Genomic DNA, 266,114 nt, shown 5'->3' with positions numbered 1-266,114 from the left:
CACACAATCCTCTCTCTCTCTCTCTCTCTCTCTCTCTCTCTCTCTCTCTCTCTCTCGCATGCAGGTGTATACGTGCTCTGCGCTCTCGAATCAATCGCGTCCCCTCGCATCACTTAACAATGTCACCAGCGGCCGTTGCGCGGAGTATAAAAAGAAAGAAGAAGCGCGCGCTATAGGCTACAGTTGTAAATCGATGCCTCCCAGCAGCAGCAGCAGCGGCGACAGCGTATATATAGCGGCGTAATCAACCGATCGGCGAGTATATATCCCGCGCCATAGACGTATACGCGGGGAATATAACGGCAGCGGCGGCTCATCGTTGCCGGCAAGAGAGAGATAGATATACTCAGCTGTATAGGTAGCTCTCATCGTTATATGGATCCGTAGAGTACACGCCGCTCTCTCTCTCTCTCTCTGCAGGCGTGTACGCAGTGGAATCGACAGCCGCCGCGTTGCCGGGCAACCAGACAGTCTGACTGTCGCGTCTGCCGATCTTTCTCTCCCCGCGAGAGAGAGAGAGAGAGAGAGAGAGAGACGCTTTACTGCGGGGGTGAAGGACCCAGGGTTAGACACGGAGGGATAGAGAGAGGGATGCCGAGGGGAGGAAAGGTACCGGCGGAGCTGGAGGTGAAGGAGGAGGACGAGGAGGAAAACAGGTATATACGATCTAAATAGATGCGCGGGACGAATAGACTTTAGGGGTTGCTGCTAGCGGTAAATATGGCTGCTGTGTGCCCTCGGCTCCTCAAACGCGGCCTATATGTTCTATGGAAAAAAGTGATCTAGTATAAAAATTCCCTAACCAATCCAAAATACATCCCGATGAATAAATAGCCGAGCGCTGCACGCGGAACAGAGAAGCGCACCGGCCGGCGAGCTCTAACCCGCGCGGAGGAGTAAGAAGGGCTGCGACGGCGACACGTATACATAGCCCATGCGCGAATCTGACGCTAGCACTGCACCGGCTACAGGCGGTATAGTGGGGGTGATAGTGCGAGCTCTGCCGCGGGAGGAAGGGGGTAGAGAGAGAGAGAGAGAGAGAGAGAGAGAGAAAAGCGGCAGCAGCCGGGGCTGCAGCAGCGGCGCAGACGAGGCGAGGTCAGTTATCCGCCACGCCCGACGCGCGGACGTGTGCACGCTCTCTCTTTCTCTGCCGCATTGCACTTTCCGACTACGCCACTGCGTATCGCCGCATTGCCAATATATATTCTCTCTTTCCTACTACGCTATACTCCCTCTCTTGTTCTCGTCTTCGCTGTGGACGTTGTCTTTTATTTTGAGAGAGACTTGCCTTCTTCGCTGCGCCTCTTTACGTTGCCGTATAGACGCCGCCAGACGATGCTCTGCTTAAATTTTCTTTCACGTTTTCTCGCTTGAGCAAAAGAGAGAGAGAGAGAGAGAGGCTCTTTTGCACGGGCTTGCGCGACTGATTTTATTTTTTCATCCCGAAGCCGGACAGATTCTGCGCCGTTTCGAGGAGGCCTGATGCTTCGTTTTCCTTCTTTTCACGCTCTCCTCTCTTCCCTCGATGGAATTAAAAATTGCTCGCTAATCCTGGCCTGGATTTCTTTCCCTCTCTGCGTTCGCTGGCGCTTATAATACACGGATTTATGCAGAGAAGAGTGCATTTTTTCCTGCGGCAAAAAATTCTCTTTTGCAAGCGCGATAAAACACTTTGAGAATCGACAACGAGTGTCAGTATCATTGCGAAAATTCGCGGGACAAAAAGGTCGTTTCGCAAAGCCTCTCGTCGTGTTGAGAGTATTGTACAGAGACGTGGACGCTCGCAGGTGCCGGGTCAAGAAACTGCATCGGACACATGTCTGCCAACGCGGCTCTCTCGCTCTCGGCGTGACGCAACGCGCGATGCATTCTCAAACGCGTCTTCTCGGTTATATGTACTGCAACGACTAACGACGCTCGTTATACAATGCGATAATAGCAGCCGTATGCTCTAGCTCTCGATTTTAAACTTTTGCTCTCTACCTACACATGAAAGGCTAGTGCTCGGTTTCTCAGAGTAATGCTCACTTCCGGCTCTTCGATCGCGTAAAATCGATACCTCGAGAGTTGCCTGCTAGAAAGAAAAAAAGAGGGAGTGTGTGTGTGTGTGTGTGTGTTTGTGTATATATATATATATATATATATATACCGCTGCACCGCGGTTTATCCGTTAACTCGGGCTGATTATCGGATGATCCAGTTTGCGCGAAGAAAAAAAACACCCTCGCGGGTAATGACAAAGTAAACACAAACACACGCGCTTCTCCGTTCTTCGATTATCGGTATCGTTTCACGCTGGATTTTTTGCTTTCGCGCGCGTGCGCACCGCTTGTTTTCCAAGCGCATTAGCGGACGGATTCCGCGCAAAGTTTTTGCGAGAATCACGCTGAATTTAATCGGCGGAGCTCGATCGGAACTAGTCGATAAACGCCGGCTTACAAATCTCCAGACGGACCGTGTATATAGATGTCCCGTGCGAGAACACGACAAGAGAGAGAGAGAGAGAGAGGAGGAGCAAAAAGGAATCGTTAGTCCGTCTAGACTGAGGCGATTTATCGGCACGAATCTCTCGCTCTCTGCTCTCCGCAGAGCTTATAGCAGTAACAAAACCAAGAGACGAGTCGACCTCCTCTCCCGAAGGTTTATTTCGATCTATTGAGCCTTCGTAGCCAACTGTACCGATACACGAGTATAGTTTAACCGTTTCGCCGAAACTTCGCGCACGTCATCGGATGCGGAATCTCGATGAAAAATCGCGACGAGTAATTTATCAATTAAAAGTCTTTATTATATCCTCGCGATGAAGCGTCGCCGGGATAGCGGGCATAAAGCGCGTTTACGAGCGACTGCGCAGCGAAAACAAGCTCACCGCGTGTATGTGTATACATACAACACACGAAAAGAGAGAGAGAGAGAGCGGAGAGAACCACTGTCATTCGTCTCTCGCGAGCGTGGGTCATCGAATTTTTTCAAGGTTACCCGCGTAAGGCTTCGCGTGTCCAAAATAGTTTTGGAACCAATCCATCTTCGCTCTCTGCGCAGCTCGGCCTTTTCATAGAAAATTTCAATTTCAACGAAACGCCCATTGTTGTATCTTCCTTCATATATGTACGTATTTTCGAGGACGGTATAATTACGCGCTAATACCACTCGTGCGGCTGCTCTGCTTTCTGCTCGAGCTTCGGCTGTAATTTTCCAATTTCGAGGTAATCGCTCTCCGTCGGCTTATGCGCGCGATCCCACACGAGTGTATGCTATGCAACGCTGTTTCGAGTCGCTAAAGAATAAGCGAAAATTCGATATCAACGTCGTGTGCTCGAAGAGAGAAATGCTCATGAATACAAAAGCTCGGGCCGTGCGGAGAGTTACGAAATCGCTCTTCGAACCCGCGCATCCCGATAGCAAGGTCACCCCTCTCGAAAGAAAAATACGCGGCGGTAACCTCTGCTATATATCCTCTCGATGTTTCGCTCTCGTATATAATGCGAGATTTAATCGGCGATAAATAATCGCCAATTAAAAGCTATTCGTCCGCCGGCGTATCATCTCTCTCTCTCTCCCTCTCTCTTGTTTTATAAGGTTTCAATTTTACGCAGAGAGAAAGAGGAGAGAGAGAGAGAGAGAGAGAGAGACTATATATATACCGCATACAGAGCGACTCTCGGTGCATCATAACGCGCGAGCTTTTATTCCCCCGCGCTCGCGCGCAGTAAAAAGGGGCCGATCGTCGTGTCGGGTTATCCTTTTCTTCGCGGGCGGCGTCGTCTCGTAAAAAAGTCGTTACGAGGACGTTGCTCGAGCCGTATAACAAGGAGTAGTGCTCGCGCGCAAGCTGCCGCTGACGGTAAAGCTGCAGCTCTGCCGGCGGTCCTCTCTCTCGCTCTCTCTCTCTCTCTCCTGAACCGCGAGCTTTGTCTTCCTCCAGATTTTCCTCCCCGGCCCTTCCATTACATTCTTAATCTAAGCCCGTATCTCTGTGTGTGCAGAGAGCGGCCTTCGCTCCGTATATACTTCTGGTTTTTCTCGGCTTATACGCTCCCCGCGCGCGTTTTTTCTTATTTCGTTCGTTTTCGAGCCTCTCTTTCTCGGCGAACGACGAGTTATTGGCAGTGTACTGGCGGCTGACGATCGATGCCAATTTTCGCTCGGCCGCCTGCGTATGTGTCTGTGCGTGCACTGCAGTGGAGAGCGCGACGAGACGGAAAGAGAGAACGAGCTTCTCCGCGCTGAGGTTAGGTTGCTATATGGGTTTCGGGTTCCAGAGATAAAGTTCGCAGACGTTATTATGTGCCTCGGAATTCCGCTTTGGCTTATGCGTCTGTGTGTATATTGCCCTTTCATTTTTTTTTCCACTCTCACGATACACACACGCTTCGAAGCTAGTTTGCCTGCTTCGAATCGCCGGGCAATGAGTCGCGCTGTTTTTCACGCGCCGAGTCTCTCGTAAACACGTTGACGTTGTTCTCTTACACGAGCGCGACGACGACCAAGAGGTCTCTTATCAAAAATGCATACATTATGCCCGCGGATAGAGAGAAGAGAGAGAGAGAGAGAGGGGGAAAAGCTGGTCGACACCCACACGCCGAGAGCACACTATACACTCCTGAAGCTCTCACTTAGGCTAAGTAATACCCGAGCGAGAGGGAAGACACACAATCGACTCGACACTCGAGCGCTGTACGTATATGGCATACAAGCGCGAACAATGCGACGCGTCTTAATTTTCACTGCGCGACCGAGCTGGCGCCGGACTATATGCGTGGAAAGTTCTTCGATCGGTGCGCAATATATCAAGAGCTTCTCTATATTTTTTTTAGCGTACGATGATCAAACGCTCGTAGATATAGTCAAAGCACGCATCGTAAAATATAACGATCCCCTATCTCGGCCCATTAGAGGCCGCTGATGCGGAGCAGACAAATTAATCCTCGATCGCTTATATGTACTCTATAAAGCCATCGCGTACGCACCGAGAGGACACCAATACACTCTCTCGGCGTATGCAAAGTGGCCGCGGAGTTTTTGCACACTTACGCGTACACACAACCAGGGCCTATATTTCCTCCTTGGCAGCGCTGCACACACGCGGATTACTTAGTCTCGCAGCAACGAGATAATGAGGGGACAGAGCCGCACTCTGTTTTCATGCATAACGCGAGTGTACGTATAATACTGCAATCTCGCGCGTATGCGCTGTATACTCCACGTAATACTGATGCAGAGCTGCGCGCACCTGGTCCTCCTGCAGCCGGCGTAATCGCGCTTACTAGTCGCGTCGTTGCCGAGCTCTGCCTCGCGTATACTTGGCCCTCTTTTATATTCCCGAGCGAGCGAGCTGCCCTTATCGCGGTCGCAACGCCCATCGGCCGCCGCCGCTGCTTCTTTGCGGTTCTGCAGTGTACTCGCTCTCTTTGGACGCGGCTTTGTTGGCTTTCCCGCCGCGGCGCGAAAGAGATGCTTTACGACGTGTCTGCGGGCAAGCGTGACGAGGTGACGAGCTGCGCGGATTGAAAATTAAGCCCCGGCTAACGCGCTTTGTAAATATTTTTGTACTGAAACGTGGCTCGTTCTGAGTTTTATTTATTTACTCGAAATATTACGCATTATACGGGCGAGCCTTATGTTGAGAGTGATGTGCGTGTAAAAGCCTGGGAGTAGAAACTTTTGAAAGTGCAAAGTTGTAGAAATCTCGGCGCGCCTGTTTCAGAAACTCTCTCCTAGGTAAAAACAAAATTGAGCAAAGAGCTGTCAAACTTTAAGCTGTTTCATCTCGGACGTGTGTTCCGTCTCCGCCGACAAGGCACGCCAGTCTTACCAGTCCGGGGTTTATCTACTTGCGCGTAGGCAACAACTTCGCTCGCAACTTTAGACTCGCTTTCCTCTCTAATTTTCCATAATAATCTTCAAAGAGATATGGCATATCGTACAAGCATAGAATCCAGGTGATCCCCCAGCAGCAACAGCAGCGCACATACCAACGGCCCATACGCTGACACAATATCCTATCCTTACTCGGTCGGAATGAAACATTCACGCGGCCGACTCGCGGAATAGACCTCCGTTTCCCTAAGTCCGATGCCTTGCAGCAGCAACGCTCATGCATTCGCTATGAGAGCTTAAATTTTTTGTAGAATCAACCGACCGCGACGTCGCCGCGGCGACAGATTCCGCGCATCGCGATGCATTATACCCGCCCCTTCGAGTCGACAATCGAAGCGCATTCGTCTTTAATGGGCGCACATATCGCATCCAGAGCGCTATTATACGGCCGCCGACGGAATAGGCGAGTGAATCTCGTCTGCAGGCGGTGACAGTGTATACGAGGCCGGCCGGCCAGCTGCGGATACCGCGAAACCCGCACCGTTTAATTCCCGTCTCGTGTAATTCCGCTGAACCCCTTCTTCTTCTTCTTCTTCTTCTTTGCACGGCTATCGCGAGCGAGTCTCTCAAGTGCCGATGCAGCGGATTCTTTTGGCCGTTTTTTAAGCTTTTACGCGCGTCTGCTTTATCGAGTTTATTATGCTGTAAACGCTGAAAGTACGCTCGGCGACGGAGGCATTTACAGAATTGAACTTTTTGCTCGCGTTGCTTTTATACTGAAATTCGATTGAAGGGTGTCGTTTGCCTTTTATACTCCGCATTCAAAAATCCATATCTACATCAGCGTTACATGAGCCGGCTTCCGCGATCGATTCGTCATCCGGCCAAGTCCTCGTTAATATTCATCGCCGTGTATTTCGCTCCCGGCGGTCATTAAAAAAAAAAGGGCCTCGCGTAGCACACACGTAGAGCGAAAACATTTTTAATATCGGGCCTCTCGTGTATTCTTACGCTCTCGTCGCGCATCTCATTAGACGAACAATAAAGTGCACGCGCTCGCGCACAAAAGCCGCGTCGGAGAGCAGCAGCAGCATCAGCCACGAGAAAGTATTATACGAAGGTACTTAGAACTCGTTAAAATTGCAGCGGAACGCGCTAGGCCGCAAGCTCTCCCCGTCTGCATCAGCTGCCCTCGAGAACTCGTGATTTCCATTTGGCTGCAGTGCTCGCGCGCTGTACTCCAATAAAATCGCGCAATTTTATCTATTCTGCACTCGCGACTTTAATTCGAATCTGCATATTCGACTGGTGCTGGAAAAAGAACTTTCTTCTGGCGCGAGCCGGTGTAATGCGAGTATAATCGATTGTCTCTATGCTCGCGATAAAGGAATCCGGATTCGAATCTCGCGTAATTTTTCCGAAGGCTTTTCTTCTCTCGGAGCACGTTTCCGCGCTGTACGAGTTCTTCCAATGGAGTATAGTACGGCGAGCCCGCGAGGATACACCCTTCGCGATAAAAGTAATATTTCATCGCGCTGCATCCAATTCATCGAAAATTCCGATAAACCGCAAACACAGCGGCTTTCAATTTTCTCCCAAAGTGCAGCGCGGCGCACTGCCTCTGGAATAAAAAAGAAACTCGCGAGCGACTGTTTTCTCAGCGGCCGGAATGATCAATACTCGGCGGCACGCGCTCGCTCTATATATGTATACACACGAATGTGCTGCAGCGCCTTTTGCAGCGAGGTGAGCTTCGCCGAAGCGTCGCGATTATATGCGTTTCTTCGCACTCGAGAATCTTCCGGGAGTTATCGGTTCTTTATCGTCTATCGCTGCACACACACACACACACACACACACACACACGAGCTTCCCGCATTCCTCGACAGAATAAGTACTTACACACAGAGACTCTCCCGTAGCCGAGAGACCAATCGATCGCTGCGTTGTGTCTCTAACGCGAGAGGTTTTCCCGCTTTCCCGTCAGAGCTGCAGCATCGGAGATGCACGCCAGAGATTGAATTATGTACGCCCTCGGGTTTGTCCTCTCTGCGGCGGCGCTATATGGTATAGATATGCCATGCCTGTGGGTGTGCTGCTTTTATGCGTCCTACGAGAATGCTCGCCTGCGTTATTTTTTTTTTTTTTTTTTTTTTTTTTGGCAGCTCGTATGAATTTGATTCTTCCCGTCTCGGTGGGCGTGGTTTTCGAAAGGCTCGATCTTATCCGAATTTCGTTGCGCGAGTTGAAAAAGTTATACGCTTGGAATTTGAATCGCTGTATGCTTTTGTCGGCGCTCATTGTACGCATCGCGCGCTGTTATCGTCATCGGATATAAAACTCCGTCGGCGATCGAGAAAAATCGAAATGAAAATACAAATCCGCCAACGTACAAGCCTGATGACTGCAAGCGAATCTGGACTAATCTGCCTCGCGCGCGGTGTAGATAAAGTGCCAGAGTTCTCAGCTCGCAGCTATACGCCGCCGACAACGGGTGAAGGACCCGGCTTCTCTCTCTCTCTCTCTCTCTCTCTCTCTCTCTCTTTCTCCGCACCGCTTCGTTCTTATATACCTCCCCGACGACGACGTCTTTGTCCCCTTATTTCGCCGACTCCCTCCCGCGATTTCCATCTCTCTCCCCACCTCGCACATTGCGAGCTTCTTCGATCCTCCTCTTTTTCGCCGCCGTCGTCGTCGTCGTCGTCGTCGTCGTTGTCTTCTCTCTGTGTTCTGCTCTTTGCCTTTTTCTCGCCTACTTGCCTTCTCGGCAAAGCAGCAGCAGCAGCAGCAGCAGCAGCAGCAGTGGCTCTTTGTTTAAACCCGCCTGAATGTTTCGCCCTGTGCATAAGAGGAGATGCCTGCCTGCCTGCCTGCGCGTCTCGCTCGGTCTCTTTTTCGCACTTGCGGCGATTTTTTCCCTCCTTGCAGACCGTTATTTGCCTTTCGACTCTGTGTGTGCAGCAGCGGCGGCAGCCTCAGGTGTCTCGTTTTTTCCTCCCGAGCGTTGAGGGCGTCTCTTTGCCTCAGCCTTGTGTGGAAGAGACCGAGCGAGTTTGTACTGGTCGCCTAATTTCATTCCCTCGGAACTCGCCTCGTCATTTCGCCCGTCCGTTTACCTCCCCCAGCTAGCTCTCTCGTATAATGTAATCGCGCCGCGGCAAATAAACTGTCGTTTGCATCTAATTACGCTCGCTCCGGCCGCCGTATCTCTCCCTTGGGTCCTAGGAAACGTTCGCGTTTACTATCGCGACGCTCTCATTTTTCCTCGTCCCTCTATCTCTCTCTTACGCGCGCCACACATACGTCATCCGCGTTTGGCTTTTTCGGCGATGCCCACCTGGCACGCTTCTCTCGCTCTTTTATTCATCCTCCGCGTCGCCCCTCGTTCGGCCTTTGTCTCTCTTTCTCTCTCTCTCTCTCACTCCGAATCGAACCTCTCTCTCTCTCGCTCTCATACGGCACACCTCCTTCCTTTCATTCTACGGCTCGTCGCTGCTGCCGGCGAAGGACATTTTTTTCACTCCCGCGCGCGTGTGTGTGCCGATTTTTTTCCTCCTCTCTCTCTCTCTCTCGCCATGTCCCTGCTTCTCGCTCTTTTGTCGCACTGTAATTTCAGGAGAAAGAGTAGAGAGACAGCGCCTTGTGTCGCCCGGACATTTTATCGTCCGAGTCGGAGGCGTTTAATTAGCGCGAGGAGAAGTATACGCGCTGGCTCTCCCGCGCGCTGCTGCGCGGCAGGACGTTATGAATAAATATATTCTCCTTCAGGTGTATTATACGATTATCGTTCTCTGCCAGCCGAAGAAGACGATTCTGGTCTGAGAGTTGTGTGTGTGTGTGTGTGTCGGTATTTTAATTTCGACCGCTTGTATGTCGGGACGCTTATTAATTAGGACGAGGCCATCAACTACGAATTGTATAAATTCAATACAGTCTTTGGAATCCCCCCTTACTTTGTAGTAACTTGTTCGCTTTTGGCTGATAATTAAAAGCGAAGAATATACGAACCTCATTGTCACCCAGACCATAAAATTATAGAAAAAAAAGAGAAAGAATAAAGCAATGCGTAATGCTATAATCACGACTATAGTATACAGCCAAGCCAGCAGCTGTTTTATGGTTAATAAATGCTCTACGTTACACGACGGTCCGTGTATAAGGTGCGAGCGAGCACAAGAGCAGTACCAGCTACAGCTACCGTGTTCCATATTAAGAATGCCAAGGGTTCAAGTACAAATGCTTATTACATAAATACTCGACGATTCGATCTCGGCGTTAAACGAGGTCGACGACCTCTCTCTCTCTCTCTCTCTCTCCGCCTTGTATCCCTTCGAAAATTATCATTGCCACGACGGAGTTAATGATCTAGCCATCTTATTGCTATTCGCTCGAGGTATAAGCATAAGAGACTCGCAGCGGTTATATATACTTTACCGACGAGACTACTCCGCTGATCTTATTAGCAGGACGTGCCGCATCGGAATAATAAAGCCGACCTTTTCCGTCGCGTCCTTAAATGCGATTTTCATTCGCGCGAGAGTTTTCAGCTCTCCTCGCCGACGGCGTTAATTGACTGAGAAGCTGACTTTTATTCCGCTCGCTGTAATTGACGGGCGTACAATTATGCGACGAGCTTTTATTCTGCGAGAGGCGTTGCCCTGTTATAACAAAGTTTACCGATCGCCCATAAACAATAGGCGTCTTCACCGCGAATAAAGCACGTGATCCGCGCATACCACCCAGTATCGGCAATTTTCCTCGGAAGCCGCATTGACCCCGCTTACCCTCGCCTAATAACATACACTTTTCCAAAACCGACCACCCGATTGATCCATCCTCTCGTGCATAATCCGATCGATATGTACGCGGGGCTGCATATAATTAAAATCGATCCAAAGAGGCAGCTCCGCGAACAAAGCGGGAGAGGCATCATCTCACTACAATTTGGCAAATCGTCAGTTCGCCGCCGCAAATACCAGGCTTCGGAAGGGCATCATCGGGGAGAGGGAGAAAAAATCAGAGAGTACGGGGGGAAGTTCGCTTCGTACGCGCTTTAATTTCCTCGCCAGGTGCCGGTGTATATATAGTGTATGCCGCCGCGCGACCTTTATGCCGCAGCTGAGCGAACGGATGCCCGCTAACGTATCGCTAATTGAATCTCGCCGTCGACGGGATATATCCGAGAGAGAGAGTATGTGTGTGTGTACACACCGGCACGTGAATATTCATGCTGGTGCTCGGCTCATCGACTTCAATGACTCCGAAACACGAATGAGTCGTTACCCTCCAAGCTTGTGTGTACCTATCCCCCTATTTTTTTATCTTTCCTTCTTTTTTAAGAAAAAAGACTCTAATAGGCGTCATTATCGTGGGGGCTAATTTCAAGAGAGTAGGGGGAGAGAGATATTTGCGCGACCTTGGAGAAATATTTCTCTCTCTCTCTCTCTCTCTCTCTCTCTCTCTCTCTCTCTCTCTCTCTCTCTCTCTTTTCCTCGTTGCCGACGAGCCAGTTGCAAATGGTGCGGGTTCGGTTATTTTTAAAATGCCCTCTTCTCCTCTCTTCGAAGTGAACTGCTGGAGAAGTCGTTTTCTCGCTCTCGCGGCGTATTCGAGATTTCCCTACGAATTATGTTTACATCCGTGTATGGTAAAATTCCTAAAGTTCAATTTTTCGTTCTCGCAGGTGAAGCTCACTGGCCGCAGAGGACGTCGACCCCTTCCGCGTGTGAGTAGACGATTTTCACACCTCGCTCCATATTTCCTTGGCTTTATACTCTCCACTACAGCCGAGAACACACACGGACGGAGATATCCTCCGAGAGAAACAAAGCAAATCCCACAAATCCTCGAACGCGCAGTAAAAGAAACAACGGCGCATAGCCATATGCTCGCGGGTTGCAATGGCAAGAAGTGCCTGCAATACCGCCGCACGAGAAAAAGATCAATCATAGCGCGCGAACTCTTTCGCTGCCACTCGGTACACGTGTCGATGAGCAGTCCTGCGATTATCGGCGAATGCGCGCATCCTCCAGAAACAAGACAAAGGATTTCTTTGTCCCTCTCTCTCTCTCTCTCTCTCACTCTCACTGGTCGCTGTGCCGAAGTGTTGCTCTCTCTCTCTCTCTCTCTCTCTCACTCTCTCTCTCGCGCGCGCGCGTTATGTATATAGCAGTGAAATCTCGCAGCAGCCGGCGGTCCTATTAGCAGACGCTCAAGGAGAATGAACTTGCCTTTTATTGCGCTACTCGGAACGCGCTCGCGTTCGTTCATTCGCCTTTGACGTATGGCTGCGCCAGCAGCAGCAGCAGCAGCAGCCCCGCAGCGACAACTTTAATAACCGAGAGAGAGAGAGAGAGAGAGAGAGAGACGGTTTACGCTTGCTACTGGACACGCCGAGAGTCAAATCGCCGCGTATATAGCTGTCTCGGTTAACGTCTGCCCTTTAATCCGCAGTGCGGGCATAGACCCGCGACGTTAACGCGATTTCGTTGTTATTCCGCTCCGAGCATTTGCATATCGATGCCCGATGAGCTATATTTCGACTTTTTGCCTACACACGCGCGCGTTCTTTTCCAGCGCGCAGCTGCTCCCGGAAAGAGGGAGAGCGAAGCTCGCATGAGGGTAGATTATCGGCAGGGATCTGAATTAATTTTCCTCCGAACGATCGGAATCCTGGAAAAAAGGGATCGGCTTTATTGAAATTTAACGTCCGACGCCGCGGTCCCCGCGTGCACGTGTCGTGTGCTTCCCGTAAACGGCTAGTGCGTGTGTGTACAAAGCAAAACCGACGATTTTTATCTACACTCTCTCTCTCTCTCTCTCTCTCTCTCTCTCTCTCTCTCTCTCTCTCTCTCTCTCTCGGACGAGAATGTCGGGAATTTCGTTATAGCGCATAAAGAAGGCTCTCTCGCGTTTTGTTTCTTTATGCATTGCCGTATAGCGTTTTTCCAGCGCGTCGACGATAAATCTTGCATCTGCGCGCGGATTGCGAAACGCCGGCTGATTGATACTTTTCGGCGGAGAAATGAAGACAGAGAGAATTGCGACACGTCGCGCAACAACGCGAGGTTTGTCTATAGCCCGATGACGTTCGTCTGATTTATTTATAGATATACATTAAATATACGTACCCACTCGTGTGTGTGTGTATGTGTGTGTGTGTGTGTGTGTGTGTGTGCTTTACAGCTGAATTGATTCGTTGCTTTGTAGAGCTTTTATTTGACAACATAAGTATATTTGGATGCAGACAAGAGAGGAGAGCTCGTAAACAAAGGACCCCCTCTTCGCGTTAAAGAAAACGCCCGATTTGCGCCAAATGACGTGTACACTGGGATTCCGAGGAAAAAAGTCGTTGAGCGCGCTACGCAAGAATGGAAAATAATCCAGCCCGCAGCTCGTAAAAACGCCAACTCGCGTCATTATTATTGCTCCGATCAAGCGCTATATACACGCCCTTCATTACCCGCGTTTCTACTCACCGACTTGTCAGTATACCCCTATGAGTGTGCCCCGGAATCAGATTTTTCTCCGACGAATTTGTTTATCGATCGCCGCAGCGGCAGCTGTCGCCGTTTCATATCAGCTGTATACAATATATTTAACCGAGAGCCTTTGAAAAATCAATCGTTCCATACCGATCTCCTCTATAATATACACTGCAGAGAGTATCGCGTTCGCCGTATCTTATCTCGCTCTCGATTATTGACAAACGTCCAAGCGGCGTGAATCACACACAGCCAGTCGAAATTCCTGAAAGCCCGTGTAAAAAGTAATCTTGCAAAATTCTCCCCAAAATTCCTTTTCTTTCGTCTGCTCCATTTTCCTCCTAAAACTCTCCCTCGCGCGCGCACATCCAGAGCCACTCGCGGGCTTCCGGTCGGCTGAAATGCACAAACACGCGCGCACATGCATCAGAGACAGGGCAGAGCGCGCGATCCGGTTCGTGGAGTCTCGTGCGGAATCGGCGGCGCGGTGTATCCCTACTCCGCCGGTGTCGCAGAGAGACAGTCTGCACACTGCGGCGTTAGCGGCAGCTCAGTAGTAGTACGAGTCGCGAACGGTACGGCCGTCGCCCTCTAGAGAGAGAGAGAGAGAAACGGAGAGAGGGAAAGAGAGAGAGAGAGAGAGAGCGAGGAGAAGGGAGAGCCGAGCTCTCGACGGTTTCGCGCAACGGACGGCCGATCGGCCAGTTCCTCGCCGGCTCTTCGCGGATGCGGTCGTAGCAGCAGCAGCTCCTCTTCCTTCGGGCTTTTATCCGTCTTCTCTTTCTCTTTCGACACGGCTCTCTCTCTCTCTCTCTCTCTCTCTCTATCTCGGGACTTTTTCCCGAGTGCGAGAAGCTTCGACGGCCTTGAGCGATTTTTCCTTTTTCGGAGAATCGCCGGGGCCTTTTTCGAAATGCCGAAGCCGCCGCCGGTGACGTGTTGCGAGAATTCGCCATTTTTTTTCCTGGCGCGGCACACATCCGGTCTTTCTTCTCGTCGAGAGTCTCGCCGGCCTCTTCGTTCGGCAGAGAATTCCAAAAGGTCGATTCGTTTCGGAGTGTCGCGAGGCGGTCTTTGATAATTTCATCCAATTAACTCGGCGCACGTGTCGAAAGAGAAAGAAACGAAGCCATGAGTGAAACATACGCGAGAACATTCGCCGGAGATATAGACACTGATAAGGCGCGCAAGAGCTGCTAAAGTTTTTATCGTGTGATACGAGCATCAAGAGAAAGAGAGAAGAAGAAAAAGTTCTGGTGGTGAAGACACACACGCACACGCACATCTGACGAAGCTGTTGTGGACGAGGAAACGATAGGAGAGAGCGAGAGAGAACTTGCTATCGGACCGGCGAAAAAGATGGCTCCTAACCTCCAACTCGCCGACGGTTTGGAACACGTGCTCGGCTCTCTGCTCCCGGTGTACAACGTATCGTACGTACAAGGTAACGTTGCCGCTGTCGCTTTTTTCATTTTTTCATTTTTTTCCTCATTTCTTTCCGAGCGAGTCTCTATGGCTGGCTGACTCGCTCGTTTCTTCGATGTGCAGAGGATGGGAGTACATTTTTGAGATGCTCTTTTGCTTGCCAGGCGTGATTTTTTTTTCGTTCGCTTCTGCGATCTGTGTGCATGCTCTGTTGAATTATATTCGTAAGAATTTTTACCAAGTGTAGTCGGAAAAAAGCCTCGGGAAAAAAAGTATGACGCGCGAGAGAGAGAGAAAGCGCGATAAACGCGTTTCTTCTTTTTACTCACAGTCCGTCGTGTCTCTCTCGCTTCTCTCTCTCTCTCTCGCTTCTCTCTCTCTCTCTCTCTCTCGTTCGGATAACGGAATGCTCTCTCCGAATGGCCCGTGTCTCTCTTACACACACGCACACATGCGAAATTCTCTCGAAGCTTCCAACAACTCGCCTCCCGGGTTTTTCCCAGCACCGACGTAGCTCCGAGACTTTACTGTTAATTGTGATTCTGCACTTTTCGAGCTATACTCGCTCTCCGCGGGATCATATACGATAAACCGAGAGGAAATCGCGACGGATGTCAAGTTCAGCTCCCATCGCGTAAAGCCACTCGCGGATCCGTCTTCTTGTCCTCGATCTATAGGTGTACGTAGAGCCGGCTGTACATATACGTACATCGACTCGAAAAGCGATACGCAACCCCGGCGCGCCGGAGAGAGAAGTGCCACGACCGGCCGCCGCTGTTGTGGTGGGGGAAATGGCAGGGGCGTAATAGACCATCGCTGCTATAATACACACAGCTATTATTATTCGGCAAACCTGCGCCGATTTGTTTACCGTCTATACGTGTGCAGCGACGAATAAACGATACGAGAGAGATAGATATCGAACGCTGCGCTGAACGATGAATTCTTAAGAGAGCCGAGGGCGGGAGAATTAAACACTCGTGCAATTGGCGATTACGTCCCTATTTCCCCTCCTGCGGCCGAGAGAGAAAGAGAGCTGTCCGCCGCAGAGAAACGTGATGTAATGATCCTCGCAACGAGTCTCAATTGTACCATCTGTCGCCGCGCGTTCATGCCGAAGACACGCCGAAGCCGGTCTTCTTCTCTCTGTCTCTCTCGCGAAAAATTCCATCGAGCCGCTGTAATGTATGCAAGAAATTTTCCGTGTGTACTTTTTTCGAGAGATAATATGCGTCGAGGACCTTTTTTCTATACAGATCCGCTGCGAGACAATGGCCGCAACGTAATATTCGTCCTTTCTCCGCGGCCGCAATAAAAACGGTGTATACGTATATAGGGGGCGTCGATTATGGCCAAAGTGTCGATATCTACACGGTTTCGCGATTACGCCAGCAGTAGTAGCAGCAGGCCGGCTGGAACACCTTTCCAAGTATCGAGAAAGTGGGTTACTTCCGCCGCGCGTTGAAAAAATTGCGCAATCCCGCGCGCGCGTGTGTGTATATATATGAAACGAGAGCTGCCCTCTGCGCGCGGGACTTTTATATATAGCAAATTGGAAAAATCAGCTTTATTGCGCGGCCGCGCAGGTGCTGCGGGAGAGGATTTTCAGGTCATCGACGACGGGAGAAGACAATTATTTCGCGGGGAATTTTATCGCTGAGCCGGTAAAACGATTTCGCAGGCAATTTCGCGCGGACGATCCTTTATCTCTTGAAATGACGAAACTCCTGCGTCAACTTCATTAACTCGGGATCGGCTGGTCAATATTTCTTGTGTGTCCCTCATCGTCGCGCTGCCGCGTGTGACGGCAAAAAACTTAATAGGTCTCGGAACTCGAAAATAAAAGTAATTCGCTCTGCCTCGTCATTGGACGACACACACATACGACGTGTATTGTGTCTTATATGCGGGAGGGTCGCAAAAAATAGTCGTTAAATTCAAAATCGAAAAGCTGTATAAATCGAGAGGGGCAGAGCTTCTGTTCGCATCAGTCTCGAAAAGATAAATCGGTTCCTTTTTTACCCGGCCGATTTCTGCAAAGCTCCAGAGCGCGACGTGAGAAAATTACCTCCGCCGTGTGCATTATTAACACTTTCGCAAGAAGAAGTCGCGCGTCATTACCAGCCGATGGGCCGGTCGTAAGAAGGTCGGCTCTTTTTTTACCGATACTGCAAAAAATCGGCGCCGATTGTTCGGTCACATTCGTACCTGCGCATAAATAAATTTCAGCGTATACGATCAGGACGATAAGCCTTCCGAGTACGAGTGAAATTGTTCGCAGTGGCGCGTACAGCTCGATTAATAAACGTCAGAGTTTTCTTTCTCATCGCGCGCAGAAGGCCGCCTCTAGCGCAATATATAATACTCGTACCTCGGCAGCGCAGACAGCGAAGAAGCCGACGGCGTGAAGATGCACTCGCGCGATAAGTCCGCGCCGCTAAGTAGCTCTTAATAGAAAATTCATTTCTATTAAGCCGAAAGCACGTGATATATCTCCAAGTGTTTCCCATCGCCTTATCTCCTTGCCGCACTCGGAATTTCAAACTCGAGAGAGAAAGAGATGAGATGGATCGAGATCGTCCGTGTGCTCTTTTCTCTTTCTCTCTTGCGAATGTAAAATAAAAAAGCCATCAACGTCGTCGCCTTTCCACACAGCTCTTGAGAGGCATTTTCCATCCTTAACGAGGCCACGCGCGCACTCAATAGCTCCATCCACGGAGGAGAGTCGTCGTCGTACGTCTCCACTCGAGGGTCCTTTCGCTCAGGAGGGAGGCGCACTGCACTCGGTCTTGCGCGCCGGCAAGGCCTTGACCCGGAAAGCGCGATGCGTCTCGCGATAGATTTCCCTCTCGCTCGCGCGGAATTTTAACGCCGCTATACTCCAATTATAGGCGCCGGTGTACCGATCCTCGCGCGCGCCTACTTTTTAAACATAGTCTCGGTGTACGAATGGAGCAATCGTTTTTCTCCCACTTTCTCGGCGTGTCGCAACGGCTGCTTTTTAATCGAAGCCTCGATTGTCTTGGAGGAAAAAAAATGAAGGAAAATTCTTTTTGTCGCGATCATGTGCGACGGCTTTAATGACGGTGCGTGCATAACGAGCGCGATACAAAAAGCGCCGCGCGTTGCACAACGCGGCTTCTTCGCTGCTGCAGTAGTCTCGCGCGCGTGTGTGTGTGTATATTTAGAAATGTTCTGTCCTCTCACGAAGGATTCTAAATGAAATATCGCCTCGAAATTACGAGTCGCGAGCAGCGACTAGCCCAATTAGAAAGGACCGAGAGAAAATTCGTTCCAATTTCCATCGTAGAGAGATAGAGACACGCGCTCGCGACTTTTCCCCGCAAGAGACCATAATAAACTCGAACGGTGAAACAAGCTCTCGTCGTGTGCGACGACGACGACGACGACGACGACGAGTTGAGAGTCCACTTCTGCTCGTGTGTCGAGAGATAAGAGCCGCTCTTTTTTCCTCGTCGTGAAATTTTCGCTATATGCGCTTCGAGGAACATAGCGTGCCTGCATGTATATAGGTGTATGAGTAAACTGAAAATTGTGTTGCCAGTTTATATGCAAAATTCATTCGCAGCATGTACGTATAATTTGTCCATCCGATGCACGTACATTCGTAGTTAAAAAGAAGCAGATCTCGTCTTCGCGAAGGGCTGCTGTGGAAAAGTAGGCTATATACACACACACACTCGTCGCGTCAGACACGCCCCGGTGCTTACAGAGGCTCACGTGGGTCGAAATGAAAAATAGGTCCTCTGATTGATGCCTCCCGCGAGCGGCAAGTGTAAAGTCGGATAAATCGTCGATTTTTCGCTCCCGGAATATGTAATTCAATTCATTTGGGACTAACGGGCTGGTGGGTAAGCTTATCTCGAATCGGCGAGACTGTACATTTTTTTTCACCTCCCCCCTCGGATTATCGCGATGGGCGCATCGCTATATGCTGCACCATCTGATCGTATGCGTGAATTACCTGGATTCTCCCGACGGCCGATTCGGATTCCGCCGAGTTTGCAAGCTCAACAGACTAATCAGCTAAATTAGAGAAAATCGCGCTCGGGGAGGAGTGAGGAGAAGTGTAGGCCAATTTCCTGATTAAAATTGAATTAAGCTCAATTAGGTAAAAGCGTTGCGTGTGTCGCGCCCTCCCCTCTCCTCGAGTCGGATTCCCGCGTTGTTTAATTTCTATGAAATATGTATGTGTATCCGACTAGCCGCGCTGTTATTTTTACACGCGACACTCGCTATGTACCGATCGATACAGATGCGTCGTCGGCGAGTGTATACGCGATAGGATCGGCTATACAAGGATCGTCCGAAAAATCGCATCCTGATAGCGCAATGTCAACGGGGCTAGCCGGCGGTTTTATTTAATCACGGCGTGTGCGTGTATACGTGTCTGCAGCTCTCCGGCGCGGTCTGTTGCTAGGCGCGCGTTCCCCCTCTACGTAACACTCTCTCTCTCTCTCTCTCTCTCTCTCTCTCTCTCTCTCTCGCCGGCTGCTGGGCCCTGTGCGCGCGTGTACAAGCAGCCGGCTACTACGTGTGTGCCCCGCCTCTGTCTGCCGTCGTCGTCGTCGTCGTCGTACGCCCTCGACCTCTCTCTCTCTCTCTTTCTCTCACTCTTCTTTCCCGTACCCTCTCCAGAACGAGAACGAGTCTTCCATTTCGTACATTAACGCCGAGGAGAGCACGTTGCCGCGATCTGCTCCGGTTCTTATACGAGTACATTCTCGCCGCGGCAGAGGATCGGCTCGCGCACCGCCGGATTTTCCCTTCTCCGTCCGGTTTCTATACACTCGCGCGGCTTTTGCACCGCGTCGTCGCGCTATCGCGGGAGGCTCGAGTGACTTCAGATAATACACGCGCTTATTACATGCAACAGCGGAAAGAGACCGTGTGTGAACTGTCTGCACATGTGTGATTGTGTGGAAGAAGAGGTGAAGCAGCAGCAGCGGATAAGCCGAGCGACAGTCGAGAGAGAAGAGACTTTGCGGTTACGAGAATGCGGTAAAGGATTCTATAAATAAAAATTATACCCCGCTCCGGGCAGACCAATAATTTCTTATGCGTCTGCAGCTTATCTCTCCCGCGGCTCAAGTGAATTCTCCGTTGAAGAAAGTTCTCGCGATCTTGACTTTTAGTCCCACTGCTGCAGTTCACGAACGGAGAGCAGCATCATTTTTCCACGTGCGCCGTCGATTCAGCGCGCGCGTCTGTGTAGCATATGAAAAGGAGCGAAAATCACGTGCTCGCGCGCGGGACCGTTTGCTTTTGCGCCGGGCCTCTCGCCCCTTTGTGTCCGACCCTCCGCAACGCGCAACCCCTCGTCGTCTGCGCCGTACGCCCCTTTTCTTCTCTCGTCTCCGCGCGCATATGAAACGCGCCACTACCGCCGCGCTGCTGTGCGAGTTCCAACGCGATCTTCCTCCAAGGTCGTCGTCATCGGGGAAAAAGGAGGAGAGAGAGCCGATGGGTTCATTCGCCCCGAGATCCTTTTGTCTGCGACGGGGCTTTTTTAAACGGCCGAGAAGAGAGCGAGAGGGAAAGAGAACACGTTTCTACTTGCGCGAGAGAGCTCGATTACTGTACGGGCCTGCATCATCATTAGTGTGTGCGCAATAAAGTGCGCTGGATCGGCTCGGATTTCGGCATGAGTTTCGGCACGATCGATCCCCATATGCAGTGGTTTCGGCGTTCAGCGCAGATTTTTCGTTCGATGACTTTCAGAAGGCAATCATCGTGGCCAGGAATTTATTTATCGTCGCGCGGACGCGACCCGATCCGGCATGTGTAATATAATTTGAACAATTGCGATACAGCGCGAGGCAGGCATCGCACCTAAAGTAGCAACAATTACACAGTAGCTTTTCACTTCGACGGCACTTATCTTTCGCGCGTCACGCATTCCTCTTGCAGAGCGAATTCCCTGAAACGCGCTCGCGCCTCGATCATAACGGAGCAGCAGCAGTAGCATCTTTCGCTGTACACACAATTCCGAACGATCGGCGATGTTTGCTGAGAGACGATTCCCCCGATCGACTCTCGGGAAAAAGCACGGAGAGCAGGTTGCTCTAATAGCTCGACAGAGACATAGCAACCGGACTTTGCTCCTCGGAATGCGACTCGTCTGGAATTTCCACGCTCTCTCAGTCTAACCGGCATTTTGTTTACGGCAGCTGCAAAGTAATCCGCGTAGAAGAAGACTGTATGCACGTCCACTCCCACAAGTGGAACCCTCGGGGCGCGGTGATTGCGCGCTTTTGTTTCTCCTCGTTTTTCGGAGCTGCTGCCACTGCTTCCGGCCGACCGAGCGCCAGGAATTCTCTCGTGGCTTTTTCCCTCGCTCGATAAGACACTGGGACTCTCCTGTTGCTTCTCTCTCGCTCGGCGGGAAGGGATTACGGTTCACGTTACGGAAGTACTCCATGGGAGTAGGATCGTAGTTTTTAATTGGATATGGCTTGATTAGCCGCTTGCGCTCGCGCGCATTTGCGGGGTTTCGCGGCTGGCTGCTCACTCGCATCGAGGCTTCGCTTTAGCAGACCGTCGTTTAGCATAATCTGGATCGACTGCTGCGTGGCTTTTGAGAAAAGAATACCCTCCTGTAGCTCACCGAAATCACATTTCTCGAGCTTCAAGCCGCCGGTAATTAAGTGTATACGATTCACAGAAGTCTTCAATTGATTCCGTCTCTCTCTCTCGTAGACGGAGAGCTCATAGACTCGGTCCATTCGTTTTGATTAACTTTCATCAAACGGACGTGATCCCGGCGCCCGCAGATTCTCCCGGTGTTCTCGAGTCCTTTAAAACTCGTCGAAAGCTCTGCTCTCTCTCTCTCTCTCTCTCGCAACAAAGCCAACGGAAATGGTATGCGACGATGACGTCAGCCCCTGGCGAGACCGAACGCTTCGGTTTCTTCTCTTTTTTTTCTACCTTCCATCTTGGCTTTTGATCTTCCATCGTGTGTAGCTCCTTTTTTTAATTCTTTTTGTCGCGGATAAATCCCGGGGGGTTCGGTTCCTCTCTCTCTCTCTCTTTCTCTCTGCCAGACGAGTTTTATTGTCAGCCGAGAGGATTTTGGGAAAATACGCGGCTTAACAAGCCTTTTTAGAGACACTAAATCTTCGCCTCGAGGTTTATTAAATTCGAGAGAGTTATACGTTTTCCATAAATTTTACTGCTAATAGGATCTAACGTTTCCAGCCAGGCTTGATTGCTCGAGCAATTAAAAAACTCGAGCGTTAAAAGGAATCCTCGCCGGAAAAAAAATGAAAGAAGCAGCCGTAAACCCTGATCCCAGGACAATACGATCCCATCACGCTGCTTTCCCCGAAATCTCGAGTTCGCGCTACGCGGGGTATTCCGCAAATCCTCTTAAAAATTCAGGCGAACCCCGACATCATCATCATCATCATCAGCTCGCCCTTTGTGCCGGCGTCTGTTCTCTCCTCCCACGCACAGCCGAACCAACCGCATGGATGGCCCACTTCAAGTCGTTTCCGTCTAGTGCCTGGCCGTGTGTTGGTTAGACATCCCTCTTTATCGCAATCCGTCTGCGGCTGCAGCGACTCTGTGTGTGTGTGTGTGTGTGTGTCCCTCTCGATCCTGTGGCATACCATACAGCTCGTTTCTCCCCTCTTTTATCCCCCACCAGCAGCAGAACGGCGGCAATCGCTCGCTCGCGAGGGCTTCCCCTCGTGTCTCTCACTTAGCGCTCGCGCGCGCGCGTCTGGCCTTGAAGCCGGTTTCGCAGAGACGTCCTTGAAATTCGTGAGATCGGAGAACAATCAGCCAGTGGCGTAAGCGCCGTCGTCTCGCTCTCTTTCCTTCCTTTTCTGCGCGGATATACGCTAGCATAGGCCTTAGGAGCGCTTTGCTTGCTTACCCTCCGTATCCTGCATCAGCCGGTGTATGTGCGCGTACGTGTGACGTCTTTTCGACCCCGCGAACAAAAGATTCTTTTTTTTTCTCCCCTCGTCTGCCGCCGCGAGGAGTCGCGCTTACGTGCCTTTTTAAAAGGGGATGCGTTCGTCGTTGCTGTCGTTATCGGTTCGATATAGAGAGCCGAGCAAGAAACGATTACGGATTCCGAAAAACAAACAGAGCGAGGAAATTTTTCGGCCATTGTCATTGAAATTCGCGAAGACGCGTATCAACGCACTCCGCGGCCTTGGGCGGCGTGTATCCACCTCGAGCGTCGCGATTTGAATGTAAACGAGCGTGACGAGCGAGCTTCTGTCGAATAAATATTGGTACATTTGCTTAAATTTTTTCCTTTCTGCAGCACGCTTCACCAGCTCTTTTTCGGCTGACTCGTGTAATCGTTGTTTTTTTTTCACTCCAATGTCGCGCATTCTTTTGAGTAACGTCGCTTGACATTCAGCCACACGCGAGAGTACATAGAAGGGCGTTGACCGCGCAGACGACGGGTTTCGTTGAGATAAGAGACCTTGACCTTGCCTTTGAAGGGTCGTCGCTGCGCTTTTCCCAAACATTCAATCCGTTCTCGTCGAACCTAATTGTCGACTAAACCCGATAATTATAATTACGCTCAGCCTTGGAAGTATCTACTTTTCCTCCGGCTCGTGTACATGTCGTCTCATTTCATCGATACACATAACTCCTGCCCCTCATCCATCACATCGGCCGACTGCATCAACCTGCCAAATTTGCCGTTACGTCACGAGCACAGAGAGAGAGTGAGCGACTCCATAAACTTGAGTCGCCTGGTCCGTGAACTTAGCGGCGGTCCCGGCAGGAGGTGAACTATTATTAGAGCCGCGTGTATATTCCTCTCGGCAACGGATTCGAGCCTCCCTCGACGCGTACATCGCTGTGTGTATAGCGGAATGCGAGAAGAGAGAAAAAACGCCGGAGAGAAATTCAGCGAATAACGCTGGGCCAGAAATAAACGATCGAAAAAACGAGCCGATGAATTTCTCTCTCTCTCTCTCTCCGTGTAACACGTGTGCAAGTCTATTTTTTGCTCGGTCGGCCTCGCCCCGTGTGTGCTTTCATTTATAGCCGCCGCGGCAGGAGAAAGCGAACAATGACCAGCTACAGAAAGGTGAAAATCGGCTAGTCATATAGGCGAGAAAGAGAGAGTTTCGCTATTTGCGGAAGGCCCTTAACTCTTCTATACTCTTGGTGACCCTCTTTTTTGTTCTTCACCCCTCTCGACCTTTCTGCGCACACCCCATTCTCTCTCTTCTTTCACCCTACTCTCTTTCTTTCGATGCTGCTCTTCCCCCGTTCGTTGCGGTTCTCTCTTTTCGCCGAATACTCCGAGTCAGCTGCATACATCCTGCTCTGCTGCAGTGCGCTGCCTCTTCGACACACTGCACCGGACGCTAAATATAGAAAGCCCGCTTGATTTCCTGCCAATTTCGAAGCCGGCCCTTATTCCCTCTCTCGCTCGTGTATTGTTTGATGACCCGCTTATCGAGAGACAGAGAGAGAGAGAGAGTTGCGTGTATTTGCAACTGTCGTCGCGCTGGTTATGCACTGCGTGGAACGAAGCACTCTTGCTTAAGCCGATCAGCCGAATATCCCCGTGTCGAAGGGATTAATCGACAGGTCCACTCGAGCGAAATTTACATCGGGGAATTTCCATTCGAGAGTAGGATTAATTTTTTTCGTCGGCGGAAACTATTTTCTTTCTCGTCAAGCTTGCACGCTGAGGAAAAAAGGTTCGACGCGTGCACTTATCGACGTATGCTTGGCGAACGCGCGGTGAGTCATACAGGTCGCTTGATTCATCTGCCGACGAGATTATAAGCTTTTCGGCAAAGCGTTGCGTCACTCGCGTGAAACCTATCCTCTGCAAATTCCTCGAAAACTCCTCGAGAGGAGTTTATCAATCAGTGTAGAGAACATCGATGAGTCTGCCGTATAGATACAGCCGCCTACGTCCGCGCACGCACTTCCTGCCCCGTCGTCGCATAGTTTCGCAACGACGACGACGGCGTATAACACCTACGCGAAAGCCTGTGACGTTAACAAGAGAGTCGGAGGATGGGCTTTCAGGTATAGAGTATCATACACATAGCTAGTGAAAGTCGAAGCGAGATTTACGTCGGAGGTGGAAAATTGAAAAAAAGAAATAAAAAAAAAGGGGAGAAATTAATCGTGGCGTGACGCACGAGTGCGAGCAAGAGAGAACAGGCCAGCGGGGTACGCGGAAAACTTTTAGCTTGATTGTCGGCCTTTCTTTCTTGCCGGCATTCAGCGGCCGCCGCCACTTCCAGGGCGAATGCTTATTTTGAAGAATTCCTTTGTCGCGATTTTCACTTTATGTGTACGCGGAAACGTCTGCTTTCATCGCGGCGGCGGCGACGTTTTCTTTTGACGGAGCTTGGTGTATTTTTATTGACCGTCAAAAGGCTGATTGAAGCGCGTTATTGTTGAAATTAAAAGCTTTTAAGAGCTTTCATTGTTGCCCCCAACGCGCTGTTGCCTTCTCAGCTTTGACGCAACGGTTCTATTTTCAATTAGAGGACTGATCGTAGAAAAAAAATTGTCGAATCGCTTCGCGTTTAAAAATATTAACGTAACAGCAGGCATCGATTGAAGCCCCACATACTTCTCCAGTGAGCAATAAACCGGCCGCAAACCTTTGAGAGTTCACGAGCTTCCAACATCAAAAGGCAAAAAAAAATCTGATCTATTTTTGTCCTATTTCTATACAACCATACGCTGGGCACGCGCGGTTCTTCAAAGGCTCATTGATACCCGTCACTCTCTCGTTCTGCAAGAAACGAACTTGCAAATCTCGGTAATCCTGCCTCGTGCCACCTCAAGGACACTCCGCCTACACGAAAGCATCGCAAATCGATAATCCGTCCTTTTTGCGCGAGGAAATCCCGATGGAAATCAGTCTGTGCTGCGGCGACTAGCCCCCGGTCAATCGACCCCGTCTCGAGCCGTAGACCGACCTCTCACGTGTGCCACGACTAAATGGTCGGCTTTTCCTGATGGATTTTGCGGGATTCGTGCTTCGCTTCCAGCTCGAGAGATTCAACGATGGGATTCTGACAGGTGTTTTCAATGATCCTCGGATGATAGCGTGTCAGATAAGGCGAAAGAGGATGCTGGGTATAAATCGAGACTTTATTAATGCTCGTTTTGCAACAGCCGACTAGTAAAAAAAACACGTGATGGTGACCGAGCAGTTTAATAAAAGTGACGTTCGCAGCTGATAATTAAAAGCCCGATTACTCTTTCACTTTCCATCTTTGCTTTCCTTCTTCGATCATTAATTCTTCGCAATAACACGTCAATTAAGAGGTAAAAATCGATCCGACACAGTGCATATACGAAAGAGTCTGCAATATAGTGCCTTGTTTTCGTCCTTCGTTTTTCCCTCTCTCTCTCTCTCTCTCTCTCTCTCTCTCTCTCTCTCTCTCTCTCTCTCTCTCTCTCTCTCTCTCTCGGCATCGACGTGAAAAGGCTGCGAAGGCGAGATTTCATTAGCAAGACATAAAGTGAGGCATTATAACCGAGAGCTCGTTTACAAACGGACGGAAGTCGTTCTTTGTTATTACCACCTACGTTCAATGACTGTACTTGACATTCCAGACGTCATGTATACGCCGTACAGCACGAGCTCTCTTGGCGCAACTGAATATTAAATGCCGACTTCGTTCTTGCCTTTCATTTTCGCAAATTACCCCAGGAGAGAAATCGCTCGAATCTCGTGTATTAAAATTGCCTCCGACGAATGCCCAGTCACTCGGATTCTAAAGAAATTTTACTCTTACGAAAATTCGAGCCCGATAATACCAGCGCAAACTAGAAAAAAATTATTCATTCTCCGCGTGTAACGGACTGTGTCGAGGGACGAGTTGGGTGTACACACACGCGCCTTTTTCCTCTTCTATCTCTCTTTCTCTGCGCGCGGCGACGACGAGCGCCATGTCGATCTTATCGATGACTACGCAACTCGCAAAATATTCAAACACGTTTCAGCTCGCGCACGAGCACACATAGGCGCAAACGTATGCGCGCGTGTACGTATAACACTTTGTCGGTCGCCGCCGGCTCGTCGCTTTTCATTATCAGCAAAAATCGACAAGGCCATGAGCGCGCGCGGCGCTGCCGGCTAATCAGGTCGGCGAATTTGCGAAATTCCCAGTTGTTTCTGGGCCGCCTCTTTTTTCAGTCGAGCGCTTTATCTTTTTACGCTTCTGCCTGCGCTTGTATAGTCGAGTGAGGATTTTTTCCTTTACTTTGTACTGGGTATTTATTATGTGTTTTTCACCGTGCGAGATGCGTTGCTGCGAATACGTTTAGTTCTGCTTATCCGAGGATTAATTATTTACTCGAAATGTAAAATTTCAATCACAGGCTGGTTCTCTCGACTCCTCGTTAACGCAACAGCCTCATCATTATAACATAGTAATGGAAATTCGGATTATCGAATAATTTCAAAAGAATTGGACATTCGAGATTTTCGAATCCGCTCTGCGCGCCGTCGCGTCATTATCTCTAATTACGCTGCGCTATCTTATCGCTCTCGGGTTATAATTATTACTCCCACTCCACGTCCTCGACGCGCATGTGCAACCGATTATACGCGTATATTACAAGAAACTTTTCGAGCATTTATCGGGCTTTACGAATAATTTTAACAGACAAATTGTGTAACCTCGGCTCTTTATTTCTTCGTTACGCGCTCGACACGCGCGCGAAACTCGAGCTGTTATTTCCCTCTCCTCCGGTACAACACAACTAGAGTCGTAAATCACGGCGCTGGAGAGTGCCATATTTTCATTTGCAAAAGTCTGTATTAACTCGTGCACACGCGTATATCTGGGTAGGGGAAGATTTCCTCCACATCTTAATGAAATCAGCTCTAGCTTCCCCGAAACGCTTTCTCGGAACGAAGGGATACGAGGCCTTGAGAGGAGGCGGAGTGGTCTGCTGCTATACCTGAAAAGTGCACTGCACCGGGAGGGTCTGTGTTTGCTGAGTGTATTTATACGTACCTCGTCTTTCCATGCTTTCAGTTGGCTCGTGACCTGCGGAGAGTAAGGACTGCTTGCCTTGGACCGACGCCTTGAGTAGAATTTTCCGTAAGTTGTGTTTGTGTACACTTATATCGTTGGGAAGAAGAAGAGGATGCTGCTGCAAGAACTTCTTTACGTACAGCCAGTTTGCAACTCGCGCTACTCCGGTACTTACGACTGTGCATTCGATAGTCAGGTACCTGAAGTAGCGCGCGCTGCGACTGGATTATCGCAATCGTCGAACGAAATACTACAAGTGAGGAGTATTGAAGAAGCCAAGAATTATTACGAGTACTGCCGGTGTTTTCAAGATTTACATTGGAGGCTGCATGTTAATTGTACTTCATCAGGTGCTCTGGTGATTTTGATACCCGGTGCCTGTTGGAGCGCAATTCATATGATTGTGCCTTGTCATACACGCTGCTGATACACACGCGGCAGTACACAACCTTCAGCATCGATGGCTATATAACCTTGCGAATGCATAGGTGATGTATCTAACGACTCGACACAATTTTGTCGGAACCGCGTTGTAAAAAAATCGTTTGAAACAAACGTTCAATCCAGAGTCCCGTCACACCTGACAAAGAGCGCTTTTTTCTCGCTTAGAAAAGAAGCCGGAAACGACAACAAAAACCGACGCGCGAAGAAAAGAGCGCCCCTTCGTGTTTTGTTCCACGTGTATACATACGTATACGCATACATCTCTGCCTCGTGTACATAAAACAAACGGCGATACATAGATCCTATTTTCAATTTTTTTTTTTTATTTCACCGACGCTCAAACTTTAGTGTGTACACCTGTATACACTTCAACACGTGTCGGAGACAGGCGAATATGACAGCGTGACACTTCGGATTGACGTGAAATTCGTTATTAATCGGTTTGAGAGAGACGCTTAAGAGCGTGCTTGCTTGATATTCGAAAGGGTTCGGTAATTCATCGAGCAAGTTCGGTCGGTGGATAAACGGCTTTCATGATGGTGCAGTTGATTGTGTACAGCTGGCCTGCTGCGTGGACTATAATAATTTAGACTTGTTGCAATTAATTTTCCGACGTGAAACAGATTAGTGCGCCAAGTCGAGTCGAACAGGGAACATAAACAAGGTGCTGTTGGGAATTATGTTTTAACTAGTTTTGTACCTTCTAAGTTCTCGAGCGTTATAGAACTTATTAATATGCATGTATTCATCAACGTCAGACAAATATATTTCCACGATGTTCTATCAATAAATTATATGCTTGTACAACATTCACTCCAACACGTTTAATTTGACAAATCTCGATCATCCAACTTCCTTCCTATATACTTATCTCACGACATCAAGAGTCTCAAGGCACGATTCTACAGCTCGACCACATCCACGCAGCCCACCCACTGCATTGGTATAGGTGCAGTGCAGAAGCAGCATACACCAGCCAGCGAGAGAGAAAGAGAGAGAGAGAGAGAGAGAGAGAGAGTAACGCGCGCACGTCGGCTAATGAGATAACAACATTACTCGGGGTCGTGTGGCGAGCAGTGCGACCAAGAGAGAGAGAGAGAGAGAGAGAGAGAGAAAAAGAGCTACGAGGTATATCACACGGGGGAGGACGTGGTTACATCGTGTATAACGCAATTACTCGGCTCTTTGCTCTCTCTCTCTCACACACACACTGCGGCGAAGCCCGAGTGCACCTGCAACGTGTAATAGTCCCGGGGCTTTTACAACTTTATTTTTAGAGAACTGAAAGGCCTTATTAGTCGATGAAAAGTCTATATGCGGCAGCGCACCGGTGTGTCTTAACGAGTGATGTACAGGCCGAGTTTTTATTAAAAAAGAAGAGAAAAAGAAGAAAAACTCTAAACAGCTCTATCGCTCGTAAAAATTCGTAACGTCGGCGTAAATCACGGCGAATATAAATTACTTATTATATCCCGGCCCTGCAGGAGTATTTTAGCCAAAGCTCGCTCGTCGTGTGCGCGCGCGAAAAGGTTGTTAATACGAGAAATGGTCTCACTTGCGTTTTACGCCTCTCTCGCTCCTCTGCTGCAACATATTCGACCGAAAGCGCATACACACGCGCGAGCGCGCGATTTTAACAACAGCCTTGTAAAGTATACGACGACTATAAAGATGTCAGGTGGGAAATGAATTTATCGTCAGTTCTCCATTCGTCCTTTTGAGCTCTGTCTATTGGGTAGAAACTGTAAAAAGCAGTGTCGGAATCCTTATTTCGCGGAGGAAAGTGTAAACGAAAAGAAAAAAAAACAAGTTTCTAATACATAGAGTGAACCTTTTTGACGAATAACAGCCTCTTTTCCACTCGCGCTACTTACTCACTTCTCGCATTACTTTTCCGAGTCGCTGTCGCCTTATCCGAGGGGCCGGTTTGTATTTCTGCTTATTTCAAATAAAGAGAGCCCGCGTCGACAGCCTCAAGCGCACATACGAAGATCCTATTACCCGTTTATCGTCTCCTTTGCATATAATTCAGATATAGAGGGAGAGCCGACCTGCGCGAGCGCGGCTATACACGACGAATTCGAGCCGATGTGTATGTGCGCAGTGTTGTTTCCTAAGGGTCCGTTAGTCACTCTCTCAGGAGAGATTTTTCATGCTTCTTTTTTCCTTACACTATATAAAGCGTATATGTCAAACTCGGCGGGCTTATTAAGCAGGCGCGCGAACGGAATTTTAAAATTTTCCTTTATACGCTTCAAGGGGCAACGTCCTTTTAGGAGAGTCGGGTCGAGTGACTCGCCGGACGCGGAAAGCCGACTGAAAATGTATATGTGGAAGTGACTTTCACAATGAGACCGGTGATGATTCATACTCGGTGTGAACTGAAAACTGTGTCGCGTGTACGCACACGCTTGAATGAAATAATTACTGGATATGTGCTGCTTTTTTTTTTCATTGTTGCCCACGCGCGAAGTGATCAGTGGCGTCCTTTTTTCTGCGACTCGACGGTATTCTAGACACGCGTGCAATCGTGAGAGATGATCAACGAGTAATTCAGCATGAAAAGTCATGAGATTTCGTAAGTGTAACGTATAAATCGTCGACGCAAGTCGAGAGACGTATGTTCGAGGCTGATATAGATTAATGATGATGATGGATCAGCGTTTGTAAATAATTGGCTAGTATTTAGCGCTACATTTTACTGAGAATGTTCGACTTCCAGTAACTTTGAACTCGGAGGAAATACTTAAGAACGTTCGAACTAAACGTTCACAGTTCAAATTTACTTTGTATAGGATGAGCTCGTTGCGCAATTCGGCCGAGATAAGGTATATCTGGTGAAAGTAAATGGATTCCATTCATCGTCTGTTCTTCGTATAATCTTGTTAGTTTTGACTACGTTATCTGATAGTGATTTTTTGTTAATGCTCGTGAGGGAAAGAAAAAAATCTTGAGAAATATTTTCGTTCTTCGCAAGGTCACTGATTACGAAACTCTCGTGTATACAGAAATGGTTGTGCGCGTACTTTTAGGGAAGTAACAGAGTAAACGATATGATACTTATTAAAAATTCTGGTTTATTATCATTCCATTTCCTAATTTATATGTATTTTTTTTTCATGTATATTTTATATTTTACAATATAATTTACATTCAACATTTGATGCGTAAATTATTTAAACGAGTTCTTCTGGCATTCATGATTTAAATAAAACGTGACGGACACTCAGTTGTTGAAACTACAATAGAGTACAAAATTTCTAAGAGTAAATGAAAAAAATCGTGGCTTATAAACTGAGACAAAGAAGGTTTCAATTAGTGAAGAATAGATTAATATAACGGGGGGTTTGTGGAATTGATCGCTGTCATCACTGCTATATCAGTGTTAACGTGGCTCCGCTTTGTCAACTATACAAATTCATTATTGTAGCAAATTACGTAAATATCTTTATCGGCTAAAAATATATTTAGTTACATGTGAAAAGTTGATAGTTTGTACTTAACGATCGTCTCTTCGTTGACAGATCATTCTGAATAATATTCTTCCAATCTTCAGACTGTACAACCTCGAAAAATAAAAAAATTACACTAAAAGTTCATCTCTCAGTCCATGTATAACATTTCACAATTTACAAAACGTCTAATAATAATAATGTACATTAATTTTTATAACGTGACAAAAGACACTAAATAAAACAAAACTACAATACCATGATTAACACAGTCGGTGGAAGGAAATCGATTATGTATATTGTACAAGTCGACGTGTGTTCGATGAGTGTATAAAGTGTGCTCCGAAAAAAAAATAGAAAATTCCTTTCCAAATCGGATGCAAATAGACAATCAATCCTGACTGTTAATGTTTCAGAATTACCGTTGCGACGTTTTACAACAAAACGAGTCAATAAATAGAGCTTCCTTTTAAGCAGCTGCATAAAATTAAAGTATACGATAAATTAACAGTTCTTATTCTTATCATTGTATAATATACACTTTCGTTCTGAAGCATTAACAGCGCTCTTTTTTTACGGGTTTCAATTTCGTCCTTTGCACCCGCGAAAATGAATCGGATAAAGAGTTAAAAAATATCCTCGAAACAAAAAAGAGATGGGCGCGCTCAAATGAAATTAAACGAAAATCAATGAATGTTTGCATTCAAACGTTCTTTCTTTCAGCAGGATATCACCTAATACTGTAAAATGGTAAAAAAAGTTGTATAATAAACTATTTAAAATATGCTCTCCGTTCTGTACACGATCCGTTTTGCAAACTTCAAATTCGACAACAACGCCCTAATACTCCCCGAGTGAAACTTTCAATTTGATTAAACGCGTTGATCGATACTTCAGCAACGCGAAGCTTGTATTCAGTTCCAGCGAACAATACAGCTCCATTGATTAAAACAATCGATCGCCCACGAGTTCCACTCTGGAATATTACGAGCAAGCATTCGTTAAATATTGCTTGGTATAGAAAACCGTGATTTTTCGTTTACTTTCAATATCACCCGAGCGAGTTCTCCCGTCAGATGACGCAAAAGATTCGCGATTTTCAAGTGAAACTGTATAAGCTATCAAAACAACAAAATAGTTCACTCGAACATGGCGAATCTCTCGCTCAACCCGCGCGCCGAGCGCAGTAATACAAGCTGCGCTCGTCCAGCGTGCGCGCGCGAGGGAGCGAAAAGACAGTAAAAAGAAGAAGAAGAAGAAGAAGTAGAAGCTACTACAGACCACACCTCCGCGATACCCTCGTCTCGGAAGCACGAGAATTAGCTCGAGGGGGTCTCTCGAGCGAAAAGAAGTTATACGCTGAACACGCTCCGATCCACGTATGCACGTACAATGTATCTATGTATAGTGTATATATATATAGTCTGTGTATGCATATATATAATGCAATATCCCGGGCGTGAAATCTGCTTGTCGCGGGCCGTTTACGGCTTCGCCGGGCGCTGCTGTCTGGCGGCGGGAGGACTTCAGCTCGAGGCAGAGGGCGTCTTGGGCGGCTGGAAAGGGCTCCACTTCAGGCACTCCGGATCGATCTCCTTGTAGACGGTACCCCGGCGCTTCACCCGCTCCTTGTAGTCGTCGATCACGTCCTGCGCGACAGAGAGAGAGGGAGGGATCATTTTTATTCCATCTGTACGCTGGCTTCGTACTTTCCTCTCTTTTGTACCGCCTTTTTTTTTCCTTCATTTCGTTACACATACATCCGAGGGAGTAGCTTTTAAATTTGATTTCAAAGCGGGGGGATAGAATATCAATGTGTGCATTATGCGCTTCGGAAAAAGTCTGCAGCGGCGAGATGATAAATTAGATAGATAAATTAGATAAAGACGCTGTGTAACGGGATTACGCGCGATGACGCAAATAACGTACCTGCTTCTTAAGTATGATATGCTTGCCCTTCCAGTACTTCATCATTCCTAAGGCTTGCAGCGTGCTCACGATGTCCGACGAGTCGATGGCCATCTCCTTGCTGATGTCTGGGGAGATAATATAATTCGATCGAGTTTATAACGAAATGACGAGCTCCTGTTGGAGAAAAGAAAGCGACTCACCTTTCACGGAAATCTCCTTGCCGCCGAAGTTGCAGAGGTACTGCAGCAGCACGTCCTTCCAGTAGCTCCTGTAGGAGATTAGTCCGAGGTCCGACAGCGGCTTTTCCGGCGAGCCTATTTTATTCTCGACCCTCGTGAGTAAGTAGCCTGTAAAGGGAGATTATCGAGCGGGTTAGACATTGAAAGGAGATGAAGAGCGCGAGATTAGTCCGCGCGGGGTTTTTCCTTTTTATTAAAATCCGCTCCGCTTCGCGATCGGGGGCTGTTCATTCATCGGCGCTTTCCAATCCCTCAACTCGCGTCAACCGATCTCGACTAGAGTGCAGTGAGAAGCGCATCGGCGGATGAATTAGCAGCCGCGGACTGATCAAGTGTCGACCGATCCTCCCTTTGATACAGTTCGATCTGTAGCCGTATACGTGCAGACAGACACAGAGCGGGAGTATGCACCTGAGGAGAGTTGAACGATCGTTCCGGCTCGTTCGGCCGACGTCCTCCGATGCTCTCTCCGACCGAGCATACGCGAGAAGGAACCGCAGACAGCCGAGGCCGATGGCTACTTACTTAATTGCCCGACGATGCGGCTTTTATACGGGCTGCTGTCTGCTTCTTTTTCCGCGGACAGCTCAGCACTTCTCGAAGCTGCGTTCTCAGGAGCTTTTTCGAAACGATCATTCACGATTCCAAATCACGGAACGATCGAGCAATAATTACTCTCGGATACTCGGTCAAGAATCGGCCGGCGCACCGGATCCTCTCCAGTCTCTCCGCAAGCACATGAAGCTCGGCTTTTATATACAGCATAGAGTAGCAGCAGCAGACGCTCCATTCTCCCTCGCTACGGTCCGGACTCTCGAGACTCGGCGGCGGCGGGGAGAGAGAGAGAGAGTACAGCAACCCCTGACCGATCCGGGCCCGCCGGTTCAACGACCTCTCCGCGCGCGAGCTTCCCTCTCTCGTGCAACGCCCCCGCCAGGGACGCGCCGCCGACTGAGGGAGGGTACAGCTCTCTGCGGATATGTGTGTCTGTGTGTGTGTGTGTGTGTGTAGAGGGAGGACGAGCTTGACGCTCCTCTCTGCCGTGCGCCTGCTTCCATGGCCAAATTAAACGAGCCGAAGGAAAAAATCGATGCCCATTAAACGCTGCATCGGTATGCTTAGTCCTAGCTCCGTCGAAACATTTCCGTACACATGCTATTTTTTTTTTTTTTCATCGGGATCCGATACACGCGAAGAAATTCGAGTTTTAACGAGCTCGCGCGCGCGGTTTCACTTTTCGCTTGAGAATTCGTTCGCGGGATACACTGGCACGAATATTAAATTGTTTGGTCGCTCGTCGAATTTATTCGAACACGCCGCGCAGTTAACCCCGGCTCGCTCGCACGAACTCGAATAAATATATTAACAACGCGATTTTCCGGGTAACCTCGTTAAATTGCGGCTTAAATAGAGCCGCGATTAAATTTAAAATCGCGATGCACATGATAATGCGCGCGTGCGCGCGCGCGGGATTTTTAAAGGGATAGCAGAAGCGGTGATGTCTGCGCTTTATCCGAACATAGATAAGTCAAATACACCGGTAGTTCGCAACCCGCATATAATAAATCACTCGGAGCAAATTACTCGCGCGCCGCTGCAGCTTGGAAGCGACTTCTTGCGCCGCGCGCGAGCGCGATGATTGCAATCTATTAGAGCCTCTCATTAACCGCGGCTCTGTACACACAGACGGGGCTGGCTCGATATTACCCCGTTTTTTGCGTAATCAACGCTTCGGCTTATATAAACCGCGTTAATTTCTGAAGATCCGCACAATAATCCATGGAAAAACAGCTCGCGGACGCAGCCACTCGAAGCAAAGCGTCGGAATTCCGCAGTCGCCGTGAGCGTAACAGCCCTCGAGCTCGCGGAGACAAAAGAAAGCCATCCATCCGTAACAAAGAGTTCGGCTTTTGAAAAGTATTCGCGGAGAGAATTTCCGGCTCCCTCGGTATCACGCACATACACATACACACTCTGAATGACGGAGGGACAGTCGTTCTCGGCCGATTACTTCGGCAAGGCCGAGCGCATTCATCGAGGATCGCGCGGCGTCGCGACGCTCATCCCCCACGGCAAATGCCAGTGACGACGACTGTCTGCGGCGGCTTTTCGCTCGAGTGCCGCCGCCGAAGTGTGTGCCAAATGGGGAAATTGAGGCTGGGGTAGGATGATTTTTTGATTTTCCATCGCGATGCAGTTCGCCGGAGTCGACGCGTCTGACTGCTTCTGCCGGTTTCTACTAGCTCGCGACTAAAAAGATCGGCGCGTTTACCAATTAGCGAAATTGGCTCGCGCTTTGGGCGCGATCGCGATGTTTTTAAGAGGCTGATTGAAATTGGCCGTGTCAGTGGAGTAGGCTATACAGGCGAAACCGTTCGAGCCCTCGCGTATAGTTTCGCTCGAAAAGTAAAATCGGAGGGGCGTAAAATCAAACGAAATTAACTCTCGTTCGAGGAAGCGCGCGATGAAGGGTCCTTTAATAAACCGTTGAGAAAATATTAAACGCCTGGAGCGCTGGTTTGCGGAGGAGCTCGTTAAAAAATTGATTGCGCCGCGGTAGCTCTGAATAATTCACGCGAAAATATATGCTCGTGGTAGAAGGAAAAATCGCAGAATCCTGTCGGCATTAGCGCGGATGGTGAAGGAGTTCGGCGAGGCGAACGGCGGCAGCACTCTAAGGAATTGAGCCCTTCGATAGGCCGGCGCAGTCTGCTGAAATATTCAATAATTCACGCGACGCCGCGCGTTTAATACATCGCTTCGCGCGGTATTCTACCCTGCGCGGCCCTTCCTATATATAGCTATGTATGCGCCATCGCGACCCAGGCAAAGGGATAAGCGCGGAAAAAGAGCGAGAGAGAGAGAGAGAGCGGAGGACGAAGTCCTATCCTCGCCGAGCATAAAGGAGAGTCTTGCGGCGTCGAGGTAAAAGCGAGACAGGGCGATCGTATAGCTGTATACACGGCTTTGGCCCTGCGCGCGGCGCAACCCTCGGCGCGAGGTCACGGGAGGTCATGCGATTGCTATCCCTACACGCTCTTTCCCTCTCTCGATCCAACACAGCGGAGCGCAGCTCTCTCTCTCTCTCTCTCTCTCTCTCTCTCTCTCTCTCTCTCTCTCTCTCTCTCTCTCTCTCTGGCTGCTGCGGGCCGATCGATGCGGCGAGACGCCGGGCGTCGCACTTTCCGCTAACTACTCCGGCACTCTCCAACCCCGCAGCTACGCGCGTACGTACGTGTGCACGCAGACGCGCACGCACCTGCTGCTGCGCGCTTTGATACTCTATCTCTCTCTCTCTCTCTCTCTCTCTCTCTCTCTGCGCGCGTGTGTGTCTGAGCTGCCTCGAGGAGCAGAATTCCGGGGATGAAAATCGGGGAAAAAACGCGAGCGCCCCGGAAGAGCGGGGCTGGATTTGAATAAGGCCGCGAGCACTATCGCCGCGATTATTACTACGCGCGCGTACTACGCGCGGCATCAATAAGAATGACGTCACAAGCGCGTGTACGGGCGAAAAGCTCGCGTTTTAATTATCGCAGGAAGAGAGAGAGAGAGAGAGAGAGAGAGAGAGAGAGCCCTTGTTCGGCCTATTTTACTCCCTCATCCGTGTACGCTCTACACTCTTTCTCTCGTTATACCCTATGCGGTGCGCGGAGAGGAGCTGACCTCGGGATATTTTTCCTTCCGAGTCAACTGTGCACAATAGCTTTCTCTCTTACTCCGTGAATAAATAAACGGCCGACTCTTTTATCTCGCTCTGACGACGCGGCGGCTGCGGCGGCAAAGGGCTGCTGCTGCTGCAGAGGCGGCGCGAGGAACTAGCATTAGCCCCAGAGCAAAGGAGGTGTGAATAGCGCGCGGGAGAGCAATTTACTTTTGTCAAGCGGGGTTTGATGTGCGCCGCGCGTTCTTAACCCACTTGCGCGACGAGCTTTTCAACGGGCCGTTATGTAGCGCGAGAGCTTTTTCGAGGGGAAACATTAACATTTCGAGTTCGTTCTTTCGGAATGAAGCTTTTCTCGCGCTCTGTTTTTCTGCCAAGCGGAAACTCGAGAACGCTAGCGAAATTATAGTAATCAACGCCACACGGCGGAGGAAGAGAGAGAGAGAGCACAATGAGACCAATCTCGCGAGCAACGCTCGCGCGCGCGGCATATAAGCGGATAGTTTTTTTTTCACACTCGGTTGATTTCCACATCGCCGCGAGGCTCGACACGCCGTTCTGATTATGCTTCTTTCACTTTTCTACAATATATACGTGTATCCACGATCGCGCTTACCAAAGTAAGTTATCCGAGTGTATGGGTTTTACACCGGCGATTAGCGAAATTCCTCATTCAGCGCGCTCCGGAATCGGTCGAACCTATTCCCGAGCCATTACAATAGCCGATAATTTCCAAATCGATTTCGCGCACGGTATAATAGAGCGAGAGTCTGTACCATTGGAATGTGTGCAGCGCGGCTAAAATTAGAAAATCTCGCGCTCGAGAGACAACGGCCCGTTATACAGAGGAGCGAATCGATTTTTCGCGCGAAAGCGAGAAACCGCATATACACGATACGATGCACTCGAGCGCCTGGATTTTAACCCTCTATATGCGGTGTACAGAGGAGGAGAGATATACTTAAAAATGAATAGCTCGCAGAGAGAATACGTATTTATACTTACTGAAGTCGATGAGCAGCCGACCGTAACCTTGCCGCTGATACGGCGGCAGAGTGAGTATGCAGGAGACGTTGTAGTTGTTATTGGAACTTTTTTCCTGGAACAGATTGAGAAGCGAAGAATATAAAAGCTGCTGGATATGGTTATACTTCGTGCCGATGCGCTCTACGCTTGCTTTTTAACGATTCGCCTGTATGCGTCTGTGTGCAGCGCACTATCTCGCGAGTATTGAATGCCTCTTACTTTACGGCTCGCTCGGGCGCGAGCTCTTGAGAGGGCTCGTTTTATTGTGTGTTGCGCTTTATTAGCCATAGTTGTATACGTGAATTATGACGCGCGCTCGCGGTAATGCTCGCCGTGATTCTCCGCGGGGAACGTCGCCCGTAACAACGGCTTTATTACTATACATCGGTACAAAATCTAATCGTTACACAATCGCTGCCGAAATTCCGGCAGAAAAATGACGAAATTCCGGAGCGAATAATTCTCCATAATGGCGAGCAATTTGAAATTATAATTCGCGCCGGGACGATTGCGCTTTAATTACACCGAGCGCCACGCGCAAAGTGCCCTCCTCCCCTCCGAAAAGCTAACGGATGACTCATCCCCTCGTGGCATGAGGATCCTTATCAGCGGCGCGATTTTTCGGATTCGAGTATACGCCTGGTTAAAACTCAGCCGCTCGCACTCTCTCTCTCTCGTTTTGCTCTTTTAATAAAAGGTTTGCTATTCGCGGCACACCCGGTATTTCCGGCGAGAGAGAGAGAGAGAGAGAGAGAGAGAGCAGCATCGACGTCGCGCGCGTGTGTGTGCCGGGAGAGAATGAGAGGAAGGTGGGGATCGGTTGAGAGCGAGAAGGAGAGCTAGAGAGAGAGAGAGAGAGAGAGAGAGAGAGAGAGAGAGAGAGAGCTGTTGCTAACTGCTCGAGTAGGGCAATGCCTGTGAAGGACAAACCGCCGAACTTTCGGCGAGCTTCTTTCTTTCCTCTATATATATACATGTATATTGTGTCTATACGCCTCGAATTCGGATTGTGCTCTATATTCTCGCAGCTTATTGTGAAAATTCGCGCGTATCGTATACACTCGCGGATGCTAGATTCAGAGACGCCGAGCGCGCGCGACGATGAGGCAATTTAAATTGTAATACGCTGTTATGCAAATCTCTAATTAGAATATATCCAATTTACATCCGCGCTGAATTTATTCATCCCCGGGCTCGTATTGTGCGTTATACTCGTCCTTTCTTCTCTCGCGATCTCTTTCTCGCCGCGCGCGCGCGCGCGCTGTGCAGACTGTACGTATATAGATAATCGCATCGACGCTTTATTACGTATTCATGCCCGCATTATCGGGGCTCTGTACATAGAATCCCCCTGATAATTAAGCGGATAGATCGCCGGCTCAATCAACGTATAGGAGAACGAAAGATACAGCGCATCCGTCGGCGATCGGTAAAGCTGAATAAGGGGCACCGGAGGTGCCGCCGTCCCTGGCCGAGTGCCGACGTTCGCTCATTTCGCTCGTGCAAAAGTCACGGCGGCGCATATTCGGGAGAATCTGGGGCCCGAGCGCGCGTGCTCGCTTCTGCTGCTGCAGACGTCCTTGGGCCGGCATGTATAGCGGGCCCCTCTCAGACACACACACACACGGCTCTCTGTCTCAGGGACGTCGTCACGGCTCACGCACACCGGGAATACCCCTTTCGCAGCTCTACTCCTATGGAGCGATGAATATTTTTCATTTTTTTCGTCATCGAGGATAGGAGAGCATTTTGGGTGTTGCGAGAGCGAGTTTTCGAAGCGGCTCCGGGATAAGGAAGATGTAAGTAGATTCCCGTTGTAAGGAGAGCGAGTTATTGAAAAGATAACTTAAAGATAGCATATTCGCGAGGCGTTGGGAAAGGCTAATTTGAATTTGTACAACCTTCGCTTCAACCTCGTTCGAAGAAATCCTTCTCGAAATAGTCAACTCTTCTGTCGCTCGATTTCAGGGCTTAATTTTCGAGGATCAAAAAAAAAAAAAAAATTCCATATCAGCGAGAGATAATTAACGCGGGCTGCGCTTCCCCGAACTGCACCGAAAAATTATCGACGATATAGCATCGCACACCGGAAGCTCCGGGCATACTCTCGGCATTGTCGTCCGCACGTGTGTCGCCGCCGCCGTCCGAATGCAAAATTGAGTCCTTCCAGCGCAAAACTCCTCGTTATATGGATATACCTCCTCGGCTCGCTCCGAGGACGAGTCGGCCGGATGACTGGCATTCTTTTGATTATTGTTATTATGGGCCTTTGAAAATTATACGAGGGGCAGCAGCAGCTTCGCTCGTTGTGGTTTCTTCTCTCTCTCTCTCTCTCTCTCTCTCTCTCTCTCTCTCTCTCTCAGCGCGCGGACTAGGAATTCGAGTTTTTTCCTCAGCCCCGGCCGACCTGCAGCAACACACTCGGCTCGCTTTTTGTCGCTGATTAGGCACGCGCGAGCAGCTCTCGCGATTTAATTATCCTTTTTGCTCGCTCGTAGTATTGTTTTGCGCGAATTCGAGTGCGAGGCACCGCCTGTATAATATAGCACGAATTAATTTCTCGTTTACGCGATCGCCGGGTTAATGGAGTGTAACGCTTGTATAATTGAATGGATTTTTGTGCCTCCTGCGATGTAATCAACAATTTTAAAGGGCGCGCGTGTGTACACAACGTTTAATTACCGTAACAAGCCAGGTCCGCCAAATTTCATCAAAAATATACTCTTGCGTACCTTCGTGATTACATTCGATCGGGATAATTGTACCGGTTCAATTATTCTCGTTAAATTAGTTTCACCCCCTCCGCGCGTACTTAATCATCGAGCTTTCCGATATTAAAAAAAAACATCCAAAGCCTCAGCTGCGCGTGTATAAGTCAATCGGAATTTGTTTTCGCGCCACGTGGCGATTAGCGAGTCGGAGTCGTCTCTCTCGGCAGCAGCAGCAGCAGCGTGTTGTGACTATAGTACGCGTGTGTGTCCCCGCGTCCTCGTGCACTCGTCTGTCGAAGCGAAAGAGAAACTGTGCAACAGGCCCAGTGACGCTTCGCAGAACCGAGCGCGAGACGACGATTTCACGCTCGATAACGAGCGATACGTCGCAGCAGCGAGACGAGCATGTAAATATTATATCGGACTCGACTTCTTCTTAATTCTTCTTCTCTTTTTCAAAGTTCGAGCGCGTTTCTCGCTAATCGCCGGATACACTGTCTTCTCCGGGCTCTATAAAAGTCGTATAAAATAAGCGGCGTATCTCTCTCTCTTTCGGCTTTTATTTCCATGGGCGTCACCGCTGCGACTATTTACGGCTCGTTATTTATGCTTATCTCGGATTAACAGCCTGTAAAACTCCTCAAAATTATGCAGCCTCTCCGCGGCCGTATCACCGGAGCATCGGATTAACGAGTATACACACGAATCCCCTCTTGTGAAAATAAAAGACCGCCGAAACTCCGACTCTCCGTTTCAGCAGCCTGTCTCCTTTGTGCGCGAACTTCTGCGGAGTGACTCGACGAGAGAAAAATCGGCCGCATATGCAGCGACTTACGTCAGAGCCGATACCTCCCACGTCGTCGTTCACCTCTGCAACACGTCGGTGTGCATCTCTTTCGGAGGCACAGATCACCGAGTTTTAAATATCGGGGGCCGTTACCAACCGCAACGAGGATTTTATCGAGGCTGACCCGAAAATCGCGGAATCGCCGGCGATAAATACGGCGAACTAGATGCAGGCGATATTTTCGGCGCTGCACCGCGGGGGTTATTGTTATTGGGAAAAACTTCGCGCCAACTACGTCACTCGCCACTTATAAACCCAGGAGTGCAATATATTTTCGTTGCAACCGCGCCGTTAATCGGCGCGCGGAACGAGACCGTGTCGGAATAATCAACGAGCTCCGTATTATCGGAGTCGCGCGCGCGTTATTATTCATCGGCTATCGCGCCCGAGAAATAGAATGTATCCGCGAATCGATGATATCACTCATTTCGAAAAATGGAACGAGCACACGCGCCGCCGCCGATATCTCTCTCGCTCGAGTATCCTTTTGTCGACGCGACTACGTCACCGACACATCGTGACGCGCTATCGCGTCGGCCGATCGATAATGTACCGAGCTCTGCTATTTCGTCATGCGAAAGAAGCCGCGTACACGGCTATTCTTAACCGAGTGCGACGTTTTGCAGAATTCAGCAGCTGTGACGTGTCGCGGAGCTTCGATGTATGTATTCTGGATTCGGATCGGATTGATTCGACGATTTTCAGGAGATTCCGTCAGGAGAAGGGAGAGATCGGGAGAGAAACGAGGCCAGAGCGGTTAATCGAGCATTAATGCTTTTTGACACGTGCCGTTTTCGAGCGGCCGCCGTTAGAGGGCGAGAATAAACGAAGCACACTGCGACGTTCAATGATACACACGAGCTGCAAGAGCTGGGATTTTTAATGCGGTGATTGATGACGCGACGTATGTAAAAATTAGCCTGATTTATCTCCTCTCGCGCGTAATTTTTGCATCTAGAGGACGATGATAGATGTCTTGTTGGAAAATTGTGCAAAGATTCGACGGAAACCGGAGCAACCGCTAGCGCACGTCCTTTCATTCACGCATCAGCCGGATAATAAGAGGAGAGAAATTTTCCGCGAATACAAACGAAATCATGGAAAAAAAGACACGAGTCCGTTACACTCTCCGAACAACAGCTCGGAGCGTCGTCTCCCTCGCGGCGCATTTCCCCAGTGACGCGAGAGCGAGATTGGAGTGCGTAGCGAAATAAAAAAAAAATCGGCGACTCTTCGGGAGGTGTACGGCCGGGCGTAGGTGCGAGGGCTGCAGCAGCCGAGCAAATAAAATTATACCCGACGCTGCTGCTGGCTTCGCTCGGGAGATGCCTAAATGCCCGCAGTCGCTCGAATTAGCGGATGGACGCGTCGACTCGTCGTCGTCATTGTCGCTTTGGATTGAGTTGAGAGAGAGAGAGAGAGAGAGAGAGAGAGAGAGAGAGGCGTCTGAGCACGAAAATCAATCGGTGACGCGCGCGTCGGTTCTATACCGGGTGAAACTGCCTCTGAATTTTTTATCAGTCTTGGTAAAAATAATACAAAAAGCCGAATACACTCGAAATAACAAAAGGAGAGCTACTCCGGCGCGTGCGTCCATATCCGTGCGCACGTGTCGCGATTAAAGCTCTTTTATCGTTGACCTCGCCGTCGGCGAACGGAGAGAATCGAGCATCGCTGCAGCTATAGTCGGCTGCACCTCGCCGGCAACGGTCACTTCTATATTTAGATCTGCACTCTACCTATATATACATACAGCACTCACGCACACGCACCGACGCGCTTTCTTCTCTCGCGTCGAACAAAGCACCGATGCAAGGTGCGAGAGATGGACCCACACCCACGCCTTTTTGCCATTTTCGCGAGGCTTTTTCGATTATCGCAATTTCGCCTTTGTGCAGCGCACGAGTCTGGAGAGGTAAACATCGCGAGCGAGCGACGCATCGCGAATGCTCAAGTGGCCGCCGTCGATGCTTTCTCGGATCTCGCACGAGCGGAAGAGAGGAAAGAAGCGTCGAGAATACCGAGGAGTCTTCGATTTGTCAGGTTATACTCCCTTGGATTTCTTCATCCCGTGCGTTTAGCCGTGCAATTTCGAAGGTGGAGTTATATACGAGCTAGCGCACACACGCAATTTCGTTTGCCCTCGCACGGAAAATCTACAAAGCCGAAGGAAAAATGCAGCGCGATTAGCTCGCAAAAATGTTATTATCCGAGCGCGCAGTGCTTCCGGGAACGGCAAATCGATCACTCGGAAAGGTATTCGAGTTACGGATATATATATATATATATATATATATATATATATATATATATATATATATATATATATATATAGGAGAGAGAAAGAGCCGGGCGTCCTTCGTGAAAAACCTCTCGCGACGGCTTTTCCTTAAAAGTCGCGCTCTCTCTCTCTCTCTCTCTCTCTTTGTATACTCGTCGCGTGGAATGCTCGCGAGAGCTTATTTTATCGACGCGAGGGAATATCGTCGTCGCTGAAGCGAATGAAATCGTATTGTGTGTCGAGCACAGCGGATTTGTTGTTTGTACAACGCTGATGCAGTGAATACAATGTCGTCTGTGAAAAACGTCCGTATACAGGCTGTCGAGCTAGCTCATCAGCGTTGCGGCTCTGAATAATGCACGGGTACTTTCCGATAATCGATCGCGAGCGCGCGCTCTATTCATAGTCGCTAATTGTGCCGACTGCCCTTCTGAGATTCGCTCGTGACTATAGGTACGAGCGAGCGCTCGTTATTATAACAGCGTATAATACCAGGCTGTATACGAGTTCCTCGCGGCAGAGAAAGAATTAGCGGCGTTAATTACGCAGAGAGAGAGATATGGACTAATCTGCGACGAGCTAGAATCAATTATACCTCCCTCTATACGCGTTATCTCGGCGCACGGCTGAAACCTGTGGAAAAAGAGCGCATTGATCTTGGAACAAAAGTTCCATATTATTCCTCGCTATCGCTCGATGAATATTTATATAAAACGCCATGCGTACGCACACTCCACCGCGACGGTAATTGGGCCCGTCGCTCGCGTGAAAAAAAAACGCCCGCGAGCAAACAAAAAAAAGCTGCCGACGAGAGACCAAACGGCAACCGAAAAAAATAGACAGCCCGCGAGTGAGAGAAACAAAGCGGGCGTCCCTACAATACACGCACGCGTACGTATGTAAGCTCCGGCGGCAAAAGGGTGCGCATTCGGCGGGATTCGGTCGTGTGAACAGGACTGTCTGGCATCGATCGTCGGCTGCCGGGAGCTTTAGGGGGGGATTTCGCGCAGACGAGAGAGACTACCCCAACCTCCTTGGTGGTATCGACGACCTCCGAGTGCGTTCCCCTCGGCGCGCGCGATGCTCGCCATACCGCCGGCTTTATCCTGCTGCTGGAGTTGATTCGAATTTCGCCGGCCGGCTTTTACTTTCCCTCTGCACACACACACCCGCTTTTATTGTTTAACATTTAATTCGAGAGCGAAAGTTGCGGGAGGGATTTATTTGCCGATGGTTTTAATTTTAATTTTAGCCCGTTAATTTTCCACTGGGTCATCATACGTACGCGGGCGTCGTTTTTACCTCGGTAAATAACCTCGAATTATCGACACACTTTCTCGCGTACAATAATCAGCGCAGCGAGTACATTATAAAGCCGTATAAGCAGAGCGCGCTCGATAACCTCACGAATCTCGTATTTGCACACACAGGCAATTTCGCGCACAATGCGTCCTTCTCTCATCCCGGCACATCCACCCCCGCCTCGCGAACTTCCCCGGTGTCTGCAGCAGCAGAGCGAGCGCGCTTGGGCATTTTTAAGGAAAATCTCCCCTATACAGCCCCAGACGTCGGCGGCGCCGCTTCTTTTTTCCGCGGAGTCGAATTTTTCCCGGCGTCTTATCCTGCGCGCGCGCGCGCTCATTCTTTATTCATCCGTGCTCTATACATATAGCAGTCGCGCGAGAAAATTCAGTCGAAGCCGTTCGCCTTTGTCAAGGGACTCGGAGTCGAGCGGCTGATTTAATACTAGAGAGTGAGGGGGAGGGGGGGGGGGAAGCGTCGAGGTCAAGTGTAGGGGGCGACGAGTGTCTGCAGCGCATACGACGACGAGGGTAGTGAAATGTTTAGCGATTTTCTTTATCTGGTATGGCTTTCCGGAAAAGGCCACCGGCTGGAGATTCGATTTTTGCATAATTACATGTTTAAGCCACCGCTCGCGATGGTATCGGCGGAACCGTTGCGCAACCCTTCTCTCTCGAGCGAAGCACGTAAGTCAATTTCGATCGATCCTAAAAAAAGCTGCAGGTTTTACGACGCGAAAATACCCCGCTGTAAAGATCGCATACGTTATACTTCACTGACGTCGATTTTAATAGATTCCCGCGATTAATCACCACTCGAGGACGCGTTAATTTCCCAGCAGCAGCGACAGCGTCTCATAATCGTCGAATCTACAGCTCTCGGCGCAAGCTCTCTTCGATCGCGAGCTTTCACCGCGTTGTCCTCTCGCGCGTATACGAGCAGTGTCATGCATTATTCACCCTCTCGTATATAAGCTCGCAATACGGCCTGCGTTAATCGGGGATGTTAGGCAAATGAGTGTGCGCGTGCTCCAGCAGAGCAACAGCGAGATAGAGAGAGAGAGAGAGAGAGAGAGAGACAAAAGCTGATACACGGGCAGATATCCCGCGAGCGCGCGAGATAGTCCTTTGCGCGCGTATAGCGATTTTCACGGTCTTCGACCCCTCGACCGCTCGGTTATATAGCATACGCGTATATATAGCTTACGCAGAGAAGAGAGAGAGAGAGAGAGAGAGACAGAGAGAGCCGGTGCAATATAACGCACACCCCCGTCGGCGAAAGCCAGCAGCGTCGCTTCGACGAGTCGCTGACGCGCGCAGCGAAGGCCAGAGGAGTATATAGCAGCAGAGCGGAGTCGATCGATCTTTCCGGGACGACGACGTCGCCGAGAGGTGTGCGTATATATATATATACACACACAGCGCCGGGTCCATGGCGGAGTTTGAATTTTCCCATGGTAACCGCCAGTGCTATATACACGGACAAACTGCGCGAGCGAGAGAGGGACTGTCTGCTGCTGCTGCTGCTGCTTCGTTTTTTTTCGCGGCTCCTCTTTCTTGCGCTCGTGGCTTTGCCTGTGTGAGTGCAGGCTGTTGGAGCTTCGCAAATGAGGTGATGATGGAGCTTTGATCGGTTCGATGAGATGCGGTAATCGAATTTTTCCGAGATGCCTCCGCCGAATAACTGAGGAGTGGGTAAACTGGGCTTTATCACCCCCGAGATCGAAGGTGGGGTGGGGGGGGACTAAAGCCTGGCGCATTTAATTCGAACGTTAAATACGCGGAGAGGGTCGAAGCTGGCACTATAAAACGAGATCACTTGGTCGAGCTTTTAATTTCTCTCCGCGGAAAAGCTGCAGCCTCGGAGGTCAACGACCCTCGTGTGCGGAAAAGGTCCGTATAGGAACCGACAAAAAGGAGCAACTCGCGGTGAGTTACGTAAGAGAAAAGGACGGAGCCTATAGCGTAAGAGGATACGCCCTCGCGGTCGGTTCACGACCACGCGTGCAGTCGCTGCATTCCGAGAGAGGCTCGTAGCGTCGGATGCCCCGACGCTTGCGATTCCATTCGATGGTGAGAGAGCTGCGAGCTTTGTTCGAGCTAAATGAAATATCCTTTGATCCCGACCGGCCTCCTTCCGACTTTTCGCTCGTTCCTCTACAATACTCGAGAGAAAGAGCAGAAGCTGCTGGGATGGACCGTCACTGAACGGCTTTTTGGAGAGAGAGAGAGAGAGAGAGAGAGAGAGAGAGGGAGAGAGAGATAATTGGAAAGCTCAGCTCGGCGCGGCTCTCGCACAGGAGGGTGCGCGCGAAGAGAGGGATTTCGTTATGCAGATTTTCTCCGGCGGCCGGGATTTGTTTCATCGTCCTCTGATTGGCATTATTCTTACTCGTTCCGCGACTAATTTCCGCAAACAAAAGAAGTAATCAACTCTTCCTCTTTCCCGGGTCGCGGCGTCCTTGGTAAAAATTAAATCCGCTAATCTCGTTTTCGCCGCGGTAAAAACTTAAGGGAAGAAACAAATTACCCCGCGTCTCGCTGCAGTAGCGTATACTCGGGCATATTAGAGCTCCGGAGAAATTATCAACTCGGCTTCCTCAAAGTGGAAGAGTCATTTGGAATTCCGGAAGAGGAAAATCGCACGCGTCGACGACGCGATCCTTTTCCGCTGTCGCGACAGGTTCAGTTGGAAGCCGGAGGATCAGGAAGGAGACGACGACGAAGAAAAAGAAGAAGAAGAAGAAGAAGCGGAGTCGGTGGCGGGGCAGGAGACGAGGGGAGGCCGAGCGGAGGAGAGCCGCCGACGTCCCCCGGGAAACGGATCCCGACCTCGGCTTTTCAGGGACGCGCCGCAGAGTATAACTCCGCGAGGGGAAAATGCAGCGCGTCGGAGCAGACGAGGAAAAACGAGAGGGAGTGAGGGAGGGAGGGCTCCTGGATGATAGATAGAAAAAGAGATTTAAGCTGCCGGGCTAGAGTTCGAAAGTTCGAAAGTTCATTTTCGCTCCGATCGCGCGATTTAAAAACGAAGCTGCGCTATGCACTGCGTCTGTGTAATTCTATAATCGCTCGTCCAAGCGGAAAAAAGCCGCAACGTGGTCGAGCTCCAACGCATGAAAGCCGGCCGGGCATAGCGCAGAGACTGCGCAGGCCGTCGCGCGCAGGCTGGGAAATAATAACGAGCCGGGCTCGTCGCCGCAGTGCGCGCGAGGAAAGTTCGTCGACCTCTCCGCGGCTTCTACTATACACACTAGTGCCGCTGCCGCTGCTGCTGCTGCTGCTGCTGCTGCTGCTGCTGGCGACGCCCTCCTCCCTCTGCAGCGCAGTCGGCGACCCCTCGCACAGCCCCGGCTTTCGGGGAGGCCAATCCTCCTCCTCGTCCTCCTCCTCCTCCTCCGCAGCGGTAGCGCAGCACCGCCATCCTGCAGCCGCCGCGGGGGTGGCGGCGGCGTCTAGCCAGGGTCGGGGTCGTTGAACGTCGATAAAGATTTCGACTCGACAATGCCGCAGGAAGCGAGGATTTTCCGCGCTCAGCTTCTCCTATTTCCGTTTTCAATTTTTTGTTTTGTTTCATGCTCGCGAGAAATTTTGCGATTCACGCGTGCGCTTATACGCTCGGCGAGAGTCTTGAGTTTGCTCCCGTTCTTTCACTGACAATGCGGGGTATTGTCGTAGACTCTGCTCCAGTTGCGTTAGCCGCAACGACGTTACCCAAGACTCGTCCTTATAACTCGTATACTAAAAATAGACGTTAGCGAATTTAAAAAGAAGCATCGTGACGCAATCCTCTGACGTACGCGCGCTTAACTTAATTTCGTTAAAATGAATTCCGCGCAATATTTTACGTTCATCGCGGGATGAATATTTAACGCTTATAATTAATACAGATCCGGGGAGCGAGCGTTCATTTCGATTTTAAAGAGCGCGAATTAATAAAGCATCGTTCCATTCATGTAACGCTGGCGCACTCTGGGGTATTTTAAATCAGGGCCGCGTTAAAAGTGAATGCTTTTTATTATGAACGACTCTGTGTGTGTGCGCGTTTATTTTTCGGCCGTTTTGTTTGTCTCTTGCGCTCTGCAGGCATACGATGATCGAAAAAGGGTCATTCGGCTCGTTCGGCTGTTTATTAAGTTAAAATACGCAAGAATCATTCGAAAAATCGAGTCATTACATATACGTTATCGATGACGATCGAGGCAGGTCGGCTTTAATACGTATAATATCGAGCGAAACTCTTTAAATTCATCGGAAACGCGTACAACGACGTTCGAGGAATTTCTCGCGGCCGAGAGAGCACTTGAACCTTGTCAGGAATGTTAATGAAAAGCCTCGCGCGCTGTATATATAACTGCCATTAAAAAAATCGCCAAATCGCAATGGCGATCCGTCATTACAGCGGCTTCCTTCTTTTTTGCCCGCATATATCGCGCATACGCGGCGTAGACACCTCTCTCTTTCTTTTACCCGCGCGAGTATCGACCTCTCACGTCGCTCGCGGCAAAAAGGCCTGCATAGCTGCTGCTGCGCGAGAGAAGCAGTCTTGTAATGGACTAAACGACGCCCGGGCATTAATGCCATTCACGAAGGGTTGCCGCCAAGTCGCGACACACGCGTTCCCGAGCCAAGAGTCAGAGAGAAAGATTCTATGGGCGTAATTACGTTTGAGAAAAGGCTTCCGAGCTATTTATTCCTGTGTATGTGGCTTGCTCGAGAGCTTTGATTATTATTTTACTGCGGATTGAATTTTCAAAGATTCTGAGTTTCAGCTCGCCGAGTATTTTCAGCGCAAATTCGAACTTTTTCCGTCGCAGCGAATCCAGTTTTGAAACTTGTTTCCCAACTTTATCTCCGGCAATAACTTGTGGGTAGGCTTTATACGTGCGCGCAAGCGCGAGAAACACGAGCAAAAAACGAGCGGCTCGCTCTCGGCTAAATTTTTAAACAACCACACACACACACACACACACACTGCGCTGAAAAATTTCCTTGGCCGAGCGCCGGCGCAGCGCGCACTGCGCTGAATTTTCGCCGCAGTGAGCCGTGTGCGCCGATTGGAATCGGCGCCAATGTACTGCGGTCTGACCTCTTATACGTGCGTTGCACTGCACCGCGAGAGAGATGTATACGCTTGCGTCGAAAGCTCCCCCCGAGCATGAATGGAATGGCTTATCGCAAGTATCCATCGTCTTTAGCTCGACGACGTTAGCGTAATCGCTAATCACCCGAGAGCGTATGCGGCTGTTTAGGTGGGAAAGTCGTCGCGAAACACTGGGGGAAAACCTGACGAGTTCAACCGCGCGCGGGGAATAATCGTTCGGAGAAGTGCTGTCTCAGGAGCTTATAGCGAGCAAGTTTAGCGATTTATCAGATTTAGAGACTGCGGCTTTCTTGCGGCAAGGTGATTAACTTGTGTTTGCGCCTCTCTCTCGCGCGCGAGAGCTGCTTGAATCTTAATTAAAATCATTGCTCGTTTTTGCGCGAGATACGCGGCCGCGATGAATTTTAAAAGCTGCGCGAGCGTTTAGGAATTTAAACAGCGTGTCGATTAATGTGTGCATAACTCGCACGGGTCGAAAGATTGATAACCTCGATGGATGTCTAACGAAGCAGTCGATGATAATTACTCATCGAATGCCTGTGTGCTATATACTGGAGATCGTGATTCGTTTAGCGATCGATCTATTTTCGAACGATTGCGATGATTGAATGTTTATAATTTAGTCCAGAAGTGTGCAAAAGAACGAGATATGATTCATACTGCACTTGATATCGTCGTCGACATCTGATCGATGGTTCTAAAAGTAGCGGGATTCTGACTTACCTTACTAAAATAACCGACTGTATGACAGCCTTCGGAATCATTGATTGTCATAACGTAGAAGAGGAAAGGCTCCACGTCATAATAGAGAGTCTTATGATCTAAGAAGAATTTTGCTAAAAGGCAAAGGTTTTGGCAGTACAGTTTGTATCGCCTCCCGTCCACTTCCCATACGCCTATCTTTTCCTTCCTGAAATTGAAAAACAAGCTGTTAAATGATCTTCTACGCGAAGACGCGATTCGATTGTCAATGTACGTACCTGTAAACCTCGTGACCTGGAGGATGCCTCCAAACGCATTTTTCTCGATGCCTTCTCAATACCTGCCGACTCTTCGCATACTTCAAACAGTATTCACATAAATAAAGCTTTGGAGCACGGCTGTACTCCTCGGGATATGGACTCTGGTACCAGACTTCCATCTCCCATTTACCCATTTCTACGCAACGGGTGCCTATGCCACCGTTTCTACCTTCGCCCTCGAATTCGAGCTCTTTCAAGTCTTTTTCCTGCGAAAAATTTCAAGAGTGATTCAAATTCAAATAACGAATTGAAAATAACAATAATAGAAATCTGACAGTGTCTTACAATTTTTTCACTAGCAGCTGCTTGAGCCTCTAAGAAAAGTTTGAGATCATAGTCTGACGTAAGACCCACAAGCGTCGGTTGTCGGTTTTTGTCGATTCCCTGCGTTTCTCCTCTACTGTCCGACTCGTTGCCGTCCGCAAGCGCTCCTTTGAATTTACTTCTCAGTTCTTTGATTTTTAATTGATAATTACGCTGCTCGTTCGTTTGGTAGCCACCTTTAGGCGACTTTTTTCCCATACTTATTATCACTCGCTTTCGTTCGTCATCTCGCTTTTTCCGTTCCTTATAGAATTCTCTGTAAAATTCAATACGATGGGTAATTTAAATATCAATCAATAGATTCAATAGAAAATTGAGGCCAAAAGCTGAGAAGATTCACTTACATGCAGCCTTGTGGGGAGGTATTATGGTACATGGGACAAGCTTCTAACGTAAAATGAACGTCAAATCTTCCTGAAAGATGACCTCGAGAATCACAGGCAGGTGCTAATGGGCATTCTCTCTCCTTTACAGAGCGCATCCTACTGCTGGAGCTTTGACCTTTAGTAGGAATACTTCCACTTGCCGACCTACTGAGACCCAATTGCCTGGACGACAGGCTTTGTGCGGGTCGTTTGCTAGGCGATTTTGAAATACTACGTTTACTATCCGCTAAAAATATGGAATATAGTTAGAACGAGCTAAACATCTTTTCGTAGACATTATTATGCTTCATATAATGACGCTACCTGCATCAGATTCAGAATCACTCGCAAGCGTTTTAATTGGGGGTGGCTGAGTTTTGCCTTTACGCGCTTGTAATTTCCGTTTCCCTTTTGCAGCTGGTTTACTCTGTTCCTCCTCAGCATTATCTTCCATATCTTTATCGGAGTCTGCATTTTCACTGTCATCTTCGCTTTTGATTGTATCTGAAATTATACAAGGTACATTGTTTACATGCGCTTCATTGCTCTTCAGTGAGTATATCTGCAAAAACTTATTTGATACTAACTTTGACGTTTGATACTTTTTTGAGGTTTTACTGTAGCTATTGAAGTGGCCGCTCTCTTTGTAGGAGTGTTTACAATTGGTGCAGGTCTGGAGGTAGATTGAGGTTCTTTCTTTTTTGGTTGAGGTTGAGGACTTGCTTCACTTTCTGAAGACTCCGATTCTGAACTACTATCTGACGATGATGAACCAGAACCACCAGATCCACCTGAACTTTTAGAACTTGCAGAACTCTCAGATTTTACTGGTTGTTTGGTCACTAAACCTAGAAAAAAATAAACTTGAACAATTTCGCACATGTTTTTCTATGCTTTTCTTGAAAAATTCAGCTTACTAGGTCTATTGGCAACTGGAGGACGAGATTTTTGTTCAGTTGGCTTTACTTTAGCTTGTTGAGGCTGAGATTGCGCAGCATTCACTGAATTACTCACAACTTTCTTGCTAGGTGGTTTTACAGGTACACCACTGTCACTTTCACTACTATTTTCAGGACTAAAAATACTTTTTTTCTTTAATTTTTTCTGCGCTGGTTCAGAGCTAGATTTGGCATTTTTATCTCCTGATTTAGCTGAAGATGTTATACTAGCTGCAATCAAATAAGAAACGTTATAATTTTAGTCACATGTACTTTAAAATATTTTTTTCTAAATTTATACACTTACCAGGAAATTTGTTCACTTTGTTGACTGGCTTCGATGACAAAGTATTTTTGTGCTGCGCAACAGGAGGAGTTGGCTTACTAGCAGGCTTTTGTTGTTTTACAACTGGAGCAACTGTAGCAGTAGCTTTTGGCTTTGCTGGTGGTTTCCGCTTCGCTGGTGGCTGCTTACCTTTCACCGGAGGTTCTTCAGACTCAGAGGAGTACACAACAGGCCTAGATTTTGGTGCAGCTTTCTCCTTGCCTTTAGCTTCCACAGGTGGTGGGTTTGTTTCATTTTTAGATTTGACATGGCGAGCAGCAGCTAAAGGTACTTTCTTTTTTACCCGATCAGAGTCTGATGCTTTTTGACTGGCTGCTGAACTACTCGAATTTTCAGAATCAGAGGAACTGGATTCACTTCCTGAGCTGGAAGAACTGCTGGATGAGGAGCCAGAGCTGCTTGAGGATGTCGACTCCGAGCTCGTGGTCTATTGAAAAACAGTTTACTTGTTACAATTTTCATAAATATAGAGTATATTGTCATTGTATTGCATTAGTTTTTGAAAAGATAACCTAGAAAAGTTGTTGGGGGCTACGTACTTTTCGTTTTGGAGTCATGTTTACTATGCTACCTACGGCGATGGTGAATACTTAGAACTATCATTATAATGTTATTTTCTTTACAATTCTTGATTTCACACATTTATGTCAAATAATTGACTAAATACTGACATATCTTGTACCAAACTATACCACATGAGCTTGGATCGGATCGTTGACAAATATGAAGCTTGTATGTCAAGCACAAAAACTTTACGATGCTGCCATCTGTCAGCGATCAAGTAGAGACTTTTCGCTATGGATAAAGTAGAACGTGTATAGAAGTGAAAAATAAACTGTTGTATACATGCAATTATAATTTGAAAAATGATATCTAAAGGTTATTAAGAAAAACATTGGTTTTTGTAAATAATTTTTTTTTATTTCCATTTCATTGTAGGTACAAATATAAGTTTATCATAGCCAGTAGAACACTAAATACATCATAATATTTGTGTATAATGGAAATAAATAAATCACTCAATATATGAACATAAGAATCTGTACTTGCTAATGCAATAAAATGTATGTTATATTTTAAAAACTGTATATTACATTTGGTTAAACTTTGGTAACCATAAACCACCAATGGTATTAACAACTAAATATTCTTCAACACATGTAACAAATATTAAAATAATCTAAGCAATCAATAATTATTATTGAATAAATTTAAAATTTATATAAAAAAATTCGACATGAATCTTTGGTTATTGTCAATTGCTAAAGCCGTTTGGATTTTTTTGTTGCCATCTCCATGTGTCTGCACCTATGGACAAATACATTGAATAAGTTTTTGATTAGAATTTTTGTAACAACAAATGAGTTATAAAAATACGGAAAAAAGAAAATTACACATATCGTCGATATTTTTAACTGCAACCCAGTCTAATAGTTGTTTGGCTAATTTGGCATCAGCATAACTTGATGCTATATCTCCTGGCCTTCGTTCTACTATTTTATATGGAATCTTTTTGCCAGATGCTTTTTCAAAGGCATTTATCACTTCAAGCACCGAATAACCATTGCCACTTCCTAAATTGATTGCCTGGAAACCAGTAGGATTTTTCGTTTTTTGATAAATCAATGCTTTCATGTGACCTGATGCTAAATCCATTATATGAATATAGTCTCTAACGCCTAAAACAAAGATGATAATTTCAGAAATTCATTATCTAATCATGTTTCCTGTAGATATAGCATGTCATATTCCGAATTTATTTACCAGTCCCATCTGGTGTATCATAGTCATTGCCATATACAGAAAGAAATTCTCTTTTTCCTACAGATACTTGAGCAATAAATGGCATTAAATTATTAGGAATTCCATTTGGATCTTCTCCAATTTCACCAGAGGGATGACCACCCACTGGATTGAAATATCTTAGTGATATGACAGACCAAGTCTAAAAATAAAAATTTCAATAGTTTTACTCAAGTGAATGATTAGATAAATCAAATCCATTTTTCAAGTTTGGTTGTTTATATGCGTACCTTATCAGAATTACAGAGATCTTTTAAAATTTCTTCCATCATAAATTTAGTTTTTCCATAAGGGTTTGTGCAGTCACCAGTTTTCATATCTTCAGTTAAAGGTAATTTTTCAGGTACACCATATACAGTAGCGCTGCTTGAATATATGAATCGTTTGACATTGTTTTCTCTCATGACTTCTAAGAGATTCAATGTACCACCAACATTTACTTTGTAATACTCTAGTGGTATTGTGCATGATTCACCAACAGCTTTCAAAGCAGCAAAATGTATGACACAAAAGAATTTGTACTAAAAGTAGAATATTTATCTTAAGTATTTAAATAATGTTAGTAATAATCAAATTATGAAGCGATAACTGAATAACCACATGAATACCTTTTTAAAAATATCAGATATAGCCTGCTTATTTGTTATGTCACAGTTAATAAATATCACTTGTTTATTAGTCAATTTTTCCACTCGTAAGATACATTCTGGCTTCTCACTTCCTTTTCCTGGAACATATGAAAAGTATTCAATGATGCAAGTAGAATATCTTAGCCAAAACTTCATTTGCAAAATTTTCTAGATGGTCTTACCTTGAAAGGCATTGCTAAGGTTATCAATAACCACCACCTGAAAGTCAGCGTTAAGAAGTTCCAAAACCGTATGTGAACCAATATAACCAGCACCTCCCGTCACCAGTATATTTCGTGTTTCATCTGCCATTGCTGCTGCTTTCTAAGCAATCATTCGCTACTCAATACTTAAGGTACCTAATAATCTACAAAATATCAGTTGGAATATATTTAGTGTTAGTAAAACAAGTGCTCAGGAAAAAAACAATTTTTAAATAGTGCTCAACAAGTAAATTCATAAATATTCCACGAAAAGTATGTTTTAATTACACGTCGTCTAAAAATAGCAAGGTTCAAACGTTACCATTCAATGTGTTAGTAGATAAGTACTAGAGTAAATTATTTTATGTAAACAAATATATGTTTAGAGAGAGTCCAGTAGAAACTAACCTCACTTGGCCAGGCGCCTCTGATCGACTGACTTTATCTCGGCATAAGGTCGACCACGGAGATATCGCATTTTGACGTGGCGTCATTACGTAAGATTTAACGTCAGCAAGTGCATTCAATCCGCCAATGATTTATATCCGTGAGCATTTTGCGCGTTAGCTTCCTGGTCAGGTAAATCCTGCGATATAGGTACGCGAAAGCTGTTGCGCGGCCACTCAGCTGATTGTCTATCGATTTGTCAATCTTCATGAGCGTAAACTTCCACATTGTTTACTGAAAAAACGAGGACTGTTGCAAAAGTAAAAGGTTTATCTTGCTTCGATAAAAATTAGCTAAGAGTTTTGTGTCGCACGTAATTGATTGTTATTGATAACCCTGTTTTTCTTCAGCCAATCCACATCGAGTTTATTTTATTCATCACGATGACTGTATATACCGATGACTCGATGAGTTTACGAACACAAAGTGATATTCACGGAGACAGAACGCGGAATCTTTGAATATTTAAACGAGCATGCCACACTCTTGTTTTATTGATCATAATTTCGGTTTTCCTAAATCACTTTTATCAAATATATTTTATTTTCGGGAGCTCAATTCGAAGTTCCCGCCGTTGCAATTATCGCTTTGAGAATTTCGAGATATATCGCTAGCCCATGGTTTCGAGATGATTTGAACCCTCCTATACTTGGATTCTGCAGAAAACGTAAACATAGTCTTTTTGATGAAAGAAAATGAACAAACGGTATTTATTTGCAGTTTTAATTGTTTAGTTTCCTGATTCATGTTTATCCACAAGTTAAATGCTTAGCATTGACAAATTTTTTGACACAATACCGCTAAAATCAGTTTTAGGGTTATGTCTATATATTTGATACTCTGATCTTGGAGTTTACAAAAGTTTTGTTACTTATTATTTATTTTCAATAATTTTTTTTCAGACTGATCGAAGAACCTACGAAGCACAGTAGGTGCGTGAAAAGAAAAAAAACGGCATGGGTGAGCAGGACAGATTGTGTTTAGTTGAGCAGGGGAGTCTCCCCTTTTTAAAAAAGGGCTACTATCACCCCTTTCCCCCATAAAAAAGGGTTGTTAGGCAGCACAACTTTTGACTGATCTTTTTTGGCTGTGTGCTGTGAAGTTTTTTCTGCAATCAACATTTTATAAAATCTGGAATAAACATCTGCAGAGGTGCAGTGTATATTTATTTCATGTGTAAAAAATATTTCAATAACATTTTGTGCGGATATATCTTCTATAAATACTTTCCATGTAAAAAAGTCCTGAGTGACAATATTTTTCCTGCTCTGTAGGCAAAACACGAAGGGCACACCCCTTTAGTCAAGGGATTTAGAATGCGATACAGGGGAACGGAGAGCCAAGGACCAACGGAGATGGAGATAGTAGGCCTGCGTCTCTCTCTGTTCACCCTGAGAGCAGCTCCACGGCAAGGGATCAGCCAATGGCAGCCTCTGGCTATATAGCATACAAGAGCAGAATCGGACTCCGTCTACAGGTCTCTGTTAGGAGAGTAGTTTAGTCACGCAGGGACTCCCACTGCCTCTACTTCGGTGCTCCGTCAGTATCTTTTAATCAGTTAAAGGGTGCATGTGGGGTTGGTTTATTACCAAAGTATTACTTTATTATAAATTACAATTCTTATCAAGAAAATACTGTGCAAGTTTCCTAAGTGCCTTTTCTTTTTATCAAATAGTGAGCCGCAAGCTTTCTTTGTTGAACAATTACCATCAGAAAACGCTACATCCAATATAAAAATATTGCCTAAGTTTCATCTTACCAAAAATGAATCCTTGTGTAAATGATGCTTGGAAAAAAGGCATTCAGATTAAAAAATTCATAGTCAATATATATGCTGTCGAGGGGGAAGGGTAGGGTGAGGGTAAAAAAGGGTAGACTGCTTCAGGCTTTACATTCCCCTTTCGTATGCTCAAAGCTAAAAGAGACCAATGGGTGGAGCTTCTTTTCCCTTCCATTTTGCATCTCAGGAGTTTCAAGTTAAAGTTCCATCAGTCCTTCCTGGTCCTTCCAGAGACACACACATACATTTTGATTTTCTGTATGGATTTTTTTTGACTTGTACAAAACATACACCATTCATACCTCGTTTATTTCGAGCTTTTTCTTTACTTACTAATTTGTCATTACTCATTGTATTTATCAGTGTTTTTTACTTTTAGCTTACAAGTTCAAGTGACGTGAAAGTGAAGTTGCAAGAGAAGAAAAATTTGAACCACGATGGTATCGCTATACAGAAAATTTAATTTAAAGATTGGTGAGTAATATAGCTGACATGTTTTCTTCAAAGTTTGAAATATTGAAATTTGAAACACAAAAATAATTATTTTTCATAATATTAGTGCAAAAATATGAAACGTTTGCATTAAAGTGTTAAGCAAATGTTCAATATGAATGTGTACTCAACTTTTATTTCACATTTTATCACGATTCAAATAAAAATGTTCAATACGTCATTAGAAATTATTGAGCAATTCCCTATCCTGTATTTTAAGCCAGTAAAAGACACCTTTAAATCATTTAATAAGAAGCGACGTCAATGACTTTGTTGAAAGCTAAAGTTGTAAATTAGTAAATATATAATATCGAATTTTATACTACAACTAATTTATACAAAGATTTATCGTTTTTTAAGCGCTTCATTGATTTTTACAAATATCTTATATGTAAAATTTTTGATTATAGATTTCCTCCTGTCATTAAAAATATTATCTGAAAATTGATTTTAAAGATCACTTACTGACAATCACAAAAGGCTTTTCTATTGCCGTAAGAAAGTAGTGTTCTGCCTTGCCGTACAGTAATCCGAAGGTTTACTCATTAGTCCATTGATGTCGCCACTTGTTACCTTCCCTCCACTCGACTTTTTTCGAATAAAACAAGTAATATTGAACAATCGCGTTGCTAATTCACACATCAGCGCAGTACTTACAAACTTTACAGCAAAAGCCACTTATACTTATGCCATAAACACATCACGTTTGCAACGAATAGCATAAACAATCGAGTATACTAAAAATCAGTAAAGCATCTCAACGAATTCCTCTCGAGCTATCCAGAACCTTTAGAAAAAATAACACCTCCGAAATCATTATTCGCGTGTATACGCACTCGATCCCTCCCACGTCAGCTGACGTCTCTTTCCCGGGCGCTTATCGTCTGGGTCGAATCACGCTGAAGGCGCGTCCCGGCGGCTTCAAAGCCTCGCGAAATTGCGGGCTTTGCGTTTGCTTTGCGTTTACGCGAAAAGTCGAGGGCCGACGAAATCCTCAAAGGGACGATAGATTCGAGAGGGACCGGGGAGAGAGAGAGAGAGAGAGAGAGAGAGGGAGAGAGTGACGTGTTTGCATTTTTATCCCCCTCGGCTTGACGTCAGACTTCTTCTTTGCGTCGGGAAATAAATCGAATAATTTTTGGGAAGGACGCTTATGATGTATTTATTAATCCTTTGTATAAAATGCATTATTTAATCGAGAAGAGAAATCCACGGAGTGGTAATTCAATATTTTGAATTTTGAACGCAATAACAAGCTTGATTGTCAAAAAAGTCATTATTCTATGAAAAAAAGGCGCGGACAAGTGCCTCGGGTAGGGGTTGCATTATTCAAATAATAGCTGGCGCGAAGAAAGACTATTTCTCGTCGCGCGCAGGCGATCGTCGACAAAAGAAGCTTTCGCGACTTTTTCGCGCAAGAGAGAGCAGAAAAATGAAAGGTTCTGAGCTGAGCGGGATAGGAAAGGGGCTCGGGGAAGAATGGACTTGACGGGGCGAAAATCATGAAGGCCGGAAGCGGAAACGAAGCAGCTCGCATTCGTGACGTCAGTCGCGCGCCCTCGCAAGAGCCTTTTCTCTCTCTCTCTCTCTCTCTCTCTCTCTCTCTCTCTCTTCTGTCCTGCCGAGCGACGTTTCTATACTTTTTCCATACATACTCGAATCTCGAATTTTACAAGTTTCGCGTGAAAAATATTCGATTCATTTCTCGACAACCCTACAACAGCGTCGTGCAGACGACACCGCCAACACAGATCGAAAAAGTATAGGAAGCTCGATCTTTGTTCCCCGGACAGTGCAGCATTGGTATTCCGCTGGCTCTCGCGCGACGCGTCTTCACCCTCGCATCCCTTCATGCATAACGCGGAAAGAGAATACGTGATTCGGCCGCCCTTTGCGCATCATCGCAGCACACAGCGTCTTCCGATGTCTCACGCTTCGACTAACTCTGTGTTCTCTGAGCTGGGATGACGGCGAGATTGCGCTCGCGCGAATTCGGCTTTGCTAGGAATACTGATTTTTCTCTCCGTAGAACGTAATCGGATTCTGTTTTCTCTTCGGAAAATAGCACTCGTATGCGGCGATGAAATTCAATGAAACGCTCGTAAAACAAGCGAATAAAGTCGATTGGAGAAGACTTGGCCATTGGAAATGAATGTATATTCAAAATTGCCCTCGGCGTATAAAGCTCGTCCCTCGATCGCTCGCGACTTTTATGTCTTTATATTCGCAGGCCGCCGAGTTTTCCGCGACGTAACGCCGAGCTTTACGACCAGACGTGTGTATATAGGCACGTGTAGAGCTGGCTGGGATAGCTAAAAACGTCGTAAAAGATCTCCGGCGTTGGTGGTACTTTGTATAAGGGCGGCTCTATGGAAAAGGGTGAGCTTTATAGCGCTGCTTTCACGACGGCGCGAAATTATCGAGTCTTGAATGTATTAGAGATTGTTTTTTCGCTCAAAAACAACGGAAAACGATTAAATATTTACCGCGCGAGAACAAAGAGCTCATCCTGGCTAATAATCTATTTATTCAATCCAGTCAAGCCGGTATATAGTAGTGCACAGCACATTCATCTCCCGAGGAATAACAGCTAGCGAGCCTGACAAGAGAGAAAAAAGCTGCAGTCACTGATCAGAGCTCCGCGTGTGTGTGTGTGTGTATGTGTGGGTTACACAATCAGGGGTGCATTTATACTTTGTTGATGGCGCTCGCTCTCTCTCTCTCTCTCTCTCTCTCTCTCTCTCTCTCCCACGATATCCGAAGCTCAACCCCTTCCTACCCCCGCCGCGCGTGATGGCGAAGGTGGTCCATCGCCCGGAGTGATTGATCGTCGCGACACCCCTTTCACGTTTTCGCGGATCAGTCACGCGCGCGATTTTCCCGCCGATTCGAATCATGTGTACCGTGTGTGGGTGGGGTATGTGGAATGATGGACTTTTTGCGCTTTGTGCGCGCTTTCTTATCGTTATAGGTAGTTGCCGTTGGTGATTAAAAATGAAGGGCTGAAAATGGGAATGACGAAGGGATTGTCGCTGTGACTCTACTGTCGGGTGTGACGTCTGCATATTTTTTCGACCGCGAGACGATAAGGCTCCTCGTTTATTCTGGCGGAATAACGTAATGGATTTAAATACACGCGCGCGACAAAGGGGACTTTTTGCAGCGACGAAAAGCTGCAGCAGCTCATACATCAGAGCCACACTTTTCTCGGGACGTAGAGCTGGCCGCTGCGTTAACTTTTATATCTTATCCATTAGAAGTTCCATTTGGGACCCTCGGCAGCTCGCGCCGGCGAGAGCTGTCATTTCCAACGTTGACGAGTTATATACGCGACGTCATTGATATCCTACACCGTCGAGCTGATGCCATAGCCTCCGTCGTCGTCGTTGTCGTCGTCTCCCAGTTTCGTCCCAGACCTATACACGTAGCTATAAGAAGAAAAAGGGGTGCAGAGTGGCTTTCTCGATCTATATAGCGTCGTTGGTCTATTAGCGAAACTTGCTTGCTCTCGCGCGCTCTTGTTCCGCCGGGCAGCTGTCCTGTGTGCGTACAGAGTCGGAGGGAAAATGAGGCTCTTACGCTGTACACCGTCTTTTCTGCGGCTGCGGAAGCTTCGACAAGTTTTATTTCGCTGTTGTCTTTTTTTTTTTCTCGTTGCTTCTCTTTTCTGTCGTCATAGCTCGCGTGGGAAGTGGATTTTTGGTCGGTGCGCAGGGATGTTGGTCGGGTTTAATTGAAAATCCAGGATGTGTATACTGGCTACCAAGTGCTGCCACCTCGACTAATACAGCTCCTGAAACAAAGCGCATACAATAAACAACCACGAGGCTATTCCAAATTCCATGCAAAACACCCCCAGCATATACCCAGCAAGCAATCTTCATTCCCTCGCCCTCTTCTCTCCCGCACTCGCTCAGTCAGTCAACACGCGAATACACACAACCAAGCCTGCTGATGGCAATAAGCTCAAGCGCATTCGTATATATAAATATCCTCTCCATCAGTCGCGCTCAGCATCTCCCTACCCACAATACATCAAGCGACTCTCTCTCTCTCTCTCTCTCTCTCTCTCGTTCTCTCGCGTACGAATATACTTAGGCCTGCGCGCGTATATCGATCGCCGGCACAATACTCGCCCTTATACACATCAGGCATCTCGGCTCTGGCGACACCGAAAATGCCTACGATTCCTTACATTAATTATATCGCCGCGCGCCCCTTTAAGCTACTGCGGCGTTACTCACACACATACGTGCGTGTATAATAGGAGGGAGTTTTCGAGTCTGCGGAAATCCGAAGAAACTTTTGCTCGGCCGTTATTTATTATCCGACGCCGGAAAAGCTACCTTTTGCCCGCGCGGCGTCGGTATAATTCTTTGATTGATGAAGCCGCTGCTTTTACGCGTTCAACATCTAAATAGTAAATTAACTTTTTTCCTTGTTTATCAGAGCGTGTGTGCGAGCGTTGTTGGAAGGGAGAGTTTCGGTCGGAGCGAAATTGGAAAGCGCGTGCGATTGAATATTTGAAAGAGACTATCGCTGAGTGGCTACTCCACGTCCCCGGGGAAGAGCTTCGATTATGCTTTCCGTTTACTTCCTTTCCTAAAACGCTTACTTCGTGGCTAATCTTTGTACGCGCTCGTTTTCGAATTTCCGATGAAGTCGGATAAATTATTGTACCAGGGCCGATTTTTAAAGCATTTCGAAATCCCCGCGGAGCATCTCGCCTGAATTTCCCTCTCCAACTCCACTCGACGGAGGCTCGTTCGATTGGCAGAATGTGTTTTTCCGCAGGCCCTCGACACACGTCGCATGAATAAAAAATATCCTTCAAACTCGAAGCGCTGCCTCTGAGCTCCTATCGGCCGATTGTTGTACACACTCGAATATTCGACGGACTCGTCTCTCTCACGAGTAGTCCTGCATAAGGTAGAGGGACGGAAGGTTGGAAGGAAGGAAAAGACTGACGCAGCTCGCGGGAATATCCAAAGAGGCCTCTTTCATTATTCAGTCCTCGATATACCGAGGTAAAAGCTGCCGGTAGAATTTCCCTCTTGAGAGGGAGAGAGCGAGATATTGCCCGGGCGATCCCCAATAATCGTACGTTTGAATCCGCGGCAGCCGCTTTTTATAGAAAATCGTAAAGCCGATGTATGTGAGCGAGCCGCTCGCGTACTTATTTCTTCAGGGAAGAGCCACCACGACGCTTGGAGAGAGATAAGATTAGGACTGTAAATATCAATTCGAACGATATCGGCTATACAGCGTTTCCAGCGCTTTAACTTTCCGCTTTGAAGATAGGTCGCGCGAAGGCACTTCTCATTTCCCTCAGCAGATTCTTCGTATAACTGCAGCCGAGTGAAGAGAATGCACGACAACATGATATGCTCGTGTTTGATTTGCTGGAAGAAAACGAGATTTCACTATCCAGCACACTCTCGCGAATCGGCATCGATATTCTCCGGCCACATCCCGGCCCGATGACTTGTGCATCGTCCAGAGGCATCATCCCAGCACACGCACTTTCGACTCGCTCTCTAACCCTAATATATTGGACGACGTCGTGCGCGGCACAGGACTAAATTCGACGGCTCTCGCGTTACGGGCCACAAAGCATCGGCTGACGCGTGAAGCATCGCTCGGCGCTTCCTTTTTTTTTTGCTATTATTTTGAAGGAGAGAAAATTCAGAGAAATTCCGGAAAGAACAGAGAGCCGAATATACATACGACCCCCGAATTCTCTGCAGCGGGCGGAAATCGATCGGTCGTCTATAGGCAAAGCCGAGAGAGCGGCCACTTCGGAGCCGCGCGTGTAATATGAAGATAAGATGTCCCCTGGCTCTCGCAGTAGCAGCCCTCGATCAGGGATTACCGGGTATAGCTCTCTGCGTCGTTGCCGCCCTCACCTCTCCCTCGGAATCGCGATTCAGCCGCACCACACACTGACACACAAGCTAGGCTAGATTACGTGCCGGATTCGTTTCCCTAAAATATGCAGCATGCGCGCGATACCTGTCACAGCGACTCTGTCCGGGGCTTTGATCAGAAGTCCCTTAATTTATGCCAGTGCGCTTCGTTTGGCACTTTTAGCTTTCTTTCTGCTTCGTCATGCCCTGAGCTTATAGACATGTTTATGTATGACTTAGAATTTTCTAATGTTTATACGTGCAGCGTTCGATGGCCGTATAAAACGAATGCGATTTACAGCGTCATCTTGACAAAAACGCGTTAAAAAAAAATCACCTCGCGCGGATGACGCGCAGCTCTCTCCCATGATTTTTTTAGAGCCGACTATATACGCTGCAGCTTCACGACCTTATGGCGCTCGCTGCTGGTGCCATGTTATTTTTGAGGGGTGACTCGAGGACCTTTTTTATGAACGCCTATGTGCGCGCGCGCGTATTACACTAGCGAGGCCCATTGTAATGGACGAGAGAAGCGTTACGAGCGCACTTTCATTTGGAATAACGCTTTTTCGCAAACACTCGCGCGCCTCGAGTTTATTTTTCCAGGGGTGCAGTGCGTTCTTAAAATTCACGCGATAAACAACTTCGAACACGTCGCGGAGTATAATAAAAAATAAGGAATCTGTGAGGCGCGATTTGTCAAGCGGCACCGAAAATTTTTATCGAACCGCATATAACGCGCGCGAATGCATGAATAATTTATAAAACCGGGAATCCGCGCGCGAGTGCCTTTTTATGTCACTCTCTCTCTCTCTCTCTCCCTCTCTCTCTCTCTCTCTCTCTCTCTCTCTCTCTCTCTCTATCCGGCCGATAAATTTTAATTCATATCCAAATCGTATGGAGTCACCCGCGTGCCACCCTCTTCCGTTATTTCCTTTTTTTTCTTCTCTCCTGTACTCGCACCCTCGCCTCCATATATTTTCTCTCCACGTCGAATCCGTCACGCGTTTCAGCCGCCCCATTTTTTACTCGCTTCGTGTAAAAGAAAGCCAGTCGGACGAGAGACTTTTACACGGGCGTCATAAGCCAGTTCACTTAATTTAAAGATCGCCGAGCGGAGGAAAATTTCGTTAGGGTGTGTTCGTCGCCATCGAGGAGGGTTGTCGGCTATAAGAGAGCTTTTATAATCCCAGCATTCCGCTTTACAGTTCATTTGCCTTGCGGTCTCGGTGGTTTATTCTCTCGGCACTGCTTTCGTCCCGCTTGATACGGGACGTCGAATGGAAACGGGTAATTTACATTTGCGGAGCAGGTCGAGCGCGATGAATTTTTCGATCGATTGGATTACACTCCCACAGTGTAAAAAGCAGTTTTGTTTTCTCGTCCACGAAAGACAAAGGCAAATTTTCATCGGCAACTCACCCCTTGGCAAATTGTCGATCTCGCGAGAGTGTGTACATTCAAGGGAACGAAGAAGAGAGAGAGAGAGAGAGAGAGAGAGGGAGACGGGGCGAGTAATCTGCGATTCAAAGAGAGCCATCCATCTTGCGACTTGCCAGGATTCGATCGTCGGCATTTGTTTGTGAAATCAGTCCCGCTGGACTCTCCGGCAGCTCTTGTTCTTTCTTCTCTCCGGCAGTTACACACGGCGGACGCGCTCGGCTTATCAGCGAGCAGCCGATCAATTATGCGCTACACTGTTTGCGAGTTTATTTGCGCGCTGTGCCGTGAAATTAGTCCGGATAGCCTCGATACTTCGGGGAATTTCGGAAGATCTTCCAGCCACTTTTTCGCGAGATCTCAGTCAAAGCAAACAGTAGAAAAACCGATCTCACCGTCGTTCCATTATGCCAACGACGCGAGCGAAATCCCGCAGGAAAATGCAAAGCGCCCGTATAACGCCGCTCCTAATGCTCCTAATAAGCTCGTTTATATTTATATTCAGCGCAGGCCGGCTTTTATAGTGTTCGGGGCTGTGGCGAGGCCGACGCGACAGGGGTGGACGTATTCCACTTTATTTTCCTCGGTCGCTCGCTTGCTTTCTCCGGGAGAGGCTTTGCCGAGGCTAAGTGGACGCGCGCGCTGAAAGAAGAGAGAGAAAAAGCGCGCTGCTCTGCAGGCTTTTGAGGAATACGATTTCCAGGCGCTTTGCCCCCACGTGCACGTCTCCGCCCCCGCGCGCGCGCGGCTTTTCTCCTATCTGCACGCGCGCGATGCTTATGTATTCGCTGAAAGCTCCTGCGTGGGGATTTATTTTTCTTTGGAAAATTTTCATGTAAACGTACTTTTTATAAATTTTAGGTATATTACAAACTTTGAAAAACGCTCGGCCGTTATAGAATACATCCAGTGCAAAAAGGGCGAGTATCTGGCGCGACTGCCTTATCCCATCGGGCGAACAAGAAGCGCGGGGGTAGCGCAGCGGTAGCGAATTCCTTCCTCAAATTTCTCGCTTTCTCTCTCTCTCTAGTGTGTGTGTGTGCGGCGGAGATCCGCGAGAGAGAGCCCATAAAGTGACCCCACGCCGCAGTTCAGCATCCCCAATGCCGAGTTCGCTTTCCCCCTTTGAGCGAGAGAGAAGTACAAGAACGGAGGACGGCGAATGACCGGAGAAAATTATTGCTCTCCTTATACATTCGTCGGAGAGAGGAAAGAGAAAGAGAGAGAGAGAGAGAGTCGAGATCGTCGTCCGGTCGGGCCACGCGGAATAATTCGATCCCAGCGAATTCGAGCGAAATCGAAGCCGACGCGTCCGAGGATGTGTAAGAGGAGGCTGGCTTTCGGAGATATATAATGCGGCCGTATGTATTCTCGACTGCTCTGCGTGTGGGTGGCTGTGGCTGTGGCTCGAGATGGATGAGCCGCGCGCATGGGAAAGTGGCTTTATTATTGTGTGCGCGAGGGAAAGTTTTTCTTTCGCTTACATTTATCGGGCAAGCATCGCCGATGTCCACTTGTTTTACCGTAGCTGTCTTACTCAGAGCAATCAATTAACCCTTTGCACGAGACAAGTATATATTTTTCAGCAAAAAGCTCCAAAAGCACACTGCGAACGCATAAACCAGATGGAAAGAGAGCGCAAAGAAAAATACATCAGAAACGTAGAAATGGGGGGTTTCGCAGGGTGCACAGACTCCTTTTGCCACTATGTAGCAGCGAGAGAGAGTCGCCAGCCAGGCGGAACGCGCTTTCCGTCGACGCGGGGGGCTGGACTCGCGTTTTTGCGATCGCATCAATGTGCGCTGCTGCTGCTCGTCTTTTTTTTTATTCTGCTTACGTTTTCGCGTCGAGTTGCAGCGTCGCAGAAAATGGGATGTTTAATCAAGTCTGCAGCCGAGACACACACGCGCGCGACGCGGGGAGGAGAGAAAAATTGACTCTGTGATGTTCGTGCGGGGCTTCGACGAGCGTAAAATACGATTTCGGGGAACAAAAGCTGGAATGATTGAGTAAAAAGTATCTTCTTTCATTTTTTTAGAAAATTAGCTTTCTATTCAGCCATCTCTCGTTTGATGAATAAAAAACGCTTATATATACATATACATCACGCACCTTATGTACAGAACAATATTAATTTACAAACAATTTTTATCTAAGTGGATAATATAAAAACGAAGATCAGGCAGCTTGGATCGCCCGAGTATTCTTCAAAGAGCTCTGGTATCTGAGAAATCTGTAGCCCTGGGTCAGCTGCGCGCTCAGGTTGACGCAGTGGCAGGCGAAGAGCAGCATATTTCTGGGCACGACTTTTACCGAGAATCTCAAAAATACCAGCGAATAGCATGTCAGAGCTGAAATGAAAAAAAAGAGAGATAAAATATGTATTCTTCTGAGAATTTTGCATCGATTTGATATTCAAATCGAGGCAGAGAGTAAACTCACCCAAGGTCATCTTTCCACTGATAAATTTCGGATCTTTCTGTATATCAGATATTGCTGCAATCGGTATCATCCAGTTGCAAAACGGCCCCCAGAAGTGCGTGCTGTGTTGAAACAATCGGAAATTATTCGGTTTATCGAGCATGCGTCTCGTTCGGTAAAAGAGATTGATTTGCAAATTTCGCTTTTGACTCAATTTGCATACACTGGTAATCAATGCTAATTAGTCTGCTTCGCAGTGCCACGCCTCCTTCGCGCTCCAAATATAAATATTCAAATCATACGCACCTCATGAAGTACTCCCTGGTCTCCGGCTTGGCCAGGATTTGTTTGATTCTGGTCGCCATAGCGCTGAGAGGCTAGGGTAACCAGAGCGAACGATGAATCTGCAAAATACGAATAGAAACGCTAATTTAAATGCACAGCGAGTGGAAAATCGAAACACTAAAACCGCTCGCTCCAAAGCTACTAACAAGTCCTCGAGCTACTCTACTCGAGATAACAATATTTTTCCAAGTCGATGGCACTATCGCGAAATTCATCGGAGAGCCGAGAATATGAGGCAAGTAGCGATCTCTCAGCACGTGCTGCGACTAGACGTTGCGCTATGCTCGCGAGCGATAAATTGTTATCTTCAACTATATCCCAGACGAAGCGAGAGACTCGGATTCTAAGTCAAGGTTAGCGTTTTCCGTCATGAAAATTGACGTCGGATCGTATTAAGGGAACACTCACTCTTCAAATAATAAAATGCAATCTTCTCTATCACATAATAATGAGCGGCTATAGCAACTCGCTCACTCACTCGGTGTGTTTTACACGTGTGCGGAGGAACTTGTGTCAGAAATAGCGTATATACTGTTCGATCGCCGAGGCGAAAACGAGTTTCGTGACCGAACGTGAACTCGAGGAAAGACTTATTATAAAACGTCGGCGCCGCTCGGCGGCGATTTTGAGACTGAGCTCGCGAGCGCGCGCGCGCTCGTACGATCCGGCTCTCAATGTTTTCCACATTCTCCGATTTGCATAACCTGACTTGCGTAAACATGTACGTATTATAGACGCGCTAGATCTTCTCGCGCGGCGCTGCGTAATCATTGACGTATTCCAGTGCGCTATTAGGAAAACCAGTTACGGGTCGTATAATTATAGCGAGTTTGTATTTTCCGATTTTCAATCGATCGTGAAAATATTTCGTTCGATCAGCCTATATTCAGCTATCCGTCGAATAAACTCTTCCACGGGAGAAAACGCTAATCGGCGTATAGAAACGAATCGATCAACGCCGCGTCTCGTTACACTCTATACTCGACGTCTTTGTTATCTCGCGCGCGGCGCCTCATATCTCCCGAAAATACACACATGTCTCCATCCGTCATGTCTCCCCGCGACGGATTTACATACAACAGTTTACGCGCATAATTTAGCTCGGACCCCTCCCGGGTAACTAAAACAACCCCCGCATCCGACTTTTTTACCCCGACACCACCAACGCGCGCGCGCGCGCGCATACACAATATAATAAATGCAGGCGGGTTATTATTTCGCGCGTATAATATTGATGGAGCCATGAATGCTGCACACGTATATGTATACACGCATGGTGTAGTAGAGAGGAGAGCGGGTACACATCAGCGATAAGATCGTGGGGGGTAGGACAGTTGCGTGGGGAGAGCGGAGGCTGCGCGCACGCGCGGAGAGACCGACGCGGGGTGGTATTATTGATCGGGCCGAGGGGTGGAGATGAACCCCTCCGGCCTTCAATCGCGTGCCGCGACTCGCCTGCGCCCTTACGGCCAGCCAGTCTACGGCGAGGAGCTATTTTTCAACGGGGAAGGCCTCCATTTTTAATCAATTTTCCTAGCGCGTTTTCCGCTGCGCGCGTGCCTGCGCTGTGTGTATCCTCCTCGGGAATGGACGGGTTGATTTTGATGCGCATCGACGACGATCGAGAGCCCTCGCTATTTCGCCGTTTACTCGATGAATATTTCAATTTAAATCGGGACTCTGAGAGAAAAGAAAAAAAAACGAAACCACATCGTTAGAAGTTTCCCCTCAAGCTTCGCCAGCTTTCCACGAATTTCCATAAAACCACAGCAACACACGTGACGAGAGAGAGTGTATACGCTCCTGAGCAGCATACATCCAGCGGAGCACCCCTGCATATGCATTTGCAGCTAGATCGCTTTTTCCCTTATTCGCAAAGCAAATCCTCGTCTCTCTCTCTCTCCTGCCCCCATAGGAGCGAAGAGAAGTCTCCCGGGCGCTCGAGCCACTCAACGGTATTGCCGCTATTTTCCCGTCCATGTTTATGCATGTACATGTGTGCGAGTCTCCGCGCATGTATAGGGACGAAGTGGCTTTTCTCGCAGACGAGAAGGATACATATGCATTCGTGGAATTTTTTCTCTTTGTTTACCCGCGATTTCACAGTGAAAAAGTTTGAAACGTGTCGCGTTCCCTAATTCCATTCCTCGCAATCGGATGATCGGCTCCGGGCGATATCCCGAAGTTCTGAAACGCTTCGGTGATCTTGGCCGTAAACGGCTTTGAAATTCCTGTTTGTATTCCGGAGAGTGTAGGCGAGCTCCTGTTTGATGTCTCGTCCCGCTGACGACTACTCCCTCGTCGTATATCTGAATGCGTCCTACGTCCGAAGTCGCGACCCCCTATAGCTCTCTCTCTCTCTCTCTCTCTTTCTGCTATGTAAACTTTTCCTTTGCGTTTATCTTTCGAGTCTCGGGCTACTTTATACGCTCGCTGTGTGTCACCACCTGGAAAGGGATGCTTTTAAAACCGCCGCGGCCTTATCTTTCGAATTGAAATGTTGGAGCACGCGGGTATTTCAATATTTTTTCGATTTCGCACGAATTAGCTTCGAATATATCTGGAATAAAACGTTTCTGCCGAACGAGCAATTTGAAAACCCAACAGGGCCATTTCTATACTACTAATATACCAGAGCTGCTGCTGCTGCTGCTGGAGGTCGAAAGTTGCGCGCGGAGAACGACGTGCCACTGCGGGAACAAAACGTCCCGACGTTTGCAGCGCGGTACAACGACGGCGTCGGCGTTTGTAAGGGGCTTTGTAGGAAAAGCTCGAGCAGCGATTCTCCTCAATGTTCGCTCTTATTGATTCGAATCTTCGCTACACGAGACTCATCCGCACCCTCGAGAGCCTCATTAAAAAATCCCCGCGTCGCACTCCAAAAGCGCGCGAGCGCTCTCCTCGAAAATGCAAATATCTCCAACGGCGGCAAGTCGCTCTCTTTATTTATGCACTCGCCGACGACGGAGTAATTGTTTCCATCGGCCCCTTGTGATGCCACCGCTGCCGCCGCCGCGGAGAATGAGGAATCTCTTCGACTTCCCTCTCGCGCGCGTCAACGAGCTCCGCGCAGTGTATACAGTAGCTCGTCGTCGTCTCGCGGAATTCTCTCTCTCTCTCTCTCTCTCTCTCTCTCTCTCTCTCTCTCTCTCTCTTTCGCGTCGACTTCTTTAATTGCCTCGGCAGAGCCGCCTTTGCATTAATTCGCTGCCGCTGTGTCGTTTGCGCGCGGAGGGTAATTGCCGCGAATGAAGAAGGGCTTTATTGCGCGGCAGAGAGGGAGAGAGAGAGAGAGAGAGAGAGAGTAGCGGCTCTTTACGAAGTGCAAACTGCGTAATATTCCTTATTACCGCCGTGGAGTGGCCGAGCAAAAACGCGGAGGATGTGCTCTTTTTTTATACTCTCTCCAAAGAGCGCACGGAGAGCAGATGGCGCCAGCTTGTTTTCCTTTCACGCTGACAAATATCCTGCCTGATTCTGGAAAACAGCGTCAGTTTTCCCTTTCACGCCGTAAAAATCCTTCCCTCTGTACATACAGCGTCATCTGGCTACATTCGCGCGCTCGCGCGTGCACTCAATTCCCGAGCACTTTGCAGCGGCGGGGCTTTGAAAATACGCGCGGAAATAAAAATAAGGCGCGTTGAGTGGTGTGGTCCGAACCAAGAGAGAGGTAGAGGCGTAAGGAAGACGAATCGAGCCTGCCTCGGGATTCCGTTTGTCCCGCGCGTTCCATTGTTGCTGGATTTTAGTGCGCGGCGAGACGCGATTTTTGCGCACAAGAGATAAAAAAGAGCCAAGTACTCCGCTTCGATGTAAATGAATTGATACGACCCGCGCACAGCCATGCAAAAGTCATACGTTCCCACCGTCGCGTCGATAAATCAGCGATTTCCATCTCATCGCGTCGCTGCTTTCCATACCGCGCCATCCTTTCTCCAAAAAGTGCATCTCGTGCCCCCCGACAAAGCCAGCGCCATTATTCCGGCCCATAAAGCGATTCGCCGAACGAACGACCGACCGTCTCGCCTGTGTACTTAGCATCCGATACATGTACGCGCGCGCGTGTGTATGTGTATGTAACGCCAATCGGGAGAAGAGCGCGGAAGTCGCGCGACGTGGATGTATCGTATATTTTCAGCATATACACACGCGCTTTGGATTTTGCCGGCGCGAACGTCTCGATTTCGCGCGAAAGTAATCATAATATGTATGAGAGCCGGATCGAGAGCAGTATAGTAGTAGTGGTAGTAGCATAGAGGTGCCGACGAGGGGAAGCGCAAAACGGCGCCCTCTCTCACTCCGAGCGTATAGAGCATATTGCTATAAGCAACGAGTGCCGAGAGAGAGATAGAGAGAGAGAGGGAAGAAGTAGTTTTCTCCTCGGAATTGCAACGAGCCGGTTTCTCGAGATGCCCGCGCGAGTTTACGTACATTTTTCTCGGAAGCCAGCAGAGGGGGCATAATTCATTAGGCGCACAAAGTCGGGTAATTGCATTTTTTTGATTATATTTTTCTCGCAAGCCGCATATTTGTTATTTACAGCATATCCTACCTACCGTAATTCAATAGCCATCCGAAAATCTCTCACCCTCGAATCAATCGATTTCAATTGCAAAATTCGAGTCCGCGCGAAGGAGAGCCGCTCGAGCAAACGCAATCTCAAAAAGCAATATCATTTAAAATAACACAGTCCGCGCCGTCGTTCCTCTCTCCGGAGAATTTCCAACGGCTTCACATATCTCCGGGATGGAAAAAGAACTCGTCCCTCTACACACACACACACACACACACACACATATATGAGAAAATTCGAAAAAACGCATCGCGCGCACCGCCCCCATACATATGGAGCTTTCGCTCTGTGCTCGGCGAGCGAATAATATCAGAGCTCGTCTCTCTCTCGCGTATTTTTACTTTGGCCTCGCTGAATTATTATACGATTCATGTTTCGAATTGACTCACAAAATACAAAAGCGGAAGGAGAGAAATGTTATTGTACCGGGGGATCAGCCAGCGCGCGAGCACACGTGGAAAGAGCCGCGGCCCGGCGGGATGGACGACGCGGGATACGTGTGTATAACGGCGTAAGAGGTGAAACCCATGTATTTTTGAGCTTTTTCGCCGGGATATTGCGTTGCGTGTGTGTATATACTCGGGGCTGCTGAGCTGCTCGGTTTTTAATATTTTTTCGTTACGTAAGAGCTTCTTCGAATTTCGCATATTAATTATAATCGTCGACTTTTTGCACTAGCATCGAGCCTAATATCATGCATTATTTATTTTTCGCGAAACTCCGTCCGATCGCGATCCCGGCAGTTTCGCAACGATCTTCTCTATTTGGAAAATCGACTTATGCTGCAGGCCACCGTCGTGTCGCAATTGTGCATACACCTGGACAAGCTTACGCTGTATTTTCTCAATCGAGTCTGAACAAATTCTTATAAGAGAATCGATAAAACCAAAAAGGTAGGTATCTCGACAGCCTCGAGATTGGCTCCGGAGGCATAAATACGGCGGCGAAGTGCAATAATCCCGGCTAATTTGACAGAGAGGAACGTCGGGAGCGAGAGAGCTTTGAGAGACGGGCCGTCGGAGCGCAAGCTCGCGCTGCCAACATTTAGGAATCCAATATCGAGAGTTAAGGGAGCGCGCAGATAGAGGCGAACGAGTCCGGCGCGCGGTAATTCGAGGCTACCACTCTTTCCGGTAAAGAGAGACGCGACGGCTCTCACGCGATGATTACGTATAGGAAAAGTTCGAATTTCAAAGGAGACACTGCAGCAGCTCCTTTTCAGCCAATTTAATTAGAGCGTGTTTGCCAAAGTATCGGGTTCCTCTCTCGTTAATGCGACTCGGCTGTTCTTCCACAAGGACACGCGCACGCGTTGTATATTGGAATTCTAAGGACAGTGGGAAATCAGTTGCCGTCAGTCGAAAATGTTCATTGCTTCCATCGGGAGCAGCGCACGCTCTCGTCCCTTGGAAATTTCTCTATTCCTGCTGCGCCCTGATGCGCGAGGAAGAAACTACCGGGAGAAAATACCTAAGAGCTTTTTGCAAAGGTCCTCCTCCCCGCTACGTACACGTCCCTCTATACGGGGAACCAATAAAAATGCCCGGCATTCTCCTTATCTAACGGCCCGTCTTTCATCTCTCGACGATCCTTCGTTTCTTATTCCCTCACTCTCTAGACTCCGAGGATCGTCCCCGCGCTGTACACAGGGCTAAGCAAATATTTGGCGAGGACCACCCGCGAGAGCTTTAAAACTGCCGGGCTACAAGCTCTTTTGTATCAATTCCGCCGCCGCTGCCGAGCTGTATTGTCCCCGACTCGAGAAGAGCAAACTTTATTTTGGCTAAAGCGTCAACATGTCTCACTCGAAAGCTCGTCTTCGGTCAACAGAGCCGCGAATTCCGAGTCGGTTGATTTTTTTTTTTCAACGCAGAGGGGGATTATCATTGATGTAGCTCGCGGAGTAATTGAGTTGCGCGCGGCTCTATTTGACTTTAATCTCTATCCCGAATAGTGAAGACGAAGCGTGACCGTGTTTGCGCAATCTCGAGTCTTCTATGAATAAACTATCCTCTCTCGGTGTACAAGCTTCCAGGAACTGACTCGAATAATACGACAATCGGGCGTCCTGTAGCTATCCGCGGGGAGAGAGGAAAAAAATAACCGCAGAGGTCCCCGGGGTGTAGTTGCGGTTTCGAAACTTTCTTCAAACTCGAGCGAGAAAATACGACGAGCCGCCACCGCATCCTCCGGTTTATTACTCACTCGGCCGCGCAGCTTTTCCACGGAATTCTCCCTCTCTCTCTCTCGGCGCACTGATTGATTCCTCGTTAATTAGAGGCGGAGAGCAGCGTGTTCTGTATGTGCATACAAGAGTAAAAAGGCTATACCGGCCGGTCGGACGACTCACTCCTTTTTTGCGTTTTATCCGATTGCCGTTCGCGCGCTTCTTTTAAATTGTTAATCCTTTTATTTTTTACATATTTTCGAGAGGACGATATGTTGATGCGCGACATTCCCTTCATTGGAATACTCGCCGGTGTAAAAAAGCTGGGGCAGCGCTTCCCGGTAAAAATATCAATCATTAAATTCCTCGGACTTTGTTTACGCACGGGGCGTATATTCCCCGCGGATTCCTTCAAAATTGGCCCTGCATAAAACCTCGGCTATACTCATCTCTCTCTCTCGCTCTCATTAACGAGCTAGTCGCCCCCTTCTCTAATGCATATTTTTCTCGTCGCCCCGTGCCGCGGTTTTAATTTCTCCGCGAGGCATTCCTCCGCAGCTTTTTCTCCACTAGAGTGGCTCATCTCTCTCGCGCGCGCGCGCAAGCTCATGATGAATATTCATGAGAAGGAGGCGGGAATCGATCCGAGAATCCTGCCCGGAATTCGATTTCTTCGGCCGAGAGAGCGTGTGTTGCGCGCGTTCCGCGAACTCTGCGAAAAAAGAGCGAAGCCAATGAAAATTCATCGGGCCTCGAGGGCGGCTTGTTCGTTTTCCTGCGGGAGAGAGAGAGAGAGAGAGAGAGGCTTACGACTTCATTTTCACCTTGGCCGAGCTGCGCAGCTTTTTCTGCCGAACAGACGGCTGATGGCCGATGCTTAGGAGGCGTAGTGGAACGGGTATGATGAGTGCGAGAGGGAAAATTGAATCGCGAGGTGGGAAATTTGACGTGGGCGCGCTGTGTTTACTAGGGTTTCTCCCGAGGATTTTCGGATGTATGGGATTATTATCCTCTTTTTCATATAGAGCCTAGGAGCGTTAGATTACGCAGCGTATTTCCTCCGAGAGCTGCGAGGGCTGTGTGCACAGCGATCGATTAGCATTCAAACGACGACTCCTCTTTCTTTCCTCCTCCTCCTCCTCGTCCGGCAGCGAGCAAATCCGCGAGCTTGCATTGCAAATCCGCGCACGTACTTGTCCCGGGCGCAATTAGCGACTTAACTCTCGGGCAGAATTTAAATTTTAATTGATTTATTTATCAACGCGCGCGAGTCCCTTGCACCGCTCTGGCGTCTCAATGTCGGATTCTTACTTTCGAAGAAACTCAAAGCTCCATCCGTTAATTTTCATCCTCCCCCCCCCACACACACACACGCACACAGACGGACATCTCGAATAATAATAATAATAAAAGACAGCAGCCGGAGATTCTTCTGGCGGCGCGTCGACGAGGAGAAATGCGAGAGAGGCTGCAGCGCCGCACATCTTAACGAGCGAATCGGCCGCGATTAAGTCGGGAAAAAACTATATTACCGGCGATTATGATTCCGCGAAGGAAACAATGCAAGCGGGCGGGAGAGAGAGAGAGAGAAAAAGGGAAAACACGCGCGCGCGCGCGCTCGCTTTCTTGCCGACGTTTCCGCGGAAAAAATACCGCGCTCGCGCGGGGGGATAGACAAACAGTCGAGAGAGTGCTTTTTTTCAGCTCTTGGCCTGCAGCACGCGACTGCTGGCCTACTTCGGAGTACAAGCGTCGGGGGATCGAGGAGTGAATATCCGAGCGTTTTTTCGCTCGATTTGAAAATCGAAGACACTCGCTGACCGACAATTAACGTCGCGTTTGCAGCCGAGGGAAAAAAGGGGAAGCAGCGGTGGTGGTAGTCGGGCGGGTAAACGAAGAAATCATTGAAACGAGACCTTGTTATATCCTCCACCTCTCTCTCCCTCACTGCCGGGAAGAACAATGCGCCGAGCTTCAAAGCGACACAAATTACATCTCGAAGCGGGAATTAAGTGAGCACGCTCGACTGCTCGGCAAGGGCTGTATTAGATCGAACTCGAGAAGCGCACGAGTCGAGAGAGGATCGGAGAAAGATTTTTGCAGCGGCGACCCCTTCTTCCTCTTCTTGCCTGGAAATAATCATTGCAGCGCCCGAGCGACTTACTCCCGAAACGCAATTAACTTCGAAAATACATTGTACACAGATCCCCGGCCGCGCACAAAGCGAACCCGTAATAAGCGCACTCCACTCGAGCGGTAATAATGTTATAACGCCGGGGTATATACTCCTGCTGCTGCTCTCTTTTTCGATGCGCGATCTCGGAAAGCTCGTTTCCTTTTTAATGAACAAACAGAGAGAGCGAGAGAGAGAGAGAGAGAGAGAGAGAGAGAGAGAGAGAGAGACGGCCCCGCCCCTCGCGGCAGTCAAATGCGAGATTATTGAATTCTTCCGAGAAAAGCAAGCAGTACAATAATAAGCGCGCGAGGGGCTTTTCGGAAAGTTTGAATAATCGCGGCGTGGAAAAAAGCCTTCAATGGCTCGCGAATTGAAAGCGCGCAGCTGCATCGGGCACTCGATCATCGGCTTTTTATTCCTCCTCTCTCTCTCTCTCTCTCTCTCTCTCGCGCGCACTCCTCATTCAATTCGCTAACGAGCGGCCTTGGTGATTAGCCGAGCGAAGAGGGATGGATTCCTTGCCTTCTCTCCCGGCATTCACCCTCTCATTACCGCTTGACCCCGGTAATTTCACGGAACAGTCGCTCTGAATTAGGCGGACGCTTGCTACGGCACGCGGACATACAGCGAGGGAAAAGTCCTCGATCGGCAGAAACTTTGTCGCGCGCGGGCTTGTGTATATAAGAGCTAGGAATTAACGAGCCACTATGTCCGAGAAACTTTATTCGCGAAAGAATCTCGAGTAATAATTTTGCAAAATGACGAAACAGCCTGCCCTTGCGCCGATCGGCGTTTTATTGCGATTTTCCGAATTACCGCGGTGTAACGAGACACGGGCGCAAGAAGAAAGAGCAGTAAAAGCAAACAAAGTCATCGCGAGCGAGCTACGGCGTTAATAAGAAAAACCGAGCGAGAGCGAGCGAAGAAGCGAGAAGTGAAAGAGGGCGGAGTAGGCGTGTGCTGCAGCGCTCGGCCTCGGCGTTATACGAGCGTTCCTCGTGACGTTTTTCGCACACTTGCTATAGCTGCGACGCGACCAGATGCGCGGAATATAATAAACCGCGTCCATAAAAGAGACGAAGAAGCGTCGCTGTATTATACGATTAATCGGAAATTTAATCCGAGATATTGTTCGTAATATACATCGGAGCGGAAAGAACCGGCGATATAATAGGGGGAAAAAAGCTATTCGAAAGTTCGCGCACATGTTTGATCAGGCGGATTAGCGCGCTGATCTCCGCTTCTCGCGATTACCGGCCGCTACGTGATCGGAAATCGACTCGGTTCAAATCTCCCTTCGTATATATACACGAGCCGTAACGAGGCGCTTATTTATTTACCGAGTCGCAACATCGTTATTATATCCGACTCGCAAAAAAACAAAAAAAAAAGAAAAAAAAACTAACATCGATATCAATTTTAGATCGCCGTCATCATCAACGAGCATCATCCTCTCCTCCCCATCAGTGGCGGAATCGTCCCCTCACGAGCGGGTAAGTCGAATCCTCGGTAATTAGACTCTCTCGCTATCGGACATCCCAGTAGCGCACACGCGCTCCCTAAACGCGTCGATATCACGTGTGCTTAGCGGATCCTACACGCAACGGAAGAGCCTGGCTGCCGGGATGTATACGTTCAACAAGAGGAGAGGACTGCTGCTGGCGAACGCTGATAACGCCTCTCGCTCTCGCTTCGTTATGTCTCGGGAGAGATAGAGAGCGGCGGCTTTTTTTGAGGCCGACTCTCGCCCGCGACAGTTTAATTAAAAGAAACCTCTCGTCTCTCTTTTATGACTGCTTCACTCGCGCGCGCGCGCGCGCGTGCGTGCGTGTGTGTGGATAACGAAAGCGGGCTGAGTTTGAGAGATAGCTGGTGCTATCGCCGACCGATCGCGGATGCGTTGCGTTGTCGGACGCGCGCGATGATCTCTTAAGCGGTGCTGGCGGTTCCCGCTTTCTAAAGTCTTTTTTATTGGGGATGAGAGTCACCGGGGGCTTATCGGCGATTTCGGCAGTTTTTCTCTCCCTTTCCGAGCTGGAATCGTTATTTTTCAGTCCGAAGATTTTTCCTATAAGTATAGTATCCCGGCCCATTTCGCGGCTTCGAGACAAACGATATCGCGAAAGTTCGCGATACACGTTCTATTCTTAAGAGAAAAGCTCGCAGTCGCTCATCATGTGTGTCCCGAATAAACGGCCGTCTCCCGCCGCGGCGGAGCTTCCAAGATTGCGAAAACTCGCGGCTCAACTCTCGTGAACATAATTTCTGTATTGTTTGCGCGCGAGAGCTGACCCCGCCATTATGGATTCTAGCGTCGCGTGTGCGCTGCTGTATATATACCATACGCTATAGCTCGGTATGTAGGATAACGTGAAGTATAACCGTAATAAACGAAATTACCGGACGCCGCGATTTACCGGCGGGGCTCAACTCGCTTTTTGCGAGTCAGCTCGCTCGCTGTTTTTCGATTTATACACCGCAAGCTCGGTACACGGCGATATTAATTTCATACCTACACACACTCGGACAACTTAATTCCGGGGGGCTGTGTATAGTCGAGGGGAGAAGAAATTGCGGGGTCGCGTATTCAAACGAGGAAAAAAGTGCAGCCACGCCCGAAGGTCACGGCAATTATGCAGTCGCTCGCGTATCAAACCAAGCGCGCTTTAAAGGCTTTCCGATAGCATCTAACACATGTGCGCGGCTCATTAGCATACGGAGGGTTACACACGAAGCGTGAGCCTTGAGCGGATGGAAATTATGCTCCGTTTCACGCGTTTTACCCGCGTAAGCTTCGACAGGTGAGTCGAGGGGGCAGCGACCGGCGCGAGATGAGTTCTCTATTGCCTATACGCTAATCGACCGCTTTAATAATGGCTCAATCGTTGTCGTGACAGTGTATCGGGATTAGAAGCGAAAAGGACGCTACGTGAAAATCCATCAATTTCGCCTTATAATTTTATTGGCGCTCAAGCTGAGCCGAAGATCCTAGCCGTTCTCTTCTTCTCTCTCTCTCTCTCTCTCTCTCTCTCTCTCTCTCCTCATCCTTATCCGAGTACACAATTCAAGTGTGAATTTCATGACGCCGGCGCCTTAGGCGACGTAGTGGCCCAGCAGAGCAGAGCGCAGAGCGTCGTATAGTCGATGACCATCAGTCCTGCGATTTCACCCTCGTAATCCGTTCTCAAGCAAAGTCTCGGTCTCTCCCTTTTTTTTACGAGTCGCTCGCGCGAAGATAGCGCGAGAGCGAGCGGCTTTTATTATAGATTGACCCGCCTCCCCCTCTCTCTCGTGTCCTTTCCCACCTTCTTCCGCCTTTTTCCCGCGCTCTCTTCTTTTTCCAGTTAAACCTCACTCCTCGTCGTCCCTTTGGACTCGCTCGCTTTCCCTCAGGATCATTTATCTCGATCGTTTGCATCGAGCGCGCAGGCTCTCTCTCTCTCTCTCTCTCTCTCTCTTTCCATACTTTTTCGACTTTATCGATTCTCTCGGCTGTGGCTGTTCATCGACATCTGCGGCTGATTGTATAAGAAATTAGCCAAGCTCGCCCTTCCTTCGCGCCGATTTGAATGAGTGATACGTGGGGAGAAGGTTTCTCGCGCGCGGAATAATTTTCTCCTTTTTCTTTCGACTCCAACGACGAAAAGTAATTAGAGGCCACAGTGTCCAAACAAAATTAGAGAGTCCCAGAGCCGGCGTTTGATTCGCGCGACGCGTATAACGCATCACAAAGCGAGAGCCGACGTCTACTGTGTGTGCGCGCGGTATACACGCCGGGGACGAGGAAAAAGGGGACGACGAAGAAAGGCGAGTAGGAGAGAAAAGGAAGACGAAGGGTCTGGAATCTGCGCTTCGCGAGTCTTTCCGCACACACACACACACACACACATACACAGACGGAGAGACACACAGAGAGACGAGGGTTTCGTGCAGTGGCAATCAATGCCGTTGAATTAACGCCTGGCTGGCCGTTTACGGGAAAGTAAGATTAAAAGAAGGAAGAAATGGACGCCAACTAGCGGCGGGCTATGGGGTAGTAGACGCGGGACTGCGCCTGGCAACATGCGGGGGTGGATAGATAGAGAGAGAGAGAGAGAGAGAGAGAATCTTGCTCTTATTTCCCTGCAGCGGCCGGCGTTTGTTCGGTATTTCCCATTCGATCCTTCCAGTTATTTCAGCGACAGAATTAAATGTCTAGTCTTTTTTCGCTCTGGACTCGTTTCCTGTCTTCTTTCGATCGCTCGTTTACTTACCCCCCTGTACAGCCGTCCCTCCCATATGAAAAATCATACTTCCCGCAAACTCTAAATCAAGATGATAATTTACAGAAACGACGAAAAGCTCCCCAGCACGATAGAAACGCCACGCGTCCCGAACTCCCAGGTCTCTTTAAAAAAGTGGCCGTCCCAATCGTTTTTCACACAGCGCGATCGAGAGGAAATCGGATTAGCCCTGAAAATAAAGAGGCCACCCTCGCATACGCGATCGCATCCTCGGCCTCCCGCGGCGCGTGATTGGTGGCGGCGATGCGTCATTTTTTTAAGTCTCGGCCTGCTCCCACCCGATAACGCGAACCCCTCGTCGAGTGGTCTTCATTTTTTTTTTCGCTCGACCCTCGAGGGATATAGACGAAGGCGCGCAACGTGATTGGTCGGCGCGAGTTTAAAAAAGGATTGCCCGGAGTGGGGGAGCGCTTTGCATGCGCACGCACCGACGCAACCCTTCGGGGGTTGTAAAGTCGAAGGTATAGTGGGGACCGGTCTTTCATTGGCTGCGAGGAGAGCACCCTTTAAAGGATGGCATGCAAATGCGCTGATTGGCAGAAGGTCGTCGTTTTAAAATGGTGGATGCGGAGGCCTCGCGTTCTACGCTCCTAGTACGCGGCATTTTCCTTTCGCAAAATTATTGTTGACACATGTCGACGAGCGCACAAAGTAAACGGAGCTTCGCTTCGAGTATGCGCCCTATATTCGCAGACGCTTTTCTCCTCGTGCGTGTGTGCGCGTGTGTGTATATAAGTGCAGCGACGGCCGCCTCGGCGCTTACGCCCGCTAATTCCAAGGGCCAAGCTGATTGCCGGCACGGACGAGCCAGTGCCATTGTTGCCATAGTTACGCGCGGCAAATGAGAAGCGCGCGGGAGAAAGAGTACACACAGCGAGAAGAGCGGAGAGAAAGGTTTTGGAGAAATAATGATCTCGCCGGGGAGAAAGGAGGAAAATTCGCGCACGCTTTGTTATGACGAGGATATCGGCAGTGATGTAAGGTAACTTTTTTGGGGAGTTAAGGTTTAGTCCAGGTTTGAAATAAACCGGCCAGTGAGTTAACAAATTCGAACGCGTAACCGACCAACTATCAAGACTCGGCTAACGAGAGCGTCGCGGTGGAAAATACGAAAGAGAAACGGAGAAGAAAACTCGAGGCGTGTGTACGTGTAGGTATAGGAGAGAGAAAGAGAGGCGAACGAAAGTTACAAGGGGGGTTGACCGTCGCTGCTGCTGCTGCTGCTGCTGGGGTGCTTAATGAAGCCAAATCCGTTTAGGATGAATGCCGGCTTGCGAAGGGACGAGGACGGTTCGTTAGGTGGTTTGCATTGAAACGATAACGCGCGTGTGCGCTCTCGCTTCTGCTCCTAATTCCTGTGGCGCAGCTGAGATAACGTTTACTCGAAAATTCTCTCTCGACCCCAACCAAGACCTTCCTTACTTCAAAGGCGATGTAGTATAGGGCTGTGTAACTCGCTTCTAATGCTTATCTATCATTCTATAAGCGCGTAACGTAGAACCAACGAAAAATTCCAACTACAAAACGATCGATTACGCTGTCGAAAAGGAGCGAGGTATATGCGTGCGCGCATCAATTTGGCTCCGTTAACTCCGAGATCGCGTGATTCGAGATCGCCTCCGGCGCGTCGACGTCGTGCTCGCGCATAAGTTTAACTCCCCTTATTCCCTGTAGCATAACCTTCAATTTTTTGCGCGATTACCATGCGCACACGCCCTCATTAGAATATCGAGGGGCAGACTCTTGGTTTTTTGCGAGCGCGCGAAAATATAACGTTCGCGCGCTCGCGAACTGTTAATCATCGGGGAGGGGTTGACTGCTACCGTCGTTTAGCGCTGTATTTTGGGAGGTGGGCTTTCGGATGCCTGATGACTGTGTGTTTTGCTCTCGCGGTAAACTGGTCATTTTCGGAGCGGTTTTTAATTCGATCGTAATGCGCGGTTTGTTTTAGGTTAATTGTTGCCTACACTCGTTCTTCATCTTTTTTGTCGTGTAGCAGGAGTGCAGATGTAAATGAGCCCCGTCGTATTTAAATGTCTTATTCCTTATACGAGCCTACAAGCTGGTATTGAAAAAACAGTGAAATTTTTCATGCCCGTATAAAGCCGCGCGAGAAAAATCCGAACGATGTAAACGGCATAACAATCGCGTGTATGCATAATTTAGCTATCTATTTGGACAGTGTAATTGTTGTAAACTCGTGTATTCGCGCAAGTTTTTTAATTAATTATATACAAGAAAATTATAATGGCTGTCTTCTTTTTCAGCTGCGTATGTACAAGGGGAATAATTCAAAGGAGCGCGAATCGAAGGTTATCAGAGCAGTGCAGTGAGAAATTCGTCTTGAAGACTAATGAAATCAAAGATATCCCGCACACGTATGTACAATTATACGGTAGTAGCGCGTTGAAAATCAGTTATATTCCAACAGCTCCGCCCGCAGAGTCTAGAGAGTGATAAAAGTCACTCAGCAAACAAATTCTAAACAATTATTCCATTAATCCTCTCTGCTCTCGCGCGCCTACGAGTATACGAGCATATATACATGAAATCATAAATCTCATTATTCCACGCCATCCATACATCCATCTCGGTACAATTAGCTTTCTACATATCGCGCGCAGGAGCAATGCTCGGCACGCCGCGGCGTCGGTCGTAAATTTTCCCGATGCGCCGTCGAGATACTGTACACCGAAAAATAATCCGCGAATCGAAATGGACACACCTACTATATACAACACGTCTTCATCCCGCGCACAGACAGAGTGATAAGCGTCACAGTCGGCCGCGCGCTTTTACGATAAAGTACACTACGTTTCTTAAACAGATGCATTCCGCGCTTGACCATTAAGGCCGTGCCGCGCGCGGAAGAGAATAAGTCTGCAGTTGTACATAATTAAGGCCTACGCTAGTGCTAATGAGAGGGACTACGGGAAGTTTTACGAGCGCAATTAACGTTCGCTTATTGCTGTTTACGCCGCTATCGGCCGATCTGGCCGCTTTCCGCGCGCGGGAAAAAGAGTTACATTTGTTTGGCCTTTGATCAGCGCTGCGTAGTGCGCGATTATGAGTATATGCGATGCGCGCGTAAAAGGGGGAGAGCCTAGTGTATGTGTATACTGCTTCGCTAGGAGGCTCGTGCGGTCAGCCGGCGTAAAATCGAGTGTCTCGAGATGTACGAGCTCTTTTTGTCGAAAATAAGTGCGGGTACGAACGACAAACTGCGTCGAGGAAGAAAGTAGGAGACGGTCTCTGTACCTCGAAAAGTTACACGAAAAAGTCGCAAATGGCAAACGCTTGTTTCTCAGAGGAGATTTCGCGGTTCTCTCTCTCTCTCTCTCTACATATATATTCTCAAGATGAAGACCGTTACACAATGCGAAACAATTCGCACACACAGCTCGTTAATCAAAGTCGCGCTCGCGCCTAAGGTGAGCCTCATTAACGCGCGCGTGCGTTCTCGTTACACACATCGCGCTATTAATGAGCGCGACGCCGCCGCCGCCGCCGCCACAGCGTGTGATTCATATTCATAGAGCACGCGAGAGTGCATTATGCGCTCTCCCAATGGATTATTCTCCGCGCGCTGCAACAATGAGCGATGCGATGCATGTACGGGGACTTTTTATTCCTTGTATGCGTATATAAGAGCCGGATCGGGAGAAATGAAGATTTCTGCTTCATCGTCGTTAATTAATTGGGATTGCACGCCGAATATTCAAACGCACGGAATTTAGGAGCTGCCGAGCGCGCATCAAGGTAAACGTTTTCAGCTCGCTTAGTATATAGGCCGCGGGGGTGGCTCCGCGTACGTACGCGTATACGGCCGTCTGGATGCTGTGCCGCCGCATCGATCCGATACATCACGGGGGCATTTACATCCCCTGCCGCTGCCGCTGCTGCTGTTGCTCTCCCCACCTCGACTGCCAGAGTGCGCAGTCGCGGGACTGTATGTGTGTATATATATACGTGCGTTTCGAGGTGGGAGAGAGAGAGAGCCGTACCCTTTGGTTGCGTACACACACTTGGAAGCGGAGGTGTTTGACTCCCGGGAAAATGAGATTGCGAATCGACCTTTTGGATATTACGCTTTGACGTCAATCCTTCTCTCTGAGCTTCTTACTGTACATGCGTGTTAGAGCCCTCTTGTATACATAATCAAGGCTCCGCGATGATGCGATCCATCTTGGTAGCTCGATATATTGGCGGTGCGACGAGGCAAACTCAGCTTTGATCGCCGACAGCTTAGAGATGTCGAGATTGCCAAACTTTTCCTTATTATACGGGGAAAATCCGTTTATTATGCATAGGCGATGTATGCGTTACCAATATATGTCGTTATAGCATGAGCGGCCCAAGCAGCAGGTTCAAAAACTGCTATTTTAGCATCGGTCACCCAGCGCTAAACGTATGCACTGGAGTCAGTCCAAAACTGTTCAAATAAGCCATGGACGTCACGCCCAACGCCACATATCGCACAAGTACACGCGTGTACAGTTATCTACATCTGTCTTCCTCGGCTCTCTTTCTTTTTCTCGGTGTACAGTCAGGCGGGGCACGTCGTCGTGCGCTTTACAGCATCATCTTTGGGCGGCTGGTGTGCCGCGAGAGATCAAACGGCCCGAGAGTTTTTCATTCTAATTACTCCACGCTTGGCAAATTACGAGATAGCATCGCGCTCGCGCACACAGCTATCTCTCCCTCTCTCGATCTCTGCGCAGTCGTTACAAAGGGCACTGTACACTGGCTTCTGACGCGCGCAGAGGAACGCCGGTGTGCTTTCTCTCTCTCTCTCTCTCTCTTTCTCTATCTGCTTCGCGACGTTAGAATTAATCGAATAGGAATTGACGAGCGTACGGTGGCCCGTTGTGGAAAACGGCGGAAGAAAAAAGTTTCGCTACCATTTTCCGGTTGTAAATTTGAGAAAACGCCGCCGCGTGTCTGCAGTGTATACGCGTGCGTTGAAGGGTGCAGACGCTCTTTGTCTCGAGGGTTCGTCCTCTAGCTTCGACGAGATAGAGGCTAATTCCAGGGCCGAACCCCCGAGGAATGCCGGATAGAGAACGGCGCGACTATTTTCTTCCGTCGTCGTCGTCCTCGCGGCTCCTCATCTCTTCCCTTTCGGCTTCCCGGCTACTTTGATGTTCCTAATTTGATTGAAGGAATTCAGGGAACGGCTCTGCTATGCTCTCTTCCAACTTCGTCTTTGTTGATTGCTGTTTTGTTCGGTAACGCGCGTTGCAGCGCTTTCTATTTTCCTCGCGTTCTTTTCTTCTCGCTCGCCGGGCTTTTCTTTCTTTTTCCTCGTCCCTTTTTTAGGCGATCTTGTGCAGTGTATATACCTACAGTAGACCCGAGGACGACGCTTTGATAGACAAAGCGCGAAACGCGCGTATACACTCGTGGATTTGTGCCCCGATAATTGATTGCGATTATTGGGAAATAGCTGCTCGTATAGACGAGAAAGGCGCTGCACGTCCAGACGTCAAAAGGTACGCGAGAGCCGTTCGGTTTAATAAAAGAAGCGATATCGAGGAGTTTCCGTGTCACGAAAGGAGCAATTTTTTCCGTGTAGGCCCCTCTCTCTCTCTTCAGAGCTCTCGGACGTATATACGCGAAAAATTAATCGGGAAAGCTCGACTTGACTTATCGATATCCAATATCCATTTTATCCGTCTTTTCGCGGCACCGAAAAACCGTCGGAGGACAGAGCGAGAAGGAAAAAATGTTTTCTCTCTCTCGCTCTTATCCTCGAGGAGACGGCGCGATAAGAAGAAGCTCGCGCATGGACCGAATAGAGAGAGAGAGAGAGAGAGAGAGAGAGAAAGATTCTGCCTAGACGGTCAGTATCTTATCGCGAAGCAGACGTCCGAAGCAGAATCCCCGAGACTGCTCGGTTCATACGTATATATACCTGCATTATATCTACGTATACGTCGGGGCAAAATATATCCGGCCAGATGCATGTACGCGCGCCGATATATACGTTACATATATATCGCGACTGCATTTACTCCGTGTCCGTGTGAGCGAGCGCGCGGATATGTGCAGGATACGGGGGCAGACGTGAGCGCGCCGCTGCACCTATGTATATACGTATATACCTATACAGAGAAAGGCATACGTGTCCGTATTATAGTTGGAGAGATATTGAACCGAGTTTCATGTTCTCTCCTCGCTCTTTTTGCTTCCTGCATGCTGCGAAGGACGTGTAACCTCTGCCCGGCGAATAATATTCGCGAAAGCTGCTCGCCGGCTTATTCTTATACCTATCCGGAATGCCAGCTGACTCGAAATTCCATTACTTCGCGCATAATCGGTCCTCCTGATAATTTGCCGCGATGAAAGTAATTCTATAGAATCGATGAATTTTTATGCGCTGCCTCGCGCACATCAAAAGCCGGCCTCGCATACACATGTATATATATATCGTTCCGAAAAGAATCATCGCGTATCGCGCGCGAGAATCAAAGGGAATTCTCGCGAAAAAATCTATTTGATTCAACGACGACATTTCCTCACTTCAAACGAGTTTTCTTTTATTCATCGTCGGCCATACGCAGACGCATATAGATAGGTGTAGTATATATACAGAGGGTCGCGACAGCAGTCCTAATCTCCAGCGCGCGCTAAGAGACGAGGTCGAGGTCTGATAAGGCGGCTCTGTAAGGATAACAATACACGCACATCGCCTGCAGCAGGACGAGCGCAATCGCATTACTAATGATTTTACTCGGGGCGACGTATACAACTGTACGAGAGCTAGAGAGTGTGTATGTCTGGAAAAAGGGCGAAGGGTCGCCGCGTCATATATCGGTATGATATAGAGGAGAGCGAGCGACGTGCAGTTGATCAGAGCCCGATTATCGATGATTTCGTTTGCCGCAAATGGAAAAGGCAGAGCCGGAGACTCTGCGAGTGTGTCTGTGTGCTGGAGATAAAAATACTATCGCTTTCCTCCCTCGCGTCTCGCGCGTCTTTATTCGCGCGTCTTTATTCGCGCGATGAGGAATCGTAAAAAGAGCTAAACGAATTTCCGGGAATAACGAGCCGCAGATTTTTTGATCGACGAGCTGTTATAATAATAATATTATTTACTCTGCACTAATTCCATCCGCACGCGTCCATATCCTCGAGAAGAAAGCGGGCGTTATCTCAGCCATCGGAGTTTCGACAGTATACGCGGACGGAGCAAAAAGAGCCGTCATTTATGCGGAGTCGCGTGACACGACACTGTTATATACGCTCTTATTCTCTCGGCGAGAGAGAGAGTGTCGTTCAACCCTCCCATATACAGCCGTCGGAAAAATCCCTCGCGGCGCTCGCTCAATCATACGCTATTTTTGTGTCGCCGCGACAAGCCTCCCCCGAAAGGCATCCCTTGCTTTCTCTACTCCTCTCGCTCGCTCGACATCTAATCGCTTCGTAAACGCCGCTACTCGGATTCCGAGCGAGAAAGGGTTCGCTGCTTTGGAGCCATCGATTCTTGTATACTCCAGCTCTGTCACGGAGCTACAGGATGAGAGAGAGAGAGAAAGACACCCCTTTGGTCTTGCCTTTCTTTTGTCCGGGCGATGAAGTCATGCGTTATCGCTTTCTGTGGCTTTTTTTTACTATACTTCTCTCTGGTGGATTAGTCACCGAGTGCGTGGGTGTGTATCGATGTAAAATGTTTGTAAAATTGATCGACCCGCAGTCCTAAATCAAACCGACACGGCCGTTCGGTTTTTCCAAATCTGTATGATTGGCCGCTCATAATTCGAAGGAAGCTCCAAGTCGAGTCAAAGTTTTTTCGCGCTCGGGGGGATGAACGACGGCGTCGGCCCTTTCTTGTCTCGTTGCGACGCGGGAGAAACAACGAGGGCCATTGTGCGTCTATCTATTCTGACAGGTGGAAATAGACGATCGACCCGACAATGATGGTCTTTTCGCGGGGGATTTGTCGCTGATATTTTTGCAGCGAGATTAATCATTATTGTTCGACGCTTCCTTTGTCTTTGTTTTTTTATACAGTTCGTAACGTTGCGATATTTCGTGTAATTAGCGGCGAGGAATAAACATCGCAGACGTACTATAGCTCGAGGCGCAAATTAGATATCGCGGTTTTATGCAATATAAAACTTTATTGGATGGTCATTACGGCGAAACAATTGCGCAATGCGCACACTTTCACTTTCCTTTATAAAGAGCTGCGACTTGACTATCGCACAATTCTTTATTAATAAGCACGACGGCCGTTGCGCAATGATTCTTATAACGAGTTTCCATGTAAAATATCAAATCAACCGCAATATCGCGCGCCGCAACCCTTCGAAATCGATTTCCAACGAGTCCTCTCCGGAGATTTCCCTAGAAAGAGAGAAAAAGAGCAGCCGAGAATGCAATGTTTCGGAATCACGCCCCGGAAATAAATATCTCCTGCAGCGAGCGGGTCGACGAAAGGTCGGGGATTATTTATAGGCTCGCGGTTGGCGTGCCGTGCATGGACAGTGGCTCATTCGCGCACTATGCGGAAACTGCTCTCACTCTCTCTCTCTCTCTCTCTCTCTCTCTCTCGAGCTATTTCTTAATATTCGCCCCTGAGGCCTCCATATCCCTCTCTCGATATTATCATTATTATTACATCGAGAGAGGTGTGCGTGCGCGCGAGAGTTTCCATGGCAACGTCGACTTTGGCACACTCGCTCTTGCGGTGCTTCGGACACCTTTTGAGGAGAGCGAACTTTTGGGGAGAAAAGTTTTCGCGCCCGCGCGCACCAGAAAGAGAGAGAGAGAGAGATGTCCTTTTTTGACAGGTTTCGCGGCGGCTTATGTGAGTATAACACAGCGGATGTGTGTGGGCTATGGATGGAGATTGATTGCCGCGAGGATATAACGCGGTTAGCCGCGTTGAGACGTAATTGTAAATGATCGCGGTAATTAATCCGATACGACCTTTTGCTTTCAACCGAGAGTAGCTATAGGTGGGGATTAGTTTTTAGTCGGCTGCGGAAATCGGTAATCGATTCGGAATAGTGACCAGGTAATAGTTTACCCAAACGCGCGATGCTTTCTTAACGAGATCGGCCAAGCAAGACGGTACGCGTTTGATGAACTTTCAAATCGTAAACCCCGAAACGCTTGTAAAATTTTCGATCGAGCCGTAAACTCGCCGTGGAAAATTAAAAAATCCACGGCGCGTTATTTTTCTCCCGAAGAAAAAAAAATGTTTTTTCACGAGAAAAAAGAATCGCGAAACGACTTGCGCGCGTCGTCGCTGTAACGCGAGTCCCAGCACAGCTTTTACGAGCCGCATATGTGACCGCCATCTCCTTTATCCCCCGCTTTATATTCCTGACGTCGTGTAGCCGGCTTTCCTTATCCTCTAGAAAACTCCGCGCTCTCTCTCTCTCTCTCTCTCTCTTTTTTCCCCGGCACGGCCCCTCGAATTCTTTCTTCGCAGCCACTGGGGAGTGATAGTCCGACATAACCTAACAAATTTCCAGAGCGCGCGCTCGCGACGAGTCCTGACAAGGGAGACAGCCTATACGCTCGGCTGCGCATTTAAATCCTCGTCCGGGCGCGTTTTTCGCGGAGCTCTCGTGTAAGCGTGTGTATGTGTGTGTGTGTGAGTGTGTGTAGCGCACGATCATCCTGGGAGCGATTCTTCCCACGCACAATTTACAGTTTCACATTTTATTCCCATCGCAGCTTACCACCGCACCACTACGAGGGGGCTGTTTTGTAGCTTCTTCTCTTCTTCTTCTCCGTCCCGCGGATAAACTCGTTTCGTGCGAGGGAGGACCAGGCGCGCGCGCGCGCGACTTTTCTCTCTCTCTCTCTCTCTCGGCTTTGCGCGCCTATATAGAGCTCGTTCTATCCCATTTTATACGCGCGAATATGAGGCGGCCTCGCATTTTTCCAGCTCTGTATCCGATGGTCGTTACTCGTGTACTTTTTGAAAATAACGTGTAAGAGCGAGCGGCTAATTGAATCAGCAGAGTCTAAAGTCGCAATTAGTTCGCGCTCGCGCGCTATTCCACATCAGTCGTCGGCGAGCGCGCGCCCCTCGTAAAAAAGCGTGGATCGGATATGCTCCGGAAGCCGGCGTCGGCGGCTTGTAACGGCCTCTGCAGCGACATGCTCTTTTTTCTCTCCCTCTCTCACCATCACGCTCATTACCATCCGGATCCCACCCACCTTATGCGATGCACCTGATACTGTATAGGAATTCAGATTTAGATTTTTTTCCCGTTCTATCAGTGTACGAGAGATCGCGATCTGACCTCGGGCAGAGTACAACGAGGGACAATGTCCGTTAAATTTTCAGTTATCGACGAAAACAAGCCACGTTGAACGGAACTAATTGAATCGTGCGGACAGACAGAAAAAAACAAACGAGAAGAAACGAGCGAGCTTGCCACCCACAGTTTTTTCCTGATTAATAATCCGGAACGTCTCGGTGCTCTCGGCAATGGTATGCTCGAATTAAGCGAGCTCCATAAAGACAAAGGCTCGGTTCATGCTTTCGGCGATTTTAATACATCCCAGTCATGTTTAGTGATTGAATTTCCAACGATCCTATAATCGTGAATAATTTGGCTTAACAGGCGAAAAATGCTACCATCATACTATACTCCGCCATACGGGCTCAATTAAAATTGTACGAAGAGCACATTTTTCTAAAGAGCATATTCATACGACTGTATTTAGAGACGAAAAAAATGCCTCCCGCAGGACCTCATCTTCCCGGTTGCCCGCTTTAATTGGATTATTCATCCTCTCTGATCGTTCCTGTTCGTTACTGTTCCAGACGATGCGACCGAGCCAGTGGAGCGTGGCCAGTCTACCCCGGCGCAGGAGGAAGAAGGAAGCAGATCCATTATAAAGCCGCCGGAGCATCGCGCCACGAGCTCTTCGTATTCAATCGCTCCAATTTCTAATCGATCGCCCGGATACGAGCTGCACAATCGGCCTCCCGCCGACGTCCAGCAGCTATTCCGGCAGCCGTGTAGAAGCCATCCGGTAAATTTCTTATTTCGTGATCCTTGCGTAACTGTTAATCCCTCTCTCTCTCTCTCTCTCTCTCTCTCTATTGGATTGTTAGCCGAGCTCCACTCGGCTATTAATTGTTCTCGGATTCATTAATAACAATGGCAAATTAATTGTGTATAGACGTCGGTGTGTAACGGTGCCGCTGGGGTAATTTGTTTACTGCCCTCGTAATGGTTAATGTGCCGACGAGCGAGCGAGCCGCTGCGGGTTAATTAATAATTTATGTATCTGCATTTTATTCATGAACGCCGGCGCGCGATACAAAAGGATGTATAGAAAAAAAGAGGAGAACTATTAAGGAGAGTAAATTGATTTTTTTTTCCAGCGTGACTGTACACTCCGCGAGCATCACAACGAGGCTAATTAGTTTACGACCCTGAGATATCATGCCTCAGTGTAAAAAAGCCTGGGTACGATTACTCTTTACGTTACACGTCCCGCGGGACACCTCTCACGTAATGTATACGTTCGATATTCAGGCTAGCTAAAAGGTGAGCGCGTAAAACGCGATACTTTCGGCAAACAGCATTACATTAGCGCGGCTCTCCTGTTCAAACATTCCCTCTCCGCCGATGCTCGCCGAAGTATATATGTATATTTGATAATACGCTATACACGAGCTGGTCTCGTGCCTCGCGAAGCTTCCTCCGCGGCGGGTCGTTATAACTTTCGCTTCTAAATTTATTGAAATCGAGCAAGTTTCCGAGCGGCGAGTATACAGCAGCGACGGCGCACGAGTTCATCGAACAAATGCGATAATGTTTGCACAAGCGGGTGCAATTATCCGAGGATGTACGAGGCGGCCGTAGCTTAAGTGCCTCGACGCACGGTATCCCGCCATTGTTTCTGCATTCTTGAATCCGAGCGTCTTCGTGAGTTCGGGAACTTTTAGTGTTATTGCCCGCTGATACCATTCGATCTTCTTATATGTACGTGTAGAATATCCGCGTAATTTACGTGTCGTACTTTCGTGCTGTATAACAAGTGTATAGCGTCATTGATCTCCGGTTAAAATCGAATCATACTCGACTCTCGATGTTGTAACATAAGATAAATAGTCGACGCTGGGACAGCGCCGGTGGTCGGCGGGAGAACCGCGAAGTCATGCTGACTGCCGGCGCTGTACGAACATGTGTACGAACACGCGTGGAAAGCCCTACTCGTTCGTATACAGTCGAGTAAACGATCGCCTCTGTTTTCTTTCATCGGCTTGATTGGATGATGCATACTGTACATTATAGTGCACATCTCCTCGGCGAAACTCGAAAAAATCGACTCGCGGCTACCGATTCGAAAACCTCTTACACCTCAATCATCCATCCGGACGCGTACACGCGCGGGGGGACCCCTGAGGCGCAGGGATTTCGCGCTTTGGGCAGCAGCGGCGGCATCGCTGCGCTTTTTGCGCCGGGCCGGCTTTAGTCACGGCTACGCCTGGGCACGTGACCACGCAGGCGGCAGCTCTCTCGACGAGCCGTTTTACAGGTGTTGTTCCTTTTTCTTCTCTCTCTCTCTCTCTCTCTCTCTCTCTCTCTCTCTCTCTCTCTTCGTTTTCTTCTATTCCTCGCTTTATCGGACGTTAAATCGTTTAGTCCTGGGAACGCAATCTGCACGCTCGAGCGGCGATCGTCGCCTCCGTCAACACTTTGTTGTGACGTAGCTCCATCGCCGTGTGTAATACGTTTGTATTTAAATAGCGCATTTTACGAGGATAAGCCACCGCGCGTTCTCGCAATAAGCGTAATACACTTTTAATTCGCAGCCTGATGCGACGTACAAAGAAAGCAAAAAATATCATCATAATTTTCATCCGCGTATTATCCATTAGTTTTGCGCTCGGAGAGGGAGAGAGAAAAGGCCGCGTATTATACAAGCCTAAAGACTGCTCAGGGAGATTCATAAAACTAGCATTTAAGCGAGCAACTCACTGTGTATGGCAATTACCCGCGGAGCCGAGTAGCCGATGCCCAAGGCGCTCACTCGGTGGCTGAGTACCTGCCAGGATGTAAGCGCCGGGGCTAATGTAGGCATCGCCGCTGCCGCCGAGAGAGAGAGAGAGAGAGAGAGAGAGAGAGAGAGAGAAGAGCCTCGAGACACTTGACGCTTAAATCACTTCATTACGGAATAACGTTAGACGCGGCAGCTGCCTTTCGCCCGTAATATGCAAAGCGAGGAAAAGATGGCTCGTTAACCCTGCGCCTTAATTAAATGCGCGCGGAGCCTGTAATTTTTTAATTTGCCGGACGCTCGACCGTTTTGTGTAATTTTTCACGTCACATAAGAATTCGAATCGTCCGCGACAGGGTTAGGTGTTATGGCTCGCCCGGAAAAAGCGAAAAATCAGATAAGCGCGTATAACGCCGCCAAGTGTGATCGGAGAGAAGAAGAAAAGAGGGCTGCAAGAATCGTTGGGGATGGGATTCGAGCTCGGCGAAGCGTGCCTCCAGATAAACCCTTCATCCGTTTCTTGCTCTCTCCCTCTCTCGCTTCCTTCCTTTTTTCGCGCGCTCTCTTCGTCATTCGGCCTTTAGCAATGGAGCGCGCTTTTTGATCGATATGTGCGCCGTATGAAAATATCGCGCCGCGAGAATTGATGGTCCGTTGTTCTGTACAGTCGCGCTGGGAAAACTTTGCGAAGTTGCGCCGATGATTTAGTGTGCCTGACCCGTTGTACCTATATATAGTCCTTATCGGGGTATAACGAGAGTCTTTTGGAAAACAGGGCCGACTATACGCTTTCGTAGAGTAAACAACGTTATTTATTTCCCGAATTAGGAAAGGCGATGGCTCAATTAACGCTGAATCATATAGAGAGCGCAATTGCGATTAGAATCCGCGTCCGTCGTTCACACGTCGATAATACGCTGCGACGACAAAGGAGTAGTCCGTCGGCGGCTCTCTTTCTGTCCCTCTCCTCGCTGCAGGACGCGTAAACATCGGTTTTATGCAGCGCGTTCATCTCTCGCCATCGGCCTTTAATTTCACGCTGCAGAATGCCTGCGCGCGCGAGCGCAAGCGGAGGCTCACCGCACCGCCGCCGCGGATTTATGGTTGTTTCTTTTTCTCTTCCTCCTTCTATCTCTCCGCTTCCATAGCGTTTCACTCGCTATCTCTCTCTCCTTCCTACTTATTTTTTAGCCCCTTTCTCTCGCTGCTGCCGCCGCTGCTCCTTTTCTTCGACTTTTATAGTAGCTTTTCAGTTTAATTACCGCGTTTTATTGTTTACTTAATGCTCATGCTCGTACTTATTATTTTCCCCTGATTATCACTTATGGTTAATAAGTCGTACCGCTGCTTTTACGATCTCCAAACACATTAAACTCCGATATTAGAGCGAGCGAGATCGTTTATCTTTTCGAGCTTGCTACATTAGAACTTGAAAGAATAACATTATTCAAATTATTTTATCCATCAAGAGCAAAAATATTGAAATACGTCGTGTTCGCAGGGCTACGAGAGCAGCATCCGGAAATCCAGGAATCGCTTCCATTACACACTCTTACCCTCGCGGAGGAAGAGGAGAAGGAAGCGACGGACGGAGCTTTTACTTCCACACTGGATCTGCAGCGATATCTCGCAGCCCGCTCTCTCTCTTTCTCTCTCTCTCTCTCTCTCTCTCTCTCTCTTGCGCCGTATTTCCTGGCGTTTCCCGGGCATCCCTCCTCGCTTCTGCGGCAGCAGCATCGGCGCGAGGATATATATCAAGCAGTTATTGCGCGGATGGTACGAAGACTCATAATTTCCCGGGCTTTGTTTTGTTTCTTCGAGCGCCGCGCCGAGAAGCCGGACGGCTGTGCAGGGAGAAGAGAAGGAAAGAGGGATGGAAACAAAGCGGCCGAAAGACGCTCGGAGAATAAGTGAAATGAGCAATGAGACTCCGAGTACAGAGCAGCGGAGAGAGAGAGAGAGAGAGAATTGATGTGTGGGAGAGAGCGTGAGGAATGGCGGCGAGAGATGCGCGCGGAGTGTTATAGGAGAATGTACGAATAGCACTTCGTTTTTGAAAAATAATCACTTGAATGTTAATGTTAAAGTGAAAGTCGAATATCATTCAAATCGATCGCGATATAAATTCCTCTGTAGCTCGGGCGCTGAATATTTAATCGGCCTCGCGTTGCGAAGTTTCACATAAATCGTCCTCTCTATACTATAACGCGTTTGCCAATCAGTCGACATCCGCTTGCGTAACGCGCGCCGCGGCTATTATAAACTCGCAAACAACATTTTTTAAATAACCACGAAGCGGAGAGGCCTTCCCTGAAAAGCGCGAATATAACGGAAAAAGAAGACGCACGCGTGCCCGTATCGATCGCTTCTGAGTAGGCCGCGGTTTCGCGAAAATCTAATGAATATCGAACGAGTCCGATGAAAAGCGTCGTTACGTCAGTCGGCCTCTCTCTCTCGTAATTAAAAGTTGTGCTATAGCAAAAAAGAGAACTCTCGGCGGCGGCGATAAAAATGCAAAGGACTTCCGGCGAACAATAAGGCATTAGAATCGTAATTAACCGCTCGGACGTCGCTGCTCGGAGATGCCCCTTTTTCTCTCTTCGTCAGCGGTGGCATGTATAACTGTGCACTAGCAGACGAGACGGCACGTACTGTGATAGCTTGCGAAAGAAATATTTCCTGGCCGATCAATCAATATTCAAGGTGCATGTTTAAACGACCGATTAATATAAGCGATCTTCAACGGTAGATATGCGAGCGCATATCCTTGCCGCGGGGAGGTCGCTTTTTCACGAGGTTTTGCAACCGATCGAGAGAGAGAGAGAGAGAGAGAGAGAGAGAGAGAGAGAGACTCTGACTCGGCGCGTTCGATATGCAACGCTCGTCGCAAGTATGAGCGCTGCAGTAATGACGTGGTCTGTCATGCGGTTTTCTCTTTCCAGAGCTCCGGCTCTTTTTCCACCCCGTTTGTGTGTCTGTGTGTAGACGTCGATATTCCTCTTCTTGCGCGATTGCTCATCTTCGTTTGTCTTTATTATGTATGCTGTATTTATGGCGCAGTGCGATAACGTCGTTCGCCTTTGTGGCAAAATAGAAATAAAAAATCGAACGCGTTGCTTTGAATTCAATTACGTAGAATCGTTGCATACAGGCTGCGAAACCTTGTAAACTCGCGAATCGTCCGAATAGCTCGAATTTCACGTGGTATGATTTGTCGCTGGAATGTCCTCTCCGTGTTCTGAAAATAGAACGCGCACGCGATAAATCGACGTCGGTTCGCGGAGCGAAAAGAATGTTTACCCGCGCGTCGACGTTTCTAATTCATCATTGGCCGTTTCATTGGAATAATAAATGCGATGCAGTAGCTGCAGCAGTGGCTGTGCACGAGTATTGGTTTTAAATTTATTTGAATGACGTGTGTTATATGAATACCGAGCAAAAGAAAAAAAGTGTAACTGTTTCGATATCGCGCTAGAATACCAGGCCATCGGAGATTTAATTTTCGATTCAATTAGCGGAACGCAAAATGTCGCGCCGTAATTTATCTGAGCTGGATTTCCACCTGCTGCAGCGCGGCCAAGATAATTCTTGGAAAAGTATCCGTCTCGCGTGCAAAAATAGCTCGGACTCATAGCGATGCTTTGACACTGATGCGAATCGCGAGGGCTATTGCGATTTGTTAATTTAATTCCGCAGTTCGCGGCGGATAAGCCATCGCGATAAGCCATCGCTCTAATTTTTACCTCGATTCCTTTTTTCGAGAGTCTCGCTTTGCTAATGCGCACATGTTTCGAACTCCGGATGACTAATGCGTAATCGCTGAAATTACCCGAGAGATAACGCGCCGTAATCTCACACGCTGATAGCGAAACGCCGCGCAAAGTGTGAAGTACACACTGTAAACTTTAAATAATTTTTGCGCGTTCACCTCCTGACTGTTGTACAGTTAATCGCGAGATAAGGCTTGTGTTCCGCTAAAAATTAACGTATACCTTACGTGATGCATCTGTGAGCTATAGGACCCTAAACATGCGCTCTCGGCCCGTGCGGCTCATCAGCATAATGGAAAAAAATTCAATTCGGACTCAACGGTCTGCAACGCGGCTGCACATAACGCTCGCGCGACGGTTAATTAAACCAAGTACACACAGTCGTTACTTTATCCGGCCACGGCAGCACGTGTCAAAGCAGAACCTAAGGAAAAATTACGAGGACGTTTTGCAAGCGCTTATGTATAGCGGCGGAAGACCAATTAAAAAAATTCCTAATAAACAAAGGCTCGCGCGGAGTTTACATGAAGAAACCGCGCATATCGCTCAGTTTTAATAGAACGAGAATATTTATTGCGGACTCGCATGCACATAGCGCGCGCAGGGATATAAGTTACGGACTCGGCGCAATTAGCCAAACGCTGATCGTTGGAAAAATTGAGATTTCTTTTTTTCTTCTGCTTCTTTACTGCTTCCTTATGCTTATATGAAAATCTTTGCGAGTCCATTATGCCGAGTCCGTGATGGATTACTGCTCGTCGGCGCTTAGTGTGTGATATATTCATTATTTCTTAATTTTCTTTATCATCCTTTTATATTGCGCGAGTGAGAGATACGCATCGCGCTATGTAACTCACCGCGGGCATACGTTCACCGGAGGAGGATTAACCGTAATGTTTTGTTGTATATCGTATCTGTTTGTTGGAATCACATATGAAAAGAAAAATGATTATAATTCTAAGAGAGATAACGCATTCTCTCGATAGAGCGCAGTACTAATTCCTCCGGCCGCGGGTAATTAAGGACGCGATATATGAATTAAACATAACAATGAAAACTCGACCATAATGCACTCTTAATAAAAAGCTTCTCTCTCTCGAACAATTAAGATCATAAACATTGAATTTTAATGGCTTGATCGCCTTTCCGATTGAGCGCAGCAGCGCGCGGTTTTAAGAAAGTCAAATGTACGCATCATTAATCCTCTCCGGGCTAATGCGCGCATTTTCACTTCGGTGTGCTATATTCACCTCAGTTCCGAATCGAGTCTTAAACTACTCCCGAATGCATAAAGCGCGCCTTGGCTCTGGAAGCTTTTCCCATCGCTGAACTTCCGCGAAACCTCAGCGAGTTTTTGTCGCGACGTATGACGCCGGAGAAAGTACAGTTGCGACGACTGGATTGTTTAGAGCGAAAGAAGAGGCCGACTGCGGCGCGCGGAAGCCGATCGGAGATGTATCGTCGAGAGATGCGCACTGCAGAGTTGCGTAATGCGAGAGGGTCGCAAAAACTAGTCGCGGCGGACGCCTATTAGAATATTGAATTAGAATATGGATGTAGGTGCCGTCCTGCGGCTTTTTGCGCGACTGCGTTGACGGATAGGCATTTAGAATTGAGAGAGGATGAATTTTTAATTCGTGCTAATATACTTTTAGGTATCCGTGTGGCGACTGATGTAACGAGCGGAGGCGTCATCGTTTCCTGTAGCGATTGGGTTATCGACGAGATCTCGACTCGGAAGGAGTATATAAGGTACGTACATGGATACGGTTTTTGAACTATGATTCAGTTTCTATACGCTTCGGTAATGTAAACAGATTAGCGCCTTAAAGCGATTTTTTAACATTCTTTTCGTTTTCAGGGATCTGCGTCACTGCGGCCGCCACGGCGCTACACTATCCTTTCCGAGAAAGTTTTAAGTCATGCGCTGGAAGAAGACACTCGGAGTATCTTATCGCGGGCTTACGAAAGGAATTCAAACATTCCTTTTTATCGGTGATTCAATATTAATTCTCGATAAAGCGTCAGCTCATATCCTCGACACTCAATTAGAGCGTGCGAGAGTCCATGTCGTAATAATGAAGAGGCGAATAGCTAGTAATTTATATTAGGCGCATACAGAAAAGAAAAAGAAGTTTCATACGCGGCAGATTCTCACGACCCGACGCGCCGCGTGTATAGCATATGTATTATAGCCAGTGCAGGAGCGGCCGGATCGAGAGGAGAGCATCAGACGCGATTATTATTCGTCGATCAATTCCCTGTAAAAGCTCGATGATTTAAAAGGAGATGCAGAAACTAGTTGAAACTCCCCCTCGGGTAATCACAGCGAGATCAATAAGCTTGCGTATATGGTGTGTGTGTGTGTGTATATAGAGGCGCTCGCTCGCTCGCTCCTCATCTCGCCGGGCCGAGTTTGCATGGCCACGTCCCTCGCGAGGTCCTTAATAAGCGGTTCGCCGCAGAACAATCCGATTAATTCGAGAGTGCCTCGTTCGACGCTATTCGGAGCTGGTGCGCGTCGTTCTCTCTCTCTCTCTCTCTCTCTCTCTACCTCCTTTTTTCTTTCTTTCTTCTTCCCGCTCGACCCTCTCTCTATATACGTATATACCCGCGGACTTAGGCACATAGGCATCGACGTATCACGGTAATCATAGTGTTTCTCGGAGCATTGCTCGGACGTGACTCGTGCGCGCCGCGCTCGTCTTTTTCCCCGGCGATGCTTTCTCTCTCGCCCTCGCTCTTACGCGTATACGTGCGCGATGCTGAATATGCTGCCTCGCTGCTCTCGACACGGAGGATATGATTGTTGCCACGGCTGCCGTATTAGATGATACTAATTTCAGCCGCGCGGCCTGACTAGGATTCTTATTAGGCTCGCAATTGCGGGGCGAATTTCGTCGAATGTAATGCACGCAGCGCATGTACGATTATTGGGAAATTCCTTGCTTGATAAGAGCGACTTTTGAATCCCGTAACAATCAGCCTCGTGAATAATTCAGGAGACCGCCTTTCGGGAAGAAGAAGAAAGAAGAAGAGCAGCGTCCAAATTATGCCAGCCCCGAAACTGCAGCAGCAGCAGCTCCGGGGCAGAGGTGCGTGTGCGACGTGTGCGTGCACGGGGGGCGCGTTCCGCGAAATTTATTATTGGAAACGCGTAGTGGGAGGATAATCCTCGGCTGCAATTATACACACACGTATATACACGGACGGAGTCGAGGCAGCGGCCGTCCGTTAGATTATCGGAAATCTCGTTGCGTGATCCGGTCGGAGCATGCACAGGGCACCGCCGCCGCCGCCGCCGCCGCCGCAAGTTTTTCATTATATTAGACGAGAGAAGAAGAAGAAGGCTTCTCGGGAGTTTCTCGGCAGAGGGAATCACTTCCAGCTGCAATTTTTGCCCCGACGAGCCGCTCCGGGAACGAGGCTGATACGCGGGAGGCTTGAGCGTGAGAATTAATTTTGACGGCTACTCTGGGTCTTTTTACTTCTGTCTTATTCGGCTCGGAAAGCGGAATTGTAGTCTATAACTGCATCAAAAGTGAAACGCCGCATAACAACGGGATATACACCCTGAGCTAACGACGATCCGGTCGGGTTTAGCGTGATTTTCGAGTTTCGCGCTTTTTGCGAATGCCGCCGCGGCGAGCCCCCTACGTGCATTTATTATGTCGCCGCACGTGAGAATGATGTTTTAAGCTGCTGCAGCTCCTATACAGTAATCTGAGAAGGTCCTCCGCATGTGTCGCGCGCACCTTATGCGTATGTACACATAAAAGATCGCATCTCGCGATGCGTCCCTTTGACGACACGCCGCCACTGTCGTCCGACTTTTTGGCGGTCCGTGAGTTTAGAGCTCGAGGTTTATTTTTTTATTCGCGCGTTAAAACGAGGCGCGTGTAAAGCACCCGCTGGAATGCGTCTCTTTTGCGCTGCGGTTCTCAAGGGGGGCAGATCGCCGGGACACACGTACGTGGGAACTGCTTTTTTTTTTTTGCATCTTGCGCAAGTGTCGCGCCACGGCGAGGATCATTAAGTCAACTGGATGAATTTTTGGGAATTAAGATACCTCGCGATTGTCGAGCTTGTTTACGCGGAGGGAAATTTAATATTTCCGAAAAACGTTCTCGGAAATAATATTCGTACGAATGAGTCTTTTGTTAGCTCGATTATATCCTCCGTGTACGAGCCCCTCTCGTGTCCAGGTGCATAATCGCAATTAGTACCAGTATCGGCCGGCGGAATCTTCGGCCGACGCGCGCGAGGGCCATTAGCATACGCGCGCGAATCTAGAAATAACCGGGGTAAATTAATTAAAGCGCGCTATAACCGCTCCACACGATGGCTATCTAAATAAGAAGTTGGCATGACTCTGCATAACGCTCGCGTATACGAGAGAGACTGTCAGATGGTAGATTCAGAGCCTGAATTGTGCGCCAGGCTGAACAATTAGCGAGCGCTGCACTGCAGAGAGCTTCTATTTATGTAGAAAACGATAACCTAGGCTCGAGAGCCTCGGAAGCTGGGCGCGTGCATCTGTCGCTGCTACTCAAGGCTCTTTATGGCGCGAATTTCTCTCCATATGAATCGCGGATTTTTTCTCTCTCGCTTTGTATCGCATTATCACGATTCGACTTCACGCTCTGATTTGCCCGCCGGCGAACTGCTGCACGTACAGTAGCGCTAACAAGATGAATCGTTTTGTTGAGATTTATCGAGATACAAGAGATACAAAAAAGTCGGGGGGATTTTTGCATCGCGCGCATTGTGAAGCGTAATTTATTTGGAATATCCTGCAGCCGTAAATTAGCGTCGACGGGTATAGCGTGTTTCCACTTTTTTCTCTTCTTCTTTTACGGCGCTTCATACAGATGCGACTACGGGATTTGAAAGTGTAATTGTAGCTCTACACACGATATATCGTATTGCGAGTTTGGTTAATAAACATGAGAAAATTATGACACTAATTACGATGATTTCGTAGTAGAATGAGCGCGCGCGCGAAATCAGCTCTTTATAGTCCTAATGGAGAACGTTCGTAGATCCGGATATGGCATTAACATTTACAACGGCGCGCGCAGCTGCATCGCATAGTGGTCAGCGAGTATCATCGCTATTCTAAGCCTCTCTCGTGGCTCTCCGCGACAATATCGCTCGTCGAGATCGGGATAAATAAAACATCTCCCTGTGTGTGCACTTTTCGCAAAAACCAAAGTACCCGCTCGCGGTTGGAGAAAAAAATCGAGCTAAGTGGACTCGCGGACGTTCTCACATACATTATATAGCCGCACTCGCGCGGCGTCTTCCAATAATTCGCCGTCTCTTTCTCTCTCTGGCTGTGCAAAAAAATCATCGCAATAGTATAGGCGCAAGCAAGGGTCAGTGAAGAAGCAGCGCAGTACGGCTCGAAATTAAATCACGTCGATGCCGATTAGCGTTGACAACGACGATTAAAGAGATCGGCTGGCTTAATGACCGGTCGCGCGAGTCCGATCATCGGCGGGCCTCAATTTCATTGATAATATTTAAATGCCGGCTATTAAAGCCCTGAACGCCGCTCCCTTCCTTTCTATGTAGCGCGTTGCGAATCGAGTAAGTTGCGCTTGACGAGTAAATAATTCGTGATGTTTCTTCTAGGAATTAAAATTCATCAGAGCCGCGGGTGGCAATTACACTATTCGTTATCTCATGAGAGAAAAGGCAATAAAGTGCGTAAAACCGCTCGTGCGCGCTCTTCCCAGGATTCAGAACTGGAATCGAGTCTCGAAAGACATCTTTTATTTATCCTCGCTCCCTATGTACTCGCTTCCTCAGCAGTCGTCCTCGCGCCGTTAATTAATGTAATGGATTATATTCAGCAATGCTCGAAGACTAATACATTAAATCGAGCGACGACATTTCAAAAACCACCTTCTCAGCTCTCGCCCGACAACAGTTTAGCCCACCGGATGGCCTCAAGCCTCTCTCTCTCTCTCGTAAACGATCGGCTTGGGCATCAGAGGCGTAGCATTTATCGGCCGGGCCCCGTCATTATTTCATCGAACTCTTTCATCGCCTCTCGATGCACGCGCGCGCTTATACGATCAGCTGCTGCTGCTGCTGCCGACAAGCCTTTCGCCGGAAGAGATTTTTTAAGCTTCTTCCTGCCGCCTGTCCGTCGCTTATTTATCATCGACGCGCGCGCGTACCGCGCAATTATACGTAAACGCTCTGTGTGTATACGCTGGTACGGATTAATTTTTCGCTGGTGAATTTCGGTAGGCTGCTCGGCGATATAACGCGAGTAAGCAGCGGCTGATCGATCGGGCTTTTGTCTTCGGCCGAAGACGAGTCGTTTGTTTACGGGGCGACGCGGTGATTTAGGACGGCGGATCGTTATCGGTGCAGCGCGATGCGTCATTATATCGCCGAGCGAGGAATCACGAGGTGAGGATCGATGAAGCCGAGGCGAGCGTAACAATTATGCAAGCTTCGCGAATTTTTCATGCATCCGACGAGGAGTTTCGTCGATTTTTCTCCGACGCTCGCGCGCTGTAATTTCGCGCTGCTGCACTTTGACCGCGATCGGCGAGAATTAATTTTAATCAATAATATCGAGATGCTATCGTGTGTGTACTAACGAGTGAACATATTCCTTGCAGGAAGCAGCAGAAAAAGGCAGATACATCCCGCCGGCGGCGGCACATCGAGACAGAGAACGAGTCAATAGCATATAAAGAATCAAAATGCAGAAAAGGATCGCCGCGGGAGAGAACGGCGGATCAGCTTTTTCCTCGGCGATTTGATGTAATCTAATTGGATATGAAATTAAGTCAACGAAATTCCGGCAAAAATGAGAGGGGGTCGAACGCTGGCTCGATTTGAAATTTATATTTTCCGCCGCTCTGTTCTCCGCACGTGTTTGTCATCTTTTTCCTCCTCTCGTACACGCACATACGCACACAGGAGAGAGATAGATGCGCGACGGCGCGCATAATTGCGCTACTGCATATAAGCGCGCTCCTCCCTTACTTTACGCGCTTTTTGCTCCGCCGGAGATGGATGTGGACGAGCGTGACGCGCGCGGCTTCTCTCTTTTCATGCATCAGGTGCGAGGGCTTATCACCGAACGAGCTCGCGGGGATTATCGGTATAATGCGCGTATAGTCGGGACTCGTTTTCTCTCTGTATGCGCAGCGTACACGCTTTGCTTTATTTAGCCTCGACGATTCTTTCCCACGCTGAAAAATTCATCGTTATCGGGACACGGCTCGCCTGTGTACATGGTAGCGAGGCAATGTCGGCGCAATTGCTCTTATACGTGCGTATATAGGCTTTGAGTCGCGTTTATCGACTATATTTTAAACATAAGCTCGTCCGAGCTCGATCGGTTTAATTGACTAGTGACATTTTGCGCGCTTCGCGCGAGCAACTGCTTCTATTTTTATGCTTTTTGGACATAAGTTTTGAGGTTATAATTTCTCAATTTAGAAATATTATTTTAATTAATATCAAATTAAAATTTATTAATTAATGTATCAATTGTTTTATTATTTATTCAATTTGCATTTATATCATAAATAACTTTGTAAAAATTAAATCAATTTTAATTCGTAAATATTTTCCAGATTTTGTATTTTCGCGCCCTTTTAAAAGCATCCAATCAAATCTCGTTTTAGTCGGCTTCACTTTTATCGTATCTCTTTTTTAAGAAGGGATGCTGTACGCACCGAAATAAAAAAGCAGTTCTATATTTTTATTACTGAAAATTTTTCACTCTCGTTCTCTATGCACAACGTCCATTTTCGGCGCATAGCGGGCTCGCATTCCTCGCGCGCTTGCACCGGATTTTCAAAGTTTCGCTCGACAACCGATGAAGACGAAGAGAAGACGAGTCCGGAGGAGAATTCGAGAAAGACAGATGACGAAAGCGAGTAAGCGAAAGAGAGAAAGGGATCCACCGAAGGAGGCAAACGACGCAAAAACTGGCGAGCATTGTCCGGCTCTCTCCGTATAGAGAGAACTCGCCGCCGGAGCAGCAACGTTGCATACCTACCGATCGCGCATAACAGCTGTGTGGCGGCCGGCGATTTGATTTTTAAATGCAAACAAATCTACATCGCGGCAAAAGCGCCGCCTGAATCCGGAATATCTCGCGGATATACTGTTTTTTTTCGCAATGATGCAACTACTTTTTACCGCTTCTTCGGCTTTGAGCTCACCGACGCCGAAAAAAAAAATATATATATAACGAGAAGTCGAAACGCGCACACTAAATTTCCCGTGAAATTGAGAATACCTATAAGCTCTCATGCAAAAACTCCACGAGAGACGACCTCGGCAGAGGGAATTGGCAATAAGGTACGTAGCGCGCGGCAGTAACATAATTAACTCCTGAATCGCGCGCGAGAAGGGTCAGAGTTCGACAGCGCCGCACAAAGATACTCCCTCGCCGGAGCGTAATTTGCCGCGTGACAGGACGAATGCAACTGCGGCAGCGGATCCTCTCTCTTCGCGGCGGCGAACACTACTCGCGCCCCCGTCAAAGCTCATAAGTTATATGGTAACCAAGAGAGAGAGAGAGAGAGAGAGAGAGAGAAGCGAGTGCTGTGTACGTACGTACGTGCGGGAGATGATGATACAGAGGAGAGCTGGATAAAGGTAACGAGAAAACGAGGACGAGATAGAGAGGGAGAGGGAGACGGGAGGTAATTGCCGCGGAATTAATGAGACGGCATAATTGCCACGATAATCGTCGATCGTTTTGTTACGAGGATCGCATATTATTAGATCGGATGTACAGGTATGCGCGGAAGGTCAGAAATGACAATTATACCGAAGGGCTAATTGTTCGCGGGCAGCCTCGTCGGAATGCCGCCTGACTGACGTGTGTTTAATCGTTGCGATGACAGACACGACATCGCTAGAACTGGATTGAAAGCTACAGTAGTGGGACTCGGAGGATTGAAACGTTTCTCGAAAAGCGTCATAGCGTGTACTATTTCACTGGGAAACAAGCGAGAACGACTTCCTCGTCCAGCCTACATCCCCGCAAGTAATCGTACAGCGGTGACGATTTAAAGCTCCCGCGGCTGCGCAGGTGCAGTTCGCGTCTGATTCGAAAACGAGGCCGCGCGCGCATACCTCGACGATTCGTCCTCCTCGATCTTCCTAGTCTGGGACACGTCGCTCGTAGCTTCTCCGGAGATGAGCGACTAAAAAGCCGCGCGGGACATTTAAATGACGTCGTCGCCGAAGCCGGAATAACTCAGCGGCCCGGCGTTTTTTCCTCGCGATGGTACAAGGCGTAGTGCGCTGGATCGGAGGAGTAAAAACTAGCGGAGAGGATGGTTTAGCATAAAATTGCTTCGAAAAGTTTGTATCCAATAATAAAATGATCTTACGATAGTTTTAAGTTCCTTTCTACGACACTGTATTCACTGTAACCTGTGTTGCTTCGAATGTGCACTTATACAATTCCAAAAGAAAAGTCGAGTTTCTCTGAGAACAGCAGCTGTAAATAAAGCCGAGGACGATCAGCAGACTCGGCGAAGCAAATTATTCCAATTATCACCTTTTCCAATTTTCTGCGTACACAGCGCTGCTCTAGTTTTTTACAGCCTCGAGCGAAGAAGACGAGACGAGTCGAGACGAGAGTGAACGAGCGAAGAAAGAAGGAAAGAGCCGGCCGCTCGGTGACATGTCGAGGAGGCTCGTTGGCGCGCGAGGCGGCGGGGGATGCTAATCAGATGCCGACAGTGTCGGCGAGATCAAAGCGAGCGCTGCACGCGCCACCGCGCGGCTCTATATTTGAATAAGATCCACGAGAGCGATGCCTCGCGGGCTTTTTCTCCTCTCCTCGCGACCATTCCACGGGATTCCTTCGCGCACGTGTGTGTGTGTGTGTGTGTGTGTCTGTGTACGTATACGTGCAGAAAGAAAGAAAGAGAGAAGTCGAGCGATCGATCGATCCTCGACGGGCTATTCTGATCCACTTACTCCGGCCTGTCTCTCTCTCTCTCTTTTTTCTCTCGGTGATTGTGTGGGTCGTTGGCTTGTTTCTTACTCTTTTTTTACGCTCCTTTTTTAGGCGCGCAGGATGCATTTGTCGCGAGAGGCTTTGATTTCCAGCGCCGCCGCTTATTCCTGTACACCGTCGTATTCGTTTCTTCCTCCACTGTTCTCTTGCGCTGCAGAAGTCGGTTTTTCGAAAATATCCGTTCTCGCTTCATCACACGGCGCAGTCGAGCGTTTTGTAAAATGCCACAAACCGCAAATTTAACGCCGATAAATAAAAAAAGGGCGAGAGCAGTGCCAAAAAGCCTAATCTCGGCGCATCTCTCTTTCTCTCGCGGCGTTTCGCAAAAAACCGTCAATCAGTCGGTGCTGCGGCAGTGGAAAAAACGAAAGCCGTGGAAGAGAGGAGGCATGTAACGAGGCGGCCCGAAAAATGCCTTCGATATGCAATAATAATAAAATTCAAAAATTATGACGTTTCTCTCTCTCTCTCTCTCTCTTCCTTTGCTTTTTGGCTATACACGCGTGCATCTCTCATACGCGCGTGCGAAATAAGCTCGCCTGGATAATATATTGCATAAGCGAAGGTGGACTGCGCGCGAGGGGAGGACGAGTATATGGGCGAAAGTTGCTTCGTTCCTTTTGTAAATTCCGAAGTTGAATGATACTACAAAGTTTCGTATTCCATCAAACGAATACATTTCCCTCGGCGCAAAACTGTACCGCGTTCCAAAAAGAGAGAGAGAGAGAGATACTCGCGCGCGCACGGGCATAAAGATGTTGTTTGAGGCGTTGGACACCTGTGCACTCTATAGCGCGCCGTTCTCTCTCGCACACGATAACAGACGCAGACACTCTCATACTTATGTAGATAGAGCACAGAGGGCAGTATATGCGTGCACCCTACATTAAGATGCGCCCGATGATAAGCTCGACTTTACGATCTCACGCTCCGGCGATTCATAGCCCGGCAATACGAACGACCGTCGTTTACCGGTCTTACAGCGCCGGTATACGGCTCGCACACATACACGCGAGCTCTTCATCTACGTCCTCGCGAGAGAGCGAGCCCTTCGATTTTATGACAAGTTCCTTAGCCTTTCACTTTTTATTTTCGCGCCTCCTTCCGAACGCTCCCTACACACACACACATATACGTATACGGCCTATGCTCGGCCTGATAAATGGTTTATGCTCTCTCTCTCTCTCTCTCTCTCGCGCGCGCGCTAGTCCCCGCGTGTCGGTGTGTGCAGCGCGATATCGATTGCCGCGTTAGGATTTCCGCCTTTTTTGCTGCTTCCTCCCGCGGTATAAGTATATATCGAGCGAGAGGGACTGCCAGCGCCGCTGAGCTTCCACCTTTGGACTTTGTTCTGCTTTGTTGGCCTATAAAGTTTTAGTGCCGCGGTATGGCGCGGAATGCGTCGATTCCTTGTTTATTGGATTGCGCGGCCATCAGCGACGCCGCGAGGCTTATATCCGCGGATTTACGAATCGTCTATGCAAAGTGATTAATCCGCAGAACAACAACGGGTGCGCGGGAGGAGGATCTTCTCACGGCGCGAAATGATTAATCCGCGCCAGCCCCGCCGCGGTAATTGACGTTTTATTCCTTCCGAATTGTATATCAAGCGGGAGAACGAGAAAGATGACACGTGTGCGAGAGAGAGAGAGAGAGAGCCGAGGCTACTCTCCGCGCGCGTATGCACTGCAGTGAGAGAGTCACTCGTAAAATCCCGCGAGCGCGTGTAAATCAAAGCCGCGCTGGCCGCTTGTAAATCACCGGGTAAGTACACACCGCTGGGATAATTTACGCAGCCGCTTCACCTTTAGCGCGGCTACCCTCGCTCCGTCCGTGTATATATCCGTGCGAGCAACTCTTTCTGCGCGGACTAAGTCGGATGCGCGCCTCGAGATTTCGCCTGTGTACCATAGTCTCTTTGAGATATTCTGCGTGTGTATAATAAACGTCGCTCAAGCGCAAGAGAATAGAGCTTGCAGCTGGATTCGGAGATTTCGAGGCCGCGATACACTCGCTCGAGCCGGTGGCGCTTTCTTTTCACGCGTCACCCTTGCTAATTATTACGTTCGGCAATTTTTGCGACTCGTAATAACAACCGTTTCAGCGAGTCCTCCGCGCGGCATCTGGAGCTACGAAAATAAGCGAACGTATCAATAACGATCTCTGGTATAAGCTTCGAACGGGGAGGTAGAGAAAAAACTTATCCGCATAAATTACCCCTTCTCTCGCAGAAATAGCCGTGCGTCAGCGAGAAAAATACACGGACTCGGGAGACTACCCTCTCTCTCTCTCTCTCTCTCTCTCTCTCTCTCTCTCTCTCTCTCTCTCTCGCGGTCGAATCAAAAAGACACACTGCAGCGTGCATAAAATCGGAGTTTGCATCGATCCCCGGCATACCTAAATCCGGTCAACTAAGGGGGCAAAAAAGCTGCTCTCGCGCATATGAAGACAAAAAACTAATTCATGCGAGCTTCTCCTGGAGAGAAATAAGGCAACGAGACCATTAACTCGTCCGCGCTCGCTCGCTCGATGTATTCATGCGCCGCGTTTACTCGTTATTTTTACATCGAGAGACGAGATCTCCGCTCGCAATAAATTCACTCGTGTACCTATACCTCGAGAAGTAAAGAAACACGATGATTTGCAGCTTTCCGATAATGCACGCGTATGCGATGAGTGTTAGATGAAAGAGAGAGATAGAGAAAATGCACTTTACGCGTGCGCCGTCCACACCACTCAGCCGTGAACAATATGCAGTCTTATATAAACTCGCTCACGCATAAAACAGCTCGATATTCCGCATTCGTATTCATGCTCCTTGGGCTCTTCAGTCAACCGGCCACATAAATAGTCGCGGCGGCCGCGAGTGATATAGAATAACGCTCTCGCGCTCGAATCCGAGAGAGAGAGGGACGTCCCGCTGCGTCGGCAGTGCATTATTTGCGATGCAATGCGCGCGATGCCTTATAAACGTCCCGCTGCAGCGTGCATATAAAGGCCCGTCGCGGCTATGCGAACTGAACTCTCTCACCCGCGTATGCATCGGCCCTTATTTATCGCCCTGCCTCTCTCTCTCTCTCTCTCGCGAGAGTTCGCGCCTCGAGTTCTCGCACTCGAGCGAGAGAGAGAGAGAGAGAGAGAGAGCCGAGTTGTGTCGCCGTTTTCAGAGATCAAGGGGTCACTGTGTTCTCTTTGCGGCCTGAGAATGGCTCTCGCGTGTACGCCGCGTGCGGCTTTCCGATATCCGCGCGAACAAAGGGTTGCGGATATGCTTTATTTTATTTATCGCCGGATAATAACGGTCGCATCGAGATTATTCTCGTGAATAACGGCGGCTCGCAAATGAATTAGCGGTTTAATTCTCCGGCGGCGCACGGTAGCAGTACTGCTACAGCAGAACACAAGTCTTCGCTGGCGGACGTGGCGCTAACGACTTTTCGATCGTTAGTTACCGAAACTACCAATACAATTATCGGCTCGAGAGAAATTTATTCCCTTAATCTCGCGCCTACGCTCGAGATTGCCTCTACGGGGGTGTATACTGTGCCTGGCGACCAATTCGGGAAAACCTATTCGACGCGATGTCTGTGTATTGTAACCAGCAAGCTGCTCTACTCCTTTTTTTTACGTCACCGAGCACTAATGGTCTACTATACCCCGGTACATTAAAGCCTGCAGCAGGATTGATTATTTTTATTTCCAAACGAGAGCTGCCGCTGGATCGTATTGTCCGGCGCAGATTAATAAAGTTTCTTCTCGGCTTTCGCCGCTCTCGCGCTTCTAAATAGTTGAAACTTCGATTAAAAACAAAAGCAATCCCGCGGACAATTGATAGAGAGAGAGAGAGAGAGAGAGAGAGAGAGGGAGAATGAGATGAAAGTTGATGTACAGCGTATACGGATCTCTCCCGAATTCCATCATGATCCAATAACGCGAGAATATCGCATCCATAATAATGGGCCGAGCCTATACACGTCGTCGGGAGACAATGATTTTTCCAGACCATCGACAATTAACTTTCAGCGGCTGCCCAGTCGATATGCCAAGAGAGAGAGAGAGAGAGAGAGAAGAGAAATCACGGTTTCCAGGACTGCTACGTGATCCCGGAGTTATCCGCGTGAAAACGTGCGCGCGAGCAAGGGTGTGGACCGCCTTCGACTTCCAGCGTTTGCAGAGCAAAGTCATTATATTTTCCCGGGGCGTCGCGGCGGAGCTTAATCAAGCCGCTAGCCGAGCGGAATCAGCAAGAACCCCATTAGTATAACCCCGTGCCCACTTCGTTACTTGCCGCTGCTGCTGCGCTGCCTGTCACCCCCTCCCGGAGATCTTCCAGCCGCTGCTGCTTCTCTTCGTTTTTCTCCTCCCTTATACTCGCTCGCTCGCTCTCCTGCTTTCCAGAGGTCGCCGGGACACGCTGCTCCGCGGGGACTCATTGTCCAACCTAATAAGCTCAACTTTTAATTGAATTTGCGAGCGGCTTGTGTATCAACTTTTAGCCGCGGCCGCAGCTCATCTCTGATTGGACATCTGCAGCCGCGGCGCGATCACTCACCTGGATGAGCTTTTTCGCAAATAAACTTTTACTCTCTACTTCCGACTTTTGTTTATACCGTATTACAGCGAGCGGGACTCGTTGGACTGAAATACCATTATCGCGCGAGTACATCAATCGCGAGGTGGGTCCGCGCTGCCGTTAATTGCATTGCGTTATTGGCTTAATTGCACTATTTATGCGCTCGATTCGATACTAGCGTCGAGAGTAGCAGTGGCGGCGGCGGCCCTTTAAAAAGCCACTTTATGATATCTCTCAGCGCGAGCACCGCCTATGCCGTGTAATTGATCCGCTGGCTGCCCCGGCAATTACGATTCCACGCCGGCATATACATTTTCGATCGCGAAATTTCCTCCTGCGCGGGCAATTAAGCCGGACGCCGCTAATCGTTACTTAATTCTTCGAATTTCCAGCCGGCGAGATGCAATCGCGGATTATTATCTGCTTAATTTCTAATTAGCCATATACTCACCCTCGATGTACACCGCGTTGTCCGACCATCTCGGCTGTTTCCACTGACACCTGCGAACACAAATAAAACCATCTCGCTTATAACGAACGTGTTTTCAGAAATAACAAACGCGTCATGTGCTCAATGACAAGCTCGGCTTGTGTATAACTCCTTCGCGCAACCTTAGAATCTCCTTGAGCGCCTATACTGTATATAATACCCCGCATCGCGATAATTTACTTATGGCGTGTCAGCGGCTCGATCACGCAGAAGAGTCGTCGCAGCGTCAATGCCGTCACATCCTGAGCGACGCGTGACACGCGAAGGATGTAGCTCGTATTTAGGCTAGGTAGGTGGTCGGTCACGCGCTGCAGGTGCTGTGTATAGTGCGCGTCCTTTGACGGGAGAGCTATGCTGCTGAGTATGCAGCGGAGCCGTCTATCGGCGGCGACTTTGACGCTTCCGCAGTGCGCGGATAAACTCTCGCTTTGGATATGGAGATGTGTGTGCATGGGAAGAGGCTTTGAATTGGCGGTCTTTGTGCTTGCGGAGATGATGCTTCATTAGCGAGGGGGATTATTACACGGAATAGTCGAAATTCCTCGAAAGCTGCTGTAATCGTCGAAAAAACAAAGCGTAGCTATGCAGGTCGCAATTAAAATGAGTGGAGAGAAGCCTGCGTCGTAGAATCCTCGCGTTTTCCCCCATCATCGACCATTCCATGAGTTGTAAGCTGTTATTATATCCCAACGCGATCGAACCTGAAAACAGATATCACACGGAAAGACGGTAGCCGCACGACTCATAAATTTCACATAGACCCGCTCGCGAATAATGTCCTCTCTCTCTCTCTCTGTCTAATGATCTTAGAAAGCGATATGATACCGCTTTATGTTTTCATCAAAGTTCAATTCCATACACATCTATATGACAGACGCCAGCTCTTACGCACACACATACATCCAGTGGCCATTTACGGGGATTTTCGCCCATTAGAAAGAGAGATAGAAGCAGAGCCGCGAGCATAATCAAGGTGAGTTTTTCCCCCGGCTCTATTCGAGCTCCAATTCTCACGCTGTCCCTCATGGACGCACTTCGCGCTCCTTCTCCCCGCGCTGATTGAAGCGTGCTCTGGAGTAGGGGCGAGAGCAGGTTTATAGAGCTAACGCTCGCGACGATGAATGTTTAAGACCGCGCGATCGGTGAGTTGCTTGTAGAAAAAAACGGCTCGTTATGCGGCCGATTGATGGGAATTGGTAATAACAATTAAGCGCAATTAAAAGGGGGACACACAATGCGCTGCGAATCAATCTCCGAGCGTGGACGGGATTTTCCAGTGTACGAGGCGAGTTATGATATGAGAAGCGTTTTATACATCCGCGACTTTTTTCGCTTATAAATCGCGAATCGCTGGGAGGTCGTTCGTTTTTATGGGCAGCGTGTTGCAAGTCCACGATTTCGTTAGCAATTATTTTCCTCGCTTATTATCATTCTTTTCCCGGGGAAAAAGAGGACACCTCCCGCGCGAGCATTACATCCTTCGTACTTACGCTTCTCTCATTTTTTCCCTCGCGCTTATATACATATATCTCGCGACTCTCCTCCTCGTTCTTCTTACCCGCCCCGCAGCGCCGGCGCTCCGCCAGTTTTTCCGCCCCTTCGCCGCTTCTCTCTCTCTCTCTCTCTCTCTCTCTCTCTCACCCCGCGCGCGCGTTGAGTGAAAAGTTTTGCTCGGGATATTACGCCCTCCCTCCGATGCCGGCGCTGCTGGTGCTTCTTCTTCTTTTTGCCGGGAATTCTATTTATCTCTGTCTGCTTCTCATACACTGTCGCTTCTTTCGAGAGATTTTTGTTTTTTTCTTTCTTTTTTTTTTTGCTCGGCACGACTTGTTTTCGGAGGAGATGAGAATTAAGAATCTTTGCATCGGGCGAGAAGTATATAGGCGATGTCGTTAGCCTCGCGCGCGTTTTCTTACGACTCGCCGAGGACGTATCTTCGAACTCTTTGTTTGCCATTCGCTATTGTCTGCACGGCGAGCGAAACTACGGCTCACGAAATATTATCTCGCCCCTACTCTTCTCTCGTTTCTCTCGTTCTTTATTTCTCTTTCTCGTCATTACGCGCAGTTCCTCTCTCTCTTCCCTGGCGTCTTATACGATTCCTCGCGGACGTCAAACTTTTCCGAGTTTATTCTCCGATTTTCACGACCATACCGCGCGCGTTTATTCACCAATAATCGAGATATGCTTCTCCTCTCCGCGCCAGTGTCTCTCGCTCGTTTGTATCGATTTTCGCCCAGTCGTTTCAAGGGGTTTACGGCTTTCGTAACTTCGTTAGGCGAGACCGACACATTTCTGCGAACGATCTAAATATACACCGACGAGAGACGAAAATACGCGACGATAAATTTCCAGACGAACGAGTTGCATCAACTGAGCGCGTCAGCCATGCTGGAAAATTCACGCGCCTCAGCGGCCGTTAAAAAACCTCCCCCGCATACGAGAAAAATATTCCTCTCCCCCACGTAGCAACAGCGGCGGGAAAAAGAGGACGAGCCCGGGGGGCTGATAAAAAAATCCGCCCATCGCCTCCCCATCTGCATACCGAGAGATGTATAGTATACACAGCGCGGCGTCGGTGCGCGGAGAGCCTCGCGCGCATAAATCGCGGCGCGAAGAGGGCGACGTCGCGGCGCTATCGACCAATCGTCGAGCCAGACCTGCGTACATCAGAAAACGCCGCCTATGGCCGGCGCTGCAGCGGCGCCCCGGCCATATTGTAAAATATGGATCGCGCGCTCGCGGAGGTGCGCCCCCCCCCTGCCCCTCACGAGAGGGAGAGAAAAGCTCCCACTACCGGCGCGCGGCGAGCTTTCGCATCCCTCCGCTGCTGTATACCCCTTGAGCGCTCGCTGCTGCCGCTGCAAGGGAATTTTCCAATTTTATGCTGCTGCGGCCGGGTAAGTACAAGTATGCGGGCTTTGAGGGATGCGGTTGCGGGTGATTGCTTGGCTGATTTTGGGCTTTGTTTGGTGAGCTTGTTTTACGTTCCAGCGAGTACTACGTAATTGCAAAATTTGTAAAAATCTAAAAAAAAATGGACAAGACCTTCTATCACCTCTGCAGCCATTCTATAGGTTCCGAGTAGACACGATTTGCGATGGGATTCAAGGCGGAATAAGCGCGATGAAGCCGGCAGACTGCGGAAGGGGATGTAACGCGAGTAGCTGCGCAGTGCGCGAGGAATAAGAAAGAGTAATAATAAAACTCCGAGATAGAGAGAGAGAGAGAGAGACAGAGAAACTTGCGCGCGCGAGGATGAAGGAATGAAGCAGAAAGGACGAGGCATTCGCGCCATTTTTCTCGCTCCGCGAAGAAAATTTACGGCGCCTGGCATCGATCCAGCGTCGTTATTTCGCCTTCAAAATAAATACCCGGCGCTGTATGCTCCTCGCGGACTATACAGAGGGAGAGAGATGGGCCGCAAGAGATACATGCCGATTCGTAAATATATTAGGTAAATTAATAAAGGGGACGATTTAAGTGATGCATCGCCCGGCGGCAGCGAGAAAGATTCTTATCGGCCTCTCTCGGCTTGTTTGATGGAGTGAATTTTTCTCGGGCATGTCACGACTATGACTTCATCGCGCTCGCGCGCGAGGCCCAGTTTTATTAAAACACTTCTCGTGTAAGTATCATGTGGCAGTGTTGGCAGCGCGTCAGGCCACTTTTGGAAAATATACGGGACTTTTTAAAATACAAATATTAAGCACACCGATAAGGATTGGTTGTATACATACGTTTTGAAATCGGAGATTAGGGCCACGAGATTATACATCCGTAGGTATTTTACACAGATGAGTCGAGGATAAGCCGCGAAAGTATTATCGTTGCAAAAGAGCTCTTGTAAATGCAGAGCCGCGCGTGCTGTTAACTACGCAGATAATGCGAATGGACACAGCAGCTCCAACTCTCTCCGCTGGGACATCTTTTTGCCGGGCCGAGTCTGCGTGAATGCGTTCACGTCTCGACGGCGCGGCGAGATCAAAAGACGCCCCCACTGGCGCTCCGCAAAAATGCCACCGTCCGCTCTCTCGTCTTCGTCGCTCTTCTACTATCCGTCGTTTGCCTAGATGGGCACGAAAAAACTCGCATTCTTATGGAAAACCCCGTATCGTTATTTTTTTTTTTTTTGTTTAAGGGAACGAATATATTTTTAACGACCATCTCACGTATAGAAAATAAATTCCCAAGTCTCAAAGCGCGGAAAACAAAGGAGCAGCCCGGGCAAAGCGTCTTGCAGCGGCAGCAGCAGCAGCACATATCAGAATTCAAAGGAAAAGTTGATCGGCCCCGCTGAAAAAGAGCGCAGGCAGCAGCGGGCGATAGGGCGTAGCTGGCAAGCGCGCAGTTTTATCAGAGCCGGCGCGGAAAACTCGTTTCGCGTTAACGTTACGCAAGCTGACCCAGGACGACGACGACGACGACGACGACGACGACGGCTTCTTTACGACCCCTACAGCACCGGCCGCCGCGTTATACACGCACCCACACCCCCGCTCTCCGTTATATATAACGTCCGTGTATGTATTCGCTGCACACGTGTGTGTGTGTGTGTGTGTGCGTGTATAGCGATGCTGAGCCCGGGAAAAAATTTCGCGACTTTTTTCTCTCTCCTTCCCTCCCATACACCTGTGCGTTAACGCGCGCACATCGCCGTAATTACGTATTATCTCGGGCCATACGTCCGCCGGGTCATGCGTACATGTGTGTAGAGAGAGAGAGAGAGAGAGAGAGAGCTGCGGCTTTGCAAGTGCAGCTGCGCGCGAGAGAGGAGGCAGGGGAATGTGTGTGTGCGTGTGGGTACGTGCTTTCTTATGGACTTTTTATGAGCGCGCCTGGCTGCCTCTGTGTGCGTCTTTATATTGGTGGCCGAGAGTAAAAAGAAATTTCGTATTACGCGGACGAGAGAGAGAGAGAGAGAGAGAGAGAGAGAAAGGCGAGCTTGTGCATGGGCATCAAAGGGCGCTTTATTGCCCCCGGGCCGGCTGTGTCGAGATATGCTTTGCGCTTGGAACTCGAACGATTAGCGAAATTGCTTTCTACCTATGTAATATGCTGCGCCCGAGCGTATATAGCGTTAATGCGTTAATTTTGCGGATTTAATTGAATTATTAACGTTTTCTCCTCTAATATTCACGCTTCACTCGAAGATCAATCGTTGCCTCGAAAAAATCTCGCCGCCGGAGAAAACAGAAGCGTGCGTACAAAGGCGAGCGCACGTCGATGTCGCTTCTCTTTATTGCCGAGAGCGGCGAATGCCCGGCTTAATAATGAATTTCCAAGCCGTCCTTACCTTTACGAGAATCTCTCTTACATGACCCGCGCGCCTATCGCCGGCCGCTCGCTGTATAAATACATGAGCGATAAGCCGCGTGCCGAGTGTGTGTGTGTGTGTGTAGCAATTATGCCGACTTTTTTGCCGAGTATAGTTTCCCTAAATGCACCGCTTTTTTCAAGCTCCTATAGTCGAAGCTCGAATCTCATTCCCGGTAAGAATCGCTCGGCTTCCCGAATCTCGAGCTGTCTACGCGGTTGTGCAACTTGGCGAATCGTTTAGGATAATCAAAAACGAAGCGTATAAGAAAAGCGCGAGAGACAAGCCTGGCTCGCGATGGGGGCGGAGTCGCGAGTCCGCTGGGACTTTGCATAGCCGATGAGCGCGCGGAGGCGGTCATGTACTTTGCATACGCTCGCGGCGTTCCAGCCTCCCTATTGGTCCAGCTTCCTGGCAGCTCTCCTTCTCGCTGCTACTACTCCCCCTACCGCTCGCTCGCTCGCTTGCGGCCTCTCCTCCTCGGCATATACGTTCTCACTTTGACTTTCTTGTGCTGCCGCCGCCGTTCTGTCTTCTCTCTTTGCCCCTTCTCTCCGTCTTATGCTCGTCCGATCGCTGCCGCCGCCGAGAGTTATGCCCCCTTCGTTATACGGGTTGACTCGTATTATAGAGCGACTGCTACAGCCGAGTTGGGAGGGACGAGATGATTAGGCGAGTCGCGGTCTCGCGGTACTCGGCATCTATCTACTGGATGCCGGTAGTTTTTTTTTTTTTTCATACGCATTCGGTTTTATCTCGAGAAAAGTCTCGGTGATCACTCCGCGGAGTATAATCGCGACGGGTGTCAAGCGGGAAAAGAAGGCGGGCGACTGTGCTCGTGCAATCAACTGCTGGGGGATAAATACAAAATCGATGATAAACCGGCCCGTAGGCGTCTCCTAGTATAAAACTCTCGCGGAAAAGAGAAGGGGGGAAGGCGACAGACACCTCCTTGCAAGTCGCGCGCCTATCACGTACTGCACATACAGTCCTCTCTCTCTCTCTCTTGACTGCGCGGCTCTCCTTTTTTTCCTTTCCCACGGTATCCAGCGCTCTCTCTCTCGTCGTCGTTCGTTTAAGCAACGCCGACGAATAAAGCGACGGAGGCTCCGCGAGAGAGGACGGAAAAATGTGAAGCGTGTGTGTGTTTGTAGAGGAGAAAGATCAGGCGGCTCACATGACAATCATTTTTGTCCTTCGCCGCGGCGGCGGCGGCGCATGATTGTTTCAAGGATTCGCATGAAATCGATGAATTATAGATAGAGCCATTACAATGAAGCATCGGGCATTTGCAATGAGCCGACCATACATTGTTAAGGAGGTCGGCCGCGAGTCGCTTGTTTTCGACGTCGAGGCTTCCCTTTTTTGCGCCATTTGACTATTTGCCGCGCTCTTGGACGCTTTTTTTGCTGCTCGAGAGAGAGAGAGAGAGATCGAGAAAATAGAGCCGAGGGGCTTCTGAGCCTTTATAAGGCCGCAATTGCGAGATCATAATTTCAAAGACGCGCAAAAAGCGGTTTGCCAGCGCCGCTGCTTCTCGACTCGAAATGGAATCGTTTACAGCGGTTTCTCGGCTTATGTAAATTTTTTTCAACCGCGGAATTTCCCTATACACAGCGCGGTCTGTTACGAAAGCGAAATCACCCACGCAAGCGAAGATTAATTCGAACCCCTGCGCCGCGGTAATTACTGGTACAGATTTTCTAAACTCGTTAGAACACAGCGGCGAGCTGTCTCGGACATATAGGCACAAGTGACAAACTCGTTCCCCGCATTATAAGCCCAAGCGCGGAAAACAGCTTGATCGACCACTGGGAGCTTTTTGCTTTGCGCCTACATCGCTGAACGTCACTTTAATTACTTACTCAGCCGAGCGCTCGTGTCGCTGAGCGGCCCTGGAAAAAATTGACGTGAATTTTACATACTTTTTTGCTGACCCGCTACGTGACCATACTATTCCCATGGATTAAACAACGAAGTATATCGAGGCTTCGCCTGTCAATTACGAACGAGCTTTTTTTCGAAATACCGAAAATATAAGCTCGAGGACATAAAGTTCGTCGAAATCAGCATACAGTGCGGCTCATCTTTCCGCAACCGATCAACGATTTCGGCGGAGGCCGAGCTACAGACAAAGGACCGACGCTGTCGCAAAAAACGCTGGGTATAGCCCGCGAAACGAAAGAGAAGCAACGAGAGAACAATCGCTATAGGCAAAAAAGTCTCGGGACAACTGCGAGCGCGCAATCAGGAATAAGAGTAGCCTCCGGCAGTTCCAGAGCGCTGATGCGTGTATTCGGGACGTATATTAAATAATTTATAATTGTTTTGTCCAGAGGCCGCACGCGCGATTTTTTATCCTCGATCTCCGTGGATGACAATGATCGATGATATTCGCGGGACACACTGCAGTCTCTCTCTCTCTCTCTCTCTCTAGAGAGAGAGAGATGATTGAGTGACTGGGCGCGTGTATTCAAAAATCGCGCTCTTTTTGCAACAGTAGAATCGTCTTCTTTTTAATTTTCTGCCTTGCGGCATAATTCACGAAAACGTACAACTCGATCATTTACAAAAGCCATTTCACATAGCAGCTGCTAGGATTCGACACGAAAGAAGCGATTTTTCTCGGCTCGTCCCCGCGTCCCATAACAATGAATTTTTTCGCCAAACTCGATTCTCCTCCCGAACACGCTGCTGCGATTCGGAGGCGCATCTCCGGCTAGCGAAAGTGTCAAAGAGGGTGTGGAGAGGGCTACAGCAACTAAAATTCCGGGGCCGCGCGCCTCCGCACATATCGATGAGCTGCAGCTGCCCCCTGTGCTTTTCTTCGCGGTATAGTAGCGCGATGACGTATGGCGTCTCTCGCGCCTCCTGCACTTCTTTTCGAATAGATTGACGAGTCGATCACCCTGTTTCTTTTTTTCTTTTTTAATCGGATCACGGGCATGAAAATTCCGAGCGAGTTGAGCGAAGGCAACAAGAAATAACGAAAGCTCGTATACAGGCGATCCGAAATATGACTGGCATCGAAGATCGAGAAAGGGAGGCTGCGCGCGCAATCGAATTGCAAAATCATGCGAATGAGGCCTCAATCCGACTATAAGACTCGCGAGAGCGGAGATCGAGGAAAAATGTATACAGCAGACGTCCGTCGCAATCGCCGCCTATGAGCCTCTCTCTCTCTCTCTCTCTCTCTTGCAAGAGGGACACTTGACAACCTGTTTAAGCGAAACCGGCTCCGAGTGCAAAAACCAACGACGCGTCGCACCGCGGAGCGGAGCTCTTTTATACATTCGCATCTAGGAGTATGATTATTAAAGATGGCCGCTAGTATCGCGCGCTTGGACATATCGGCTAGTTTCTTCCTTTTTTGCCAGCGCGCGTGAGACGTGCGCTCCATATTTGAATTGTCGCGCGCGTGGATAAATTATCGATCTCTCTCGAGTACATTTCCTTTCCGAGCTATATTGAGGAGGACGCTGACCGCTGTGGAGGAGGGAAAAAAGCGCGTCACGCTAATTAGCCGCGTGGGCGTCGTGGTTTTCAAAATGTCACGCTGTGACGTAAGGGGCAGTCCCTTTTTTCGACGCTGATCTCCGATATCCACTGAGTCGTGTAATTGAATGATGGACGCGGCGCAAAAAAAAAAAAAAAAATACACGAGATTTCAGCGGTACGATCCGAGTGTAACGACTGCCGGAGAACAGAGTTATAAGCGTATAGTCGCTGGGATATACACAAGGTGAAGAAAGGCGGATGCAGCGCTTCAAGGCTGAAAGTTGAATGGGCGCGGGCTACCGATGCCGAAAGGAAGCACGCGGCATCTGACGGATTTCGTGCCTGGCGTGCCTCGGCCTGTATGTTTATAATTTATGAAGCATCTGCATTCCGCGCAATGATAAATCAAGCCGACACCACGTCCTATAGAGATGAAGAAAATCGGCTGCCCTTGTGTTTTGCTCGAGCGTATAAACAAGCCGCTTGATGTCGTCGTCGCAGCTAGTCCACGCGGTGTCGGGCAAAAAGGGCCCTGCGTTCGATCTAACGGTTGCCTTAACTGTAGTCGGCTGCTGTGTGTGTGTGTGATTCTTTTAATCAGTTTCAGCGCGCGCCGGGAAAAATACGCCGCTCGACGACGGCCTGAGAAAGCAGCCTTGGCTGATCTTCTCGAATCGGAAAAACTGGTCGGCTGCTCTGCTAAGCGCGGAGGACATTTTTCTCGCTCGATAAATATATTGCTGCTCTTCCGACAGTGTACTAGCTGTATACAGCTACGCGTAAGTGTAGCGGGATATATCGTTTTCGCGTATGAAAATCCCGCCGCGTCGAGAGAGGAATCTCCCAGCGCAATCGAGAAAAACGTCGTCGCGGCCCAAGTCCGAAAGCTTTAATTGAGCTACAAATTCCAAGCCGATCAACCGGTGCGGCCTCGGGGGGTAGTCTGTGCAGTATACATACATATACAATATACATATAGCTGCGTAGCTTCGCCGACGACGACTGTCTCGCGGTGTACACATACGTGTTCCGTTGCAATCAGCGCCCGATTCAAACGACCCGCCGTTCCAGTGCAGTGCGCGGCATTCCTGCAGCCGAGCAAAAAGCTCGTCTTCGTCGCAAGCGCACACAAGCCGTAGGTATATTTCTACGGAGATGACGGCCGCGACGATTCTCTTCGTTTTGGACGAATCACGAGCTGCTCGGACACGATGTGACGACGACGGTAATGCGAGCTGGGAAAAAATCGAGGGGAGCGGAATCACCGATACGATATTTTTTTTTCTCCTTCTTTGCTGGATATAAATACGAGTTCGTCGTGACTCCTCTCGTCCGGTCTTTTTCCAAGCGGAGAGTGATTATTTCTGGAATGCTGCGACCGCTTTTTGCGCCCCGGATCAGGGGGGGGGGGGATTGTTTTAATTGTGTTAAGGACATTTTTTTCCATCCAGCTTGTTAGACTCGTTTCCCGGATTTGAATGATCGATGATTTCGATACTCGCTCCGATTATATCAACGCGATTCATACGGATCATCCGCCGCAAGGCAGTCGCTCACACGGTGGCCGTTCGCTATAGTCCCGATACGGTCATTTCAGCGCCGCGGAATCAAAGGGTTCTCGTGAAAATGCCAGACATAGCTCTCGACCGTCCCCCACCTCGTGAATGCGAATGGAGCTTGCGAGACTGGAAGACGCGATTGTTTTTACGCGAGAGCGCAAGAAGCCGTCCTTGCATAGTCTATAGCGCGCCGCTTTGGCCATCAGACGACTGGCAGACCGCGCGGAACTTTGAATTTCAAAATATCCCGACCGCCGAGTCTCGCCGCATTCCATATCGTGGGATGACGGGGATATGCGTTTGTTCTTCTCTTTTCACCAGCTGCGCGGCTTGGTGGGAATATTTTGAATAAGTGCGCATTGTTGTGTATTTGTATGTACCTCTAATTAGTATAGTAGAAACAAAATCGAACTCATTTTTCCGAGTCTCTGAGGAGGTAGGCCGTATTTTCTTTCATTATACAAAGGTGCGGAAAGCGACGGAAAAGTTGTCAACGCGACAGTCGCTCCCACGATACGCTTAATCACTGCGCACTGCAACGACGTGCATTTCTGAGGAGCGAGAGGTGGAGGATTGCGCAAGCGAGCCTCCAAACCACTTTCTCTTTTCGATCTCAAATCTACACGGGGGAGTCGAAGAGACAAAGGGGCATCGGTATCCACGATTCGGAATCGCCGTCGTCGTAGTGTTGAAAATTCCGTTTTATACAAGTTTCTAGCACAGAAAAACTCGCGCATCCCGCGGAGGCTTTCCCTCGTAACTCATACCAATAAGCCAAGCTAGAGAGCCGAGTACGTACAGTCGTGAGTAATTCGCGCAACGTCGAGCATACCTACGGCGCGGACAATTTGTAGCCGCGGCGCGAATAAAAAGCCGCCAATTAAGAGAGAAACTCCTGCCGCTGCCCTCTCGTCTACTGTAGACAGCTCGAAATAAGGCGCGTCCACTCCTTTCTCCCTTCTATTTCTTCCCTTTTTACTCCCTCGCTCTCTCGAGTGATAACACTAAAGCGCTCCCGTTTAGGCGCTGTAATAGGATTCCGAGGAGCTCACAATTCACATTGTGACAGCGCGTGCGCAGTCTCGGCGACGCTTTATACCTAATCAGCAGCTCTGGCGGTATGAAAGGAGAGAAAGCGCCGCTCTCCGCTGGATACTTTGCGAGGATTTTTATAAGGCCGATGATAATGTAGGCAGGGAAATTTATTGCGGCGAGTTTCGTATGGCTTCGCTGTATGGCGCAGTGTACAAAGCGGTGCGCGCGTAAACGGCTCGCTTTTCGGAAAGGGTGCAATTGCACGCGCGCGCTGATTATTGCCAGCTGCGATAAGGCCCAGCGGCGGCACTTTGTCGGGGCCTCTTGAGGGGCCGGCTCCGAGTAAATTCGTCCTCGTGCGTGCGTGCGCGCGCGACACTCGAAATTGCTCGTGAAAAATAACGCCCGCGTGGCTTCCCTCGACCTGTTGTGTAATTTCGTAAGTTTTTTTCTTTGCCTGCAGAAGCAGAAGTTTTCAACCGACCGAAAAAGTAGCTGCAGACTAGCTAGTGGTAATCGGAATCTGCATGCAATTACGTCCATCTCGAGCCGACGTAACGGACGCGCGTGAAATTAAAACGGCGATGGCTCATCGAGAGCTAAAAATAAAGAGGGAGTAAACGCGCGAGGCGAGAAAACGCATCGAGCAAGAGAGAGAGAGAGAGAGAGAGAGGGAGAGGAATTTCTTCCACGCACAATCTCCGTCGGATCGTTGCAGGGAACTCGGCAGTAGCAGCAGCAGCAGCTTGGTGGCCCCCTCTCGAGATACCCATCGGCATTTATTTTTGGGTAAGAGCAAAGGGTACGGGGGCCCATTTGCATGGCGTGCAATATCGTACATTCTTAGGTGCCCAATTACGCGAGTCGATCCGGTCCCGATAACCGGCGTGTGTCCCTTTTCATGATACACTGCGAGTGCGCACGCTACGTTATCCTCCCGGTGCTCTTTCTCGCCCTCTCCCTGCGCTGCTGTATGGATAAAAAGCGCTGAAATATTGGCGAACGCAACTCATTCAAAGTTTTATATATAGCCACATTATAAGCAGTTATAGCATGAACGATCGATTTTGGCTTATAGGTGGCACAGCTGAGCTAGATATAACATCGCGCGCGCAAATTCAGATGTGGGAAGGAGAAAAATGCCGGCGCGCCATCTATCTTCGCTGGTCGGATACTACCGGCTCGAGTTCGAGCGGTGGGGGGAAAATTGCGGTCAGTCCAAAACTCCGACCGGACAGGTGTGTGCCTCGACACGCTATTAACCCGCAACGAGCGAAAATCCATCGGGAACCGCTAATCCTGCAAATAAGGTAATGCACCGCGCAGCGAGTAAAATTCGTCGCGAACGATTTCTGGTTTACATTAGCTCGTCGGCGCACTGTGCACAGGAAATGCAATTACGCAGCGCACGCGATCGCCCTAACTGCAGCGATTACCGCGACTGAGAGACAAAGTTCCTGTACGTATAACTGTACAGTAGAGAAGCGAAAAAAAACGTTCGCGGGTCGATCGAAAATTTGAATAACCATCTCGGCTCAAGGCCTCACCTACACACATAAGAGCAAAGCATACGAGCGATCAGGCTTGGAAACAATGGGCTAGTCTCTCTGGCGAGGCGCTATTTAAAATCTCTCGCGGGTGGGCTCATTACGCGCAAACTCCGTAGAGAAATCTCGACAAAGGGATCGCTCGCGCATCTCACGCCCAGCGCGAATAAACACACGCATAAAGCGTCGAAGCTTCGAGCGAGCCTCCGTTTTGAATTTCTCGCGAGAATCTCCGCTGCGGGTGCGGCTCCTCGTCGCGGGTGCGAGGATCTCGATCCAACGACCGATAGGATCAGCCTGCCCTCTCGGCACCAATTACACCCGCTCTCTCTCTCTCGCGCAGACTTGCTTCTCTTCTCCATGCAGCAGTCCCTCTCGGGATATTCGCCTCTCTCACGTGAACCTGCATACGTATAACCCGGGATCTTATCTGCGTGTGTGGCTACGTTATAGGCTGTGTGCAGTAGGCTTTTAAAAGCGGCGCGTGCAAGACACCGGGAGAGAGGAGGGGGGGGGAGGGATATTGCGAAAGAATTCGCGCGCGGAGGCTGCTTATTGCCTACGTAAACGGGATTTCTGATCTTCTCGCGCTGTGTAGCTACATACACGCTGCTGCTGCTGCTGCTGCTGCTGACGATATCGCGCGGGAGACGAGGCGCATCCGATATACATTGAATTCGCAGCGAGGGGATAATGAGCGAATTCGCCAATTTCGCGAAATGCTTGGGAAGCAGCAACGTCGGCAGATACGCGGAAGCGTCTAAAAATCCCAGATAGCTATACATCTAGGAAGGGAAAAAGCGTCGATTCTATATTCAAGCCAAACGCGCGCGCGCGCGCGCCGAGAGAGATTCCGGTGCCACCCACCCGGTAAACTGGTTCCACGCTTGGCTGGCCGCGCGCCGGCCAACGATATAATAGCCGCTGCGCGACCGGGCTCTCCCAGCAATGGGTCAATGAGGTGCTTGTTATGGCGAACACGGAGTGCTTTGCATACCCCCCGTAGATATTCATCGCGCTCGCTTTGCCTTATACGCGGCCTACTGTGTGTGTCTGTGCTATTATACGCGGAATGCACACCTCGCGCACACGAGGAAACGAAGCGATAGAGCAATAATAATAGCGTTTTTTGTTTCGCAATATTTATATTTAGCGCTTCCTCTGGCAGTATAATAGAACGGTTAAAAATATTTGCATACACATTCGCGCGGACTTGTACGACGTCGTCGCGTCGACATTCGAGTCACGAGCTCATCGGGGCTCGATGACGAATACCGTATTTAAATTATTCCTTGCTTTCTTCGACATTCATCACGAGGCGACACTTTCCCAAACACGCGTGCACGGCCTGCCACATAAATCGCCCGCGTCTGTATACTCGCACTTTACGGTCTTCCTATATCCGGAATCCGATTTGATTTTTTTAATACACGCGTCGACGCAGCTGAGAGAAATATCAATCATCGAGTAAAGAGATTCGGAAAGCATAATAACGTTCTTATCTTAATTCCCGACGAAAGTATTCATCATTCATTCGAGCGTCCGCGGAAAGAAAGCCGCTGAAAATCGAAGCAGACATAACGCTCGAACGGCGCACCTGTCGCACGTGAGCCAGCAGTTCACGGCTCGGAGTTACGAGCGTTTGTCGATGGCTCCGCGATAAGGATCGCCCCGCAATTATGCGCGTAATTCATTTAATTTGATGTTCCCTCCGACGAGAGCTCGCTCCTCGTGTACTACACGTCCAGCTCGCTCGTCGTATCGTTTGCATCGATCTCAATCTCTCTAGACGCTTTTCTTATTCTCCTATATACATTGTATGAAAAAATATCATTATGGATGCTTCGCTAGCCTTAGAAAGTTTCATTTAATTATGCTCACCGGCCGTGTGATGTACGTGCTCGCCGGTCATCTGATACAGCGCTGCACATGCGCGCGCGGGGCTTCGGTTTTGCGTATGCGCATAATGATATTCCTATCGGCGATCTACTGCGCTGTGTTCCAGCTCCTTCCTGAAATGAAGTCATAAATGCGGAATTTTAATTTTGCGGAAAAAGTTGTGTTCTTATTTTTTACGAGTTTAAAAGAGATTCGAGGGGACGGAAATAAATAATATCGGGCTTTCGATAAGCCGCCGCCGCTGCGAGACATCCCGAAATAAGGCGTTCCCAGCATTTTTCTCTCTTATCGGTCATCATCACCGAGAGCAACACCATGTATACGCAGAGGCTCGAGTGTCGCACACACGCGTATACTTACATCCGAAGAAACGCTTCTCGCGCACGAACCGCAAAAGAAATAATATTTCGCAACTCTGAGGGATTTAAAACGCGCGATATTTATATCGCGTACATGCATACATCCGAAGGTATAAGCCGAGCAACACGAGACTGTCCGATACCGTAGGCAAATAGGTGCACCGCGCGCGGAGACGATAGGTTATCAATGTGTCTCGCCGCGTAGATTACATGCACGAATGTAACGACTCCATACGTATATGTTTACCTCGACGGGTTGCGCTCGGATGAGCCGCGCTGTTGACACAGCCAACGATGCGCGCATGTATATTCATCGATTATCGACTCTCGGCCGGGAGGAAATGACCGAAAGCTGTTTAATTTTTGATACGGTGCAGCAGCGAGGTGCACCAGGAGAAAAACAAACGAAAAGGTATACACTCACGCGAGTGAGTTCACCGCCTCGAAAACGCCGCCAACGAGTGAAAAACAAAGAGCCACATCCTTATACATTACGGCCTGTCCGTCTCTCTGCTCCGCACTGACAAGCCCTTCCCCCCCCCCCCCCCCGGGTAAAGTTCAGCCGTTATGCGTGTGTGTACTACACCGGATTACGCCACGCGCGGACCGGAAGCGTAGCTTGGCTCCGCGCGGAATTTCAAAACGTTGATTGGATTTCATAGAAAAAAGCCGGACCTCCTCCTTTAATTAACGCTGGTCTCGCTGGAAGATGCAGACAATATCGGCGCGCGAGCGAAGGAGCTTTTAGTTTGCTTATAGAGGATTTACAGCGCGGCTGAGCGATCGCGTTTAAAATTGAAAAAGTTCTAGAAGCTATAGAAGGGAATGCCACGCTGTGTGTGTGTGTGTGCGTGGAAATAATGCAGTGGTTTATAGGATTGTCCTCGTTGTTGACATTCTGAGAATTATTAGTTGGGAAGAATCCTAATCACGTGCGCTCGTTGGCAAATACTCTTTTTTTCAGATTAATCAACCATTGCACAATTCAGACGCACTGGCTCTTTGTGTTTAGCCAATTGCATAATGTGTCGAGTAACTTTTTTCCATCGACCGCCGCGGCAACGTCCGACATACTCGACTGTTACCACTAACTCGTCAACGCATTCATAGGTGCGGGCAGTAACGAGGATCGAATGAATTACGCTCGCGCGTAATAACAAGTACCACAGCAGCGATGAAGTCCTTCTCCATACTCTTTCTCTCCTCTGTGCTGCAGAGGCCGCACTCCCATCGCGAAATTGAACTCCATCACCGAGCCGCCGCTCGGGGTTAATAGAGATCGCGTCACTCCTTTCTCTCCTTTGCGTGTGCGCACCGCTCCGCGGCTATATCTATATACACAGATAGTCGTAATAATATTCCTACCGTCGGCGCTGCTGCTGCTGAGGTAGCCATCAGCGGCGGCAGCGGCTTGTCAAAAATTCAATTTACCATCTCTTTAAAGGGCTTTACCGCGCACCGGCCGTAGCTTAATGCGAAAGAGTGCCCGCATCGCGGAAGTGCGTGTGAACTACTTATGCATTTATCGCTATCTATCGCTAGCGTTGCGCAATCCTTTACCTCGAAACAACGAGGATATTGCGGTTCGATCTCGCATCGATTATCGCATCGAGCGACGGCGACAAAAAAGCGTACGAGCCTTTCCAGAAATCATCTCCATCAGCGATCTGCGCACAAAGAAAGCCTCTCAACAATACACTGAGAAAACTAGATATTAAAATTTACTACATATGCAGGAAGAATTACTATATTATATAGTAACGGACGGTTATACTTGCTTTGTATTAAATTTTACTCTCTCAGATAGTAATTTCTATACTGAAATGAAATTTTTAAAAATTTAATTCTTTTTTTGCTGGCCACTTTTACGCGCTTATTCGAATATGATTATTATTATTATTATTTTTATTATTGATATTTAATGTTGTTAAGTGAAAGAAATAAACGAAAGAAAGAAATTTTTCTGCGGCGACGAGAATCGTACCTGGACCTCTGGAATGGGAGTCGAGCGCGCTGACCACTTACCCAAACAGTACTGTTATCTACTAAATTTCAAATCTGATATATTAATCACATTTACTGATGAGTTAATATTAATAATAAATTGACCAAAATTAATAAATAATAGCAGCGAATGATATTTTATCACTTAATAATACCAGATAAACAAAAAATTATAGATTTTGGTCTCTGATTACTGCATAAATCAACTTTATAACGTCAAATTTTGGCACACGGAGAAATTCTTAAAATAATTTTTACTATATAATGTAGAAATTTCTAGTAAACACGTAACAAATTTTGATATAAGTCTAACAATTTTTACTGTGAATATAATAAAAATCTTCATGGAGCGATTATGACCTGCCGTTACTATCTAATATAGTAATTTTTCCTACATATGTAGTGAATTTTAATATATAGTTCTCTCAGTGTAGCGTTTCGATAATCGAGAGCATCGTCGGCGGGGGGGGGGGGGGGGGGGGGGAAGAAGGGATCGGCCGGGTATACACTTTTTGCCCTCTATCTCTCGGCTCTTTTTTCTCTTCTTCGCCGCGCCAGCCAGAATTCAACTAACGAACGGAAGTAAATACACGGGGGCCGAGTTTTACGAGAGGATAATTCCGTCCAGAGCTCTCTACTGAGCACGACACTCGGCAATTCGGATTTTTTCGCAAAATTAAATGGCGCTTCGCGCTTGTACCCTCTTTTTCTCTCGCTTCGTCCGATCGCGCGGCTCTATACAGCTCGACCCCGACGCGACTTATTATCATTATATTGCAATAAAGCACGGAACGCTCGTCTTCTGTGGATATAACGGGCGAACGATAGATGCCCGGCCGAGATACAGACGCAGAGCAGTGAGGGAGATCGAATCCGCGCGGCGAGATCGACTCGGACGTTTTCTCGGATATAAACTGCGCGCGAAGGGTTTTATAGCTTTTTTTCTTTTCTCATACTCTAACTCTCTCTCTCTCTATATATATAGATGCGGCGACGCAGTAAAAATTTTGGATGGCGATAATGAAAATCTGTGTCGAAAAATTGAGCTCGTATACGAGGCAACGCACTCATATATGTTTATTTGGTGCTTTCAGAATGGCTATACGGAAGAAATTGTCCTGCTGGCTGCTGCTGGTCTGATGCTACACACGCAACGTCTGCCGACAACGACTGCGGACGAGTGCGGAGAACAGCTTAATACCGGGAGAGAGTATAGCCATATGCCTACCGGGGACACTGCGCACAACACTACCGAGAATCAGCTAGTTTTTAGATTGGCCAGTTGTCGTTAAACTTAATACCGCCGACTTTTGCCGGTTTTCATTAAGAGCTGATACTCTGTATAAGTATATAGTTGGACGAGAAATAAAAAAAAAATTGATGCAACGCAGTCCACGCGCGCAGTAGATGCGATTCCGATGCACCGAAGCGAGCGAACGTTTGGCATTGAATGAAATTAGTCACTTATAATTCTTGACCTGCTTAAGCGCGCGCGATCGTCCCGGCGCGTGTGGACATATAAAGCATTTTTTTTTCTCTCTCAAATACATTCGTATAAAGAGAACGAGTTTTTCCACGGCGTTCCGTCAATCACGGAATAGAAAAATCCCAAAGCATCTTTACTTCGCTAATAACGTGAGAACGCGTCTCGGTGCATTTCCACTCGCGGGTCTTTTTTCCTTTAACTAGCTAATCCATTATTTTTTGCGAATTTGTATGATTCCGTCGTCGCCGCGGCTTACATAAAATTCCACGTTCACTACACATTTCGTCATCTTGACTTATTGGCGATCTGATATTCCATTTTTTTTCTCATCGAGGCACGCACACACACACGATGATAATAAACGCAAGTCACAGCGATTATTGCGCTTTGAAATTCGCTCCGCGATCGCGACGACAAGTAGCTCAAGTAGAAGCGAGAGAGAAAAAACAAAAGCCATCTACATCGAAAATTAGCTTCGACTTTCGGTTCACACGACGCAGTAGCAGCAGCAGCGGGTGACTTTTGTGGAAAAAGCGACGCGCAATTAAAACGTTTGATGTAGAATTGAAATTTATAAAATCAACTCGGCTGATTGGGCATGGAGGCTTGCGCCACTGAATTTCCACGATTTCACAGCAGCGTACGAGCGAAAACTCAGCGCACTGCGACGTGAGAGACAAGGCTGCCGTTGCGCGGCGTAATATCTCTGTTTTTCTCTCTCTCCGCCAGAGCGTGCCATTACAAACGACTAATTACTAAACTGCCCTGTCCACCTAATAAATTACAGCTGACGCGCTGCGCACATGCGGCTCGAGAGCGTATAGAGAGAGAGAGAGAGAGAGAGAGAGAGAGAGAGAGAGAAGAATTCGTACATGTGTGCGGGGCGCAGTCAGTCATTCGGTTCCTTCTTTCTCTTCCAGAGAGAGAGAGAGAGAGGGAGAGAGAGAGAGAGAGAGAGAGAGAGAGAGAGAGAGAGAGAGAGAGAGTGAGAGAGAGAGACACGAGTCCTCGTCGCCGGCGAGTCTAAATACGCGGAACACGGAAATATCACCTCGGTCATTTGTTTTCTCTCGCGTATAGTCTTCTGGCTCCTCGTTACTTCACCGCGATTCGTTATGGAAATAGCGATTACGATTCGAGAGTCTGCCTTATAAGAAAGTTTACCTCGAAACAATAGTATCTTCGTTAATTTATAGAAAAAGTGTACGATAAGGATCATCGGAACAGCGCAATTATAAACCGAGATGAACACGAAAGCCGCATCCGCCAGCGGAGAAAAACCGAATCCCTCGGCTGCAATACTTTATACTCCCCTTCTAAATAAGCTTCTCCCACCTTCTTCCCCGAACTGCGCATACAGCAACGACGAATTCCGCACGGCTACTTCTTGCGCTGGAATAGCGTCCGCGCAAAATACACGCATTTTGTCGCGACGACGACGACGTGTCAGCCACCGCAACTAGCCGTATACGGCGGGAAATATCGCGCGCAGTTAATCAACGCCAAAGCGCCTCTGCAGCGGCTGACGTATTTTGTAGGCAGTGTCGCCGCTGCGATTCGCGGGAATTTTCTTTGCCAAGCTTTAATATTGAATTGTGGTAATGGCGAAATTCGCTTGTTATTGGGACAAATATAGGTCTTATTTATTATTTTCAAAGCAACTATAATACAGACAATCGAAAGGCGAACTGCATTGAAAATACGCAGGCGTTTCGCTCGTTAATCACCTCTCTCCTCGCGCGAGCAACTTTTGCCACTATACACACACACACCGACGCAATTTAGCGGCCGCAATTCCTCGGAAAGTATAATAATGGCAGTCGAAAACGGGCAATCCATACTAAGCGCGCGCACGAGCCAATCGCGGTGCTGATTAGCAAATCGTTAATGAGCTTTCCCGGCGGCAGCCATATCTCACTCGTCGGCCGCCGCCGCGTGTTTTTAATTCAGCATAAGTCCCGGCGCTTCTTCTCTCTCAGTCTCGCCGCGCATCCCCAGGAGAGAAGACGTTATTAGCAGAGGCATTAATCAGCGAGCTCGCGGGGCTGCAAGAAGGAGAAAGAGAGAGAGAGAGAGAGAGAGGGAGAGAAAGGAGGGAGGAATGTGGGAAAGGCTCGGAGGGAGGACCTGAGATATGAAACGAAGGAAAACTCCTTTTTCTCTCTCTCTCTCTCTCACTCTCTCACTCTCTCGCTGGCGCTTCACGGATGAAGCGTTTTAATGAAAAGATAGCGCGCGGCGCCCGGGGAGGAAGGGGGTAGGTATATCTCGCGCACGTGTGTGTGTGTGTGTGTGGGATATAGGTATGTGTACGCGCTCATCAGAAAGCACTGCATGAGTCCGGGCTCAAATGAAATTGCCCGCTATAAAAATGATGCCCCGTGTATATATGCCTCGGGTATTAGGTTACTCGCGCGAAAAAGCACCGAGAGCTCGCGTACACACCTATTCTACCGCCTCTTTTTACAGTGTATTCAATCTCCCCGCTACTCCTCGCGTATATGACCATTCTTTCGGCGTTTCGCTCGCAGCTCTTGTCTACTGCTTCGCCTCCATTTTCGTGTGTGCTTTTACGAGCTCTGTGTGTATACTATATACGCTATTACTACGGGGCGCATCACTCGCAGGAAATAATAAGCGATAAAAATCGAGGTGATATTTCCAAATTCGCGCGACACTACCACACGTCTGCTATTCATTTTTCTCTCCGTCGCTCGCGACTCGCGCAGAAAAATCACCGGCTCTCATTACGCTCAACACGTAGGCAGCTTTATGAGTCCCGGCAGTAGCCCGCGCACTTGCGAGTCTCGCGCTGCGCGTACGTATACGTATCTCTCTCTCTCTCTCTCTGTCTTCTCGGCCCCGTCGCATCATCGGCTCTTTCTTCCAGGGCGCGCGAGATATTATTTATTTCGTAAATTAACTCTGGACCCCGGATCCGTCCGCTACGTGACTGGAAAATCCCCGCTGCTGCTTCTTCTTTGCCTCGAGATCAGCGCGTCTGGCTGTATTAATCGACGCCGTCGAGAGTTGCCGATACGACTGTATACGCCGCTGATGTATTCCGACTCTGATTTTTACTATAAATAAGTACACTCGCCCAGCGGAATCGTTCCCGCACAGTGGCCGTCGCAATATACATTTTTTTTTCCGGCAACTCGTGAGAGACTAGGATCGCAGCCTTCGTGACCGGACCGTTAGATAAAAGCACCGCGGAGGTTCCCATTCGGACAGAAGAGAGCACGAGCCGGGCTGCAATTTCACTTGCGTCGATCCGCCGCGACCGCCGAGAGACGGCGGGCGAGTCCTCCTGTGTAGTGTGTATACCGCTCGATCTTGATTCCGATCTCGACACGCCGTTGTTAGGAAAAAGTAGTCTAATTCGTCGTGATTAAAACTGTGGGACACACCGCGAGCGACGCTCTAATTACGTACACGGCTTCAATCTCGGGTACACACGCGCCTTTGAATAATTGAATTTTCCGGCGCGACAGTTTTCGTCTGTATATAGTAAGATTACTCGATTAGGTCACGTCTCCCACACACTAAAAGTTTCGTACAAGCGGCACAATGATTAATCTCCAACCCGAGCACTTTTTCAAATCTAATTAAACGCCGGGGCCAACCCGCATATGAAATTCGTCTAAATTAGCCGCGTCGGACGTATACGCGCGCAAAAGTATAGCCGGCGCGTCTCGGCTCCTAATCGAGTTTGTTGGCCAAATACTCACGCACTCTCTTTTCCTCGCTAAGTAATCCCCATCTCTCTCTCTCTCTCTCCCACAGCCTCATCGCTATGCGACGCGCAGAGCTTTTCTCATAATCAAACCTCATTTCTCACCTCTCTCGGCGCTTGCGCGTGACGAGCATCTGCGCCGCGTATACACGTCGTCTCTCATCTATATTTCGCTGATTGCCGTTATTTCTTCCGATTCATTAAGCCTCCGTCGAAAGCGTCTATGTGTGTGTGTGTGTGTTCGAAGGTCTTATCTTCGCTGCGCTGCGGCGTCCGCGCATTTTTCCAAAATCTCGACGCGCCACGCTGGCGGCGCGACGAAGAAATCGAGCTTAATTGCCGAGAAGTTATAAGGCCGGGGAGACAATGGAATTAATGACGACGAAGAGATATAGAGAGAAACGATGATAAGGATGCAGCGAGCTCGGAGATTTAAGGCTTTACGTTTCCTCGCGGTTAATCGATGCCGCTTTATAGAAAATAATACGAGAGCCGGCGATTAAGCTGGTATGCCTAACCTTTTAATAACTGCGAGATGCGTAAAAGAGTAAAACATCAGGACCTTTTCGGTGGAGTAGGCTATAATCAGCGCGCGTTCGTGCAGTATTATGAATGAACCAGCGCGTGCCTGTGTGCGTGTGTGTGTGTGTGTGTAAACACTCTAGCCCGAAAATTTCAAAGTCAAAGAGCCCTCTCTCCCACTCGTCCGCGAGCAATTTCGACGTCACTCTCCCGAAGCGCTCTCCTAGAGAGAGAGAGAGAGAGAGAGAGAAAGAGAGAGAGATTCGCCCTTGACATTTATAGCTCTGCGGGTAAGTATAGGCCGCGGAAAAAAATGATTTGTACAGAGCCATCCCCCGAGTGTATAACGCTGCAGCGAGCCCGTGATTTGTATAAACCGGCAGCTTTTACTTTTCCTCCTCTATTTTTACACTACAGCTCTCTGTCCTAATTGGTAAAACACTGCGCGCGGTCGTCGGCTCTAATTGTTGCAGCTCCTTTTTGGAAATTTGTTTGGGGAAACCATTTTTCACCCGGATAATAGCAGAGTCCCTAGGATATCGCCCTCGGCTATTATCGCCTCTTTCTCTCCGCGCTATGCCACACGTGGTGCGATTCTCGGTTTGTGCTGACGCACACATTTTCGAGAGGACCCATTAATTTATTCGCGCGGGTAATTATATCGAGCGAGTGCAGGAATGAAAACCTTCTTCTATCAATCATCGTTTCGAAGATTGCATTGTGCGGAGAGCGCGGCTTTTAGCCTCGAAGGAAATTTGTCGGCGCTATTAGAAACGCGTTTACGGGGATGATAATAATTTCTGCTCCGGGTTGGATATTATTTATGGACGAGTCGGAGAAACGAAGCGTTTAGGTACGATTACACGACCTCTAAAATTCGCTGCAAAACACATTATTTTCCTTCCCGCGTGTATGCCCACAAAAAAGCTGTATAAACATGAAAAATGCGCTCGTAATATCCGCGAAGAACAATACCGGCGATCTCCAGATACGGCCCTGATCTCTCTTCCGATCCTTTTTACCTCACCCCCGGCAAGCCGGCGCCCGATCCGCCGCCGCCGCCGCTTATTAATGCTAGTTAGAATTTTACAGCTCCAGCAGCGCATCGGAATTGCAGATCCTATAATTCAATAAAAGCTCGGCGTCGCGCATGCGTCAGCTGGGACTGCTGCGGTGAGTCGATCGATGGCCGCGATTAATTACGCTGTCGGATTAATGCAAATTCGCGGCGCAGCCTCGAGACGCGTGCACATGTCCGGGTGAAAAAGTCGCCGAGGAATCGAGAAGGAGAACGAGATGCGCGCGGTACTCGCGCATTTTAATTAAGCGCCCGCGGTGCGGTGCGAGCGAGAGCTTTATGCGCGTTTCGAGGGAAAAACGCGACTGAGATTGAGTATCGATGCGGTTTCGCTGTTATTTTTTACTCTTCGAGTATGCGCACTCGATGATGAGAATACAAATTTGGCGTCGCTTTGCTTAAAATATTCCTGCCAAGCTGCGGCGACAGCTCGCGAGTAGTATAAGAATACAAAGGTAATAAATGCCTGCGGATCGAGGTGACTGCTATGCAGGAAGCGCTCGTTGTATAATTAAATCTCGATGGAATATCAGCACTGGCTGTATAGACAGCGCACCGAAGAAGATGTCCCAACACCGGCTGCAATAAGCCGTCGGTATCTTTAATTGGAAGGATAGCGGAGAGGCGCAACTGAACTGTATGAGCGCGGGGCTAGTGTCTACTGTTTTAATGACGATAAAAATCTCGCGACCAACCCGACCAACCGGCAGATGCCAGATAGGAATCTTCGCTATTCCGTCGCTCTCCGTCTATAATTTTCAGCGCGCAATAGTATTGATTGTTACGATGAATCGATTCGCTCTTTATACAGACGCACGTATTCAAATCTCTCGAAACTCGATAAAAACCGAGCGGAGCAGTAGTAGTAGGAGGAGGAGTAGAGGAAGCGATGGTATACACGCTATAGACAAGAGGAGCGCGCGAAGGAAGGAAGAGATAGAGGGTGGGGTAGTAGCATCGTACGTCCTCGGAGCTGCCGTTGATTCAGGTTCCCGCCGATCCGCATGTGTACGCGATGATCCCGCTTATTAAGTGGAGGCCGGCTGTGTATATACATACCCACGCGCGCGAGTATTATGGGTCCCGAGAGCTGGCGAAGAAACGAAGAAGAAGAAGACGAAGAAGAAGAAGCAGAGGAGCTGAGATGGAGATAGGTGGGTTATATGAACTCGACCGATCCACAAACCGCTATTATTTATATTAAGTTTAATGCAACTACGTGACTGAATCCCGCGCAGCGGACCCGTATCATTAGTATACACCTATTATTGCATTACTCGCGTCTCGCGCGCGGCTGCGGCGGCGGAGGCCAGGTTGCAGCCGTGTTGATATTGCGTCGGCATCGGATGAGCTTCTCTCTCTCTCTCTCTCTCTCTCTCTCTCTCTCTCGAAGGGGGTGGCGCAGACTACGCCAACAACCTCGAGAACATTGTAATAAGAAGCAGAGCTCGCTCTCCCGCTACGTGTATACGTCGCCGTTACTCAAACCCCTATACATGTGTGTGTGTGTGTGTGCGAGCGAATATTGCAGCGCGGCCCGATGAAAAGTGGATCTCCGTTTGAAATGAGAAGAGTTCCTCGATCAAGGAAAGCAAGCGAGCTGAGTTTCCATCGCAACCTTTGCCCGGCCAACGATCTCCGAGAGGAAATTTTATTCTCGTTAACATACGCTCACGTAGCTCGGGAAATTGCACGTTCGAGCGATGCATTTCGTGATTAAGCCTCAGCGTGTAATATGCTCTCTTGCTCGCTGCAGCAATAAGGTGCAAACGACTCGTCCTCTCAGCTCGGATGTAGAGGAGAGCTAATCGTATTCACGAGAAAATCCGCGGCGAAAGCGTTACGATGTCCGCAGATTAAAAAAGGAGATCCGTTCCCGAGATAAAAGCGGCTGCTCGAGAGTAACTCGGGCGAACCCTTTTCGAGGGGCGTCCGGGTGATTATAGGGGTGGCGCTAGGGCCTCGACGGATGATTTACATCGACCGGCGCGTTCTCTCTTTCGAGGCCGTGTGGCGTCTAGTCTTCTTTTAAATATCGCTGCGCAGAGAGCCTAGACGCGGCCCGTCCCTCTCGGCGGAACATTCAAATATCCGAGCATTCATAAATTCATCAGCATACGCGCGCACGGACACGCCGAAATTATCGGGCCAAGGCTTTGCGTCTAGACCCACGACGTACCTATATAGAAATCCTTGCAATCCAGTGGATAAAGCCGAGCTGGGTAAGGCTCGATTTTGAAGCTCGTGAATAATCGTTATACACCGACGCGATAACTATAATAATGCCGACCGCGTGAATAAGAAATTCGACCCGCGCTCTGACCCTCTCCTAACAAGGATCAAATTGGACACTAATCGATTTATCGATATACCAAGGTGGCGATTGCAACTCGCGCGGGAGCAGAGCGTCGCGCTCTTATCTCGTATATAGAGCCGAGCTCAAACCGCGCGCGGGGCGATTTTATCATCCTGCCGTATTTACCGTCTCTCTACGACGATAATGGCCCAGATGTGCTGTACACGCGCAAAACGGAGTCTCTCGCTATATGAGATTTCAGATTTCAGATTAGACGTGCGATGCGTAACGATCTCTCGCGGGGCCACGAAAAATCGAGAAATGCCTCGAGCGATCAGAGCCGCGATCCATTGTCTCTTAAATTATAATCGATTTATATCCGTACATGATCGGCTGCGGATCTCGACGAACAAGCAAACTGCGCCGCGCACGAGTCGGGTTACAGTATATACCAGAAACGTGTTAGCACTAGGAAGTGCGGCGTTTGCACCTCACGGCTCGTTAGTATTTTTCAGGCTACCGTCGGCTATTACAATTATTACGGAGGTGGAGATCGGTTATTTCTCGCGTATCGATCGGTAACATCTCGCGCCGCGGATTTCATTCACACTCGCGGGAAATCAATACTTTGTGGCGCGATTGCGGCTGATGTGGTTAACTGCAGCGAGTTTGTTTTGATGCTTGAAGCTCGAAAAATTTATCGAAAAAAATTCCATCTCGCAGACGCGCTTGCCAGACGTGACTATATACCTGGCGGCGAAAGAGTAGCCATCGGCAGCCGACCTTGATTATGCAGGCTTTCGGGCAATGGGTCGTAAACAATTTTCGAATGCCAGTTGACCTAATCGCACTGCGCGCGAGAGATGTCGAGGGAGGCTAAAGGCCTGGCTCTTCTCTAGCTGCCGCCGCCGACGAGAAGAGTTTAGCCAAATTACAGCTTCCATGTCAGCTGGGGTGATTGATGCGCCTCCGCTCGCGGGATACACCTCTCCTCCTCGCTTTCCTGGAAATTAAATGGCAAAAACGGCCCCCTCTCTCCCTTAGCTGCAGACTCGATCGCGGGCATGCGTAAGCAGGCGCCGAAACGCGCGCAAGACCGTTTTTACGAGGCGAATTTTCATACGCTACGAGCGCAGGAAGCTTTTGGCCTCTCGGAAACACTTCGAGCGTAATTGGTTCGTCGCCGTCGTGAATTTTTTTAAATCTGCAGCTGCAGCGAACGGTTATCTCTTTTTTGGTTGGAGGAGAGGTGCGAAAATTCGTAGAGAAATTTCCGTAATAGCCCCGAGGCGACGATTAAGACGTTCGGGCTGGACAAATCGTTATCAATCATAATCGGCCTTCGAAGCCAACAAGAGGAAGACCGCTGGCTGTAATCCGCAGCGATCTCGAGAAGTTAAGTTAAGAGAGGCACGATGTCATACGATCATTATAATTGGACCACGGTTCGGATCTCGGCCCAGTGTATACATAAGATACGAGTGCAGCCAAGGTTCCGCGGCGCGAGGGGGGAGGGAAAATGCGAGTCGTGACGCAATAAAATAACGCCACCCACTGGGCCGTCGCTATCTCGCGGGCATCTGGGCAATGCCTCACTTCGGGAGCTGTGCACACAGCAGTGCGCGGGTCGCGCGAGGCTGCATAATGAACTCGTTAATTAACTATCAGGAAGCTGCATCGGATCTGATAACCGAGAGGGCCCACACGACGACGACGACGACGACGACGACGATGGCCTTTTCTCTCTGCGAGCGGATAGCTTACAGGTGTAAGCGAGCACCATGGGATCCTCGTTTTTTTTTTTAGCCCCGAGAGCCTTTTGTTTTTCCCTTTCCTGTATGTGGCACTGCAGGCTCGTGGCTGTGGCGCTTATTTCCATCTCGTGCGCGGGGAGTATTTTTATTATTGGCGGCATCTGCATTTTACAAGAGCGGCTCGTTTTTTCAGCCGAGCTGATGATGCAGGGGGCTAAATAATTCTCGCTTGCTGCGGGCTCAAGGTCGACGTGAAAAAACCACATGTACGACAATGCGGCTTTGCGATAGACTATACGGCTGATTTTGCATGACTCTCCGTCGGCATCGAAGCCCCATAAACCCCCGAGAGAGAAAAAATCGACTCGCAACAACACTGCTCGTGACCATGATGGACATGTTCGATAGCGCTGCTGGAAGCTGATTGGCCAATTATCAGCGAGTAAACATAATTCGGATGTACGGCTCTTCGGCCGGTGCTAAAACTTAAGCGACGCCGTTTCTCACTTGTGTGCACAATAAACGTATGGCCGAAAGAGTCGGTGCCCCGAGCGCCGTATCGCATACCTCCGCGATATGCGGAATCGGCGCAGCCTAATAAATCAGGGCGCGTTTAAAAGCGCGTTAGACCACCTCTCTGATTGATACGCATTTAATAATAGAGATCGGGCTTCGAGGGGGGAGGGATACGCACATATACGTCGAGGATTTCGGCTGTGTGTGCGATCAAAGGTGACTACAAGCGTGCACGCGCGGGGATACACAATGGCCTGGTGTAATAACACGCTTTTATCCCTTTCTTTGGCGTGGAGTAGCGGCTGCCGGTCCCGAAAAACCAGCCCCCACGGCTATGGGACGCCACCGCCTTCTTTGCTTCTTCATTCCCTGGGCTTGTGAGGGATTTTTTTTTTAATTTTCACTTTTTTTCAAGCGTACGATTGGTGACACCGATGATCGCGATTTTTCTGATGTACGTAAAAATATTTTTCCGCAAAATTAACTTTGACTCGTAAATAGTCCCGTACAAGGGACTCCCTCGTGCCCAAGCTATTAAGCAATAAATTTCACTCCATTCCACAACGCCACTATTAATTACAAGATAATAACCCATTGTTAAACGGATTTTTTCATTTTGCTCCGAAAGAGAGATAGAGAGGTGCAAAAAATACTTTTATATCCATCGAACAAGGGCAGCCGCGGCAGCAGGTATAGACTGTCACGCGTCTCAAGGTTCCTTCGAGCCACGGATGATGAATTTGGTGAATCCTTAGGGTCTAATTGACGCTCGTTCTCGCCGCTCACTCTCTCTCTCTCTCTCTCTCTCTCTCACACACACACACGCGCGCGTACACACGAGGGCCTGATTTGCATGGCATTATGCAAATGACGGGTCAATCACGTAATTTGATTTTGCTCGCGATGCGCGTCCGTTATATAGCCGACATCACTTCCTGATTTTCAGTTACGAATATAACGTAAAGCCTCGAAGCCTGAACGAATCTGACAGGTAACGCCCTGACGCGTTATTCTGCCGAGCCGCAAATAAACTTGGAGTCGATTTTTCGCTATCGAATCCTACACCATTGCGCAGACTCGATATTCAAAGCAGGGTCAAGCAGCAGCAGCAGCAGCAGCAGCAGCAGCGTGAATCATCGAGGGGAAAGTCGATCGGGCAAAATTTGACCGGCTATACCTTTCTAGAAATCCCGAGTCGAACTTTCGCGTCTATTTCGGTCGATCGTCACGGCGTCTTCCTCCGGCGCCAAGTGAATGCAAATTCGACGCCGAATTTCCTCGATCACGTCGCGCCTCATTACGCATGCCCGGCACGCACATCGCACGGCTACGGGTCTAGACCAGCCGAGGGAATAATCGAGCGCCGATCATCGCCGCTTCGCGATGCATATATAGCTGCTCTACGTCCTACTGGGTTATTGTGGTATACGCTATATAGGCGATCGATCATCGTGCCTGCACGCACTGGCTGCCCGCTGGCTTTCATCGTATACACTGTGTATATATATATAGTTAAATAGCTGCTTTCGATTTTGATGAATCGAGCAAGTGTATTGCGTTTGTTTTTTAGCTCTCACTCTCGACTCGACGCGAGAGCGTTTATCGAAAATAGAGGGTCGATTAGTACCGATGGACTAGCTGTATAGGGAAGAGAAAACCTATAAGCGTACACACTGTTTTGTACACAAAGCTTTGTTGTGCGTGGGAATCCCGATTTCGTGTCGCTTACGCATCGGGCTCCTTAATGCCGCGATTGTGCCAGTTGCGCATGCTTACGACGAAACACGACACACCGTATATACGTATCGGGAATCGACGTATGCAAATGTTCTGGAAAGTCTGGCTCTAATGCCGCTTCGTGATAAGAATTCGGAAAAAGAAATAACGCCGTGTACCGCGCTTGATTACCCTGCACGAATTTGACGGGGGAAAAAAAAGTGTCGACAGCTCGTCACGTTTCCCCCGGCCGCATTCGTATGTGCACCTGCACGCGCGCGAGCGATTCGTTAATTTACCGTGTGTAGGAGAAAAGTTTAAAACTCGAATGCCTTCGCTTTTCCGTACACCTGCTTTTCGAGGGATCGCGCGATCAGACTCTAGCTTATAAATAATAATGATTGACAGATCGCGGGGAGCTGAGTGTGCCGAGCGATGCGTATAAATATTAATGCCTTCGCTGACGCGGCCATTTTGTACATCAATTATTTCGCTCTGCTTCTTCCGAGAGGCGGCCGCTTTTCTCGCATTACAATAGCGTATGCCGCTGGCAATTATGAATATATCACTGCGCATCTCTGTACACGGCATATATAGCGCATGCATACATATACGAGAGCCGAAATGGAAACCGAGAGCTAGCGATTAAATCCCAAACGTACACACGTGTCGATTATAATGGATCTGCGGTCACGCGCTGGCGGCGAACAAAAATATACACGAATCCCATAAGGATGAATAATGCAGCAGTTAATTTGTTATCATTTCTCGGGCGCGCTCTACGCACTGAGTATATGCAGTATCCGTAATTGTAGCTGGACGCGAGAAGTGTGAAAGCTTCGCTCTTTCGTATATATACTATACAGGATAGATCGCCGGCAGCAATGCACATCGTAATGTACGAAACTTCAAAGAATGCGCTTCTGCGAACTCGGCCACGCACGCGTATCGACGCAACTCTTGCGTGTGAGCACGCGAGAACGCCTGCGCGATGTGTGTATGCACGTCCGTTGCATATATATTCACAGTGCAGCTCGTGTCTGTGTGTATGCTTATATTCGCCAACGCTGAATCGGTCATTAGCGGCCTGTTGTGCTCTGTGTGTGCGTGTGTGTGTGTGTGTAAGCGGGATGAAAATCGCCGCGGGAAATTCTGCACTTACTCTCGTTTTTCCGAGGAGGCTTTCCCCGACGCGGGAAAGTTATTCGCGCGCACGACTTGATAGTGTTACACAAGCGCGAGTTTTTTCGATTCGCAGAGTTCGCAGCTGAAGCAAAAACTCTACGTTCGCACACACGACAGCTCTTACACTGCTATCCGCGACAGAATCTCTCTCTCTCTCTCTCTCTCTCTCTCTCTCTCTCTCTCTCTCTCTCTCTCTCTCGGCGATGCTAATGGGCAACACAGAACACACGCGCGTATCTCAGCTGCACAAAGGTGGCTTGCGTGCCGAGGCATTTTCCCTCATTTGCCTGGATAACGAACGTCGCGCGCGGAGCAGCGCCGTCACGGCAGCTACATTTATTTAAATAATTAAACACAAATTGCGGTTACGTCTCGGGCGCTAGCCTTTCCTCCGCACTGCACACCGCAACAGCTCGTGTAATCGCTTTTGCATGCGCGCGGCGCGCGAGCCTTATTCCGGGAAATTCGCGCTTGGCGTCGAGCGCGAAATCTCTTTTGCGTGTGAGTGCCGATGTAACGCTGCGGGCGTAATGTATAAATAACTTCATTTTTTTTTTCGAATTCGAGAGAATCACACACTTTTAGCGATACGCGATTATTGTAATTCGAGAGATTTCTTACTTCTAGGCTCGTGAAAAGTATTGCACGAAACTCTCGGACGTTCTGTTTACATTGGAAACGAGAACTGATTTAACAAGGCATCGCATGAAAACTCATTGGGAAAATCTTCGTACAGCCTATTTTACTGCTCGCAAACACACAAACACCCACGCGATACCATATACCACAGGGATTTCTAATTTATTTATGATCCCGTCGAGTATTGCGTATGTATAAATCATCAATCGCCGAGGGTTGAGCGACGAAAGGTGCAGTGTGTACACAATAGACGTATAGTGCCAGCATTTTACGATTCGCCGGATCATACGCGTTGAATGGATCGCACGAAGATCAAGAGCCGCGGCGACGATGATGATAAGCGGAGGAGTGAGCGCGCGAGCGATTTTATTGCCGGAAAAGGAGCTGCTGTGCATAAACGATCAGCCCGACCTCGGACACCCGTGGACTTTAATGCGCTGCAGCGAATAGAGTGTCTTCTAAGCGCGGGGACAAAGGACTCTTTTCTGCGGATACGCATCAAATATGATTGGCGGAAGCTTTTCATTGTTCATTGCTTCGGATCCTGGACATAAGCGATGATGTCATTCGATGCGGTGTGACGTATCCTCAAAGGGTTAATACGATGGATGCAACGACGGTGTATAAACTTTATGTTTTTCCCGGAGACGCTGTGTCTCGTTCTCCATAGCACATACTAAGTAGAGAGTGTATCCGGGTGTAATTGTAGGAACCGTTGCCTGATTACTTTAATAGAATAGTATATAACTTTTCGAAAACCGCAATTTAAAAACGAGCGGACGCCTGGAAACAATATACGCTCCGAATAAGCTCGTGTATATACAAATTAAAGATTTCTCCACGGAGACAAGCTCGCGCACAATGCTTGTCGACTTATCGGAATAGTCATCGTACAAAACCATCTCAACGCGCTGTGTACACAATTGTATTAAAAGATGTGTGGAGGAGATGATCGCGACGTGGCAGAGTCTAGCGATGATCCTTCCTGTCACATCTCATTAGCATATAATACGACTGGTAATTACGGCAATTAGCATGGCGATTAAGAAAATTGTCGCGCGCCCTTTTTTTCTCTCTCTCTCTCTCTCTCTCTCACGAGAAATGTAGCATAGGAGAGAAAGGATCTCGAGCGCGGTAGACTTCAGTCGTGTTTGCATTCAATTAGGCTTAATTAGGAGGCTCCCGTGCGGTGGCACTTGTCGCCGCGTGAATACTCCTTCGCGACTTTATGATGACATCGCCGAAAGAGTCGTCTCCCCTTCGAGTTGTTTTACATATGCTGCGAAACGAGCTCGTCGAGTCAAGAGACTGATGATTACACGAAGAAAAAATATCAGTTTAAATACCTTTCTACTCATCTACATGTATCCTCGCGGATACGTTGCTTTAATTTCCGCGATATAGAGCTGCACAATTAGCTCAATAACAATCTGCGTATTTTATAAAGAGCGCCTACACGCTGGGTAATTAGTTTTAAATACCATATAACAAATCTAATTAGCCTTTTAAGTTTCAATGGAAACTGCGGTTCCCATCAAGCCGCGCGTTTGAATATTCATAACTCATACGGAAAAATCAAGATACTCTCGTGTGTGTTCAAAAGCTATGTATGCAGCGAATATCGAGAGTCTAGCCCATTTCCCCGCGAAATACAAAAGCCGGAGTCTTTCGCTACGCCCGCGCGTAAACGTATTAAGCTTTCTCTCTCGCGGACGTCGAAGCTGCGCGCGGCGGAGAGAAAAGAAGGAGACGAATGAGAGACGGAGAGAACACAAGCAGTGGTGCCGTTTAATTTCCAAGGAGCGAAGATTGACTGACCGGCGGCGGCTCGGCTCATTAAAATACCACTTCTTATGCAGCGCGGCTAATTACCCGAAGCTCTCTTTCACTCTCCCTCTGTGTCTCTCTCGCGGGGGGAGGAGGAAAGGATATTTCGGCTACTATTCTCTCTCTCTCTCTCTCTCTCTTGGCGGATTCGTCTCCTCTGCGCAGAATCGATATTGGAATTTCATGCTTCTACCCTTGAAATTCCATTTGTCGGGCTGGTACGGCTATGCGCTTCTGACGATGCCGAGGCCCTCGACGCGCGCGGGCAGAGAGAGATAGTAATACCTTCATAAACGTTATGCAATTAGGATTTTTTAGCTTTTTTTTAATCGAGCGAGCTCCTAGTAGCTTTGCTTCGCTTCTTCGTATATATAGTTTTTTCGTTATTTCTCAAGACGTATAAAAATGTCAAAAATAAAACGCAGTAAAACAGGGAGATTTTTCAATTTCGCGGTGGCATAACTTGCAAATTCGTGGGAGAAGAAGAAAGAGCTTGAAAAAAGCGCCGCGCGCGTGCGTGTGGCTGCAGCAGCAGCACCTCGTATAACCATATCTCATTTCATAGCTGCCGCCGCCACGCATGAGAAGAAAGGCGCGTCGATGCGTGGCAGATTCGGTTCTCAATCGCTTCTCTCTCTCTCTCTCTCTCTCTCTCTCTCTCTCTCTCTCTCACTGCCTCTCGTTGCATCATTGTCTTTCTCCTCCACCTTCATCTCCATCTTTATTTCTTACCGGCGCAGTACGGCTCTCTTAATTTATCTCTCTTTGTCTTTCCCGCTCGCGCGGCTCCGCAAGAGGCATCAGCTCTCGTACACGCGCGCGATCGAACCCGTGCAAATTTCAATTTTAACTGCTAATCTGCCGGTTAATAGAACCCCACGTCTCTCTTTCTCTCGCTTTGTAGATTACGATTTTCTCTCGTCCCTCAGCTGCCGCCGCGTTTTTCATCGTCGATCGCAGCTCGCTTTTAACGGAAACGCTCGAAAAAATAGGGAAGCATTATCTCGGTCTCGGCGACGTCGTGCGGAGCACCGCGGGGATAATTACGGGTTTAGACGGAAGCGAACATTCGGCAGCCGCGATGTTTCAATCGCTCTCTCTCTCTCTCTCTCTCTCTCTCTCTCTCGCGGGAGCTGATATTTTTCGCTGTAATTTCGGGAGTAGTAACCGCTGGCTCGAGAAAGAGAGAACCCCACGAAAAATTGAAAACTGTCAAAGCAGATATCGAATGACTTTCCGAGCCGGAATAAGGCCGTTATTAAGCCAGAAGCGGTTGGTCTAATACACGGCGATATTGTATCGAACGAAAATTTCTCAACCGAAAAACGAGGATTAATATTCCTGTTTGTACGAAGCGCTGCCGCCGACGAGAGTTTCCAACATTTTTGACAGCGTCTCTCTCTCGCGCGCGCGCGCTCTACGTGAGTCCGGAGCCGGGATAATTCGTCTTGCGGAGGAAAAAGCCAGCGACGGCAACGGCGGCTCTTCTCGTTTCGTCGCGCCGGCGCTTCGCGATGATTTATAGCGATATTTTGACGTGGAATATACGAGGAAAGATGAATCGATCGCCCGGCGCGCGCGCGACTCCTCGCTCTACCGTGTGCCAGTAAGTACAGCGCGCGAAATGCCCTGATATGCTCTTTCGACACCCAGCGAGCGCATCTCGCCGCACTCGGACGAGCGATAATCTATTGTGTTTTCGAGATATTTAGTGTATGGTTTGAAAAGGCAGCCTTGAGCCGCGCTGTTTGCTGAAAAATTAAGCGTGAAATGACGCGAGTCGCATTTCAATGACAATAACGAAAAGAGCTACCGCGCAGCCGCACACACAATGCGGGCCGGAAAAATAGCTGCATCTAATCTTGCTGAAGCCGAAGAAAAAATAGGAAAAGCGCACAGCAGCGGCGGCGTTGCAAAAGCGCACATACAGTGCCATTAACGACGCGCGGGGGCATTATATTCCCGAGCGAGCGGCTCATTGTATTCAGATCTAGCCCCGGCGCGCATGAGCGCAATACGAGCCTTATTTACCATGCATAGCTCCGCGGCGCGCTGCATGTGGAGGTGGGCTAACTTCCGCGATTTGAATGACGCGAGAGCTCTGCGCGCGCACGTTTATGTCCGTATCTTCATTTGCAAACTCATTTACCACTTCATTATTATGAGCGCGCTGCGGTGCACGCGGCGACTCCGCGAATCGCGGAACAGTTAGAGTCGAAGAAGAAGAAGAGAAGTAGAGGTTCGTTGGGATATGGTAAGCGCGCCGCGCTTTTTCGCCGTATAATGGGATTTATGAGATGCGATTTAGGAGAGTCGTGTGTGCGCTTTCGACGCGCGGCGGGCTTTAATTGTCAACAATATACTTTTATAATTAATTGGATTGCGTAATTCTACATAGAGACGCTGCGGAACAATGCGAATTAACGAGGTGAATTTGCATTAAAATTACAGCTATATGAACAAACGCGAATCAGCTCTATAACGAGACAGCGTCGAATTATTCGGTATTTTGGGAATCACGCGGCACTCGACCAACTGTCGACCCCCCGACAAAAAAGCGAGGCATGTATTGTGAAAAAAAAAATCTCGTTTACCCCAGCGACACGCGGCTGGTATGCAGATGCGTCGAATAAAGCGTTTTTTGCCTCGGAGCGGCATTGAGGGGGGAAGATCAATATTTGCATGAGGCCAGCGGAGCCGTGACGAAACGCTGGGAAGATACTTCAGAAGCTATACGGATTATTGGCCTCGATTATTTCGGAGGGGCGATCTTTTGTGCCCGGTTCTTTTTTTTTCCATAAACGCGCTGCTTCGTGATTTGCATCGAGTATGATGGTGATTTATACGTTCGCGCGGCAAGCATTGTTCGATGCCGAAAAGAACTTGGAGTATACGTGCGCGATGAAAAAAAGGTTCGCAAAAAGGCCGAGAAAATTAAAATTGTTACCCGACGGAAATGTCATTAAAGCAATTACTCGCTACACCGGGGGCGACACGTATCCCGCGACACTCGTTCTCAGCTCAGCTCTCCTCAAAAGCCCTCGAAAAAAGCAGAGCATCGGGTCGACAAAACACGCCGACGAAATTTCGCGAATGTCGCGCCGCGCAGCATAAAAGCTCTCGCTCGTTCGCTTCGTTTCTCAGAGTGCAAAAGAGCTGCGCGAGACGGGAGGAGAAGCCCGCGCAGCAGCGCTCGCTTTTGCCTCGCTAATGTGAAAACTCGAGACATTAAGTGGCTGAACTAGCTCGAATGCGCTTTGATGTGCGCCGCTATACTCGGCAGCCGCCGCAGCCGCGCTTAACGGCACGCGCGCAGCTCTCTCACATGCAGAGGACGCGCGACTGGTTTGCAAGAAACGACGCTCTCCGCGCTCGCTGTGTTTTTCCCTACTGCTTGTGCCATTTGTGTGTAAGTGTGTAGTTGTGCGAGAGATACACATGCATGCACGTGCGAATGAAGTACGGTGGCACTTCTTCCAGGAACGTCGTTACCATGACGAGCAAGAAGAGAGAAGACGAGGCTCGCACACACACACACACAGACTCTTCGGCAACGCCCCGCCGTTTAATTACCTGCGCTACTGATAATGAGCGCGCCGCGGCGTCCCTCTTTCTTACGGCTGCGCGCGCCGCATCGATCTCGAGCGAGTTTGTACGTTTTTGAGGGATTAAGATAGCGGGGATGAGGAAGACGATCGGACGAATGCAAAAATAATCGCGCATACGTTCTCCCGCAGCTCGCGCGAGAATGAGCTCTTCCGGTCGTAATTCGCCGGTATAACTATGCCGCAGAGCAGCTGCCGGAGGGATTGAATCGAGCCGCGTGCAGCTTGATATCTCTCGCGAGCTGCGACTCTTCTCTCTCTCTCTCTCTCTGCAAGTGCATACGCGCGCGTGTGTGTGTGAAAGAGAGACGACCTTCGTTTCTTTTTTCGTGAGAAGAGACTTTAAGTCCGGATTGTGATGGCATTCACACTTTTGTCGGTAAGGAAATGAGGTGAAAACTTTCGCACGCGCAGGAGTGATATAGAGGAGGGAGCGCAGAGAAAAACCGACGTCGTTATAGGGATTACAATATTTGATTGTGCTACGCGCGCTGTTATCTAAAATAAAAATTTTTAACTTTTCGATTACGCAAGCGCGTCAGCTCGTCAATACTCGAAAAGCCGGAATCATCGCATAGCGACACCTACGCTCGCGCTCGAGCCTAGCGTGACACACGCATACCAGCTCTGCCTAACAACGTGCCGCTGGCGGTAAGCGTCCAATTACCTTAATCCAGCTGAATATTCCGGCGAATGAAGAGGATTCCATGAGCGTCGTCGCATCCCCGTTTCTCGAAAAGAGCATACGCCACTCTATACACGGCGTTTTCACTCTTTTTCAGATGTTATCCACGCCAGTGCTTCCTGTGAAATTCCCTACTCGCCCGTCGGAGAGATTATCATTATTGTAATATCGCGCGTTTTGAGCGGCTCTTTCCCGCGCGCAGGGATTAATGGTATCATTGTCGCGTTATGTTGGGAGCCGCGCGCCGGCGCAGGAACTGAGCAATTATAAGCGTTGAGCGATTGTCATAGGAGTAGGTGTACACGCGTTTCAATTTCGTGCTTATTATGTGCAGATGACACGTCGTTCTTCTTTCTTCTTTCATTAAATTTGACGAGGAGTATGGAGACGCCGCGAATTGAAATTTTCTCGGTAACGCGATACACAAGCCGCATGAATATCGTACAGCCAGGCTTTCCAGAAACGGAGTAAACATCGCGCGCGCGTACAATTTAGCACAATCAAGAGCGGCTCCTTACCATCTCTGAAACGCCGCGGCGAAAAAAAGGGCAAAAAGTTTCTAAATCAAGGCTTTTTAAATTTACGGCTCTTCCATGAAGCCAATGAAAAAAAATACATACTGCAACGCACTCGGAAAGAGCGACGACAACGACGCTTCCAAGTATCCCGCGGCGCATAACGACACATTAATTCACGGATGCGCGCGCGCGGCTTTCGGCGCACTTTGTCTCTCTTTCTCTCATTTTTCTTGATTGAAATTATTACGTAAAAGTCGACTGATTATGCGGACGCAGCCGTGCGTCGCTCGCTCGAGATGGATCTAAATGGCGAACGTGGCGCCACTCGTCGTCGCGAGATAGCAGTTTGCGCGGCTAAATGGGGGAGAGCGATGCGGGCGGATAACGAGACAACAGAAAGTGCTCTCCTTGATAAGGGGACGTGCGCTTGGAGGTATAAGAATAGCCCAGCCGAATTTTAAGAATTTTCCTCGATCGATATAATCGCCTTATCAACGCGGACACGCACTCGGCATGATCTCGTTGTAAGAAGCGCAGAATCCGAGAATTGTTTTCAACTATCCTGCATCATCTCTAGCACAAAGCGCTCGATAAGAGCGACGCGACGGTATATCAAACACACGATGCGTATCACGCGCCGAATCTGTATAATGTACGGCAGAGCCAGCGGCCTTGATCCGCGGTAATTACCACAAAAGAAACCGCTCATTTTGTAATCACACACGCCGCTGCTGCAGCGCGTATATTCCCTCGTGTGTAATGACGAGCGTGTCCAAGGAAATTACCAAGTCGTCACGCGCATTCGCGCGGCATTGGAATATAGCTATCCCCCCGTGTATATGTATATGCTCGGCGCACACAGCCGCGCGCGACCTCCAGTTGCATCGCATTAAGTCGGCTGCGCTGCAGCACATACAGTAGCCTCGCGTATACGAGAATATTCCGTTTGTTCCACTTCTCTCTCTCTCTCTCTCTCTCTCTCTCTCTCTCTCTCTCTCTCTCTCTCTCTCTCTCTCTCTCTCTCTCTCTCTCTCGCAAGTGTAACCTTTAAGGGACGACGCCGCGCTGTAATTGCGCTATACATACTCGTATCACTCGTTCCGCGTAATTCCGCGCGCGATGTGCGCGAGCGAAAGGAGCACGATGATCGGCACGTGAAAATAGTCTCGCGGTACGTTGGCCTTTGTGTTTGGTGTTTACAGTTATGGGTTATGGCTGCTTCCGAGCGGAAGTGTTGATGCAATTAGTAAAGCTTATTACTTTAACGAATTTGGAAGAGAGTAAAATTAATTTTTCTATCCACTAAAAATCACTGCCGTAGCAGCATCGAGACAAAAGGCCCGTCCTCTGCGCCGTAAAAAGTATACATAAATCGCAAAAATTCACTTCTGCAGCGACGTCAGGGACGACTTTACAACTGCGTGCAGTATTCATCTCAATCCCCGAGGAAGCATTGTTCGCGCGCGGGACTATTTTTTCGCTCGTTAAATTTTTCGTCAAACCCCGCCAAAAAGTCCTCGGCACGTCGCAGCCTCGTAAACGGCCGTAAAAATCAGAGTCGAGAGAGCGCAGAGCTCAAGGCAATAAACTAATGAGCGGAGTGTGCGTATACCTGCGCTCGCGGACTGTGTCGCATAGGCAGATTTGTAAATAGCAGTAAAAGAAAACCTTTCGCGCAGAAATTTTCGAGGTCCTTGCCTAGATCCGCTGTTTAACGGTTGTTTTGTTCTTTAAAATTACGGTACTCCGGGGGGAAAACGTGGATTTTGGGATGAATCATCGCACTGCGCAGTAAAAGCGAATAATCTTAGCTCTCAAGGAAGAGACGCCGTGTCTCTTCCTGGATTCTTTTTATTAAAAAAAAACCTCTGCAGGAGTTCGAGATGCAGCAGCGACGATCTGACCCGGTTTTTATATAAAATCCTCGAATCTCCGAATGTACGTAAAGAATAAAGAAAAAAATAGAAAAGAGACGAGAGAGAGCAGCTGTTTTATCGGTCCGCGTAGCCTACAAATTATACGGGAAAAAAGTCGCGGCGGCACAATGGCAAATGATTTTTTGTGAGTTTCTTTCTCTCTCTCTCTCTCTCTCTCTCTCTCTCTCTCCTGTAATTTCGTGCATAATGGGCCTGCGCTGAATAAAAAAGCGCGAAAGACTGAGAGAGCCTACGGGGGTTTCGAGGAAAACGGGCGAAAAATGTACTCGAATCCGCAGCGAAACAGCACTCGATGTTTCTGTTGCGGGGCATTGTTCGGCCCGTCAGCGAGAGATCCAAATAAAGAGAGAGTCCCCCGCTTAGCGGGCCTCTCTTCGAGATATTCCGGGACCCGTGTGAGAGCGGTATTCGGAGGGGAGGGAGGCTTGAGAAGTGGGTCAGGGTGGCTGCGAACAGGTTTCCACGTTTTTTTGGATTCGTCGCCCCCGTAAAGAAGCTATACTTTAGGTTTTCCATTATTTTCGTGGATTATTTAAATCAGAGTTTTTTTTTTAATAACAAAACTCATAATACAGTCGCTCGATTAAAGAAACAGAGCGAGGAGAATAAAACAGTCATCGGCATTAAAAGCCGCACGAGTCGAAGGGTTACACGCGTCCCAACACGCAGGTACACGCGCACGTTTTAAAGTGCTTTTAATATGCTTATCCACGGGAGCCGCAGTCAACAGGTAGCTATATGTATATATGCGTGTACGCAGCCAGCCCCTGTCGTTATTCGGGCTGCATAAAAAGAAGGGTTGAATGAGGCACCTGCGGCCGCGCCCCATGCAAATAGCGATGAATAAAAAACGAGCAGCGGAAGGGTTCGAGACGCGCGTGCCGGGACACACGCGATTGAGAGTCTCGATCCCCCCTCCCCCCCCCCTCTGAAGGGTTATACGCTATGTGCCGCGTCGTGTATTCAGATTAGGGTCCTAGGCGTTGGGTCAATGGGCTCTAGGATCGTGACGATTTCAGGCACTTGATCCCTTTTATACCTTGCAGGAGTGTCGCGTGCGCGCGACATGTGCGCCGCGAGGTGATTGATTGTTGAATTTTAAAGTGGCCTCGAGAGAATGCGCTACTATATTGAGATTAATGATTCTTATATCAGCACGCACCGTGCATCATCAAAAGCACACAGGGAAAAGATTCCCTATTCAGATATAGCGGGGGCAGAATCAGAGCGCGCATAGATATTGTTCGCGCCTCGAATTCGCACAGGAGCGTTGCGGAGGGAGAGTAAAGTCAGAAGCGTCGGCGGCGTCTGCGTCTCTAGCCCGCTATATAGGAGATCCTCGGCGGGGGCGTCATTAAAATCAATACGTGGCCCGTTTCCCTCCCTCCGAGTTGCCGATGTTCTCTCCTTCTCGTCTGCCCGCATTAGGCCTGCGAGACTCGAGAAGGAAGGAAGTTCAGAGCAGCGCGAGGGGAAGGCTGCACGAGGAGTCGGCGCCTGCGCGCCCGCGCGCGTATGTATATGCCATATCAGAGTGAGAGAGAGAGAGAGAGAGTGTGTGGGCTTTTGTCGGCGGCAGAAGGAGTTGAAAGAAGAGGAAGAAGCGAAGGAGGAGGAGGAGGGATAGGAGAGGAGGTGAAATGACAGAGAAAGAGCGAGGGGGAGTTCGGTGCTGCTTTGGGATGAGTGAGGGACAGGCTGATGACGCGTCGGATCGGGAAATGATTGTTTTATGCAAATTTATCCAAGAAAATAGCTACGCACGGCTCGCGAATAGGTGGGGGATAAGGTGCTGGCTATAAAAAAAAAAAAAAAAGCTGCCGCCGCTCGCGAGAAGGAGAAGGAAAAAACACGTCGACGTAGGCAGGAAAGGGGCGGCCATGGGGTGCGCTCTCCTACGGCCAATAAGAGCCACTTTAAAACACCTTTCGCGCGACCCCTTGGGAGTCGACGCTTGCGCGGATTCAAATGCCCCCCGCGAGAGAGAAAGAGAGAGGGAGACGCGCCCCTACTTCCCTCATGGAAATATGATAGCGCATGAGCGATAAGGAGATGCCAGCCTCGTCGTCGACGTCCTGAGGGATGAAGAGAGAGAGAGAGAGAGAGAGAGAGAGAGAGAGAGAGAGAGAGAAGGGGTAGCAGCATAGGTGAGGTCGAGGGAGCGAGAGAGGGGCTGCGATAGCGCCGCGCCTTCTTCACGACCAATAACGCGCCGACGAGCCAAGCTTTAAAGCGCTCTCGAGGGCGTTGCGCGCATGTCGAATTCAAATGCCACTATGCTGCTGGAAAGCGATGCTTTACGGAGGGGAGCGAATGCCTGAGCGCGCGAGCGGGGTATGGTAATGATCGGCGAACGAGCGAGCGAGCTATCCCCTTTGTGGGTGGAGTGTAAAGAAGCAGCGAGCTCCTGTCGAGGGGTGTGATTTTCAATGGTTGCTTTCCATCTAGACGCATAATTGGTCAGCTATATGAAATCGTAAGAATTGACAAACACCAGGGAGAGAGCGCGAGAGAGAGAGAGAGAGAGGAGAGAGGGAAAACAAAGCGAGAATACCTGCCATAACGAGGCATCACGGAGAGAGAAAAGGGTGTTCGAAAAAAAAAACACACACACAGTCGCAGCCCACGCGCGTCTCTCTCGGAAAAACTGGCCGTCTCGCGAATGGATATTGCATACTCCAGAGCTATCGAATGACCAATTCTCTCTCTCTCTCTCTACGCGCACGCGAGACTAGAATGTGCGGGCGGCTCGATAAAGGGAAGAAGCAGCCAGCACGTTCTCAGGGCTTAGGATTATCGCATGCAACCCTTTCGCCGTCGTCGGAGGAGACTTCCATCCATCAGGGGACAAAGGCGAGTCCTTAATAATCCGTAAATGCGAGCGAGATTTCGAGCTGTATACGACGAGAGGTGACGAGATATACACCGGCGGCAACGTTCTGCAACACGGCCAGTCTCTTTTCCGAGAAGCCCCTAGTATAACCGGTAGAAGAAGTAAACAAACGCACTTACCAAGAATCGGCCGTCCTCGCGCTGCGCGCAGGCATGCAAATATAGCGAAGCAGCAACATCCCTCCGCCGGCGGCGCGTGACGTCTCCCACTTCTCCCGGCTGCAATAGCATCTCCCGTCTCTCTCGGATATCTTGACTTCTTCTCGCGCGGAGAAGAAAACGACGTCCTCGGCGTCGCTGCAGCGGTCCGTGCCAACGCGCGAGCGATTCGCGAGCCGCTCGTGGGCGTGACCGGTCGTCTCGCGGTTCCCTCGCATTGGCCCCTAGCTTCCCCACCGACGCACGCGCTCTGGCCCCCACCGCGCGCGCAAAGAACACGGCTCGCTCGCTCCGCGATAGCAGCGAGCGCTTTATGCCGTTCTCTCTCTCACTCTCTCTCTCACTCGCTCGATAGCGACGCGAGACTCCCCCACCAGGTCCGAGAGCGAGAGAGAGAGAGAGCCGACCGTTCGCGCGGCCGGCGCAAGCCGAGCCTCTCTCTAGTGTAGCTGCACACATGCACGCGACAGCATCGAACCGCCGCCGCCGCCGCCGCCGCCTCGTCGTTCCGTTCTCGCGAGCCCCTCTCTGTTTACAACGCCGGAGTGAGTGCGGAATGCATTGACACGATTGCAGCATAGTGACGATTTTCTCGCTGGATGTACTGTGCGCATCAGGGACAAAGGGATATCGAGAGGTTAGGTTCTGTGCCCCCGCACTCGTCTCGTGCGTGTTCAGTTCGCTGTCTGTCTGTATACAATAGAAGACATGGGTGACAGGTGCGCGGGATCAGGAGCCGCGTGATACGTATACGAACAGACTCGTCTCCCTCCCCCCCCCTCGAGACAAGCTCGCCGCGCGCGGTGCTGTGTGCCTGTGCACGGGATGATGTTGTTATCGTTGTTGTGCAGTTCTCGCTCGAGGAGCCGCTCGGTGTCCGCTTAGTACACCTGTCGCACCGGAATCCGCGTGCCCTCGCGAACAAGCCTAGTTCTAGTTCTAGCGAGAGTGCTACAGCCAAGAGAGACTGAGAGTGCAGCGATCATCGAGCTTCGAGCCCACGACAAGCGCAACCACGTTGGATCTCGCGGCGTTGAGCGGGTTCGGGGGTAGCGGCCCGGCGGTAGCCAAAGTCGCCGCGGTGGCGGGCACCGGGCTCCTGGCGTTGCCCGGCTCGCTGAACGAGAAGGGCCTGGCGCTGCTGAACCATCATCACCATCACCATCACCACCACCATAACCACCATAACAGCCACAAGCAGCAGCAGCAGCACCTGCAGCAGCAGCATCTCGCCGCCGCGGCTGCCTCAGCCAAGACGAAGACCGCAGGGTTGGCGGGCCTCGACAGCGAGGCGGTGCGTCGCTGGGTCGCGGAGGCCGCGAGGAGCGTGCGCCAGTGTCCGCCACCTCCGCCGCCGCTGATCGTTCCCAGCTCGTCCTCCTCCGCGTCGACGCAGAACCAGCAGGTGACCTCGTCCAGCCAGTTCTCGAGGCGGGCCTCGCTGGAGTCGAGTCCGCCGCCGGCACCGCCGACGCAGCAGCAGCAGCAGCAGCAGCAGCTCGGCTTCGCGGCCGCCCTGGCCGCCGCGTCCATGACGCAGACGCCGAGCATGCACCTCCTCGAGAGCGGCGCTCACAATCTCGCCGAGGCTATGCAGCAGCAGCAGCAGCAGCAGCAGCAGCAGCAGCTCAAGCAGAAGAGCCCGACGAACAACAACACCATCGAGGCCTGGAGGTCGATGCAGGGGGGCGCCGCGCCCGGACACCAGTGGTGGACTCCGCCGAGTCTCCAGGAGCAGCAGGTCTCGCCGATCCCGGCTGCCCCCAGGCCCGCCGTGCAGGTGGTCGCCCAGCAACAGCAACAGCAGCAGCAGAGCTCGAGTCAGGGGGACGTCGATCAGCCGCTGGACTTCTCCGTCGGCTCGCTGCAGCAGCAGAGGCTCCACGCCAGGGCCAAGACCGTGCAGGAGAGGCTCAGGGCGGCCAACATGCACCACGACAACAACAACGGGACGAACAGTGTGCTGGCCAAGATCGCCAAGGTGGCCGCCGTAAGCAAGAGGAGCTACAGCCCCAGCGAGGGCAGCGACAGCGGCAGCGAGGACGAGGGAGTGTCCACCGGAGGCAGCCCCAGCGGACCTCTTCGCGGACTCGAGAGCGGTCAGTAGACTCGTTAATTTATAATTTTTTGAAAAATTTTTTCAAGCTTCGAGAGTGCATATATAGTAATAGCAGAGCATTAATCCCGGAACTTACAGTAGTGCTCGTGGCAGCTGTCACGTCTCCTATTCTCCGGACACTCGACGAGGGCGCGTGTGCCTCATTGTTGTGCCTCCCTTTGTCGTCGCCGTACGAGGCTAACGCGATCGGTAATCGTCTGCTACGATTTTACCTGCTCCTCTATTCGAGCCCCGCACCTTTTCTCGCGTCTGTGTGCGATTTTGTATCGGAGATAGGCAAATTTCGACAAAAGATTCGAATGGCGATCGTATACCTGTCGGAAAATTCAATCCGTTTATCGCTGTATAACCGTACACCCTACGCGATAAACTCGCAGCAGTTGTTGAACGCTGCATTTATCTAATCTAATCTGCGTTGAAAACTCCGCGTGTGCTCATATATTTGCATAATTATACACGCGTTGTCGGGAGAGATCGAAGGACGTTGATTAATACGACATTTCATTTCAATCGACGCCGATACCGTATCTCTGCGCCGCTTGCTAATTAGAAATATTGCTATTTATTAATTAATTGCCAGTTGTCCGCCCCGGTGCAATTTTTGCTCTCTAAGTAATTCGACTTTGAATTATTTTTCCAGTTTGTTCACTTCCTCGCTCAAGTATTATGCTTCAAATTGACGAATTAATAAAATGGGAAAACCTATAATAATTTGATCGCACACGTGCGTCATCGGCCGCCTTTAGAAACGCATTATTGGCTTTATCGGCGACATTGAGACTATATACTTATCTCTAATTTTTATATCGAGTTACACTTTCAATATCGTTTTTACATAATTGCTAGATCGTATAGTTAAGAGGAGCAAAAAATCCAGCTACGATTAAGCCGATAAACTCGGCTTTGATATCGATAGGTAAAGCGCAGAAACTACGGGAAGTTTCGAGGTAATAACCGCCGCAGCTCAAGGACGTATTATCGCAAGATTTTCCCTGTAGCCTATATATATATATATATATATATATATATCGTGCTTCGCCATGATTTTTCATTCGGGACTTTTATCGAGAGCGGCTTATTTATCTATTTACGCAATAATTCACGTAATTATTAGAAAGCTTTTCGCCGTTAGGATAATTCCATTAGGTGCCGCGCGCGGTCTGTGCATGCCGGGAAGCAATCGACGACACCTGGCGTCCATATTCTCCGGATGCCTGACGAAAGGTCCGATAATGCCGATCGCCGACACTATCTAACGAATGACTTAATCAATCCGAAAACGAAAGCTTATCGGGCCGAAACTTCCCCCAAAGTCTCGTAAATCTCGATTGGAGGCCAATCGCTCGCAATCCTTTATCGAGGCTCTCTCGTTCTCCCAAAAAGAGCGAGCAGGGGTCGGTAGAATAAACAAGGACCCCCTGCGCGATACCGCTAGATTAGAAAAGGAAATTTCTCTAATGTGACTACATCAAACTGAAATAATAAACTCTTCGTACGCGTATACGATACACACACTAATCCCCAATAAATAATTGAGATACATAAAACCGACTTCATTATGATCGTTATCTCTAATCCCGCGCGCCGATCCCCATCAGCCGATCTCGTGAACACACTCGAACCTCTCGCGATTTCACGTGATAATTAGAAGGAGCCACACGTGCGTGCACGACAAAAAAAAATCCAGGAAAGCGAGTACACAAGTGGGCGGTGCGCGCGAACTCGCGCGCAGGTGTAATAATAATAATCGTTATTTGTCTTGCGGGCCGCTTTCGCGGGGCCATAGTCGAAATCGCGCTTTCGCTTTTTCCACAGCCGCCACAGAAGCAGCGGCAGCTACTACCTTAGAGTTACGTCGCGCCGACATGGAGCAGAGAGGTCCGCTCTGTTATTAGCGCGATTACGCCCGGCAAATTGTTTGAGCTTGCCGCGCGAGACGCGGGGATCGTGAATACATTTTCTCGTTGGCCCCTGGCGCCTGTCCTCGGACGGAGATGGTATACGGGGTGTTGAAAGGAGGAGGTGATTTCAATTGGGATTTTTTTCGGCTCCAACTGGTTTCAATCCTGCTTCGCGCCCGAGGACGGTATGTAGCGGTGTCTTTCGAGCCTATTGAGTGATGCTGCTTTTGTGCAGCAGTGGCTAGTTTTTGAACACCCGGTACGTACGTCAAGTCCCACGACGCGGCCTTTTAGGCAAATTGGCCGAGGGCCACTTGATGGAGCATGACGATTTCGTTTGATTGTCTCATTCGCGGTTCTGATAGAGCAGAAAAACAGCGTAAATGAGCGTGCACTTATAATCGCGCAGCCGATAATGTGCGCTTCCCGCAAACTCCCATTTGTCGGATTATTGTTACGACGATTGTGCAACGTTAAGTTACCAGTGCACAGCGCGCGCATCGCAATCGCAACTTAATAATGCGCTCTTCGCTTTAAAAACGCTTTTGCAATTGTGGTGCGAATTAATTTAAATATAAAAAATTTGTTACGTGAACGCTATCGCGCTCGCGCGCGTGGCATTGTAATATTAATAAGCTACCACGAATTCAATTATCGCCTTTTTCTATGTACTTTTCGTGGAAGGCAGTGCATTGCAGTCACGTTGCGCGTCTTCTATAAAAATTTTCACAATTCGATATAAAATCTTCGAATAATTAGCGAATAGTTGCTTAATTATATTTATCACTATACTTTCCGTACTACTTTTTTATTATACAATGAAACAATTGCAAAATAACGAGAGAAGGTGTACATCTAAAGCTCGGACTCTCGCAAATTGCCCTGTAATAAATTCATCGTCGTATCGCATCTTATTAAACTTTACTGCGTTTGTATAATATTTAATCAGTCGAAAGTATATTTAATTAAAACCGAAAATGTCGTATCTCAATAAATAATGCACCGATAAACAGCTGAGCTGTTATATCATTTTAAAAAAGAAAAATTATCCTCGGTATCAAATACACTGCTGTTTGCTCAAATTAACGTACAATGGTATATTCGCCTCATTATACATTATCATAGATAATCCCATTGAAATGCGTAACGTGCATATCACCGCTGATTTCTCAATCAATCTAGCCAGATCTAGATAAGAGTGCCTTCAGAAAAAAAATACTCTAAATAGCATAGGACTGAGCGCTTGTGCTCGGTGCGTGTTTTTGGGCGTCGGTATGGTAATTAAGATCTCTAACTCGAGCGACGATGTAATCTCGGGGAGTTTATCTTTTTGAGTGACTCAGTTCGCGCAGGTATAAACGTGTCCCGATTCGTGGAAATTATTAGGCGTGTTTTTAGAGACGGATTAGTGTCCGAAGAAAGTCTCTATTAGAGACACGTTGCTCTAGAGATAAGAGAACTTTTCTCCGACGCATTTTCAGTGCAGATTTAGGCTCGTTTAAATTTGTACTTTTTGACAAGAGTATAATAAGCACTTATAGGTGCACAAAAAATTAAAAGATGAGCGATTTCGATGCGAAAACATCGACGTGGAGGTCCGCACGCCAGACTCTCAACAGACGCAAGTTCGCATCAGCAATTATAAACATATATCTGCTGTATATCAATGAAGTCATAGCGATCGAGCCCAATCAGCTAAACGTCATTAACAACGCCTTAATACAAATCAATCAAGATAATCTACATATTAGACTCGAGTATTTTTAAAGGCTTAGCACATCGAATTCTCTCATCTCCCACAACACGTGAAAAATCCTGGCCGCGTTTTCAGCTCTCATCAACGTGCCTCTATTATCAACTCCTAGACGCTTTTTTTATCTCTCCGTACCGGCAAATTAGACAGCGCGTCAATTCGTGAAAGTACTACTCTAGCGGGCCGACCGATATTCCAGTTGTTTCGCACCGGCGAGAAGAGCATTCGCGCTCGTAAAAAGCGAAACGCACCTCTCGATCGATTTCCTGCTTGGGATCGCGGAAACGCTTTTTCGCGCGCTCGCGAGTTTACTGGCGTCTAAGAACTCATTGAGAGCGCGCGCGAATAATTTCACCGTGTCGCTGCCACTGCTACTCTTGATATTCAAATGAAAAAGAAGTACCGGACGGAAACTGCGCATAGGCGTGGAGGAATCGAATTACAAGCTTTGCGAGAACGAGCAAGTCTCGTGTTTTTCTTGTATGAATAAAAATTAAGTTCTCCGACTGTTCCTCTGTTATATAAATGCGTGATGTGAAATGCGCTATATAATAGGCCTTTGCGTGTTTTTTGTTGTTGCTGCGAGCGAGCGATTCATTAGAAAAATGTGATAGTTTTGCATCGCACGCGAATATAATCCGCGTCTGATTCACAGCGCCTTATAGGAGATAAAGCCCTATTTTTCAAATATCGACAGATCGAGTGCCTGCGATGACGAAATGTGAATCACACTCCTGAAAATAAAAACGCTCCCGCGATGCTGTTTCGGCTTGCTTTACCTATATATTATACACCCGAGCGGACTGACTCGCGTCGCGCTTTATCTGCTCGCAATCGCGCATATATGCACACGTCACTCAAAAAACCAAGGCTTGGCTCGCTCGGCCAGAGATAAAGGTCGCTAGCTCTCTGCGAGCTCGCGCGAGCGCGAAGACGCGACCGGAAACGCTGTGTGTTATATATCGAGGTGTCGAGGCAGTCCTCTCGCTCTCTCTTCATATGCCTATACATAATGCCCGTTGCGTGTCCGATGCACTTCTCGTAACGGTCAAGGGACGCGTGGTGCGAATTTCGGCGACAATACGTTATATCGCGCACAGGAAGAGGGTTAGGGTTGCGTGTATTATTATATACAGCCATGTGTGAGAGAGAGAGAGAGGGGGGGGGGGAGAGACGAAGAGTGTTGATACCGCGCGGGCGATTCATTATCGCGACAAGAGTGGCGTGTGTCATTCGGCAAATAGTACATGTGTAAAGGAGTGTGTGGTCATATTTAGTCGGCGTTTGCTGCTGATCGACGCACGTAGTCACACTCGACTCGGAAGAGTTGACAAGTTGTTGTTGTGTTCAGCGGATAGTGACAGAGAAAGAGTTGCATATGTGTGTTTGGATGCGCGGCGCTGCCTTTTTTCGAGATCGCAATCGACGCTTTTGTACACGTGCGCGCAGTGATTGGTGTTTGTTGTGCGCCGGTTCCGTGTAATATGATGTTCGTCGCCGCTGCTGCTGCAGGTATTTGACATCAATAAAACATCGTCTTTTGTTAGAAACGCGTTGCATCGTTGAGAACGGAAATTTTTCGATCGTCGCGTTGACTCTACGATTTTTTTATTGTTTCTCCGTATACACACAAAAGTGACTTAACGCCGTAAAATAACGTTACAACCCATTGTTGTCTCTCTCGTCGACGTTGTAAAAGTCGAGTCGCACTTTGTCCGCGCCGAGCGAAAAAACGTTAATCTCCATTTAAATACCGACTCATTATTCAAATACCTATACACGTAGGGGATGTACGCGTTGAGACACGCTTCGTCGTGACTAACTCGGCCAATACGCTATCTCCGCTGACCAGTGCTGAAATCCCACGTAAAACCGTGAATCTGCTCTCTCGCGCACATCAAACGACTTGTCATTCGGGCCACATATAGACGGCCGATAAAAACCAGACTTTATCAATCTCTCTCGCGCGATAGGCTTATAAATTGTTATTAAACGATTTTTTTTCATCGCTCTCGCGCTCGCGCATCGGGCGTCTTATAGTTATTAAATAATAATACAGAGATCGCCGCTGGAGATAAGATTATATAGCCAGCCGAGTGAGAGCACTTTACATACACGATACTCCCGCGTGATTACGCCGTTACTACGAATTCGACGCCGTTTGAAATAGAAAGAGCGCGAAAAGCCCGATGCGTAGGAGGCGCGCACGTGTGTACGATCGAGCTTTAGATTAGCGCCTCGCGATATTATACACTCGTCAATAACAATATCGAATCGATCACGGCTTCGGTGACTAATTATTGTCGTAGAGCGAGAGGGAGAGCGTTTAATCGTCCGAAGCGGAAGTGCAGCTACTATTTTCTTCTGACGCAATCGATCGACTTCGATTATATAGCCGCGCGAGAGTTCGGGAGGGCCGAGACACAACCTGTTTTGGCCCTCGAGCTCCTCTCTCAATTATAGGTATACACAATGCCGACGTCGAGCGAACGAGATCAGCCGCACGCGCTAGCTCGGCTTTCTATAGTTTTTTTGTTGCTTCTACGCGTAGGTGCGCGTCTCTCTCTCTGATGAAAGATCGGTTTCTTACGCGCGCGCGATGGAAAAAAAGGGGTCGGCGGGATTTTTTTGCTCCAATGCATTTTTCGTGTCTCATGGAAATATTCGGGCTTCTTGCGCAACGTATGGCATAGAATAGAAATTCGGAGGCTAGAAAAAAAAATTAGAGAGTATATCGATTGGTCATCGATCCCCGCGTGTTTACATAATTCGCTTTTATGTCCGTATACGAGAGTTACCATTTCTTCGAAATAAAAAGTTGGTGCTGTAGAGAAACTTTTGTCGCGGACAGGCAACCTTCGTTAAAAAGCAATGCGTCCCCTTGTCAAAGTCATAAAACGGAGAGCGGACTTGACACGGCGTCGAGGATAAGCAGGGCCAAGGACGATAAGAAAATCGCGGCGGAATCGGAAATGAGAAAAGAAGAGGAGGAGGGGGGGGGTAGGAAGGAACGTGTCGTCGCTGTACACACTATATCCAGAGAGATAGAGAGAAAGAACAGCGTGCATCCCTACACACGTAGGTAAAGCCGACGGATAAATCTCACCTTGGATAGGTCAGGCTGCGGCCCGGGAAAGGATTTCCAATAAGGAATTGAGGAGCTAGCGCTCCAGGGGAGTCACGTGGCTTCTTTCTTCTCTCCTCTTCGCTTATCTCTCTCTCTCTCTCTCCACTATGGTTCGACGCCTTCTTCTTTCTCTCTTGTGTCTCGCGAGCGCGGCTCCTTCGATCAGGTAGCCAGCAGCAGCAGGAGGAGGTGGAGGTATAGGCGTCGCACAACCCTTTCGTCCTTCGGCCAGCACCTATATACACGTTATTCCGCTTTGTTCTCTCTCTCTCTCTCTCTCTCTCTCTCTCTCTCTCTCTCTCTCTATCTTTTTTATTCGCTCGTATACGATCCTGCTGCGCGATTTTCGTGAATTATAAGCTTGCTGCCTCGGAGTTTTTAATAAGCTGCTTGCTTTGCCTCTCGGCGATGTACTACCGTTGTGCGGTAGTGTAAAATAAAAATAAAAATGTATTCAAGGGACGCGCGATTCGGAAGCAATTAACCTCCTGCTTCCTCTCTCGCATTCTCTCTCTCTCTCTCTCTCGATCTACATCTAACCACTGCGCGCTCACGTGTCTTCCGAATAACGAGGGTCTCTCTCACACATACGTATACCTGCGCGAGCCCGTGTATCGCCGACAAATCACCACACGCGACACGCGACCGACTTTCCGTCCACAGCCGCGTCTATACACAGGTATACCTATACTCGAAAAGTTCCGAGAGAGAAGGGTTGTCGCGCGCGGGATAGCGGGGGCCACGCGCCCAAGCGTTACGCCCCTGACTCTGATCCTTATCGCTTCTTTTCACCTTTCATTTTGCCGAGCGCTCGCACGCTGCCGCTTCTTCTTTCATCCACCTGTTTATAAACGACGCGATAGGCTTCTCTGTATACGTGTAATACCGCGGGAGGTGGTTTGCGCGCGCGCGTTTTTCTCTTCTTCGAGTGTATTTGGACTTTTTGAAAATATCGTTACGTGTAGCAGTCATCGATGGGTATAATCTAATGAGATTTCTCCTGGGATACGGGTTACACGCGGCGAGCGGGATTAGAGTGATGATGCTGCAGGCCGTTTAAAAATACATCTAGACTTTAATTCTCAGCCGCGAGCCGCCGCCGCACTACTGCTCGCTCTCTCAGCGGGATATCAATGTTTACACCTATTTTCGCTCCTCTTATTTTCGTCTGGCCGCGATGCCTCTTTTATTCATTTTTTTCTGCTAATTTATGGACTGATGATGCTCGTGTGTGCGCGAACGATACGACGTACTCGCGGCGGCGGTGCATCAATAACTTTGTAAAATGCGCGTACGCGATTATATTGCTTAATCCGCGTCTCACCGCGTCGCGGTATAAACAAACATCTCCCTCTCTCTCTCTCTCTCTCTCTTTTTCTGCGGCGAATTATCGACAATCTCGATCAAACAGAGATACCGACTCGGCTTTTTTCCACTTTTGTATTATACGTGACTTTTGTCATTGGCTCTGGGATATAATTACATAGGAAACAGTTTTCCCCGCGGTTTCTCTCACCTCGTGTAACGCACAAGATCCAACGAACAAAATGTTCTTTTTTTCAGATACGACAGACGAAAAAAAACGCGCTTATTCATTAACCAAGCATAACAAACGGTATAATCGTTTTTCGTGCACGAAGAATAATTAACCTCGGCGTAATAACGCACAATTAGAACGAGTTTGCACAACGCAGAGAGATTCTCCCGGAATAATCACCGCTCGATCCAATGGCATCACGCACTACGATCGAGGTGTACGCAAAACAGCGCCGCGTATACATACAGCGATTCCCGTTAAATAGGCAACACGTATTCCTTTCGGATTCGAGTGTAATCGTCTGCGCGGAATATAACGCGTGTATGTGTACAACAACAACACGGAGAGAAACTCTCCGCTGCTTGCCGGTGTATTAGTGTGGGAAAAATCCGACGGCCTTGGTACATCGGAAAGGAAATGCTCGTCTCATAATAAAACCTATAATGGCACATACGCGCGGCTATGTAGGTACGTTAATGCAGTGACTAGTCGCTAACGACACGTAGCTCGCGCTTGGTCATCCACTAACGCGCTGCTGTATACGAGCTAGCGAGTGTGTCCGTCGCCTCTTCGTTCCACTGCACGGATTTCGTTAGATATATGTGCCGTGAGACGCAAAGAGAGGGGTTATCCTTCGCGCGCTTTCGGCGCGCTCGTGACGCGATTTATGCGTAAATGATGTACTTTGTATTCGATATATGCCGCGCGCTCTCGGCAGTAGCTCAGCTCTCTTCTTTTAACCGTTCGCTTTATGGCTTTCATTCGCTCTTCCGTGCTTTGTTTATGGAAAATTCGTGCGCTCGAAATAAGCCTATCCAAGTGTACGCGTTAAGGAAAACCACTGTATTCTCGCGCGTTGTCGTCTATAAAAAGACACCTAATTACCCCCTCGCGCGCACGTCCGCGTATCATATAACGATGCTCAATTTCGCGACGACGCATAAACCTCGTCGCAGAGAGCTCGGCGCAGCAATCCATCTCGCTCTCGGGATTAGCATGGCCGCGCGCTTTCCAAATACGGCGCGCGTCGTCTCTCTCGCTCACCTGCTGCACTCGTCCGACAATGCAATGAATATGGTAATTTCCATCATTTATCCGGTTCGCGGCGCGCGCGAGAGAAAGAGCATTCGATCCACGTTGCAACGTCGGTCCTTGAAACGAGATTCACTTGGCGCTGCTGCTGCAGGAGGCGATTGTGCGCGAAGAGAGAGACAGCTACCTGTAACGCGGTAGTATATGTATAAGGTGCGCGCACTGTGTGGCACGTAAATTACTCTTTCGGGGAAAGCGATTTTCGGAATTTTTCGACGCATGTAAGAGGTTGAAAAACGAACGTCGTGCAAATATTACAGCTGCACGCGCAAAAAATAGGCGCATCTCTCGAGAGCTCGTGATTCACTGACTATGAAAACACACAAACGCGATAAGACCCTGAATGTGAAATCCGTGTTTTCTACGAACGTCGATACTATTTTTTTCAATTCGTTTCTAATCAGCCGCGCCGCGAGCGACTTATCTCTCGCCGAGATCCTGGAATCAGTCACGCTGTCGAAATTTATCATTACACGCTCGAAGGAAGAATTTCCTACTACAGCTCGCAGTAGGCTATGCGTCTTCTCTTTCTCTCTCTCTCCCGAGCGTGAATCAGTGAATGAAAGGTACATACACTTTTGTACTACGGCGCCTACTCAGCTCGTTACTCGCGAGTGTAGTACAAGACAGGAAGAGGATGATTCCGGCGAACGGGAATGCACCGAGGACACCTGCTTTGCTGAAGTTCGCAGAGAGGGCCCTGAAAAAAAGCGGAGAATCGCTGACGCGCGGGTGATGCTGCAGTCCTCGGGATTCCGAGAGGATCATTGCGAAAGTCGGCGAGAGAGAGAGAGAGAGAGAGAGAGAGAGCGCGGTGATTTACGAGGAAAATGAGAATCTCCGCGGATCGGCTTATTATGTCACGGCTGCGTTTATATATCGCTGAATGGAAATGAGCGTAATGCGCAGTCGTGAGCGCGCTCGCGCTTTGAAGTGAAAATCTGATCGAAAACGAGATCGGAGTATAATATGACCTTCCACGACTCATCGGTGAAAACAAAGGGAGAAGCCCTCGATCGAAGGTGCCGACGAGAGAAAGATCTCCCATTCATTCTTTCCCGTGAGAACGTCGTGTACACACGCGCGTATCCTTGAGCGCACGCATCGAGATCGAGAGTGTCATCCTCGCGCGAGTATTTCCTCTCTCGAGTGTGTATAGTCAGACCAGCGCATCTCCTCGTAACGAGTTCATTTTCCTATACGCGGTAACGCGAGTGCGCGGCGGTTTCTTTAATTAGACCTTCGTGCGTGGCAATAAAAACGCGCTGCCCTCGTTCGCGAGAGACTCTCCGCGCGTTCAAGTGCACGCGTTATGCGCTGCACCGCATAGGGCTGTGAATCACCGCTTCGCGACGCCGTTTCCTTGTTATTTCAATATAAAATGCATGTAAATACACAGCGCGTGTGCAAGATGAATTACCCGCGAGTATATCTCTTTCCGTTTTCATCTCGCCGCCGACGAGTATTTTTAGTGAGAATCTCTCGCGGGACGGTGCGTGCGCTGTTTGCGATGAGCTTTACGAGATTCCCGGTGTGCACATTATGCGAGTCTTTTTCTGTTTTTCCAAGGAAATGCTTTGTGCGCCGATTGATCGTCCGCGATGGAAAAACCGACGGCTGAGGTTGCCGCTTTGCATTTCCCTCGCAACTTTCGATTGCATCTTATACAGCAACGATAATCCGCAGCCTGTCGACGAGAGATCTGCTTACGGCCTTTGATAAATGAGTCTCTCTTCTCTCGCAATATCTGCTGTACCGCGCAGCGGGAAAATCGACGAAAAAAAAAACAAGCAGCCCAGGCTGAAGATTTGCATAGGGGCATATGGCTTGCGCGCGACGGCCTTGCTCTCTGCATGACGTGCGAAACGAGCCGCTCGCGGTTTAAGAACCGCAATGACTGTCTGGAAAGGATAGACTAGGCCCCTGCAACGGTCATCGTGCGCGAGGACGACCCGCACACACACACACACATGCGTACTCTCTTTTTCTCGCCGCCCTTCTTCTTCTTCTTCTTCTTCGCGAATTATACTTGACCGAGCGCCCTTTTTTTCTTTTCATTTCAGCCCCGGCCGAAATTATCTCTCGCGCGAGCTGCGACCATTTACATAACGGAGGCCAACTGGCACGACGACTGCCACTTTCTTTTCAGAGGGACAATTTGCCGCCGCGCTTTTGTTTGTTTCCTCTCCTCGACTTTGCGGCTACTTGTGTGTGCTCGCGCACACGCCTCTGATGGCTGTAATTATGTCACGCTTGCCAGGAGACAGAGTTGCTTTTTGGATACAATATAGACACAGGCACACACGATATTATAATGTGCACACGCACATAGCGTAGCTATATCGGGTTTTTAATTATCAACTATGCTCGCCTGGGTAAATAATAAGCGGACGACAGGTTGCGAGCGAGCGTGTGGCCGAGAGCTTATTTGGAACGTGAAGTATGGAAATCTAGTCCAAAGTGTGGCGGGAGTTTGTGATTATAGAAAGCGTTAGGGAGAAAGGACAGTCCAAAGCAATTTTGTTCTATGACTCGTGCTATTATGAAAATCTTTGCTAAGATGCTCTTTTGTCGTCGTTGCGCAAGAGCCGCTAAAAAATCCGAGCTTCTCGTGAATCAGCCTACTTTTTCTCGCACACGTACGCGCGCGCGCACACGATCCTCTCGCGCATTATCTTCGCCTGTGTAAAGATAATGCCGAGTATACACAGCGACACACGAGCATCTCTAATGCACACCGCGACGCGTGCCGAACTGCTCGTAATAGGTGTTTTAAGCGTCCTTTATTGCAAAATTTTTTATTTTATTTTTTAACTAGTAAAAGAAAAGGGTATAATAGGCAGCGTTTCCGAACGTTCGAGTATTTTTAGCCGGTATCAGAATGGAGGAATTCCTGAGATTACAAAGTAGATTATCATAACAGAATGCATAACAGGAATTGAAACCGTAGAACTCGAAACCGTAGACAATTTCCACGAAGATTATGTTTTTACTTGCTAGACTCTCGGTAAACATTTTTTTTAAACATAGCACGTTTATACCCCTCGATTTTTATTCACAACGTTGATGGCCTGGAAGAGATTCGTTAGTTTTTGCTCGGCAAATAAGGCGTACAAAATTCCGCCATATATAAGGCGAAGGTTGATCTTGTGCGAATAAGACGCAATGACGCTGCGATCGTGCGAGACTGTGAAAGTTGCAGGGCCCATCCGCGGAGGAGCAAAATGAAAATGCCGAGATCGAATGACGTCAAAGAGCTTGTTGGACTCTCAGTTGTATATTAGCGAGGTATATCGATTCGAACTTTTGTATTGTTAAAATTATTAATCAGACGCACGGCACATCGATCATCGGACATAATTGGTTCGCGTCTCTCTCTCTTTCGAAGAGTTTGAAGCTAGAAGCATTATGCAATGTTTGCACTGCACAAATAATCGTTTTTTAAAAATATACCCACGGACGCGACGCGTTACGTAATTAATGTTATAATTTAACTTGACATATCGCCTTGTAATATAACCCTCGACGGCGTTGTATTCGCTACGTTGCGGATAATTTCAATTTAAGTACACGATATTCAAGGCCAATTAAAACTGTACATTGATCGTATAACACAAAGTCTTAATCATCATGCAAAGCAGCGGCGGACATACAACCTATCGTTAAAAGCCTATAAAAAAAATGTTCTGTACAAAATATTCCCGCATTTGTTCTCGATTATACATACACACGCACTCGTACATATACGAAAACGTGTACGAAATTCCCGAGCGCGCGTGGAGTGGCGACCCTTCAACAGCCGCGTTAAATTAATCGTGAAAGCTGTTATTACGAATACGTTGGCATGAAAACGCGCGCGCTTCGTTTTTACATAATTAAGCAGCACTCTGTGCGCTTTTAATATCGAACAAAACGCGAGGACTTCAGAAAAGCGCAGGGGAGTGAAAAGGAGCGAGTATTTTTTTCTCTTTCTCTCTCTCTCTCTCTCTCTCTCTCTCTCTCTCTCTCTCTCGGGACGCGGCGAAGGTGAGCGCATCCGATACAAGCATACACGTATAGAACCAAGTCGCCCTCTCTCTCTCTCTCACTCTCTCTCTAAGACGTTACATATATAATTAAGGCCAGACTGGTCTTAATGTAATTTTAATAACTGGATAAATAAACATAAGCGTAAGCACGAAGGCGTAATTTGAATCCGGATGTGCCGCACGATGAGCGGTTTTGATAAAAGCCCGGCCGCCGCATGCATATACGCACGCGTGTATAGGCATATACATACCACCTCCTCCTTTGCGGAATGCCTGTCTCACTTCCATCCGTCTTCGTTTAATGCGCTCGGGCTCTTGCACTTTTATCGGGACGCGCGAATGAAGGTATGTGCGTGCCGCAGAAATGCTCGCGCGCAGTCAGCTGCGTGAGAGACCGGCGTTATTTCGCCGGCTATGCAAAGTTCGTATACTGTCTACGTGTTTATGTACAAGGGAAGCTCTCGATTATCTCTCTCTCTCTCTCTCTCTCTCTCTCTCTCTCTCTCTCTCTCTCTCTCTTGCTTTTCGCGAAATTGCGTGTATATAGGGATAGTTCGAATGCTACACTTTTTTTTATCAACACGTAATATAACGCTAGCCTCGTAAAGATCGGTGATGGATCGCCGGGTTAATGGAGACGAAAGGAATGCACGATGCAGACCGTATTAATATTCATATTTTCCGCTAATTAACCCGCGGCTGGGCGGGTTTGATGGCTTTATGCTTGGAAGAAAGTTCGAAATAAAGCTTCCAAGCTGTTGTTTGCGCATCAAGCAACCCGTAAACTCAAGATTTTAGTCGAATTATCGCGCCGTCATCGAGGACCTGAATATTCATACCGATATCGCGCGCACAAACGGTCGAACTAATTAAAAAAAAAATTGAAATCGGCGCGTTGCAATTTCCAAAGAAGAGCTAATTAATACATGAATCGTCGGCGTTATTTTATCCTTTTTGCTGGACGACACGAATAGAGCGCGTATAACGAAACAAAAAAAAAAAAAAAGAAAGAAATATGCATAATATTCCGCGAGCGGTGCGTCGGAAACACGATCTCGGCCGCGATTTGTGCGTGCGCGCGCGACGCGAAAGTGCGTAAGCTTGCATATTATAATATTTTAGCCGACGTTTCTGCAAGGCTGCACAACTCCCCTCTACGAGCTGCTTCTCGCACTTAGCACGATTTATAAATCACCGTGTCTTCCACTTTTTTTCCTCCTGCTGCTGCTGGCGAATGCAATTTCTCGCGAATGTATATGTACGCGAGCGCCCTCTATTTATGTGCTCGGCCGAGAACGATTTCGCGCTACAATGGGACGCGCAACTCTCGAGTTCCGGGTTAAACAAATATAGGCTTGGTCAAAACCATGTCACGTACTTCCCCGAACTCTCGCTGTATACGCCTCGTTACACTTATTTGTGAGCCGCGCGCGCGCGCGCGATTCCCTTGACTTCCTCTCGCTCTCGCATGTGAATGTGTGTGCTTTTTGTCGATCGCCGTGTATGAGCGATTTCGATTATGCTCGAACTCGTTTTAATGAAAATTCGGAACTGTATACGATGTATAAATCAATGCGCTAATACGCGCATATAATTCATGCAAACCGTAAGAAAGTTAATTATCAAAAGGCGATAAACTTCTTGCTCTCGTCATAATTACGTAAAATACGTTCTCGGGTTTATGTAAGAAAACATAAAACCTCCGCAGCGGCGGCAGGCCTGACCTTTTAAAATACGATACAGCGTAGGAAAAAATTTTGCACATTCGCGAGTTTATAAAATCCCGTCCTTCTCTCCCATTACCTTACACTGTGCGAATAGAGATGAATCTGCAGTAGTCGCGTAAGCGGCCCCCTCGGCTCTTCTCTTTTTTTTGTTTCATATATAATAACGAGAGACGAGAGCGCGCGGAGAGTAACATTATCCGGTGTGTTTCCGGCGAATCTCGGGAATCATTTCCGCGCATGCAAATATGCGATTCGCGCGCCAGTGTGTATGCGCGTATCGAGTTATGCTTCCGGCGCGATCTTTCCTGCGATAGTATTGAAGACTCTGTTGGTTTTTTCAGCGCAGCGGCTCACGCGCGCGCGCGCACACACACACACATACACAGGCGTGCGCTAATGGTAATTGCTATCATAAATTTGCTCGCGCCGCTGCGGTCACGTGATCCGCTCGCGTTATTAATACTAATAATGCGCAGAGGTATTATACGATGGGGGCCGCGTTTTTGCGTTTAAAAAAGCAGTGCGCGCCTCAAAAAGGGCGCATAGTTTTGTAGCGTAAACGGATTTCGAGAGGGGGAGCAGCGGGTTAAACGATCCGTTGAATGGGCCTTTTCCCTTATTCTTAGCGGAAAGGTTGTACTCGCGCGAAATCTCTGGAAGACCGTCGAATTCAAGGTGTGGACAATTAGAAAAAAACAAGCTTTTCAACGCTCTCGTAGTTCGCGCGATAAGCCGGTCCATTAATAGGCGAAGGAGGCCACGTGGCGCGGCGTAATAGAAGCATTAGTAACATTTTCCGGCTCGTTAATCCTCGTCTGAAAAATGCACGATGTTTGCTTTACAACGTGCCATTAAACTTATTGAACTCTCCGCGCTCGACGGAGATCATAATCGGCCAATTATGCTAATTAAAGAACACAGAGCAAGAGATAGAGAGAGAGAGAGAACAGAACGGCGCTATACACACCGATTATCCAGTGGCGCAGCGGTAGCTCCGCTTTGTTTTGCCGTCGTCGATAATTCGCACGAGCCGCTTGTGTGTGTTGGCACTTGTATATTGCGAGCGAGAAAAACGAGATTTATCGCGGATCACCGACTAAACGCTTATTTAAATCGCGCGCGAGCTGCTATTGAGTATAGAGCTGTTTCTAATAATTCCAGCTGGATTTGAATAGGCCGCTGATTGGGACTTTTGTAGCCGGAGATAATGCCGCGGATTAATGGCATCGCGGCATTCCATCTAAGTGACTGAATTTCCGATTCGACGACGATATCGGGCTGATTTATCGTAATTTATCGCGGCCGGGAGAAGATCGATTGATAATTCCTCATTGCTACAGCGGATGTAATGTTTCCCGTGTTTGCTCGAACTCGATAGTGCGAAAGTTTGACGAATACATCTGGCCACACACTGTATACAGTTCCAACAAAGAAACATCCAAATGTGGAAATAGGAGCACATCACTCACTGTCACGCGGTAGTAATACGAATAAGGAAAATTACGCTGCATATAATAAGCACGGGGAGCACTTTTCGCTTGCACATCGCCAGACCATCAGAGGGGAAGGGTTGGACTCTATCAGACAAACCATTACGGTTACGGGAAACTCGTTGGGGTCCGGCTCACATATTTAAATCTTCGGGGAAGGGTCCAGGAAAATTTATCGCTGCGAACAAAGCCTCCTATTGTGTTCCTCGTGCCGGGGTGCATATTTGTCCTTCGTGGAAACGATTTGTCCTCGCGTATACACGGATCTCGAGCAGTTTTCGACATCGCGAACGGCGAAATCCGTTTGTAAATTAAGCATGCAACGAGAAGCCGGCTTCACACTTTTTTTACAGATCTCCCGCGAGCGTTACATAAAGAATAAAGCAAGAGACTCGGCGGCGGCAGCGAGTGATTCCGCGCGCTGCTGAATAACTGTCCACTGCTTTGATATGCTCTCTTTTTATGCCAGAAAAAGTAATTCGGTTTGAACGCTGGCTTTCCTAAAGGCGGCGTAATTTATTCCGCTCCGAGTAGCCACAACTGTGTGTGGCAACTCTCAAACGAACTCTCGGCGTTCACCTTCGTTTTCCTACCCGGGCATACGCGCAGAGGTAATTGCTTGTTGACCGACTCCTCCGTTGGATCTATTCAGCTAATTTGCGAGCGGAGACCTTATTGCTCTGACTTTTGTCCCTATACGTTCTCTCCGCGTCTCAAACAGCGTCGGCGACTAAAATTCAAATCCGCTGTAGTTAGCACCTGACGCAACGAAATACTTATCCCGTGTATTATAGTATACATGGCTCAGGGCGGCGAATAACGAAAGTAATTTGCATCGGGCAGGAGATAGCTGTGTGGGTTAATTCGGGCCTCTAGTCGTAACTCGGCGGCAAAAGCGCACGTCCAATTGCGCATTACCGACGGTTAACTGAAAACCCAACGACTCGGCGTAATGCAAACTGCCCGAGTCATTCCGCATGGCTTCTGCTCTCTCTCTCTCTCTCTCTCTCTCTCTCTCTCTCACTCTCTCTACAGCTGCAGTAGCAGCTACCTCTTTGAGGCGCAATTGCGCTCCGCACCGGAGAGCCGAACACAAAGATTTCATTGGGCGGTAGTGCTCCGATTCAATTTTCAAAGTGACTCTGCTCATTGCCTCTCTCCGTTATTTTCGCGTTTAATCGCGCACAGCTGCGCGCACGCGCGTGTGTGTGTGAGTGGCGTGACACAGATTTTCTCCAATGATATCCAGGAGAGATCTTTCCCAACGCGTCATCCCCCGACGATTCTCAGCTCGAAGCGTGAAAACGAAAATATAACCAGAGTCAGTAAAAAAGAACACGCAATATCGACTGGCAATAATCGCGACAAATGCATCTCGCCGAGCCCGCAAAGCCGGTCAATCAAGGTACGCAAGAGCCATTCCCGCGTCAGCAGCAGCAGCAGCAGCCGCGGTCTCCTTTGCCTACGTAACTCTCATTTCGGCCAATTTGGCGTTTTTTTGCCGGGGCGGCAACCGTTGACTTTACTGCCGGGAGAGAGAGAGAGAGAGAGACGGGAGGCTGCTCCCGCGGCGCACTTTCTTTCGCCCATTAGTTATACCTCTCTCGGCCCGACCAATCCTTTCCCCCTCGCGCTCGCGAGTCTTCTCTTTGTCTAGAGCCGACACACGGTGATCCCACACACTCTGCATGAAAGTGAGTCGGTGCGCCGCTCTATACTGCTTCGCCCCGCTGCCACAAGAGAGAGAGAGAGAGAGAGAGAGAGAGAGAGAGAGAGAGAGAGAGAGAGAGATGAGCAGCTTCCGTCGCGCGACTCTCGAGTCAGCGCTATTGTGCAAGTGTATAAGGAAGAGAGGGAAGATGCAAAGCCGAGGAAAGTAGGGAGCGGTGACGGATCGTTACCCGGAGGCAGCGCGCGCGAATCGCCCGTGTAATCATCAATCTTAATGACTCTTTTGACAATTTCGCACACCTCGTGAAATCTTCTTTAATGCGCTTCTATACAACGCATACTGTATACTTACTTTCTAGCCGCTTATTCTACTTCTTCCATAATACGCGCTCGATGTGTAACGAGTATGGTAGCTTTTTTATTTAATTTTTCCGAATAAGCGTTTCGGGATGTAATGTAACGGACTATTGCGAGACGCTGCGAGCTGCCAGTTAGCGGCAAATAACAGCCGGCTACCTGCACGTAGTAATTCAATAGAAAGTTTGCATCCATTCATTATCCGGCGTAATCAAACTTTATTCTCAAAACTTAAACTCTTGTATTACGCAACGTCGAAAAAATTCCTTTCCATAATGGAATTTCCCCTGCTCCCCATAGCACAATCGAACGAAATGATTTTCCTTGAAACGAGAGATTCACTTCGAGAAAGAAAAAGGATATAGCTCGAAATCGAGTCGGGAATAATTCGTTATGCGCCGCTTGGCGTCGAGTCATTGAGACCACCTGAGACCGCGGGGGGAAGAAAGAGAGCTACTCGCGCGCATTATTATACAGCCGTGTGTACACATGATCGAGCGACGCTTGCCGCGGACCATCTTATTAAGCGAAAGTCACTCGCGAGTCTCTGGGATTAATGAATCGTAAATGTCTATGGTATCTTCGGCTCCTGCCGCGCTTTTTTGCCCTCCTTTCAAGACTCACCGCCGCCGCTGCTGCAGCCGACCGCCGCAGCGCGATATCCAATATTCATTGTTTCCATTATGTACACGCGCGCGTGCATGTATGTATGTATAGAGGCAGGGCTTGTCTTCGGCCACTTATCTATGCGCGTAGTCTGCGTGTATGCCTGCAACCGTATTAATATTATACATTTTAGTGCGTAAAAAAATATGTACGATTTTTTTATACTATATACTTATAGTGTGCTTGGTAATCTGCCTGCTGCATCTATTCATGTGAAATTCCTTAACGAGCGGCTTTATGGCTGGAAGTAACGCTGAGACTTCAGAAAATCATAACACCGCATATACGGCCAACATGTCAGCGAGTAAATCATTTTAATGAACATCGAAATGAGTAGACAGTGTGAATACTTTTCTTTGTACGGAAATCGCACTAATGAATTGAATTGTTGGTCGCTAATTAAATTCCGTATACACTTTTTATCTAGAAGCGTCGATTTTTGCATGCACGTATCGATTGCTCCGCGAATGATTAACAGCTCGACGCTCCCGGACCCATACGGCGAGTCAATCGATTAATGCTCTCTCGAGCCGCGTGCATATATATCGCAGCACATTGTTTGTCGTTAATTACGGCGCGTCCGAATCGGCGACGACCTCCCGTCGACAGATTTCACGATCCGCCGGTCCGATTTATTTATTCTCTCTCGAGGGGGGGGGGGAGTCCAGTGCAGTGTGGCTTCGAGATTTGGTGAACTTTATTTTTGCCGCTTGCGAGAGATCGAGATAACGCGGCGAGATACGAGCATTGTGTGTGTGTGTGAGAGAGAGAATGAAATGAGCGGATCGATGACTGGTCAGTGAACTTTGGAACCCGAGTGCGTGTCTTAATTGAATCGAGATCGAGATCGACCTGTCGATGTGTGTCTTTGTATTGTTGTGCAATTTGTCGCTGCGAGAGAAGGAAAATGTATAGGATGTTTGCGCACGAAAGTGTCTTCTCTAATTTGAATATTCATCGCAGCTCCGTTTCGTAACGTTCACTACCCTTTTTACGATCGAGCATAAGCAATACATACCCAATTACAAACAGTTAGCCGCCCCCCCCTCTCTCTCTCTCTCTCTCTCTCTTGGCAATTAACATTCAAGTGAAAAGCGTATACTCGCTATGGTAATAGCGCGCGATTGCTTTTCAGAACACACCTTCGCATGAATAATCGAGGCTCTCGCGCCGCACGCAGAGGATGTGGAAGCAGGTGTCCGTTTCATTCTAATTTATAATTGTCTTTACAGCCGAGATCCTCTCGACGTAAATAACACGCGTGTTTATAATCCCCTCGTCTCTTTTATGCGAACAAATTTGTTCCAAAAAGTAAATCAATTATATACCCGAAAAGCATATTCAAGAAGCTCTTACGCGACGATCAGCTAATTGGTCGCACCGCGAAAGCGAAAGGCTGCGCGTTTAGCCCCCCTGTCCAACTACGCTGCTGCACATGTCCGTAGATGGATGGATTACTCAACGAGCTCACGCCTCGCTAATTGAGATTCAGTCACCCCTCTCCCACACACACACACACGCACACATGTGCGTATACACAAACACAGCTGGTGAAAACAACAACGCAGAGATTCCCATATACACACGCGCGTCTCTTCGATCGTTTAATATTTATTGTTTATCGCCTCTCGCCGGAGTTCCTGTTATTTTTCGCCACTTAAAGCCATCCCGTGTGTGGATTCAGCAGCAGCAGAGGCAGGCCATTAGTGATTCGTGCTGCGATCTCCGGCCGGCCGCTGATTTCGTGGAAAATATTAGAATACACGGCTCGCTGCTGCCGCGATTGCGATCATCGGCCGGATAAAGCATCGGCATTATTCCTCATACACGCGCAGCGGCGGCAACGTTCTCGCACCTCTTCGACAGCTCGAAAACGGAATACCAGATGCCGGCCGTGTGCACGCTTGTATAAACGCGTGTGGGTGTCTCGGGCACACGCGAGCCTCTCGTTATCTCGATCGTCGATCTTTTTCTCTCTCTCTCTCTCTCTCTCTCTCTCTCTCTCTATCTCTGAGACTGAGAGACCCGAAAAAGAAGAAGGCGACGACGAGGAGATATTCTCGGGACGAGAAGCAACTATCGACTCCGGGAAACCGCGCCTTATTTTCAAATTCGTTACATTTCGCTCCGCGCCGAAAGATTATCATATATGCGACGGCGACGAATGCGAATCTTCGAGAGACTTCCGGGGAACGATTTTGCAGCCTTCATGGTTTTACGCAGAAGGACCGTGCGGTAATTGTAACGACGCGTGTGTGAGCGAGAGTTAGAGTAGTAGGGAGAAGAGAAAGAGACAGATGTATTGGGCATCTCACGGAAATCGTCATTCCGGGAACTCGGCTCAGCAAGCAACCCGTACTTATGTAGATGCACATGTATACTGAGCAATTCGAATCGAAATTAGATTTCCAGTTTCGAGCAGACGACGTATATAGCTCTGGGGCTAATGAGAGACGCTCGCAGATCTGTTCTAAAAAGCAATTCCGTTCTCTTTCTGTTACAGATCCCTGCGAGCCGATGACGGACCGACCTTACGGTGAGTACAGAAAATTTTTCAACGCAGCATCGCACACACGGCCTCGTTAACGCGAGCCTAGTAGAAATTCCTAACGAAACTCTCCCGTCCTTCTCTCTTCTCTCGGCGCGAATTTTTCCCGGCTTTTTCCCTCGGCCGCCGCGTAGTTATCATAATCGACGCTGCTGCTCCTCACTGCAGTCTCTACGTGGAGAAGTGTCGCGAATGTCGCGGCAAAAACTCGCTCTCCCCGCGTAGTTTTATACTTGCATGATCTCGGCTCTCTTCGTGAGCAGTAGCGGCGAGGGACATACAGAGAGTGAGGGCATTTTTCAAGACGGCGATATAAAAAGATTAGAGACGTGGAAATTATCCTCTTCTTGTCGCCGCGCGCGTTTTCAAAAGGAGCGCGAGCTCGCGGGATAATATGCGCCAGCTGCGGATTAATACGACGAGAGAATCGCGGGAACGCTTTGAATTCTTCTTTCTTTTTTTCTTATCGCGCTAGTACAGGATGATGAAAAAATTGCGAGAGCCTTTTGGACTCTGTCTAATGGGAAGCCGCGCTCGGTGATTGTCGCCTGATTTATGTAACTGCGCGCGGAGCCGCGTTTACTTTCACGGAGCTGTTTGTTTCTTATAAAACCACTGAACGCTTCGTTCGTCTGTCTCTTAGGCACGACTGAATTATCGAGATCTCGGGATTTTCAGAGTCGATTCGAAAGCTATACTTTCAAAATCGCTTGGCAAAGTATATTACAACGACGAACAGCAATTTTCGCGATGCTCGAGCGAGTCGTAAAATTTCGCGCTTCTTGTCCCCCCCCCCCCCTCCGCCGAGAGACTGCACACAGCAGCTAATATCACGCAATAATGCGAGGCGAGTCCAGTTCTCTCATCCTGCGCGCACACTTGTCGTTTTTATTGCCCCGCGCGACGGTAGTCAAAGTAGTACTCTCCGCACGTTTATATTGCCTCTCGCATTCAGCGCCGCGCAGTATTTTCTATAAGACTCGTAAAAGTTTCATTCAAGGGGGCTGATGATGCAAAACGCTCAGCGGAGCACATCCGGCCTCAGGTTCATTCACAAACGCCGGGCGGCGAGTGTGAAAGTCATTAAAGCCGGAGTAACCGTGTGGTCCACTCTTCTCCGGAAACTTTATTTTGGGCGGGTCGACGATTGTTGCGAGTGTGTATTGAGCGCACGAGAGAGCGCCTCGCTTGTCCTCCGAGAAAGGAGAGACTCTCGAGGAAAAAGTAATCAGCGGATGAAAGACTGGTTCACCGCGACTGTAATTTACGAGCTTGAAGAGTTAATTACGCGCTGGTAGTCCGTGCTTTTTATCGAATTAATGCGCCGAGCTCTGTACACACGGAGACGCGAAGTAAAGAAACAAGTCGAAGAATGGATCGGATCAGAGGGAAGAAGGGCGTCGCAACGCGCACGACAACGGCGTGTTTAAAATAAACAGCGCGTTACACGAATGGAATATCATAGGATCAACAGGTCCGTTAAGAGAGTGTAAAGCGTTTTGAATCCAGCCTCGAGGGGGGCATCAATCCTCCATCGCGAATCTCGTCTCCGGGCCGCAGGGGTTAGTCCGACTACACGCATAGAGGCGTCAGGACACAGGCCTGCCTGAGAAGAAATCCGAGTATAGCTAAAAAAGCGCGATGTATCCGTCTGCCGAGTCAGGGGGGTTGGGGGAGTGTATAGGGTCGTCGGCCGCTCTCGTGTATATTCCGACCCCTCTGCCTGTCTTCTCTCCCGACGTCTTTCGGGAGGAAGCCGATTAGGGCGTGCGTATTATGCGTGTGAGCGAGAGAGAGAGAGAGAGAGAGAGAGAGAGGAGATATCCCCCAGCGGAAAACTTAAAATAACATCGCTCGATCGTCGTCGTGTCCTACTTTCGTATTCCCTGTGTTCGCGCGATTTGCGGCTGTATGATAATGATTTATTCCTGCACACATTCTTGTATAACGAGTAAAAATCCTTGTCGCGAATCGCGATCTAAGGCAGCTGCGCAATTACAGAGTTCAGCAGCTCCTCCCGAGTATGCGTGTGTAAAAGTTCCATCGCGAGTCACCTCCTAACCAGCCGAAGATGAAGCCAGAGCAGCAGCAGCAGTCGAGTGTTAAACGAATCTCGGAGCCCATAAAAGTCGTACAGAGGCACACACATACACAGCTCGTCGATCGGCCGTGCAATAAATGCGTGTATAAGGCCCGGTGCAGAGGTATTGAGAGGTTGAGCACCCCTTCGATGCTCATTACAGCGTGTCCCGCCCCCGGCGGCAGGTAATCAGGCAGCTCGGGGTGGGAGAAGCCGAGAGAGAGAGAGAGAGAGAGAGAGAGATGCAGGGGCGGTGTGGCTGACCTCGCCCGCGGGCCTTTACTTTTCGTCCTCTCTCTCTCTCTCCCGCTCGCAGCCTTTGTCTCCCTCCTCGCGAGCGCTATCTCGTTTCTTCTCGAGACCTGCTGCTGCTGCTGCTTCTTGTTTCGACTTTTTTCGCTCGTTCTCGCGGAGTGTACGTGAGCCCATTCAGCTATAGGACTACCTGAGAGATAGAGAGCGGCTGTTTTGAATTTCGCCGTTTCCATGAATCTCCACTCGCGGACGATTGACGCCGATAATGACGCGTGTAAAGCCTGATGAATTTACGGCGGTGAGCAGCTCGTGGGAATATTTGCATGATCTCGCGAGAGCTGATAACCGCAATAATCGAATCACCGAGACGGGGATACATTATAATACGTGAAGTCTGGGGAGAGAGAAGACACGCACTCATTGCCATTCAGCGACGATTACGCCTCGACGTTTTAGGCAGGAAACGACGCAGGTGTCGCATTGCTTATGCAGGCCTACGCATCAGCGCAGTTTTCGGGGAGAGATGTCGCGATGCAGTCGGCTCGGAGAGATTATCCACTCGAGGCAGATAAGATCGCTTTTCGAGCGAATTCCCGGTAGTGATAACGAGGCTTTTTTCTCGACGATTAGCCTGGGAACGAGACGATCGAAACGTCAAAACTGCGGCAAAAAGCGCAGTCATCCAGAAAATTTGCATCGGGCCCTACTCGCAAAAATCTCAAGAAAAACTCTCTCTCTCTCGCGGCCGATAACTGTTTCCAGAGATTCCAGTCCGCACGCGCCGCTGCAAAAAAGCCTCCCTCTCCGAGAAGCGATATCGAGAGTCTCCCGCGGCTGGATCATCGGCAGCTCTCGAGGATTTCCCATCAGCGCCCGCTCGCTTCTCGGAAGCGGCCATAAATTCTTTTCTTCCTCTCGCTCGCGAGGAATCAAGATCGGAAAGGTTGGCACACACCGCTATGCAGCGCTTAGGCGAGTTTCTCCCTTTCCGATCCGTTACCAACCTGTTCGTCGATATGTGTGCCCTGCTTCAGAAAAACGCTAACGCCAGTCGTCCCGTAGATTCTTCCCGAGATTCCTCTCTCGTCTCATTAGGAAAATTTGCTAGACGTATAGTATAAGGACGTTGATCTGCGGAGTTTTCGAAAAACACGGCTAAGCCGACTGCGCGTACGGCTTCATTCCCGCTATCGCGAAGGACGATCGTCGCGCGCGCACGTGTGTCACTCTCTACCTGGCTGTACAGCTCGGCCACTCGGTAATTCGGTCATTAAGCGAACTGCAGCAGTAACAGCGGCGAAAAGGACGCTCCGGAGAGTATAGCGCGCGCAGCCGCAAAAAACACAGCGGCGCGCTCGCTGATGCCGTCGAGGAATCTGTCCGTCTCTCCCTTATTCGTCACTCAAGCGGCGGCGGTCGTGCAATAATTTTCTCGGTTCCTACGCAAATTCACGGCGGCGACGGCGGCGGCGGCGGCAGCGGCTGCTGATGTCCTCTCTTCTGCGGATCTTTATATCCTTTTATTCTTTTGCCGCGCGCGAGAGGCAGGTAGAGAAAAAGAGAGGCGCGCGCTTGATGGGCTCTCTCTCTCTCTTGAGCTGCGCGCATTGTTGCAGCGGCGGCGTGCATGCATAATATTTCCTGCTTTCGTCCGAGCTCCGGTATGCAGGAATTTTCGGATTGATTATTGATTTGCGTTTTACATGCGTGTGTGCGTAAAGCGAGTGAAATTTCCTCTTATACGAGCTGCAGGAGCGGTCTTCTCTCTGAAGTCGGGGAATAATTATACGACGGCGGCGGCACCGATTTCGCGCTCGCAACTTGTTTACTAATACCCGCATGTTTTCCCAGCGGTATACCTACGCGAGTCTAATTTGAAAACCTCGTCGTAGCCGCGGCTATACTGAATCTAGCACAGGTCTATGTTTGACTCTGTCGAGTTCCCGATTTGATTTCGATCGAAATCGAGAGGATCTCGGTTCTCGAGAAAATTCGTCGTCGCGACTATGGGAATCATGAATGAAGGCGCGCGCGAGAGGCCTATTATTTAGCATAGCCACTTTTTTCGACTGTCGGCGGCGGCGGCGGCGCTGTCTTTGTAGCCTCGAATGATGATGACGATGCACGGATGCCGGCGCAGCCCTTTCCGTTTCTCCTTCTCTCTCTCTCTCTCTCTCTCTCTCTCTCTCTCTCTCTCTCTCTCTCTCTCTCTCTCTCGTCTTCGTCCCTCGCGTTTTTTTCACGGCTGTATACAGCCGTGCCTATGCGCGGATATCTCGTCGGGGAGAAAGAAGCTCGTTTCGAACTAGCTGCTGCACGAGGCTAATGGACGCTACTTCGCTCCGATCGCACGCTTCATTATTGTAATTTGACTACTATTAGCCAGCTCTCTCTCTCTCTCGAGGCGGATTATCACGCTGCGTAATCGGCGCTGTACCGCGTGCGTGTATTAAGCGCCTCTGGCTAATTAAGAAGTAATTGATTAATCGGTATCGCGGCTATACTCTGTCATTGAGGCGCCGGTCGAGGATGATTTTTTTTTTTTTTTTTGAGGTACTTTCTAGGAAACGGATGATTAGCTCTAAATGTTTGGACTTTCTTTTGTACCGATGCTCTCAGCGCTGTCGATGTATGTAAGAAATTTAAATGCACACCCGAGATCGATGAAAGTGGCGGAAGTGCGTTGTTAAAGCGCCGGTAAAAAGCCCTCCATTATAAAATTCGACATCTCTTACGAGCCAATTGAACATTTCGAGAAAAATACATAGAAGATTCTCGTCTTCATGGCGCATATGTATCTCGAGACCGAATCGGGACGATCAAACGAACAATGACGCTGCACGACTCCTATGCACGGGTCTAGTGGCAGCGCATGCCCTGTGCGTGGGACTGACCTTTTCTGCGATACTCGGATTAAACGATTCAGCCGATCGATTATACCGATTTCGCTCTTGTACTCGCGCAATGCATACAAAGCTGCTCCCGCGGGTTATTACGTCCGAGATGATGGTCATTTACGACCATGGCTAGAAGCGCCATCAAAAACTCTCGATTTCTTCTCGCTTTCCGGTTCAGGTAGATATTCCCTCACGTGGGAACCGATGAGCCGGCGATACCTCTGTATATACGTATACTGTTGTCAGCGCAGCCTCTAAGAGTATAAGGTCTTCTTCTCTGCTGCTTCTTTATATTTTTGTTGTAGACAACGGCGCGCCTATTCGTCCTTGTTTTTGCGCGGCACACCGCAGCAACAGCGTCACACCCGAGGCTTATTAAATTTGAGACAAAAAGTGCACTGGCCGAGCCGCTAACTGATTTCAACACACCCCCTTGGCTGCTTTTTGCCGGCAGCGCAATTACTCACTTTCAGCCCGATAATTCTCGGCGCGGCCGAGCAGCTCTGCGCGTAAACTCGCGAACGGTCGACGGGGTGGAGAGAGATAAAAAGAGCGGAATGAGCTTATTAACGGATTCTGCTCCGGAAAAAATATGGTAATGATTCTATTCGCTCTGCTGACCTCAAAAGGGGAAAAATTTTGAAATTGCATTGTTTTCGAGGAATTCTTGACATTTTCAGTCAGTAGCTCTACAGCCGAGCGCACATGTTTACGAAAATTGACGGATGCTAAGCTTAAACACACTCGAAGCGGCGGCCAGTCTCTCTCTCTCTCTCTCTCTCTCTCTCTCTCTCTCTCTTTTTCGGTCCATTAATCAAGTAGCCGCTCGCGCGCTCCGCGGCGACTCAATAAAGTCACGAACCATCAAAAGCCGTGACTCGTGTGTGGTCCCGGCGCGTCATAATCACGCAGCGATAATTGGCCGAAATACACACGTGAGACTTTTCCGCGCCCGCTTATATACCTACACACGCGAGAGAGAGAGAGAGAGAGAGAGAGAGAGAGAGAACTAATTACAGGGCGCCGATTTCCCGACAAAGTAGTGCCGACGCGGTAAATCAACAAATTATAAAATCACCATGCCAGCTCGGGCGTCAGTTTCCTCCGAAAAGCCACGGGGAGCAATTACTCGCGCGTATACACACACTCGCAGCTATAGGTTTCACAGTCGAAATGTATGTATAAGATACGGAGAGAAAGAGAGAGAGAGAGAGAGAAAGAGACGCCCACCTGAGTGGAAAAAGAGAGAAGCCGAGAGAGTCGGCCACATAAATCTGTGAGCGAGAGGGAGAGGCGGTAACGCTATCATTACGCGAGGAGCTGACGGGCGACGCCGATATTTTAATGAATTCGAGGAACGGCCGAAAAGCCCGGGCGGAAGAGTCCTCGGAACATGTGTAATAATATCAAAAAAAGGTCGCAGTATAGAGTCGTTTCCCGTTTCGCGCGCGCTGCTCTTGATTTTAATGAGAGGATAGCGTTATTGTAGGTTTTTGCGCTGATTCGGACTTCTCGAGAACGCACACACTCGGAATAACAGTAGTGTGTATAGCATTAAAACAATGGGAATGAATTTCGGGAATCAACACCACACATAGCTGCGTATCGAGAGCAGTGTTCGCGCATCTGGCTCAGTAGCAGCTGTCGGTCGATTTCAAAGTTAAAACCGCGCCGGCAATTAGGCCAATTAGACCGAAAAGCCCATCGCCGATTAAAGATTAATTAGACCCGCAGCAAAGCGCGCTATAAAAATCAAGCATCAGCGAGTACGTACAACTCGCGCGAGCGCAGTAAACCTCGATAGATCGCGAGCAAACGCCTCTCTTTGGAAACTTTCAGAGTGTGCTCTCACAAGGGACGCCGAAACGAGCGCGTATATTCAAAGATGGGCTAATCTCGCGAGGGCGCTTTTGCATGCCCGCGCGATGATAAATAGCCGCGCTCGGCCATAATGCTCGCGCGCCCAAATTGGCGAAGGCGGAAACTGCCCCCCATAAAACTGCGAGCGAGAGCCTTATATTCTCCTCGAGAGAGAGAGAGAGAGAGAGAGAGAGAGAGAGAGAGAGAGAGAGAGAAGCACAGCGGCAGCAAGCAGGTCGAGTCGAAAGGTTGGCTAAGCCACTATTAGCCCTACACCGATGCATCATTACTATCCCCGATCTTAATTTCGATCGCGGGAGCTCTCGCGTATACGTATAATAGACACGGGTATTGAGACGTGTCGGTGGCTCGTTGTGCGTTATAGCGCAGATCCGCGGCGGCGGCTGCCTTTATTCCGTCTACAGCTCGAGCTTGCATATCCTATAAGGCTGGTACACGTTAATGCGCTCGTTTGCCGGATGACCGAGCCCGGTAATGCGCCGAAAACCGCAAAAGACGCGCTGCTGATGCTGCTGCCTATGTGTATACCTGTATACTATAACGCGCGCATTGCACGATATTTCAGCTTCTATTACGTGTTGCCAAGAATCGCTGCGCATTGTCTGCGGGCATTTTTACGAATCGTCCGGATCGATTCGACTCGAGACACGAGGGCTTCTGTGTACTACAAGTTTCAATTACACGCACCTCCAGATATAGTATACGTATATAATACTTGCGTAAAATAAGGAATCGCACACTCGCGCCGTTATTTAAATTGCGCCCGCGTCTCTCGTTGCAGAGTGTCTTCTTGTCTCAATTAAAGCAAATCCGACGACGCGTGCATCAATTATACCCGCAGTATAACAGTAGCAGCAGCAGTGGCGGCAGCGACGATACACATAAAGCGGGCATTCCTCGCTGCTGCACATCACAAAGGAGGAATTCCAGGCGCGAATTAAGAGCAATAAAGCCGAGAGCGCTACTCTCCGCGGGCAAGAGTCTTTTTGCATTGCAAATGCCCGCCGCGAAATTAGGAACGCGGAAACGTGCAGCGGAATATTCTCTCTCTCTTATGGTGGAGAGATCGCGTGTGTGTACCCTTGAGCCAGATGAATCCGCAGCAGCAGTGGGTCGTGTATATACATTTGTAATTATTCGCGAACGTGGGGGTGGACGTATAGGTATATGTGCATGTCCAAGGGAAGAGACGAATAGGCGCTCGCGCAAAGTCGTCCCATTTAAGCATCGCATGATGCCGGTCTATTTATCAAGTTGTATCATCATCGGGGCTCTTTTCTCTCTCTCTCTCTCTCTCTCTCTCTCTCTCTCTCTCTCTCTCTCTCTCTCTCTCTTGCTCGCTCGCCGCCCCCTCGGGCGATTTAATCTAATTTGTATCGGGCTTTGTTAATCGCGCGCCGCTGACCGATGTTAATTTGTCTCGGGCGAAAACGCCGCCCGACAAAATAAACTACCGTTCGCGTCATAATAATGCAAGCCTCTTTCCTCTCTCTCTCTCTCCCTCGAGAAGGAGAGCAGCGAGTTGCGTTTTGTGCGAAATTTGATTACGGACCGCGGCGATTTATTAATATCGCATAAAGGGGACCAAAAAACGAGCGTCGCTTGATTGATGATGACACGCTTTTCAGCATCAGCGGCGCGTCGAAAGAGACCTGTGTGATGAACTCGTCCGCGCCGTGGCCTTTGTGTTCGCGCGGCCGCGATCGCTCCATTAACGCAATTATACCCCTTTAATCGATTCAGTTTACTCTGCGCGGCACCAAATTTTCATTTAATAAGTCTCGCTGTGAGATTAATGCTTCGTATGCGTAGTATTGAAAATCAACCGATATGTTGTATAATTAATGCCATCGCATCGAAATAACGATCCTTTTTCCATCGATTCGATTATATCCGCTAATAAAATTACTAAATCAAACGCGCGGTATAACTCTCGCGCTTCGCTATCGACATTAGCATAATTACCCGCGCTCGACGTTAACGTTAACGTTAACGCGCGGGCATTAATTAGCTGAGCGTCGACAAATTCGTTCAACATTGATAAATTCTTTTCCCAGAGTATATATAAGCGCGCCGAAAAAGAAGGAAACGTATATATCCTCGAAAAAATTTGCCTACACTCGCAGACAACTTCCCGAACCAGCGCACTTCATCGGGAGTTATGATCTCTCATCGAGCTTACAAATTATCGTACATGTCCCACGGTGAATCAAAGGGCGCTCCGGTCACGCACGCGCTCACTCGCCAAAGTACCACCCGTGCTGATCGATGGATCAATAAAGTACCGGACGGCGCAGTATACGCGCGCGGGCGAGGCTCATATTAAGCAGCGTTATTTATCGGGCCACGGCGCCCACTAACAAATTGATAAGCGGCGAACATCAGACGCCGCGCTGTGCGCTGGGTCAGTCCCTAGAAAAGCTCTCTCCCTCTATCATTTCTCAGAGCCGATCTGTTTGTTTTGCTGCATACTGCGGCCGCCGCCTTTCTCGCTTTTAATTACGCCGCGCGCGCACCGATTGAATTGTGCATCAGCGGTATAAGCTTCAACCGATACTCTTGCATGAAAACGACGATCGGACGAGCCTCTGTTTTCCTTTATCATTCGTTATCGCTCTGTGTGTGCGGCGCGGACGGTTCACGTGAGAGGCTGCCATTAGCATAGGCCCCCCAGCGAGCGACTGCGCCATTATATAGAGTATATACGCGAGCCGCTGATATATAAACCGACTCCCATTGATTTATAGGTCGAGAGATTCCTTTAATTATAATACGATATTTATTCAGACGGCAGATATCCGCAGAAATAGAGGGGGAGGATGGAGTCACGCTGCTATATGCTAATAACGCGCAGCGTCTCTCGTATTTGCGTTTTGCCTCCCACTCGCGACTTGCGCTTGTTTTTTTCCGCGGGAGCAGTTACACACCCACGCGGGTAAACTCAATTAACTCGAAGGGGCGAGAAAAATCGGTAATGAGAAACCGAAAGTGGAGAATCGCGTTAAACTAGTTTCCAGCCCGCGTACAAACATAATTAAGAAATCCCGCGGTGCAGCTCATTTGAATTTTCCAGTGTATGCAACTGGTTCCGCCGGGGCAAAAGGACAGCTTAGAGCACTATTATAACGTCGTCGTCCTACGCCCGGCCATTCTCATACAAATCGCGCGCGCGCGTGTGTACTCAGCCGCGGTCGCGACGGGGCGAAAAAATCCTGCGCGGCTACTGTGCTGCAGCGCCGCGCTCTTGTTTGCATGGGAATCAACGCGGCCCTTTTGCAATTCCAATGGGATATCTCTGTTATTGTTGCGCGCAGCATTGTATTCGCCATGTTTATCGAGTGAATATTAACTCCGATATACCTAATTCCTGCTCCGCAGTTGCTCCCGTTACAATATAGTCCGATCAAGACCCAGAACTAATTGACGCGAAGCGCAATTAAGATCGTAACGAAGTGCGAATGTCGAAAACAGATTCCCCGGCGTTTTATTCGCGGCACGTAGAGGCAAAAATGTTAATTGAAAAAATTGCAGTCCCCTACCCTCTGAATACGGAGCCGCGGGTGATCCGGTCCTGAGGCGCAGAAAATGCGCATACGCGAGTGACGAAATCCGCGAATGCCGATCGAGAAAGAGAAGAGAGTGCGGAGGAGGTGGGCGCAAGAAGAAGAAGAAGCTTTGATTCATACCGCTCGGCAACAGCGGGAGAAATTGAAGTCGTCGTTCGGTACACCGCAAATGATCGGCAGCAGCGGCGGCGGTTGCGGCGGTCATCTTTGTATTCTTAATGAAATAAGAGAGAGGGAAACCGCGGATATGAATTCTAGCTCCTCGAGATGCTGCTTTCGAATCTTCCTAGATTGTATCCATTCGCGTTTATTTGAATCGAGTCGTGCTCCTATATAATTAACTGTATGGAATCGCTCGTTTTCACAGCTGAGATGGGCTTTTCATTCCAAAGCGACGATTAAAACTGTAGTGCAAACGGCGGTGGCGAAACTTAAAGTTCCGGAAACGCAGGCCGAACGATACACTTTTATTCGAGCTGGAGAGATCGTTATTATATAAGCCAGTTTAATCCGTCGTAATTAAAAAAATTAATGTAAGAGCGAGATATACGCTGAATTATTCCGAGCTAGCTTCTTCACATTGAGAGTCAAATGAGAGCTTTATCGGAGCTGGCCCGCTAATTCATACAGCGCGTTTCGTCTCGAGGATTCGTTATTTATAGGCTAATTATATATCAAACGCCGGGTATTAATATTAATTCCCGTAATAATACATGCGGCCGCTTGTAATTTATTGTTTTCTCTCTCTTGGGCGCGTGCGCACAGCTTTTCTGCATTTATAAAAAGCGCGACGCACTGCCCATTAAAAATGAGGGAGGGAGAGGGCGCCGTAAAATCGACTTAATCGTGATTAATATCGCCCCGTGCGCGCATGTCGGTAATCATATCTATACGCGAGCTTTGGCCGCGCATGTGTGCTGAAGACATCGCGTGTGTGGGAAAAGGCGATTCGGAGAGCCGATCTCCGATGCTACTTACTTCTCCTCTCTCTACCCCTCCGTTTTTACCCCGTCAAGAGCATTTATGACTCATTAATTTTGATTACTCATTTCTTAATCTCTCCCTCCCTTTTTATTACTTTTTAATAAGGAATTATATTATCAAGAGAGAGAGAGAGAGAGAGAGAGAGAGAGAGAGAGAGAGAGAGAGAGAGAGAGAGAGAGAGTAGCATTGGCCCTCTACTCGAGCTATAGCCCTAATTAGATAAAGGTGCGCGCGGCTTTATTAATGAAACGTCGTCGTCGAGAGAAAAAGAGAGACGTTTGCGAATTATCAAGCGTTTCACGTATACTCTTTGCATCTGGAAATTGCAGACGTAACGTTTGTTAATCAAGTCGCGGCGATTTCTTTTTTCTCCGCCCGGCCACAGCGGGAAGAAACAAAAGCATCAGCGAGTGTGCGTGTGTGTGTGAGAGAGGTCCCGTGAAAAATTCCGTATTGAATCATTACGAAATAAATCACCCCATTAAACGAAAGCGCCGAGAGCGTCTATCATCGCTCTCTCTACTCTCTCTTTCTCCCTCTTCTCTCGGGATTAATGTTTTGATTCGGCTGCGCGAATATTGACGTTAAAAAAGGGCCCGAGGCCGATCGAGCTGTGCGCGGAAATTACGCCCCGGTAATGTGACAATGCGTTCGCGCAATTAGGGTGGCGGAGTAGTGAGAGAGAGAGAGAGAGAGAGAGAGAGAGAGAGAGAGAGAGAGAGAGAGCGGGAGAGAGGAAACCGATAAGGGGGTACGTAGACGCTCGGAGCCAAGGCTGTGCCGAGCTAATGATCTCCCGGGGCTATAGTTCGCCGGCTCGCTTTCTTTACCTTTGTACCTTGGCAGAACGCTGCACTGTTATACTCGGGGCTCTCTTTCTCGCGGGCCGCTATTTTTAATCCGCGCTCGGAATTTTCAAAAAGCTCGGCTCATTTTTCCAACTGTCCCCGGCTACATCTTCATTTATTCTCCTTTCAATTTTCTATTTATCTCGTCCGCCGACCGCGAGCAGCCTCGTCTCTCTTGTTATTTGTCGGCGCGGCGCTTTCGCACAAAGCGGCCGCATTATCACTGGCTCGGCCGCTCATTGTTACAACTTCATCTGGACGTCACGATGATGCCCGACACCAGCGCCGTTAATGCAGCCCTCCCCGTTCATCATTGTGTAACAATGTATAACGACTCGCCCGCGCGAGCCTCACAATTAGCCCGGGAATGGCCCGCGCTCGCAAGAGAGAGAACATTTTATGCTCTTTCTCGCGCTGCCTTTATACATGCCTCTCCCTCGACAATCACGCCGCTCTCGGCATTAAAACGCTGCTGATGTCTGCGGACAGGGCTGTGCTTTGTGCTTACTTTGCATGCGCTCGTAAATTTACGCGACGGTTCTACCGATTTATTAACGATCATAGTCTGGTATAGTTCTTAATTATCGAGCAAACTGGCTGTGTGCATCTAGCAAAATGATAATTCGCCCAGATTCAATTAAACCGGCGGTGGAGATCAGTGGGAGAGAGAGGAGAGGAACACGAAGACAATAAACTTTAAAATACGAAACAAGCCCGTAGCATGGAATCGCGTGCGCGTCTCGCTTCGCTCGTCAGCTCGTGCCGTCGTTTCTTCTCTATACACAGCCAACTGGCCGCGGCACGCTTTTTCAGTTTCCCTACTCGGCTTCCTTTTTTATCCGAGAGCAGCAGCTCGCGCCACGTCGTTCCTTTTTAATTTTACGGCGAAACTCGCCGGCCTTTGAAGCGCCGGCGATCGATTTTCGTGTCAGACGCCCGCGCAGAGAGACGTCGTGTTCTCTATAATACAGCGTTATACACGGTCGAGACTTTATTTTTCCCTCCTTTTTTCTCAAAAAAAAAACTCGCAATTAAAACTGGAGCGACTTCCGGCTCGGGTTTAACGTTTTCCTCTCTGCGCTAACTAATCCCGATCACGAAAGGAGTTCACGTCTAAAAACGCGCAAAGTCCGCGCCGCCTAATCGTGAGCGACTCGATTATCGGCGTGACCTCGCAATTATTCTTTCTGGGATTCGGCTCACCGCAAGAGAGAAGAGAAAGAATGAAACTGGATATTTTCTCCGAAGCCTCGGAAGCAATTAACAAAAATCAGGAAAACGACAGAGTTACCGTGCGCCATCTATCGTCGCGCTCACCGAATTGATAGCAACTTTGAAAATCTCTTTCGCGCAACAACGTATGGAGCTTAAAAGACGATTCTTAGGTGCGCATTCCCGCGAGTCATACGCTCCCTCGCGCGCGCGCAAGAGAGAGAGAGAGAGAGATAGAGCTGCACTTAAAGATGCAAACGGTATGGTAAACGTCAAATAAAACACTCGGCTCGCGGCAAATAAACAAGCGGCAAAACTCGGCGAGTCGCTCTTACGATGATTTATATTTCATCCCCCTTTGAAATCATTGTTTCATCTCTCTCTCTCTCTCTCTCTCTCTCTCTCTCTCTCTCTCTCTCTCTCTCTCAGCGTATCCTCGAGGCTTTTCCTCTCTAAAAGCATGAATTTACTCGACCGACGGAGACGTCGCTGCTGCTACGTGGTATTAAAAAGTTTACACACACACTCTCTCTGTTACACAGTTTTCTTAATCGCCGGCACACTGTATACGAGAGTAAGCAGCTTCTCTCATCGCTCGCGCGAGCGAGCGAACGTCTCAATAACCGAGGCACTACCTACCTGCCCATCCTCGGCGAGTACAGCAAGAAGAGAGCATCGCGCTGCACAGCTGAGAGCGAGCGCGAGCATAAGCACGAGTGCAGCAAGTGGTGCCAAGGGCTCGTAATATATGGCCCTTAAATCATCGGGCCCGGAGAGTGGATGGTGGCTCCACCTAACCACTGCCGGCGCGCGCGCGCGCGCGAGAAGCGGTAACCGCCCCGCAAACATATCAATCAGCGCGGCTTTTACTCTCTCTCTCTCTCTCTCTCTCTCCTTTTCGCATCGGTTCTTCGCTCATTCGACAGCGCACTTAAAGATCCACCTATTCGAACTCTCGTTAATCAAGCGCGAGTTCTTGGCTCGCGGGCTCTATACCTATAGTGTTTCTCGAGCGGGCGCCACGCTGCTCTCACTCGCTGCTTAGTTGCTCTTTGGGGCCCTTAAAAAGTAACTCGGTTCCGGCTTATTACGCGAATCTCTCAGTCGAGTGCGCGCGCGCGCGAGCCCTTTTCGTTCTGTTTGTTTAGTCCGCGAGCGACTCGCGCGGAATAACACTTTACCGAGTCGCACTTACGCTCCGCTGATGTTCGCGCGATCATCGCCGCGAGCGTAATTTCATCGATAACTAGACTTTTTTGCTATACCAGCGGTAAACTTTGCATGCGGATCTGCGTCATCCTCGGCGTGACCGGCTTATAGACCCAATTAGGAAGAGGAGTAGCCGGCGTTCGCGGAAACGAATAAAATCGCGGCCATAAAAGCTGCGCGTACGCATACATAGATGTGCAGAAAAACACTGCTTCAGCAGCACACACGAGGCGAGGAAAAAGAGCCGCAGTCGTGCATAATAATGCCGGCGAGTCGGAGATAATTTTCTGGATCACGTCAGGATGTGTTCGTCGATTGCCGGAGAGACTCTGCCGCGGATTATGCAAATTGTACGAGCTTTATTGCCGAGAGCCAGCAGAGCATTTGCCTACGCACCTGCTTCCTCCTTTTGCAGCTTTATGGCTGCATACATCGTTTATTTTTATTTCCACAGCCAGCCACACTGATTTATCTGCGAATCGGGTGGAAAACAGTTTTTAATTATAGATACACGCAGACACTGCACAGCGGAGAAAACTTTCTCGAAAAATCCATCCGCGATAGGATCAAATAATTGTGCGAAATATCAGCGCGTCCGTTGATTTACATCTTCGCGCGCGCGCGCGCGCGTCCGAAGCTTTATATTTACACTGACGCGCTCGAGTAGCTGGGCTGCAGCGCCGCGGTAATAAGCCGCTCTGCGCTGAATATCGCATAAGAGCGCCTCGAGATTTATGGATCGCGCTTATTTGCCGGGAACGTGTTATCCTCCGAAGCAATATTCCGTGGTTAATGCATCATTATGAGAATCAGCGCGCGCTAGCTCTGTGTTTCGCAATGCCGGGGAAATTTTCATTGCGCATTTGCCTAATTGTCTCTCTGGACTTGCTTCTATTTATCTCTAGCTGTGATAATTCGAGAGTCGCGATATAAAACGCCGACTAATAAAGAGCTAGATGAAAGTATAAACTAGCGCAATGTGGATAATAAAAAAAGTTTATTATCCGCGAGTATACGACTACTGAATAAGGTGATTTAGTGTGTATCCAACACACGAAAGCGTTATTAATAACCATCATCTCCGTAGCAGTATTTTACGATTTACTCCTGAAATTCCCACAAAGCTTACGAAACGCATATAGCGAAGAAACGTTGCATAATCGAAGTCACTGCTCGCTCGCGCGCTTATAAATCCCGATACCATACCGGAGAGCTTTTTTCCGCACCGCGCGCAACTACCGCATCCCATCGCTATTCCCATAAAGCAGTTCACGTATCGTACGGTATGTGCTCTCGCGGAGAAAATCCCGCGGCGGCAAAAAGCCTCGGCTAGCGGTGCGTCGTCGCGAGGATTCTCCTTATGGGGGTGGCGACGACGACGGCGACGACGACTACTTCCCTGAAAGACGTTCTCGCGACCGGTTCCTAATCTCGTCGCCGCCAACCGATCGCGTTTTGCTTTTTGCCAGATCGTACGTGCAGTGCGCGTCCGTAATGAGAGCTAATGGAACGTTTTGTCTTGGGTAACAGTACAGTTTTCGCTATGCGGACGTTTCGCTTTTTTTCCCAGTAGCATCGGAGAGTCGCGATGCGTATTCGGTTTTTGCCGTCGTGATTGATGCTCGGATAAGGAATGCGAAGCTTTCGTATTTTTTTATTAAAAAGTTCCTTGGCGGAGAGTCACGAACGTTTCGAGCATAATGGAATTACACGATCGTGTGTGTAAACGTGTCTCGACGATGTTAATCCGAGCAAAGAGGTAACAGGCTATAAATCTGTCATAAACCATCGAGATAGGCTAATAAGCTCGGGATACTGGCTTTATTTTTTCGCAAAAACGTCCTCGACTCTTTTTCGAGTATGTACGGGAGATATGGCGGTTGCGCGCTGTGTATAACGACGTCTTGTTAGGAGGCGCGCGGGGAGCTCGGAAAAATGTACACAAATTTTATGCGGCTCGATGTCGATTCGATTATGAAAGCGAGAGCCTACTGTGTATAGTGTTATGCTCGCGCTGTACATGGACGGGTTCGCGCGCGTAACAAAAGGCTAGACGCCGCGATCATTGTCTCGGCGTTGTGTTGTGTGCATGTGAATGTGTACTGTACCTGCGTTGTATCGAAAACTTTCGAAACAGAATCACCGGCTGAAAATTCCATTAGAAATTACATACTGTACCCTGAAAATCCATCCGGAAGTGTACCGTGTACCGTGTGATAAAATAAGTAGAATAAACAGACGGACTTTGTCGGAATCTCTCGCGGCGGAGGAGGAAAGCCGTTGGAGATGGCGGAAGGTCGTCACGTACATACCGAAGACGACGTCGTCGGCCAGGCAAACAATTCCGCGCTTTCTCTCGTTGGAAATTCGGCAATCGACAAGGGTCGAAGGCCGTGTTTGCTCGGGGAGAAAAAAATGTTTCGGACTACGAATAATAAGGAAGATTGCCTCGTTGTGTTTATGAATGTGTACACGGAGTAGTTTCTCGGATCGATCGTGTCCATGGAGGACGACAGAGCTTGAGTGAAAAGTAAAATGGCGAGTTTAAGTGCCGGACGCTTGGGAGAAGATTCAACTGAAAATGATTTTGATTCGCGTAAAAGAAGAAGAAGAGAGAAAAGCGGCGGCGGCAATTTTCCGATTGTCCAATCTCGCCGCGCGCACCGATTACGTAAATTTCGAGAGTGCAGGAGAGCCTCAATTTTCTCGAGGGCTTCCGTCGAAAGGATCGACCTGCCACAAGCAAAAGGTCCTGTTATTTTCCGTCTGAGCTGCTATAACCGCGGCCGCTCGTCGAATAATCGCAAGAGGAGAGAGAGAGAGAGAGAGAGAGAGAGAGAGAGAGAGAGAGAGAGCGAAGAGAGAGCAAAAAGCGGAAGCCGAGGCAAAAGTCGGAGCCGCGCTCGCGCTCGAATAAACGGAAATTTTCCCTTTAAAATGCGGAATGGCGAAGAGAGAGAGAGAGAGAGAGAGAGAGAGAGAGAGAGAGAGAGGGCGAGCGAGGGTCAATATAGCGACGAGGTGGAGGAGGAGGAGGAGGTTTGAGGGGACGACGCTCTACCGGGGGCGGAAAACCCTCTTCCATTCAGAGCCGGCGTGCCTCTAAAAGACTCCTTTCTTTCGCCCTCTCTCTCTCCCGCTTCCGTTCTTCCCTTTTACGTTTGCGTTTGCCTCCCTCTCTTTACCTTCTTCTTCTATCGCGGGATGGAATCCATTTAGCCTAATATCCACGAGTATTATTTAATTTCGCCTTTCCCCAGCATTGTCCGCGAAGAATGGGACTGCATCAGAATATAACTTTACGTATTCAGCCTTCGATTTTCTGGCGGAAATAGAAGTTTAGTCTCTCGCCCTTGTATTGTCCTGGCTTCGAGAGCTCTCCTCCAGACTGAGTTATATCGAGACTCCTGCAATACTATAGCAAGCTTTTCTCTTTTCTGTTTCAGGTGAGTTTAGCAAAGCGTCAACACTACGTTTAAACAGCGGCAGCGCGTGAGTCCAAAAAAATCTCAACGTAATATTTTGAAAAAGATATAAACGGAAGACATCCCTTGCTCGTGTCTAAACGCTAATGTTTGCCCAGCTCGAACATAATCCATAACATCAAGAGAGACGCGGAAAGGGTAGAGACTCTCCGGCAAAACACACACGAAGCGAATAGCTCTCCGAGCGAGCGAGAGAGAAAAAAAGAACAAGAGGGGGCGTGCGCGCCGCTTTATTAGATTATCGAACGAGCTTGTCTTGGCTGGCTGCTTCAGCAGCAGCCACTCTTTGAGTTTTTCCAGGGAGGACTCTGCCTACAGCATATTGTCTCTCCCTCACACGCGGGACCGTCCGAATCTATTTATTTACGCACTTTTAAAGGCTCACTCAAAGGACCTCCTAAATTGGCCGGGAATTGATTTCGCCAATCGCGAGCGCTTCCCGCATTTCGCTGCCCCCTTTCGCTTTCTTCTCTCTTCGACGGAGGGAAAATCGCTGCGCGAGGGGTAGACGTACGTAGACTCGTATGCGGCTGCTGGAAAGTCGAAAAGCAGATGCTGCCCCCTCGCTGATCGATCCCGTACTACTGCTGCCGCCGGCCGCTGGAATTTATGGCCGAGGATAAGAGTTTTTTTTCTTTAAGGATTCTCTAACGTACATTCGAAACGATAATCATCCTTGTCAGATTATCCACGTAAAAAAATGCAAAACATATCGTCGATTGATTATACCCCAACTGTCGAAACTCGCGCTAATGTCCCCAAAAATCAGCTATATTACCAAGCACATTTCCGTCGACGATCTAGATGCGCGCAAAAAAAAAGAATCTCTCCACTGAAAACGCGAAACCGGCGCAAAAATCCTCGAGTCATCGCCAGGTTCATTCGTGCGCCTCCGAAACGTGATTGAGCGCTCGAGTGGCATTTAGCTCGCTCGCGCGCGCGTCACGCATTTTTTACAAGCTTTGCTATGCCATTGTGTGCGGTCTCCTCATCCCGACGACGTATACTGTACGTTATGTGTACCAAAACGAGTTGCGCTATATACGGAGAGAGAGAGAGAGAGAGAGAGAGAGAGAGAGATAGATAGAGAGAGAGAGAGAGAGAGAGAGAGAGAGAGAGAGAGAAAGAGAGAGAGAGATGGAAGGTAATGATGATCGGGGACAGCTGCGCGCCGCGACGATTCATTGTGGATTCACCCCGTATAATGGATTTTCGTGAAGTCACACCTAGGACCGTCGCTGCGTGTATTATTTTGGGAGGATATTTCGTACAGGAGAGAATCGAGGTCGCGAGGGCGCGATCCGTTGGAGGAATTATGAAAATTGTCGGTCAACTGGTGATGATTAATGGTCCCTGATGTATACTTTTAAAAAGCGATGTATCGCATTCACGAAAAACTCACTGCATTAGTCACCGTTACCACTGATAAAACTCACTAGCGCATCCTTATCAGCGTCGATATATAGATTACTACAATTACTTTGCTGCGTAGAACGTATACCTCAGATTGCGCAACATTACAATGGTCTCTCGAGTCATCGTGAGCTAATCAAATCGAAGAAATAAACAGAAGGGCGCTGCAGACGAATTTCGCTATATCGACACACACATACACAGTCTGTTATGTATATCCGCGCACATGAGTCACGCGAGCGGTCGTTCGTCGAAATAGGAAGGAAATCGAGGCCGCTTAATAAATATGCTCTTCCTTCGACGCGGCATTGATCGGCGCGCGATGCATGAATGTAGGAAGTCGATAATTAATTGCGACTACTGGAATTTCAAAGGGATTCGCTGACAATGTGCATGTGCTCTCTACGGTATAACGCATTGTCACTCGCGTCATTGAAACGACCGGCGAGATTTATCAGCGTGTTCTGTGTGTTTTGCCATTTAATTCGTATGAGTTTTCAATTTTAACGTGCGCGTTCTCGTCTCGTCTTGCTGCGCGAACCATATCGCACTGCGGAGGTGACACCGATCTATGAAAAGCTTTTATTTTACATCTCTCTGAACACCGAGAAATTTGTGAAAAAATAAATAAACAACAACACCGAGAGATTATAGGCGCAATGCCGCGGCCAAGAAGAAACTCGAGACCTGCCAGCTCTCTCTCTCGCGTGTTGCATTATGAGCCATCAAGGCGCGCGCGGAGAAGTGCAGAAAGACGCCGCGGCGCGCTGCTGACATATTGAATCGTCATAAAGCGGCTCGCGTGTGCATCAGAGCCGGCTCATTGTCCTGTCATTCACTCGTCATCCCCCGCCGTAGTGACTGCTGATGCAGAGACTGGGTATAACACTACTACTACTACTGCTACACCGGCCTGGCGACCTCGAGAAAAATAAACCACCCCTAATTCCCGTGCCCGGCACTATTACGTTTTTTTTTTCTTCCTCGATATTTTTACACGCGAAGGAGGGGGAGAAGACGCTGTTGCGCGTCTTGAGGGGATCCGGATTACCGAAGAGTCTCTTTTCCTTTCTTTCGCGCGTCGGGATCAACGCACGCTGCGGAAAAAAAAGGGAACGCGGCTCTCGATCTTTCTCCCGAGAATTAGGATGCTTCTCTTTCCCCGTGTTTACTTGAGAGTGATAAACGCCTTTGTCGAGAAATTGAATTTTTCTCTCCCTTTCACGACCGATGAGGACTTATTCAAAGTAGCCATGCATATGAGGAGAGCTGTGAGAATCGCGCGCACTTCAGTCGGTCATAAGTGTATCTTTTCATTCTCGATTGAATCGGAGCCATTTTTGAATTATTAATCGTAGTCCATCGCAGCGAGAAAAAAAAGGAAACGAGAACAAAAAGGCGCGGAATGAATACGGTGGCACATTATGTTTGCCGGAAAGGAGGAATAATAATTCGGCCTTCTTTTCAGCGCTGCTTTTTTCCGAGAAACGCGGTGAAAAAGGTATACACATACTCGTGCGGGAACCCCTTTGATAGACCCTCGCGCATTAATCGATCGATCGAGCGCCGCGCGGAAAGAAAAGGAAAGTGGAATGGTAGTAGCTGAAAAAATCAGTTTCCAAGATCAGGGCAACCCTCGTCTCGCTCTTGCTCTCTAACTAGGCTTACGTAACCTTCCCATGACCCAGAAATGCAAGAAAATTCTAAAGGAATAAAACAGACTAGTTGCACACGTACACAGAGCGTGTTTTCACCCGTTTCGTGTATGAATGAGGCCCTTTCGCATTGTGCGCGTCTCCTTTTTTGAGGCACCTTCCTCTCTCTCTCTCTTTTTTATTCATTCCCCTCGGATCGAGTGAAAAATCGGTGAATATGCAGGATGCTGCCCCCTTTCGCGTCCACCCCTGTGTTATTATCCAGGCGGCAGCGGTGACGATCTTCCGAAATCGTGAAATTTACCTGATGCGCAGCCGGCGGCTCGTCAGGGGGTTAAAAAAGCGCGTCGGATTTCACCCCGAAATAACGCTTTTTCACACAGTTTTTACGCCGCAGAGAGTAAGAGAGAGAGAGAGAGAGAGAGAAAGAGAGAGAGTCGGGGGGCCGCGTTTTTTTTTCTTCTATTTTTTAAATCCGTACACGCACAAGTTCAACGAAATTTCTCATAGCCGCGCTGCAGCAGTGGTTTATACGCGCATGAAAATGTGCGACAGATACGCGACAGCGAGAAAGAGAGAGGAGATAACAAAAGGGGGGTAATCTGCGAGTGACAGTGGTTTATCCTCGCGGGGATTCGAATGCGGCTAGAGAGAGCGAAAAAAAGTATAGCGGCAGTGTGTGTAGCAGAGACGATGATTTATCGCGCTGCGGCATCGAATGAGCGATTCATCGACTTTTGTGTCGCCGCTTTTCGCTTCTTTGTGAATTTTAATACCTTCTCTCTAGCACTGTGGTCTGAAAATTGGAACATCTGCTTTTTTTCCATTTTTCGACGCAGTGCTCTGTAAATATTGATCTTCGCCTTTTTCCACTTGTTGGATTTGTTTTTTCTTTCTGCAACGACTTCATTCTGCTGTACAACTAACTGCACATGAGAAAGGTAAACTCTGGAAGCTTTAGATGCCAGCCTTCGATTGATCAGATAGTCTCCCTCTTCTAACGATAGCATCCACGCATCGAACCGCGACATAATTTTATTCATCGGCAACGAGCGAGAGCGAAAATAAAACACGAGCGTAATATCCAAGCCTAAAGACGAGTATCCTACTGGCAAGCTATAGTCCGCGTCAGCCCGATCCTAGACGACCGATAGCAGACTACTACATACTTCTAGCTCTACTCGGCGTTGCGCTTTCGTGTGGCGGGGATCGTGAGGATCGATGGGTCCGTCCGATAAAACCATTAGGAAATCGTGAGCGAGCTTATTAGACGAAAAACTGAGAGCTCTACGACGCAAAGGGGGTGATACCGCCGGCGCGATAATAGCATCAGCGCCGAATGCAAATACAGCCTGTTTACAGGGGGGCTAATCTGGGACAGATAGCAGTAGGCTCCCAATATCCAACTCTCTCTCTCTCGAAAGTTCGAGGTGTCGGGCGGTCGATTTAATCGTGGCCGTGGATCTTCGGGTCGCAGGTGTTGCTGTTTCAAGCAGCGTGTCGAAACGCTTTCTAGACTGAGTCGCTTTTTTCCTTTACGATTCCGTGTGCGATCGTCGTTGTAACGTAACGCCGGTATCCCACGTCTACGTCCGATGCTCGTCAATGATGCCCGAACCGGATTGATTCTCGTATGATAGCTACGAGCGGTGAAACGCTCGCGTTGAACTTTGCGAGAGTGTTTGCGAGATCGAAATGCAGGACTTGAGTCAATGTTGACTCGCGGTTTATCGGGAATGTAAAAATTCAGCGTTGATATCCGCCGTCTGTTTGAAATTGGCGCGTGAAAAAACGCGTGTTTGTTTCGTTTAATGCGCGTCGTAAATTACATACGGCTGTATTATCGTGCGGAATACATCCTCGTAAATTTCGATAATCTGTTTATTCAGCGCACTACTTTGTTTCGTTTTTTTCTTTAAAGCGAACGCGCGGTTTCGAAAATTTACGATACGCGATCTAACTCACGTCAGGCAAAGAGAGACGACGTTCGGAAATGACGCGCGCATTATCGCCGGGCTCGCCCATAATTCATCGTTTGATTTATTCGGCATTAGTCATCAGCCGGCGATAATGCTGTTGACTTTGAAGAAGCGCGTTAAAATAAAGTAAAAAAAGCGAGAGAAAATCGAGGTGCGACCCTCTTATCTGCGTGAAAGAGAACGACACCTCGCGCTTGGCCCCGATCGGCCCTTATCAGCTCCCTCTCTCTCTCTCTCTCTCTCTCTCTCTCTCTCGGTGTGTTTATCGAATGCGCGTACACAGCGGCGGATGAACCTTTTTCGAGGTGTGCGTATAGACGTACGTCTGTGTGTATAGAGGAAGATGTCATAATTACTGGAGACGTGTATTTTCTGTCGCCATCGCGTGTGCTTGGCTTTTAACGAGCGCTGTCTTCGCGCTTTTTGACTTTAATGACGTAAGGGCGCGAGTAGCGCGTCACGCTAATTAAGCTTTCGGTCGCGATCGCACTGACGAGATTGAACGAGGTCGTTGGATTCAATTTTTTCTTACACCTACCGCCGCACTGATTCATATATTAATAGCTTATATTCGTATCTATTCTCTATTTCCAATATTTACACCTCTTTGACATTCGGATAGGCAGCGGCTTTTATCTAAAGCACACACAGCGGTCTCAACCGTCACGATCATCGATTTTCGGAGATCCCCTCGCATAGCGCATCGGAGCTTATCGATCGCGCTTGCGGACGCATTTAAAGAAACAGCTGTATATTTTCCGTCTCTCCTCATTAATGGAAAACTCGAGGAAGCATAGCAGCGTGTGTATAAATAAAAAAACTTTCCATCGCCGAGCGATAAGACTCGCGCGCGGGATCACGTAGCTGCACTTCCGACGATCCACAAAACACACACATAGCAGTGCAGTCGTTCCCGCTAACTCGTTTGATTGATAGATACGGCCGGAATCGAGGAGAAACTCGCGCCTGCCGCATAAATTTCCCGATAAGATCCGAAATTCTAGCGGGCGCGCATCGGCTTTATTTTTGCGCGGCCGAGTAATAATATTTTCTATTGTGAATCCGCGCGCCAGAGAGTGGGAGATTAATGCGGGGCAGATAAGGAAAAAAGAAATTTCGCTATTATGAAGTTTCTATGCAAATCTGCGCTCCTGACTGATTTCGTTATGCACCGCGCTGATGACGATAAAAAAGCGCGCGCGTAAGCAGCGTGAAAAAAAAAATAATTTGAAATTCACGCGAATCAGAAGGAATTCTCGCGAAGGTTCGCTTTCGACATTTTCCATGCATACGAGCAGCTAGCTGACCAATTACGCGCATCTCGAAAATTTGCGTCACCTCTGCCACGCAGCGTCCATTATTCATATATTTTCGCAACTATCTGCAGATCGAGCGTCCAGTACTCCTTCATACATAGCCAAAGACACGCGCGAGTGTACACACGGATAACGTCCCTTTCTATACAGCCATCGGCGTGCGTCGTCGTCGCGATTCCGCAATTCGCGAGTGTCTCGGGACGACGACGACGGCCAAAGGAAGAAGACGGTCAATGCTACCAGTTTTTCCAAGTCGATTTCCCGTCTCGCTGCTCCCGCAGTTGCCATGGCAGCTGCACGCCATCGACCGCCCGCCTGCTGCTCTCTCTCTCTCTCTCTCTCTCTCTCTCTCTCTCTCTCTCTCTCTCTCTCTCTCTCTCCTTTCCGTCTCCCTCGCGCGCCGCGCTGCTCGATGCAACATTACGTCCGTATAGCGCAACTAGAGCTTGTGTGCGTATGTGGCGATGCTGCGTCGCTGCTTGCCTTGCGAATAGATGCGTGTTTTCCTATACTATTATACATAGAAATAATTAAATATATTATTACCCTTTAGATTTAGGACACGTTACCTTGAAATTCTCGATCCTCACCAACGCGCGGAATTCCATCGTCTGATGACTGTCTCCTCTCCGTGTCTTCTTATATACCTACAACCGCAGCTTCGCAGTATCATCCCCGTACGACGTTACACGCAGTGTGTATAGCCTCGATGCAGCGAATTGCATCGACCAATCGTCACGAGACTATTTCACCCCTCTTCGCTCTGGTTCGCGCGCGTTTCGCCAAGATACCGAAGGCTCAACCGTCGTTTCTATACTCGAAAGAGTGCGCGCGCCCAGCTTAATCGGGAAATTTTCCTCCCCGGTGCCTTTTGCCTTGTGTTCGACTTCAAAGAAGAGGGTGAGTCTTTGTACACAGTATACTCTCCGCCGTGGGTCGCGTTTGTTGCTTCAATTTTTTTTCTTCGTTCCTATACGCGGAGTAAAAGTATCTTATGTAAATCGTCCATTCATAAGCAGCGATAATTTCTCCTTACAAACTCGCTAATTGAATACTTAATTTCTCCAGCGATTCTCACATTGAATGTGGGCTCTGTATCATGAATGAAAACACTCCGCGTAATATAGAATACATAACGCACTCGCGAATTTCACATCGCAGCTTAGCATATTATCTCTCCCGATGCATCTCAACGTTTCGCAAAGCGCGTACAATACGCATCATACACTGCCGCGTATAATCGGCCGATAGCGCGAAAATATAAACCGACAAATTTATTCGAAAAAAAAAAAAATAAACTTTCTCGCCCGCGGCTAATTACACGAATCCGCATGCATGTAACAAACGTATTACGAGCACTGCGTCACCTTCCGCCCGCGAAAATTGCAGCTACGTATAACACACACAGCTCGCGCTTGCATTATTATTCTTATTACGCTATACGCGGCTAATTTCGCCGGAAATGAAAATGAAAAATTTCAAGCCCGATAGCATCGGCTCATCATCGCTATACTACGTGTGTATGCAGCGATGCAAAGGTGCAGCGCAGAGAAAGAGCAAGAGCGTATGCTGTAAGCAGATGCGGCGTCGCTCGTAAATTCGCGAGTTTGCGAGGGAAAGTTTAGAAGGACGTTAGATTAATTAAGCGCGATCGCAATTACTCGGTGATTCGGCAGAAAAAGAGCCGCGCTGTGTATAATCGCGATGATTTTCATTCGAAGCAAATGCGTATGTAGATTAGCTGCATAAATGTATGAAGTCGGCTCTTTTAGCCTGGCTGTGCAGTAACGCGCCGCAACGAGAGAAGGATATATACATAAGGAGATGATACGATCGTTCGTTCGAGAGAGAGAGAGAGAGAGAGAGAGAGAGAGAGAGAGCAGCGCGCGGGAATCGACTTTTCTAACTTCTCGATCCTTTGTTTGTAATATGCCAAGTGTGCTAATTTCGTATTATACTCGACATACTGGAAAAGGGCATTACGATAAAATTCTAAACTGTTACGCCTAGCTCGATCGGTCGTAAAAACGATAACTCATCGAAGTACAGGAGACGCGTGGAGCTGCAGTCTACCCCTTTAGAGTGAGAGAGGAAAAATCGAAATCTCTACCCTAACAAGCCAGTAATCAGCATCAGAAACAAGATTTTAAAAGCGTCACCAGCTCGGTTAAGAGTCGGCCGCGTGCCTGCCGCACACCGAAAATCCAAATGCCCCACTCTCCTCCGGTTAAACGACAAAGGGGTGCTCTCTCTCTCTCTCTCTCTCTCTCTCTCTCTCTCTCTCTCTCTCTCTCTCTCTCTCTCTCTCTCTCTCTCTCTCTCTCTCTCTCTCTCTCTGTCTCTGTCGTCTGTCACAGAAATGAAAAAGAATTGCGTAACGGTAGAGCGCGACGAGTCGAGCCTTTGTTGCACCGATTTCCGAGCGTGTGGCACAGAGTCGTCTGTACACATATACCTTTCGCGCTCATTTTTCCTGCACGCGTCGATCGCACATATAGGTGTGTATAAGTATACCGAACTAGAGAGAGAGAGAGAGAGAGAGAATCGGGGAGGCTCCCGCAAGAAGAAGGGGGAAAGAGCGAAAGTTTAAAATGTTACGGGGGAAGGGTGCGGTCCTCGAAAGCGCCACCGGGGGATGGATGGAGAATTTTACGATGAAAACTCGAGCTCTGTGTGTGCAGCAAGCTATAGCTACTGTATACTGCAGGGGAGAGAGAGAGAGAGAGTGAAGCGTGCCTGGTTCGTGCCGGCGTATGCGCGCGGTATTAGAGCATCCCCGACGCACACACTGCGCCGGTTCAGATTTTACGGGGTTTAAAATAAATTTGTCCGCTCTGCGCGGACTGTATAATTTATTACGGCCGGTAATGGCGCTCTCGGTTTAATTTACGACGCGCGTTCTACATCCCGCGATAAAAATTCTAATCGGATCGATTTTCTCGCGTGTGTGTATCGATGGGATTGCGCGGTCGCCGCGCGCGAGAGAGTTTATCAATCGCATAATGCATGTATATTCGTATACGTAGAGGATTAATCCGTGCGGAGCGGTACGTGGCACGCGACCGACACAAATAAGGGTGGACTCGATCCCTCCGCAAGAAAAACGGACGCAGATGCTCGCGGCCGGCAAAAAGGCTTGGAATGGATGGGATAGATTGCAGCCTCGCTCGCGACCTATGCGTCGTCGTCTGCCATTGTGATTTTAAAATCGAGTGGAGAGAGAGAGAGAGAGGTACAGACCCTCGGTGTACAGCTCCTTTCTCTCACCCCTTTCGCCGACGAGGCTCGTGACACTCTTGACGTGTGCTTTCTTTGCGTGTGCCGCCGGTAACATGGCTGCTTCTCTCTCGCTTTTTTATCATTATCTACGTTACTACTAAGTTTTTTTTGTTCGTGATAAATTTATGAGTAAATTTCGCCTTCTGCAGATAAGATTAGAGGAAGAAACACTCAGTTAATTGTATCGTCGCGTCGATGTATTTTAAGGCATATTCGCTCGGCTAATCGAATAGTCGACCCATTTCAATCGACGATTCTCCGATAAGCTCGTATCTCGTCCCGAAAATGAAGCACCTCGATTATGGTTGCGCGCACGCGCATCACCTGCTGGAATCTTCTTCTCGGCCCAAAAAATCTCTCGCGTCTGTAAAATCCAGCCCCCAACCAATCACGCACCCCTCGCAGCTATTTTGCATGCCAGCCAGCTCCAACCCCCGTAAAAAGTCCCACCAGCTTGAGAACCCCTCCGCCCCGACGAATAGCAGCCTCGAAAGGGTTGTCCCTGCTTTAAATTCACGTTTTACAAAATGGCGCCTCGACATGCAGATTGGCTCGAAGGTACACGCGAGTTATGCCGTTGGGGTCGCTGGTGGTATGGAGGGCGGTTCGCGCCTGCGCCAAGCGGGATCCTCTCTCTCTCTCTCTCTCTCTCTCTCTCTCTCTCTCTCTCTCGCTCCCTCGGAGTGGCCTCGACCTCCTCCGCGCGCACGTCGATGAAATACCGCGAGGTTATTCGCATTTTCGCGAAAAATGGCGTCCATTACTGGCGCCTGCTGTAGGGCTTTATTGATTACTTTTCTCTCTGCTCGTACGTGTATTTTTTCTTCTTGATCGTCGAAGGCTGTTTTCGAAATTTTTATCGCTGATGATAATACACACTCTACGCTTATCTGGATTTCGAGGACTTGACGGCCTGAGAATTTTAAATGCGTGTAATGCGCGCGATTCCCAGGCGGTTTAATTAAAATGTAAAAGAGAACGAGAGAGAGAGAGAGAGAGAGAGAGAGAGAGAGAGAGAGAGCGAGGGAGAGGGAAAGGCAATTCCTAGGTTAAATTAAAGTCGGAGAGTTTGCGTTGGACGCGCGCGAGAGGGCAAAAAAGAGAGAGAGGCGAGTATCGATCGAGACGACGACGTAACGAGGGTAACCAAAGAGAATTGGAAAAGCGTTACCCGGGCATTTAAAGCCGGGCTGCGCGACGCTTGAATCTCTCCATCGTCTACGCGTTTGGAATAAATTAATTAAACAGCTTATCTGAATTGAGGCTACATTGTACAGTCCAAGTTCCATGTGATCTCGATATACGCCTATTATACTTCACTTATCGCGTGCAACCTTGTCGCTATCTGGAGAATTTTTCTCTCGACAATGTTGCGTTATCTCCGTCGCATGATTTCAAAACGCGAAACAGAACTCTCGATTCCATCCAGACGACACGTGCTCTCTCGTTCTTTCTTTCGAAATGTACAGCATTTAGCCGAACGATCGTCGAACACCGTTAAGCCGCAGACTACATCCCTCGGCTCATAATAAGTCGTGTAATAAGGCGCCTCGTCGCGGCTCGTGTCCTCTGTCATGCCGACTTATACGCCGTACGCGGTATTCATACGGTTAATATCCGATAAGCAAATGCGAGCTCCGCAGCTCCTACTTCCGGACGCGTAACGGAGGCTGCGCGCAGAATAGGCCCATCAATCAAACTCATAATCCCGCTCGATCGTCGAATACGAGTTTTCGGGGCGTCTCGCTCTATACGTATGTATACGGTTATTATGTGCGAGATCGATCCTCAAAAGGAGCCGCTTTCTCTTTCGGGGGAGCGAGTGTTGCTCGTATAGTCATCGCGCTCCGACGACGTAAACAACAATAAATAAATGAATAAAGAGCGTAGGTAGTGGGCTTTAATCCTCCGAAAGAGCCTTCTCTCACTCTGGCAAAAGATCAAGCGCGCGATATGGAAAGGAGAAGAAGAAGAGGAGGCGATAGTTGGCGGGCAATTTACTTATTGCCCGGATAGCCCGAGGCCAAACTCCAGTCCTATACACAGCGCGGCGGCAGCACCCTCCTGTCCTAAACAGGATTCAATTTGGCCGACGCGCGGCGTCCACCTTCAAAGAGAGGAATCACCAGCGACGACCCCCACTATTAATCTTATATCGAGCGCTTTATCCACCACCAACGCTTTACGTACTCCATGCGGCCACCCCCCTGCGCGCTCGCTTTTTTTTCGACTCGCGTGTACGGCACGTGAGCACAGTCGACTGGAATTTTCAATTCGGCAGCAGAGGAGCTGGATTATATACCGGCTGCTAATACGTTTCCGGCACGCTTCGCTGCGCGACTTTCGATCTTGGACTTTGGACTCTCTAATGGTGTCTCTCGCTCTCCGTTGGGCGAATAAACGAAATCTCGGGAGATTTATGGCGAAGCGATTGTTCGAAGTGTACAGATAGCCGATGAATTTTTAAGTCCATATCCGGGCACGTGGCGGAATTGAAAAGAGAGCATAATTAATTCTTCGATGAGAAAAGGGTCCCGTTCGAGATGATCGCAGGCTCGCGGTTTCCGGCTCGAGCATATGCAGCGAGACGACGAATAAGTAATGCAGAGGTCCATTATGCCGAAAGCGCCGAAGGAAGGGAGAGAAGGAGCGAGAGAGAGAGAGAGAGAGAGAGAGAGAGAGTAGATAAAGAGAGACGGCGTCGGCGGCGGCGGGTCAGCAGCCAATTCCCCGGGGGGCCGTTAAAGTGAAATACTCCTGAATGCAAGGTGGTCGAGTAGTCTCCCTCCTCCACACACACACACACACACACATACGACGTTCGTTCGCACTCTCAACGCTCTCTCGCCTATTCTTCGCCCGGGTAATCTGCTCCTTTTTCTTCCCTCTCTCTCTCTCTCTCCTTTTTTCTCCCGGCGCGGCGCAAAGCCTCGCGTGTAGGTAAATCGTTGTTATCTGGACAGTGATAAACCCGTGAATGGAGTTCTCGCGCGGCCGGAGAGAAAGCGAGAGAATGCAAAGAGGGAGAAAAAAGACCGGCCATTCCCGCGAGGGGCCGACGACGAATGGCTCTGTTTATGCGAAGTGGCCGCCGTCGCGGGGAAAGGGGACACTATACGAGTGCGCGCTCGATTTTCCGAAAATCTCTCTCTCTCTCTCTCTCTCTCTCTCTCTCTCTCTCTCTCTCTCTCGCCGATATTAATGATCGCGCGAGGGAGAAACAATTTACACGCAAATTTCGGTAGCTCGCACCTTGCGACACATCAATCCTGAAAAAAAAAGCACGTATAAAAATTTGAGAACAGCGCGCTGTTCTCAATAAGGGCTCCGTGTGTACTTAATAAAACTCGTCGTCGTCCGAGAGTCGAAGAAAACCATGGAGATAATTCAATTTTCCCTTGAGGTCGTATAAAATGAGGGTTGTTTCGTTTGTCCGCTCGAGAAAAGGCATATAGGGGTGCGCGCGACGGACTACTCGGGGAGGTGGACCGTAAAGCCCGCCATGCAAACACCGCGAGATTAAAGGAACCCCTGGCCCGAGGAGATATAAGTGTGTATATATATACATGCGCCCATCGAGGGCTGAACTCGTCGTCGTCGTGTGCCGACATCGGCCATTGCCGAGACGCGCGCTCGACGTGATCGGGAATCTCGGGCGCGGCTTTGATATCTTGATTAGCCGGCGCGTTTATTTTCTCGAATATTCAGCGCTGCAGTGAATTTCGAGGAGAAAGCGGAGCGAATAACACCGACTGACCAGAAGAGAGCGAGTGTGTGTGTGTGTGTGTGAGTCAGAGACGAGGCTCGCGCGCGAATCAGTCACGCCACCGCCGGCAATGTTGTGCGGGCGAATGCTAAACGCCCGCCGCGCGGCCTCTAATCATCAGTGGCAATCGCCTCCTTTATACTCGACTCGGGAAATTTTTATTGGGCTAATGCAGCTCGTTACGTTATACTTCTTTTTTCCTCTCCTCGCGGTGATGACTTGCCAGCCTGCATCAGCTGATGTGTGTATGATAATGCAAAACGCGGTAATTCGGATAAATACAGCAGAACTAATTTCTGGCTTATCAAAATTTCGTATTCCGGTAGCCCTGCGCTGTATACGCAAGGAATACCAAACGAGAAAAAGGCGCTCACGCTCCGTGTACGCGTCCCCTTTTGTAATTAGACACTCGCCTCCAAACGCGGGAAATATAATGCAGCCGCGCCACATTGTTCCGGGAAATTACGGGGGAAATAAAGCCCGCAGACTCTCCGATATTTAGATATACACCCCCTAAGCAGCCCCCTGGAAGAATTGCATCGAGAATAGGGGGCGAGAGCCGCGTAAATATCGGAGATGGGAATATAGCGGAGCGAGAAGTTGTGGTAGGCAAAACTGGACCCAAGAGAGAGGAAGTGACAGCGAGGGGAGGATCGCTAATCACGTATACGTGACCAACCATCGATCGGAATATTTCTCTCCGCAATGATCTCATATTCCCCGTGTAAATTTCAGGCAAACTGTGGATCGGCGACGACGTCACCTGCTGGCGAACGGAGCAGAGCGTGAAGCGCGAGCGCAGCTCTCCGTTGAACGCCTGCGCGACGACGACGACCACGCTGACGCCGACGCCGACGACGGCAGGCAGCGGAGCGACGACCCCGGCGGTGACACACCCCCGCCTGTCGCCCCCGGCACTCGCGCCCGCGAGTACTCCAGATCTCAGAAGCCCCAGCGCCCTCCACGTCAAGCACCTCAGAGTGTCGCCCGGTAAGTGTTCTCGCTCTAGCTTTTCTCCGCAGCAATGAATTACCTCTCATGAATACGAGCTCGAATATATCGATCCTGCGAAGGAGGCGGAAGCTGATCCCTTCGTTTGCTTAAGCAAACAGCATGTCCAGCGGGCTCCTCGAGTTCGGCGCTTACGCTCCCGACGACCGGCTCGTCTTCGCGAAGAAGGGTAAAAAAGACGACGAGAGAAAGGCTCGCGCCCGCACGGAGGGCAGAGCATGTTTAATGCATCGCTCAACATTTCCATGTCAAACATCGCCTTTGACTCGCGGAATTTAAAACCGCTACTCGGCAAGAGAGTAAGAGAATGCGCGTATATCTATCTCATCTTCGAGTGCTTCGAGGGGGCCACCGGCGGAATAAGGCTCCTCTATTTGCATGCGCAGTTTGTTTAACCAGGAGCCGCGATTCGCATTCGATATTTCGAAGTTTTATTAATCCACGCAAAGTATCACAGGAAATCCATACTGTCACTCGAGTTAAGACCGAGAGAAAAAAGAAATGCACTCGCGCGTCTCTTAAAAAGTAATCTTCAAAGTCGCCCGACTGTGTAACGTAGTACCGTCGCGTGTAAATTACGCCCTTTTCTTTCTGTCTCCCGATGTACCTCTCCCTTGGGACGTTCGCTTTTTCCTCGAGCAAGCCAGACGGAGACAGAGAAACGCATTCCGCTCGCTCGGAGGTATTTAAATTCCGTTTACTCGGGTAGCTGCTGCGTATGCGGAATTTTTTCTCCCTCTCTCCGTTGTTTTTGCCTCGAAGCTCCCTCTTTCATCTCCGAGTTTATAAGCGCTGCTCTTTGTCTCCCTCTCGCGGGTAATTCCGAATAATTGGATCGTCAATTTTTTCCTCGTCCATCACTAGGTGACAAAATAAACAACAACATGCACCGGCTCTTAGATTAACGATCTCGGTATTCAGATTTCTCGTCGCTCGACCGTGTACGATCGAGAGCTATTTTCGTTTCATTAGCCGATGAAATATCGTCGAAACACGCGTAGGAGTGTTACACGCGGAGGGACAGCAGCAGCGATAGCCTGGAAGGAAGGGGTGACATGAAATATCGACTACATAGATTTCAACTATTATTGCCGAGTGTAAAACACGGCGACATTTGGCGCTAAATCGATCAGGGGGGCGCCGGTGTCGCGCCGGCTGCTGGCCGGCCATTCGCGAGGAAATAAATACGCTCGAGCGAGAGAGAGAGAGAGAGAGAAGGCGACTCCTGCGAAATGACGAGAAACACATACTTTTCTACTTAAACTGTCACCTTCGTCTTTTTTTTCCTCGGCGCGTTGCTCCCTTTATAGCTGTATACATCCCGAAGAGAAAAAAGAGGAAGCGGGGGAAACGTACGACGACGACGATGCTATCTCCTGCGAAATTGAATTCTGACTGCCAAAAGCTCGTCGCTCGCTCAATTCGAGCGATCTATTATCAATAACGAGCTCCTCACCTCATTAACGGAATTAATATCCCCGTCGATATTACAAAGTCATTAGCAACAAATCAATTTAGCACCGGAGGGGACTCAAAATCACGGCCGTTTTCAGGAAGTGCCTCCTCTCTAGCCGCGAAGCTATACACGACGTATCAATTTCGATAGCAATTTATCACGAACCGCCGCCCCCCCCCCCCTCTCTCTCTCTCTCACTCGCGGCTCGCGTAATTAACGGATTACGCGAGAGAGATAGAAAGAAACCTCCTCTCTCTCTCTCTCTCTCTCCCTCTGGCGTGTATTTTTCAGATCATAATTTTAGATAGAGCACACAGCTCGCGCGCGTGTAGGCAAATTGAGGTGAGATTGGAGGTCAGCAGCTGCGGCTTTTATATGTACCGTATAGTCGCGCGCGCGCGCGCACGATATTCTCCCTTTATACGAGGCTCGTTAATAAGGAAAACTTATAGTGGTCGCGCGCGAGCTCTGGCACACGCGGGACTTATTTATTGCTTCCATCGCGAATTTTGCCATCGCGCAGAGGAGAGGAGATTTATCAACGGCTGTTTGTTTATTTTTCCGAGCTTAGATATTCGCGCGCGGCTTTAATTACAACGCCCTCATACTATTATACATTAATACACGCGAGGAGGGCACACAATGCATATTTAATCTCGTAACAAGGGGATCGATATCGGCCGCGAGATACGGGAATATAACTCGATCATCGCGTTAGTTAACGAAAGCCCGAGATATGAAGAGATTACACGTTGTGGGCGGTGATATCTACATGCTTGATTAACATTCACCGTGCGAGAGAAGCGCAGAGTCACGATTGTTCCTTCGCGTTCGTCCGCGATACAGTTAGCAAAGCACACCGGCCCTGTATGCGGACTTATTACGATGAAAGCCGATTTAATTGCTTAAAAAAGGCCCAGCTCGGTATTATGCTGTACAAACAGCTTCGGATTACACTCCGTGTAATATTCGAATCGTCATCTTGGCCGCAGCTCATCAACAGGTACACGCGATATCGCGCGCGAGAATATGCATTGTTAACAGCAAGAGGGGGGGGGGGGAATCGCATTAGAGGCGGCGCGAATAACAAAGCGTTTACGGAAAGCAACGAAACATGCACGACGACGAGCGGGAGGATAAACATTAAAATAAAATTATCCGCGAGATTGTGGCGGCACAATTACGCGCGCGCCTGAGCTTTTTAATAGGGATATAGGAAGACTCGCCGGTTCAAAGCTCGTAGTAGTAGTAGTAGTAGAGAGAGGCTATCGGCCTTCCTCTCTCTCTTTCTCCTCGGGGTGGACCGGCTAACGTGATTATTATAAAGTCAATACGTTGCCAACTCATCAGCCGACTCCGCCCTCTAACAGGCCGGTAATATGCACCGGCCGGTTACGCTATATCACGAGCCTGCCCTTTCGCATTTTGCGCGAGAGAGCGAGTCGAGAGAGTCGAGCGGGGTACCTATAGATAAAACGTAATACGGGCAAAAATGGAAGAGTAAGGAGAGCTCTCGGCTCGGCGCTGTACACGCCCGGATATCTGTTATGTACCTTATGGGTCCACGCGCGCATATAACGCGTTATTACAGTCACGAGCTGCTACTCGGCTGCGCGACCGCGGCTTTTCATTTTTCGACTCGTTATATGCTCTCGAGCGAGCGAGCTGCCCCCTGTGCACTCTTCCATACGGGATATATCGTGCGATGCTCATTTTTGCCTCCTCTCTCCCGCTCGCTTCAGCTTCTCTATCGAGAGTAGAGGCTCCTCTCTTATCTCGCGCCATCTCGGCGTTTAACCATATGCGAGACGCGGCTCCGCGGCGCGAATTTATTATAATACAGCGGGAAAATTGCGTGCGGTTAGCAGGTAATCCGGTGTCCGCGCGCGTTAACGACTTTTATAAGAATCGCTCATTTTTCCCTCGCGTCGTCTTCTGTATTTTTCTCCGCTCTAACCGAAAGGTCAAGGCTATATAAATGCGCCGATATGATAAACGTATACGCTGGTGCCCCTCTCTCTTTCTCTCTCTCTCTCTCTCTCTCTCTCTCTCTCTCTCTCTCTCTCGCGTGATGTATAGGCGGGATGAGCGAGATATTAATGGCGGATTAATCCGCGAGATCGGCGCATACAGCTTAATCGCGCGCGCTAGGAATGCCGGAGAGAGATAAGCTGCGTAATTGCCACGCGCAAGTTCGACGTATAGAATTTCAGTTTGCCTATGGGAAAGAGTACCGCACGCAAGTTGCCAGCTCTTTTTGCGACGATACGCTCGTCGGATTGTATTAACTCATTCGGATGTATATACGTCGAGGTCAATTTCGGGTGTGTCGGCCGAGCTAAGCGTTTCCGATAAATCCGCGAATTTATCGGCATAAAAATTAGCCCGAGCCGGCGCAACACACGCACGGCCCCGTAAAATTACCGAAGATATTATAAAGCGTGTATGCAGGCGCAAAAAGTATATTGGGAAGCCGAACAAAAGCGAGCTCTCGAAGGCAAATTACGTTGTTATAGGCGCATAACCGGATTCCCCTGGATGACGGAAGTCGAGTACGAAAGAGAAAGAGAGATACAGCGCTGCGGCAGCTTATAAGTATCAAGAGGTCAAGCTCTCGGTGCATCCAAAAAGCTGCCGGACGGGTTCCCGCGCTCGCGCGAGGTAATTTCTGTCTCCCTCCATCTCTCTCTCTCTCTCTCTCTCTCTCTCTCTCTCTCTCTCTCTCTCTCTCTTCTCCTCACAACACGCCTTTCGCTTTCGCGCACGTTACTTTGGCTTATTATTATTCCCCGAAAATCTCGCTTTCGCGCGTCGCACCTGCTCCCTCGGCCCTTCGAATTTAGCTAAGCTTAATCCGAAATCGAAAGAGAGAGAGAGAGAGAGAGAGAGAGAGAGAGAGAGAGAGAGAGAGAGAGAGAGAGTAAAAGAAAGAAAAAAGTCGGGAGCACCGTAATCTCGTTTTACCTCGCGCTCGCGCGCGTCGATCGTCGTAAATCAAAATTATAATCAGAGAGAGAGAGAGAGAGAGAGAGAGAGCTTCTATCTCGCCGGCATATCGCGATAAAGACGCAGCAAGGAGGAGGAGGAGGAAGAAAAGCTGCTGCAGCGGCGCCTGTGTATCGTATGCGTGAGTATCTCTCTCTCTCTCTCTCTCTTTCTCTCTCGGCGGGTCAGAGGTTAAGCGGCGTGATTGAGTCTTGGCCTAAGGAAGGGTCCGCCCTTCGCGGCAGCCGCGGCGGTCTATGGCGCAGCAAGCGTGATGCAATTTAAACCATAATACTTGACTTTAAATTGAAAAGATTGCCCCGAGGGATGAATGCGAGGGAGCTGCTCCTTCTCTATATCTACGTATCGCGAGTTATGTACACGCTCTTGTACAGTCGCTTTCTCGAGTGCTGGATCAAATCAATCGGTGAGTATACACGTTTGATCTTCGGATTTTTAAATTAGCGAGGGAAAAGTGTAATTCCCTTAATTACGTTATATCATTACAGCGCGTCACTTGTCGGAATATCCAATATGCAACCAGAGCGTTATGGGTCAGCTCGCGCGATGTCGATATTGTGAAAAAGCATCAGCGCCGAAACTAATAACGTAAGAGGAAAATAAGTGGAGATTGCTTTATTGGCACGATCTCGTACACACCGAGAGACTGACCAGTGGCCATCTGTCGGCTCGCCCTCGCACTGACCGTCGTCGTCGTGCTCTCTTCCCCCCTTATACCCCCTCCACTCTCTCTCTCTCTCTCTCTCTCTCTCACTCTCTCTCTCCAGCTTACATTTCCAATCAATAACCGATTGAACAACCCCTGCCACCCCCATCTGCTCTTCTGTCGCACATTCCGCCGAGCTAACGGCTGATCAATTCACTGTTCTATATATCCCGCCAACTTCGCTTCCTTTTTCTTCCTACTTTTCCATTACCGACGCGATATTCAACCTTCTCTCTCAGCGCGCGCATACATGAATTTTCAACGAAGGTCGGATAATTTTGCCGCGTCGATGGTATTTATTTTCGGCTCGATTGATCCGCGCGCGTACATTGTAATTAATCGCACCCGCCGCGGTGCGTAATTTCTAATCGTGCAGGACACACGGCTTTGTACGTTAAATCAATAAGATTCGAGAACCATTAATCACGAGCACGCATACCTCCTCATTAAACGACCACTAATAGCCGCGGCGAAAATATCACAGACACACGAGCCGCAATATCGATATAGTAATGAGAAACGTGTCAAAGATTGATGAAAAGCCGAGGAATTAGTAAAAACTAATCGAAGAAGCGTCTCTCTCCGCGTCCAGGCGGACGCAACGCGAGAGAAAGAGAGAGATGATAAATCAGATAGAGGCGATGGCGGCAGCTGGTGCTCGGGAAATTGCTCTCCCATTGTTTGGGGGGCCCGGGCTCGAGACACAGCGAGCGTTATTTTGGAAAATCATCTTTCGGCTTTTTGCCTGCTAATTTCAGGCCTGCTCCTGACGAAATTACTATACCTACTTCCTCCCTCCCACTCGCCCTCTCTCTCCGAGGCGCTCTCGGAGCATCTGGAATGCGCGTTTCCCTTTACCTATACACACACAGAAAGATAGGTAGTAACGTCCCATTCGGCGAGCAACAAAGCAATCGAACCCGGCGTAATTGTGTCAGTTTATGAGGGGACGGGAGAGGGAATCATCGCTAAATTCGATGTGTATCCTCTCACTTTCGATAATCGCCATCGGAACGTTTATCTTTATACGGCGCACAATTCGCTCGAATTTATTGCGCTCTGCAAGGCCAATGATCATCAGCGATCTCTCCGCCCCGTTTACGACGGGGGTAATTAAACAGATTATGGATTTACATGTTCTTCACGGACTCGCGTTTTCCGAAGGTCCTGTCGTTTACCCTCGGATTCGAGAAATTAGAGAAGGGAAGCTTCGCTTTCTTTTTTTTTTTACACGACCGCGAATATACGGCACGTATACGGCAAAGCCCATTGAAATCGCTAATGCTATTCCCGATCATCGAGCCATTGTGTCATTCAATCGGCCGAGAAAAATGAAGCCCTGTAGCGGAATAATAATCGGCCGGCACGTGTGCATTAGAATTGCTAATTTTTCGCACCTTCAAAGCCAACCTGCGCGCGCGCGGCCGGCTTCTCGATTTTCCGGCAAAGCGAGCCGAAAGTGTATAATAAAGCCCGATTCTCTTCGGCGCACGCATCGCGAACGTGGCTCGGCGAGCCACGAGCGTCTTAGCGCGCGCAGAATACTCCCGGCCTCTTCCCCCCCCCGACGTGCATATAATTATCGGCGGCCCTAAAGGCGCGCACGATTCGGCAAGAGAGAGAGAGAGAGAGAGAGAGAGAGAGAGAGAGACGCCCCCGCAGCAGCTCGCAGGTAAAAATTCCAACTCATTAAGGCGCCCTTGTATTTTGGTTATACACGCCGTCGTTTTTGGCTTGCTCGTTTTTACGACGGGCCGCGCGTTTTATGGCACAAGACCTGGGACTTTCTTAAAACAATTTGGCCGAGGGTTTCGAGCGCGGCGGCGCAGGCATATGGATTTTTTTGGAGACATAAAAAATTCTCGCCGAGGGAAACTGCGCGCTGCGCCTTTTTTTTTCGACTTACCAGTTTTGGCGGAAGCGAGGGGTTTTCCGACGTTTATACTACGGAGTCAAATGATATATGGCAGAGTCAGCGTTTAAACCGTCAAAAGTCCGCGGTAAGAAGACACTGATGCATATCGTTTAGCTAAGAGAAACGGAAATGAGCATACGCGCATAGGTGTAAAAGTGCCGGGTCATCGAATCGGCTTATTTATGAAAACGACATAACGAAGGAGGGAAGGTTGATCTTTTTTTTTTTACACGCGGTATTCCTTGGCGGGGCGAAAGATTAGAAATATGAAAAATGATACTCTCCACATGTATAGCACCGGCCGAGTTTTCATAAAATCTCGGCCAGTCTACTATATACACTGACCCCTCGCCTATACATAATACACGCGCTTTTTCCCTTAAGTATATCATGATGAAGCGTATAAACTACCCGCCGCCGAGAGAGAGAGAGAGAGAGAGAGAGAGAGAGAGAGAGAGAGAGAAAAAGCGAGCTTCCATACATAAAACAGTCCCGGGGTGTGTGTATACGCTGGAAGCGCCGGCGGCGGCACTGGCAGTCATGATATGACACACGACACACGCACACACACACACACACAGCGACGTCATTATAAGACGGACAATGCGTGCAAGAGAGAAAGCTTGACCCCACTACCTACCCGCCTCTGCTTCGCAGGGGCACGCTGCTGAATGAGCCACCCCATTCGAGGAGAACCGGACCGAGCTTGGAGTACTGGGTGGACGGGTGTGTACCTGAAAGGAGTTTTGGTCAAGTTTCGCGTGCTGCATCAATTACGCATAAAAAATCCGCCCACATTGTAGAGAGCCAAAACAAACACACTACCGAGCTGGTCACATCTGGTATAACGAGCAAAACATGCGAATGCTTTCAACTCATTGGATATGAATAGATAAAAAGCTTCAATCGCAGCTCATTAACGTCAAATCTAGCGGCTCAACGATATTCCAACGAGCACCTCTTAATCGTCGAAAAATATGACGATAAGCAACAGTGCCTGAATGGCCGGACCCTCGAAAACATCACACACACGCGTATTTAAATGAGGGCTCGTCCCGGCCCATTGACATCGCCGCGGCACGCACGAGCAAATAAACACGTATCGCGTTTAATCCCCCCTGCTATATTGCGCGCTCACCTATATAACACCTCTATACACATGCATAAATAGCCGCGGCGCATGGATTCGCGCCCATTTAAATAGACGTCGAAAAATCTCCCCAAAATGCGCGGCGCGTGCCGAGCCGCAGCTTGCTCTCGGGATTTTTCATTTCTCTCACTCACTCTCGAACACGTAAAAGTAATCGGATTTCAGCGGGCAGTACGGTTTCGCACCCCTCGGCTCACGATTGAAATTCGGCTCGCGCGTTTTGGACACGTGTCGCGCTTCCCGCCCGGAAATTTGTCCGAGAAACGGGCGAGAACAACAATTAGGCCAATAATTCACTGCGAGCGCGAGAGAGAGAGAGAGGGAGAGAGAGACGATTATTCAAGAAAAGTCTCTCTCTCTCTCTCTCTCGAGTGCGAGCTCGCAAAGGGAGTCACGGCTGTTACTGACGCGCGCGAGCTATGGGCACAATAATATAATGGCGCGAGCCAGGACTGACCAGTGGTCATCCCTCGTGAATATTCCGTGTGTGCAGACTGCGCTGCTGCTGCTGCTGCTACTCGATGATTCAATTCGACAATGGACGCATTCTCGAGCGGACAATGCTCTGGTCAAACGCAGAGCCAGAAGGGGATACGTCGTGCGCTTACTAGCTCTATGGAGGGGTCAGTCGGCTCGAGCGTGGGTGGGGTCAAAATATACGCGAGGGTGAAACTGCCGCCGCTTTTTCAAAGTTTTCCCAAAGATTTCGAGGGCGGCCACCATTCAATGCGAGAATTCGGCGGCTTTCTTCTCTCTCTCTCTCTCTTTTTCTCCTCTTCATTGCCAAATTGAAGTGTTACTTGAGAGAGCTGTTGCGGGACGTTTACGGGGTTGGTGAGAGAATTATTTATTTCCGGCGATTAAGCCGCTCTTTTTCTCTCGTGATCGATGATTTTCCGTATTTTTACACGAGCCCTTATTACTCGGCAACTCGAGCTGGCTGCAGATATTCGAGAGACACTCAGCGGCACACTCGATACTCTTTCAGCTCTTCTCGCAACCGGGCAAATATTAACACAGGAGGGCTGCGCCATCGCACTTTAGAGCGATACTGGCAAATGGATTTTCCGGGAAAGTACATTTTTACTCAATTATCGCGGAATCCGGAGGACGCGATGATTGATGACTGAAGAACCGATCTCGCAGCTTGCGCCGTCGGATGACCAATGGTCAGCGGAAGTCAATCATTTTCCAAACTTTCGCTCTTATTGCGAATGGAAAAGTTTTCAGCCGATCATTAATTCTCGAATTCCGTGTATAGTACGGACTCTCTGTCGACTCTATTAAACTTCGAGAAGAAGAAAACTTTTTTTTTATTATTATACTACAAGCACGCGCCGGAAAAACTATTTTGACACCGAGCCGCAAACACGACGCAGTAAAAATTACACACTCGCCGGCTCCTTCGTCCTGGACTTTACGACTTTACGCCTGCGGAATTCGTCACGCGAGCGGAATTTCTTGCGTAAAATCCACTCCCCGAAAGAGAGAGAGAGAGAGAGAGAGAGAGACTCACTCTCCTCTTCCATTCTGATAATATGTTCACAATAGTGTCAGATTGAAGCAGACTGTAGCGAAAGCGGCCGGCTGCGCGCCTATTTCCCTGTTTGTACAATCCGCTCTCTCCCCCAATTTTTCGCTGCGCCCCAAACACAATCGAGCGCGCGCGGTCTTGCTTGCTTTGCACCCTTATGCTGTACCTATCCTCTTTGTCTATGCGGATCGCAGCTCGATGAAACTGCCGAGATTAATAAGCGTCGAAGGAGAATATCTTTCGGACGATGAGTAAGCTTTCCGTAATTTTCGAGCAAAGCAGCCTTACAAGGGAGAGACGCCGAGGGAATCCAATTAAAAGCGATCGGAATTAAACGTACAAACAGTAAAGGCGGCGGCAGAGCAGAACAAAACGATAAACTGGGCTATTAGCTTTTTTCACGTCGCCGTTCTTTCGAGACGCCATACGGTCCTGCGGGCGCGCGGGCTCAATTGATTAATCAGCGGAATTGGAAGCGGCCGATAATTGATACGTATATGTATAGCCGTCTCTGCCGTGAATACATTTGAGAGGAGTTCGAGCGATAAAAACACACGTATTCGAGGAAACACGCGCTATAGGTCGAGTCCCATCAGAGCGCGTAAAGAAGATCGGCTCTATACCGCGCGGCGGGGGAAAAAGAGTGCGCTGAGAAATTCAGCCGCGTCGTAAAGGGCGATTTCCCTCGTTTCTCCGAACTTCATTTTACAACTTAACAACGGGCCCGCGCTTCGCACCTCCGTGCACAAAAACTAGCCCCCTTTTTTCCTTCGCTCCTTCTCGTCGGGCAGCTCTCTCAGTCGGCTCTCGAGGGCGATTTTACACTTGAGGGTTTTACAGTCCACTCTCTCGTTCTCTCTCTCTCTCTCTCTCTCTCTCTCTCTCTCTCTCTCTCTCTCAAGGATCCGAAATTAAAAGGCCACTCGCACTCGCTCGGAACATATCGATAGAGCGCCGCTCTCGGCTTTCTATAATTCAAAGGCCCGGCGTGTACACACGCGTACACACTGCCAGCGAGCGAGAGAGAGCCACACGTAGCAGTCCGCGTAGCAGGGGTAGGGGGCGGATAATGTATGTACCCTTGCGAGAGAGCGAGAGAGAGAGAGAGGAAGCGCCGGGGTAGTGTGCGCGTGGGTGGAGAGGGGAGGGGGGGGGGCGCTCGTGCGCGCGGGGGTGATCTAGAGAGAGAGAGAGAGAGAGAGAGAGAGAGAGCCAGCTGAGAGGGGCAGCCGGGCTGCTGACCATCGGACGGCAGTAGACGAGTCGCCTCCGCCACGCGAGCTCCGAAAAAGTAGCCGCTCTATTGTTCCTCGACACCTTGGCTCTCTTTCTCTCCCAGTGCTATTGTGCCTTGTTGAGACGTCTCCACGGCTATTGTGTGCATGAGAGAGAGAGAGAGAGAGCTCGGTCGCGTGCTTCAAAAGTGCGCGCGCGCGCGCGATTAATCAAGCGGCGCTTTTAAGCTTTCCTCCTTGTGTGTGCCTCTCTCTCTCCTGTACACCGACGACGTGTGCCGAGTAAATCGTTCCAATGGTGGTCGGGATCTGTCACTTTCGCAGCAAGAAGAAAATGCACTGCGCGGACTCCAGGCCTACCTTCAGGATACGTGAGTATATATACATTATAATACGGTGCGCCATTGCAGTTACACACTGGGCGAGATTGCGATCGCGAGGATGTATTAATATTGTAATGCGACACGTTCGCGCAAAGTTCTGCTCACGGTAATGGAGACATACATTGTTTACGTGTATGAGCGAGTATGAATTATTCATCGCGTCTCTCTGCAGCTCCGCGGGTTAATTAATTTTTTTTCCTGATTTATTGCGGATATTACGAGCGTAATCGGCCCGGTGTTTATGCAAACGGCCGGCTTTTAATTTATCCGAGCTAGCGTTATTTATGAAGTTTCCGCGGCTACTCGTGTACCTGTTTAATGTATAGTCGGGGTGTACACACACGCTCTTTGCAGATGGTTACAGAGATATATGCAATAATGAAATACTCAACGAATCGTTACTTTCTCCAAAGTATGGTATAAGCGCGTTAATTAACACGCGGCAATTTGTATAGTTCCCGATCGTTATGAATCATCGTCCATTTTCCTCAGTGAAAATTCCGGATCATCGCGTCGAAGAGACAATACCAGAAAAGTGAAAATTCTCACGATTCCACGCGTAAAAGGACTCTTACGACTCATGCGCGCAGCGGCGAAAGCGCGAGTGTTTCTCACAATATCGCGCAAACGCGCGGCGGATCGACAAAAAAAGGACGACAAGAGCGCGAACAAAGGACCGCGCGTTCGTTCAATTAAACAGGAGGTCTTAATTACATCTCTACACGAGCGAGACACGGAGTACACTGCGCATAATTCCTCCAATTCCTTAATTGGCCGAGCAACCGATGCCGATCGACGATAATACGCGCAGAGACGAAGTCGTGGCCTGTGTGAGAAAAAAAGGAAGCGCGAAGGACGTGCCTCGCTCTCTCAATCGAATTAACGAAAATCTCGCGCGGGGGATGGCAGTATAAGCTCCCCCGAAAGTCTCTCGCGCGTATGTTCGAGTTTACATTGTCGCGCGCTCTGACCCCCCTCGCGCAGTTTTAAAGTCCGCACGCAGTAATGGAGGACGTCTGATTGTCTCCCCTCGCGTATACAGATCCATTATGCCGACTGCGTTTTGATTGGACGGAAAAGCCCGGCGATTGGCTTACGTCGCCACGCGCTCGCTCGTCCGATTCGTGAATCGTATAGTGTGCGCCGCGGATGTATAGTAATGGGGAGATCACACATCGAGTTTTGTGTAATAGCCGATTTACGGGGGATGTAGTGAACGCGGTCGCGCGTAAAATTTTAATCATACTGAAATATTTGAATCCGAAAATATAGGACGTCGCATCCACCATCCGAATGCTTGAAAATGCAAACCAAGCCCCTTTCACTGATTAAAGCAGATTGCAGCGATCGGGGTTGTATATATGGAGCCAGAAGGGGAGCTCGATCGCCATTTTAAAACACACCCCAGCATAAGGCCGACCGACTCGAGAGATCATCTCTTTCTCTTTCTCGATCTCCACGGGGTATATGCACTCGACTCGCGCTCTCTGTCCTCATCCTCTTATCCCCGATTAGATCTCGAACGCGCTGCGATTTTTATCGGACCTCGTTTTTCGAATGGGTTTCGAATTCTCGAGCGATCGATCGCGATTTCATTTCTCGTAGAATCTGCATATGCAGGGCGCGTTAATTCGCATAAATTTTAACGACACATCGCGCCCTCTCCAGCACTTGTACAGCTTCGCTCGCGGGCTCTAAGCTCATAACGATAGTTTAAGCGGATTATTCCGATAGGTCGAATGTCAGTTACGCTTTGCATTATCGGCGGCGGATTTCTCGTCCATCGATTTCGCGCTCGGATTATACCGACAGAGAAAACCCGTAGAAAATTCAGATAGCCACGTTCACCCTCCGCTCGCGTTTAAGCTTTATTTATCCTCGAATCAAACGCGCTGAAAAATCGTCTCTTCCTCTTCTTCTTCTGCTTCTTCGCGAGAGACCGGGTGAAAACGGCAGCGGCACGCTCTCGTATAGGGGGTAGCCTTAAATTGAGTCCCAAAGATATTCCTCGCGCGCGCAGAGAGTTCATTACGGCGCGGGCATACAGGCTGTGTATAGGAGATCTTGGGGGGCGTCTTTATCAGATCGTTATCGGCCGGCGATCTGGCCGCGTTCTCGACCGGTCACGATCGCGCGCGCGGGCCCTCTTTTTCGAATATAGCCGCGCCTTAATTAAGCGTTATGAGTTGGATCCCTCGTTAAGCATTATGGAAAGGCCGCAGCGGGATAGGAGTAGGCCCCGATTATAAGCGACGCGATATATATAATGTATGCACGCGGTTACTCGTGTGTTAACGAGCTCGTGAATTTTTTGGCGCTCGCTTTTGTTGCTACTGCACGCCTCCGAGTTTTTCTCGTTTATAATTTTCCAGAGGGGGCCGTTGGCCTCTCCATCGAAGTGTCTGATAATCGAATACGGTCGGGAGAATATTGATTTCCGTCGCAATAAAAATTAGCTCGAATTCACTTAACGGCTACGGAATTGTTCGGGCGTTGCTCGCGAGCGAGCAAGCGGCTGAAAATGAAAATAATATCGACGGCGGCGGCGGCTCCTGTCAGAAGCAAGACGCTGCTCGAACTAATTAATTACATCTCCGCTCGCTGGCTCGTCCTAATTCGATTTCGCGCAATCGAGTTGTTCCTCCCACTTTCTGCGCCTCTCTCTCTCTCTCTCTCTCTCTCTCTCCGCGTTGCTGCTGCCCACTCTGCCCCCCTCCACTTTGCACAGTCTATTAGCGGAGACGCGCGAGCTCTCGTCGATATTATTTGCGCCGCGCGGACGATTATTGAAAAATAAGAGCGACGCGACGAGCTTGTTGTCGCGTATCCGTGCGTCTGGCTCGCGAAAGGGCGATAAACAGAAGGGCCGGGGCCTCGCTTATAATACCAGCTCCATTTTCTTCCCGGGGGCTTTTTTCGCGACACAGAGAAAGAGAGAGAGAGAGAGAGAGAGAGAGAGACAGAGAGAGAGAGAGGGAGAGAGAGAGAGAGAGAGCGGCGAGTGTAGGTCGAGCGGGGCTGCCAGGAGCACTCTCATCGGATATAATATATCGTCCGGATTAGCCGCGCTCTCTCTCTCTCGGCCCCTTATTGTTTTCCACTCTCGCGAGTCCGCGGCGGCGCCCTTAGTTATAACTTAATTACGAGGAAAGCCGCAGCAGCGCCTCGCGATATATATTACATTTTCCGTCATTAGAAACTTCTTCTTCTTCTTCTTGTTCTACTACTATACTATACTCTTGGAGGGAATTATCTGGAGCCGCGCGGATGGATGTTATATAGAAGCCGCTGCGGAGAAATTAATGAAAGAACGATTGTTTGACTCGCCGGTTTTTCGAAATACGCGTAATTTCCCGGGGCCTTTTGTAATGAAGAATCGTGCGTGGATATGAGCCCGGCAGGGGAAAGCTCGTTAGCGGCGTCGTAAAGCCGAGCCGCGACACCACAGTTAACCGGGTATATTCATCACTGCACCGTTTCTGCTTTTATCATCGGGGAAAAAAGTTTCAATTACGCCCGCGACGCCTCGCGTGTGTATCAAAAGTATCTCCGGATCTCGCGCGCAGGTCATTGATACGCGTGTTTAGAGAGAATTTTTCTAATCAACCAAATCAGCCCCGCTGATGCGGTGTATCGCGTTCGCAGAGGTAATTGCAGACAAACTTCTCTAATTACCGCACGTAATTACGCTCTCTCTCTCTCTCTCTCTCTCTCTCTCTCTCTCTCTCTCTCTCTCTCTCTCTCTCTCTCTCCTGAGCTCGCACGCAGGAGAGGAACTGTTCGGCATATCAAGCTTAATTGCGTCGAAGTGTGCGTACATCTGCGAGGGTTGTGCGACGCTCATGGGCTAATTACGGCACGAAATTCTCCGCTTATTATTACGACTTTGTTCTCTCTTCTTTTCGATGCAGTCGGTTTTGCGAAGGAGAGCTCATGCGATGTTAACTTTTTTTTTAATGCGCGAGCGACTATTTGCATCCAATGAATATTTCATCGCACGCGAGAGAAATAGAGAGAAAGACAGGCGGGTTGTGTGTGTGTGTGCACGATGATACACACCGCGGAAACGACGTGCTAATTATAATTCGCGCGCTTCTTATCAGCGGAAATCACGCGAAAACCATGGCAAAAGCCCTATTAACCGAGCCGGCTTTAACATATATGTGCTCGAACGTTGATATACAATTAGATGCATATATTTAACGGTTTTTTAATCGTTAAATTATGAAGAGAGGTTAAATAAATCATTTATTAGCCCATGAGCGAGCGCGCGCGTCTTCGTCGAAAATCGCGATTGAAATTTTAATGGCCGCTAATTAATTAGAGGCTTATGTCTCTACCGTATCACGATCACGACTGTTTTATTCATAGGGAATTTCAGAGATATTTTCGCGAAACGTATCTTTCGCGTCATGAAAAAAATGACGCTCTCTTTGCAGCGGAATGTCAAAACGAGAATCCGCATTCCGGGAAGGATGAAATTTCGCGAATTCATCGCTGCCGGCATTAAAAAAATATTATATGAAGAAACGAGCGGCGCCAACGGCCGGGCTTACACAATTACGCGAGGTTATAGGTACACGTGTGCGCTTTACGAGATGCCTGCACTGTTTCACGGTGACTTAACGAACCGACGACGAGGATGGTGGTCTTAGAAGAGATACTCATTTCGGAAATTACTCCCGGGAATTGACGACGCCGTAAATGCTATTTCGCATTTCGGACAACACTCAATAATCACATACGCTCACGCTGCATTCGACTCCATAAATATTTCCGACACTCGAGTGCGTATATACGTACAGCAGTCGCGAGTGAATGATGGCCGCTCCGATGACCCCTAAAAAAGCAACAATCGCATAGAGAGAGTAAGTAACGGATAGCAGGAATCACAACAGGCAATCTCGCAACGGGACATCCCCCGCTCTCGTTGTTTTTTTTTTCAGAACAGATATTTAGCCCAGGACGTGGCCAATAAAAAAGGGGTTGTCGGACCGACCCTCGCGCGCGCGACAGGCACGCGCTCATGATTTCCTCGATTATCGTCTCTCTCTTTCTCTTGCAGCCCTTCCTTTGGAAACGCACGAAAAGTCTCATCAATTTCGAATAATTTTCGATCAGTCTTTGCATCTATGTATCCGCGCGCGCAAATGTACTTTTACCCTCGAGCACAAAGCGCAGCCTCGCCATCTGCAGCACCGGCTATGTTATAGTATAATGCAGAGGGGGCGCGATCGGGCTCATCGTCGGCAATTATTTTCGGATCCATCAGAGCGATTAGCGCACGCTAGAGAGAGAAACAGAGCTAATGATCGATCTCCGAGCTGCAGCGTAAAAAGGAAATTAGAGAGATGCGGAATATAATTCTTCGACATTTTCCGCTATAAGTGTGAGCTGATGAGCGATCGTAATCTCGTTCGCGACTCCCGTCGTTATCGATCAGTGTGTGTGACTGAAACGTGGATTAATTTGTATCGCCGCGTTGACGAGGTTGGTTTATACCGTTTTTCATAATAACGAGCGCGCACGGAAAGCCGCTTCTTTTTTTATCTCCCAGCGAGAACAATACGCGCGCCAAGAGAGTCCGCGGCCTCGATAACGAGGGTAATAAACAGCGCGAGGCTCGAAAATTCTCGGAAGGTAAAAAAGACGCGCGCGCGAGTTTTTGCTTACACGCTCCATTATCGTTCAATAAATCAATTACGGGCCTCGCGAGAGAGATTCGGCCTGAAAACGAGAGTCAGTGCTGATTGAAGGATTCCGAGGCCCATTACTCGTTGCATTAAACGAGCACTCGCGTTCTGCTTACTCATACAGCGCAGCTGCTGCTGCAGGCAGCTTTATATGCATTCGGAGAAGCGCGCGAGAACTCGAGGCGGCGATAATTTTCCACCTCGTCAATTATGAATCTTAATTTTTCGAAAAAACTCGCGCGCCGTGTAAGAAAGCGTTCGTTCTCACTCATAATTGCTGTGGTAGTAGTAGGAATCACCCTCAACCCTTCTCCGGCAAACTACGCGGAGCAGACGACGACGGGCGTCCGGTGCACCCCCGCAGTTTTCTCTCTCTCACGGACAAGTCGGTCTCTATGGCAACTGGCTCTCTCTCTCTCTCTCTCCCTCTCTCTCTCTCTACGATGGTGGGGCCGTGGAAAGAGAAAGGAGCTGCGCTAGTGCGCGAGAGGGGGTTTTATTTCTTCATAAGGTCCGCCATTATCGCGCGCCCTCCCCTCATTATATACCGCGTTCGCGGCAGGCGGGAATATTCTTGTTTTAAAAATAATATCCTCCTCGCGTAAGGAGAGAGAGAGAGAGAGAGAGCAGCCCTTGCGCGCGCGCTAATGGCGCCGTTTGTAATTGGAAAAAGTCTCGGGCGCGCACGTATCGCGACGGGTTTTATATGACTCCCGGGCTCGCTTTTCTTCTCTTCCCACCCCCAACCCCCGCTCACACTGCCAGACGTATATCGCGAGAAATTCTGTAATTTTTCTACCCTTCACGAGCAGACTCATTAATTTAAGTTTTTTAATTAGTAAATTAATTAGAGCGCGCGCGCAGCCAGCTGCTGCAGCTTCGCGTTTATTTGTGGACACGAACTTTCGTATTCTTCCCTCTATGTACGTAACCCTGTGTGTGTGTTCTTACGTGAGTTTTAATTTATCGGCAGTCGAATTAACAATCGAAAATGGGTCAATAATCCCCTGCAGCGCATAGCCTCGCGATTATATCGACCTCCCCAACAGTCGATTCTCGACGCGTAACGCGAGTTTTTTCTCTTTTCCTCGGACGTGTTTTCCATATCGTAGAGTCGCTTGCATACGCGAGAGAGGCCGGGGGCTGTTAAAAAATTGATGCCCTCGCGCTCGCTCGCGGCAGGCAAACTAGATTCAAAGCCGCATCTGGTATTCATGATGGGCCAGAGGGAGGAAGCAGTAGCCGATACGAGACCGCATATTATACGGGCGTTTGAAAAAAAAATTGCTCGACTTTCGAGAATCAAAATTATGCCACATACACGATGCGGTTACGACTTTTTCAACGAGTTTGACAGATTTTTAGCGTACGTATTCCCTCGAGAGGCGTGTAATGCACGTACGTCGCGCGCGCGCGCGAATTGCCGCCAGAAAATACACCTACTTTCTCTCCCTCTTTCTCTGTTCCGGCGAAAAGCAGCTCGAGAAAAGGGTGTTTCGTTCGCGCGCGCGCGCACACACACACACACACACGCGCGCGCGAAAAGAGAGTCGGCGCGCAGACACATTGTGGTCAGGCTCGCGGCGCGCAACCGCAAATGCCGGGGGATGAATTTTTTATGAGCCCTGTCGTGCCGCCCGAGGCTGAGGATTCATAGACTTTTGGATTATTTTCACTTTTATTACCGGCGCGCGGAAAGGCGTGTATATCGGGCCTGCGGCTTATGAATTCTTCAGTGTGTTTGAATACGGGATTGCCAGCGTATACGCTTTTATTCCCGCTTTCCTGTAAAATTTGCGTTTATTCCGCGAAAACAAATCCGTTACCGGTGTATCGACGTGAGTATACGTCCTATTTACAGCGAGAAGAGCTTCAAGCTAGATTTGAAGAAGAAGACGAGGCCGCAATATCCATCCATCGGGTCTGACCTTTATGAATACTAAATCGTAACACGCGATGCTTGCGCGCGTCTGTCAGCGGCTCAATAATAGACGAGCATCAGCGGCGGCTTCATCATCGAGAGGTATACCCGTAAAATCGAGGCGTCGGCCAATCACTTTGGACACGAGTCTCGGAATTCCCTCGTACGTCGCTCCCGACTTTTTTTCTCTTTCTCGCGGCCGCGGCTCTCTATATGAATGAGTAAAGCTGCGCGGATTGGATTCAATAGGATGCTTCATACCTCCGCTGATGGAAAACTCGACTTGGCTCTGATCGATACACATCGCGCGATGCTCATCTTGATTAATTCATGGCCTTTTTTTCTCGAGAATTATTTCGACTAGATTAGGCACTTTGACTGATTAACGCTTCTCGGAACGGATTTGGCATTATCGAGCCGATCGCGCAACACTCGCCCATAATAAAGTCGCGGTGTTACGTAACGAGAAATAATTAAAACCGCCGACTGCGCCGTCGAGATATCGATCGTAAACAATCAATCGCTTTCGCGGTAGAGAATATAAAAACTCGACGCTATCGTCCTCGTCGTTGCGTGAAAAAATGTATACAGCTGGCGTGTCGAAGTGCGGGTCTCAATAACGCGCTAATGTCGCCACACACTATACCCGATCGAGCCATGGCCAAAAACCCGCATAGCCCCGCAATTAGAATGATCGATCCCCTCCCAATTGAGCCATCAGTCGGATCGGAAAAATTTTTCGACAAAACAAGCCTGCAGCAGCGGGAAAAACCACCCCCATAGAGCCACCGCCGCTCTGTCGTTTATCGTCGCAAAGCCATAGGCATCAGCCGTAATAATACGAGCGTCGCCCGTATTTTCGGCCGCGAGTCTCTTTCTCTATCCCCGCGGCGCCCGTATTGAAATGTCCAGTAGAAGGTGGGATTATCTGAATACAGAGAGAGAGAGAGAGAGAGTTCTTATTCCGGGACTGAGTTGCTGCCCCCCAGGGTGTCGTATCCGGGGTCGCAGTGACGTATGGTGGTCATCTCTTGGCCGGAATTACCGCTCGATCCGAATGGATTATTTGAATATTGCCGCGACCCTTTGCGTCTCTCATCTCTTCTATTTCGGGAAATGAGATGGGGAGCATCATCAGACGGTCGGAGACACACCTGATGGCCTGTGTGCGATAAGGAAGATAAGAGGTGTGAATCAATCAAGGCGCGCCGCGAGAATAAAAGCGTTTCCGCTGATAAGACGCTGTGCCAAGATAAGACGGCTGAGCTCATTAATTACTGCTAAAATACGCATTAACTAACGTATCACCTTCTCTTTGTCTGTTTCAGCGAGCGACGCGCTCGGCCGAGTCGAGAAGGACCCGGCATCGCCCGAATCCCTCCACGGTAAGTACCAAAGTAACGTCCGCAATCCAAACATCATATTCTGCAACATTTCTCACGACAATAGCTTCGAGGAATCGTTAACTCCCGAAAACTGCAGTTTCCAGAAGGAACTTCATTCTGCACGGCGTTTCATAAAAACAACACGTTTAATCTACGGCATATCGCCGCTTGCGCGCTAACTACAGTGTCCCCCATTGTTTATTAGCCCATGGCGTTGTACACTGCAGTACCAGAGCATCGAGCGAAGCGAGAAGTCAGTTGCAGCTCGTCCTCGCGCGCAGGGCCCGTAACGAAAATCAGCGCGTTTCGACGAACGCTCGTTGATTCCTGCGGTCCGGTTAATTTTCTTCCCCGTAAAGTATGTCATAAACACAATTATTATATACGTATACGCACGGCGCCGCTTTTTGTCATTCGCGAGCGCGATTCGGTAGGTGCACGTGTGCGCGCGCGCCCAACGAAAAGATCGTAAAAAGATCGCTTTCGGGAGACGCGCGCGCGCGCACCAATGTATAATCGACGAACAATTTGCAATTTGCGCAAGAGGCCCCGGGCCTTTTCCTTCTCATTTGCGGACAGCTCTCTTTCTTTCTCTCTCCGGCTCTCTAATACTTCTCTCTCTCTCTCTCTCTCTCTCTCTCTCTCTCTCTCTCTCGCTATGTGTGCATCTTATATGTATATTCGGCTCGTGCGTGCGCATGAGTTTCGTCCGCGGCGAGGCAGAGAAAAAAAATAACGCTCGCGGAGAGAGAGGAATTATCCTCGACAGACATTTTTCAGCGCAAGGATACGAGAGTACGATTTGCAGCGTAGCTCCGGTACGCGTCGCACATGTTCCGCGCAAGCGGCTAACGAGGGAATCGTCAAAATTTTCGCTGAGTGTTGTGCTCTATATCCCGCGCGTTTATGCCCTCGGCAGGCGCCGCTGCTGTCGCGGCTTTTACGAGGGTTTAGCTCGTGTAACGCTCGACCCCCTCGCGACTGAAACACACCCGCGCGCTCTTGTCGAACGTCCTTCCGAGAACGTGCGAAAGTTTGTGAAATGAATTATCCGACACATCTGCTGCTGCTTTATATTACATCGACGCCGATAAGAAAAATGAGCGCCTAGAGTCAAAACAGTCGGGGAGAGACGTCTTCATATCGCGTCGTAAATTGGGTCAGGATTAGGAGCAGCTAACAAAGGAATATACACACGGCGAGATGAATCCAAACGAAAGCAGCAGCATTCATCCTCTCCTCAGGCGACTGGCAGTCGCACGATCCGAACAAAAAACTCGGCGCTCTTGCTTCTCTCGGAAATCCCTCGAACCGGTCGGCCGAGGCTGATCTGCCTACCAAAGGACTATACGACGACAACGACGCACCGAATCGAAGAACTCGCGAACCTGTGTTTTACTTTTATAGCGCTTAGCCGTTTGCGCTGCTTAACTCGCTCTTCTTCTCTCTCTCTCTCTCTCTCGCGGTAATTTCATTTTAATGCGCATTCCGTGAATCTGCCCATTCAGCTTGTGCGTGAAACACTCGCGGCGAGAGAAGCTGAGTAGGTGAAGGTGCGTGTCGTTAGGGCTCATTAATGAGCCTCCGTAATTTGACGCACTTCCGATCCGACCCTCCCAACCGGCCACCGTGTGTGTGCATTACGTATAATATTATCTGGTCAAGGTCGCTCGATTTTATTTCGCGAAAGCATCGCACTTATACCTAACTCCAGCGGGAAGCGAAGGAAAATACTATGCTAATGCGCGACGATTGGCAAAAATTAGATTTCAACGTACGGCGCGTTCCCCACTGGCTTTTTGAATGGCCGTAATGACGACACTCGCTGGGCTTGTTTAGTCATGCGGCGAGCGTACGGGACACCTGCTTCTCGAATATGGCTCGCCGCGAGATTCTTTCGGCCTGCACTTCAGCGCACGGCGTAATTTACGTCACGTATTGACTTCCGCAATGCATTAGTGGAAGGAACATTTAAATGTGTATAACAAAAAAAAAACGCACGCGTGAGAACCACCGAGTTGGGTAAACGAAAATACGTATACAATGTGTAGGTGATCATGATCGTACCTAGAATCGGTAAATACCCATATATCAGGGATCATTATAGAAAGTCCATAATGAAAATGTCCGTTTTCAGGAAAAATCAGAGGGACGCGTGTCGCCCACGCTGAAAGAATTTTTCCCCAGAAGAGAGAGAACTTTTTTAATACCTCGTCGAACACACCAGAGAAAGAAACCTCCCGCAGCAGCCGGTCAATAGAGGCGCACTCTCTCCCTGGCCACAATACGTGCGCATAAAAGCCGGCCGAATGACGAATAACGTATTCGTCGATAAACCGAAAACGCAGTCGCGCGCTCGGACTTTGTTATTCAAATGCCAGCGGGGGTGCAGGCGCGTGACCAACGAGTCGTCCGCAAACACACACCTTTTCGCATTTGAATTTTCCCGCCCGAGGGGCTTTTTATCATCGAGGGGACCATACTAGAGTGCTCTAGGTATACACGATTTAAATACGTAGAGTTATTTCCAGATCTACCCGCAGCTTCCGCGAAGATTGCGCAAACAACTTTATCGATCCTACATATACATACGTGCGATGAAGCAATCATCCTCGGCCGCTTCCCGAGAAACATTTTCAGTAAATAAGCGTAGCGCGCAACAACAAAAAAGAAAACCGAGCTCGGATCGCTCGCATCGTCGTTATTAAACCCGACGGCAGCTATCGGGCAAGAAGAGCAAAAGGTCGTCATTACCGCAATCAGGAGCTTTTCTTGAACTTCCAGCGCCAAAAGCGAACGTTCGCACGCGGCGCAGTCTCCGATGTGTGTATGCAAGTGAACCGAGGAGAGAGAGAGAGAGAGAGAGAGAGAGAGAGGGAGAGAGGGAGATCGTGCCAGGCCGCTAATCGCGTAAGCAGAAACGGAAAACGAGTGGAACGCGGCCGACTTCCTCGAAACACTGCAGCAGCAGCAGAAGCATCGAGTTCCAGGACGATCTGCAATGATGTTTCCTCGCGCCGATGCTGATTCCTCGTTTCTCACGATGAGTGGCTTCTTCTTTTTCGCCTCTCGCACATAGTTGCGAGAATGGACTGATTGAAATTATTTATTGGTAAGCAGACGGTGTACAGCGTTGTTGCGATGGACGACGGGAATATCCAGATGTGCATGATTCCAAACGAGTGCAGAAAATCGCGTCACCGCGCATCATCAGCTGTTCCCCGTGAGAAGGCAATGAGACGACGAAAACGGCTGTAGAAGAAAGAGCCGCGTGCGCGCGAAGAGTAGCAATTAGCAATTAAACCAATAAGAGCCACAATTGACGATTCCTTCGATGGCTCTCGCGCGTATAAATCCCTCTCTCCCGCGCGTTCTCACGAGGCTTTTTATTCGAACCTACGCTTTTTTCCCTCTGAATTTCATTTCGCTCTCATATACGGTGATAGTGCACACACACGAGGATGACGCACGCAGGAGACAGACGAGAGAGAGAGAGAGAGAGAGGAAGGAAATAACACGTGCAGCGAAACAGGGCATATCCAGCCGAGCTCTGCGGCGTATTGATTGGGCTTGATTCGCTCGCTCGGGAGTTCGTTGCGCCGCCTCGAATTGCATTTATCTAATCTTCGCGGCGGCGGGGCTAATGCATGATCGTCAATTAGAGAGCGTCGACAGAAGAAGACGGCGACAGTGGGGCCGAGCCAATCGACCTGTCTGCTGTGTATATACACGCCTCCCACGCGCCGGCGATTATACATTAATTAAATAATCAATATTTATTAAGCTCGTTCGTGGCCGCGCGCAAGAGAGAGTTCGTGAAACAGCGCGCCGGATTAATTCGATTGGCGATCGCGAGGCTGGCGCTCGTATATCGCTTAATAGGCGTCATATTGCTCGTAACGACGCAGTAAATATATGGAGCCGCTGAAATGAAGACGATAAATCCTCGCGTGGACGCCCACGCTCGACTACGATATATATATATATATATATATATATATATATATATCGGCCCCTGCATAATCGCCTGGGCTTCTGGGAGAGTTCGACGACTCGTTGTTCCGTTTTTCGAAATTTACGAGCCCCCTATATACAGCGCGAACGTGTGGCATTAGTTTTTAACGCACCTTTGTTTTCAGGGGTGACGATGCTTATAATCGAGGTTTTCCATTTTCGTAACGAGTTTCATTGCTCCGTTCGCGAGAAGTAAAAAGTCGCAATTCCGACCGATCAAACTCGTCGAGGAATGATCCCCGGACGAAAGAAAAAAATCTGGCAAAAAACAGCAACGGAAGCAGCACTTTAGCCGCACGTCGAGCGTTAAAATGACGCCGCACGCATCCCCACGCCGTATAACACAACTTCCTCAGCGGCGCTTATTATAATCAATTAGCAGGCCGTTATCTACCAGCACGCGACTGGCTGGTTGACTAGAGCGCGGGGGTGGCCCCACACGACTCTTCGAGGGGTGCAACCCTCTGCCGCTCGACTTTTTTATATTCCAAGTCGCCGCCGCCGATGAAAAGGGCCACCACCGCCGCCGCGGCAACAGGCTGATGATCGTCAAGATTCTCGATGGGTTCTTTACTGTCTCTGCAGCCCCTCGAAAAAATGGTCGCCTCGGACGAGAGAGGGAGAGATGTATGCGGAATTCATAAGGCGAAGGGGCTTTTTGTCGGAATGTTTCGAGGCTTCTCTGCTGCGCGCAGTGATTCGAAAAATCTACGGCGATGAGATTAATGGTCGAATCGAGCAATTAAAAACGATTTTAATGAAAAATTTTAGAAGCGTTCTCTGATTTCGAGCGTGGCTGAAATCATGAGCGAGAAATACGACTCGCGCACACACGCACGTGGAGAGTTAAAAAAAAAAGCGTGTATAGAGAGGCGAAGGGAAGGAAAGTGAGAAAGAAAGAGGTGTACACACACACACACACACACACGCGCGCACACACATAGCACACATACACGTATATCTGCGGAAAAGGGGGATCGTTCTCGTTCTTCCCCGAAGATCTTTAACGTTTCTCCAGAAACCCGATACGCTCGACATGCCATTAAGCTAACGCCGTATATACGCCGTAGTGGCGAAGCGAGAAGAATAAAGCCGAGCTACTCGATAGGAGGAAAATGCGCGCGAGAAATACGATTTTCGCCGTGTACAAAAGGTACACGGTTTCTCTCCTCAGGAATTCGGAGCGTTTATTCAAAAAGCTCACCGCGCTTAACAGTCGAAATAGCGCAGACCATCACCTCCACGCCCACGGGAGACAAACGATGGAGTTAGTCGTCGGAAGAGAATATGCAATTTCCAGAAGCTCGAATTCGGAAACAAAATACGAGCCGCCCCCTTCGAGCCACCGCCGATTCCAAGGCCAGCAGCATACGATATAATGGGAAAGCCCCGAGGCATCAGACGATATTCGCGAGATCGACGGACACGCCGTATAATAATCGCCGCCGCTCTGGGGCAGTATACACACGGCCATCGAGTGAATGACACTCGGTAAGAGGGAGAAGAGGGACACACGTCGTGTCGGCCTGTTATTTCTCGAGAATGATCGCGCGGCGCCTCGGCAGCACTTTTCTTAATAACCGACTCCGCTGCGCTGACGACTCTAATCGACCGAGACGTTTAGTACAGAAGACGGCTTTATTGCGCTTCGATCATCGCTCTTTTCACGCGTTTGCGACAAACTTCAAAATATACGTATGCTAGCGAAGGCGAAGAAACGAAAAAAAACAAGGCAACAACAGCCAATATATAAGTCTGGCGATCGGAGGCGCCAGGGTATATAAATACGAGGCGGCGTGTATACACAATGCGGCGAGCTGTATACCCCATAGGGCGCGAGAGCAATCGAGAGAACCGCAGCGCGCACAGCTCATCGACTGGCCAGCCGGGCTGTATAATAAAAAAGCTCTGCGGGAGCTTGATAAGCCAGAGGATATTTCACACTCGGACAAGCGGCTGGTGCGCGAGCGCGAGCGCAAGGCGAGGCTGGGCAAGGGTGGTAATGTAGCGTTATTTAACTCGCTTAGAGCCGACGGGGGCGGTGCTCGTTGTCCCGTGAAAAGAGGCGCGGGGGCGGTGACGCGCGTAAAACAGACTCTCGCGTGCTGGGGTGCCGCTGATCCTATAGCTGCGCTATCCGCTACGCGTGCTCCAAAGGACAAATTCTCTCCCTCTTTCATGTTTATCAACTAGTTCGCAGCCGCGCGCGACGAGGAATTTTTCGATTCTTTCGAAAATTGACATAGTTTCGAAACGTCGTCGTCGTCTGCGGCCGGCGACTCCCAGCGGAGTATAGGCGAGCGCGTGCCAAGAGGCAATATCTCGCGAATACGTTAGAGGCGAGTCGCATAAATCGGGGTCAGTACAGCGTGAAAATAGAATGTAAAGTGCCCGGCTACGCTCGCCCCTCGGGTCCAAGTGGCCCAGGCACACACACACACAGACATGTAGGGGCTGCGCGCAGCCGGAGGGGCTTCGGTTTGACGTGTATGACGTGCCGGGCCACGTGACTCGACTGCCCGACTCGACAATCACTGCCCCCGAAGCGCGCGCCCGATGAATCTTAACTACGGGATATTCAAATGATCGCAGCTAGCCTCTGAGAGAGCTGCGGGAAAAAGTTCCGCGATCGTGGAAAAAGAGCGACGCGAGAACTCACTTTGCCTATACACGCATTCAGCGCTGCCGGGATTATTTTTTTATCGGCCGCCAGAGCTAGCTACGGCTCGTGAATACTGATGTATAGGTTCTGGGCAAGCAGCTGCGAAAAATGGAAATATTTGGATCGACGGCCGTTACGTGAGATTGACACTTTTTTATCGGCTCGAATCGCATCGATCATCCGCAATTAGTGCCAGCGGATCGCTCACGCCTCCTCGGCAGGAGTACTTCTCTTTGGGCAGACTCGTGCGTTAAAAAATTCACGCGCGACTGCAGCATTCAGAGGCCGACTCGAGGTACATAAAAGAAAATCCTAATATACCGCGATCTCGCAGTTCGCATATCTCGAAAGAGAGAGAGGGAGAGAGAGTAGGCGGTCAATATGCAGGTCCGAGGATGTCGTACATCACTGCCAGCAGTGGCCCATTCCAAATGGACCGAATGTTCCGCTGCTGCGGAACACACATCCTCTCTCTCTCTCTCTCTCTCTCTCTCTCTCTCTCTCTCTCCGCCTCGATCGCATGTGACGCCCTTCTTTTATATGCATAGACTCATTTCCTTACGCCGCCGGCACAGGAGTTTCGCCCCGGCGGACGTGAGCTTTTTCCCTAAACGTTCCACACACGCTACACAGCACGCACAATGCCAGTAGAGTATCGCCAAATTACTCCGTCATCAATCAACGCTGATAAGCTCGCCGTAATTCGGCATGTAATCGAAAGAGTTTCCCGATCGATTAACCACCCGCTAGCTGCCGCTGCACAAAACAGACACCCACGCACACGCCGCTTGAAGAAAAAAAGCGACTCTTTTTTTTTTCCAGCCGCCAGTCACGATCATCGGCGCATCTGCAGCGGCGCAACCTTGATCCGAACTTTACAGCTATGTCCATAAAGCGGATCGCGCGCTCCGGCACGCGCTCTGATCTTCTGTGGTCCTATCCGGAAAAACGAGAGCTAACTGCGCGCGCGAGCGAGCTGCCTCGAGATCTAACTGTTCCGGTGTGGCATCGCAAGCGCAGACTCCACTTTTTACGCGCCACGCGCCTGTCGCGCGCATCTGCCGACTCTCTTCAACTTTTCCCCCGTTTCCACGTATGCGCTGGTTGGCACGATCGCTGCACTAATGACGGCTGCCGCTGCGAAGCAGCCGGATAGATATCTGTTTACCTGGTTCGCCCGGATCCACGAGATACAGAACACACGCGTATCCGCCCACGTTCCACGCATGCCGGGGAAACAATTAAGTGCGGAGAGAAGATATACATCAAAATAGCGGAGAAAGCTGTTGTTCTACGGCTCGAATTTTCGGAGGTTGTAGAGATCGATGACGGCTGCGTGTGCGCTCGAGTTTCTGGATATAAATTTTGAAATCCAACAGCAGCGCCGGGATACAGCTACGTATACGCTCCAGTCACGATGCTTTTAATTAACAAATGCACACACGCCATTCGAATTTGAGCATTAAGGCGAACGCCTCCGGCGTTACATCATCCCCTCGTCGTCGTAAGAAGGGGCGTGTGCGTAAGGAAACTCGATCGAAAGGGTTTACACTTGGGCTTACGTTATACAATTGCATAAAATCTCGTAAAAAACACACAGGTGATGCAGCGCGCGGCTAGAAAAGCGCGGATCGGAATCCTTTTGGACACGTGCGTATACGCGGTAGGCACGCGACCTAACGGTTTCGGTCCACCCCTTCTCACCCTTGCCTCGTTGTTCCATTGGGTGCGGGGCGACCCTTTCGCGTGCGCGCTACTTCCCCCACGCGACGGATGCTGCAATCTGCCAGTGGCGCGTGTGCTATTGCGGCTGTAAAATTGTTCAGGGGCTGCTGCTTTTTTCGGCGACGCAGCGATGGAGGACGTCGCGCGAGCTCGGCGCTTCTCGAGATAACGCGGATGTGTGTAGATGGTTTTTGTTGAAAATTTTCGAGGAGTCAGGGAAGCGGAAGAGATTTACAGGAGCCGAAACGTCTCATTTGAAGAATGAATCGCGACGTAATAAACCGAATCGTCCTCTCCGCTTCATCCGCGTATCGGTCAAATTTTCCCGCTGAGAGCGTATACAAAAGCACGTGTGAATTTACGAGCTCTGATTTTTCCTCGCACTCCCGCACACGTTCGCTCGCGTTATTCGAATTGAAAAAGAGTCTCCACGCAGGTCTGCCGCTGCCCGCAGTGGAAAAGCCGAGAGCCGTCGACAATGTACGCACAAGCATAATCGAATGACGCAAGGCCCTAATAAAATCGTAAGTCGCCGGAGCTGACAGCGGGCCTCCCCCGTATTATACACTGCACACATAGACGACGGGACCCGCTGCGTCCTTTGTTGCGCGCGCGGGACATTTATATAAGAATACACACAGCGCCTTGGAAGAAAACTCCTCTGCGCGAGGCAGATGCACGGGATCGGCCAAGCGGCAAGAAATCCCGCGCACGCTCTAATGCGATCTTCGCGTTTATCTTCTATGGAGATTCGAACTCGCTCTCTGATAATTGTGTCGACGCTGCGCTGATGGGAAAGCATATAATATATATATATATTGTGCCAGCTGCCGTACGATCATGCTCTCTCGAAAGAAGCGAGAAATTTCGGTAATTCCCCGCGCGGCCGACCTTGAAACAATACGACCGCGTACAATGTATCGTGCGCGCAGTAAAGAACGAGAGCGTTTACCCTAAACTTTTGTCATTTAGCGCACGGCGGGCCGAAAGGCTTTCGGGGAAAGAAGAGCGCAGAGCAGCTTCTAATGCTCGCCCCCGTGCAGCAGCAGCTCGAAAAGCCATAAACAGTTCGGAGAAGCAGGAAATAAGCGAGGACCAGTCGAAAAAGCATCAGTTGCAGCTCTCGCAACCGGAGATATTTCGAAGACGGGGAGAAGCAGCGGCAGAGGCGGATAATGAGAAAGAAGATCGCAGGATCCACGCGGCGGCGAATATATCGATTTGCGGAATTCGCGAACCGACGAAATTTCGGAATGACACGGGAGCCTATACCGGCGGCCAAATGGGGTGGAATTAGAAAAATGCGCGCGAGCTAGGATTACCTTGTCTTCCATACCGAGAAAGACCGCAGGAGCGCGAGAGAAAAAATAACCCCCGCCGCCGCGAGGAAAGTCGTAAAGCCCCGGATAATTGCTAATTTTCGACTTTTTATTGCGCGCGGAATGAGATTGCGCTTTTTTCGGCGCTCCTGCAGCAGCGGCGGTTGAAAAAAATTTTACCGACATACGTTGTTTTTTTCTTACTTTTTTCACCTCGAGAGATCGATTCGAAAAATCTTCTAACAGACGTAAAATTAACTTTGTTGCGCGACAATGCGCTCGAAACGAGGAGGCATCAAACGGAGGATCGGCACAAGATAAATAGAAAACACGTCCCACAAGCCGCGCGGAAGAAAAGCGCGAAATCAAGCCTAGCCGTGAAAATAACGATTTCCCTTTGTACGCCTGGGCATATAACACGATATCCATACACGCGAGCGAGAGGAAGTCCCGCGTGACTCGGCGATTTTTCCCTATGGGCAAATCGACGTTTTATGTAGATCTTCGGCTTCAAAGGAAAAAAATACACGCCCTCCTCATCTTTCTGGCTTCTCGCCTCGGAACATAGCTACCGGACACACGGCGCCCGAAAGAGAGGATGGAAATTTTCGCGGCTATCCGTGGGCGGAGCCATACCGCGGACTCGTTAGTTCTATTCTTTCGTGCTGGGAGGCCGACAAAGCGCTTATTATACGATATTCCCGATGATTCGAGGGAAATTTTCGGGATATATACGTGTATATACCTATGCGCAGCTCCGGTGTGTGTTTGATGATCTCTCGTCGACGATTATTCATTAGGCGGCGCCGCTTTGTTGTCTCTAATGTGGCGCTGATGAGATTTTTCTTCTTTGTTCGGCAACGAGCCGCAAAATTTTTCGATACGGTCATCCTGAAATTAGGCGTTTTGTACACACACGCGCGCGCGCGCTTATAAGTTCGGTGAGAAAATTTCTCGATCGAGTAACTCGATGCAGGTCGCCGTCACGTACGAAGATTCAAATTTGAACAGGTCCCCGCGCTCGTTCACGTGTCTGAATTCGAATGTCAGCGAGCCTTTTCATTACGTGACCGATGCGTCGAAAAACGTCATTTTCTAGGCTTTCTTCGGAGAGGGCAAGTATACACGAGTACAATTTTGACGCGCTCGAAGAAAATTCAGGTAGTCCGAGTCTTTGTCCGGCTGGAAGATCCCGTGGGAGCACGACGCGACGTAATGTCTGAAAATTAAAAAACAATAATACCGTGAGAATACATAGAAAACGGACAGCCCTCGTCGATGCTCTTTTTTTTTGCAAAGCGTATACGATTTATTAGCATTTTTTACAAAATCGGTGCTCTCTCTCTCTCTCTAATACATGTGAGAACGCTTCTTTCACTTTAAGAAAAAAAAAGCATCTCTCGGCTGAAAAATTCACATGCGAACAGGTCTCGCTCTCCCATCATCGCGCATCCGGAATTCAAGTGTCACACAGTGGCTTTTTATATCACCTGACCGTCGCTGCAGCAGCCGTCCCCCCTATAATACTAAAAACGTCCATCCTCCCTCTCTGACCTTCCCCCGGACGCACGCAATTTTTTCCTCGCGTGAATGAGGCGAAGGCGAGCGGTCAGGTCCACTGCGTGCGACGATCTCCACACTGCACATAACACACAGAGAGTCGAAAAAGGAGAGCGAGAAATCGAGGGTAAAGCGAGCGAGAGAGTAGGGGGAGGGACTCCAGCTGCACACGCGATGCAACTACGACCCCTCGGGCACATCGCTGTAGCTTGCGATTTGTGAGTGAATGCGTGGGTGATGGATAGACGCACACACGGCGCCGATCTCATTGTGTCCCTCTGCGCTATTTCCCTACTACTGCGTGGGTGAAGAGAGACTGTGACCCCCTTGCGCAATATCTCATTTTCTCATGGAAAGGCGCTACAGTATACTATATAGCGCGCGTTTCCGGGCGCTCTTCCTTCGAGAGCTTTGTTTTTCGCTCTGGGAAAGTCCGAGAGGATGGCGCGATCGTGCGTCGGCGTTGACGGACTGTGGAAATTTGTCCGCTCTTTGTTGCGCGAAGCGTTTGTTTTATGGCCGATTATCGCAGATGCGCGATGAAAATCTGTCGGACACTCGTAAATTCACGCGCGTGTCCAGTCCTCGCGCTGATCGTGGGATGACTTCATTGCGGGAAAATTTTCACTCCGGGGGTGAGCGGCTGCTCGCTCTTCTTCCTTTTTTTATAATTTCATTCGGCGGTTGTACGACGGTTCACACAAAGAATCCTTGGGGAAGTGTCGCTGTGCCGCAGCTTCTTCCGTCAGCCAATAACGTTCTGCCGTGCTATACCTCCAACGACGTTCTCTCTCTAGATGTACCTGTAACTAACTTTTCGGTCCGTTACGAAAAAACGGTTGTTACCTCGTTTGCTCGCTTTTTTCTCCTTCTTCTCTCTCTCTCTCTATCCGCCAATCCACAGACAGCCGCGAAAAAAGCGTACGTTGACTCTCATTCGGCCGTCCCGTATTTCTCTCTCTTTCTCTCCTCTCGACGTCGATTTCGCACGCGCACTTTTCGCCGTAAAAAAGTCTCTCGACAGTATATACGTTGCGCGCGGCAGCCTCCGAAAAAAGTGGGAAATCGACGGTTACGCGTCTCATCTCTTTTAGGGAAAGGGCGCAGCTGGATAAAAAAGTCCTAACGTTCTTTTCTCGATCGCTTATACTAGCGTGCGCTTTCTTGAGCCGCGTAACTAGCTCCTATGCGCGGCTGCAAAGGGTGTGTGCAGTGTGTGTGAAAAGTAGCTGCTAAACCAGGAGAAATCGCCCCAAAAAGTGCTTAAAAAGAGCGACCCTTTCGCCGTCATTGAATTTCTGCCTTCGCGCCTCATTCTCACGAGTTTCCATGTTTTGCTCTCCTTTGTGCGCATGAAATATATGATAAATTTAATTTTTCAAAAATACGCTCCCCCGAACAAAGAGCTTCGCGTATAATAACACCGCGATAGAGCCAAGATTTCTTACGGGTATATATTATATTCTCCTCGGATATATCCTCCTTAAGCGCACTTTGTGCGCGGCCAATGTTTTTCTAGCCTCTTTTTCTCATTACAATATGTATCCCTGCAGCTCTCGCACACGATTCACGAAGGATGTACGCGCCTCTCTCTCTCTCTCTCTCTCTCTCTCTCTCTCTCTCTACCTGACCCGCGACTCGGCTTTTTTTACGATTTCGGGGGAATCTGCATCCCAGGTACGGCAGAGAAAAAGAGAGAAAAAAAAGGTGGGGCGCGCTTGGCAAGTAGGAGGGGAAAAAATGCAGCAGCAAATACGGGGAGTTTAGCCCCAGAATCTCTCTGTGCTGCCATATACTATGCATCGGAGAGATCCACCGGATTGTCGGAAATTTTTTTCCATTCTTCCTCCTTTCTTCTCGCTTTTTTTAGCCGCGTGCATAGAGCCGAGAGATTTTCATCCCCCTCCGAGATCGTCGCGCGAGAGAGAGAGCTACCTGCGCGTGCACGATTTTATAGGGGCATCGCTCACTTTTTGGCCTTTTTTCACCCCAAAACACAGGCTGCATGGGAACGCGCCGCGGCGACTCGTCATGCGAAAAGTCTCGTCGGAGAGAGTTTTTTATTCCGTGTGTGCATTGACCCTTCCGCAAAACTCGGCTATCTCCCGGATTTTTCCCACAGCGAGGGTATAGCCTGCATCGGTATGTTTTTTCCAGAGTTTTTTGGAAATTAAAAGTCTCTTTTTCGCGCCTCAGCCTAATTCGGTTCTCACGTTGCGCGGAGATTCGCCGCAGAGATATAACGCTATTTGTCTCTATCTGGGACCAGGTGCCGCTTTATCGTATAAAAGTGGAAAAATGGTGAGAAAATCAGTTCACTCGGACGACAAATTCAAGTGTGCGATTAAATTTAAATAACAATAAGCCATAAAATCGAATCAAGCGCCATCGGCCCCGCCGCAACGGCGCACCGAGTACCACCCTTTCAAGGCTCGCGCGCCAATATCGCAGCAGTGGCAGTATAGCGATAAAAAATATCCGCCCGTAAATTTTAATCCCGCACACGGCGCGTATCGAAGTAATCATTGTAATGGAAGCCGTTACGCGATTCCGTCGCCGAATCGGTTGAGCAGAGGCCACGTACACAGCCGGCGTCAATAAAAAAGCGGACCAACTCGGCGCGTTAAATTTTACAAAAAGGGACAACAATGCCGGCGAATTCGCTCTCTAGAATCAAAGGGGTTATGCGAGGGAGGCGAGATACACGCGCGCGCGTATGCATTATACACGCAGCCGCACGCGATGACGGTAGGGGGGAGCTCTCGTAGGTAAAGGGGTTTTTTCTACACACGGAGATATGTAGAATACACGCGATAGTCCGCGGCGCACGAGCGAGCGAGAGAGAGGCAAAGCCAGTGGTAGGCAGGACCGCGGCGAGACGGCGGCCAATGGCTGGCCCCGTCCAAGTGGTGGGGGTAGTTCTAGCCTTTAGGGCCGAGGCGCTGCTCCGTTGCGTCACTGCGCGCTCCGCTGCAGCGCTCGACTGACATTCGCTCCGTGTCGGTCTGTCCGTCAGTTCACTGTGCTGCCGCGCGAGTCTCGCTACTCTCGAATATTCATAAGTGTCTCGTGAATATTTAAATTTATTTTAATTTTTGTTTCTTCATCGCTTGGATTTTCCGCGTGCTTCGACGCGCGAGTGCGCGATTAAGGACTGTGATTCGGAGATAGGAATTATCGGCGAATAATAAAGCGAGTGTGCGCTGGATCGCGGCAAACGGTCTATGTGCAAGATAGATGTGAGGGTGAAGGGCGTGGAAGCAGTCGAAGAGGCCTGCAGCTGGGCTAGGAAGATGGTCTTTCTGGAGGAGCCCAGGATGATCTTCGCGGACATGAAGTTCCACGCGACGAGCACCCCGACGAGCTATCGGGCGCATCACCATCACCGGAAGTACCGGCCGCAAAATAATAACGACTGTACGAGCAAGTTTGAGAGTGCATTTTTCCATAAGATTTTTCATGGTTTGTTCACCTCAATACAGTGTGATACGATCGCGATTTCAAGTGCAACCCCCTTTTTATAACGCGAGTTCGCGTGAGAAATTTGCAGAATATGTCTATATTCAAGCGAATCCTCCAACCACTTAACTTTTTATAAAGAAAAAGACAGTTTGTTAAGGGGGACAATTTTTCGCCTGATTACAGATGCCGACCTACACGGTGACGTGGACGGTGCCGATCTCAGCGGCGACGACCGGAGTATCGCGAGCGACGTCCAGGACGGCAACGACGTCCACCTGGACCACGACTCGATCGACTCGGACCGAGAGGCCCTCAACCTGGTAAGTAACCTGCGCGTTATTCACGCGAGACAAAAAAACAAACACACGCGACGTACCTACCCCTCGTTCTGTATAATTCTCGCACACGCGATGACGTATACATAACAACGCGCATAGGAAAAAAAGGGCAGCGGCATAGCGCATGAATAGAGCCGACGGTCAAGGGAACCGACTCCATACTACACCGGCAATCAGAGTGACTTGGGGTCCGCGAGAATACGGTGTGTATATATAGCACATTGTGCGTGTGCGGGCAGGTGGTCGGAAGCAAATTAGGTCCGGCTAATTACGATCCAACAGGTGACGACATTCCGAGCGGGCCACCGTCGCCGGTTAGGCCCACGCGAGAAATTACGCGCCGGAGATGATTATCGCTCTCTGCGGTCGACCTGTGTTCTCTTCGACTCTCTGTTTTGTCGTAGGTGTGGCGAACCGGACTTCCCACGATGTGTATTTGTGTTGTCGGTGGTGTTCGCTCTGCCGGATTATTTCTCGACATGCAAATGGTACGATTTCGGGGAGAGCCGTCGAATTTCGCCGATTAATCGCCGTTATTACGTCTAATTCAATATTCCAGCGGATACAGCGCCAGCATCAAAGGAATTTTTTCGATCCTCCGTATATGGGAGAAAAAAAATTCGGTAAACAGAAAAAGATCCCGCGGAAGTGACCATCTGTCAGGTATAGCAAAAAAAAAAAACTCCCGATCCACGCGAAAGACAAGAGCCGTACGCGCGTATAAAAAATGCGGATGAGATTCAATATTTGAGAAATAAATATCGGAGCAAAGTACAGGCGTAGGCCGAAGAAGAAGAAGAAGCTGGCTAAGAAGGGAAGAACGCTGGGGCGGGTTTTATATAAAGCACAAAAGCGCAGGAGGAACCGAAGTGACCAATATCCTGCGCCTAGCCGAGTGTAAACAGCCGCTTTGTTCGAGCGTTTGCTCGCTCCGCGCGAAATGTATTAGCCGAGGGTGGAACGCTCTGATTTTCGATCGACTACACGCGTGTGTGTGTGTATACGGCGTCACGGTGAAATTGCGTTTAAACCGTTCTGAAAAGACGTCGGTCCAGCGTCTTTGCGTCTGCAGCAGCTTCCTCCCAATAAATCTTGCCGAAGCCCATACAGGAATTATCAAACACGGTATTACTCAACTTCGCAGGTAACCGACGTCTCGCAGCGCAACAGCAGCAGCGGCACGAGTGGCAGCGCATCCTCGCCGTCGTCGGGGGTGAGCAGCCAGCTGACCGGTAGCCAGCACGCGGGTAACAGTTCGCAGGCAGCCCTGGCGGCCCAGCTGGTCGGTCAGCAGTTGCTGATGCACGGCTCGCTCGGGGCGCTCAGTCCCCAGGAGATCCAGGCTCTGGCCTCGACGCTCCAGCAGCAGCAACAGTCGCTACAACAGCAGCTCCAGCAGTTTGCCATGTTCCAGCAGGCCAACCCCGCGGCTGGACAGCTGCCCGCCCAGGCGCAGTTCTTCCTTCAGAATCAGGTGAGTTCGCGACGAATTATATCGCTTATAGATCGAGTGAAGTTGTTTTTCGCCTCGTGAGAACGATATTTTCGTTCATTACGCTCACCCTCGTTGTATTCAAAGCGGCGCCGGTCTCTCAGAAGAATTTTCCTTTCTTCTATCCGCGTTTTTTCTCCCAATCGTTTTTTTTTCCCGGACCGATTCATCAAATATCTACAATTATCGATCTTCCCCGCTGCTCGTCGGCTCCGAAAGCGGAGGAAGAAAAAAACGCCGCGATGATCGTAAGACCAGCGCTCCTGTTACACACACGAGAATCCGGCGTTTATGCATCGGCCGCTGCATAGTCCCGAGAAGCTCGAGATTTACGAAGCGCTTTTCTATAGTCTCTCTCTCTCTCCTCTCTGTATACATACGCGCGTGCATACACGTACGAGCTGGCGGTCCCGGATAAAAAGCAACAAAACGACTTTGCGCCCGGCGGATTTAATGGCAGTAGTAGTCGTCGCTGGTCTTTTGAAAAAGGTCGCTCCGCTGCAGAGGCGATTCGTTAAGGGCGAAAGCGAGCGAGCGAGGCACCTTGTGCTCACCTTTGTTACCCAACACGTGGCTATACGGAGGGCTGCACAGCGCGCGGGGACGAAGACGGCACACATAAGTTTCGCCTCTCCCCGCCGCCGGCAACATAAGGAGAAGAAGTAGCTTCCTCACGTTCGCGCGTGCCGAACCCCTTTTATCCGCAGTCGTTGATCGAGTGAGAGAGAGACGCGTGTTAAGCAAGCGGATTAGGGATTTTCCGGCTGTGCAGCAGCCGGCGTTGATTTTTCTCTCTTCTTTTCGTGTATATTATGTACCGATGGCCTACTCTCTCTCTCTCTCTCTCTCTCTCTCTCTCTCTCTCTCTCTCTCTCTCTCTCTCTCTCTCTGTCTCTCCGCGCTTTGAAATGCTAATTCCTTTCTGCAGGCGCTTTTTTCCGGAATTCGCTGCGGCGCGCGGAATAGCGATGCGGCTGTGGCTTTGGGGTGTGCGAATTATCATGAAAATGAGGCTTTTAGAGTTTAGCGTTGCGCTGCGTGAATTTCGATTCGAGGATTACAGAACCTCAGATACGCTCAATATCACGTGCGTAAACGAGCTGCACTTGCTTGCGCGGCGTCATAATTCAAACGGAATTAGCAGGTCCCGGCGAATTAGGCGACACTCAGGTATACATTATATTATGCATGACGGATCGATCCCGCCCCGTGTGGCCGCCGCGTCAGAGTCGAGTCAAGCAGCTCACCCCATTTGAATAGCGACACGCGACCATTCTATTAAAAATGCGCCGACTCGTCGCTCACCCTTTTTCGCCCGTAAAAATACCTGCGCCGCCTCGTATACACACGGAGGTGTGTGTGTGTGTGTGTGTGTGTGTGTGGATATATTCAGCTATTCACGCGCGCGGATCCCGACACGTGGCAGCGAGAGATGTAAAGTAATTCCATGGGGTGTCTATACATAAATAAGCATAAAGTATCGTACACGGAGTAGGAAAAGTCGGAACCCTTTTTATAGAGCGCCGAGAGAGGCGAAGGGTGTTTCTGCGTTTTTACGACCCTTCTCTATATATACGTACGCCGTAGATGCGTGTGTATAAAGAGAAGTACACACGTGGGCTTTCCGGGAGGATCTCGATCTCGGCTTGCCGCATCTGCATTTTCGAAAGGGTGAAGATAATCGATTGGAAAGGCTCTCTCACCTGCTGCGCCGCCGCACGCGCGACTCCTTTGCCTATTATGTGTAATACAGTAGTTCTCAGGTATATGTATATGTATATCGGAGTCGTCCCATCTCCGTCGCGTCGCGTATAATTTGATGGCTCTGTCACGCGCTTCCCGATTGAGTTTGAATGAGTAATTTATCTGAATGCGATGATCCCCAATGCCTGCACTTCGCTCTGACCACAGTGTGTAAAACGTTGCAGGGGCTGTTGCAGAGTGGCGGTGGCTACACTCAGAGATCAAGTCACCCGCACTCGCAGTCCATGCAGGTACTATCATTAGGCATGAATATATACTTTATACTATAGTCGCGTCGGTCCCGCATACACCGTTGTAGTCAACCCCAACAGCCTCTATTCGACTCCGGGGAAGAGTAATAACAAAAACGTCGTTTCATCCGCAGGTACAGCAAGCGGTAGCCCAGGCGGCGCAACAGCTCCAAGCTCTGCAGAAGCAGCAGGCGCTGCAGAGCAGCGGAGGCGGCGGACGTAACACGGTGCAACAGCAGCGCTCGCCCCCACCCCCGGGAACGCCACCCGCGGTGAAACCCTCGGCCGCGAGACTGGAACCCTCACCCGAGGAGACGACCGACCTCGAGGAGCTCGAACAGTTCGCCAAGACGTTCAAGCAGCGCAGGATCAAGCTCGGCTTCACCCAGGGCGACGTCGGCCTCGCCATGGGCAAGCTCTACGGAAACGACTTCTCACAGACGACCATCTCCAGGTGAGTTTCGAGCGAGGAAAAATTTTTAAAAACCCAACGAGTCCGGTGACGTAACGAATGCCGAATTCACAGGTTCGAGGCACTGAATCTGTCGTTCAAAAACATGTGCAAGCTGAAGCCGCTGCTGCAAAAGTGGCTGGAGGACGCGGACAACTCGCTGAACAACCCGAACTCGCTGTCGAATCCGATGACGACCCCGGAGGCGATCGGTAGGCGGAGGAAGAAGCGGACCTCGATCGAGACGAGCGTCCGCGTCGCCTTGGAGAAGGCATTCGTTCAGAATCCCAAGCCGACTTCCGAGGAAATTACCATTCTCGCCGACAGTCTCGCCATGGAGAAGGAAGTGGTCAGGGTCTGGTTCTGCAACAGGTAATTTCATTTCTAGAAACGACCGGCTCTCTCTCTCTCTCTCTCGATATTTATCATTTTACTATTCGCCGTTCTACGATTGGACGTAAAATCTTTTATTCTTCCCATTGGCCTCTACACGCCCGCTTATCACCGTATCTTCTTCCCATGCTATACTCCCTTTCTCGATCTCTGTGTGTGCATTCATATGGGAAGATTCTCGGAAGCGCTCGGCGTTTTACGATCTTCCCGTCCGAATATGCAAAGCTGCCTTGCAATTTCGACTTCTCGAGAAAAGTAACGACAAACTCTCGACTCTTCTCCCCGCCTCTCGGGACTCCACCATTGACACCCGAGCTCTGAACCTCTGGGCAAATTATGCTAAATTCAGCACTCCCTATTACAGGCGGCAGAAGGAGAAGCGCATCAATCCTCCGACAGCAGCGATGGGCAGTCCGACGATGGCATCGCCCGCGCCCTCGGTCTTCGCCTCGCTGGCCAGCACAATGTCCAGCAGTCCCCTCGCCCTGACGACGCACTCGTCGCCGGCTCTCGGAGGCGGCCAGCACCCGCACTCGACCCCGCTGGGCTCGCCTCTGCCCCTGGCCCTGGTGGCGGCCTCGGGCGCCGGCAGCGGCGGCTACGGACACCCGCACGGCGCCAAGTCCTCCGTCCACGAGTGACAGCAGGTCAAGCCAGCCGGCGAGTCCACGGCTCTCTACCGCCAGCATCAACTCCAGCAGCCGCATCAGCATCACCAACCGCGACGATTGTGCAATCTACCGGACTTTTATCACTAATTCGGGATCATTCGTTCTCGGGATGTGTAGAGTGTCCTCCTTTCCGCTTGCGTTGGAGGCACTCGCTCTGAGCGTTGCGTCCGGCTCTCTAGGCGTTCGATCGATCGGGATCGAGACGTGACGGCGACAGCGTTTTTTTAACGAAGGCTCTACAATTATTTGTAAATAGGACGAACGTTGTGGCCGTCACGAGGTATTCTCTCGTCGACTTTCGATTGTCGATACGCCGCGGGGAGAGCAGCGGACGGCGAAGCACCAAAAATTCGATCATCACGAGAGAGAGAGAGAGAGAGAGAGAGAGAGAGAGAGAGAGAGAGAGAGAGAGAGAGAGAGAGAGAGAGAGAGAGAGAGAGAGAGAGAGAGAGAGAGAGAAAGAGAGATTATAGTCGTCGCTGCTATTATTTTTCAAAGTATTGGAATGAAGACAAAGATTTATTAACGAATACAGTCAGCATTTGAGATAATATACGAACGATAACGACGATTTTTTTGTAAATAATTAGGGGAAATTATTTTACGTTTATTTATGAATATATCGCTGTTTTATATAAAAGTCGGTTAGGCGAAAGGTCTGGCAGTGATTCTCAATGTGACATGGACGAAGATCGCAAGCGACACTCAACGTTTCGTCTGCATTTTCGCCCGATGACGATCGTGCAAGATCTTTCGGCCTAATTGCAGAATAAAGAAAATGAAAGCGCGCTACTTCCTTTAAACGATTTGCCTGATATTTTTCATCGGAGTCGCCGTACTTCCAACATCCACTGTACACCGGCCCCTGAAATGATCGTTAACTTTAGTTCCGTAAATAAAGAAATGAACGAAGGTACGTGACGTAATGGTTATCGTAAACTGAAGAGAGTTTTGTTTCGGCGCGGCGCAACGAACTTTTCAAGATGTGCGAGAGACTCTCGAGAATATCGACGCTTTACTAAGCTAAATTTTACAACGATTCATTCAGTAAATTGTGAAATTCCCTTTCGTCGTGATCTTATCGTCGTTATGCTCGAAGTCATCCACGAGTACAAAGTTCCTAAAGCAGTGACTGTAATTACATTTACTATAATTAATACACATTGTAAATACGCGTATAAGCAGAAACGAGTTGTCCGTAAAACGAGGCGGCACGTTGATCGAAACATTTTTGTCCACGCTTTTTTCGAGGATTTTTACACACGAAAAGAAACAAATTTTCGAGAAAAGGGAACAAACTTGAGTTTTTTCACTCCTTTGGATTCTTTTCTCTAGTATATAACGCATGGGAATCGCGCAAGTAGAGGTTGCCCATTTTTCGCCCATTACGTGTGTGCATTTTAAAAGGAACGAAATAACGATGAAACGGAACAAAAAAAAAGTAGCTGATCGAATCTTAACAAAGCCAAGATTTCAATAGTATCGAATTTCTTGATTTTCGGCCTCTTTTTAAAACAGGGTCACGTACGTTTTGCCGGAGAAACGACAGAACAGAGACAATTTGACAGTTCGCCCCGTGGCTAAGTTTTTAAACGCGTGTATTAATGGAAACGAGATACAACAAACCCTCACATATCCATATTTATATATAAGTCTTACGTGTAAATACACAGCACTTTTTCTTTTTAACGACAGTTGCAAGGGATACCTACACTAATCAGACAAATACAGAGTTTCGCCGTGAGCTCAACTGGTCGAAATATTATATACGCGATGGGCGCTTTAAACGGTAGAATCAGGAAGAGATGCGCGCGTCGAACGCATACGATAAATAGTATACACGTAGTTCGTAAGGCACAATATATTATATATTATCGCTTCGCCGCGAGGCGGAGATGAAAAATGGAAAAACCAAGGGCTATGATCTAAACTTCTGTGCAGATACGTACGCGTGCGTGTGTGTACAAGCAAGTGTGCGTGTGATTATATAAATAAATATATTTATGAGTAACTATAAATAGCAATTTAAACGATAAAAATAAACAAATGAGACAAAAAAACAAACATTATGAGCACACGATTGCGGATATAGACTCGCGTATGGAACGTATCGTCTTTATAAATATGCATATACAGATTATGTATGCAAATCTATTGAATGTATTGTAAATAGTTAGGGCGCGATTATCGATTTTAGAGTTGACGCGAATTATCCTGGGAGAACGGCTGAGTGTATATATATATTATGTATCAACGTCGCGATTCGCTGCATTGTCGCACGAGCATCGCTTTAAAGATCGAAGACGAGGAGACGGGGAAAGCCGAGCGTATTGTGTACATTAATGTGAATTTTTATTTTCGAAGCTCTCTTCTCTCCTCATATTCGCTTCTCGATCGTTAGACAATGAATGATTCGCACTGCACGGTGTCAAACGTGTAAAAAAATACGAACGACGAGGGCATCACAGAAGCGATGCGACATCGCCGTCTTTTAAGCTGTACATTATTATTCCGACTATAGTAAGCTTATACTGCATGCAAGAGAGAACGCAAGAGGGCGAGGACGAAGAGAAGAGGGAAGAGAGGCGTTTTTACATAGGCGAGGGGTGCAGCGACTTCTCATGGGCCCAAACCGTAGAGAGCGCGCGGCGAGTAAAATCGAGGAAAACTGAAAAAACCGAGAGAATTTAAAAAAGTTCCTAAGCGACGTGCGAAGTCACGCATGTGCACAATGTACGAGACGAAAAAAAGAGAAAGGAAACGCAGGACCCGAAGAGAACAGTTATGAGGCGTGGAGCACGATTTTTTTCGCGCTAGAAGAGAAATATGGTGTGACACTTGTGTCGATATACTATTAGCAAGCTAAAGAAAGATATGTGGAGAGTACGAGCGAGTGAAAAAAAAACTAAACAATTGCGTAGATTTTCCGATATGTCCCCTAAGCCCCTCTTCCATCTCTTGCACTTCGTGCAACATGACAGCGTATCCCATGGTCGATATAGAATTATTATTCTAGCAATTATTACTATCATTATTATTATATTATTAATATTATTATTTCTTTTATTATTAATATTATTTCCATTACATTTTAACTTTTATTATTTGAGAATAAAACGCTACAAAGATTTCAGTTGATTTGCTGAGTTTTTTTAATTTTCTCCTCACCTTTCTGTCCCTCTCTTATTATTTATCAGCGATATCCTCTTATTCTTTTTTTCTCGTTTTCTATGATTTAACTGGATTTATGTGCAATTTATGTATATTTGCGAAAGAATACTATGTGGTGCTTGCGGCGGTGAAATAACGTGATTATTTCGTTTTTATAAACACATGTTCTTATTTGCAAGTTAGTCTGCAGGTGTACGGAGGAAAAAGTAGCGCCAAGCCATGGTGTAGCCGCAAAACAGGAATGATTGTTCGTCACATCGTTGAGTCGTTTTAGAAATTTTCACGTGTTAATTGCGCCACCGTCCTGCCGTCACTTTATTGACTGTAAATATGAAGTAATCGAGTAGATGATGGAGTAACGTATTCGCCATTTGATGTATTATTTCGCGAACTCTTAGATGTTTTAAGAAAAAAAAGTGTCTCGCTAAATAATTGCGACGAGACGATGGTATACCAATAGTAGACGACTATTAAGCAACTGTAACGTTTTTCGAAAATTAAGACACAAACAAATGGTTAGTCAACTTTTCGGTAGATTTAATGTGTACTACGTGTAAAAGTCGAAGTATGAATGCGAGGATATGATATGTAATAAAAAATACGGACGAATGTCTTTTTTATTCAACAAACAAAAAATGAAGAAAAAAAACATAGTCAAACAAAACAAAAAAAATTGTAAGGAAGAAAAACTATGGTGAATTTGAGAATAATCGAGTTTTTCGAAAAGAGAGAGAGCACGGTATAACGAGTTTCCTAAAAATTGTAAAAGGTTTAGAGCAAAAACCATTGATTTCAATCTGAAAAAGTTGAAATATTTTTTACTGAAAATTTCGATTGTCTTTGGAAGTTGAGATTTTTTGCGACAACCGTAAGTTGTGTATGTTAGATGAGATAAAGAACTTATGATAAGGATCTTTTTAAACCGAATTTAAGGTTTTTTTTTTAAATACGTGCAAGATTGATACTAAGCAAGCGGTGGACTCAAACTGATATTCTTTTTAATTAAAAAAAGAAAAAGGGATGAAAAATCTTGAAGTTAATTGTAAGGTTTTATGAGACTCGATGGAAATCATCGATGTATAAACAAAATCATATCATTCTTAAAAAACGTTAATGTTAACATCTAGGTACGCAACAATATTATAACAATTATTATTACCATTATTATTACTACTTACCATTATACAATTAGTAATACACTGTAATTGTATAATAAACTGCGTCATAGATAATATAATATTCCTCTGTGTTTTATTCTTTGCCTCCAGTTTCCTAAATTATGTCTAATTTTTACGTTAAATAAAAGTTTTACGTTCTGAGCAGTAAAATTAAGGCTACGCTTAGCTCGTCTTACGTCTTACTAAAATAATACAATATATGTCCCTATGTTGAAGGGGTTCGTTATATTTTCAAATATTACCGACATTATCAGATGATCTACAACTTCATACCTACTTTTATTGATTAACGGTACATAGAAAATCAAACTCTTATTCGACGGTAAACACGTGATCTGCAGGTATCATACAGTGATATTATCAAGAACAGATGGCGCTATGAGTTTCTCAGTCCCAGTCGGTAAAATATTGGAAGCTAGCCGCCGCGTCGGCATTTTTGTATATGGCGCTTGGAGGGACAAATATAACCTCGAATATATCGTACAATCAACAAGCGCGAGTTGTTATGTCCGTGACTTATGCATGATTTATCCTAATTTAAGCATCATCTCTTTAGGAATTAGTTAAAGCAAAATATTCTATCATTTAAAACTATAAAATGTTTTATCACGTAAGTAAAAAGAGCTATTTTTATTATTTTTTTTTTTTTCAAACAATGTAATAGCACTCAATTTTATATTATTTAGATATCTCTGGAACACGAGATCCTTCTCCATCCCAGATACTTTGGGCCACAACTGCTGGACACAGTTAAACAAAAATTATACACGGAGGTAGAAGGAAATTGTACTGGAAAGTATGGATTTGTTGTTGCGGTCACAACAATTGACAATATCGGTGCTGGGATTATCCAACCAGGACAAGGGTTTGTCGTGTATCCTGTCAAATATAAGGCAATTGTCTTCCGACCTTTTAAAGGAGAAGTCTTAGATGGTATTGTCACACAAGTTAACAAGGTAAGATGATTGTCGTGTACAGTCAAAATATTTTTGTAATCTTGAGTATACTTAAGACCATTGTTATTTACAGGTGGGCATGTTTGCAGAGATTGGACCCTTATCGTGCTTTATCTCACACCATGTATGCAATTTTCTGTGTTATTATGATGTATTTGTTTAATTTTTGAAAGTAATATCAATTTTTATTATAAAATATGTTTCAGTCGATACCAGCTGATATGCAGTTTTGCCCAAATGTAAACCCACCGTGCTATAAATCCAAAGATGAGGATGTTGTGATTCAAGCTGATGACGAGATAAGATTGAAAATTGTTGGTACAAGAGTCGATGCCACTGGAATTGTAAGATCTCTTTAATGTAAACACTTTATTATTCTGCAATAACATTGAACTCATATTCAAATATCTTTTTCAGTTTGCAATCGGAACATTGATGGATGATTACTTGGGTCTTGTTTGTAATTGATTTATCTTCATATTACAAGATGAAATTCCATTTTCTTCATTTATAAATACTTAGAAGAATTAAAACATTATTTTTATTACATTAGTGATGATTGATTTCAGTTAATATAAGTATATTGATCTAGAAAATAATATTAGTTTCTTATGCATATAGCATTTTATATGTAAATTTGTTGACACAAACTAAGATTCAGACGCAGACATACTATGTTACATAAATATGCATTCAAAACTGTATTTCAAATGAAAACCTCATGTCGAATAAGATTAAAGTTCTATAAATCGGCGCAATCCCAAATATAGAATAATTGTACATTTTACATAATAAAGGGAGTTTATAAAAAAACGGAAAACGCTTGTATAAACAAAATTTCAATAGTTTTTTTATTATTTATTATTTTTTTGCTAAGAATGTTTCTGTTCCAAATCTCGCGCATGCATCGTGTTACCAACTTTCACACGAAGTTCATAAACTTTTGAAGAACTGTGCGCATGCGCAGCACTGGGAGAAGCACAATTCTATATAGATATAGTAGAACCAGTAGAGGTAGTTGTCGATTGACGAGTGGACTGTGCAAACGGCAGAGCGGGGTATCGAGTATAAATGGCGTCGTCGTGAGAGCTAGTGACGCTCTGAATGTTCATCGATCTCCTTAAAGCAACAACAATTTTAAACTTATAGTAACTGGAAAGTATTCCGTAGAAGAAGACCATGGCCGAGTATTTGGCATCGATTTTCGGAACCGAGAAAGACAAGTGAGTATTTTCAAGGCTTGCGTGTATTCGTAACTTTGAGGTTAAGTTTTCTTTTAAACTGGCTTTTGTGGCATTTTTACTAAGAAACCTTTACTATTTTTATCGTTAAAGTGATATTTGAACAACGCTTCTATAACCATTTTGAATTTTACAGGGTCAACTGCTCCTTTTATTTTAAAATCGGCGCGTGCCGACATGGAGATCGTTGCTCCAGAATCCACAACAAACCAACTTTCAGCCAGGTATGGTTTTATACAATTCTTTTCATATCTACGTATTCTTCGAGATTTGCAAGTGCTTAATCGGGATGCTTTCATTTTCCAGACATGTTTACTTCAAAACCTTTACGTAAACCCTCAAAATTCTGCAAAAAGTGCTGATGGCTCTCACTGTAAGTAAATTATTGAAATTAATTTAATCTTTACTTTGAAAGTTGAAAAAATACTAACTAAATCGTGTGTTCTTTGCAGTGGTAGCAAATGTTTCTGACGAGGAAATGCAGGAGCATTATGACAATTTCTTCGAGGATGTTTTTGTCGAATGCGAAGATAAATATGGTGAAATAGAGGAAATGAATGTTTGTGACAATTTGGGAGATCATCTTGTTGGAAATGTTTACATCAAATTCAGAAGAGAAGAAGATGCTGAAAAGGCTGTCAATGATCTGAACAACAGATGGTTCGGAGGCCGTCCTGTTTACGCAGAACTATCGCCTGTAACAGACTTTCGAGAGGCCTGTTGCAGGCAATATGAAATGGGGTAAGATTCTTAATTCTATGATCATAGATACAACATTTTGAAAACGGATCAATGATTACATAATATGTTAGATAACTTGTTTCGACAAAAACTAATGCAAATATTTTCCAGGGAGTGCACCAGATCAGGATTCTGCAATTTCATGCATCTGAAACCAATCTCTAGAGATTTACGACGCTACTTGTACAGTCGCAAGAAGGGTGGCGGCAAAGGCAGATCACGATCACGCTCGAAATCTCCGAAACGTGATCGCAAGCGCAGATCGCGCTCACGCGATCGTAGATCCCGATCTAAGGGCAGAGGTGATCGCAAGGGAAGAGAGGGAAGGGACGGTCGTTCTGGACGTTATTAAACAAATAATTAATTTTGACTTCATTCGATTGGCGAGCTGCTCTTGATGCTCATTTTACCGAGTTATCAGACATTGACACATAAAGACAGGTAAAAGTTTTAAACAGCAATGCAGTACAAACTGTGAAGTAATAAAAATGCGTATTTTTAGTTGAGTATGAATTTATCTAATATAATCAATCGTGAATGATTTGTATTGTGTACAATACTGTAAAATAAGTTGAGTAATTGGGATAAATTTTGATATTGTGAAATAAATGTGACCATCCATCAAGTAATCAATTAAATTTTTGTCGATTTACTCAAATACCTTGGTTCTAATTCTAAAAGTAAGCAACAAAAATTTTACTAACTTCAAGTCCATGTGTTATTACAGTACTGTATCTTACCAACTGTTGGTATCGTATCTTTATAGCAGTAGGGCTTATATCGAGGAGTGGTATACCAGCTGATATTAACGTAGAATCCTTCGGTCATGTAAATATGAGTTCAGTGTTGTGAATACGACGCAAAGATGTCAGCGAAGATTCGAAAAATTTAATTTGTCTGTGTGAGTTGGCATTTGAGTATTTATAAGATACGCTTTTTGTTAATTTTTCTAATCTCGTATAAGAACATTTAAAAACAAGCAAGTTAGTGCTAAATAAAAAGTTTACGGCTTTAAAATTGCACGTCGTCGTTACGAACATTTGCAAAGCGCTTTTCACGAGTAATGCCCCATAAAAATATTAATCGAGGTGTTCAACGCATAGAGGCTTCTAGTATAAAAAGGTACATCCTACATATTATATATAGTCAGTCGGTCTGCGTAAATTTTGCGCTGACCACCTGACGCTGAAAGTTAAAGGGCCTCCGTGAGTTCAACCAGGAAATGGAAACCCTCTTGCGTAATACCCTCTTAAGTATTTTAATAATTTCGCTCATACATAGTCATGACACTGCTCTTAATACGAAGTAATCAGAAGATAGAATTTCACTCCGAACCTCTATAAAACATTTAAAAAAAGAAAAAAAAGCTCTGCATTCCCATGACAAACACGAGAAATAAAGCACTCGGCGTCTTGCTCAGCGAAGCGTAAAAATTACGCCTCATACACGTTAACGTCCCAAGAAAAATGCCCTCGCGTATGCAGCCCTGCAACAACAACAACAACAACAACGGCGCTCGTACCGGCCAACTGTCGCAAAAAAACGACGACAAGAAGTACCTCTCTCCGCTTCCCGCAGAGCAAAGTAAAAAGAAGAGAAGAAGGCGAAAACGAGCAAGAACCGCCGGCGTGTGCAGCAGCTCGCGGCACGTGTTTCGGTGTACACGTCTAATTGGCGCCCGTAAAACTGCGCGCGAGCCAGCGCACGGGGCAGATGGCGGTCGTCGTGATTGCAGCTGCCGGAACACCTGCATTGGGATTCACGGAATCACTGCAGGTCCAGCGACTTTTTTCGCGAGAGAGGCCTTAATGGCCGGCGACTCCCCTTTGTGTTCGCTCGATACTGCAGCCGGAGAGAGAGAGAGAGAGAGAGAGAGAGAGAGAGAGAGAGAGAGAGGGCTGTGTTATTAGAGAGTCGATGGCTTGATCGGTCTATCGGAAACAGTTTAGCCAGCGACGCGGCGAAGGCGCCCTTTGAAGGCGCGCTGCGCTGCATCGATGCGGAAAATTGAAAGGAAACAGTATTGATGCGCGAAAAATGAAAACGGCGCGTGCCCGCGATTCCCGATAGATTATAAGCGAAAGCGGGGACTACGCTGTCCGCTGCTGCTGCTGTGTGCACTTTATACCGACGATAGCTCGCAACAAGTATTTTAATTAAAGGCTCGGCGCAGAGGGAGAACAGCCTCCGCGCCAACTTTCTTTTTTATCCAGTATACACGTGCGCGTGGGTTCGGGAGAGGAGAAAATCGCTTACTGTCTTTAAATATAACATTGAAATTCAGACGTACAAGCTCGACGCGCTGAGCGGCGATAACTGTCAGCGCGACGGTGTGAAATCCGCACCGCGCGCTAAGCGTATTCATTTAACCGTCAAACGACTCCGCGCTTGCATATCGAGAGAGCATAGAGGAAAAATCGCTGCCAAAAGTGGGATTCGAGGGAGAAATTCGCGATTGAAATCGGAGAGAGAGAGAGAGAGAGAGAGAGAGGCTATAATTAATCCCGGCAATCTGCCAACTCGCTCCGTGAGTCGTCAGCAGGAGAGCTCGCGCAATGGACGGGAGGAGGGAGGGAGAGCCTGACAGGTGGCGGTCGAAATGAACACTGCTAAAATCCGCGCGTCCTCCGAATCGGGCTAACAATCTGTCAAACGTCTACATTTTACTCGGACGTCTGACTCCTCTCTCTCTCTTTTTTTTATATTTTTTTGCGCTTTATCGAGTCAACGCCGATCACGCGTTGTGTGTGTTTTTCGTTTTCGACGATTTGATCACCTGTCAATCAGATACGATGGGCGCAGTGGTCATAGCTCTCTTTCTATCTTATGGTCTGTTGGCGACGTTTGATCTTTTTATTGTTATCGATGACGGTTGGATCTTCTTTTATTTTTCGAGATTTTTATGCTGATCACGAGGGTGTGTAATAGCCGGACAAGGTCTTCGATATTTACATACCATGTGTAGCCTCCGACCAGTCCAGCCCGAAGATTATACTTCTAAGGCGGTCGTTCGCTCGGATTTTTTCCGCGTGATAGCTCATGCGCCTGTTATTACGCTGAACTATAGTCCCCACGCACATGGGAGTTTAATATTCTCGTCGTGCAACTTAACTGTGTTTGATTTTGCAATAACTTTTAACGCGAATACGATTTTCGATATTTTTAGCACTGCAGCTTCGTATTATCGAATTCCTTATCAGAATATGAAGCATAATTAATAACTGTGCAACGTAAATCTCCGTATGAATTTATAAACGATCGCTCCATCAAATATGCATCTCGGTATCCAAATGCAAATATTTTCGTCGAACTCATCAAATGTACACGTGTAACGATCGAATAAATAAGTGCTTTAAAATTCAACGAGATAAAATCCTTCATCATCATCGAAACCATGGAAACGCGATGAATAAACTGTTAGCCATAAAACCAGCCCGATAATCCCCAAGACTTTGTCTTGATCCGACCGCACGACTTAAAGCTCTCGCCGACAAAAGTCGCAAAGCGAAATGAAATAC

At 48.7% G+C, this 266,114-nt stretch overlaps 7 protein-coding genes, 1 long non-coding RNA gene and 2 other non-coding genes across 30 annotated transcripts; 6 read left to right on the top strand and 4 right to left on the bottom strand.

Annotated features, from left to right (window-relative positions):
- Nucleotides 1–27,886: 27,886 nt before the first annotated feature.
- Nucleotides 27,887–27,980, top strand: Mir275 (microRNA mir-275). The gene has a single exon (NR_039029.1). It is a non-coding gene; the product is annotated as a microRNA mir-275 (primary transcript).
- A 94-nt stretch (nucleotides 27,981–28,074) lies between these two features.
- Mir305 (microRNA mir-305) lies at nucleotides 28,075–28,164 on the top strand. The gene has a single exon (NR_039030.1). It is a non-coding gene; the product is annotated as a microRNA mir-305 (primary transcript).
- A 3,091-nt stretch (nucleotides 28,165–31,255) lies between these two features.
- LOC100118925 (histone acetyltransferase KAT7) lies at nucleotides 31,256–54,457 on the bottom strand. Its single transcript, XM_001602739.5, has 13 exons — nucleotides 54,266–54,457; nucleotides 53,688–54,153; nucleotides 53,360–53,611; nucleotides 53,030–53,290; nucleotides 52,767–52,946; nucleotides 52,422–52,689; nucleotides 52,039–52,333; nucleotides 51,712–51,959; nucleotides 51,455–51,641; nucleotides 38,467–38,560; nucleotides 33,762–33,908; nucleotides 33,580–33,686; nucleotides 31,256–33,299 (listed from the first exon to the last, which is right to left on the bottom strand). The coding sequence occupies exons 1-13, from the start codon at nucleotides 54,281–54,283 to the stop codon at nucleotides 33,177–33,179; spliced, it is 2,646 nt and encodes an 881-aa protein (XP_001602789.1). The 5' UTR covers nucleotides 54,284–54,457; the 3' UTR covers nucleotides 31,256–33,176.
- A 168-nt stretch (nucleotides 54,458–54,625) lies between these two features.
- On the bottom strand, nucleotides 54,626–57,041 carry LOC100113855 (UDP-glucose 4-epimerase). 2 transcript variants are annotated; one of them, XM_031928734.2, is made up of 7 exons: nucleotides 56,770–57,041; nucleotides 56,341–56,525; nucleotides 56,138–56,256; nucleotides 55,760–56,050; nucleotides 55,491–55,671; nucleotides 55,121–55,405; nucleotides 54,626–55,034 (listed from the first exon to the last, which is right to left on the bottom strand). In XM_031928734.2, exons 2-7 carry the CDS (start codon nucleotides 56,468–56,470, stop codon nucleotides 54,982–54,984), a joined length of 1,059 nt encoding a protein of 352 aa, XP_031784594.1. In that variant the 5' UTR covers nucleotides 56,471–56,525; nucleotides 56,770–57,041; the 3' UTR covers nucleotides 54,626–54,981. The 2 variants fall into 2 exon arrangements, with proteins under 2 accessions (XP_031784594.1, XP_016840913.1); XM_016985424.3 differs by having other exon boundaries at nucleotides 56,684–56,798.
- Nucleotides 56,959–108,665, top strand: LOC116417156. Of its 15 annotated transcripts, XR_004227436.2 has the most exons (12): nucleotides 57,223–57,514; nucleotides 57,711–57,960; nucleotides 58,083–58,347; nucleotides 58,968–59,062; nucleotides 79,532–79,601; nucleotides 84,659–84,769; nucleotides 93,184–93,395; nucleotides 93,751–93,835; nucleotides 96,874–97,405; nucleotides 100,798–100,894; nucleotides 101,004–101,137; nucleotides 105,784–108,665. It is a non-coding gene; the product is annotated as an uncharacterized LOC116417156 (long non-coding RNA). The 15 variants fall into 15 exon arrangements; XR_004227445.2 differs by lacking the exons at nucleotides 57,223–57,514; nucleotides 93,751–93,835 and adding an exon at nucleotides 56,959–57,068; XR_004227444.2 differs by lacking the exons at nucleotides 57,223–57,514; nucleotides 93,751–93,835 and adding an exon at nucleotides 56,987–57,075.
- Nucleotides 62,681–158,266, bottom strand: LOC107981007. Its single transcript, XM_016984831.2, has 4 exons — nucleotides 157,954–158,266; nucleotides 129,061–129,191; nucleotides 114,185–114,234; nucleotides 62,681–62,873 (listed from the first exon to the last, which is right to left on the bottom strand). Exons 1-4 carry the CDS (start codon nucleotides 158,062–158,064, stop codon nucleotides 62,704–62,706), a joined length of 462 nt encoding a protein of 153 aa, XP_016840320.2. The 5' UTR covers nucleotides 158,065–158,266; the 3' UTR covers nucleotides 62,681–62,703.
- On the bottom strand, nucleotides 68,451–69,893 carry LOC100113891 (mitochondrial pyruvate carrier 1). 3 transcript variants are annotated; one of them, XM_001606058.6, is made up of 4 exons: nucleotides 69,601–69,893; nucleotides 69,154–69,251; nucleotides 68,869–68,969; nucleotides 68,451–68,777 (listed from the first exon to the last, which is right to left on the bottom strand). In XM_001606058.6, the coding sequence occupies exons 2-4, from the start codon at nucleotides 69,210–69,212 to the stop codon at nucleotides 68,605–68,607; spliced, it is 333 nt and encodes a 110-aa protein (XP_001606108.1). In that variant the 5' UTR covers nucleotides 69,213–69,251; nucleotides 69,601–69,893; the 3' UTR covers nucleotides 68,451–68,604. The 3 variants fall into 3 exon arrangements, with proteins under 3 accessions (XP_001606108.1, XP_008211353.1, XP_008211354.1); XM_008213131.4 differs by having other exon boundaries at nucleotides 69,339–69,841; XM_008213132.4 differs by having other exon boundaries at nucleotides 69,671–69,841.
- A 144-nt stretch (nucleotides 158,267–158,410) lies between the features above and the next one.
- On the top strand, nucleotides 158,411–259,714 carry LOC100119000 (POU domain, class 2, transcription factor 2). Of its 4 annotated transcripts, none has more exons than XM_032598926.1 (10): nucleotides 158,411–160,091; nucleotides 181,964–181,996; nucleotides 214,569–214,823; nucleotides 235,172–235,228; nucleotides 250,154–250,290; nucleotides 251,453–251,782; nucleotides 253,729–253,794; nucleotides 253,929–254,248; nucleotides 254,321–254,617; nucleotides 254,988–259,714. In XM_032598926.1, the coding sequence occupies exons 1-10, from the start codon at nucleotides 159,524–159,526 to the stop codon at nucleotides 255,277–255,279; spliced, it is 2,355 nt and encodes a 784-aa protein (XP_032454817.1). In that variant the 5' UTR covers nucleotides 158,411–159,523; the 3' UTR covers nucleotides 255,280–259,714. The 4 variants fall into 4 exon arrangements, with proteins under 4 accessions (XP_032454817.1, XP_032454818.1, XP_008211355.1 ...); XM_008213133.4 differs by having other exon boundaries at nucleotides 158,416–160,091; nucleotides 255,003–259,714; XM_032598927.1 differs by lacking the exon at nucleotides 253,729–253,794 and having other exon boundaries at nucleotides 158,412–160,091.
- Nucleotides 259,715–260,129: 415 nt separating this feature from the next.
- On the top strand, nucleotides 260,130–261,451 carry Rpb7 (RNA polymerase II subunit 7). The gene is made up of 5 exons (NM_001143908.1): nucleotides 260,130–260,268; nucleotides 260,345–260,614; nucleotides 260,688–260,738; nucleotides 260,821–260,958; nucleotides 261,032–261,451. Exons 1-5 carry the CDS (start codon nucleotides 260,257–260,259, stop codon nucleotides 261,080–261,082), a joined length of 522 nt encoding a protein of 173 aa, NP_001137380.1. The 5' UTR covers nucleotides 260,130–260,256; the 3' UTR covers nucleotides 261,083–261,451.
- Nucleotides 261,452–261,623: 172 nt separating this feature from the next.
- Nucleotides 261,624–263,234, top strand: LOC100113925 (splicing factor U2af 38 kDa subunit). Its single transcript, XM_001606110.4, has 5 exons — nucleotides 261,624–261,837; nucleotides 261,992–262,079; nucleotides 262,162–262,228; nucleotides 262,308–262,596; nucleotides 262,708–263,234. Exons 1-5 carry the CDS (start codon nucleotides 261,794–261,796, stop codon nucleotides 262,946–262,948), a joined length of 729 nt encoding a protein of 242 aa, XP_001606160.1. The 5' UTR covers nucleotides 261,624–261,793; the 3' UTR covers nucleotides 262,949–263,234.
- Nucleotides 263,235–266,114: the final 2,880 nt, after the last annotated feature.

This window comes from Nasonia vitripennis, chromosome 4, assembly GCF_009193385.2.
Source record: "Nasonia vitripennis strain AsymCx chromosome 4, Nvit_psr_1.1, whole genome shotgun sequence".
NCBI classification, from domain to species: domain Eukaryota; kingdom Metazoa; phylum Arthropoda; class Insecta; order Hymenoptera; family Pteromalidae; genus Nasonia; species Nasonia vitripennis.
The sequence above is the reverse complement of the archived record's forward strand: the minus strand, read 5'-3'. Positions and strand labels throughout refer to the sequence as shown.

Excerpts from the sequence above, each read along its gene's own strand:
- LOC100118925 (XM_001602739.5), bottom strand. Across the intron at positions 51,960-52,038 it reads CAGCTGCTAGTGAAAAAATT|GAAAAAGACTTGAAAGAGCT; the intron begins GTAAGACACTGT and ends AATTTTTCGCAG. Across the intron at positions 33,687-33,761 it reads CAAGGAGATTTCCGTGAAAG|ACATCAGCAAGGAGATGGCC; the intron begins GTGAGTCGCTTT and ends TTATCTCCCCAG.
- LOC100119000 (XM_032598926.1), top strand. The coding sequence starts at position 159,524 with ATGACGCAGACGCCGAGCATGCACCTCCTCGAGAGCGGCGCTCACAAT. Across the intron at positions 160,092-181,963 it reads TCTTCGCGGACTCGAGAGCG|ATCCCTGCGAGCCGATGACG; the intron begins GTCAGTAGACTC and ends TTTCTGTTACAG. Across the intron at positions 254,618-254,987 it reads AGGGTCTGGTTCTGCAACAG|CACTCCCTATTACAGGCGGC; the intron begins GTAATTTCATTT and ends TGCTAAATTCAG.
- LOC100113925 (XM_001606110.4), top strand. The coding sequence starts at position 261,794 with ATGGCCGAGTATTTGGCATCGATTTTCGGAACCGAGAAAGACAA. Across the intron at positions 261,838-261,991 it reads TTCGGAACCGAGAAAGACAA|GGTCAACTGCTCCTTTTATT; the intron begins GTGAGTATTTTC and ends TGAATTTTACAG. Across the intron at positions 262,229-262,307 it reads AAGTGCTGATGGCTCTCACT|TGGTAGCAAATGTTTCTGAC; the intron begins GTAAGTAAATTA and ends TGTTCTTTGCAG.
- LOC107981007 (XM_016984831.2), bottom strand. The coding sequence starts at position 158,064 with ATGCTATTGCAGCCGGGAGAAGTGGGAGACGTCACGCGCCGCCGGCGG. Across the intron at positions 129,192-157,953 it reads GCGAGGACGGCCGATTCTTG|GAAGGAGCTGGAACACAGCG; the intron begins GTAAGTGCGTTT and ends ACTTCATTTCAG. Across the intron at positions 114,235-129,060 it reads GCACGTACATCACACGGCCG|GTGTCAGTGGAAACAGCCGA; the intron begins GTGAGCATAATT and ends TTGTGTTCGCAG.
- Rpb7 (NM_001143908.1), top strand. Across the intron at positions 260,739-260,820 it reads CGTGCTTTATCTCACACCAT|TCGATACCAGCTGATATGCA; the intron begins GTATGCAATTTT and ends AATATGTTTCAG. Across the intron at positions 260,959-261,031 it reads GAGTCGATGCCACTGGAATT|TTTGCAATCGGAACATTGAT; the intron begins GTAAGATCTCTT and ends TATCTTTTTCAG.
- LOC100113855 (XM_031928734.2), bottom strand. The coding sequence starts at position 56,470 with ATGGCAGATGAAACACGAAATATACTGGTGACGGGAGGTGCTGGTTAT. Across the intron at positions 56,051-56,137 it reads TATCTGATATTTTTAAAAAG|TACAAATTCTTTTGTGTCAT; the intron begins GTATTCATGTGG and ends TTCTACTTTTAG. Across the intron at positions 55,672-55,759 it reads ATCTCTGTAATTCTGATAAG|ACTTGGTCTGTCATATCACT; the intron begins GTACGCATATAA and ends TTTTATTTTTAG.
- LOC100113891 (XM_001606058.6), bottom strand. The coding sequence starts at position 69,212 with ATGGCGACCAGAATCAAACAAATCCTGGCCAAGCCGGAGACCAGGGAG. Across the intron at positions 68,970-69,153 it reads ACCAGGGAGTACTTCATGAG|CACGCACTTCTGGGGGCCGT; the intron begins GTGCGTATGATT and ends GTTTCAACACAG. Across the intron at positions 68,778-68,868 it reads CAGTGGAAAGATGACCTTGG|CTCTGACATGCTATTCGCTG; the intron begins GTGAGTTTACTC and ends TTTTCATTTCAG.